The sequence below is a fragment of the Rhinolophus sinicus genome, linkage group LG13 (assembly GCF_036562045.2).
Source record: "Rhinolophus sinicus isolate RSC01 linkage group LG13, ASM3656204v1, whole genome shotgun sequence".
Classification (NCBI taxonomy): domain Eukaryota; kingdom Metazoa; phylum Chordata; class Mammalia; order Chiroptera; family Rhinolophidae; genus Rhinolophus; species Rhinolophus sinicus.
The window spans coordinates 55,463,129-55,751,486 of record NC_133762.1 but is presented as its reverse complement, the minus strand read 5'-3'; the positions used below and the strand labels follow the sequence as shown (position 1 = coordinate 55,751,486).

The following is a 288,358-nucleotide window of genomic DNA, read 5'->3' as shown; positions in this document are numbered from 1 at the left end:
AATACCATATGATCTCACTTATATGTGGAATCTAAAGAACAGAATAAACAGCAAACAAAACAGAAATAGACTAAGAGATACAGAGAAAAAACTGATGGTTGCTAGATGGGAGAGTGGTTAAGACGTAGCGGGAAGGAGAAAGTATTAGAATGTACAAATTAATAGTCACAAAATAGTCATGGGGAAGTGAGATACAGTATGGGGAATATAATCAATAATGTTGTAAAGACTATGTAAGGTGTTAGATGGGTACTGGATTTATCGGGGGGATCACTCCTTTGATTACATAAATGCCTAACCATTGCACTGTACACCTGAAACTAATATACAATAATATTGAATGTCAACTATAATTACATACATATAGTCACAGGATGTAAAGTACAGCATGGGGAATATAGTCAATGGTATTGTAATAGCTATGTACAATATCAGATGGGTAGTAGACTTGTGGGTTATCACTTCGTGAGGGGTATAAGTGTTTAATCATTATGTTGTTTTGTACATATGAAACTAATAAAAAATTATTTAAAAAAGAAATTTATTGAAGTATGAAGGATTAAATGAATAAAAATAGGGCCTATTGTAGCACCCAGAGACTAGAGATGGCAATAAGTCATCACCACCGTCAGCCTGAATTGGAGAACAGTGGGTGCCGCAGTCCTGGACAAGGAGCCATTGGACAGGAGCCATAGCCACTTCCAAAAACTTGGCCCCAGGCAGGAAGGAAGGAGGGAAGAAGACCTCTGTCCTCTCCTTTCCTTCTGGTGACCAAACCCACCTTGGAGCCTGAGGCAAGAGAGTCCAGTGATGTGGTCCACAGAGGTCAGCCTCTCAGGATACCCATCAGGACAGAGAAGGGTGAAGAATGGGTTGGAGGGTGGCAGGGAATAAGCAGAAGCACAGTGTCGCTGTTGCTGACCACACTGGACAGTGACACCAGCCACAGTGGTTACTGCTGTTGGAACCATCATCACTGTGGCCTCGAGGAATGTGGCAGCTCCCGTCACTGCTGCCACCACTCTGGATGGACTCCACCCAGATTCTGCTTCTCTCCAGCATTAGTTCCCAGTCCAAGGCCTGAAAATGGAGATGACTCTGAGCTGGCAGCGTCTAAGGCATGACATGCCCGCACCATGCCTGCAAAGGACGGTGGGATCACTAACATTTTGTATTTTTTTAGCCACTGTATTTGGGGTGTAAGTTCTATATTCCACCAAAATAAATAAAGTGGAACATTCTCCAAACCCAGAAAGGAGGTGGTGCTAATGCTCGGCAGCCAAGAAGGACTGCTACACAAATTCTTTGGGCAGCTGTGGGTCTGCTGTGTGCAACAGGTCAGTCCTACCCACTCTATCCATGATCTCACATGGATAGTGGAGCCTGGTGGTTCCATGGGTGGTGGTTTCTGAGTCACAACCCATCTGCAGATGCTGAGGGTTCTATTGAAGGAGGAGTCTCTTTCCTACTTCCTCACACCTTGCAGGTCACTCTTGGTGCCCCGGTGGGAATGGGTCTGTAGGGACACCAGGAGGGAGCAGCCACTCTTCAAAAGAATTATAAACGATCCCTTAATTGGAGAGCTAAGGAAATAAAAGCAGTTATGCAGCGCTATGTTGGGATGACACAGCCCTTGGGAAACCAGAACACATTCATCTTTTGCCTGATGCAAATATTCCAGAAGATGCTGTCTTCTGTCGACCAAGTCCTGGCATGGGGACTTGCCTCCCACTGCCTGCTACCTGTGGTCAGTGCTCATTAAAACTTCCCCAAGATGAGCCATGTGTCCCCTGTCTCATCCTGACACATGACATCAGCAATGAGACCTGAGTTTGCAGGAAAGGGAGGATTCATTTAGAATCTGCATTCCACCCCTTTGATCTGACCTGGAATAAATGGCTTCAACATTCACTTAACTGGGGTTCCCTTTGTATATGACACTGACTTATCCTTCTATGGTAAATGCAATAGCTATGTGCCCAAACCTGTCTTAGTTTTTACCTACCTAACAATAGTTAGCTTTTACAACAACTCTATGTAATGGACACTATTATTATTTACCTTTTACAGATGAGCAACTGAGACTCAGAGGGGTATGGAAGTCATCCAGTCATACAGCTGGTAAGTGGCAGAGCTGGGATTCGAACCCTGGCAGAACAGAAGCTTTTAACCAATACCTTCTACTGCCCATGGCAAATAGTATTGGGTGGCCCCAATACTATCCTGGAGCTCTGCAGGATTCCAAAGTCTATTATATATCACTGTATTTGTTTCAATTACATTTACCTGGTGATACTCTAATTTGAAAAAATGATTATTTATATATGGTAGTACGAAAACTTAGCCAAAATATTTTCCAGAGGAAAATATTTATTTGTTGCACAGAGGAACATTTGTTATTTACTATCTAGATCACTATCTGTGTGGAATTTTTAACATTCACTACATTAATTAGCATTTATCACCACCCCCAGGTGCTGAGGTAAGGACCTTATAGCTATCATCTCAATGAATCTTCATAATAACATGAGAAGGTATATGATAATAATAACAAAAATAATAATAATCTTGTTTTATAGGTGAGGAAACTGAGACTCACAAGAAACCTTCATGTTTTGTGCAATATATCCAAAGTACATGAGAGCAGCAGCCCACGGAGGCCCACTGAGGTGTTAAGCAGCCTTAATCAGATGTAGCTTTCTCTCCTCTTTCACATCTTCCTTCCTTCCTTCCTTCCTTCCTTCCTTCCTTCCTTCCTTCCTTCCTTCCTTCCTTCCTGATCTACCCTTTTTTCATTCTTTCTCTCTTCTCAATCTTTCTCTCGCTCTCACTCCCAGGTCTTTCTCTCTCCTTAGTCCACATCTCAGAACTCTCAGCAGCTTCCCTGGGCATTGTTAGCCCTGGGGGTGATGAACAGGCCCAAATATCTAAGATCTCATTCCCAAGAGTACAGTCCTTGCTAGGAGTACCCCAGAGGCTCCTTGACATGCCATACAAGGAACAGAGGATGCTTCTTCCTGTTACCTGTCAGGTTAACAGCCATCCTGACATTTTGACAAATTCAGACAGAGAGACACTGAGAAGGTCTGATACTTATTTCAAACTCTTAATAAAGATTAGAAATAATATTCAAATTAATCTTTAATTATCTCAGCTGATTGAGGTGAAAATCAACATGTACAATCCAAATACATAGGTAAGTTGCCCTCATGGATAGGGTTGAGGCTGGGAGTGATATTCAAAGTGCTCTGCTGTCTCAGTTGTAACATGCACATTTCTCCACACTTCACCACCCTTGAAATCAAGGCCAAAGTCAGTGACATCCTCCTCGCACTTGTCACTGGGTGGGCAGCAACGGTTATGTGGTGGTCTTTTCCTGGGCTGTGTGATCTTCGTCATGGCTCCTCATATTTTGATCACTTAAAATGTCCATTGAGGGTTCTATACCTGTCAGTTTAATTTTCATTTAGAATATAAACTAAAGGGCAATTTAGCTTTTTTCTACCTTCATTGGGATCTTTCTGAACTAATATAATTTAGAGGATACAGCCTGTGGTTGGTGTACGATTCAGGAATCTTCTTAATATGGAGCACCTACAAGAAACTTCATTGGACTGTGACAGCGATAGTTTCTAAATATGAAGCCAAATTTTTACTTTGTGCATGCCTTCACAGATATATAAAAGGGAAGGCAGAAAGAGGAATACCATAAAGAGCTTCTCCATGGTCGTATTACACCAGGAAGCTCCCACTGTGCAAATGGATGCTCTTAAAGTTTATGTCCCTTGCAAGACTACTAGGCCCTGGGGTTGTAGAGAAAATAAATCAGAGTTATGACCCAGAGTCTTTTCTAGCGATTACTAGGACACCTCTGATCTCATCTCCCTCCCTACACTGGATCAAATTTCAGGTCAGTCCACAAATAAGCCCAGGAAATGATTTTAATATCTGTTCAGAAAGAATATTAGCAAGGTTTTTGGCATTAACTACAAAAGCAGAACATAGACATACTCTGTAACATAGCAATTCCAACTTTAGGAACATACACAACAGAAATACATACTTTATTACCGAAAACATGTACTAGAATGTTTGGTTTTATTAATAGCTCAAAACCAGAAACAACTAATGTCTGTCAACAGTACAATGAATACGGAAATTGTATGTTCATATAATCACATATTCTACATAAGAACGAACAATCTACAACCACACACAAAAATATGCAAGAATCTCACAGACATAATGTTGAATGTAAGTAAAGTAGTCATCCTGTATAATGCCATTTGTATAAATTATATTCTAGCTGTCCCTTGTTGTATAAGGAATGATTCCAAAAGTTAGTGGTTTTAAACAACAATATTTGTTTGGCCCCTGAATCTGAATTTGGGCAGAGTTCAGTATGGAACAGCTCAACTCTGCTCCACTATGAGGCAGTTGAGAAGCCTGGAAAGCTGGAGGCTGCATCACCTGAAGGCCCTTTGCTCACATCTGTGTGGTAGATGCTGGCTGTCAGCTGAGACCTCCACAGGGGCTGTGGCTGAAGCACATACATAGCCTTGCATGTGGCTGGGTTCCAAGGGTGAACATCCCAAAAGGGTCAGAGAGCATATTGACTTTTATAACTCAGCCCCAGAAGCCACATGTCACTCCCACCATAGTCACTAGTCCACACATATTTAAAGGGAGGGAACAGAGACCCTGTCTCTCAAAGGAGGAATGTCAGCATCACATTTTCAGAAGAAGAGGATGGGTTATATTATTAGTGCAGCCATCTTTGGAAAATACACATGCCACAAAGTACAAAACAGGCAAAATTAATCTATGGTCTTAGAAGGGAGGAAGTGGTTACCCTTAGGAAGCGGGTAATAACTAAAAGGGAACATGAGAGGGGCTACCAGCGTGCTGATAATGTTCTATTTTTTGATTCAGTGCTGATTCACTTTGTGAAAATTCATCAGCTGTGTTGACTTGTGCACATTGTGTATGTATGCTATAAATCAGTAGAAGATTTTTAAAAGAATGTTAGAAATGGTATTTTTGACAAAGCTTGGTGAATTCAGTAAGTCCAATCCAAAATTTCAACAACAGCCCATCATTTCCATTGGGATACAATTGAGAGGTGAATAAAATCACTCTGGTCAGATGCTAACCTTTTAATTGGGCTCACAATTTGCCAACATGGAGCAGCAAGTGGGTTTCTTTTTCTCAGGGCCAGAGAAAGATTAAAGCCCACTGTAATGGTTAATTTTATGGGTCAATTTGGTTGGGCCACAGTGCCCAGATATGTGGTCAAACATTATTCTGGATGTTTCAGTGAGAGTGTCTTTGGATGAGATTAGCATTTAAATTAGTGCACTGTGAGTAAAGCAGATTGCTCTCCATAATGTGGGTGGGCCTCATTCAATCACTTGAAAGCCTGAACAGAACAAAACATTGATATCCCCCAAGCAAGAGGGAATTTTGTCAAGACTTGAAGTGCAACATCAACTCTTTCTCGTGTTTCCAGCTTGCTGACCCAGCCTGCAGATTTTGGACTTGCTAGTCTCCGTAATTACATGTCCTTTCTTATTTAAACTAGAAGTCAGCAGGGTGATCTGTGCCTCTGGGGAACTAGTAAAACTCCCAGCTCCAACTTCCATGCCCATATGAAAGCTCTCCCTCTCTTTATTTAGAGCTTTATTCTAAATGCTACTTTCTCCCTCAATTCTCCCTTGCAATTCAGACGTAAGCACAACCTCTCACTAGTTTCCATTAAAAAAAATATTTATCTCAAGCATTTTATGAGTTTATTGATTTTACTAAAGGTTTGAGAAGGTAAAAAATATATATATTTCTGTATTAGTCAGCTATTGCCATGATGTGCTATGTAACAAGCAATCTCCAAACAATACAATAATAAGAATTTATTCCCTGATCACATATCAGTGGATTGGCTGGGGTTTGGCTGATCTAGTGTAGATGTGGGTGGGCTTGGCACAAGCTGTGAGTTGGGTCCAGGTCTACCCCATGTGTTCCTCATGGCCCTTTGCCCTGCAAAAACCCCAGGCATGATTTTTCATGGTGAAAGTGAGGAGTGACATAGAGCAGAATCCCCACCTTAGAGCATTTCAAGCCTCTACCCATGTCATATCTACTAACATTCCTTTGGCTAAATCAAATTAAATTGGCAAACCTAAAGTCAAGTGGTAGGGGAGAACACCCAGCCCCCATCCAGGAGGCCATGGCAAGAATGTGGGTGGGTTGGTAATACTAGAGGGGAGGGAAGATTTGGGATCAACTATTCTAACTCCCACAGTGGCATCTTCTGCCATCCTCCAGCTTCACACCACCTCTTTTTTCTTTCCTCTCTCCCACTTAACCTCTCTCCAGAGCTTCAGGAAAAGCCTTCCCGCCATCTCAGCAGAACAGTTTCTCTTTTCCAAACCTCCAGCATTGTTTTCTTATCCAAAGCTCAGAGTATCTTTTCAATGAAAGTGAATCTCTCCCTGAATGTCTCCAGGAAGCTTGCTAAGAGATTAAATTTATCTAATTCTATGTGTAGAATAGGCAGAGCCCCTCAGTCTGGCTATAATGCTGCTGAATCGTCCACTATGAAATCTAAAAAGAAAAAATGAGCCATCAGCTTCCCACCCTCCAAACCCTTTCTCAGCCAAGTTCTGAAGTTGGGGACATGAATATTGACTCTTCAGGCCCCCAAGCCATTAAAAATAAAAAGTAAAGTTCCTCTGGGGGAATTGCCAGAGTCTTTTTCTGAGTGAACCTCTGTCCAAAACACAAACAAACCAAACTTTTTTCATAGGGGTCTGGGGCACCACGTTAATGGAGCAGCAGTGAAGAACAGAGCATCCATCTGCCAGTGCCAAAGCACATCCCTGGACTAAACGGGAAAAGTCAAGCAGAAAATTAAACCTTTGCTCTTTACACAGATTCGTTAGTCCAGACATGTGACTCACCCTCCAAAGAGGGTAAATGTGACAAAAACCAGGAGTGGAAGCAGGAGACAGCACAGCCCTCGACTCTCCCTGGGGCTGCTTTGATGCTGAATCATTTCATCAGTGAACACACACACACAGCATTCCTGAGTATGAAGGCTGATATTAATTTTTTCATTTTGCTCCAAAAAACTCACTGAGTTGTGTCACTAGATATACTTTGGAGGAGTGTGGGGAGTGGAGCGATGTGATCAGTTTATATAGAGTATTTTCAGAGAAGTGTTCAGACACAGGTTACCATCCATGACAAGGCAGGAGACTTCTGGAAGGTCATGGTTTTGGAGAACAGCAGAGCCAACCTGCAGGTAGCTGTGGGGCTATGGCATTGCACTGAGTCTAAGGCACACTTGTTTTCCTATCCTAACAGCTCTGAGGCTGGGATGCATCGTATTTTCACAGATCCCTTACAACTGCTTCCTCTAGGAAGTAGTCATATAGTAGCTGTGGCCTGTACATGCTCCAATATCAAAAGCAGCAGCATCAAAGCATGCAAAGTGGCTGCAGACAATAGAGGAGCACCTCACTTGGGCAAGGTGAGAGGAAGATAAAATATGTGTTTGGCAGCCCTCCCAAAGCAGAAATTGAAAGCAGGCTAGGTTTCCACAATTACAAAACCAGCTTAAGAGCCCAAAGTCAATGACTTTTAGTTCTTGTATGGATTATACTAAGAATTGCTACCTCAACAAGGCTCTTGATGGCACTGGGGACCATATTGTCAGGGGAGAGGAGAGACCGCAGGAATCAACAACTTGGAGTCAAAAGTGAATCAAAATATCAGACTCTGAATGTTAACAAGTTTAGAATGCACTAACCAAAGTGTTTTGCTTATATTTTATGTTCACCCAAGATAAATATATGATAAACTTTTTGTGTAATTAAATTTGAACGAGTTCTTTCAATAATTTAAATTGTAAATGATAGGAAAGCAGGACGTCACAGTTTTAGTTGCAATGTTTTTCTTCCCTAATGAGACATCATCTAAAGGTACGCTTTAGGACTAGGCTATGTTAAAGACAGTATTTTATACCGGGCTCTAACCAACCCCAGATCTAATCGTTTAGTCCAATCACAGTGCCCAAAACTGGGCCAGAGACAGGCAGAACCATGAGCCACATTGGGTTTGTGCTCAAAGTCCCCACTCTTGCTTTTGTCACTTTCCTTCTTCCTTCCTTCTTCAATGAAAACCTCTTCCCTCAGATATCAAGTGCCACTGGATCCCTGGTCCAGATCAGTTCATGAAGAGTCCTCTTCCTTTTTTCTCCCTGGGGGTCAAATGACAGAATGCTCAAGAGAACACGCCTTCCAGAGTACTTGCATTTTAACAGTGGGAAGGAAAGAAAAGAGCCTCTAAGTGTAGGATTCAGGCACTGGTAGTTAGAAGGAAGACTGAAGGAAGTGAGGGGTTGAGTTTTTACTGACCACCCCTTGAAATCTGGCTAAGAGAGTAAGAGGCCAGAATAGCCAATAAAGACACACTGGCAGTGTGGGCAACTGGAGGGGAATGGATTTGAATTTACAAAAGAAACTTCCTTCTTCTGTCAGCTTCCAAGTAAATGTTCCAGGTGTTTCGGACAGTGTTTAATAATCTTCACACTAGGCATATAGGTAGATGGGAAGAAAATCTGGAGATGACCCACCAACAGTAGAATGAATAAGTAAATTGCTGTATATTCATAGAATAGCATAGCAAAGAGGATGAATGAGCCAAAGTATGTACAAGAAACTTATGCACTTCCTAGATAGTACATTGAACCAAAGAATCCAGACACAAGAGCATACAAGTTCTGACAATTAAGTCAGTGAACTCATCCTAGAAAAGTGCTACACACCTCATTGCTGAATATCACTCACCTTCGAAGTGCTCCCCTTGGGAAGTTATGCACTGATGCCAGCACCTAGTCCACCTTTCAAAGCAATTTTGGAACTCTTTTTCTGGAATGGCCATTAGAGCTGTGGTCGTATTACCCTTGATGTCCTGAATGTCATCAAAATTTCTTCCCTTCAATATTTCCTGCATCATCAGGTAAAGCAGAAGTCATTGGGGGCCAGATCAGGTGAGTAGGGAGGGTGTTCCAATACAGTTATTTGTTTACTGGCTAAAAACTCCCTCATAGACAGTGCCCTGTGAGCTGGTGCATTGTCGTAATGCAAGAGCCATGAATTGTTGGTGAAAAGTTCAGGCTGTCTAACTTTTTCACACAGGCTTATCAGCACTTCCAAATAGTAAACTTGGTTAACTGTTTGTCCAGTTGGCACAAATTCATAATGAATAATCCCTCTGATATCAAAAAAGGTTAGCAACATCATTGCAACAAGTTCACGAACTTAATTGTCGGGGTATGAGTACTGAGGGTATGAGTCTGCTTACATAAAAGGCAAAAACTGGGGAAACTAAACTATGTTATTTTAAGTTGGGATTGTGGGTTTTCCCTTGGTGGGGAGACCAGGCAGGAACTGGGAGTGTAAGAGGGACATCCGAGACGCTGGGAAGTTTGTTTGTTGATCTGGGTGTTGGTTATATTCACTGATCTGTATGCACCTTCTGCATGTATCTATGCTGTTTGTCAATAAAAAGTTTTTTTAAAAGGAAGAATTCTGTGGTACCTGAGATTCGAGAAAAACCCAAACCTGCTGGCTACAGGATCTGCAGGAAGGAGTCTACAAGGATTCATTAGCCTCTGCTTTCATCAGCCTGCATAAAACATTGCCCCAAACAAATTATATATTGTATGTCACTACAACTTAATGATGTAAAGCTTGACAAACAAAAAAGAGCTCCCTTGAGAGCCCTAGGAAACAAATTTCATACACATCAATCAAGGCTTTCAAAGATGTCAGCTTCCTTTTCTTCCCCACAGTTTTATTGACATATAATTGACATATAACATTGTATTAGTTTAAGGTGTGCAACAAATTGATATGATATATGTATTAGGTTGGTGCAAAAGTAATTGCAGTTTAAAAGGTGAAAAATAATTGCAAAAACCGCAATTACTTTTGCACCAACCTATATGTATTGTGAAATCATCACCACAATAAATTTAGTTAATATCCATCACTACATATAGTTACAAATTTTTTTCTTGTGATGAAGACTTTTAAGATCTACTCTCTTATCAGCTTCCTTTTTAAAGGAAGACATGAAGCATATGTGTGTGCATGTGTATGCACACATGTACAGACTCATAATGCACTCAGCAAGCTCTGACAGCCATAATTTGTAGTCTAGGCTAAAACCATAGCTCTGTTGCAGTCATTCCATTTGCCCATTTTGTGATCCCCAGGCTCTCCCCAGCCAGTCTTTAGCCCTCTACCCCCCACACTCTATGAGCCAAATATAACAATAAATGATTAGTTATTTGATTAACATCCATTGAGCACCTGCTATGACCTTGGCCTGTGCTATGTGTTTGATGTAATTTGACAGCAAAAATACGCAGCCAGGAACACGACCATTTTACAAATGGAGAAGCTGAGGTTCAGAGGAGTCACAGGGCTTATCCAAAGTCCCAGACTGGGTGACAAGTGGTGGAGCTGCGATTTACCCCTGAGTTCCATTCCTTGTTAATAATTGTAACCTTGATTTTTCTGTTATCTAATACTGCATAATGAGCCACCCCAAAACAATGGCTTAAACAGGAACAATCATTCATTTTGTTAGCTGAGCTTGCCTGAGCAGTCCTTGCTCAGAGAGATGCAGTGTCTGCAATCATCTTCAAGGACTCCTCCCTGGGAATTCAGAGGGTTCCCTAGGATCTCTCCCTGGTCTCCCCACATGGAATCTCCAGCGCAGCAACCTCAGGGTGGCAGGACTTTTCACACAGGGCTGAGTGTGTGTCTATGAACCACTGGCAGAAGCCTAGGGAGCCCCGTAGCATCACTTCTGCCACATTCTGTTCATCAAGACAGTCACAAAGGCCTGCCCCGGTTCAAAGGCAGGGGACTTAGATTCCACCTCTTGATGGGAGGAGTGTCAAGGAATTTGCAGGCATGTTTTAAAACTACCATAACCTGTCCAATCATTATGTTGTTTTGTATACCTGAAACTAATATTTAAAAAATTTTTAAAAAACTAAACTAAAATACCTCTGCATAAACACATTAATTAATTAATTAATTAATTAATTTTTTAAAATTCTAAAAAAAAGAAGCTACCACAACCAGTACATTATGATAGTGGATGTTGACAATAACTATTGTCTCAAAATTTCACTCTATTTCCCATCTAACTACGGAATATACTTCCTTACATTCTGATTCTGGGTTTAGCCATGTGACTTGCTCTGGCCAGGGGGATGTCAGCCCAGTGATGTGTACACAAGATTGGAAAAGACTTGCATAGTCAGCCTTGTTCTGCCATTGCCACGGAAAAAAACACTCCTGGAAAGACCAGCCCTCTGGTCTGAGGAGGAGGAAGAGGGGGTGAGAGATGGAAGGAGCAGAGCCAAGTCACCTCCGCCTAGATGAGCAGACCCACAGTTGACCTGCAGACCCACGACAATAAATCTGTATTACATTGAGCTACAGAGTGCTGAAATAGCTTATGGTGCAGTGTTTTTGTGGCTGTAAGTAAATGATACACTGCCACACATAAAAGACATTGGACCCAACTTCAGAAAGAATATTTGGAAGATGTGAGAAAACGTTATGTCTCATCGTATATAAGAGTGCTGCTCAAGATGAAGAAAATGTAAATAGGAGACAAAGTAGTATGTCAGCCAAGCTGGCCAATGACCTCCAGAAAATTTTCCAAGGTCTGTGCCCATGAACCACACAGAACTGATTTCTCCAGTGAATTCCAACAAAGCCACTGCCTGCGTCCTGCTTGCTGATGGCAGCTAATTGCGGTGCATAGGCATGTGCACGTACATGTGTTCTGTGTGCTGTGGGTATGAAAATGGAAGAGCATCTTTGAGTGATTCTCTGTAATGAAAAACAATGAAAATTCATCAGTCATTAGTCAGTTGTCTTGAGCTCTGATACTGGCTATTTCTTTTTTTAAAAGAAAATAGGACAAAAGAAAAAAGTATTTATTTGCTCCTTATTAAACTTCCTTTACAAAAATGATTGCTTCTGCATTCCTGGTTCACTTACACCATCCCATCCTTCATGGGGCCTGATCCCCTTCCACCACCCCATTTTCCTCCCCAAGAGACATGGGAAGTAGCTCAATGAGACGAGACCATAATCGGAGTTAAAGAACTTTCAAGCTCAAAGGAATATAAGAGTACACCTAATCCAGCTCATCTGATTCCCTAAGAGAGGCGAGACTGGAGTCCAGAGATGGCAAGTGACCTCTGGGTTGTCCCAAAGTGAGGCTGGGCACCAGCTTGCAGCAGAGCTCGGGTCCACCTTCAGGAATTTCCCGGAAACTGGTAAAGCCCGTGAAATCAGAGCAACCATGGTCTTGTGCCCTTCAGTTCTGGATTTCAGTTTGTAAAAGTCAAACCCTGGATTAGGTGAATTCCAAAATTCTGTCTAACTCTTCGATTTATTTATTTATTTATTTATTTATTTATTTATTTATTTATTTTAATGGGAGGAGGTCAGAGACACTATACTTCTCTCAATAACACCTTTGGGGGTCAAACAAATCTATTTTCAAATCCCAGCTCCACCCAGACCTTGTGCTTTCATGCAAGTCATGATTAGATGACCAAGTAGGCAGAGTCCCTACCCTGGCTACATGAAATTCAAAGGCACTCTGGGTTTTTTGTTTTTTCAAAATAATTTGCTACATGGCAATTGCATTTATTAGAGAGATGCTTTCCTGAAGACCTCATGTAAATTCAGTTCACACAAGTCAAGGCCAACTTTCCACAGTATTCACAAAGGATGGTGGGTTTTTCCTTTTAGCAGCTGAGAGTGGCCCCCTGCCATGAACAAACAGTAGCTTAAGCACAGCTTAGAAACCATTCTATCTTGACAGCCTTGAAGCTGTGCAATTCCCAACTATCTTTTATTTCTTGTATTCTATTTTACATTTGGATCATAAAGTGAGTCTTTGTTGTTATTGTATATTAAACTATTTCAGGATCACATCATTCAAATTCACATAAAAATAACCAAAACTATATATATTTCAAAAGACATCAAACTAGTCATCATGGAGAAAAATCCCAGAACTTGGTTCGTCTATCTTGCACTTGATTTATGGTTTAGCATCGTTTTTATTTTTAATTACATGTGTTGGAAATGTGGGGGAGCACCATCATTTTTTTGAGGGCAAGACCTTGGCCGGGCTTCACCCTCCCAGTGGCAACAGGAATAATTTCAGGACCTTTCCCAGTGGGTACATGTTAAGCACTTAATGCAGTACCTGGCACATAGACAAATGTGCCCAAAATGCCACCTTTTATTATTATCACTAAGCTGACCTCTCTTTTCCCAGTTACCTTCCAAACACAGACCATTTTTTTAGAATTATAAACATCCAAGGAAATGGGGATCAGCTGGTGTTATCCCCCCCCCCATTGTGGGGTTGAAGAGAAAGAAGCCCACTAGAAAGGAAAAGATGGTGTCACGGATTTTGGTTAGCCATACAACCAGGATGCCACCCGTATCTTCTGACCCTCGAACACTTTTCCACTGCCCCACATCATCAGCCTGCCCCATTGCACACCACCGCCCTGCCACATATTCATGGTTTTGAGATTCCTTTAGACTCGGAAGAAATGACGGTGCCATGGGGAAATACAAATGTGTGGCTTTCTTTCTTTCCTTGGCTGTTTCTCTTGAGTCTGTTTAGTGACCCATTATGTTGTGGCCTAAACAGACACTTCAATGAAGCCCTCAGTTTTCTGGAGCAGAGCCTTGGGTTTGGGTCTTTAGTCTGTCCCTTCAGTGATGTCATAGAGTCACCACCATCATGAAGGTCACCATCAGAGTTTGGAGAAGTCTCAGGTCACAGATCTCAAGATAGGGGGAGAAAAACTAAATCCTTCTGGAAATCCCAACTTTATGAGTCTTAGGACCCAACTCAGAGAGTGTCATCCCCCAACCCAACCTTCTCTTCCAGAATAAGATAAGGCTAGCCAACGCGGTATCCAGATTTTAACAGGTGTTTTCAAGCCTCAGATCATGTGAGGATGACAAAGTCCTCACAGGGGGCTGTGCTGTGGCTGGCTCTTGTGCCTCTCCAGCCTCCTGGCCCTATTCACCAATGACCACCATGTGCCAGTCCCACTGCCCTAGTCTTCTATTCCCAGGACTTATCTTGCTCTGCCAGCTCCTTTGCCTAGAAATGGTCTCATCTCTGTCCCATCTCAAGTTACCTTCCACTCACACCTCTGATCTCATTCTTCAAGAAGCCTGCCTGGACCCATCCAGTCTACAAGGACCCCATTGGCTTTTCCTTCTGACCCCTCACCACAGTGTGTAGGTAGGCACCACACTGGGAGTTCCAGGCAGACAGGAAGTACACATTTTGCTCACCATTGCATCTTTTACATTTGACACAGGCAAGGCTGAGTAGGTGTTCAATAATTAACACCAAATGAATTGATATAAGCTTGGGGACTGACAGAGAGCAGAATTCCAAAAGGAAGGGGGTGATCAAAGGGAGAGGCACTATCCCTAAAATGACGCCCTAGCTCCGGAATTCTCCTCAAACCGCCCTAGAGGCCCATCTGAATCCAGCTCCAACTCAGCTCATACTTTGGGGATATCCCTGAAAAGACACCATGTTGAATGGAAGTCCTCAGGGCTTCAGGGGAGCTTTGAGACCACTTGCCTGTAATAGGCTCTGATCCTGCTTTGCAGGCATCTAGGGACTCAAATAAGAAACTTGCTCAACTGAAAATCTAGGAGACTCCTCTGTCTAAAAAATTTCCTCAGTCATGCTCTTTTTGTTATTGTTGAGGAGAGAGAGAAAGCAAGCAGCTCCACCCCTCACTAGCTAAAATCCTGATTAATATATGTGGTTCTCTGGAAACGAGCAAGAACATCTCCAGAAAAATCTACTATTACCCCCACTTAACCTCCAACAAAACAACAAAAGCCACTTATAGACAGGCATTTTCTGACCAGTTCTTTAAGGGAAAACTTTTCCTCAGTAGGAAATGTTCCAGAGGCTGCCAGACAGGAACATGGAAATGACCATCACCAGCTGCCCCAGGATGCCAAACAGCTCTCCACCACAGTATTTTCCTGATTCCTCACCCCACCTCCATCTCTGTAGTGCCTCCAGGTCCCACCCCCACCAAAGCCTGTGGGAACATCCCCAAGGACCCCCTTCCCAGCCCGTTTCACAGGCCGCCTGCAAATCTCAGTCTGGGCTTTGGGGTCCTCCAGCTGTTTTCAAGAGTTAACTAAACAGCCATTTAATTACACTGCTGGGCTATATAAATATTGTGCTCCACGACATGGTACAAAGCAGATATTTTTAGTAGGTCACAGATGTTTCTTGTGATTAGCCAAGTGACAGGTCTGGAAAAATGTGTTGTTTTTTTTTTCCTCAAGAGGAAAATAAAGAAAGGATTTTCAGCAGCCATTTGTGGGTACTCCATGACATGGGTAGGCATGAGTACTCAACAGAATTCCTTCCTGTTGTCAGAGTTTCCTTCTGAAACCCAGCAAGCAGGTCCAAAGTCAAGGACAATGGAGGTCAGATGCCCAGGGAATCAGACGCCCAACCCCAAAATGAGCTGTTTCTCCCATGGACTTGCTCTGCCTTTTGATCCATGTCACAAATTTTCATGAAGCACCTACTGTGTGCAAGATTCCATGCTGTGGCTATCACTGTAAACCTAGATAAGACAGTAACAAATACTAAGCACAGAAAGGAACTTCTGATCACACAGACATACAAGAAGCCTCACAGCAACAGTGTTTGAAATAGCCCCCAACTGGAAACCACCCAGATGCAATGGAACCCATTCAGCAGTGAAGCAAATGAAGCGTAACCATACACAACTGTATGCATAAGTCTCAGACACAGAATGGTGAGTGGGAGAAGCCATTTACATAAAGTACAAAAACAAGCAAAACTAAAATCTGTGATGTTAGAAGTCAAATAGTGGGTACCCTCAAGGAGGGAATAACTAGGAAGAGGCAGGACAGGGGGTTCCTGGGGTGCTGGTAATATGCTATTTGTTGAAACAAGTGCTGCTTTGTTCTATTTGGGAAAGTTTGTTGAGTTGAACACTTAGGATTTATTAACTACTCTCTATAAAGAAGGAATTTTAAAAATAAACAAAAGCAACTTGCCCAAGTTCCCACAACTAGGAAATGGCCAGGGCAAGGTCCAGCTCCAGGAAGTCTGATTGCAGAGTCTAAGCTCTTACTCGCATGTCCTACTGTCCCCCATAAGTCAGAGCCCCGCAGAGAGACCAATGCAGCACCCACTGGGGTCCTTTCGGCCTCGCTGTCACTGCCTGCTCCAGCTGACTGCCAACTGCCAGGGACAACCCATGTCCCAGGAGCAGCCTTCTCCCCCAGACTGACAGGAGTTGGTTTTAAAATACTGCAACTCCCTCTTTCCCTGGTGAGATGTTCTGCGGCATCTCCAACACCCCCGTGGGACTGAGCCCCAGTTGCACACAGCATTGACCAGCTCAGTTATAAACCCTGAATCTACTTCCTTCCCTGCCCGGTCTCACAGCCCCACTCTCCCCAAGAAAATTGCTGGCACCGAGGCTTTGCCTTCAGCTCTGCTTCTGGAACGTTGGATCAGGCAGCCTTGTCAGAGTCCTTCCCTGGCCACCCAGGGACCCTCAGCCACGTTGCCTTGTTTTCTTCCCTTTTGCCAATACTATTTTTCTTTAATTATCTTGTTTGGTTATTTGTTTACTGTTTATTTTCTTCCCACCACCCACATACATCCCCATCTGAAAATAAAAGCTCCAGGAAAAAAGGAACCTCAGCTCGCTTGACACTATGCCCCCCAGAATCTAGAACCAGCCAGGATTTCCAGAATGTTTAATAATGAGCACGGTGAAGGAGAAACCAATCAAAACACAGTCTTGGACAAATCCTGGCCTCATAAATAATTGTATAGCAGCTTAATTCCATTAATGATCTTAATGTCTAACACATGATAGATACTCAATAAATATTTATTAGATGAATGTATCAACCAGTCAGTTAATGAATAAAGGAAATCTGGCAATTCACTGCTAAAAATCCAAAATCTGCCCTAATTAAAACCCTTCAGAATAGAAAGCTTGCCCTCATCGCTGATGCTTTCCTGGATCTAGTGCCTAAACATATGTGAAATGCACCTGTGGGAGCTGAGACTATCCTATTTCCCATTGAGGAATGGAGAAGCCAGCTATAAGAAAGTGGGGGCCCTAACAGTTGTCCCAGGCTCCAGATGCTCAGTCTGGTCTACATCCAGACACAGGAACTTCGGAGAAACCTATAGAGCGGCCATGAGCCATTTGCTCTATCCCTTCTATGGCCAGGTACATGGCTAAGCCTTTTTCCAAGCATAAGGAAGTGGCGTCCCAAGCCCCGCCACTAACTTCTTCCACCAGCCTAGACTGAAGGTGCTTTTAGCCTCTCTGAACCTCAGATTTCTGCCCTAAGGGTTATCTTCCAATTGGGTTTGTCTCCTTGGGTTGAAAGAAAGTGCTTCATTCACATTACAGTTCAATGCTTATCACAGAGCCCACTCACTCATAGACCACCATTAATATTTGCTAAATGATCTGTTCAGTAGATGAAATGATAACATTTCAATACTGCATGGTGTTAAGTTCTTACTGCATGCAGACCTGGCACTCAGTACTTCCCTTGTACTATCCCCTGAATCAGAGAGATGCAAGTCCCCTTCACAGGTGTAAAGCAGGCTACAAAAAGGAGATGAAGAACTATTTTTCAGAAGATGCCCAGCATATGAGCTGCCACCCACATCTCTGAGCTGCTGCTCCTTAAAGGAGCCCCTCATTTCAGCACCAGGAGTCCACAGTTGTCACTTCAGGCTGATTTCCTTCCTCCTACCCCTTAGCAGGAAGACAGAAAAACTGGCAAGTGTGGGTTTCATTAACACCTACATAAAACTGGGGTTAGGGGCAGTCTCCCAGGAGAGCATTTCTTATGCCTCTAACAGAAGTGATAAAATCCTTCATCAGAACAGATTTTCTGTCTTCTTTCATGCTTCAGGCAAATGGATAGAATATTCCCAGCTATAGGGAAACTCAGGATTCCTGTGAGTGGACTAGTACCCACCAGTGTGCCTCACTCTCTCTTACCCCAGTGTCTACCTGTTGTGGAAGTACCTGATTCTATAGCTCTACCTGTTGATTCCTATTTTAGAGGTAGGGCTCCCTCTCAGATGTCAGGCAACCCTGAGGGTCCCAGAAAGCAAAAGCCCAGTGTCTGGCAGGGTCTTCAGTATCTTCCATTTGGGGCCCATCACACTCTCTGTTGGGCCTTGAGCAAATGAGAGCCCAGAAAGATTGGACGCTCAGGAGAAGCGGTGGACACAGCCATTCCCCCCTGCCTTGCCCATGGCTCCTGGGACAATGAGGATTGGCAGGATTGCTCCCAAAATGAGGGAAACTACATCCCACCTCCAAGGAAGAGGCATTTATTTTTCATTCTTCACTTATAAAGCAGCCCATTGTTAGACTGCCCCTAAAGGACACAAAAAATGTGAAAAAAGTTTCAGGTGGGTAAGTCAAGTCCAACCTTTGGCCCTTCAAAAGGGCATTCTTTGAAGAGAAGTATGTGCAATTTTTTTGAATTTTTTGGAATAAAATGCAAGGTGAAAAATAGCATGCTTGATCAATGATCATCCTGTAAAAAATAAATAAATAAATAAATAAATAAATAAATAAATAAATAAATAAATAAATAAGAAATGAGAGGTCGTCTGACAACAAGGGACAGGTCTTCCAGACAGAAAATCAATATGGAAACAACAGCCTTAAATGACACATTGGACCACTTGGATTTAATCGATAATTTCAGAGCATTTCGCCCCAAAGCAGCAGAATACGCGTTCTTCTCAAGTGCACATGGAACATTTTCCAAGATAGACCATATGTTAGGCCACAAAACAAGTCTTGATAAACTTAAGAAAATTGAAATCATACCAATTGTCTTCTCTGACCACAGTGCTATGAAATTAGAAATGAACTACAGGAAAAGAACTGGAAGACACACCAATTCATGGAGGCTGAATAACATGTTACTAAATAATGAATGGGTCAAGCAGGAGATCAAGGAAGAAATCAAAAGATATCTCGAGACAAACGAAAATAAAAACACGATGACCCAAAATCTATGGGATGCCGAGAAAGCAGTACTAAAAGGGAAATTCATAGTATTGCAGGCCTACCTAAAGAAACAAGAAACATCACTAATCAACAGTTTATCTTCACACTTAAGGGATCTGGAAAAGAACAGCAAAATAAGCCCAAAGGGAGTACAAGGAAGGAGATAATAAAGATCAGAGTGGAAATAAATGAAATAGAAACCAGAAAAACAATACAAAAGATCAATGAATCCAAGAGTTGGTTCTTAGAGAAAATAAACAAAATCGACAAACCTTTAGCCAGACTCACTTAAAAAAAGAGAGAGAGGACGCAGAAACGAAAGACGAGAAGTGACAACAGACACTGCAGAAATACAAAAAAATTTAAGAAATTACTATGAGCAACTATATGCAACAAATTTGACAATCTGGAAGAAATGGACAATTTTCTAGAGGTGTACAACCTTCCAAGGCTAACTCAAGAAGAAATAGAAAACCTGAATAAACTGATTACCACCAGGGAAATTGAATCAGTAATCAACAATCTCCCAACAAACAAAGCCCTGGACCAGATGGCTTTACAGGTGAATTTTACAAAACGTTCAAAAAAGAATTATCACCTATTCTTCTCAAGCTCTTCCAAAAAATCCAGAAGGAAGGAAGGCTCTGAAACACTTTATGAAGCCACTATTACCCTGATCCCAAAATCAGACAAGACACCACAAAAAAAGAAAACTACAGGCCAATATCGCTAATGAATATAGATGCAAAACTCCTCAACAAAATATTAGCAAACAGAATTCAGCAATACATTAAAAAGATCATACACCATGATCAAGTGGGATTCATCCTTGGTATGCAAGGGTGGTTCAACATCCGCAAATCAATTAATGTGATACACCACATTAACAAAATGAAAAATAAAAATCACATGATCATATCAATAGATGCAGAAAAAGCATTTGATAAAATCCAGCAGCCATTTATGATAAAAACCCTTAAGAAAGTGGGAATAGAGGGATCATATCTCAACATAATAAAGGCCATATATGATAAACCCACAGCTAACATCATACTCAATGGGGAAAAGCTAAAACCATTCCCCTTAAGATCAGGAACAAGGCAAGGTTGCCCACTTTCTCCACTTCTATTCAACATAGTGCTGGAAGTTCTAGCCACAGCAATCAGACAAGAAAAAGAAATAAAAGGCATCCAAATAGGTAAGGAGGAAGTAAAATTGTCATTATATGCAGATGACATGATACTATATATAGAGAACCCTAAAGACTCCACCAAGAAACTATTAGAGCTGATAGATGAATTTAGTAAAGTAGCAGGATACAAAATTAATATTCAGAAATCAGTTGCATTTGTATATACCAACAAAAAAACATCAGAAGGAGAAATTTAAAAAAACAATCCCATTTACAATTGCTCCAAAGACTATAAAATAACTGGGAATAAATTTAACCAAAGAAGTAAAAGATCTGTACTCAGAAAATTATAAGATGCTGAAGAAAGAAATGAAAGAAGATACAAATAGATGGAAACACATACCATGTTCATGGATAGAAAGAATTAATATAGTTAAAATGTCCATACTGCCTAAGGCAATATACATATTCAACGCAATTCCTATCAAACTACCAACATTTTTCACAGAAATAGAACATATAATCCTAAAATTTACATGGGACCATAAAAGACCCCAGATAGCCTCAGCAATCTTGAGAAATAAAAACAAAGTGGGAGGTATAACGATACCTGACATCAAATTATATTTCAAGGCTACAGTAATCAAAACAGCATGGTACCGGCATAAAAACAGACACATAGATCAATGGAACAGAATAGAGAGTCCAAAAATAAATCCATGCCTATATGGCCATTTACTCTACGACAATGGAAGCAAGAATGTACGGTGGGGTAAAGACAGCCTATTCAATAAATGGTGCTGGGAAACCTGGACAGACACATGCAAAAAATGAAGCTGGACCACCTCCTTACACCATATACAAAAATAAATTCAAAATGGCTTAAAGACTTAAATGTAAGATCCGAAACCATAAAATTCCTAGAAGAAAATATAGGAAGAAACTTCACAGATATTACCCGGAGAAAGATTCTTACTGATGTATCCCCTCACACGAGGGAAGTAAGAGAAAAAATAAACATGTGGGATTATATCAAACTAAAAAGTTTTTTCACAGCAAAGGAAACCATCAATATAACAAAAAGGGACCCTACTGAATGGGAAACGATATTTGCCAATGATATATCTGATAAGGAGTTAATATCACAAATTTATAAAAAACTCACTCAACTCAACTCCAAAAAAGCAAACAACCCAATTTAAAAAATGGGCAGAGGACATGAAGAGACATTTTTCTGAAAAGGACATACAGATGGCAAACAGACATATGAAAAAATGTTCAAACTCACTAATCATCAGAGAAATACAAATAAAAACCACAATGAGATACCACCTCACCCCAGTCAAAATAGCTATCATCAATAAATCAACAAACAAGTGTTGGTGCGGATGTGGAGAAAAGGGAACGCTTGTGTACTGTTGGTGGGATTGCAGATTGGTGCAGCCAGTATGGAAAACAGTATGGAGGTATCTCAAAAATCTGAAAATGAAACTACCTTATGATCCAGCAATTCCACTCCTGGGTATCTATCCAGAGAAATCCAAAACTCTAATTCAAAAAACTTTATGCACTCTTATGTTTATTGCAGCACTATACACAATAGCCAAGACATGGAAATAACCAAAATGCCCATCGGTAGATGACTGGATTAAGAAACTGTGGTACATTTATACAATGGAGTATACACAGCCATAAAGAAGAAAGAAATCTTACCATTTGCAACAACATGGATGGACCTAGAGAACATTATGTTAAGTAAAACAAGTCAGACAGAGAAAGACAAATACCGTATGATCTCACTTATATGTGGAATCTAAGGAAAAGAATAAGTGAATGAACTAATCAGAAACACTTTTGGAGACATAGAGGAAAAACTGAGGGTTGCTAGATGGGAGGTGGGTGGGGATAAGGGGGAAAGTGAGGGGATTAGAAAACATTCAGTAACCACAAGATGGCCACAGGGTTTTGAAAATTAATTTGGGGAATGTAATCAATAATGTTGTAAAGATTTTGTAGGGTATCCAATGGACACTTGTCGCATTAGGAAGACCACCTCAGGGATGATGTAGATGCCTGATCGCTGCACTGCACACCTGAAGCTGAAGCTGAACAATAATGAATGTCAGCTTTAATTTTATGTATGTATATATGTATGTATATACTTACAAGAAGCGGAGTACAGCATTAGGAATAGAGACAGTGGAAATGTAATGGCTCTGTGCGACGTCAGAGGGATAGTGGATGGGGGAGGGGGGTTCACATAGTGTGAGGGATATAAATGATAAACGTCTAAGTATTACTTTGTCTTGTGCACCTGAAACTAATAAAAATAAATAAATAAATAAATAAATAAATAAATAAATAAATAAATAATAAATAGAAAAGATAATGAGTCTGTCACCCCTAGTTTACTCATGGCCATTTGTAATAACCCCACTCTGCACTCCCTGTCTCCATCTCTTGGTAACCACTGATCTTTTTTCTGTCAGTACAGTTTCCATTATCTAGTATGTTACATAAATAGAATCCTATCATATATACATTGTTTTCTCTGGCTTCTTTCACTCAGCATAATTATTTTGACATTCAACCATGCTATTGTGCATAAATCAGTAATTCATTTCTTTTTATTACTGAGTAGTATTCCATGGTATGACATATCTCAATTTGTTTCTCCATTCACCTGTTGATGGATGACATTTGGTTTATACCCAGTTTGGGACTATGACAAATACAGCTGCCATGAACTTTCATGAACAAATTTTTGTACTTGAACAAATTTTTGTTTCTTTCCTGTTGGGAAAATGCCTAAAAATGGAATAGCTGAATCATTTGGTAGGCATGTGTTTGAGCATGGCTATTTTAATGGAAAGATCCTTGTGGGTTTCAGAGTATCCACACTGTATATTTAGCCTACCAGATAAAGGTTCACACAGATCACATGCAAACAAATGAAACACATACTCACCCATGAGGAGGAAGTCACATCAGGCTGTAGCTGGCTTCATTCCAGTCCTCCCAATGTATGGAGTGCTCTTCTAGAGGGGAAAATCTCCCAGAGTGCACTTCAATTTTGTAAAATGTTCAGTGCAGGAGCTCCTGACACTTCAGAAATGGCCCACAAGAGGGTTATATAATCTGTCTCCAGGAGAACTTTTAAGTAGGGTAACACCTCATTGGTCTAGAATAAAGCAGTTATAATCAATACTGAAAGCTGCGGGCATGAATTAGAGTAGGGGTTCTTCAAGGATGCTCCCATCAGCATGACCTAGGAAACTGTTAGAAATGCACATTCTCCCCAGCCCAGACAAACAGAATTCAAACTATGAGTGGGGCCCAGCACTCTGGGCTTTTACCAGCCTTCCAGGTGATCTGACGCATGCTCCAGTTTAAGAATCAGTGTCCTAGAACATCTTTCAAGCCCTTCCACTCTCCTGGAGTTAATTCCATCAGAAGTCATGATAGACCAAGAGCATCATCACCTCTGTTGCCTGTTACACCCACACCACTGTGGAGCTCACTCTCTTAGAGCACTGCAACCCTGTGTTAAAGTCTCCTCAAAGATGCCATCACTCATTTCCCCAAAGGAGCAAACTAAAAATAAAAAAGAAATTAAAATAAAAATCAGAAATCGGGAACTCAATCATTGAAGCATTTAAGTCCAAATGTAAAAACCACCCATTTCTCTACGTGTTACTCTCACCCAAGCATATTTCAGCATAAATGAATCTAAGAAAAGAAAAAGACAAAGATGTTAGGTGATACACTCCAACACTCTTTACTGATCTATAACCCTCTCTGCAAATTTACATATCAGCAGGAAAATTAATCAAACTTGAATAGGAAGAATTTGAGTAAAAATATTGGATACTTTTTGTTTTAATCTTCAGTTTAAGCATGATTTCCACTGAACATTAGAACTGGAGAGAAGTTCTGATCACTTCCTTGATATTTTTACATGCTTAAAATTTAGCCCAGTCTTTGAAAACCCTCTCCAGCTTCTGGCCAAGCAGAACTTTGCCGCTCACTTTGAACTTGCCGGCAAGGAAAGCCTTCTGAGGGTTCATTTTGCCCAAAACCAACTCCATAAAGACAGGTTCCGGGATAGTGAAGACAGTGTCTGCTGGGAGCCTGGCAGATCCTGGATACATGTCCCCAGAACCATTCTTCAGATCAATGGTCCACTGCAAAACGATCTTACCATCTTTGGTGATGTCCAGCTGAAAGATGGCATTGACTTTCTTTACCAGTTGGGCCCCCACTTCTTTGATGTGATGGCTAATGTCCTCAAAAACCAGGAAACTCTGGGATTCTGACAGCTCTCGAGGGTGTGGCATGGCATGTTCCTGAGCTGAACTCAGTTCCCTGAACTGGCTCTCCTGAGGTCCATCCCCTGCTTTGATCTTGGGCTGGTGATCGATTCTCTTCCACATCTTAGTGTGCTGATCCGCTTGACCTTGCCATCTGGTTTGTGAACAGCAGTGGCCAGATTAATATCTGCAGGGCAGATTGTGACATCAAAGCTAAAGCCCAAGTAGGGAATGAGGCTGGTGTGTGTGCTGCAGTCTGATTGGCCAAACAGATACTAAAATGTGACATGAGGTGAGGCCTCAGACAGGTAATTGTGAGGCAGCTCCACACCACCATCACCCAAAACCAATCAGGACTGTTGGTCTCACAAGCCCAGAAACATCTGGAATCCATGTTTGGAATACGGGAAACTGGCCCCAGAAGTTTCTTTGGTGACATGAGCTCTGTCTTTCCAATTCAGGTCTCAGTAGCAACCCTAACTGAGAGAACAGTTATTTTGATTCCTTCAAAACTGGATAATCCTTAATGCACAGATCGTGGTGCTGGATTTGGCTTTACCTGGCTGCTGGTGTAGGGGGAAATGCTTTTAGAGCAAAATAGCTGGTTAGAGGAGTAATCAGCACAGGACCTGCTTCAATCAGAGAGCTTCCAAAAGCACAGTGAGAGGGGGAGAATATCCTTAAGATCAGCAGAAGATGCTACTGGTCTTACATGATAATTGTAGATAATAATACAACACTCTCGCAGTGTTCTAGGCACTGTACATACATTAACACTTTTAATTCACATTACAGCACTCTTAGGTGAGTAGTACTTTTTACCCCCATTTTATAGATGAGGAAATGAGGCAAGGAGAAACGAAGTGACTTGCCCAAAGTCACTCAGCTAGTAAGTAGGGGAGCAAGGTTTAAACAGAGGTAGAATGACTCTAGAACCCACTTGTGTTCCGTCTGATGCTTTCTTATGATTAGGATGAGGGTTTTTTTGGCAGGAATGCCATAGAAGTGCTCTTGTGCCCTTTTCAGTGCATCACATCAAGAGGTATATGGTGTCAATATGTCTCATTGCTGCTTATGTTGACCTTAATCATTTGATTAAGGTGGTATCTGTAAGTTTTTCCACTGCAGTTACTGTTTTTCCCTTTGTAATGATAGGTATCTTATGAGGAGATACTTTTACGACTTTGCAAAGATCCCATTTCATGTCTTACTTCAGCCCAGTCCTTTCTGCATCCATCCATGGTCCATCAGTGTGAGGTATATTACACGGTCACTCTGTATTTCTATGACTCCCTTCAGATTTAACTATTGGAATTCTGTTGTAAGGAGAACCATCCCTTCTCTCCAGTTTCTTTATTTGTTCAATTATATATTTAAACTTATGGATATTTATTTTATTCTGTGAGTCATGATCTATTATTATCATTATGTATTTTCTCGCTCAAATTGTCCCAGCTTTGGCCTTTGGGAGCTCCATCACATGGATGCCGGTGTCCTTCACTAACCACACTGCTTTCATATGTAAGTGAAACTATGTTCAATGGAGTTTCTGGTAGTTTTGTTCTCTCTGGGAGGAATGCAGAAAACAAAAAAGACTTTGGCACATTTTCTTTGGTACATGATAGATGAGCTGGTATTATCAACATGGAGCAAGAAGTTAAACAAAACCCAATGGCCTCCAAAACCAAGTCTGCTCTGCGGCTACCAGATATGGACAAGAGCTGGTGTCCAAAGAGAATTTAAAATGAAAAGGCAGGCAATTCCCCAGTAAGTATGCTTTGAGCAACCAATAAAGAACTAAGCCCCATTGCTATGGATATCTATTTTTCCTCAAGAGTGGGGCTGTCCCTTTTGAAATATTCAGATAATTCAATGGGGCTGCCACTCCTGCCTCAGCACGTCAGAGGGGAACACAGTTCCACAGTCCATATATGTCCCCTTCATGTTTCTATCTTCTATAGATGGGGATTTCTACCATTAAAAGGAATCCCAGTATAAATAGCTAATATACACATGGAAAGGTGCTCAACATCATTGGTTACTGGACACATGCAAATTAAAGCTAAAATGATTCCTCACACACGCAAAACATTTTTTAACTATGTATGGTGTTGGATGTTACCTAAGACTTATCATGGTGATCATTTCACAATATACCAGGGGTGTCAAAAAAATGTATACAAGTAGACAGTTTGGTCATCGTTGCTCAAGCAATACTTCGCTGTAACCAGAAGTGTCTGGACGTGAAGGTAACTACTTTGAGCACCTCTTGTAATTCCAGAAGTCAAACATGACTAGTATTCATCTTTTGTTATCGGTATATATTGAGTATTATAATTTGATTACTTTTTTCCTTTCTTGAAATGTGTATACATTTTTTTTGGCACCCTCTGTATACAAATATCACATCACTATGCTGTACACCTGAAACTACTAATGTTATATGTTAATTATACCTCAATAAAAAAAGACAAAGATGTTGCATGATTTTGAGGTGAAGAGAAATATCACCAGTTAGTGATCCCTATCTCTTCAGAATTTTCTCTCATGTCCCTGCAGGAGCCCTGCAGAGGGGAGTTTTATACTTCCCTCCTAAATATTACTTGAGCTTCCCACCTCTAGTGGGAAGGTTTTTGCATCCTGTTCTCTATTTCTATCCAAATTCTGTCCTTCCTTCAAATCTCTATACTGTGTCAGCCTCTATCAAGCCCCACCATCACCACCACCATGCAGTAGACTCTACACAAATATCTAGCTGGATATACTTCCAACTTTGGGAACCAGATATACCCTAAACTGGGGACAGGTGCACAAATGCAGCCCAAATCAAGTATGGAGCAGCCTCAGAAAACACTTTCCCAAGACTATGGGGTTTGTGGGAGCATCCAATAAACAGCATTTGTCTCCCCTACATGAATTTTAAAGAAACTGAGAAATAGGACAAGGAATGGAGGATGGGACCCAAAATTTAGCCTTTATCACTGATAGAAGCATAGTTGAAAGAAAGGACTTATATAAGGCCCCAATGGGCTTATCAACTAAACCCCACAGGGCGAGGCAGTTACCCACCTACGTCTCAGCCACCCTCCTTGGAGGGCTCTGCATATGAGGCTGGTCATGAGGGGTCCACCCAGGGGAAGTTCTGGACATGAAGGTACTCTATTTATACTTCTCACATTCACCACTCAAAAAAGTCACTTCACCCTAGCAAGTAAAGAGGTGAAGAGAGACCAGGAGCATTGTGCGGAGAAATTACTTTGGAAGAAAATCCCTCCTCGAGGAAATCAGGGAGTGGAGACAGGTTCTGTTTTCTAGTAAATGCTACTTCTAGCTGGAGTGGAGGTGGGAGGGTAAATTCAGAAGAGCCTGGCTTGGAGCATAATTTTGCTTAATATTTTCTGTGTATGCTTCAATTTCTTCTTCCCCCCCCCTCAGTTTTTGTTGAGGTTTTTCACAACTCAAACTGGAGGTTGTCCTCGCTACCCTTACTCCCTCCCAAGCCTCACTTTGCCCGGGCAGAATGAATACTCCCCAACAGTAGAGGTAAATGAATAAAGACTCTGCTCAATGGTTACTTTTGTGACCTGTAAATGAAGAGAATATTTAACATTGTTGGTGTCAAAACAGGCTAGCTTGCTTGAGTTTTATAAAATAACCTGGACAACAATAACTCACTTTTCCCAGAGGGTACAGAGTGAGGGCCTGTCAGAATCAAGTGGTCAGAAGAAACTAGAAGCTTAGACAGAAAAGATTCTGTAAATAAGAAATTTGAACACAAGCACTGAGACCACTGCCCAACAGTATTTTCTGAGATAATGAAAATGTTCTGTATCTGTGCTGTCCAAAGAAGTAACCACTAGCAATTTGTGGTTGTTGAGCACTTGACATATGGCTAATATGACTGAGGAATTGAATTAATTGTATTTAGTTATAACTAACTTAAATTTAAATAGTCACATACGCTTTCTCATCAGCATCCTGGGAAACAACCTCAAAGTCCTGACCACCATAAGGAAGTTACATGAGCATGAAGTGATGCTGGCCCCATCTTTAATCACTGAATTACAACAAACTCATATAAAAATCCATTCCTAAACCCCCAGTGACTTGAGGCTATTACTCATGTGGAACAGAAACCAGCTCCCATTGGTGGGATATGGTTCCTGTGAGGGCACCACATTTTTGGACAAAACTCAAAGCCTAAAGATACATATATACTTAAAATAGTACTGTTACATTTATCTTTGAATAAGACATAAGCATGTGGAAGAGGGTGATTAATGGGTAACTTCTGGGTTAAATTGTATAAGGTATGACTGGCTGAAAGCCAAGATATTTAACTCCTTCTTACAGCCTATCCAAACTGTCCCTGATGGGTAAAACAATCTTAGTTATCAACTGCTGCAATAATTCTGTGTAAGAAACCATCCCCAAACTCACTGACTTAATAAGCAGTGGGGTGGCCAGTTGGCTCAGTTGGTTAGAGTGCAGTGCTCATAACACCAAGGTCACTGGTTCAATTCCCACATGGGCCAGTGAGCTGCTCCTTCCACAACTAGATTGAAAACAACAACCTGACTTGGATCTGATAGGTCCTGGAAAAACACACTGTTCCCCAATAAAATAAATAAATAAATAAATAAATAAATAAATAAATAAATAAATAAATAAGCATTTATTTAACGCGTGAGTTAATGGACAAGCAATTTAGGCTGGGGTCAATGGGATGATTCTTCTGGTCTCATCTGGGCTCACTCACATATCTGGCAGTTGTCTGACTATCAGCTGGGGTGCCTGGGCCATGTGACACTCATTCTCCCACAGGAGAACCTAGCTACATTGTCGTGGTGGAGGCAGGGCACAAGCCAACAATCTCAACTATGTGAGCGCCTCTGCTTGCACTTATTGGCCAAAGAACATCACATAGGCAAACCCAGAGTCATGGTAGGAGGACATTATCAGGCTACATGGCAAATTTTATTGTCATGGACTGAATGTGTCCCTCCAAAATTCATATGTTGAAACTCCACCCCACCCCCACCTCCACCATGTGATGGTATTAGGAAGTGGGGCCTTTGGGAGATAATTTGGATTACATGAAGTCATAAAGGTGAAGACTTCATGAATGGGATTAGTACTTTATCAGTGTCACGAGAGGTAGTTTACTCTCTTTGCTCTGCACCATCTGAGTATAAAATGAGAACAGCCTGCAACCTACAATAGGGTTCTCACCAGACCCCAACCATACTGGCACCCTGATCTTTGACTTCCAGCCTCCAGAACTGTGAGAAATAAGTTTCTGTTATTTATAAGCCATCCAATCCACAGTATTATTTTTTTTTAAAGATTTTATTGGGGAAGGGGAACAGGACTTTATTGGGGGAACAGTGTGTACTTCCAGGACTTTTTTTTTTCCCAAGTCAAGTTGTCCTTTCAATCTTAGTTGTGGAGGGCACAGCTCAGCTCCAGGTCCAGTTGCCATTGCTAGTTGCAGGGGGCGCAGCCCACCATCCCTTGCGGGATTTGAGGAATCAAACTGGCAACCTTGTGGTTGAGAGCCCACTGGCCTATGTGGGAATCGAACAGGCAGCCTTCGGAGTTAGGAACATGGAACTCTAACCGCCTGAGCCACCAGGCCAGCCCACACGGTATTATTTTGATCTTGGGCTACAACCTAACCTAAGCAAAGATAGGTATAGATGCAGAAAAGGGCCAAATCAATAATGCAATTAATCTATTACACCCACAGGAAGACCGTTTCAAGTCCAGAAAAACTTTCTTTCTGAAAAAATCACTGAACTACACCAAATTCTTGTATAAATATGTTTGAAAATTCCAGCAACTTACTTGAGAGTTTTAAACATGTAGAACAGCGATCACCCTTCTCTCCTGGCCCAAAAGACATCACTGGCCAATGTAAGGGCACGCCTATATTAAGACAAAGCTAAAGAAAGGCACAAAGACATGCAAATACCTAAAATAGAATAGCTATGTTTATCTTTTTTTATATCATATGCATGTCCAAGTAGTAATTTTTTAAAATTAGGTAAAATGTATAAGTTATGTCTGCCCGTAAATTAATGAAACTGATACTAATCAATCAAAATGTTTTTTAGAATCCCTATCTTATAACTGCTGTCAGAAACAAAAGGCACATTCTTTTACTGCCCCATACCATTGAGAATACTTTCAGCTATAAGCACCAAGAACAGACACAACTCAAAAGGCTTCAACAGTAAAGGGAATTATTTCTCGTTAAAGTTCTGAGCCACAGCTAGACAAACCACCCAGCATGCTCAGGACCCAGGGGTTTCCCCAGACACAGGGCCTTCAGTGCTAAAACTGGGAAAGACCCAGGCAAACAGGGAAAAGTTGGGTATTCCAGGGCTGGTTCCTTGAGCAGTTCAATGTATCTTCAAGGATCCAAGTTCCTCCTTTTTGTCTTCCTGCAGCATGTTCTTCTAAGGCCAGTGTCCCTTGTGGTGGCTACAGTTTGGGGCAACATCCAATAGAACAACAACAAAAAGAGCCATGTTCCTTCATACTTATCTCTTTATACGAAGGGCCTATTCTCCAGAAATCCTTCAGTGACTTCTCCCCCATCTCATTGGCCAGGACTGGCTCTATCATCCTTAGCAGGGTTGGCTTAGGTCATCAAGTCACCTCTGAGGTGGAGCTCAGCCAGCTTTCCCTGATCTCCTGGCTGCATGGAGCAGTGTGGATCATGGAACCAAATCAGGGTGTTAGGAAGGAAAAGAGAAAGGAACCAAAAGTGAATATTGCACATCTCCTGTGATGAGAAATGTTCATCACTAGGTGTAATCACTCAAGAGTCTATCAGAGAGATAGCAGCATTAAGAATGACATGGAATATGGGCTTTGTTAGAACGCTGAGATCTTATACATTAATGGGAGGGAGCTGGGAACACAGCTCTAGCACTGGGCCTGGGGGCAATGGGGAGGGCAGCCTGGCCCGAAGTCAGGGAAGCTGATGGTAGTCCCAGGGAGCTCACATTGCTGCAGGGCCCCAGTCACCCAGGAGTCAGAAAGGCTAGAGGAAGCTTTGTGGCAGCCTCCTCTAGAGGTGAGCCAGTGGATCAGGAACAATCCCACTGAGCTGCAACAGTACCTGGGTTCCTGCACAGACCTTTCCAAGGCAGAAAGACCACAGTGCTGTGTCACTTCCGCTTTCCAAGTCTTCAGCAAGGTGGTGGTCCCTGCTAACCAGGGATGTCTGAGAGGAAGGGAATTCCGGGAAATGTGGTTCTAGGTTAGCTAAATTGACACAGAACAAAGAAACATTCTAGTTAAAAACCTCAAGCTAAATCTAAGGGACAAAGTAGTCGAACAGTCTTAGCGATTGTGGAGGAAAATGTCACTTTATTCTTGTTTTCTTTTATTATTTCCCACTCACTGCTCTAGACTCTAGTCGCCCAACCAGAGCAAAGTAAGAAGGACAACTTGCTAAGTCTTTCAATCATTCCTAAAACCCACAGTTTGGACACACTGCTGTGAAGCCTGCGAAAGATAAACTGCTGACTACCTACCACTTGGGGAAAAGACAGATGCAATTGATCCTAAGAACTTAGTCAGCTCCTGCATTTTACTGAACTCAGTAAATCAAAAGCACTATGCCCCTGGGTCAAATCTGGATAAATTCCCTCAGCAGTTCTGAAAGATTTATCAACTCTAAAAGGAGTAGTGGGGGGTGAAAACCAAAGGACAAAATCTCTGACAGACATGCAAGAGAGATGCTTGTTTTAGAAGGATGCTTGTTCAAGTGTATTATTTAACAGTGGTTACTGTAACTGTATATACATCAGAGAAACCCAAAATTTTAAGGTAAAGGGAGTCTGAAAAGATCTTGTCTAATTATATATTTAAAAATGAGGATCTTTACATATAGACACAACAGCATCGGTGAATATAAAATATATTGTGCCAATAGAAGCTAGACACAAAAGAATACATAGTGTATAATTCTATTTACATAAAGTTCTAAAACTGGCAAAACTAATCTATAGTGGAAAAAATTAAAATAATCTTTACCCTGGAGTATGGGGTAGGATTAACTGGAAAGGGGCATCAAGAAACTTACAGGGATAATGGGTATATGCATTTGTCAGAATTTGCCATGGGGATGAAGTATATTGGTGTGCAACTTATTTTGAAATACCTCAAAAACTAAGATGGATTGATGGATGGATAAAAGGATGGGTAGATAGACATGTAACAAAACAAATTACAGCTAAATGTTCATTGTAAAATTTAGGTGGTGGGTATATGGGTGTTCATGGTTCAGCCCAGGATTTGGTCAATAGATAGATGTCAACATACTGACTGGAGAAAAGATGGGAAAGAAGCCATTAGAAAAGGATTCATAAAAGTTATAGTCAATTAAGAGTGTAGGTGAAAAAGGGGCACTGTAATAAATTTAATAGAAAGTAACTTCACAGGGTGATCTGATCATAAATTCCTAACTGGGCAGGTCATGGTGCGTAGTCATGCCCCAGACATATAACTTCTTTAGTGAAAGATTTTTAAGCAAGCCTTGTCCATTGTTCTTGTGCACCTAAGTTAACACACCTTTGAAAAGTCAGAGTAATTCTCTTTTCCAGGCCCCTCAAAGGCATAACCACCCTAAAGAGGGCACATAATCTTGTTAACTACCCTGCAATCCAATCCTCACCATGCTTTCTCCCACCCTCATGTAATTTTCCTTAGTTCCCTCCTTAATTTCAAATGCATAAAATAAACTGCAAACTGTCATTCTCTGGAGTATCTGAGGTCTTGCTTCCTGTCATCAGTTTTGGCTCAAATAAACTCATAAAAATTCTATACAGGTTTGGACATTCTTCCGTCAACAAGAGGAAGATATCAACAGGCAGGTCAGAGATTCAGAACATAGTGTGGTTCACGCTATCCTTTTTTAAATATGTGAAATATAATCACCAATTCAGTTCCTCTCAAAGTGACTAGGTGCCTGCTATGCAACTACCCAAAGCTGAGCATTTTTTTAAATTTTGTTCACAGCACACTAAGAATCTCTTTCACCCTATTCTTTCAATGGCCTCGTATCAGTTAGCTATAACGTAATGTGCTGCATAACAAACCACCACAAAACTCAGTGGCTCACAACAATAAGCAATCATTTCTTGCTTACATGTTTGCCAAGAGGTTAGGAATTGGGCTAGACTCTAGGCTCTACGTGTCTCTCATCTTCCATGATAAGCAGGCTCCCTGGGGCATGTTCTGTTCATGATGATGACCACAACACAAGAAGGCAAGACCTCCTACACAAGTACATTTCGAGATTTTGCTCACTTCATCTCTGCTCAAATTCCATTAGCCAAAGTCACACAACTAATCCAAATAATCACAGGTCCCCGTAGACCCATATCAGGAAATGGAGGATTCACCTCAGCTCTTCATCACTCACTACAAGAGATTCAGGGGCTACTTTGGTCCCAGTGTCTAGTGACGTGAGCTAGAACCCTTTTCCTGCAACCTCTCTTTGGAGGGGCTCTCCATGTCTTCCCCTGTGCAGTGAAAACAAATCTTGAGTGTGTAACTACACCAGTTCAAGTGAACTGTTCTGTTTTGTCTCTTCAGCTTCCCTCAAGGTAGAATCCCAAGGGGACAATTACAAACATCTGGCCAAGAGAAGGAATACAGGGCACTTGTTTTTATGCTCTAGGAGAAGTCAATTAGAGTCTCAATTTCCACTGTTAAATGTCACCTTTTTACAACATCCTGGAGAGACAACTGGCAGCCCTGTCACTAAGGGGGGGAAAAACCTCTTTCAAGGAAAGGTTTATTGTCTAAAAAGACGCAGAAGGGTCCAGAGATTAAAGGACTGTCTCAGGCTGTCTGAGTTTCCCAGAGCTCTCAGTTTCTATTTTAAGCTGAACATTTGGCCTCCCTTGTAGCCTCAAGTGAGCCATTTTAGCCTCCCTGCACCACTTTTCTACCATTTGGGGAAAAGGGCTAGTAAGACTTGCTGCTGGGTACTGCACATAAAGTGCTCCGAGGAGCTTGGAGGGTAGAGAGGCTTCTCAAGGGAAAAGCTGTCAGCATGTTTTCTCCTGATCTCCAGATATTTTCAGTGTCTGCTACCCCTCATCAGAGCATCTGGTCCTTTCTCAGAGAAGTCAGATGAAAGCCAGCATAAATGGAGCAGAGAGGAACCCTTCTCTTGCCTCTGCTGTGAAGGAGATGTCAAGTTGAGTGATGAATGATTACTATTCTTCACTTGCTAACACTTTGTACCCTATTCTCAAATTAAGAAGCAGATTGTTGGCATGCCTGAAAGGTTAAACACTCCCACTTTGTTTCTACAGTCACTAATTGGTGCTTTATCACAATTTCCACCAAGGGAACGTTTTGTCCGCAAAATAATTCCTCCGAGAGCTGGGTGAGACATTCAGAGCATCTCAAGTTTCTAAAGTTAGATCATAAATCAATCCCCTGATTGTAAGATGATGTTACACCTAAAAAGACCCATCTGTTAATTGTCTGCAACTTTAAAATACATTTTTATAAAAGTGAGATAGATTGATGCATTTAAAAAATTCCTTTTAAAATTCTTCCCTTTTCAATGACAGGGGGACTCATTTTCTCCCTTTCCTGGTATTTCAGCCTCATCTATAGAATATGATATAGAATTTTGCCTTTTCCAAAGTATTAGGAGGCAAGGAGGTGGGCAACTGGAACTTTCATAATGTTGCCGGAGGGAGTGCCAAACGGTTTCACTTTGGAAAAGTTATCAGTATTGAAAATCGCTAGACATTTTTTGTTGGATATATGTCTAAAAGTGGAATTATTGGGCCCCAGGGGATACTTCTAAGGGTATATCAACCAGAATTACCTGCATATTTTAGGCACATATGAGAATGCTTTTAATTCACCAAATCTGGCAACTATACTCATGTCCATCACAGGTACAATGGATAAATAAATTACAGGGGTATCCACACAGTAGAATACCACACAGCATTCAGAATTAACAATCTACATCTATATACAACATGGTGAACCTCAAATCATAATTTGAGCAAAAGAAGCTGGACAAAAAAGATTCCATACAGCTGCTAGGGAGCTGGTAATTTTTCTGATTTTGGTCCAGGTGCTGGTTACGTGAGTGTTTTTAATTTGTGAAAATGTATTGAGCCATGCCCTATGATGTATGCTCTTCTCTATATGTATATGATGCTTCAAGAAAAAGTTTTAAAATATATGCATATAGAAAAATTGCAACAAAGAAGTCAGAATAGCAAACTTCCACCTAAACTTCCATCCACTCCTTGCTGAGTGGGGTGAGGAGGAAGGAGCCATAGCTACCACAGCCTGGGTGGCCTGCATGACCCTTGTGTCTTGCCTGCCATGACCTAAAAGGTGAGAGGCGACAATTCTTTGGTCTGGCAGGCCAGTGGACCTGCTCTGCCGACCCAAGCTCCCTTCCCGTGAGGAAGAAGCAGAAACCTGTCTGGCTGTAGCCCAAGCTACATTCTCGGATCCACTGCTGCCAGCAGCAGAGATGCTATTTTGATCTCCAATTCCTGTTGTTTGCATCTATTTCTCAAATGAGTCCAAAGATGGAAAGGGAAGAGGTATGATTAGCTATCACCCTTTAAACCTCAATAACATTTTTCTCAGCAATTAAGAAATGAAGACAAGAATAAGTGTAATGCTTTTCTTTTATAGAATATTTAGACCAGAGGCTGTGAGTTCCTGATGCAGGGCTGTGAGGAATTGATGACTGCCCCTTTGGAACAATACCAACTGGGTTATTGGTATTGTTCCAAAGGGGCAGTCATCAATTCCTCACACCCCAGAAGGAATTGGAAAAGAAGAATGAGATTATCTAATCTCCTTTCTATAATATTTCCCTACACTAACTGAAGACACTGCTTTTCTGTGTGCAACCTGGGCTGGGGATTTAGAGTGGTTCATGGAATGTCAGAGATTATTCCTTCACTCAGTAAGATATCACAGTCACCATCTGCTATACATGGGGAAATTATGATACAACACTTTACAGTTCCTCCCATCAAGAGGTGGAGTTTATTTCTCCATTCCTCAATCTGGGTGTAGTAACGTGACCTGCTTTAGACAATGGGATGTACCAAACATAAATAAGCAGAGGCTTAAAAAGTGCTGCACAACTGGACAAGTCCTCTCTTGCTATTGGAACCCTTCCACCACCATATGAAGCAGCCTGGGCGAGTCTGCTGAAGGATGAGACCACATCGAAGGAGGCCCCAGCCATCCCAGCACAGCCCCAGAAATAGAGCTGAGATCCTCCTAGATCATCCAGCCCCTGCTGAGCTGCTCAGCTGATAGATAGCTGCTTTCTGGAAGACCTACCAAGGCAGCCTACAGAATCTTGAGAAATTTAAAATATGTTACCACTCCACACCTATTAGAATGGCCAAAATCCAAAACTCTGACAACACGAAATGCTGACGAGGCTGTGGAACAATGGGAACTCTCATTCATTGATGGTAGGAATGCAGAACAGTACAGTTACTTTGGAAAACAGATTGGCAGTGTCTTACAAAACTAAACCGACTCAACATATGATCTAGCAATTATGCCCCTTTCTATTTACTCAAATGAGTTAAAAATTTATGTCCACACAAAAACCTACACACAGATGTTTAAAGCTCTATTCATCATTGCCAAAACATGGAAGCAACCAAGATGTCCTTCAGTAGGTGATGGATAAATAAATTATAGTACATCCAGAGAATGGAGTGTTATCAGCTCTAAAAACAACAACAACAAAAACTATCAAGCCATGAAAAAACATGAGGAAACTTAAATCCATATTACTAAGTGAAAGAAGCCAATTTGAAAGAGCTACATACTGTATGATTCCAACTCTATGACATTCTGGACAAGGCAAAACTATAGAGCCAGAAAAAAAAGAAAATCAGTGGTTGTCAGGGTTTAGGAGGAAGGAGACATGAATAGGCAGAGCACAGAAGACTTTTAGGGAAGCAGAATGACTGCATGATACTACAATGGTCGATACATGGCCTTATACATTTGTCCAAACCCACGGAATGTACACCACCAAGGGTGAACTCTAAGGTGAACTAGGAATTTGGAGGGTAATGATGCCACGATGTAGATTTATCAATGATAGCAAGTGTACCACTTTGGTGGGGGACATTGATGGTGGAGGAGGCTGTGTGGAGGAAGGGGTATATGGGAAATCCTTGAATCTCCCAACTCAATTTTACTGTGAACCTAAAACGGATCTAAAAAATAAAGTCTACTAAAAATAATATGTGGTATTTAAGCCACTGAGTTTTGGGGTGGCTTGTTACATAGAAAAAGCTAACTGACACAGTGGCATTGGGTCAAACCTTGGACTCAAAGGGGAATCAAATTTGTCACCTCAGAATCACACACAAATTGAGAAGACAGACAATGAAACAGAAGTAATGGAATTCAGGAGTGAGTTACAGCCATGCCTGTCGTTTGGTATGTTAGTTAAAACCAGACAACAGGCTGAGTATGACATTTTACAATAAGGAAACACTTTACAGGCTCCATTGTGTGCTGTTTTGGTGGTTTCTTATTATTAGGAGAAGGGATTCCCTACACTGAGGACTGACAACAAAATTCCTTTTTCTGGAAGCTTCAAAAGTAGAGCACAAGAAATGAATGCAATTCCTATACCTGCTTGATATGGTAGATGTATATTAAGTAGATATACCCCTCGTATAAAACATATGAGAGGCTTCTACCTGAGCAGTTCAGCATGAACCTGTCCTGCTCCAGACACCATATCCCACAGAGTCCAGTCGTCAGCACCAAGCGGAGAAGAAAGGCAACAGAAAATGATGAAAGGATGGATTACCCAGAAGAAATTTATTTGGTTCTTTGGAATGAGTGAACTCACCACCCTCTGCTGCCTCCCTTCCCACCCACCTTGCTCTCTGTCTCCCCCCCAAACCACCCTCCTTCAACACACATACACAGACCAGAGAACACAACACAACATTGGGTCCCACTCTCTTTGTAAAAGACCCTGACAATGATAAATCAAGGATTCGCTGGATCTCAGAGATCATATGCTGAGAACATTGCCCTGGAAAATGAAACAAGAAAATTCCCTGTACATAAAAAAGTGAAGTCGGGGTGCTGAGGTCAGATTCCAGACCAAGGTTGGGGTCTTCGCTGGGATGCAGGTGGAAGTCCTCATCCAGCTTTGCAACAGACTTTGAGAGTCAGAAGGGAAGCTTGGGGAGAGGGTAGGGAGAATAGAGCTCAGCTTATTAATGAGGAGCTGGCTGACAATGGTTTCAAATTAGCAAAGTCTCCTGAACTGATAAGAATTTCATCAAGGCCATTAATTAATTGCTAACCATATGCCTCTTGTCCTTGCATGTGCCTTCTAATTCAACATGAAAATGGTGACTAAATTGCAGACTGGTCCTGGGACTGAGTTTCTATACCTGAGCCGTTTTATTCATAGTCTCCTCCTCCATTCATAGGACATTCAGGGGTGTGAAGAGACTTGTCCTGGACCAATGATGAGACAGGTCTATCCACAGTCCACTCACCCACACAAGGAAAAGACAGAACAAAACAATTAGGGAAGCTACATCTACAAATCTGGAGAGGCTTTTCCAGTTTAAATCAAACAATGCCTTGAAAACTTCCATAAAATTTTCTTCTGTGACAGTTAAGGTCAACAAAAGTGAGGAAGTGGACTCAAAAGACCTAGACAATGTTAATAACATTATTTTCTTTACTGCAATAAAAAGGTTTTTAAGTGTGTGTGTGTGTGTGTGTGTATCTTGTCCCCCCACCTAAAGTCACATTATGATATTGAAACATTTTTAAAATTACATTGTTTCTTTCAGCAACATCAAGAAAGTGCTGACAAAACCAGATGCCTGCAAGACAAAGCAGTTGGAACTCTTATATACTACCTGTAGAAGTACAAAATGGTACGGGGCTCTTTTTTTTTTTTTTTTTTTTTGTGACAGGGCTCTTTTTTTGTGGGGGACAAAGAGCATATTGTTCAAGATTTATACTAAAGCACTGGGGAACTCGTGAGTGTTTATATCAGGCAGTGTTCTTAGTTGCAGACAACAGAATCCAATCTAACAAATTTAAGCAGAAAAGGTTTATTCCATTAGGTATCTCGGAAAATTTCCAATTCAGGAACCATGCTTGGGTGCTACATGGTCAGGAGCAATGCAGCCAGGAGATATGGCCAAGCTCCCCCCACAGGAACGCTCTAGCAGAAACCCTACTGCTGCCACCACTCACAGCCTGCGACTAGAGGACAGGACAGCAGAAGCTCCCAGGCTGCCCCAGAAGAACCAAAGCCTCTGACATAAGCTGCAGCACCCACACACCTATCACACAGCGCCCATAGAGCCCCCATACTTCACGTCACTCACTGTTGCCATCCGTGGCTCAGTGGACGGGCCTGCTTGGTGGAAGTCAACCAAGCATGGCACCGCAGCTGCACAGGAGTTTGAAAATGTCATTTTGGTCTTTCCAGACTCTACAGTATGGGCGACATGCGTCAGGCGGTTGAAATTTGTGCTGAATAAGCCAATATGTGGTAGCTGCCAGAGCACATTTTGAGAGGGAGAGCAGGTTGAGTCCAGTGGATTTGGGTAGAGGATTCTCACAGCAAATTGGAAATGGTCAGTAACAAAGACCATCAAGGAGTCACCCGCAGGGAGGTGAGGATTGATATCATGATAGGGGCTAACATGCCTCACATAAGACATTGAGTACAAAACAGAGTGAATGATAGAACCATTGGGGACACTTGCATTTAAGAAGTTAGGTCCAGTGGGACAAAAGTTCATCTAAGATTACATGTTGCATAAAGGAGGGAAAAAAAGATTTTTAATTGTTTTAATTTTGGGGGTGGAGGGGTGGGAACAGGGGCATTGAGATAGAATTTGTTCATATATACATCACGGTTAGGCCCCCCACCACCAATAATCCAAATGAGTTCCCACAGGAAGTGATTAGAAATCAGTAGACAACTGACATTTTTGCCTGCCTCTCCTACTTTTTACACAGCACCCACTTTTCCTCTGGTACACTACCCCATCCCATTCCATGTGGTCGGATCCATCAAGTTGTCCTGCCCCCACTCCCCACCCAAGCAGCGGGAACATGTGCCAAAGCAGCTCCCAAGGAAATTGAACCATGAGCCAATGACCAAAGACAAAAACCAAATTAATTAATTAATTAAAATAAAATAAAAATCAGCAGGAACTAAGTCATTCCAGTGATGAGGTCCCTAAAAATAGTATCCATGAATTCCTGCTTCAGAGATGCCTAGAGCTGCCCTCTTCCTGTCACTTCTAAGGTCATGTTGTAAAATTCTTCCATCAGGTCTGTAAGCCTCTGTTACCCTTCTAACGTATGGTTGTCCTGTTTAAGTTAACTAGAGTCTGTTTCTGTCATTTGCCACCAAAAAACACAAATTGATACACAAGTGCTATAAGAGAAAGAGGCTTGTTTTTTCCTAATAGGGGCATGTTTTGGTTAATTCTTGTTCACCAGATCATGGCATATGGCAGAGCATTATAAGAATGACCTCAACGGGCCTATGCCCCTTTGCAATGGGACATTACTGTTCCTCCCATCAAGACTCCATCCTTGGAGTCTATTTCTCTACTTCCCTTGAATCTGGGCTGGCTTCCTGACTTATGTGGACCAATAGAATATGGTGGAGATGATGTTGCATGGTTTCATGAGTCTAGGCCTTAAGAGGCCTTGAAGCTTCCATCTTCACCTTCTTGGAACCCTGAGAACACCATTCTGTGAGGAGGCCCAGGCTAGCATACTGGAGAATTAGAGGCCACTTGGAGAAGCACCAAAGTGTCTCACCAATATCCAGACATGAGAATGAGGGCATCATGGGTTCTTCAGCCCCAGTGTCATCATCAGATAATCTCCATCACATGAGTGAACTGCAGATGAGACCAGCAGTAAAACTGCCCAGATTGCTGACCCATAGAAATGTGAGAAATAATAAATGATTATTGTTTTAAGCCATTAAGATTTGGAGTGGTTTGTTATACAGCAATAGACAACTGATTGATGAGGAAAGAAATGGAGCACAGGACCCTGCAGTTACTGAAATGCTCTGGCAACTGTAACAGCAACATCATTGTGGGGGGTGGGGGGGGAGAGAGACAGAGAGAGAGAGACAGAGAGAGAGAGAGAGAGAGAGAGAGAGAGAGACAGACAGAGACAGAGACAGAGAGACAGAGAGAGACAGAGAGAGAATGGAAGGAAGACTCAAGTTGAAATGCACTCCAGTTGCAAGAGGCAGTCAAACATTTCCTTCTGGCATCTACCACTGAAATGAAGTCAGCTGGCTCACAGCACACCTGAGCTCCTGGCTCAGCATGGGAGGCAGCAGAGCAGAAGCCAGAGGCCCTGGCAATCAGGAGGCACGAGACTTGGATTCTAGTCCTGTCTCTACTGCTGCCTGGTTTGAGATGCTACCCAACTTCCCAATTCCAGTTTCCTCATCACAGAAATGAACATGATAGTATCTTTTCTGCCTACTTCATAAGTTTGTTAGGGTAAATAAGATAATGAATATAAAAACCCTAAATAAACTTAAGGGCCAACTTGCTATGTAACGTCCAGAAACCACTTGGTCAGAAAGTTAGCAGATATGGGTACAATAGCCAAACATACCATTAGAGGGCTTCTGCTGATGTGTAGGAGGCCAATTCTAACTCTTGGGGATGCTGCAGGGCAAAATCATGACCTTGCTGATATATGTTTATAACCAGACACCTCCCTTATAGTACTGGAAAATGTCTAATGTCCATGTTGGTCTCACAGTCAGCCTTGAAATTTATTTCTATTTTGCTTCCCCAAGACCAGGAGCAATGCTCTAGCCCATTGTTCATGAGAACTTACTAAGGGTCAGTAAATCTCATCTTTATTTAATTGCTAGCTCTGACCTCTGTTAATTCCTCTCTTTTCCCTATCCCCATAAACCAGTTTCCCTGTATGACCTCTTGTTAACTATTGATAGATCTTATTTTCTCCTTCAATCCATTCCAAGTTCTCTTCAGCATCATTCAAATATTGTCTTTTCCTGCTCCTGGCCTCATGGTTTGCTCAGCCTGATGGCAGCCCTACCTCCTTTAGGCATCAGCAAACCTTGTCCTTGCTTCTTCTTTCTGCCATCCCCCAACAGGATGCAGTTATAGGATTTTCTAAGTTTCTCCTCTCAAGGCTGCAATGCATCTTATATGTTAGGCATATAAGAGAATGACCGTGCAGAAATGGCCAACCTACAGTTCTTTAATAACATTCTATCACACCACCACCATCACTGCCACAATTTCATTATTTGGAGTTTAAAGCTCTGGCCTCTGCAGTTCAGTCAAAAATTTCAGTCAGCCTGGCCTATGTTCATATATCTGGGTGGAGTTTCTCCAATCTCCAGATGAGAAAACACTACGTTTATGTCACTTTCTACGAGAAAAATGAAACTGCTTCCCCATTTGCAAATATGTTGTTTTTAAAACATTGCTCTAACATTCTTTGACACTTCTTTCTTGGAGAGTAGAGACTATTTTCCCTTCCTTTGAATTGAAGAGGGCTTGTGACTGCTTGGAGCAAAGACGACAACAGAAATGCTGCTGTGTGATTTCTAAGGCTGGAGCAAAAAAGCCATGAACTTCTGTCTGGTTCATTGGAATACCAACATTTGGAGTCTGCGCTGCCCTGTAAGAAGTTCAACTGCCTGGAAGCTGCCGTGTTGGGAGGAAGCCACGCCACAAGGAGAAGCCAGGGTGAGTGTTCTGCTCAGCCGTGTTAGTCTTCAAGTCTTCTCGCTCCGGGCACCAGACAGGAGAATGAAGGAGACTGCATGTTTCCAGCCCTCAACTGTTGAGTCACTCCCACATTAAAGGATTTCCAGGTATGACCTTAGAAATCGGGTTGCGAAAACAAGTCCTCCCTGCTGTTCTCTGCTCAAATTCCTGACCAACCAAATCCAATAAGCATAATAAAGTGGCTTTTTTAAGCAGCTAAGTTTTGGGTAATTTGTTAAATAGCAATAGTAACTGGAATGGCAAGTTGCAGTACAAACAAGCAGGTACACAGCAGGGTGGTCATTCTGAAGCTGCTCTTGAATTCCAGGCAAAGTCCTTGTGGCAGGATCCTAAGAGAAGGAAGCTGTCATCCCTTTTTGAAACATCTGAACTGTGGTGGAGCCTGGGCCTGGGTCTCAGCTCCTAAAGAAGGAAAATTGCAGTGCTGCTCTGGCACGTACTACCAGGTAAGACCGGCAATACACACAGAATAAGAGCATGGAAGTGTCTGCCAATCACCAGCTGAGGCCACCTAGAATGTTTGGCTCTGACCCAAAGACACTTGGGAAGGCAATGGGAGGAGACTCTGTCTGGTTCTGCTTTTCAAGGCCTCTTTTACTCTGACCCATCAAACATAAAATTGGAAAATCTCTACTTGGTACTTTGGACAGCATTTGAACATTCTGAGCTTCTCTTGGTGTGAAAATGCTACAAGAATTCAGTTAGTTCCCCTTTTAATTATAGATGATACTCATGGCTAAAAAAAAATCTGGTAAAAAATGACACCTACAACACCGGGCGTGTGTGATAAGAGGAAAAACATCAGTTTATATGGGCAAAATCAGGCAGAGACAATAATTGTACAAATAAATGAAGTCACAAGCTGCTTTCCCAATTACTCAGATGGTAGACTTGTAGCAAGAGTGATTCCAGAGGTTGTTTCCTCTGGGTAATTGTTCCAGAACCCAATTTTTCTTTGACTCAGCTGATTCAAAACGGATCAAAATTCTTAGAGCAGCTTGAGCTGCAATTATGAATTGATCCTAATGTATCAGTGAGGTTCAAGGGTACCCAATGGGCTCTGGTCACACCACTTCCTCATTTTTCCCCTACAGAGCTGCAGGAGGTAATGGCTTCCCACTACTGCAGGTCTCTGGTGCCTCAAAATCCTGTGTTTGCTCTCTTGACTCTCCCTCACATCTATAAGGAATCCTTTTTGTTAAAGTCTCTTGAATCAGCTAAAATGGATTCTGTTTACTGACTGTTTGTGTTAATGAACAAAATCTTTGGTCAGTGCAGACTTTAGAATGATATACAGTCTGGCTAGATTCTCCATGAGCTTCCACATTATTGAGTCCCCTGGTTCTTCAAGAACAAATGTCCTGTGGATTGGACCATTGATCACTTAAGTATTGTATTCAGCTGCAAGAAGGGGAAAAAACAAAGAGCAATGGCTTAGATAAAGTGTTGGCAAACTTTTTCTCAAAGAACCAGATACGATAGCCAATATTTCAGGCTTATTTAGATAATGCCACACGGTCTCTGTCACAACTACACAACTCTGCCACTATAATGTGAAAGCAGCCACAAACAACATATAAACAAATGAATGTGGCTGCATTCCTATAAAACTTTATTTATAAAAACAGGCAGCTAGCCCATGGGTTGTAGTTTGCTAACATGTGACTTACACAAACTAGTGATTTATTTTTTTTCTCATGTAATAGGAAGGCCTGAGGTGTGTGGTTGTGATGATACAGTTCAGCAAGTTGCTAAATGGTGCTGCATTCATTTGAAGGCTCAACTGAGGCTGGAAAACCTATTCCCCAGGTGGTTCATCACATGACTGGGAAGTTGGTACGATAGTTGTTTCCTTTCCTTGTGGGGCTGTCCATGGAGCTGCTTGAGTATCCTCATAACATGGCACCTGGCTTCCCCCAGAGCAAGGAATTCAAGAAAACAAAGTTGAAGCTGCAGTGCCTTTTCTGACCTACTCCTGAAGTCCCACATCATTAATTTTGCTGTGTTCTACTGATCACACAGGTCAGCCCCGAGTCAATGAAAGAGGGAACTACACACGAGCCTGAATACCAGACGGAGATGATCCTTGGGGTCATCATGGACGCTAACTGCCGCATCACCTGAAAAAGCTGCATGGCTGCAGTGCATGCCTCACACCTGGACAGCAAGAAAAGGGAAAGACAGGAAGGTAGCTAACATCTATGGAGGGAGGACCTACTGTGTGTAAGCTCTCCTTGAGATACTTTTCTAACCACTACACTATTCTCCCCAAAGCCTATACTTATTTGACAGCTCTAATGAAAATTGGGAAATCCCAGAACTGAGGACGATCCCTCTAGTGTACGGAGTTGAACAAGTTTAAGAGCTCTGTGAAGGCCCAAGACTAAAGTGGAGTAACAGCTTTGGGAGGTATCTTTAGACAGAGACTGCTAATGCTTGCTCAGCCTCAGGTCTCTGCTTTGAACTAGGCTAACCCTGGAGGCCCACCTCCTAATGCTCCCTCCACTTTGATGCTCAGAACCACCTTGACCTCATTTCTGGGACAACTAGTAGTTCTCAGTCCCACTGCAATTCCAAACACCTCAATAACTTTTAAATATTCTTAGTCCCTCATCTCAGTCCAGACCTATTGAGTCAGCATCTCTGGGGGTAGAATTCAAGCATCTAAAATTTAAAAATTATTCTGAAGTGTTGTCCAGCTTGAGAGTCTCTAGCACAAATACCAGATCCCTTTCAGTGAGGCTGGAAACAGACCAGATGTTTTGGCAGCTATATCACATTTGCAACTCATTTGCAGCTTATGGTTTGCTAAAACCCAAGTTCATTTTCAAAGAAACTTCTTTCCACCTAGGTCCTGTCTAGTCTATATTTTGCAAGTTATGTTTTAACTAAATAATCTTGTTTAATTGTATTGTATTGAAAGTGGGCTCTAAATTCTGGCATCACTCAAGGCTCTCTCACCTTTCAACTTTGCAAATCAGACCACTTGATGAGTATGACTTCATTCAAAACATTAATGTGCTGTTTGGAGCACAGACCTGTGGCATTGCCCTAGCAAATTTCTGTGCAGAATTTATCTTCCACAACCTCTTGGCAGCATTCCTATTTTCTATGATTTCTCAGACTTTAACAATAGCTCTTAAAGTCGTAAGAGCAACTGTATTTCTTGCTTACCTGTGATGGCATCTTAGGTCTCCCCCTTCTATCCTTTACATATTCCTAGTCTACACAAATTGTTCTAGAAGACCAGTCATTGTTCTTCTGGAGAAGACAGAGACAGAACAAGAATTGAGTGATTCCACCTCTTCTGGAGCTAGCTGCCCTCATTCAAGCGCTGGCTCCTCCTGTTAGTAGCTGTGTGCCCTGATGCAAGTACCTAATGGTTCTGTGCCTCAGTGTCTCATCTGTGAAATGGGGATTCTAATAGGGCTTTCTTCGTAGGGCTATTTTAAGTATTAAATGTATGAATCCAAGAGAACTGCTTAGAACAGCATCTGGCACATAAAGAGCACTATAGCGGTGTCACTTCTCATCATCACGAAATTGCTGTCATTGTTCTCGGATGATCACAATTTCTCCAAGCAGAGAAGCTACCTCTTTCCTGTATCCTTTTTACAGGGAATTGAATGTATTTTTAATTTCTTTTCTTCTACTTGCCTTAGGTTTAAGTTACCCTTCCTTATTTAGTTTCCTAAGAGGGGAGCTTAGGTTATTAATTTAAGCTCTTTCTTCTGTTCTAATGTATGCATTTAACCTATAAATTTCCCTCTAAGCACTGATTTTACTTCATCCCACAAATTTTAATAAGCTGTATATTTTCATTTAGTTCAAAATATTTTAACATTTTTGTCAAGACTTCTTTGACCCATGAATTATTTAGAAGTGTGTTGTTTAATCTCCAATTATTTGAGGATTTTCCAAATATTGTTATTGATTCTGAGTTTAGTTCCACTGTGGTCTGAGAACTGACTTTGTAGGATTGCTAGTCTTCATAATTTGTTAAGGTTTATTTCATGAGCCAGAATGTGGTCTATCTTGGTGAATGCTCCCTAGGACCTTGAGAAAAATGTGTATTCTGCTCTTGGTGGATGGAGTGTTCAATAACTGTCAATTAGATCAAGGTGATTAATAGTGCTGTTCAGGTCAACTCTATCCTTATTGATTTTCTGCCTATTTGATCTATCAATTACTGACAAGGTTATATTGAAGTCTCCAACTACAATAGTGGATTTGTCTATTTCTCTTTTTAGCTCAATCAATTTTGCCTCGTGTATTTTGATCATCTGTTGTCAGGTGCTTCCATCGTTATGTCTTCTTAGAGAACTGACCCATTTATCATAACATAGTGGCCCTCTTTATCCATATAATTTTCCTTGTTCTGATGTCTACTTTGTTTGAAATTAATATAACTATTTCAGCTTTCCTTTGATTAGTGTAGGCATGGTACATCTTTCTCTACCCCTTTACTTTTAACTCTTCAGAGTCTTTATATTTAAAATGGATTTTTTGCAAAAAAAATGTGTAGTAATTTTCCTAGAGTTTAAAAATCTACACTTTAAACTAATCTAAGTCCACTTTCAAATAATACTATATCACTTCAAATGTAGTGCAGGTAATAGAATATTTTTAATTTCTCCCTCTCATGCCTTGTGACACTGTCATTCATTTCACTTATCCATATGCTACAATCACCAAACACATTGTTACTATTATTAACAGTCACCGTTGAGATCTTTTATAGACCAGGACAGAGAGACTTTAGATTTGTTTCCAATGCCAGTCGTCCTGTTTTAGAGAAGAAGGTGAAACCTAAGCTCCCTCAAATAGAAAGTAAGACTTCAATTAAACATCTTAAGAGCATCTAGGATGTAAAGCACTGTGTCGGGCAACCCCGGCCACCAGATAATCGCAGAACTCAGATGTCAGCTACTCTGACCCTGCATCTTACAGATGAGGAAACCACAGCCCACGGTGGGGAAATGGTTTGCTCAAGGGTTATTCTGGAGAAAAAGGAAGCTACAGAAAGGCAGCCTGATTCTAGACTGAGTCCTGTACTGAGGGATAAAAACGTAGCAACAAATGACATTATTACCTTATTCTAACGGAAATAGAATAAGGACAATAAGTTACAGAAAAGAGCATTAAACTGAGGTTGACAACTGTGCAATGGTTTTGTAAGAGGAGGTCTCCAGTTCTTAGGAAACACACACTGGAGTACTCAGGGTTGAAGGGCTGTGAGGTATGTAAGTTACCTTCAAATGTGAATGTAATCTATCTTTGAATGACTCAGAAAAATGTGCACATATTTTAGGGTAAGGGAGCAACAATAAAGCAAATGGGGCAAAATGTTAGTAACAGACAAATCTGGATAAAGGATATAAGGGTATTTTTTGCACTATTCTTGTAATTTTTCTGTAAGTTTGAAATTATTTCCAAATGAAAGTTTTTAAAAAACACTCCTTTATACCTGTATTAGCACAGGTTGTAAACTCAACATTCCCGGAAATCCAATGATTTTTCTCCATTTTTCTAGGGTCTTCATATCACTGGTCCAAAACTGCAAAGTAGTTAAATTTTTGCTAATACAGACTGCTTTTCAGAGAGGTGAGTATACTAAAAGGGGTTATCATCATCTTGGGGAAGGAGGGGCGTCTGGAATATCCTGTGTAAGGGGAACTGACCCCACTCTAGTACTAGTCAAATGGTTGCTGGATTTGGATCATAATTATGCCCAGGGACTTGCTCTCAATCAAAACACAGCTCAGTATGGCTCTCTCTGGAAATCCCTCCTGGGCAGGGAGGGCCTCCTCTTTCCCTGTCCTTATTTAGAAGCATCCTATCTTTGGGAAGAACTGGGAAATGTGGAGACAGCGTGTTTGCTGTCAGTTATCCGTGTGGTATTTCTGTTTTCCTGTTGAGCAGCAACACTTGGATCAACCTGTGCCAGAAAGAAACCTGAAAACTGAAGCAAGCAGCATGTCCATGGAGACTCAGCAGGCCTCTCTCATGCCCTTTTTCTCCCCAATCTGATCCCAGCCCACAACTTTTGGAAGCCAGGTCTGGAGCCCGGGGTTTGCAACGTTTGCAAGGAAAGCAGGAATAATGATCAGTCCTCTATTCCCAATCCCCTGCTCCCTTCCGCTGCAGACAAAGCATTGGCTGAGCAGCTGCCATCTCGCTGCTCCTGTCCTCAGTCATTATCACCTTGAGTCTCATAGCAACCCAGTCCAGGAGGCATGACCACTGTACAGACATGAAAGAGATCCAGAGATCAAGGGGCTTCTGACCAGACATTGCTTTTTCTGCTCCACATTCTGCAGATACCGAGCTCTGGGCCACAATCAGTTTTTCCACCTTTAGCACTGAGCTCCCTCAGGAGGGCACCCCAGTGATTATATCACAAAGAAGGCAAAGCCTTCCTCTGTGCTAGGCCCAGATGAGAGAGACAAGACCCTGAGACCAAACCACATATCCTCTAACACCACCCAAGATGGTCCAGAACCAGGAGCACTGATGTTGCCCTCAGGATACTGCCCCAGTTTCACTGAATAACCTGCTAATGGACAACAAGAAGACTCAGATGGAAAAGACTTGCAAGGTCTTGAAGGGGGCATTATGTCCAGATATTAAATATCTCTTGAAATTTGCAGAATAGTCTGTGTTTCTCCAGGTCTGTTTTCTAGGTAAACCTTTGTATAAGCTGTCCACTGTTACCTGAGTATCCCCTATGTGCCCCAGACCACTAACCAAACTGCTTTGGCATTCCCTTAAAAAAATCACTTCCCTGAATGTTCTAGAAGGCTTGCTCAGCCATGTTCTGAGGACCTTGTTGCCACCTTTACTGAAGCACTTGCACTCTGGTCTGGTTACCTGTCTACCCGTCCATCCATCTTCTCAGCAGACTTTGCATCCTAGGGTCAGGGCTCAGTTATATCATCTTTTTGTGCCTGGCAACTAGCACATTAGCTGACATAGACTGCTGAATGAATGAATGAATGAATGAATGAATGAATGAATGAATGAATGAACGAATGAAGGAACGAGGCCCGAGTCAGGAGGCTTAGGTTCAAGTCATGGCCCAGTCATTATTTCTTTGGTCTCAAATAAGTCAGTTTCTCTCTTGGTGGTCTCATCTACAGAATGATGAAATTCTTCTCTGGTTATAGCACAGAATTGTTCCAGCAAAGAGGTAATGCCTGCAAAAGCATTTTTACATGTAAGATACTATCCCATATACATTATCTTTATGGTTTAAGGGAAGAAGTACATGGTTATGGAGATTTATAAGGGAAAAGTACTTTGTAAGAGCTACTACACTAGTGGTTCTCAGCCTCAGCTGCTCATGGAATTGCCTGGGGAACTTAACATCTTTTGAAGTTGTGTATGCATTAACAAATTATTATAGTTTTAGTTATTTTTAATACTACACCACTCATAAAAATAACTAAAAATGGATTAAAAACTTAAATGTAAACACTGAACCATAAAACTCTTAGAAGAAAACATAGGGAAAAAGTTTCTTGACTTTGGCCTTGGCAAGATTTCTAAGACATGACAAAAGCACACACAACAAGAGAGAAAGAAAAAAAGTGGGACTAAATCAAACCAAGCAACTTCTGCACAGCAAAAGAAACAATCAGCAAAATGAAAAGGTAACCTATGGAATAGAAGAATATATCTGCAAACCATATGTGTGATAAGTGGTTAATATACAAAATATATAAGGAACTTAAACAACTCAAAAAATAGCAAAAAACAATAATAATAACCTGATTAAAAAATGGGCAAAGGAACTGTATAGACGTTTTTTCAAAGAAAATATATAAATGGTCAACAGATCCATGAAAAGATGTTCAATGTCACTAATCATCACGGAAGTGCAAATCAAAACCACAATAAGATATCACCTCACACATATTAGAATGGCTATTACCAAAAAGATAAGAAATAACAAGTGTTGGCAAGGATATGGGGAAAAGGGAACCCTTGTGCACTGTTGGTGTGATTGTGAATTGGTGCAGCCACTGTGGAAAACAGTTTGGAGGTTCTTCAAAAAATTAAAACCAGATCTACCATATGATTCAGTAACTCTATTTCTGGGTATATATTCCAAGAAAACAAAATAAGTATCTTGAAGAAATACCAGCATCCCCACATTTATTGAAGCATTATTCACGACACCCAAAATATGGAAACAATCTAAGCGTCTGTCGATGGATAGAGGAAGTGCAGTATTTTAAATCTTATTTAATTTTAATTAACTTACTCACCTGTAGTTAGGTGGCTATTGTGTTAGAGTAATTCTAAAAGTTCTAACATTTAGGATAAAAACCAAGAGGCTTGGGGATAGATGGGACATTGTAATCTCTTCCTTCAATTTAAAGTAAGCTTCAGAAGAGGAAGAAAGCCCTGACTGTCTCTGGCCTGCAACACCAAGACAGCAAGTACTCAAAATGCAGACTTTCAATTGGGGACTTTAAAGTAAAATGGGGGGGCAGGGTGCTGAGATAAAACTGTTAGCGTATGTGACACAGAAAGGATTATAGAGAAAAATTCCCGTAAGATTCAAAAAAATTAACCGCAAGCTGGCGACAGCCCTCATGACTTCAATCTCAGCATGTAAGAACAGTAACGGGGCCACTTCAGTAGGAAGGAAGCCCCTGAGACAGGCAGGTAGGCCATGGCAGCAGACTGTGAAGGGCTCAAGTCCAGGAAAAGGTGACATATTCAAATGAGGCAACTGGGGGGAGTTATGGAAGGGACAGGGTTGAGGCAGAAGGAGGGAGGGTTACTGGAAAACTTAGAAATAGCTGTAGGAGAGGCTGCCGGAAAGGTGCTGCACTTTTGCCTCGTAGAGGAAAGAGCCAGGGGAACCCGCACCATGCCGCCTTCTCTGAGTCCTCAGATCACCTGCATGTGCCTCCCATTGTCCAAACCTAACAAGAAGCAGGGAGCAAGTGCATATAGGCCACCGCTTTGGGCATAGAAGAGTGGAGAGGGGATCTGGACAGGCTAACAAAATGGAATGAGTGAGTGACAAGGAAAAGGGATGTCCGAACAAGAAAGATGTTCGGGGCAGGATCGTAAGAGACTCACTGTGTGAAGATGGCACCCAGCTCAGTTCCTCCTTCCTTCACATTGTCATAGTGGGGCAGCCAGTGGGGATGGGGAAAGGCTGACAGTGCAGGCTCTGGGCTTGACGGCCTGGCTTTGAATCCTGACTCCATCATCTCCTAATGGAGTGGCTCAGGGTCAGTTCCTGTTGGGTAACAATTCCGTGTGGCCTCTGGTGTTTCTGCACATCTTCTGAGCAGAGGTGCTGACTGCCTTTGCTTTGGAACTGTATTTCTGATGATGTTTAATTGTGGAAATTGGGATTCAGGGAGCTGGCACAAATGCTGACACCAGCTTCCACTATTGCTGTGAGTAATATAGCTCAGTGCTGTCTCTGACTTGGGTCTCCTATCTTTTGACAGCATCCAAGAGACTGTGGCAGGCTAATTGGTTAGTCTGTAAATTGGATAATATCTCAGACCCTTCACAGCTCTTGATAGTTATCGTACCTCTCTAAGTTTCCTCAACTCTACAATGGGAGAAACAAAAGGGCTCTGGTAATTACAAAAGCTGACACACATAAAGAGCTTAGAATAGCTTTTGTCATGGTTAAGTGCCCAAATAAAGTTAGTTGTTTTATCTACTCCTATAAGACAAATGTTGCAAATTCAAAAAAGGCAAAATAAACATCATATAAAGGGACTTGAAGCCCTTGAAACCCGTGGTAGGTGAAGCCAGACTTATTAGGTTCTCTGAATGAACAGAAGTTACAAAAGCTCTAAAGTAATGCCAATGATACATTCAATAAGGGGTTAATATCCAAAATTTGTAAAGAACTCACACAACTTACCACACACACAAAAAAAATTCAATTTAAAAATGGGCAGGACCTGAATGGACATTTCTCCAAAGAGAACACACAGATGGCCAATAGACATATGAGAAGATGCTCAACATCACTAATCATCAGAGAAATGCAAATTAAAACCACAGTGAGATAACACTTCACACCTGTCAGAATGGCCATCATCAATAAATCAAAAAACAAGTGTTGGTGAGGATGTAGAGAAAAGGGAACCCTCGTGCACTGTGGGGATTGCAAATTGGTGTACCCACTATAGAAAACTGTTTAGAGGTTTCTCAAAACATTAAAAATAGAACTACCTTATGACCCAGCAATTCCACTTCTTTTGAAGAAATTCAAAACACTGATTTGAAAAGATATACGCATCCCTATGTTCACTGCAGCGCTATTTACAATAGTCAAGATAAGGAAACAACTGAAATGCCCATCAATGAAGAAGATGTGATACATATATGCAGTGGAATATTACTTGGCCATAAAAAAGAATGAACTCTTACCATTTGCTACAAAATGGATGGATCTGGAAAGTATTATGCTAAGTGAAATAAGTCAGAAAAAAGACAAATACCATATGATCTCACTTATATGTGGAATCTAAAGAATAAAATAAATGAACAAACAAAACAGAAACAGACTCATAGATGCAAGAAACAAGCTGATGGTTGCCAGATGGAAGAGGGATTGGGGGCAGAGTGAAAAAGGTGAAGGGATAAAGAAATACAAACTGGTAGTTACAAGTATAGGGAATATAATCAATAATATGACAATAACTATGTATAGTGCCAGGTGGGTGCCAGTTAGGGGGATCACTTCCTACAGTATACAAATGTCTAACCACTATGCTGTACATCTGAAACTAATATAAAATAATACTGAATGCCAAAAAAAAACTTAAAGATGTAATTATGGAATAAACTTATCACTGATAACTTTGAAAAGTATTCTGAAAAGAAGAGACAAACAAACATTAAAAATTCCAGTTTCCAAAAGATGGATTCCAGACAGATCAGACCATCTGGTAAGATGTGGGTTCCTGAAAACATTACAGATGATTAGATAGATGGTTTGTGAGCCTATGGAAAAGAACACAGTCATCATTGGAAGCTAGCGTGAATTCACAAGTAACGCATTGTGTTGTACTAGCATCTTTTTGTTCCAAAAAGAATCATTAATCACTAAAATACTGTAAAATAGTATAGCTTGATTTTAGCAAAAACAGGTGATGTGGGAAGGAGAAATGTAGGTTAAACAAGAATATAAATAATGCATCTATTGACCTGAAAGAACATTTCTAATAGAGTGCCAACTGTATCGTGTGCATTGTTCAGCCAACTTGGATAAAGATACAGAAAACACGTCTGAGGGTGACAAAAAGCTGGGAGCAACAGCCAGCATGACCATTTCAGTATTCCAGAATCACAAGCTGAGCCCAACAGAAATAACATTAAGTTCATTTGGGTTCTTCGCTGACCACACAGTGGTTAGATGGAATAAGCCTGGGATTTTAGTTACCTGCAGGCATGCCATGGGCCAAAGATGGGATGCAGCTACTGAATGAAAGCACTCAAGTCACATTGAGCTGCATGATCACAGTAACACGCCTGGTGTCCCAGATGTGTGTGCACCACTGCAAGGTGCTGTGCCCCGCACCTTGTGCTCATCTCTTATTTAACCCCACAACCAGGCTCCAAGACTGTACAGATGAGGGTCAGCAGTTCAGAGAGCTGAATGAACAAATGAACTGCGCCAAGTTCGTGCAGCAAGTCAACAGCCCAGCCAGGATTCAACTCTAAGTCTTTGCAATGTTTTGTCCTGTTGAGACCACTACACCAATGTCCAGGGGCCTTGGTCACCCCACATCAGCAGAGCTGCACTCAGTTCTCAAGGTCACTCTCAAGGCCATGTCACAGGGGAAACTTGTGAAGAACTAGAACAAATCAGCCTGGAGAAGATGGAGGAGGGAGATGTGATGTGGCCTAAATGCATTATCATGACTTACCAGACCTCTGTGTGTTCTGTCCCTGCTCACCCCTCAGTCTTGTATCCATCCATGTCCCTGCATGGCCCCTGTCCTCCTGAATCCAGTCCTACCGACCTCCTGGCAGTTGTCTGAAGCTCTGCTTCTCTCACACCTTGAGGTACTGCACCTGTTGTTTCAGCCTCATGGCCCACCGCTTTTACCTCGCCAACTCCAGACTGTCTTACAGATCTCAGCTCCCTCTGTGAGGCCACCTCTTGGGACGCACACCTGCTCCAAGCCCATTTCCCTGTTGCAGGGGATCTGTCAGCTGAAGCTCCTTCAACAGATACCCCAGTACATTTCCTGCTTGGTGACAGAAAGTGTCACTCACTAACCCTGAAGGCTCAAAAACAAGAAAAGCTTTTAAAAACCCCTACAAATATGAAATATAGTATCAAAAATTAACAAATCCAAAATACCATCATGAGTAGATACTTTTATAAGGGGAATTTAGTTTTGTTTTCCAGAACTTCTAAAAATTTAGTGCACTAGTACGCCAGGAGAGAACAAAAAATCTTGGCAGCAACTGCAGGAGGCAGACTCCCCTCAAAACAGTGATTTTCCATTTGCTTTCTATAGTACTGTCAATGGGAGACTCTACTTTTGTTATTGTTCCATGTCTTCTGAGATGTGGTTCTTTAACTCTATTTTCAAAAGACCCAAGTCAGCAATGAATTGAAAATTAAGAATTCTGAAAGTACCTGGCTGAAAAAGGGCAGGGAATCTGACAAGTCAGTGACAGAAAAGATCACCACTCTGGTTTTGGAGTTACTAAACTGAGTTTGTAGAACTATATATTCATTATGATCAAGTCAATGAAATACCACCTTTTCTATCTGCCAGTTGGCACCCATCTAGTCAGGATGCGGCTCGATAGAGAAAATACCTTCCTGAAGACTACCAACTATGGGCGATGCTATGGAGTGTCCAGACCCAGAGTGTCTTTATTTGGTCTGTGTTTTGTGTCACCAGAAGAGCTTGGTTTCCTATAAAGTAAAGCATGAAAGCCAAGATTAAACATAGCCTAGTACCCCGTGTTATCAGACAGTGCTCTGTTTAAAGTACTGGCCTGTGGTCTGCCGAGACTCCGCAGAAAAGCCATAAATGGTGTATGATTCTCCTCTCCCATCCTGATTCAAATGATGTGTTAATGCACAGTAAACAGCAAGCTTTATAAACAAGCACAAAAGAGGAATTGGAGATGTGAGGAGGGGTGTAAAGATTGAGAGTTTTATACTTGGCAAGTAGAACTGCACCCCAAATCCAATTTTAGCCATTAGTCCCACAGTTAAGAGTTAGAAATGACCTTCAGAAGAGTGAAGGGGGTAGGGGGAAGACAGAAGTTAACTACCTTTTCGATGCAGCTGTGGATGTCATGGGCTTTTTCTTGAGCTATCATTTTTTATTTATACCATTGCCCTGTGGTGAGACCCTCTTATGCCAGTCTTTAGTGTACACACTGCTTTTTCTCTGTTACTAGGTATTGAAAGTGACTTCAGGATGATAGAAAAACTTCCTTCAATCCAATGCTACAAAAGCAGCAAATATTTTCCAACATTTACCATGTTCCCTGTATACTGTGAGGGAGGGAAAATTTCTTAATTAAAATAAATAAATATGTTTCTGAACAGAAGTAGGCTCAGAACTTCTGCTCAAACACTAATAGCTCCCAATATGGCCAGCTACTTTTGAATCGTGTTGCTAGAAAGCACTCCCTTATATCAAGCCAGAATCTCTTAATGAAACTCATACCCTCTGCTCCTAGTTTTATTCCTTACCCAGTGTCTTGTCCACGTCTTTCAAATATTCAGTTTTGTTTTTTTCCCTTCCAGCTCTTCTTCCCTTTTGGTTTCCAGCTCATGTCAGCAAGTTGACGCCATGGAACTTCTCACTCTCCAATTTGTCTAAGTCCCTTTAAAATGAGATCCAGAAACTAGGTTGTGGACTATGAGGGACTTTATCATATTACCACTGTCCAAACATCAAGCACATTAGCTCTTCTCTCTATGCCATCCTCATTACCCATTATCACAAGAACAGGCGGCAGCTGTTCAATAAGCATTAATTGGTGGCAATAAAATGTTGTGGCAAGGAAATACATGACAAATCTGCTCAGCCCGTCATTATAGCTAAGTTTACAAAACTGTAGACTCAAGTAACTTTAAATTGAATTTGAATTCACTCCACAAACACCTACTCAGATCACTTAGACAGAAGAGCTCCTTGGACCTCACTGCCCATGGAGCTGTGGGAGCTGACCAAGGGTTTTTATGCAATGATTTTAAACCTAGAGGTTTAACCTATCATGGATTATAATGTACCATCTGTATCAGTTCACAATAAAGCAATTTGGCACAACTCTTTCCAACTCCATATTCCAAGTACTTGAATGTACATTGGAGATGCAATTTGAGCTTTTTACTTTTTCCCACATTTTCTAATTATGTTTTTATTTTAAGTAGAGAACTAGGTCAGACTAGAGGGACTCAAGAGTTATAAAGGTCAGAGATAGAGTTTCAGCATTATAAAAATGCCTAAGAAGGCTATCTCTTCTATAGTTAGGTAATAAGTATTTCAAAAGACGATAACTCTGTTTATATAATCATTAATGTATTATAGATATGTCATACAAAGATATATATTACTATTGACATCATACAATGTCTAAAAATGATCGCTAACAGCTGTGCCACTAGTAGATTAAAATGAACTGAGAAACTCTGGCAGAATGTGGTTCTTCACATAACTGTGGGGGTATTGGCTTGGATATATGGACAACCATGCAACTATAAAGTCTAATATGCTGGGGCCTTTCTCCCACCTCCCAAAGGTAGATAAACCAGATATGGCAGTCACACTTGGTCTCAGTAATTTGGCCATTCTGAAACTGGATTCCCCTCCCACATACACTCCTTTCTTGACATCTCATGTCCAAGTAAAATGTCATCAACTACAAATTACCATGGTCATGCTCTCACTGTGGAATCAGTGGCCTGTGTGAGTCACTTGGGGAAGGCCTCTTACAAAAGGGTTGTTTGAAAAGAAGTGTAGATATATATATAGAGAAGAGTCAGACACGTATTTCTATAGACAAAATTGTTAAGCAGAAACACAGAAAGATTTGTTTAATAATAAAATGGCCTTTTGAGGTTTGGAGTTTTATTATTTCTTTTTAGAAAAAAGAAAATTTACAAGATGCAAAGGTCTCACACAATACATTATCATTGATGATTGTTCTCTTTACACCTTAACGTGGGCCCTGGTTTGGCCAGTGTTGGGAAGAACATGGACGCATGAATGCATTTAAGATCCATCATGGACACACAGGAATAAACCACAGTGTGAAAGGAGAACTCGATGACAAATGATGTTGGGCCAGCCTGTTCCAAAAGCAAGCCAAGACAATGTGGGAACAAACAATGCCTTCCTGTGGAGGAGGCACAGGCGTATGCCCTGCTGCCATGTGCAGGGGTGCCTTCCCCTGCATTGGCAGCACTCTCTTCCTCTATTAGACCACAGCAACAACATAAAATGGTAACGTTCCTTTGGTGTTTTTTTGCAGGACTCTTCAGGTTCTCAATTTCTTATTTCTATCTTCCTTTTCAAGATTCAGTTCCAAATTCTTAAAGCAGTGTGGGTGCTTAGCAATTTTCATGAATTTTTCAGGATCCAGTTGTGCCCAACGATAATGCACTAAAAAGAACAAAGACAAGACATACTACTCAGAAGGGTCCCAAAAAGTTGCTTCAAATCCTGTTAAAAATCTGACCAAGTATTACAAAATAGCTAAAGATACCACCCTTTTTCAAGTTCATACAATGACAATAGCATGACAATGTTTCACTTTACTGTGAAAAATCTGTCATGTTGTCAGTGTTAATTCAAATGCCTTTTCACCAAAGTTTCCAATTTTTCAGAAATTTTTTCTTAGAACTCAAATAGACACCAAGCCAAATATCTGGAAATTAAACAATGCACTTCTAAATGGCCTCTGCAGCAAAGAGACATTACAAGGCAAATTAGAAAACATTTTAAAGTGAATGAAAATAAAAATACAACGTAGAAAAACTGTAATATTCACCTTGTGCAGTGCTTACAGGGAAATCAGAGCATTAAATGCTTATATGAGAAAAGAAGAAAGTTGTCAAGTCAAGAATCTGAGTTTTCACCTTAAGGAACTAAAAGAATAAAAACAAAATAAACCCGAAGTAAACAGAAGTAGGGGAAAAATAAAGACAAGAACAGGAAAAAATGAAATTTCAAACAGAAAAACAGAACAGAAAATAAAAAGATCAATAAGATTGAGAAACTTACCAAGAAAAGAAGACACAAGGTATGAATATCAGGAATCAAAGAGGCAACGTAAGTACAGATTTTACAGATATTAAAAGGACAAAATAGATGTATCACAAACAACTTTATATATACCCATAAATTAGACAACATAGATAAAATGGACAAATTCCTTGAAAAAAGATACAAGGCCTCATTTCCAAATCCTGTTAACAATAATGGAGGCAGAGGGGTGGGGAGACTAAAGAAAGCATAGGGACAGGGAATAAACAAAATGTTTTTTCTTGGGATATTGTTGATACTGTTCAAAGAATGATAGGTTCTTTAGTATAAAATGTCTAAGTGTCTCGAGTTTCTCTCTGTAATTCTAAGGCTACTACAAAAACCAGCTGGTCTTGCCAAGATTTGTGAGGCAAGCATATGTCAACCAAGAGTTTAACTAAATCCCAAACTTAAAGCAGTTTCTATTCCCTCAGATATAAATTCTAATTGGAATTCCTGGTAGTTCCAGTCAAGACAGCAGAATAGGTAAACACTGTGCTCAAGTCCTCTCACGAAAATATCAAACTTACAACGAAATTACAGAACAACCATCATTGAGAATTGCTTGAAGAATAGCTGAACAAATGTCCTATAATCAAGGATATATAAGAGAAGCCATGTTGAGACTAGTAGTGGGGGGCAGAGACATGGAATGGGCTAGCCCCACACCCACATATGGCAGTTAAAAATTGGAAGGGATATCTCATTTGCGGAGGTACCCCCTAAGGAGTGAAGGGTCCCAAGCCCAAGGTTCCAGTGCCAGGAAGAGAAGTCCCATAACTTCTAGCTGTGAAAACTAGCAGTTTGTGGCTGAGTGAGACAGACAGTTGGAATCCCAGGAGTTCCTCCTAAAGGGCCTGAGCATGGACTCACTTGCGCATGGACTCACTTGCTCTGAGCTCCAGTGTTGGTGCAGGAGTTCAAAAAGTGCCAAGAACATAAGTGGAGAAACTGAATTATCTGGCTTCAGGACAAGAGCTGGAAGGGTAACTGGCAGGCACCATTGTTCAATGGTTGAGCCCTCCCCTCACAGAGCCAGCAGGTAGGCCCCGTTGTTCTGTTACTGAGCCCTTCCTACATGTGTGGGTGGGCACCAAATCTGAGTCTCCATCAACCTAGCAAACACTGTTTGCCCCTCCCTGGTGATTCCTCGAGACCTCATCCCACCAAAATTGTGTGCCTGCCCAAGCCTCTTTCAGCAGCTTTTCCAGACAAACAACCTATCTCAGCGTATGTTGCAGACTTTCCAAAACTCTCTTAAAGGTTCACAACCCTCCCCCTCCCAAAAAAGCAGCATGCCCCTCAGTGTGCCCCATACCTCTTGCTAAGTGGCCCCAAGCCTGGCACTATTGGCAGCCAGCCTCAGTTTGTAGCTTAACTTCTCCCAGGTACCTCCAAGCCTACCACAAGTAGCAACCATCTGCAGATCACTTTGTAGCTCCTACCAGGTAGCCCAGGGCTGGGTGCAGGCAGTGGCTAGCCTTGGCCTGCATCAGAGCTCCTTCCAAGAGGTCCCAGAACCAACACCAGGAGGCTGGCTTCAGATCATACCAGAGATACCACCCAACCCACTCCACAATCAACACACCCAAAGGGCAGACTCAACAGGCAGCAGAACCACACTGAAGAAGATCCTGCTCTGTGGAGTAAACCCCTGCACAACAGCTCCTCCACTGCAGTCATGGCCAGTCCTCACAGCCAGTCAGTCTGAGAGTCAATCCCTCCCACTGACATGCCAACAACAATCAAGGCTCAACTACAACAAGAGGGCACACACAACCCACGCAAGGGACATGCCTGGAACACCCAGCTTATGTGACCAGGGACACTGCATCACTGGGACCCATGGCACATCTGCAACATACAGCCTCTCTGCCAAAACTGGGAGATGTAGCAGATGTATGTACATAAGAAATAGAAACAAACACAGGGAAGTAGCCAAAATAAGGAGGCAAAGAAACAGGTCCCCGATGAAAGAACAGGATAAAACTCTAGAAAAAGAACTAAACAAAATGGAGACAAGTAATCTACCAGATGCAGAGTTCAAAACCCTGGTTATAAGGATGCACAATGAACTTAGGGGAAGAGTAGATAAACTCAGTGAGATTGTCACCCCAATAAATTTAATAAAATTAAATTAAAAAAAAAAAAGAATTTCAACAAAGAGGAAACATAAAAATGGAGATACAAAACATTAAAAAAACACACCTCAGAAATGAAGACTATAATAACTGAAATGAAAAATACCTTAGAGGGAATCAACAGATTAGATAAAGCAGAGGACTGAATCTGTGATTTGTAAGACAAGGTAGCGGAAAACACCCAATCAGAACAGCAAACAGAAAAAAGAATCCTAAAATATGAGGACAGTTTAAAGTAACTCTGGGACAACATCAAGCATATTTACATTTGCATCATAGGGGTACCAGGAGAAGAGAGAGAGCAAGGAACTGAAAACCTATTTGAAGATATAATGATGGTAAACTTCCCTAACTTGGTGAAGGAAAGAGACATGCAAGCCCAGAAAATGCAGAGTCCCAAACAAGATGAAACTAAACAGGCCAACAGCAAGACATGTTATAACTAAAATTTCAAGATGGTTGAGACAAAGAGAACCTTAAAAGGAGTAAGAGAGAAGCAGTGAGTTACTAACAAGGGAGCTCCAATAAGACTGTCCGCTGATTTTTCAACAGAAACTTTGCAGGCCAGAAGGGATTGGCAGGAAATATTCGAAGTGATGAAAAGCAAGCAAGGACCTACAACTAAGATTACTCTACCCAGCAAGTCTATCATTTAGAATCGAAGGAGAAATAGTTTCCCAGACAAGAAAAAGCTAAAGGAGTAGAACACCACCAAACCAGTATTACGAGAAATGTCGAAGGGACAAGAAGAAGGGGAAGGAGGAGGAAGAGAAAGAGGAGAGGAGGGGGAGGAGGGGAAAGAGAAGGAGGAAGAGAAGAAGAAAGATAAAAAAATATGAGTAATAAAATGGTAATAACTACATACCTATCAATAATTACTTTAAATGTAAATGGATTAAATGCTCTAACCAAAAGCTGAATGGATAAAGAAGATGTAGTACATATCTACCATGTTTCCCCAAAATAAGACCTAATCGGAAAATAAGCCCTAGCATGATTTTCAGGATGACATCCCCTAAACATAAGCCCTAATGTGTCTTTTGGAGCAAAAATTAATATAAGATCTGGCCTTATTTTGGGGGAAACACGGTATAAAGGACTATTAATTGGCCATAAAAAAGAAAAGAATGAAATCTTACTATTTACAATAACATGGATAAACCCAGAGGGTATTATACTAAGTGAAATAAGTCAGAGAAGGACAAATACCATATAATTTCACTTATATGTGAAATCTCAAAACAAAATAAACAAAACAGAAACAAATTCATAGATACAAAGAACAAACTGATGGTTGCCAGATGGGAGGGAGGTTGGAGGACTGGGTGAAAAGGGGGAAGGAATTAAGAAGTACAAATTGACAGTTACAAAAGTCATGGGGATGCAAAGTAAAGCATATGGGATATAGTCAATAATATTGTAATAACTATATATGGTGCCAGGTGGGTGCAAGACTTGTCAGGGGGATCACTTCATAAGTTATACAAGTGTCTAACCACTATGCTGTACCCCTGAAACTAATATAATATTGAATATCAACTGTAATCGTAAATTTTTTATTTTAATTTTTAAATAATAAAGAAAATACAATTAAAAAAAGAAAAACAACCCATTTGCTCCTATTAATACCTTTCTCCTTACCTGCAATACTAATATCTGAAATCCTGACCTTCGGGGAATTCCATCTTCTTGGTATACATAAAACCCTTTGATTTTGAACTCAAAATGAGCTTTGGGATCCTTCTTGAATATATTACTCTTTTACATTTACTCCAATTAAATATTCTACATGTTTTAATGCTTTGGAATAACAAATGTATGCTTCAAATGTTTGATGTTCAGGTAGAAAAGATAAGGTTTAATATAGAAGAATAAATGACCTAGAAAATGTTCATGATATTCTGTTAGATAATAAAAGCAAATATTATATATATAGTGTACCTCTTTGTAAAATTAGAAAAAGAGAACAGAATTATCTGGTTAGAGAAAATGTTATAAAAGTATTATGTTAATAATGATTATCTTAGAATAATGAGATGGCGGATAACTTTTATTTTCTTCTTTGAGCATTCTGGCATTTTTGAAATTTTCTATAATGAAAGACCATTAATTTTGTAATTAAAAAAAAGCTTTTATAAGAAATTTTATAAGAGAAAGACAATTTAGGAATTTAAATCCCTCCTAGAGAATCAGAACTGGAAGGGATTCTGAGAGGTTTCAGCAAGGGACTCTCAAATTTTTTAGGTAAACCACTCAGGCACAGGGGACGTTATAAAGCACTTAACCTGAAGGGTTTACAACTAAGCATGCTTCCAAAACTAACTGTGCTAGTACTGGGAGCCCTAACAGGCAGTCTTAATCATAACATCAAAATGAGCATTATGAGTGATTAGCTTCCAAACTGCATGCAAGAGCCTTTGGCCAGTAGTGGATACCGTTCCACCTGAAAGCCACTGCCACACCACGATACATGGATTGGTCATTAGATGCTCTTTACTTCCATTCTCACTTTTAATAAATGTTCCTTCCCATTTTCTTGTACATAAAACTATAGAAAAACTTAGCGACCAGGTTGCTGGTCATCAACTAGGTGTAGCTGGACATAATGAGGTTCACACAGCTGGAAGCATGAACTGGGAGGCAGGAGTGAGCGAGCTGCGAGGTCCATTTGCCAGATTAGAAGTGCTGAGCAGAAGTCATGTTCAAGCTGATATACACATGATTCTCTAGAACAGTGGACCAGTGACACTCAAAATTTAGAAATCCAGGAGGAGGGGTAATGTGCCTCCTCTGAGAGCTGTTGAGAGGATGACATCTATTCCCAAATGAATTTTTTTCTGATGTCTCTGTGAACCCGATGAGCTATTTAAAGGCCAGACAGGACCTGTAGGCTGGGGGCACCTGACAAGCTGTAGTAACGAGGGCCTGATAACTTAGCACTACCACTTCCTAGCCTTATGAAAGAAGCTGCTGGAGTGCTTCTCTTTTACTGCCTGCAAACGTCAGGAACAATGGGGAATAGTCCAGGACCAGGTAAGGAATCCCTCAACAGTCTGTTTAAATACTGTGTCTTTCAAAGATGCTAACTTCCAGCTGATCTGCTTCTGACTTCAGGCCATGAGATCAACCATAAGATGTAAGTGCTAGAGTTAGGATATACACACACCACAGACCTGCTCTCCAAATCTCTGTCAAAAGAACCAAGCTGTTATTTATTTCAGGTCATGGCCGGGGATCTAATCTGAGTTCATTTGCCTAGAAAAGGAAGGTTGTTCTATGAAAAACATGAAAGTGGCTGGGAAATCAATGTTATCAATGGAGGATTCAGTCGGACCTTCTAGCATTGTTAGAGATTCCAGTGAGCTCTCCACTGAATTGTCAAAATAGAGTCTCCCTTCCTTTGCTTGAGTGCTGATGGTCCCCACTTGGTGATGAGAACATGAGGACAGTAATTCAATTTTCTAATTAAGAAAGTAAAGTGTGGTGTGATGTGATAGTGTGGAAGGAACAAACTGACATCAATCAGGTTTTTTTTTTTTTTGGTTTCTGTTTTTTGGCTTAAATTTTACCCTATCTATTTCTCATGTATATTTGTATATATTTAACCATATCAGTCTTACAGAACTTATAGTGGTTCAGATGATGGTCTCAAAATCTTAATTCAGTTCCTCTACGTTAGTGCTGTACAACTGAACTTTCTGCAATTACAGAATTGTTCCATATCAGTGCTATTCAATATGGCAGTCACTAGCCATATGACTACTGAGCACTTGAAATGTGGCTACTGTGACAGGAATTTTCCATTTTGTTTAATTTTAATTAATTTGCATTTAAATATCCACATGCAGGTGGCACTACTGTATTAGACAGCACAGTCAAGGTTATCTGTAAGCTTAGCTCTACACTTCAGCAATACACAGAATTGCTAATTATGGCCAGCTTCTTGCCAATTTATTTTCTTTTTAATGTTTTTAAATTTTTGTTTATTTATTTATTAAGTCAAATTTATTGGTGTGACAACGGTTAGTAAATTACACAGGTTTAAAGCATACAGTTCTGTATTACATCATCTATATATAACATTGTGTGCTCATCACCCAGAGTCAGTTCTCCTTCCATCACTATATATTTGATCCCCTTTACCCTCATCTACCATACCCCTCCCCCTTCCCCTCTGGTAACCACTAAACTGTCGTCTGTGTCTATGAGTTTTTGCTTCTTTATTTGTTTGTCTTGTTCCTTTGTTGCTTTCAGTTTTATATCCCACATATCAGTGAAGTCATATGGTTCTCAACTTTTTCTGCCTGACTTATTTCACTTAGCAAAATAACCTCAAGATCCATCCATGCTGTCACAAATGGCAGTATTTCACCTTTTCTATGGTGAATTCCTGAGTAGTATTCCATTGTATACCACAAAAAGACAAACAATCCAATTAAAAAATGGATAGAGGACATGAACAGAAAATTCCCCTAAGAAGACATAGAAACGGCAAACAAATATATGAAAAAAAATGCTCAACTTCGCTAGCTATTAGGAAAATGCAAATTAAAACCACAATGAAATATCACCTCACACCTGTTAGAATGGCTATCATTAACAAGACAAATAATAACAAGTGTTGGAGAGGCTGTGGAGAAAAAGGAACCCTCATACACTGTTGGTGGGAATGCAGACTGGTGCAGCCACTATGGAAGGCAGTGTAGAGGTTCCTCAAAAAATTAAGAATAGAATTGCCATATAACCTAGCAATCCCTCTCCTGGATATCTACCCCAAAAATTTGAAAACATTTATCCATAAAGATATACGTACTCCGATGTTCATTGCAGCATTATTTATGGTGGCCAAGACATGGAAACAACCAGTGCCCAATTTATTTTCTTTAAAAAAAATTCATTTAAATTAAAAACAACAATAACAAGAACAGAAAACCAGTTCACCCATTCCTCCCACCCTCTGGTAACCACCATTCTGTTCTCTGTATCTATAAGCTTGGTTATTACTACTATTATTATTATTATATTCCACATATGAGAGAGATCATATGGTATTTATCTTTCTCTGACTTATTTCATATAGCATAATGCCCTCAAGGTTCATGCATGTTGTCACAAATGGCAAGATTTCATTCTTTTTTATGGCTGAATAATATTCCATCACACACACACACACACACACACACACACCACAATTACTTTATACATTCATCCATCAACGGACACTTAGGTGTTTTTTTTTTGCATATTTTACCTATTTTAAATAATGTTGTAATGAATTTGGGGGTGCATACACATATACGTTTTTGAGTCGTGTTTATTTATTTTTTATTTTTTTTAACAGATAGGAAGTACCATTTTTTATTAGTGGGTGTAAAGAGGGGGCAGTGCCAAGAGTCATGAGTGTTGGGCCCGCCATTTGTCCAGGGGGCAATGATTAGGGATGTATTTGACCCCACAGTCATCTGGGATGAGCTGCTTTTTAGCCACCATGTCTTCAAACTCATCCGCATTAAACTTAGTAAAGCCCCACTTCTTAGATATGTGGTTCTTCCGGTGGCCAGGACACTTGAACTTGGCCACCCGTAGAGCCTCAATCACACGCTCCTTGTTCTGCAGCTGGTACGGATGGACATGATGACTTGGCCACTGTGGACCCTGGCCACTGTGCCCTGGGGCTTTCCAAAGGCACCCCGCATACCTGTCTGGAGTCTGTCAACCCCAGTACAGGACAACATCTTGTTGATGCGGATCACGGGGAAGGGGTGGATGTGCACCCGGATGTGAAAGCCATCTTTGCCACAGCTTTTCACCATGTACTTGTTGGCACAATTACAGGCAGCCTCCAGAACTTCAGAAAAGAGCTGCTCATATTCATCTGACACCATGTGGCCACAGAGTGGGAACTCATCCACTTTTGCCTTCTTCCGCCCCCGGTCAAAGATGCAGATCTTGGCATCAGGGACACTTCGACAGAAGCGAGACTTTGGGTACAGCTTGTTCTTATAATAACGGTAACATTGGATGGGGCAGTGGTCCATGGTGACACCAGGATCTTCAGTGGCACACCGAAAGGGAAAGAGGGGTCGTGTTTATTTTTTAAGGCAACTGAAGCCTGGGCTTAAAGAATATCCAGTCCTACTGCTGGTAAAGTAACATAACGTGGCTTTAGTGAGGAAGCAGATCAACCTCATATATAGCAAAGGCCAGAACAACACTTAAGATTTGGGGGAGCATTTTCTCAATCCACTGAGATTTTGTTTCCTGGCAATTGTCATCAGTTTAGCTCAAATAAACTCTTATAAGTTAAATAAATAAATAAATAAATAAATAAATAAATAAATAAATAAAGGGGTGGCTGGTTAGCTCAGTTGGTTAGAGCTTGGTGCTGGTAGCACCAAGCTTGCCAGTTTGATCCCCACATGGGCCACTGTGAGCTGAGCCCTCCTCAAAAAAATTAATTAATTAAAAAAAAAAAAAAATTTGGGAACAGTAACCTCCTCCAGGTAAGGAGAGAGAGAATGGGGCAGAAAATAATAATTGAAGAACTATTGCTGAGATTTCCCAAATGTATTGAAAAACATACATTTACAGATTCCAGAAGCTCAGAAATCGCAAAGCAATCATCAGAATGAAACTTAGATATGACATAGATATTGAAATTATCAGAAAAGGAAAAATAACGATTAATATATTAAAAGCTCTAATGAGGAAGTAGACAATATATAAGAACAGATGGGTAACGTAAGCAGAGAGATTGAAACTCCAACAAAGAATCAGAAGAAAATTCTAGAAATAAAAATGCATTGTAACAGAAATGAAGAATTATTTGATGGATTTATCAATAGACTAAACAATCAGTACACTTGAAGATAGGTCAGTACAAACTTTCTAAACTGAAATGCAAAGAGAGAAAACAATCAGGGAGATAAAGGGAACAGACCATCCAAGACCTGTGGAGCAATTGCAAGCAAAGTTTAATATGTACGTACGAGCTGGAATACCAGAAGAAGAGAGAGAGAACAGAGAAGAGATATTTCAAGTAATAATGGCCAAGAACATCCCAAACTTAATAACAGAAGACACCAAATCACAGATCCTGGAAGCTCAGAGAATACCAGGCAGAAGCCATACCTAGACAAATCATATACAAGCTGCAAAAAAAAAAATAAAGAGAAAATCTTGAAAGAAGCCCAGGGTGGGGGATGGAGAGGAAGGCAGAGAGGGGTGCACAAGGGACAGCCATGAACCCAGGTTATCATACAAGGATGAGAATTAAAGAGGACTTCTCAGAAGAAAATATGCAAGCAAGAAGAGACTAGAATAAAATATTTAAAGTATTGAAAGAAAAAACCCACCAATCTAGAATTCTATACCACTGAAATTACCCTTCAAAACTAAGGGAGAAACAAAGACTTTCTTAGATCTGCACTGCAAGAAATGCTAAAAGAAGTTCTTCAGGCAGAAAGAGCACAATAGAGGTCAGAAACTTGGGTTCACATAATGAAAGGAAGAGTGCTAGAGAAGAAATTAAGGTAAAACAGGTCTTTTTCTTATTTTTAATCCATCTAAAAATATTTATAAAACAGTAATAGTAATAATGTATTGAGTTATATAGCAAATGGAAAGTGAAATGAATTGACAGTAGTGTCAACAGACAGGAGAGACGGCCTGGGAAACACTACTATATTATGAGGTACCTGTAATACATGTGAAGTGGTACAGTGTTATTTGAAGGAGGACTTAGCTTAAAATGTATACTGCAAACTCCAGGGCAATCACCAAAAAAGTTGTTTTAAGTTTAAAAAAAAAATCTCAGAGGCACAGCTAGTTTTATACCATGAAATACCAGCACAGGTACTGGGGAAGTAGTATGAATGTTGACACAGGGAAGCAAAGTAAAGCATCCTTTATTTTGAATGAAAAGAGATTCTACCTTCTACAGTGGGAAAAAACAGTGAAAACTGCTGGAATATCCTTTTAACAGAACACGCACACAACACAACTGTTCTAGCTCATTAAGAAGAAATATGCTCAGCCTGGACACGTCTTAGTATTCAGATAAAGGTCAAGTTGAAAAAGCAAACAGATGGCAGCTTCCAAAACATTTCCCTTGTTTGTTTTCAATTGTGTTGACATTTGAGGATAGAAATGTGGGGTGCTGGTCAGGAGCATGGTCCTCTCACACCCTAATGATAACAGTTAAGTAAATACTCAAATGAGGTGGTACTTGAATCTGCAGTCAAAAGCAGAAACCATATTCTTTTAGTGAGAAGTTGTCCTAATGCCTGTAGCTGTGGGCCAGAAAGGGGAAAAAACTGAGTTGCAGCCTCGTAGAAAACCTTGAATCCTCCCAGAGAGGTGGGGAAGCCTGAAGGAATGAGAGAGAGGGCAAACACAGAAGTTAATTTTAGCAGTCTCATGTCCCTTTGAGAAATAAGAACCAACGTTTGCAATGGGAGAGAAATCCTGACACCCTGGGAATGTCCTCTGACCATGAAGATTTTTTACTGATTTTTAAAGAAAAATATGCCAGGCAGTTTCTCATTCCATTTTGCCTTTTCTTTCTCTCTCATGCCTTGGAAACTCAAAGCTGTTCCCCTTTGAGCCTGTGAGGCTCCCTAGGGCTGTTTTTAAAGACAAGCAAATGAAAACAGCAGCTCCCCACAATGAGGTGGTGTGCGGCGAAGGGGGAGGACTGAAGTTTTTCTGTGGAGCAGAGCAAAAGCCAAGGTCACTTTCTGTCTGTCACTACTTAATTCAGCCCTTAGAGAAATCTGAATACTGGGTGGTGATTTTGTGGGTCTAGTGGAATGACAAATTTCATTAGAAGGGGCAACAAAAGCCCAGGGCAACAAAAACCCCAACTATATATATAACTGGAATGCTAGCTGTCCTTTAGTCTAGCCCCCTTTAGGGTCTGCAATCTGGGAACATGGCTAAAATCCCGGAAGTAGGGGTGCCGAAGCCCCTCCCTGGTCTGTGGATGTCTCGGAGGCAGCCATCATGAGGACTCTGAGGACCCCTCACTTACATCCAACCACACCTGGATGTCAGCACCAGCCACCAGGACTGTGCTGACCAATGGTTTGAATAATTGCACTGGATGCCTACCTTAAACTGTAAATAAATGAAAGGATTCCTCCTACAAGTAGTCAAAAACCCAGATGGTACTACATAAACGTATAAAAAAAGAAGTGATTTCTGCATTTTCATGGGCCCATCCAAACTTCCTCATATGCCTCCATCCTACTGAGTAGCAGAAGGGTAAATCTGGAACACACAGTCAAGCCGTGTCACCTTGGTGTCAAAACAGCTCCCTGAGTCCTCAGTGGCTGGTGTGGCTCAGCACCTGGGCCCTGGTGCACACAGTGACGGGCACTCGATCGCTGGGGGCCAGAGGCCCTCCCTGGCTGACTTGGCCTTACCTCAGCTCTCACTAGCACTACAGACCCCTCAAGTCTCACCCAGGAGGCCAGAAGGAGGTTATTTCTAAGACCTGCAGGGACCAACAGTACTGTTAAGAGCTGAGGCCATAACTTCTCTGCCCTCCTGGAGGAAGCTGTTTCTTTACAATCTCTAGGGCAGGCTCCTCACCCCTTCCACCAAGACCCATGATGGGCACAATGGATCCCCACACAGTTCTCTTCTGTGCACCCTCTCCACAGGGTAAGTGAGATCTTACATTAGCTCTTTCCACCTCCCAATGCTTAACCACGTCTGGCTGCACCTTCTGCTCAGCTGCAGCAGCTTTGTGGAGACCTGGAGCCCTCCTGCATAGCAGTCTCCTTCCCAAATTCCCACCAAGGACCAGAGCACAGGAGGCCCTCAGAGCTTCTAGCTTTCCCATCAACCTAACTCCCACCCCAGGGATTCTGGCCTGGAACAGGGAGAGAGAATGCCAAGTGTGGCCTCTGGCTTCCCCTTCATCTGACCCTCTTCTCTTTCCCAGTGACTCTTCTCACCTGAGGGCTTTCTTTTACCTTTCCTCTGGTCAGGCAGGGGCTTCTCCCTACATCATTCCTCTTTATTCATCCTCTCCCCACATTTTCCCTAGGGCCATAATGATGATATGGCTGCAGTGACCTTGATGTACAGGGAAAAGGAGAGAAAACTCATCTGTCTACTCTTTCCAAAACACTGTGTCCCTTGAGTTTGCTTCCCCTACCACTTTGTTCCCTCTCTTGCTAGTTCTTTTTGGGTGTTTGATAGGACAGTAGTATAATTTAGCACAAGTTTTATGCTACCCAATCTGCACGATCTTGAGAATAAATACAATTACAAATTTTTCAATTTTTCATCTATTTTAGAGAAGCAAAAAATAGATACCTACAAGTCTAAGAAAATTTGCCTCTTAAACTTGGGAGATACTAGAAAGAATAGTATCACCTACTTTCACCTCTTATCCTTCTTTCTTTGTGTTTGGTTTTCTTTTCACAAATGTGTCCTCTGGGAAGTTCTGTGACACACAGTTACTGTCACTTCTTCTATGTGTGGGGCCCTCAGGTGTTTTTCTTGCCCACAGAAATGGCAAAGTCACTACCAGGCCATCCAAGACCTGAGGAGCAACTGAAAACAAAGTTTAGTGCCCAGTGGCCACTAATGTCCATGGTACACCCTCTAATGGAATTATTCTGAGATCAAATTCTAATGTGAATGCAAAGTTGTTATATTTTGCACTGATTTTAAAAGTACAATTCAATATCCCTCAATAAATAAAACATATATTTTTAAAATATTAATCAGACATAGTTAAAGCAAAAATCAAGATAAATATATAAAATACATTAGCAAGTTGGTAAATACAATCAAAAAAGGATTCAACTAAAACTAGGTAGATACATACAAAAAAATGAAACGGACCACTTTCTTATACCATATACAAAAATAAACTAAAAATGGATTAAAGAATTAAATGTAAGACCTGAAAATATAAAATTCCTAGAAGAAAACATAGGCAGTAAACTCTTTGACATCAGTCTTAGCAATATTTTTTTGCACATGTCTCCTCAGGCAAAAGCAACAAAAGCTAAAAAAAACAGATGGGACTACGTCAAACTAAAAACTTTTGCACAGCAAAGGAAACTATCAACAAAACAAAAGGCAACCGACTGAATGGAAGACAATATTTGCAAATGATATATCCAATAAGGGATTAATATCCAAAATATAAGGAACTCATACAACTCAACATCAAAAAATAAACAATCTGATTTAAAAAATGGGCAGAGGACCTGAATAGACATTTCTCCAAAGATGACATACAGATGGCCAATAGGCATATGAAAAGATGCTCAACATCATTAATCATCAGGGAAATGCAAATCAAAACCACAATGGGATAACACCTCATACTTGTCAGGAATGGCTATTATAAAAATGTCAATTAATAACAAGTGTTGGTGAGGATGTGGAAGAAAGGGAACCTTGTGTTGGTGAGATTGTAAATTGGTACAGCCACTATTGAAAACAAAATGGAGGTTCCTCAAAAAATTAAAAAACAACATGACCCAGCAATTCCATTTCTGGGTATTTATCCAAAGATATAAGTAAAAAAGATATAAGCAACCCTATGTTTATTGCAGCATCATTTACAACAGCCAATATATGGAAGCAACCGAGGTATCCATCAATGGGTGAATGGATAAAGAAGAGGTGGTACATATATACAATGGATTATTACTCAGCCATAAACAAGAATGAAATCTTGCCATTTGCAACAACATGGATGGACTTAGAAGGTATTATGCTAAGTGAAGTAAGTAAGACACAGACAAATACTGTATGATTTCACTTACAGGTGGAATTTAAAAAACAAAACAAATGAACAAAAAAACAAAACAGAAACAGACTCACAGATACAGAGAACAAACTGATGGTTGCCAAAGGGGACAGGGTGGGGGAATGAGCCAAAAGGGTGAAAGGGAATAAGAGGTAGAAACTTCCAATTAAAATAAATAAGTCACAGGGATGTAATAATGTGCAGCATAGGAAATATAGTCAATAGTATTGTAATAATTTTGTATGACAGATGGTTACTAGACTTTTTGTGGTGATCACTTTGAAAGTTATATAAACGTCTAATCACTATGTTGTACACCTGAAACTAATATAATATTGTATGTCAACTATAATTTTAAAATAAATAAAATATAAACTATACAAAATCAAATATTTAAAAAATAAAGGAATCAGCTAGATGGCATTAGAATTTTTAAAGCCATTTTGAAAATACAAAGCTCCAAAGCACATTTGAATTTCTGTGTGTGTGTGTGTGTGTGTGTGTGTGTGTGTGCTTAGATTGGTAAGTTAAGTTTGGTTACCAGGAGATAAGTGTTTATATTTTTATTCCTTTTTTATTCAGTGAGTTCACCATGGGAGTCTGAACATTTAATTTTTTTCCACTTGTTGTGATGTCCCAGCTCACTAGGGAAGAGGCTATTAATATTAAAACTGAAGGGAAAAGACATGGTGCCGTGCCTGAGTGTGGCCAAGAGAGTAAATGCATGAAGGCTGGGCAGCTACCCTCAGCCCAAGGAGAAGAAATGGGAAGGGTCCAGGGATTTTTCTTCTGAATCAAGGAATTATCCACTATGAAAATGTGGCCTAATGAATGCTGCTCTCTGGCCATCACGTTAGCCTGTCTTTCATTCTTTGTTCAGGGAGGAAGGGTGATGGGATGTTCTCTCCAAAATGCTCCTCAGGGGGCAGGGTAAGCCTGAGAAGCAGCTCCACAGAAACATGAGGAGAGCCCCCTCCCGCCCAGCCCACTAGGACTATCAGTGAATTGACAATGTATCCTTTCTGAGCTCTCTGTTCTGTCCCTTGGTCTGTTTATGTTTGCGAGCTGATTTCATTGCACCCAATTATCACTAAGGACACTACAATATATCTCAGTATCTAGTGGTGTGTGTCCTAAAAGGCATTTCATAGATAGATTTCTAACACACCCACCCCCTTTCATAAGGGAAAGAGAAGGCAAAAAACCACCTTATGAATGTTCTTCTCTCCTGCAACTGGGCATCTCCAGGACAAACCTACATGCTGACTTCGTTTGAACCAGTCTATAAGCTGAAGGCTCCAAAATGTATACCCAGGCCTTGATCCTCTCTTTATTTCTGCAACTGCTTTCAAAGTGGCCTATCTGCTTCCAGCCTCACTCCTCAAGGCTGCTTAGAGTGATCTTTTTAAACTTTGTATCTGATTATGTCACTTGTCCACTTAAAATCTTTCAGAGGCTTCCCATCACTCCAGCATGAAATCCAAATTTCTTAGAGTTGCACACCAGACCCTAATGGCCCAGAACTCTCCTACTTCTCTAACTTCAGACAAGCTCTCCAGACAAACTCTTACTTGTCCCCAATACTTCAGCCATTCTTCACTATCTCAGTTCCCAAACTCATCTGTCCTTGTCCCTGTCTCCAAATTTGCATCTGCTCTTCTCTTGGCTTAGGCAGCTCCCTACCCTCACCCCTCATCTCCCCATTTCTACATGTTCTTCGAGGTCCAGTTTCAGAGTCCGCCCCTCCATGGAGCTTCCCGGACGTCCCTCTTTACCCCACCCCATGTCCCATCACCACCACAATGCACCATACTGCAGCATAATTATTTCTACGCTGCTCCCTGAACTTGTGAATTCTGGAAAGAGGCTCCTGATAATGCGCTCACTGGGGAAATGAACTTGAGCAATGGACCATAAGATGGTTGGATCAAGTATTAGAGGCCTCTGATCTTCAAGCAGGGAGGTGGAGTTAATGCTACAGTGAAGCTAGATGAATTCCTGGGTGTGGAAGTAATGAGAATAAATCCCTGTTTCAGGACGTTAACTCGCAATGCCCTGGGGGATGAAGTGAAGGATGCTGGAACATGAGGCAGGAAATTACGACAGGAAGCTGCTGCAGATAATGATGGTCTCCACTGGAGCTGCCCCACTGGAGAGCAAGAATGGAGAGGATGGACCAAAGGCAAGAGCTTGTCGGAAGCTCCTGGTCTGGATGCTGGATCTGCGAACACTCTAGAAATGTTAATAGTAGCAGCAGTTGTCAACTGACATAGGCAACTGAGGACCACCTAGGTGAACACCCCAGGGCATGAGTACCTGACCCTCCCACATCTCAACTTTTGTCTCCATCCTAGAAGTCAGTGCATTAAAGAAGCTATGGATAAATGTCTGTAAAATGAATTTGGTCTCAAAAGCCATTCTGTTCTCTATTCATTGCTGTTTGCCCAAAATGTGTGAAGACGGAGCAATGCAGGGAGGGGACTCTCCTACCTGAGTTCCATCCCTGAAGTCTACGGTTCCCGTTCAGAAGACACGTCGCCCTCAGCCCCACTGCTGGCACTGCGGTCTTCTTTTCGAGGAGTGTTTCTTTCTTTGCTGGATTCAGAAGGCCCTTTGGCTCTGGTCTTTTCTTTCCTCTGCTGCTGTTTTTCAAGCTTTGACAGCTGATTATAAAAAGTAAAATAGATTATTTTGCAAGAGTAAGCATGTACCTGTATATCTAAAACACCAATTACTTCACAAGCAGCAACCATTGAAAAAGTTTTTGTCTGATAACCTGGTGACCACAATGGGTCAGATGTATTATACCAAATTATACATAAAATGTTTATCAGTAAGGCACCTGAATCATTAACACAGATCAGTCATATGTATAATCTCTCTCAGACATCCCCCCCATAACTCAACTTGTCATGCAGTATTTGGAAACAGTCAACTAACAGTCTTCTTTGACAGGCTGAGATGAGCCCTATAAGTGAAAAGGCTTTTAGTCTGTTCTTTTTTTCTTTGTTGTCTCTATAGCTTTTTCTTATCAAGTTGTCATCCCACTTACTGTTTTTTAAAGAGTGATCAAAACACTCCACTATTTGCTAAAGATAACAATGAGGCTGTGAATAAAATACAAGCACATTTAGACATTGTCTGTTCTCAGTTTGTTCTTTGAGACTGAGAGTGACTCACTCATCCACAACCAAAACCCCAAGTGCTCCTAGCAGGCAATGTGGTGGCTACACAGGGATGCTGGCCACGGGAGCCCTCTCAGAGTCCTCAGACCAACTAGGGACATGTCTCTGATGTCCAACCCCAAAGGAACCTGGGTCCACTTCTCCCCTGGATATCTCCCCAATTTGTTCAAAGAAATCACAGACTAGATGGTTGAAAGAAACTTAGATCATTTGACTCTTTGAGCAATAGCATGGCCACTCCAAAAAGGCCAACTAAGAAACATGCAGAGAAGACTGGCCAAGCTTCGACATATGGGATTTTCTTGGACCAAAAAAAGCCATCTGTAACAAAGCCCAAGAGACAGCAATACCCAGTTTCATCCGCGTCCCAGACCAAGACTGCAAACATTCTCTGGTTTACATGGAAAGAGGGAAACTTAATGAATTGAAGGGTTGGCCTCTTCCTGCTGGTCCCTGTGCCATATCCAAAGAAAAGTCACTATAACCAACATGCCAGATCATCTATTACAGACAGACTTTGAGCTAAACCTTTAGATAGATCAACAATCAGCAGCTCTCAGTTTGGTCCAGAAAACCAAATTTATTGATGATTGACTTATCTTTCCTATCCCCATTTACCTGAAAAGCTGCAGTAAACAACTAGGTTGGTTAACATGCTAATTAGATTTTCCGAATGAAGACATCACTTCACCTTTAACCCACCAACTCTCCTCCCAGATAACTCCCCTGGATAGATTCAGTCTCACATGCACAGGAAAAGCTGATAAGAATGTGCACTGTAGTGTTGTTTGTGTCAGCAAACAACTACAAACAACCCAAAGGTTCCCTGACAGGAGAACAGATAAATACAATATGGTATAGTCACATAAAACGATAATGTGAAGCCGATCTACACATATCAAAATGGTAAGTCTTTAAAATCGTATTTTGCAAACCAAGCTAAGCTTCAGAAAGCTAAAGCAGGATCCCATTTACACAAAACAATACTAAATATTCTAATAGGCTCGTGCAGATATAGTATGCAGCAGGATAATACAAACCAACTGCAGTACACTAGTTAACTTTGGCGGGAAAGAGAAGAGAATGGGATCATACTGGACTGAATATATATGGGCTTCCACGGTAACCATCAATTTTTACTTCCGTAAAAACACCACCAGATCTAGAACAGGGCTGCTGACCAGTGCTACTATGTGAAGTGTTTGCTACTGGCATTTGGACCATTGATGATAAGATGCTCATGCAGGATGTAAAACGACACACAGCTTCTTTTGTCAACAAAGTCTTTCTGTGAAAAGTATCAGCCACTGAATTGTGTGCTTAGTGGCGCAGCTGATTTCATTCAGGTGCAAGCTCTTTGTCTTGCCATAGCCTGGTAACAAACAGTTTGTGTATGGCCACTTTGAATAGGAATAACCGGAGCAAAGCTGACAAAAGGTCAGCCTTTTTAAAATCTGAGTAATAGCTATACAGAACTATTCGCTATATTTTTCTCTGTACTATTATTTTTCCATGGATGATTATTTTTCTCTGTACTATTCTACCACAGATTAGGGAGGAATTTCTTGCATCTAAGATGACAGCCTTCCTTCCATGTTTCCCTTTTGGTGTTAAAATACTCTTTCTTTCATGAAACAATTAGGATAGCAAATGAGGTCCTTTTGTCTTGCTTCTTTTTGCAAAATGATCTTAGATTACATAATGTAAATGTACTTAACATTGTTGAACTGTACACTTAAAATGCTTATTAGGATGGTAAATTTTATGTTATGTGCATTTTACCACAATTAAAAAAATTTTTTTGAGATAATTATATTAGTTTCAGGTGTACAACATATGATTAGGTATTTATATATACAGTTGACCTTTGAACAATGCAGGGGTTAGGGGTGCTGATACTGCTTCCCCATCCCACCCCCGCCATGCAGTCGAAAATGTGCACATAACTTTCGGTTCTCCCAAAACATAACTACTAACAGCCTATTATTGATTGTAAGCCTTACCAATAACATAAACAGTCAATTAACAATATTTTGTATGTATATGTATTATATACTGTGTTCTTATAAAAAAGTAAGCTAGAGAAAAGAAAATGTTTATAAGTGGACCTGTGCAGTTCAAACATGGGTTGTTCAAGGGTCAACTGTATTGCAAAATGATCACCACAATAAATCTAGTTAATACCCATCACACACACAAAAAAACTTTAATGATCTCGGAAAATATGATGTTAGAAATTCATGCTGGACCCCCCAATTTCTTTCTTACTTTTTATATTCCTAGTTCATGAAATTCAAACATCTGGAAATCAATGTTCTGCAGTGAACTGTGATACACTGCCTTCTGCTGCCAGCAGTTTACATTTACATCAGTGTCTGTATATGTGTTTATACACACGTGTATTACATATATGTGTATCTACAGACAGAGTTTACAAATACATATCCATATATAAAATCATGAACATGTTCAAAGTAGGCACTGAGAAAGCATGATTTTTATTTTAAAAAGAGACTCTTTCTGGTTCGTTTCCCCCTTTTTAGAGGTAAATATAGAAAATGTGAATATCACCAGTGACATAACCAAACCAAGCCTCCCCTCACTGCTAAAGTTCAATCTCATGCAAAGGCCAGTTTGTGATCCAACCTGTCAGTCACTTTCCATTCTTTAAAGCTGTTGAGAAGCCAGATCTTGGGAGGGTGATGGGGAACAATTCTGAATTAAAGCAGGCTTCCCAGGGGCTCTCCGGTCCTCACAACACCCCTCTGATTCCGCACTGATTCAGAGATGCCATCAAGAGTACAAAACTGTGGAAACATCAATTTGACCTCCCATCTCACCATGGACCATGCTTGTAAATCATGTGTGATAATTATTTAAGCAACAGGCATAACCCAGTTTCTGTAAACAACGTAATGCTGATTCTCTTCCATTATTTATCTTAAAACAATCCCAACCACATATGGCTCCATGCCTCAAAGTAAAGTTCTCTGTGAGAACATTGTGAACTAACCTTATAAATCTAAGCCTTTTCTCAGAAAACTTGGAATCCAATGCAGCCAAAATGTGGAATTTACATCTCAAGGCAAGACTTTTATTTTATTTTTATTTTTTTAAGAAACAAATGAGAAAGAAAAAGAGGAAGAAAAGAAATTGGTACTGTGTGTGGACCGATGTAGACTGTCAGCAGCTTTCAAATTAGCAGGGAGATGCTTGTCAAGGAGAAACAGAGATCACTACGGGCCCTGTGAACACATTATCTACAAATACTAAAATGGAGTACTTTTGGTTTTTGGTTTGTTTGCTCGTTTTTAATTAACTGATGAGAGTGTGCACGTTGCAAAGGAGACACTGTCCAAACCACACTGGCTCTAGTGTCTTAGAGAAAAATCCAACCTTCCAAAGCAGCTCTGGGCACACAGACACCACCAGGTGCCAGGTTACTGTCCTACAGCTACCTGTACCTCTTCTGGTGGATTTCAGAAAAGGGGGGGCCAAAGCAGGAAAGACTAAAACCTCCCCAACTCATGATTAAATCCACTGAGAAAATAATTTCTTTTTAATTAAGATGTCCATGCTCTAATTGCACAAGGTAAGAATGAACTATTTAAACATGGGTATTACAATGTTCTACACAGAGCTGGCAAACTTAAATTGAAGAACCAGGCCAGCAACAAAATGAGCAAAGTAACTAAGTATAAGACAATAAGGCATGGTGGAGACTGTGGCCACACTGGAGAGGACAGGCTGCACCTAAAGGCATTCACATTTTCTTTTTAAACATGTATCTGGGCAAATGTAATGTCAATGGAATAGATATGGGCTACCTGTTAGGGACCCCCATGTTATACCTCCACCTGTGTGATCCTGTTTGCTCATAACAACTCAGTAACAGTTATATTATCATCAACGTCCCATGGAGAAGCCACTGTCAGCTGCCTACACCACAGATAGTCATCTTCCTAGCTCCTTCCTCCCTCCCCTGCTGGCACCAGCAGCCTGCTACTTCAGAAATGGCAATGTCTGACTTGCTATCACACAGGCACATGAGAGAAATCACAGCCAACGGGACCTGAGGGAGCTGCAGGGAGCCTCAGAGAAAGGCATCCCTACCTAATAGATACAGATGCAAGGAGACCCAGGGGAGAAAACGGACTTTGGAATGGTGGCAGCTCTCAGAACGAGGAGGGGATGTCCAGACGTACACAGAGACTTCTGGAGATCCCAGCAGGGCTGAGTGGGAGGAATTAGCTGTCCTGTACAGGAGGTCATCAAGCTCCTTACTGTTTTAAGCCACACTCAGGTAAGTCTGTAGCACTTGTAGCTGAAAGCAAAATACCTCATGTCTACTGAAATAAATGAGAAAATGGATGGTCGGTGGGTTATGGGACTTGTTTGTTTTTCAGCATGTGAATAGCTGAGATGGGACCAAACTCCAGGCCTCTAGACACAAAACTCCATTTTCTTTCCAGGGAGCTACATGCCCTGTTAATCTAGGAACTTCATTTAACAGCTATTTCTGAGCACCAGCTGTAAGTCATGCCCTATTCGAGATGCCAGGGACACGGAAGAGGATCAAGCAGAGCCCATGGCTTTCTGGGGATGACTGTCCACCAGATGAATGATTGGCAGTCCCCACTTACGATGAGCCAGGCCCTGTTCGTAGTACTTGGCAAGTATGAAGGGTACTACTATAATACCCATTTTAAAATGGAGAAAGCCGGGATGCTGGCAACGCCCCCACCCCCATTCTACCTGCAGCATACAGCAGGCCAAGCTGTCATCTTTCTCTCACGTCTTGATTGGTAGAAAATATGTAGGAAGGGACTTCAAGGCCATCTCCATTTACCAAATTAAAGAAAAACTGGTCCTAATATGAGTCCAGCTCCTTGGTGGTTTAGCAACGAGCTGCTACAGGACCTCAGTTTACCTGTATGTTTTTGCCCTGATGGCTGAATAAGTAAGAAGGGGCAAATACAACAATTACTGAACTTTAATCAGCTGGGAACAAGGCTGGATAAGGAAGCAGAGTGGGGAAGCCCCAAAAGCAACAAGGGCATAGAGTTAGCTCTAATGTCCCTGGCACTTTTCCTCAGGAAAAGGCCCTGTGGCCTGTCAACGGCAGTGGAAGATCATACCAGAGTGAGGAAGATGAGTTTGGCCCCAGGCCCACCCACTGATATGGGGCAGGCATGGAGCAGGGCATAGCCCAGCTGCTAGCATCAGGAGAAAGTGCAGCCCAGAAGACAGGACCGGGACCTCAGGGACCAGCCAGAGCAGGGGGCAGCCAAAGAAAGGAGTGAACATCAGAGCATCACAGCAAGGAACAAGGATGGCCAGAGAGCCTCAAGTGGGGGGCAAGCCCCCAAATTCAGGGAAGTCAGGAAGGAGATGTTTGAGGCGGGGGTGGCAATGGAAGCCGAGGCTGAGGGTGGGGTGGGAGTCAAGGTCCTGATGGAGGGCTAAGAAGGCATGCAAATTCCAGAGACCAGCATCATCCTCTGTGTATTCACTCTTCACTGCCAGAAACATTTAGGGGGGGAGCATAAGGTAGTGTAGGCCATCTGAGCAGAAACAAAAAAGTTAAGGGCTGCTCAATGAGGCTGAAGAGCAAGAGGCCCAGGTGAGGGGAGGGACAACCCAGGAATAGCTGAGAAAGAGCGAGGGGTGAATTATGGTTAGGGTGCACCACTGGAAGTAACTGAAGTGTCCCTGTCTGGGAGTGGCAGGTAAGTCAATGCACTGCTGGTGGGAACCATCATCAAAGACTTGGGGGACAGACCAGACGTGGCAAAGCACAGCAGGCTGGGCACTGCCAGTGTGTGGGAGCCCTGGGAACAAATTTTTCCCAGTTCCCCATTAATTAAGACAATTAAGAAGGGTGACCAGGTGATGGCCTTGGAAGGAAGAGAAGCTCAAACTTCTGCTTATGTCAGCTGTGTGACTAAATAGCTCATCACCAGCATGTGAGAGTAGGAAACAGCACTGGACCCACACAGCAGTGCACACTGAGTCAGCCCTATAGGTCAGTCCCTTCTCCCAAGATAGGAACAGCAGGAAAAGGAAAAACAGAGACTCTTGGCAGGCCGTTGAATCCCACCTGCCTGTATCTGCTTTTCTGTAAATGATAATGTGGCTCCCTGCCCAGAATGACTGCCCAGGACACTGAGGGCAGAGTGCAGCATTTGCACACGCTTTGAGACGTGTGAAGCATCAAATAAACAGGGAATCGTTCTTACCTGCCCTGTTCTTTCACACATAAAATAGCACTTCTGAAGCATCTTTAAAGACTGACCCCTTCACACTATGGAATGATCCAGTGTGACGAGGACATAAAACACAAAATGAGCAACTTCAGGCTTCCGTGGACACTAATGAGCTGCAAGGAACACCTTGAGGAATAAATCTGAGAGTTCAGTGCTCCGTGTACAGTCAGACTTGGCCTCCCAAAGATGCCACTCGCTCCAGGGGAAGCTCAGACAAGGTTTGCTGCCTGGCAACTGACAACACCTACCTAGGCTGGAAGGGCTTACACAGAGCTGGCAGAGATGATCTGTGTCTGCTGTTGCCATCACCCCTGCCTGTTTCTCTCAAAAACATACAACCTGTTAAGTGCCAGATGCAGCTTCGAAGGGGTTCTAGAAAACTGATTTCTTTGCCAGTCATTTCAGAACAAAACAGGTACCCGGGACTCCGATGGGAGGACTACTCTTAGCATGAGACGGTGTATGACACTTGCTTCCAACATGACTTGGAGGACTGACGGTGAGAAATTACAGCTTCTTGTAGATGTCCTCATATGTCTCATGAAATCCATCGCAGATCTTACTCTTTCTCTTTTTTGAGCCTACTGTTGACAAGAAAGAAAAGAAAGAAAAGAAAAGAAAAAAGAAAGGAAAAGAGAAGAAAAGAAAAAAAAGAGCAGCTTCCTTTCCTTCCTTAAGGGGCCCATGGACATAACCTGAAATGTTAAGTTCAGCTCTTTAAAGTTTGCCTGCACACTCAGGAAATAAATGACCCCTCAGATTCCGACAATTTGTCACTTTAAGCATTCCAAGAAGTCAAAGGCAGATATTATTATTATTAGTATTATCATCCCCAGATTGCTATTGAGCACTGTGGAGGTGAGATCAGTTGAGAGACAGCGTGCCCAAGGCCACATCCAGGCAGCAACCAGGCTGGGAAGAGGGCCAGGACTCTGGACTCTGGGCCAAGCTTCTGGTCGACCTGGCTTCCACTGGGAGCAGACACTCACCTGGACAGGGGCTTCTGGGATTAGCCACAGGTCCAGGACAGCAAACCCTGTCTATTTTTGCTAGGGGCATGCCAGGCACAGACCTATCTTTGAGTTATTTTAATGCTGGTTACTTCCTGCCAGACTGTTCTGTCCTGCATATGAGCGAAATCTAATTAGAGAGTGAAGAAAACAAAAGAAAAACTCAAGCCTCATGAAGCCAGTTACTATGATTTTTACAGACCGTAGTGTAGATGGAAAAGTTCTGTTCCAACCAACCCCTTGCAAAGATTCCAAGAAAGTCTCATGGTGCAAGTCATAAAGATCAAATGTCTCCTCTGCAATTACTTTTTAAAACACCACAAGGTGTTATTACTCTGAGGGTGCTGGCCCACACCTGTGGCCCTGCTGATGTGAGAAGGCACAACTGGGCAATGACAAGAAACTGCAAAGGAAGGATACATCCCTTTCAACAAAATGCCCCACCCCCATCAGCCCGTTAACTCGGCTCAATAGCTTTAGAACTTTCCACAATGCTCACTGTCTTTCCTAAGTGTCTATCAACTCCCACTGCCACTAAAAAATGCCCTGACTCTGTCAAGCCATTTAAACCGTCCTATGTGATCATTCTCTCACCCTGCAGACAAATAAAATGAGCCAACAGTAGCTATTTCCTTTGTTGAATAACTGAAAATTTCAAGGAAATGTATAAGTAAAGCATGCTGTTGAATACAGAGATATTCAATCTGCAATGAACCTGCTCAGGGCTGGCTGGTTACTGGACTTCCCTGGGCCTCAGTGCACGCTGCTGCTGTAGACCACATAAACCAGGAAGGAGCCTTCCAGTACTCCCATGCAGATGTGGTAAAGCCCAAAGGGACCAGCACAGCGACCGGAGCAGCCTGCTTCCCTTCCATCAGGGAAGGGACACCTTCAGGAGTGGTTTCTTTAGGAAATGACAGAGGCCTGCACTCAAACTCTAGGAGAGGACACTTTCAATTGCTCATCCAGTGCTCATGTGTCAGCTTTGTAGACTCATTTTGCCTTCAAAATCAGGACATCTCTTGAGCTATTGGAAACCCCTGGGTCCATGACCTTTTGTTTCTCCCTGTTTCTTTCTGTTACTTACAGGCCAGAGTGGCATAGAGTGGGAAGGGGGAAGAAGACAAGGCCAACACCAATCAGCAAATTCTACTGGCAAAAATTTGAGAAGAGAGAAGTATGAATCTACTGTGCAATTTTAAACAACCTGCAGAACCCTACTTCCATAGATTACCTGCAGTTGACTAAGCCATTTTTTTAAAAGCAATTGGAATTTATATTCGGGCAGTTTGTTTTATAAAATTGTAACTTGATATCCTTTCATATTCTGTGATAATTCCGAAAACTTTGAAAAACGTCCTTGTGCAATGGAAAACCTGACAGAACATACAAAGAGGATGTTTCCATACACACCACAGCGTCTGCCATGATGTCAACTGTCACACTGTGTTATTTTTAAATCAATTGGCTGCTTAACAAAAACATTACGAAGCAAAGTGCACACATGGTACCTAATTTTCATACATTATTAACTCTGCTTGAGGTTTTTGTGGGAATTAAAAAAATAAAATCAAGCAAGCAGGCATCTGTTCCCATCTGAAATCGTGCAAGCTAATTTTATTTTCTAATTCCCCCTTGTTTACAAAAACCCTCTTAGGCGTGCAAAAATAACAGGGGTGGGAGTGGGGTGTTCAGCTGCCTTTCCCATTATTCTTATTTAGCTAAGTCTCCTTTGGTCTACTCCTCACTGCACGGCACACGCTGTAACGGCTCCACGCTTTAGGCCCCAGGGGTGGCTTGTTTTAGGCCATCATCGGACATGCTGCGGGGTGTGAGGTCAGCTCACACATATGTTTACCTATCAGTGCAGCTGCCCTAAAATCTTCCAGGTTAACCCCAAAAGCAGACAATGGCAGGGCCCGACGTGTCCCCAGCCCAGATGTCACCTACAGGGTCAGTGGACAACAGCCTGCAAGCCTGCAACTTCCAACCTGAAGCACGGTAGCTCTCTGCCCGACGACACCTCCAGGCCGTGGGAGGGTGCTAAGCCTGAGGGCAGGGCAGGTCAGAAGTGTCAGGAAGTTAATGCTTCTAGAAGTGATCTCAGTCACTGAGAAATGAGAGTTGGGGGTTCAAACGCACAGCTTCCTCACTCTACATTGTGCCAACTCTGCGATATGTTCTACACAGTCCCCCAGGGGTACTCAGAAATCATCAACCCACCCTTTGCAGGCTTTTCCCCTCCCTGTCTCAACTCTATCCCTCACTGTGCTTCCTTGAAAGACCTCCTCAATTAACTACCTGAACCCAAATTCTTTTACTTCAGGGGGACCCAAACCAGAAGTATTAACTTTAATGCTTTGAAGTAAGCCATGTTTTAATGTGGTAATTTGTTATGCGTAATTGTTGCCTGGTCCTCTCCTAACCAGAATTCTACACTGGTTTACATGCCTGCACTCTGGAGGGCAAGTGATGTTTAGGATTACCCCCCATATCAAGGCACTGAAAGATGCTGCCACGTGAAGAGACAACTGAGCAAGTTGGAGTATAATCCTGTGACATTTTTATTATATATGCTAATTCTGCAAAAACTGGTCACCCCATATACATGGCAAACTATATATTCTAGCAGCCAGGATTTTCATTATGTTGCATTCCATTTCCTAACGCTGTTGGAGAACAAGGTATTGACTGCATTTCTAACATTTCCCAACTTTTCATCGATGGGGGCTAATTGTAAAATTTCAAGAGTTATGGGAGAGAAGTAACCATTTCCCCTCCGCTAAAAGAGATGCAACAGCCTGTGACATTTGAAAGGCCAGAAACTAGCCTTCTTTCACTCCACGCACCAAGTAAATGGCTTCTTCTCTCCTCCTCTGTGCCTGTGTGCATTTATTGTTTTGTAGGCCATAAGCTACTTGAAGGCAGAAATAACAGGCAACTGTTTAGTCAATATCTATGTTAGACTTAAGTCAACATCTATCACTGCTGTTGGCACATGCCTGGTTAATAATCATGAACTGTAGCAAAGTTTAAGGAGACACTAAAACAATTTCAGTTTTCACATTCCAATGCATAATTGGTAACAGAAAATTGTTCATGAGCATTTTAAACTAATAGTGTTTCTTTAAGTGATTCAAAATGTTTCTTCAATTTGCAAGAGTCTTAAAAAAGGAGGAGGGACATTTTCTCTGCCCCACTTGGTCTATATGTTGTACAAATGCCAATAGAGCAGATTTGGAACAATGAAGAATTATTGTGCAAAATAACAATAATCCAGAAAAGAGGAAGGGAAGGCATGGGACCCAGAAAAACAGTAGACTGACCTAGGAGAGAAATCAAGGCCAGGCTGAGGCAAGATGCTCAGCATCCAGGGAAGCGACCAGTCCACAAAGGAACAGAGTGAGGCCCAGAGGTGGGCTCTTACAGGAAAGGCCTCTAGAGAGAATTCCTGGGAAACAGAGATTTGGGAGCAGGAGGTGTAAATACAATACTTTCAGCAAAATTTCAAGAAGAAAAGAAAGACGAGTACATACTCCTAGAAACGCAAAGAGCTGAACAACAACAAAAATCACAGGATGCAACTTGGCTCCGTGGTGACTAACAGTTACAGAAAAAATGTAAATACTGTTTATTGATTCAATTAAAAATAATGATATTATAATACTGGAAAGATGGAGGGGGTGGGGAGTGAACAGTGCTAAGTCCTCATCTACTTGTATAGTAGCATGAAATAATGTCAGAACTTAATACATACATCAAGAAATAGTAAAAGGTTATTATTTATAGATAGAGGAAAAAGTACCCCCCCCCCCCCAAAATAGCTTAAAATACATGTTTGCTTGTAGGGAAGAGGAGAGGAAGGGGGAAAAACATGTGGAGGGGGTTCTTTTTCATGATAAGTCTTTAGGTACTATATGATTTTTAACTGTGTACATAATTACTTTAATAAATAATTAAAAACTTGTTTAAGAAAGAAAACTCATACAGTGAATATAGTTAAAAACAGATCCAGTACTACCGAAAAAAATTAATGATTCAGAAAAATCAGTTTATGTAATTCTTCTAATACTTAAGAGGAAAAGATGATGAGCAAAAAGAGGGAAGAGACTTGAAAGTCATCTGTAGGACAAAAATTGCAAAAGATCAGAGCAGATAGAGAAAAAAGCAGTAAGAAAGACATTACAGAAGGACATCCAACAGGCTCAAGTATATCCTGGAAGAACCAGCCATCAGGGAAATTTAAGAAAAGAAATCCACATGAAGGGTACCCATCTTCTCTTCCATATCAATAAATTCCAGCTGAGAGCCAGGACACAGTAAAACACTAACTGTGTTGGATGAATGGAAGAATGACTGCATGAGAGACAGAAGGGCAGACACAGGAAGAAAGCCAACCAGCCACTAGAACGACACCTGCAATCTGAGAGTAAAAGATGGTGACCCAAATATTCCATATCAAGCAGGACATTCCCAAACTTGTAACTATTCAGAAAGTATTATGGCCATTCCCATGCTTAAAAATAAACACATAAATAAACTGCTCATAGAACACCAGCCTCTTGAGAGTAATAAAGGAAATTGTGTTAAGTAATGTAACTGATAAAATAAGTTATACAATTTCCAAAATAAGAAAATATAAAATGCAAATGAGCTATTAATCAACCTATCAGGATCTAAAATCCAGTTCACAAGCAATTTTTAATATGAAGAAATGCAAATGCCTAATATCCTTAAAATAAAGAGTTCAACTTCACAAGCAATTAAATTGATGCAAATAAAAACAGTAAGATTTATGATTGATTCATCAAGTTGACAAAGATTAAACAATGATAGCAGTCTTTGCAAGGGTTTGCGGAAAGACGCATTATATGTTGGAGATGGAGAGTTTAAATTTGGACCTTTGGCGCAATTTGGTAACGCACATTTCAAAGCACTAAGTATACGTACATTATGACCCACCAATTTCACCTCTTGGGATTTATCTTGTGGATAATAAATGGCTAGTACACAAGGATACATGCAACAGGATGTTCACTGCGTTGTTTTTTATAATAGTAAAAACTCTGCAACAATCTAAATATCCATAAAAAGAAAATTATTTCAATAAATTATGAGACATCCTGGACAGATTGATTTACCATTTGAAGTGTTGCTATGGAGAATGTATAGTTGCAGTAATCAAAAACTAGAATTGCCATTTCTGCATCATTAAAAAAACAGGGAAACTTTGGGAAACAGTATAAATTCTGGTGGTAGAGGGTGCTGAAACATGTGAGCACACACAAGGACGAGCCTGACTGAAAGGAACAAGGGGCAGGAGACAACATGCGAAAGAACAGCATTTGAGAAGGCCCTCAGACAAGGCAGTCAGACACTGCGGCTCAGTGACATATGTGCTGGGAGCCATTCTGAGAGAGAGGAACAGGGATGATTAACACAAAATGCAGAACAATGGTTGTCTCTAGGCTGGTGAGGCAGAAGACCTTTGTGAAGAGAGGAAACAGGAAAGCCCCTCGATGCAGCCGATGCTCTAGTCTTAAGTTGGGAGGCAGATACTTGGGCATACATCTTACCATTATGCTTTTTACATGTGTTTACATACATTCTTTTCAAGCTATCAAATATTATGCAATAAAAAATTTTTCAAACACGTGGAAATGACACCTAATTTTCAGTCATACTTTTTTGCCCAAACACTTCCAAAACTCTGACTTGCCTCCAAACAGAATATCTAAAGAGAAAAACAATGTATTATTGATTACAAACTTACAGTTCTCCAGTATGCAGCCTGGCGGAGAACATGAAGTGCTCTTCAATAGGACTATTATGATACTTCTGCAAATTTCATTGAAACCTCTGCTCTGAATGCCCTCGTTTAAATCTTAGGATCCATGTGTAGATACCCCGCTGGTAGTCAGAGAGGTAGCAGGCCAATTTTCTTAGAAATCTAAGGTTTGTTATCATTACCACTAGTTCTATAAACAAATGTTAGGACACTACCACAAAACTCGCATGAATTCCATTTCTGTGGGAGAAAATGTGTTTATAAAACCATCAGCTATAGTTTTGGTACAAATGAAAGCTGTTCTACCCTCTCCAAGATATCTCTGTCATTAGCCACGACTCATTTTTCAGGATGCTATCAGGAATGATCACCTCCTAAGAGGACATTTACTCACAATGAAATCCAAGAATAGATGCAATGCTCACAGCCATCTTACTATTTTGATTCTCCTGCTTCAAAGTACACTTACTACCAGAGGACCTGGGGGGACAGTACAGGTGCTTTTCCTAACACATCAGCCCTGCTCTGCACCATGAAAAAGACCTGTTGTATCCTAAACAACTCTGCTGTCAAGTTTCTTATGCAAATAAGGCCCCAAAAAGACTTGACAACAGTAGAGCCAAATCATTCGGTTATTCTGCTTCCCTCTACTTTCCTGATTCCCACATCCAGATAGCAACACAGAGCTGCTGAGCAGCAACAACCTGTTTGGAAATGGAGCTGGTCCCTCACTGCTCCGAGATGCTCCAAGCATCTCCTGGGAGCTGGATGGAAAATCAGATTCTCGTGTCCACCAGACATGTAGGATCAGAAGTTGCATTGTAACAGATCCCCAGAGGATTTGTGTGCACCTTCACCTTTGAGAAGTGCTGGGACAGAGAGCTATTCTGGAACTGAGAACGCATATGGAATACCATTTTCAATTAGATTGCAGAGAGTGGCCTTGGAGAGGGGTTGATGAAGGTTGCTGGGAGAGGAACTAACTCCTTTCCCCCAGCCATGCCTTGTTGCTGCCAGCATCAGGGCCCTCCTGGCCCTTTGAAGGGTTCCTACGGTCCAGCAAATGGTCTAAGCCAGACAGTGAGGGAGAGGGGCCAGGAGGGGGTGTCAGACTCCTATTCAATGGAGGGGCCAAATACAAACCCTTCCAGGCCTCTCTCTCTCTCTCTCTCTCTCTCTCTCTCTCTCAGACAGACAGACAGATAGACAGACACACACACAGACAGACACACACACACACACACACACACAATGTTCCGAGTACTTGCTCTTTTCCTAAGGCCTCCTTCTCTCATCCAGCCTCCCAGGAAGCCCCTCGTCATGGTAAACAACTGCCTCTTCTACCTTAACCTCCCTCCCCTCTGCCTTCCTCTCCAACATGGACACTGATCCCCGGACAGCCCCCCAGTGCATGACTTTCACTCCACCATTCCCTCCTGCCCACCACCCAACACAAGGTCTGCGCCTCCTATTTCGCTCCCTCCCCCACTGTCCTGAGACATATCCCACCACCCCAAGAAAGTATTGTTTTTGCAGTTCATAACCAGGGCCACACAACCTACTAACCCCTTCTCTAGCCTCCACAGGGTCCCTGGTCACAATCTCTGGCTTAGGCCTTACTGTCACCCTGGGCGACACTATTTCCAGTCAGGGCCCATCCAGCTCCCTCACCTCACAGTTCTCTGGCCTCCTCACTCCAGCACCATCCCACCACCTAGAAATGCTTGCCTTCAGAAAAGTTAGTCTGATCGATTTTCCACTCTCTTAGCCATCAGCTCCTATGCTTTGATTCTCTCAAATCTCCATTTCATGTCTTGCCTACTCCTGGCCTCTTCCTCTGGACAGCCACATGGCCCATAGGAAACCCTTCTTTGACCACTATGACTAACTTCTGGCCATTTTCAAAATGCCAAACTTCCAGACAAGGGGGATTCTAGGTGCTCCACACCACTGTCAAGGGTAGTTCCACTTTACCTGTCTTATACACTTGGGTTCTGCATGGGATTTTAGCTAAAACACATTTAAGGAGACTACTATAACTACCTAATGGTGCTCTTTGCCTCTTCTTGTCCCCTTCAAATTTATCCTGTACTCTGCCTGAGTGATGTAGTCAAAATGCCAGTTTGATGGCCTGTAAACATCACTCTCTAGAAGCATTATTCATAATAACCAAAAAGTGGAAAAACACAAATGTCTATCAACTGATAAATGGATAGATGTGATACAGCAATGCAATGGAATAGTATCTGGGGGGTTGGGGTGGGCGAAGGACTGAAGTATTAATACATCCTACAACATGGATGAACACTGAAAATATGGTAAGTGAAAGCAATCAGACACAAAAGGCCATATATTACATGATTCCATCTATATAAAATGTCCAGAATAAGCAACTCTATAGAGACAGAAGAGATTAGCCGTTGCCTGAGTCTGGGGAGGGTGGGGGGAATGGGGAGTGATAGCTAAAGGGTGCAGGGCTTCTTTTTGCAGTGCTGGAAATGTTCTAAGAATTAATTGTGGTGATGGTTGCACAACTCTGAATATACTAAAAGTCAATGAGTTGTACCCTTTAAGTGTATGAATAGTATAGTACATGAATGACATCTCAACAAAACTATTTAAAAATAAAGTCACTCCCCATTTAGAACCCTTAAGGACTCCCCATTTTCTATGAGATCACATCGATGCTCCTCAGCGTGTTACAGAAAATTCTCCATCAACCGGCCTCAAACTGCTTCACCAGTTACATTTGCCATTTCCCCTCACCTTGCCTGTCGTGCTATAGGAATTCCAGACTCTCCGCACCCCACCATCTAGTTTCCTGCCCAGGCCTACGTTCATGCGTGGACTCCATGTTACCCCATTCCTAATCATCTTCAAATCTCACCTTCCGCATGCTGGTCCCTCCCCAGGGTTCCTAGAGCACAGTCTCCCAATCCCCACCCGTGGGAACTTGGGAAGCACACACAGGCAGTCATGGGGCTCTACAGCTTACAGTTAGTGGCCTCTGCTTCCACCCACGGGCCCTGAGAACAGGCTTACACATAGAAGTCCTGGGCCCTGTACCACCACTTTGCCGCCACACGCCTATGAAGGGCCGCACCACCACTCCACTCGTTCCCCAATGCCACGGGCCCCAGCACATAGGAGTCCATACACTATCCTCACTGGTCAGCCAGGGCCAACAGGAATGCAAAGATGGTAACTCTTCAGCCTCAGTCTCCAACATTCCATTTCCTTATATGGGAAAGATCAAGTCAATTCCAAGGCCCTCTGGCCCCCACTGCAATTAACATCTTAGGAAAACACTTTGTCCCCATCTCCTTTGTCTAGACTGGGGTCAAAAGTTCCACAAATGACATTAATTAACACAAGAAGGGGAGAATAATATGACAAGTTATCTGTTCCCCAAGAAAGGGGACAGGAGGGAGAAAGATGGAAATTATATCAAAGCCCCTGAAACTAAATCTGGATCTTGTTCAGTGGCCAAAGGAATGACTCTACTGAGTCCAAATTCTACAAGGAGTAGAATTCCCAGTCATTCCAAAGGGGCCTTCCTCATAAACATCTCCAAGATTTTCATCTCTTCACGTCCAGGCACAAGGCACTAAATTTTGGTAACAGCAGCTAACACTTACATTGATAATTAACTGAATTATGTCAACAACCTGGTAAGGAAAAATACCTGGATTGGCAACTCCCCTCCCCCCATCGTCACTGGCTAACACTGTTCGTTCACCATGCTTTGGTGATTCTGAGAGCTCGCCCTGTCCAACTTTTGGCACACCCAACCCACTTCCAGTGGCTTTTTCATACAAATTGCCTTCCTTAGCTTGTGCTGCAGACCCTTTCCTAGGTCTCTCAAAGGTTCATGGAACCTAGAAAGCAGCATCTGGCTTGAGCATGTTCTGTACCTCTGGTTGAGCAGCCCTAAGTGCAGCACTAGTGGCAGCAGGCTGTGGTTTGCAGCTTGGCCTCTCAAGGCATTTCCAAACATGGCACGGGTGGTGGCCCTCTGTGGATTTCTTTGTGGCTCCTGCCAGGTGGCCCTGGGTAAGGCATGGGCTGCAGCTGCAGTTGACCTGCAGTGGGTTCCCCCCGTGGTGGCCCTGGGGCTGGCATCCCCAGTGACCAGTTTCAAAACGAGCTGGAGCATCACCCAGCCGCCTCCAAGGACAACACACACAAGGGGCAATGGGCAGGCACCAGGGCCCTGCTGAGACAGTTTCTGCTCTGTAGAGTCAGACCCTGAACTACAACTGCACTGTAATCAGAGCCAGTCCTCACAGTCAATGAGCCAGAGGGTCAACCCTTTCACTGATGTGCAAATAGCACCCAAGGCTCAACTATAAGAGGAGGGCACACACAACCCACACAAGGGACACAACAGGAGTGTGTGACTCAGGTAACTAGGAAGATTGCACCACTGAGCCCACAGCACACCTACTACATAAGGCCACTCTAAAAAGACTGTAAGACATAGCAACCCTACTTAATATATAGAAACAAACACAGGGAGGAAGCCAAAATGAGGAGACAAACATGTTCCAAATAAAAGAAGAGAACAAAGCTCCAGAAAAAACTAAACAAAATGGAGATGAGTAATCTATCAGACGTAAAGTTCCCCACACTAGTTAAAAGGATGCTCAATGATCTCAGGAAGAACTTCAACAAAGAGATAGGAAACATAAAAATGGAGATAGAAAATATAAAAAAGAACCAGTCAGAAATAAAGACTACAATAACAGAAATGAAGAATACATTACAGGGAATCAACAATAGATTAGATGAAGCAGGGGATCAAATCAGCAATTTAGAAGATAAGGAAGCAGAAAACACACAATCAAAACAGCAAAAGGCAAAAAACAATCCAAAAAATCGAGGAGGCTTTAAGGGGCCTCTGGGACAATACTAAGTATACCAATATTCGTATCATAGGGGTACCAGAAGGAGAGAAAGAGAGAGCAAGGAATTGAAAACCTATTTGAAGAAATAATGACTGAAAATTTCCCTAACCTGATGAAGGAAATAGACATACAAGCCCAGGCAGTGCAGAGTCCCAAACAAGATGAACCCAAGGAAGCCAAGACCAAGACACATCATAATTAAACTGCCAAAGGTTAATGACAAAGAGAAAAATCTTAAAAGCAGCAAGAGAAAAGCAGTCAGCTACTTACAAGGGAGCTCCCATAAGCTGATTTCCCAACAGAAACTTTGCAGGCCAGAAGGGATTGGCAGGAAATATTCAAAGTGATGAAAAGCAAGGACCTACGATCAAGATTACTCCACCCAGCAAAGCTATTATTTAGAATCGAAAGACAGATAAAGAACTTCCCAGACAAGAAAAAGCTAAAGGAGTTCATCACCACCAAACCAGTATTATGAGGAATCTTAGGGGGACTTCTTTAATAAGGGAATAAAAAGCAAAACCACAAATAATAAAATGGCAACATATCTATCAACAATTACTTTCAATGGAAATAGATTAAATGCTCCAATCAAAAGATAAGGTGGCTGAATGGATAAGAAAACAAGACCCTTACATATGCTGCCTACAAGAGACTCATTTCAGATCAAAAGACACACACAGACTGAAAGTAAACGGATGGAAAAAGATATTTCATGAAAATGGAAGTGAACAAACAAACAAAAGCTGGGGTAGCAACACGTATACCAGACAAAATAGACTTTAAAACAAAGACTATATAACAAGAGACAAAGAAGGACCTAGTAATCCGAACAAACCCAAAATACTACTTCTAGGGGACGTGCTCGTCCATGTATCCATTGCAGCATTATTTACAGTAGCCAAGATATGAAGGCAACCTGGGTGCCCCTGAATGGTTAATGGATAAAGAAGAGGTGGTACATATATACAATGGAATATTACATTCAGCCATAAAAATAATAAAATCTTACTATCTGCAACAACATGGATGGGCCTAGCGGGTACTGTGCTCAGTGTAGTAAGTCAGACAGCAAAAGAGAAATGTCATAGATTTCACTTATAAGTGGACTCTAAAGAACAAAGTAAACGAACAAATGAAACAGAAACTCGCTCACAGATACAGAGGACATTTTGATGGTTGCCCGATGGGAGAGGGTTCGTAAGTGGGTGAAAAGGGGAAGGGGTTAATAAGCACAAATTGGTTGTTACACAGTAGTCATGGGGATGCAGGGTATAGCATACAGAATATAGTCAATAATATCATAATAAATATGTATGGTGTTAGATGGGTACTACTGTATTTTGCCATGTATAATGCTCAATTTTTGGCCAAAATTTGTAAGGGAAAAATAAGGATGCTTATTATACATGGCTAGTACTAATTTCATATCCGTATAAATGTTAATTCTTTTATTTATGCTTATGAGTTGAAAGTGTAACTCTACAAATCAATAACGCTATCTGTATGCAAAATAATATCCTGGAATATAATACTTGGTTTTGTTGAACTTATGACAAACTTGCAATGACAAAGAGTTCTTGGCCTTCTGTGATGCCTAAATATCGTAAATTTGTTATCAGTATATAAAATTTCTTATATCTTGTATCTGTTCTAGTGTTTTGTAATTGTTTATCAAATAAAATTCTTGTACCATAATATGTTAAAAAATAAATGCTAAAATTCCTTTATAAGACAAAAAGTAAGTACCTAAATGTAAACAAATAAAATTTTGAATTAAAAACTTAAAACGAAAGATTGTTTTCCCTGAAAGTTTTGGCCAAAAATGTGAGTGTGCATTATACACAGGAGTTCATTATATATAGCAAAATACAGTAGATCTATCGGGGTGATAGATGGGAGGGGGGTTAGGAGCAGGCTGAAAAGGTGAAGGGATTAAGAAATACAAATTGGTAGTCACAAAATAATCATGGCGATATAAAGTATAAAGAATAGAATAATATGGCAATAACTATGCACAGTGCCAAGTGGGTACTAGTCAGGGGGATCACTTCCTAAATTAGATAAATGTCTAACCACTACGCTGTACACCTGAAACTAATGTATTAGGTTGGTGCAAAAGTAATTACGGTTTTTGCTATTATATTCCATTGAAAAAAACTGCAATTATTTTTACACCAACCTCGTAAAACAACACTGAAAGTCAACTTTAATGAAAAATTTAAAAAGGGAGGAAAATGTAAAGAAGAATAAGCTGTTTAAAGTTCCTGATATAAAACAAATTAGTGTTGGGGATATAATACACAGCATAGGAAATATAGTCAATATTGTGATAGCGTGGCACGGTGTCAGATGGTTGCTGGATTTATCATGGTGATCAATTCTTTGGCATAGGGAATATAATCAATATGTGGTAATAACTCTGTATAGTGCCAGGTGGGTACAGCTGAATAACTATGATGTACACCTGAAACTAATATAATACTGTATGTTAGCTATATTTTAAATAAATAAATAAGATTAAATTCCAGGAATTTATGATCACCTAGTATGAGCCAATTTGTTATTAAAAAAAAAAAAAATCCGCAATTATGGTAGAAGAACTGAGGTTTTTGGCCATGGAATTCTCAAATAAGCCTGAGGACAAAACACAAAACACAGGGAACACAAGTTTTGCACCCCACACCTGTCACAAGCTTACATAGCTACTCCTTTTAGGTGCCTGAGTTTTACTATGGATTTTTGAACATTGAGAGGCTGCCTGGACTAACACAGGGTTTCCTACCTGGCGCTTGAGTTTTATATCCCTAGCTGGCAAGGATCTGAGGCTAACAAGGGGCAGTAGGAGTTGGTGAAAAAAGAGGAACATCTCATCCCAAACACTGATCATTGTTTAAATTTGCACATTTCCCCCCAAATTTTCCAAATTGAGGGCCTCCTGGAGAAAAGGAAAGAGGCTTTTTTCTCCACCTACTCCAGGTTTCACATCTCTGAGCTGGAACCATCTGGATGAAGTCAGGAGACTTGAAGTCAGACCATCCTTTCTAGATGACTCCTGCATGGACTAAAAGTGTGCATAGGGAAGTAAAAATGTGCACCCATCTGCCTGCCTCTCTCCACCTCCTTCCCTTACTTTCCTCAAGAAGAAATGGACTCTACTGGCCAGAATTCTAAGCCATTGCTAGAACCCAGTTTACTAGCAGGAAGAGTAGTCACTGATATTAAAAAGTCACACAAATGCATGGGCCTCTGTCCCACTTCCTTTCTCCATGTGGTTTGGGTGGGTATCTAAGGCTTGTCTTTCCCATTACGACACAAGCCTTTTATCAACATAAGTAAACATGCATAGACTCTGAACCTCAACAGTCTGATAGTAACTGGTCTAACCTGTGCTAACATAGATAACATGGGATAGTCTTACCCTTCCATGAACATTTGCAACCGCTGTTTTAATCACTTCTCACCTTCACCTCTTGCTGCTATTATCTTGTCCACATTTGTGGAATTCGCCAGGCTTACCTAAAATTGGCATTTATACTCTTGTGTCTGTTTGACATTTATAACAAGAACTCATACAAAAACAGAAAAATATAAAAACTCTGTTTATTAAAGCAAGGAAGAACATGACTCTTATGTAAAACAGGAACCCAGCACACCAATTACATTTTTTGAACTAGGCCATTGCGCTCAGAGGGACCACTGCTGACACACCGCAGTGAGAATAGAAGTGCTCTCCTTTCCTGCTCACCCACTCATCCCCACCTTCTTCCTTGCTAACAGAACTGTTGAATGTACCTTTCCCCGATTAGACAAGGTCCCTCACAGGACCCCACTTTAAACCATCATGGTGCATGCACACCACATATCTTGCCAGATATTGACAAAATTATGTAATAGAATTCTGGCCAACCATCAAACATGAGGGGAAGTTTGCTAGAGGCTTTTGAGATGGTCTTAAAACAGGATGAGATGGAGACATTACCTCTTCTGCCTTTGGACATTGCTGCCTGTCTGCATGCAATGCCTGGAAATGTGGCAGTCATCTGGGACCATGAGAGAAGCCAATGTGCTTCGGAAGGCCAATGGAATATGGAAGGAACCTGGATCCTGCAGGACATTCCTGAGCCACTGTATTAATGAAGCCTGACCTCTAAAAGTTTTGTTATGTGATATAATAAATATCCCTATTATTTAAGCCACTTTTCTTTATACCTATAGCCAAAATATCCAAACTCATAGAACCATTAAGTGTAGGAAGCGACAGGTTAAAATGCTTTTACTCTAAAACAGAAGTACCGCATACACGCATTTGATGTATGCAAATTCACCTGTAACGATCTTGTGGTAAGTAAATCACAGACTCTTTATTGTACACCGCCCCTTACTCTGCACATCACACATTTACACATGCATATTATCATGTAAAAGTTTAAACACAAAACCAAGTGTGCTACAATGTGAATCCCAAAGCATGTGCTGAACAGCATAGCTGACTGCAAAAAATAATCTTTGGAATAAGATGATCATTTATTCTCATGATTAGCCTGGCAATAGGCTCTATTCCACATTAAAATTTTGGAAACATTGAATCCCTTAAAATATGCCTGTTTTTGTGAATGCAGTATAGGTGAGACTCGCTAAACTTTCCAGGATATAACTATTACTGTCCTAGTCTGTGTCTTACTAGTATGTGGTAAACTAGCACACACAAAATAGCAAAGCATCCAAGGTGAGGACAGTAATAACCAAACATCTAAAGCAGTGGTCCTCACCTGGAGGGATTTAACATTACTTCGGTCCCCCTCCATCCTCTCCCCCTGGCCAGGATATCCATTAGTGTCTGGAGGCATTTTTGGTTGTCACAACTGAGTGGAGAGGCTACTGGCATGTAGCAAGCAGAGGCCAGGGATGCTGCTAAACATCCTGCAATGCACAGGACAGCCCTGAACAATGAGGATTACCTGGCTAAAAAGGGCAATAGTGTCGAGGTTGATAGGCCCTCCTCTAAAGCAATATGATTCCTTCCACAAGACAGACACACAAATAATTGATTTCATGAACTTAATAATTAAATTTCCTGCATTTATTTTGATGGTTTTTTTTCTGTGTTTCAGGCTCACAGAAAAATAGGACAGTATTTTTTCAGATTGCAAGGGAACCTGATGTGCAAATTTTGGACATGCTCCAAATCTGCTCTATCCAAATGATGATTTGCAAAGCGCTAATCTGCCATTTACCTGGAGTTTCTGCACTGAGACAGCCCATTCCTTGAAAGCATATTTTGCAGATCCAGAAAGTCTACCTACCTGTGTGATGCCTCTTATTCCGCTCTCAACAGCATATGCAGCCTTTTGAGTGTGCTGATCATAAACAAGCATGGTCCCCAATAATACAGCTGGATCATAACATGAGTTATAAAATTCATGCAAATGGTGAATGAGTCAATAAAAAATACATTTCATCTAGGCCAGATGAGCCCAACATAAAACTATAAATTTCCAATCAGGCATACACTTAACAAAAGTTATCAAATATGATGCATATCTTAATAAATATAAATGTAAAATCTTTCCTACCCCATGTACACAACCATCCTAATCTCCTGTTTAAAACTCACATGCCCAATTCCGTATCCCATGCTGTATCTGACACTCATCATGCCACTTGTGTACCGTTGGATTCTAACTAAATGGCCCAGGTATGTTAGGATTCCAAGGAATCAGGGTCGCGGGGCACAACAAGACGGAGCAGGTGGGGCAGGGTCCAACTGCAGAGGGTCCCAATCCCACAGCCTATGATGCGAATGCATCTGCTGGAGCTGTAAGAACACATGACTGCACCAAAGGGAAGGGGGTAGAGAGACAGGAGAAGCGGGATGAGGTCGGAGCTTGGACAATATGTGCATTGAAGGGTGGTTAGCCAGAGCAGGCTTGTTGGTATCGGGAGCCTGGCTAACAGATGTGGGTCAGATGGAAACAATGCCACAATCTTCAAGGAGCCCCAGGATGGCTCCAACTTAATTCTAAGGACTGTGTCTCCTTGGATCCCACGATGCACAGACATGGATGTGGCCACCATTACAGCAGAATAAATTAAATAAATATTTCCTGGAAAACCTTAGAAAGGTAATCCCAGGGGGGAGGGCTAAGTTTATCTTACTTCTCTCAAAAATGGGGTCTGCTTTCTTAAAGATTTCCTGCAGATAGGTGCAAACAAGTTTAATGGTTTGTGTTAAGTATGTTTCATGTCTGATCTACATATGTGTTGTTAAGAAATGTTCTTAACAGTCAATGGTAGAAAACCTATTGGCCATTTTTCTCCCTACTAAGCCATATAGAAATGGTTACTGGCATAACCTGAGTTTGGCAAATGCTCCATTATATCAACACTTTACAAACCAGACAGGGTCGGTCTCCACTCAAATCAGACAAGACTAGGACATTATTTACACATAAGACACACATCCAAACAAGTTCTTCTTTTACATCTACAAGGTTGATATCCAAGTTCTAAAAGAAAATCACGTTTGTTCTACAAGACAGCATTCGTTGCTGTTTCAGCCTTTGAACTGAGTAAATGTGGCTCTATTTTGATAAACCGTGGTAACAAATACCAGACTCCTCAAGAATCAAAATTCTGGAATGTCGGCACATGATGATTTCACGAAATGTCCCATTTTCTGACAAAACAAATTATTTTGACAAAATGATTTAAAATGCAGTGCTACATATTACATAAAAATAAGTGTCTTAAGTCATAGCAACTGCCAGGGGTTGGAATGGGGCAGAAGGGGCACATTTGCTGTGGCAGAAGGTGCACTTTCTTCAGAGAAACTGCATGTGCCCCTTGGAGGCTTTAGCTCTAGTAAATCTCTCAGTCTCTGGTGTTTTTCATCTTGGGAAACAACTCAATCCATAGGATACTATGTTCTGATAAACACAAAACAATGCCTGTTCTCACAACTTTTGTCCCAATAATTATTAGGTAAGTCATCATGTGACGATCTATGACACCCATTTCATGTAAATGTTCCAGCCACTCCAACTGACAGGAGACTTTAGCAACAAATTCTTCCAAAGCCACATTTTAATGAATCACCTATAAAAACTGATCTAGGATGTACCTTTGATGTGCATAGTAAGAACTCCTTCTGCCTAGCATGCTTTCAGAAAAGAAGTTAGGGAGAGGGGAGATGTGGAGAAATACACAGGTAGTGAAAATATTCATATATGCAGAAAGTTACACAAAAAAGCAGAACAGGAGATCTCACACATACACACACACACACACACACACACACACACACACACACACACACCTGACCCAGGAAGGACAAAAGCTCTGTTCACGGCAGAGGGCGAGGCAAGTCAGGTATCTGGTCCAGCCTCCAGCCAAGGTGAAGAGGACAGAACTACCAGCACCGTCCTGCCCAACTCAGAGTGCTTATGTGGCCTAAAGGGAACATGCAGTAAGTTTTCCTTACTGGGAGAGGTCTAGTCAACAAGCTACTGTCTCCCTCTCTCCCTATAAGCCAATCTCTTTTCGAGAATTTTCTGAATATATATACACATATATATATGTATGTATGTATATGTGTATGTATATATATATATATATAAAACATTATATTAGATTGAACCATATAAAATTGCAGCATTTGTAATAAAAAATGGTCAAATAGCAGCAAGTTCATATAGTACAACTTAATGTAATCTATATAGTACACAAGGTCAGACAACTAAGTTCGTGAACTCATCCTAGAATAAGTGCTACATACCTCATTGCTGAATATCACTATGGTCACTTTCGAAGTACTCCCCTTGGGAAGCTATGCAATGATGCCAGCACCTAGTCCACCCTACAAAGCAATTTTGGAACTCTTTTTCTGGAATGGCCATCAGAACTGTCATCATATTACCCTTGATGTCCTGAATGTCATCAAAATGTCTTCCTTTCAATATTCCCTTTATCTTTAGGTAAAGAAAGAAGCCACTGGGGGCCAGATCAGGTGAGTAGGGAGGGTGTTCCAATACAGTTATTTGTTTACTGGCTAAAAACTCCCTCACAGACAGTGCCGTGTGAGCTGGTGCACTGTCGTGATGCAAGAGCCATGAATTGTTGATGAAAAGTTCAGGTCGTCTAACTTTTTCACGCAGCCTTTTCAGCACTTCCAAATACTAAACTTGGTTAATTGTTTGTCCAGTTGGTACAAATTCATAATGAATAATTCCTCTGATATCAAAAAAGGTTAGCAGCACTGTTGCAATAAGTTCACGAACTTAATTGTCCGACCTCGTACTGTATATTACAAATTATCAAAATTATATATTAGAGATAACATAAATGGATTATTATTGTACTAACAGTAGCTCTTTGCTCCATAGTTCTAATTTCTAAAAATTTAAACATTTCTCTCCCAAACTATCCAACAAACCCTCTCTCTGGAATGATGGGCTCCATCACCCCACCACAACTCCACAAAGCGTTAGCACTTTCATGGACTGCTATCTCTGTTTGCCTGCCACACTTGCCCTTGAATGTTGCCACCCCAAGATGACAACACCATACTATGGCCACATAATCCCAGTACTTCTTTCCAGAAATATGAAAAACATTTTCCAGTCAACTTCACTCCACTAATAACATGGAATTTCCAGGTTTTCGTCCAAAATAAATCTCTTCATTAATTATTAATGTTACCTGAAACTTCAAAGCTCATCATTCTTTCTGAACATTTTTAAAGAGATAAACTCAAGATTGAGTCGGATACACTGGTAAAGACTGGTTAAGAAAAACCTAATTCTAGTCTCAAATTGAACCCCTTGTTGCTTCTTCCATTTCTATTTCTCGAGAGGCTTAAAAACAAGTCTCCTATTCACCCCAGACAGGTCCTATCTTTAGACTACATTCTAGTTAATCAAAAATCCTAGCTGATTACATTTAGTTTAAGCTCTAAATTTTCTGTGGGGACAATCAGAAAGGTTATAGTAACAAGAACTCTTACAATCACAAACCCAAACGCAGATAAGCTGGTTGCATTACAGAAGATAAACTCTTTTACCTAAATCCAAATTAATAAAATTATAAATTGGGCTGTTATATTATTTTTAAAAGACTGCAAAATCTCTTTTCTAAACATCTTTCAGAGTAAAGAGAACCCCAAGTATCTCAGACAGGTTAGATCTACTCCTTGCAGGGGTCATTTTAGAACTCAAGTTCCTTTCTCAGCCTTAAAACATTATTTCTCCTTTCTGGGAAGTGAGGAAACATTATAGCCTTTTTTTTTTTAAGGGAGGAATCTAAATACTTCTGGGATATCAAAGGGTTCAAATCCTGAACCAACATTTAGATGAACTGAGTAAAAAAAACCACATGGACTACATTTGCTCAAAAAAAAACCACAACATATGGTTTTAAAAATGAATGGAGAAGGTGTCATTGAAATGTGCTGGGTTTTATTGAATGCCAAATGCCTAAAAATAGTTTGAAACATCCAATAAACCAAGAATATGGCAGGCTTGGCCTTTCGTTAGCAGAAACTCTTAAAGTATAGTAGGTAGATTCAACTTCAAATTATTCAAATCATGTTTCAAACATGACATAAACTATACTAAACAAGAGTCAGCGCAAATGACAGACTCTAAATACACCAGGAATACCTGTGTACCCGCGATTCAACACCAAAATCCTCCCAAGAGAAAGCAGTGAGGAAAATGAACCCCTGTCATTTGCATAGAACATAAAGCCTGTGAATTAGAATATGATACACTAACCTTGAGAACTTTAGATTTCTCAGCGTCCAAAGAATTTGTAACCAGGGGAGAAAGGAAAAACAGCTTTGCCAACCTTTGCTTAGTCGTCGTATTATAGATTATATCCACAGAAAATCCCAGTCTCATTTTAAACAATAGTTTCCACCTCTTCCCCCACCACAACAGAAGTTCCAGAATGTCTGCTCCACTCGGTGACTTGGTGTGGTTTAGCCTTTTCTTCTGACGTTTCTCAGCTTATAACCTAGCTCAGGGCCAGGCACAGCTGCAGGACGCTACAGGACAGGCATCCTGGGAAGAGCCACGCCCTGAGATCAGGCCAATGTGCAGAACAGCTCCCCAACTTTTGGGGTGGGTGGGTGGGAAGGACAGCTCAGTATGCCACACGCTGTGGACAAGCAGGGCCCAGGAAAAGGCACTCTTCTACATGCACGTCCCCTGGGTTTTGAGCTCAGGGACAGGGCTTGCTGGCTTCAAGCTCCAGGGGGGAACAGGGAAGGGAAGAGAAAGGTGTGTGGCAAGACTCAGGTAATACCCAGGACACGGAGTGTCAGAGCTGGACCTACCATCAGAGCTGGATCAATGGCTGATATGGTGAAGGCAGAATCCTAGCTGGCCCACCCTCATGTCCAAAGTCAGGACTGGTCTTCGGGCTGTGACTGAGCACGAAACCGGGGACAAGAAGACCTCAGAGCCTGGGATCCAGGATGGGCCTTGGCGCTGGAACCAGAGGTGTCTTCTTAAAAGCTCTCGACAGTAGACATTGGCGCATATCATGCACTGGGATTGGACTAAAGGAGCAGGAGTATCAGCAGCCCAGTCTCTCTTTGAGGTGCTAAAGGTACTACTTATTTAAATAAATATTCTGGATGAAATAACAAACAAGTTTTGTTCTGGGGGAAAAATTTTTAAACTTCTCCAGGACTTAGGTATGAATCCAAGCTAATACTGTTAACTGCTCCAGGCTGTGCAGGACACCAAGCAAAAGGGCCTGAGCCCTCCTAAAGGATAGTCTCAATGGGTCCCGCCTAGTGGATGGCCGGTGGCCAGGCTGGCCTCCACCATGGTTAAGGGCGGCACTGAAGGAAACAGAACTGATTAAGCCCATCACCCACAACTTGTGCTTCATTAGCCTACACACACCAGGAATCACTGAATTAACAAAGGGAAAAAACCCACTTGTCCTAATCAATCTACCTGTGAAGAGTAGATACAAGGAGAAGTTCTAAAACTAGGTCCAAGCAGAAAAGAACTTGAGGTAAAAATAATTATCCCTGCAGCAAGAAGTCACGGGCACAGAGTATGGGGATTCATGTCAATGAAAACATCTTCAGCACAAGTCACATGGTGATCCATTAGAACATGAAGCCTAATGAACTGATACCTCAGGTCAAAGGCAAATACATAAACAAACATCCAAAAATACATATGTAGTGCAGCCTTCTAATCTCACAGGCTAGGAAACTGCAACCTAAGAAGTTAAGAGATTTGACACAAAAACTCTCTGTGCTCACCTGCCAGCCCCCTTTTCTCATCCTTTCTTTCATTTGAGGCTTACAATGAAGGGGAGGGGCAGGTAGGCCTCACAATCATCCCAATCACTAGATGGGTAAACTGAAGCTTAGAGAGCTTCTTGCCTTCTCAGGTTCACACTTCTAGGAAATGGTAGAATGGAGGCTTGAGCTCAGGGTTCTTCAGTCTAGACCAGGGCTATGGGTGAGAACCCAGACCATGCTGGGTTTTTGACAGCTCACCCTCATGGAGGCAATGAAAACATCTAATAATGACCCACTCTATCCACAACTGTGCCAGGTCCAGAAAGGGATGCAAACCAAGAAAGACAGAACCTGTCCTTGTGGAAGACAAGGATTCCACGGTCTTAGATGGAGCCCTCAAGAATGGGTATAGCCCATATTATCAGAGCAAGATTTCAGTCTAGAGAAAGAACATGGACAAGGGGCCAGAGATAAGCAAAAGGAAAAGAATGTGCAGGGATGACCTAATGATCAAACTGAGGAGTAATGAGAGATGTGGTCAGACGATAAAGATGGGGATGTAAACCCAGGCCCCAAATCCTTAGGATCCCCCAAATCCTTAGTCCTGTACCAAGGATCTGTTCTAGTCTGTCTGGACCAGAAACACTGGGACAGCTCAACCAACCACTCTTGTGGCCACTGTGATCCATTCCTCAGATCTTAAACACAGAGTGCAATGTGCCTAAATGCAGTGTGACATGTTGCTGGGCTAGCTCATCCAATGAACTGGAGAGCTGAGTCCTCAACCACACAGGGACCCTGACAAGATTTTAACAAGAAGACATTTCTGAATGAGAAAAAATGGTTTCAGGAAGAAAATGGCTCTCTAAAATTCAACTATTTTATTGTTATTAGGTACACACTTATAAAGTCAGACACCACATGAAACAGCTCCCAAAATGCCAAGAGGACATATGCTAGGACGAAAGAACATTTGGAAGAGGAACACAAAAAGGCATCTGTCAAAGAGTGACCTCTGCAAAGGTGGGCCAGCATTGGCAGGAGGCCACTGGAGGGGCAGCAAAGGCTGCAGCGAGCCCTGAGAGCAGCTCTCTAGCAGCCCCTTCTGACCAAGGCCAAAGAAACAGAAGGAATGCTGGGGAAATGGAAATCCTGGGGCAAGGGAGGGAAAGAGAACACATTAAAACTGTAATCCCATTACAGGGAGATCTAGTGACAGTCAAACCACCAGAGCTTTGCCAGACACCCTTGCTGAAATTGGTACCTTATGTGGTGTGGCGAGGAGGGAGACACGAAAGTCTACTGATGGACTGAAGAAAGAAAAGACTCCAGCATCAGCATAGCTATTGGTAAAACAGGTTCCATGTGAGTCAGTGTAAGATCTTGACCACTTTACCATAGAGAGTCACAGTAGACACGTATCAAGCAAGCTTGCGAATCTCGAATGTGTACATGGGAGACCCTGCTCGCTGCGCCATTTGTCATGCGGGAGACCCTGCTCGCTGCACCATTTTTCAGGCGAGGCGGCCTGCAGGGTCTCTGCTCCCGCTCCCCACACAAGAACGCAGGATATGGTGAGGCCAAAAAGGAACACCCACGGAGCCATAGGTAGGGGAGTCATACCACTATGGTCTCACTGGAGGCTGGGCCCACCGGATGCGCGACCTGCCGTCTGCCTTTCCGCCAACCGACCGCCGACTCTCCTCCACTCTCCTCGGCTCTGTTCCTCTACTCTCTTCTGCTCTCCTCGGCTCTCCTCGGCTCTGTTCCACTACTCTCTTCCACTCTCCTCGGCTCTCCTCGGCTCCTCGGCAGTCCTCAGCTCTCCTCCGTAGCCACAGCAGCTATACCAGCGGCCAATCAGCTAACTGGCCACAGCCGACAGCCAATCAGCCACAGCCGACGGCCATCCACTACCCGAGCCAGCACCCCTCCACGTGAGGCCGAGAGCCTGTAAACTACTTTCTGGGGCTCTGTCCCCACACTTGGGAACTTTATTTCCATTGAGGACCTATGCTGATCCTGTGACTGCACCACTGCTTTATTAAAATGTCTATGAGAGGGGAACGACCTAATTTTATGGTGTTTTCTTAATTGTTAAGATTTAGTTTTCATATGGTATCTCACGTCAAGTTCCATGCCAATTTGTGATCCAACGATCTCATGGAAAATATTAATAAAAGGCCACCTGAATCACAGACTGAGAGAGACTGCTACAGTAGCACAGACAGTCTTGTTGACATCTGACCATGGGGTGAGAGTCACTACTTTGCCCTTACTCCATCCCAAACACAGGCACACACGCACATACAATATTTCTCAAAATGACATCCCCTCTGCATCCTTTGGCCACAAAGGCAAATGTCCCTACCAACAGTATGTGCTGACATTTTATGGGCTTATTCCTGTGCTAATCACTATGGAGGGCACGAAAAAGTATAAACAAGGACCCCTGGCTCAAAGAAGTTTGGAAAGGCAAGACTTAATCACTGTGAAACAAAGACGAAACACTGCAGGAGAGCACACTGTTGACTGCTAACATTTCTAAGTACTCTAGGAATTGAAAATCCCATGCACATGGGGTATTTTATGGAAGAAGTTGGACTTGAGAAAGTCTGCACCTAAGTAAGGAACACAGAGAAGGAAGCAGTGCTTCAAGACAACCCACTTATTACCCTTAATCTAAAGACAGAACTGTGAGCTAGAACAGCTTATAAGATAAAAAAGTTATACTAAATCAAGATTAAAAAAAAACAAAAGTCTGTCCTAAGACTTCTGCTTCTGTCCACAACGGAGCAACAGGAACCAGATTTACCCTCCCCTGTGAACCAAAAAAGACAAGACAAATATAAAAAACAACAGTTTACTAGACATAAGGCAACAGAGGCCAGTGATCCCTGAGACAGGAAACAAACAAGGTGAGCCTCCGGCAGCCCCAGCTGACCATCATGAGAGAGTTTCCAGGCCATGGTACAGACAAGGTAACTGAGGCAGAGCCCAGAGGACTCCCTGAGAAGAAGATGGAATTGGGAGTCCTGGAGGCCAAGGCAGCTGAAGTTCTCAGGGCAGAGTCCTGGAGAAGAGAGAGCTGAGGAAACTACTCAAGGAGGGAGAGAGCCACTCAAAATGATTAGAGGTTACAGTGCCCGGTGCTCACACAGGGCTGGGAATTGTGCCTGTTCCCACCAGCCAGACGGAAGAACCTCATAATCCATGGGGCAGTGGGTAGGGTGCTCAGAAAGGAAACAATAGCCCTAGATTGAGCAATGCTCTGGGCTCAGTAAATCATAAAAGAATCAAACTGATTCCAAGTAACTTAACTAAAAGCTCAAGAATATTTATAGGAGCTTTCCCAGGCAGCTGCCAAAGATGGTGGAGAAGCAGGTCCTGGTGTTTGGTGGCTAAGGCCGTCTCCTGGGCAGTTGGCAGCCATTGTGGCCAAGCAGGTACTGCTGGACTGGAAGGTGGTGGTTGTGCACTGTGAGGGCATCAACATTGCTATCAATTTCTACAGAAATAAGTTGAAGTACCTGGCATTCCTCCGCAAGAGGAACAACACCAACCAATCTCGAGGCCCTGCCACTTCCAAGCCCTCAACCGCATCTACTGTGCAAGGCATACTGCCCCACAAGACCAAATGGGACCGGACCACACTGCACCGCCTCAAGGTGTTTAATGGATCCCACTACCCTATGAAAAGAAAAAGCAAATGGTGGTTCCTGCTGCCCTCAAGGTTGTGCATCTGAAGCTTCCACAGAAGTTTGCCTACCTAGGGCGCTTGGCTCATGAGGTTGGCTGGAAGTACCAGGCAGTTACAGCCACTCTGGAGGACAAAAGGAAGGAGAAGGCCAAGAACCATTACCAAAAGAAAAAGCAGCTCATGAGGCTATGGAAACAGGCCAAAAAGAATGTGGAGAAGATACAGAGATACACATAGGTCCTCAAGACCCATGGATTCCTGGTCTGAACCCAATAAAACTGACTGTTCATTCCTCATGCTTGGCCTGATCTGCCCTTCCTCCATCACTGCCCTAGGATGTGGGGGACCCCCAGGGGCTGCTGTCCAGGGGCCACAGGCAGCCTGGGTCTTAGAAAGCTAGGAACACAGAAGGGGCCTTAGTCACTACTATTTAAGAAAGGTCTTTTAAAAAGTTTTAATGGCTCTAATAGCTGTGCAGGAATAATTTATCTATGACCTCGTTCATGAGAGTTTTAGGAAATCAACAGTTAGAACAGCCAGATTAGTTTCAGTATTTGGAAGTGAGCTGGAAAATACAAATTTAAGCTTCCCACATGGTCAGATACTATATGGTACACTGCAGCTGTTAGGATATGAGAGAACGCTTAGGAGCAGGATAAGCCTGGTATTATACACGATATTTACAGATGCATAGACTAGGACAGACAGCCAATGAGTCATGGGCATTGTCCTTGTGCCTTCCCTGTACCTTGTTATCAGAAATGAATAAATTAGTTTTAAAGAAACAGAAGAATATTCATAGGAATACAAAAATATCCAGTACCTGAACTGTTTGAAATCTATCCAAACTTCTTAACCCACAAATGGCCAAAGGAGAGACTACAGAGAAAACATGGGCTGTCTCAACTAACTCGACACAGGAAGGCTTCAAGGGCACTGTCATCTAGGACTGGAAGGCACATCAAAGCACAGTCACATCTGTAATGCTGCCACTGTCAGCCACCTCCACTTAAGGGCTGTTGGTTGAGAAGTAGTGCAGTGAATCTTGTTCTACAATATTCTAAGCTACAAGCAAGGCTTAAGTATTCAGTTGTCTCTAGGGCTGAAACAATTTAAAATAACTGAGGTGCTGACTTTCCCTTTTGTTTTATAAAGCTTACCTTATTGAATAAAATTCTGTGTCATGGGATACAATTTTATTAGAAATGCCAATCTTATAAAAATAAATTGACTATTATAAAAATAAACTGACTATTAAAGAATTGAGTGAGATTTACAAATCTTTGAGGTAACTTTAAACAAGCAGCTTGTTTGTATGTGAATCCTTAACAAAACAGTCACTATTTACCTTCAAATTGTCCATAAAAAACTTTCTCAGAATATTTTACTAAGATTGTGAAAGTATAATGACATTTTTTATTTTGTCATTTGCTCTATTTCTGTGAAAGAATCTTGGTATATTTATTTTATAAAATTAAATTTACATAGTTTTAATAGAACATTTTCTATTATTATTTCTGTTGCATTATTATTCCTACAATACATTTCCATAATAATAATTATTATTTCTATTATATTATGTTCTATTTCTATTATAGAGAGAATATAAGACACAGCACCTTATCTCTCAAGTCTATCAAAATTGCAGGTTTTAGGATGAATAACCCAAACTGATCTTCATAATTATGATCACCATGGGTTGTAGTTTGCCCAGGACAAAGTTTACAGGTGCTGTCCCCTTCACTCTCAGAAGTGCCCCAAGTTTGGACAATATATTATAAGGTTGCCTGTTCATAACGGAAATGAACACATGGTATTTTCAAAAGTGATCAAATCCTCAAATACAAGCAGAATAAGTGATTTACCCTAATATGTCCTAGAATGAAAAATGAAATTAGGGTAAAGGCCCAAAGTTTCCTGGTTGTCCGTTTTCTATATGGTTTTCCAGGCATTTAAAAAAACCAAAAAAACAAAAAGCACTCACAAGTGGACACATCCCACCCACCCCCAGCCCCTGCCTCCTGGTGTAAGATGACTTATTAAATCTTTATCAGCTGCTTCCATTCCCTTTACTTAACTCTAAGGTTCCCTAGGGAAACTTTCAAAAATTCTTTATATCAAGTCTATACCAAATATTATAAATTACTCTATACATACATTTAATTTACAAGAATTTAACTACCTGGCACTCAGAAAAAAAGAAAGGAATGATGATTCCCATAGGCCTGGATACTCTGCCCACCACTGCCCTTGGTGAGCTTCTGCCTACAGGTAATGGGGACGGAGGGGGACGGCAGAAGGGGGTATTGCCCGACCATCTGAGGAGACCTGTGGATAGAATCCACAGGTCTCAGGCCCAGCTATGACCTGAGCCTTTAGGGGCCAGGTAGGTAGGTGGTAAGGCTCCTTCAACGCCTTCCAGAAAGAAACAGAAGAAGGGATGGAGAGTCACAAAGCAAAAATGACCATGGGAGAGTGAGGGGATTGATAAGCTTGTTTATTCCAACACGAGGACAATGAGAAAGAAGAGGAACAGTGGCCCACTGAATTGCCATCAATGACCCTTTAGGGCTTTCATCATACACACTGGGACATACCACATAGATCTACATAAATACAAACCTCACTGTAGACGCTGTCTACACAAAACCATAGGCTTCTTAAGGCATATTCCAGGGTCATTTGGGCCATATCCAATTTCTACCTTACATGATGACTTTGGAAACTGACCCATGCTCAGAGGAGAGTTGGCCACTACCGTGTTTCCCTGAAAATTAGACCTAGCCAATCAGCTCTAATGCGCCTTTTGAAGCAAAAAGTAACATAGTAAAATAAGACCGGGTCTTATATAACATAACATAACATAATATAACACCGGGTCTTACATTAATTTTTGCTCCAAAAGACGCATTAGAGCTGATTGTCCAGCTAGGTCTTATTTTCAGGGAAACAGGGTAATTTGCATCCCCACATGTACCAACAAAGGCATCTGAAACCAGGGGACTCAAAACTAGCAGCTGCAGGGAGATCAGGAAGGTTCAACCACATGCAAAGAAGTCAAGTGTGAGAAGGGTAGTCTACGCCTCCTACAAAAGAGGCAGCTGAAACTTGGGGGGGTGACAATTGCCGCCATCAGGCTATGTAGGCCCAGGATGGCCAAATTCTTGAATGTGGAGAGAAAAACTGAAAACCTAAACTCTTGAAAATGATGAAATAGTTTTTGGAAAAGGTATTGAATTGGCCAAACGTGTGTGGGCTCCATTTGTAAATTTTGGCCTCTAATATTCAGGTCACCATGCTTATTCAATTAATATGTCTGTACTGCCCGTGGTTCCTAAGTGAACTTCTTGGGCATTCACCCTGCCTGATCAAATCCCCCCAAATAAAACTAAAACCAGTCTTCAAAGCCTTAAAACAGTATCTCTTCCAGGCACAACAACCTGAGGTAAGCAGTAAGCTACATGAGCACAACACACATTGCAGAGAGTTACGGAGGCAAAAATTAAATGCTATGCACAGACCTCCTCAGACCTGATATAGTCACAAAAGCAAATTAGTTCATTTCCAAGGAGATGTGAGCTCTCCCTTCGACTGGAGAAACATAACCGGCAAAGAGCAGAGGGAAGGCCATGTTCAACCACCAAGTATGAAAACCAGTGCTATCAAAGAATGTAGGTATAATTGCTCTAACTGGGCAGAAAGAACCTTGGAGGGCTGCACTCTTCCTGATAGCGCCTCCTAGTTTCGTGACGTCTAAACAAGAACAGGCACACACTGGCTCCAGGAAAACAATTTGCTCCCCCAACCCCTGACCTGATCAGGGGTCAAATGCCAAGAGCTAAGTGGGGTCACGTCACTTACAGATGCTCCCTGGAACATGAGGCTAAAGGAAATGGAAATTGGTTAGAAAGAAATATGTATCCTAAACTTACAGGATAGCAGGGAGTTTCTTTTATGTGTTTTTAAGAAACTTTTAAATATGAGTCCATTTTTTATGAGGAAGGTTCGATGATGCCCTTTAAAGGAAAGCCAGCCTCCTCCAAAAGACCAAAAAATCTTGAGCACATGGGATTTTATGTACTGTGTAAATTTCTTTTCAAAGTGTCTTATTCTATAACTAAGCCTAAGAAATAACAGTCTGCACACTGCTAAGTCTCCGTTTCAAAGTGTGTGAGACCAACAGTCTGAAACAGTGGTGGAACAGAAAGCACTTTTTTCCTAGAGGTGGCAAGGAGAATGGCTCCAGAATTTCCATATGGACGGGGCTTTGCCGTGGCAATTCAGCTAGGGGAAGCAGAAAGGTGGGTAGAGGGGCTTGTCTTGAAGCTGTATTTGCACTGCAAACCCATCACTTCGACTTACATTATACATGTATTTTGAGCAGCTTACAGGACTGATGGAGACCACGGGAGGTGGGGGACTAAATATCCCACAGCCACTCCTAGTGCCACGGCTGGCACAGGTGAGAGGGGGCTGCATCTTTACCCAGACAGTAGTGCTAGAAAAGATTGTGCTCTAAGTCAATGCAGCTCAAAGTAAGGGCAGCAGACCACTGCCTGCCCCGAGCTGTTTGTACAGGTCTGTGAGGAAGTAAGTACATACAGACAGAGTGTTCATAAATTTTTGCAATTTGACATTGCAGTGCATTTTTATTGTATTGGTCCCCAACAGATTGGAAATTGAAAACAAAAAAATAATGAAAATAACTATAAAAAACATGGCCCTTCGTCAGAGACAAAGAAGCACTGCTCTAACTAAACAATCCACTGTCTCCACTTCACTCTCTATCAGGCTGGTCTGTAAGGAGAGGGTGGCCTCATGATCCTAAAATATCAAAAATCCCTTCAGAGTTTACAAAAGTAAGAAAGGCCCCAGGGAATCACTAACACTGGAAAAAATCAGATGAGCCTATTATATTGGGGAAAATTAGCCAGAACTTGAAAATGGGGCCAAAATATGTCTGGGCACTGTTTCAGAGTTGTCCTGGAGCACGGTCTAGCAAGCCCAAGCTAATTCTCGGGGAATGCAACTTGTGTGACTTACTGTTTATTACCGATTAGGGCCCAGACCTTGTAAAATTACATACTGAAGACTCAGCACCTGCACATGAGTTCTGTAGAAACAGAGAGAAATCCCAGCGATGACGGTCTGAGGGCCATTAACCAATTCGTATTTACCTCAGCAACCTTATTCTAACTTTCTGTAGCTGACTGTTCATTCCCATCAGTCTCTCACAGCCTCCCCTGATCCTGTTGCCTTCTGACTGGCTTCCTCATTAGTGACTTAATTAAATCTTTGATATCTGCTCACTATACATTTATATGAGAATTAGGTTTTAACTTTTTAAAAATTATAATTCGACCATTACTATGGAAAACTCTGTTTTCCCTCTGACCTCTCTCCCTCTAGGTTGCTATTTACCCTAACGATAGCATAAAATTATCAGTTAGAACAAAGACACAAAGAAATACATTTTAAATGAAAAAAATAATTTCATTTGAGGAAAAATCTTGAACATTACTCTCTTTAAAACGAGTAACCAACAAGCCAATTAGCAAAATCACCTCGCTGTATATAAAAACATTTTTATTTAAACAAAATTTATTTCAACAAATGTACTTACTCTCTTGAGATCAAAACACTTTACTACATCAATTAATTCTCATATGATTTTCCCATAGTGAGATGTGGAGAGAGACATGTAAATAGAAAAAAGTTCAGTTTACAATTAAGATTTTTTTTAGTCATTTTAATCTCAAGTCCTGAACAACTTACATACATGTATATATGTAGATACATGGGCGTGTGTGTGTGTTTACACACACACACACACACACACACACACACACATTCACTACTCCATGCTTTTACTGTACTTTCTTGTTAAGAGTCCCTAAGGAACATTCCCTTTTGTTGAGACCTAGAGACCAGCTAATACCAATTTGTGTCAAGATGTACTTTCTTTGTTCACCAGACTACCCCGATAGTAGTTAAAGCCTATATAGGCCTGAAATCAGTGCTGTGCAATAGAAATAAAACACAAGCCACAAATATGTAATTTCAAATTTTCTAGTAAGTACATTAAGAAAGTAAAAAAGTAAAATTAATTTTAATATATATTATATAGTCTATATAAAAATTATTGAGATATTTTACCTACTTTTTATACTAACTTCTCAAAACCCAGTGTGTACTTTACGCATATAGCACATCTCAATTTGGACTAGACACTTCAAGAGGTAGGGAGAACGCTCCACCTTCCCAAGCTCCTGACCACCCTTACTGTGCCATCAGTCCCCAGGCCCTGCTCACGCGTGCTAAGGGCTACATGGCTGGGTCTAGAAAGGTGTTCCTTGTAGCACAATCTCCACAGACAGACAGACTCACAAGCCCTCTGTCTAGGTGCTGGTGCTGAAGCCTGGGCCTGGGGTCCATGGGGAAGTTCTGTTGTGCCTCTGATTCCCGAGGACCAACAGGCTATGAGGAGAGCTGCGGGCAGAAGCTCTGAGAAGCTGTCATCCTCCACTCACTCTTTGGCCAGATCCCCTCTACTCTTCTTGGCTGGAAAGGAGGCAGCATTAAGATGTGCACGTGCACGCATACTCACACATACTCACACATGTACACACGCTGAGTGTCATCATGTATAGTAAGATTTTCTGTGGCAAGACAGAAAAGAGCCAGCTCTAAGCTCCGCCCTCCACCCTCAACACTGGATCAGTCTCCAACAAGATTAACACATGATGCCTTGAGGAGGGATTCTTGTAACAGAGGGCCACCAGTTTACCTTGAGGAGAACTACTTACCCTTTCAGGCAACCAATGCTCTGTTTTCAGTCTTGGTGCTATTATACTGCACAGTACCACTTGGCCACAGGAGGTGGCACGTCCCCAAGACATTTACCACCACAACTTGGTGTACTGGATAAGACCAGATGCATATATGAGACAGCAAGTGAGATTAGTCCCAGACACAGAGTATTCAAGAAATAATCTCTTCTAATGCATTCAGAGTTATTTTACTTAGACAACAGCCATGTGTAGTTTTTAACAGCTAAAGAGGTTGTTTAAACTGAAGAACTAAGACCAAGCAGGTCCCTGGTTTACCCTAATGAATTCCCATGTGCTTTATGCCACAAAACTCTCATTCTGAAAATAACTGAAATCCTGATGCCTGCGGAAGCAAAGAAGACTGGAATCATCTGAAGCCTGCACTCTCTCGTGAAGATACTAACTACTTAAAGGTGATGGACATCGGGCGAAATACAACAAGCCACACAAGAACAACGACACGTGCAGGAGGCCGCCCAGGAGCAGGCGCTTTCTACCCACACTCCCTCAGGCCTGGGCTCACGCTGTTCAGCCCCCGTCAGTAGCTGGCTCTCCATGGAGCACGCATGATGGGTATGATGCCAACACTCAGAAATACTTCACCTGCTAAATACGAAACATTCAATTAAAACATGTAAATGTACCACTAAAAAGATTTAAAGAACTCAATTACAAAGGGAGCACTTCCTTTCAGAGGCTTAAACACTAGGACAGGGCTAATTACAGAGCACTGAGTTACACTGCTTCTTTGGGTATAATTCACACAAAACGTTCTTTCCGCCTAGAAATGCACTCCACTTGATCTGCTTCAGAGAACAGAAGTAAAAGGTCATTTTCTGTGTTATTTTTCTCTAGGATTAGCTATTAATCTAGCTCCTTGGAGGTAACTTCCTACATCGTCAAAGCATCATATCTCATTTTTTAAAGGTAATGGGTCCTCTGCCCATATAGAAGGTCCAATACTCCTTTTGCCTTTTCAGAATCAACCATGACACCATGAACTGCCCCAAGCCAGAAGCAAACCCACCCACTAGACCGACTACCTGTCTGACTGGCAATCAAAGGAAAAAGATTCTATTCTATTCCAAAAGACATTACTAAAAGGAGAATACATAAAGTAGTAGGAAAGAGATTTTACCTTTTAATTTTCTTTTTGCCTTCCAATTGCAACGATGCTCTTCATAAACAGATCATTCCAGATACTAAAGAAGCGCAACGCCCTCAAATGAACCTCAGAGTGGGAAGGCAAATCCACCCCATGAACACAGGGTATGCCTGGCAAAGGATGCCTCTAAAAGCACAATTGTCTGGTGTTGCCTCCGATACAGGAGAGTTCCAAACTCTCAGGTTGGTAATAACCCTGTTAGTGCTCCACTCAGTCAACAACTGTTAAATCTCTAGCATCAAACCACAACTGCTAATAGCAGCTCACTTAGCTTTTATTCTCTAGGAAAAAGAGAACTGAAGAAAACCACACTCATTAAGCCAGTCCCCTTTTCCAGTTTAGTCTCAGCTAAAGGCTCTATCACTCATGGTTCCACCAGCACAGATGGTTAAATGGAAAACAGTATGCACAAGAAGGGTTCAAATAGCTGAAACACCAGCAAATGAGCAGGACACAGGCTCAAACACCAGGACACGGGCTCGTTAACACCAGCAAATGAACTTAGAACATTGGGCTACAGAAACAAACTCTTCCATTTTTAGAACATATTTAAGATTCCAATGATGCTCGGCCCTTGACATTTTGTCTCTAACATCTCCACACTCCATTCTTTTACGTTATTTTAAAGGAGCTCAGTGTCACTATTTTCTGGAAGAGAAAGTACACCTGTGGTACATGTATACTTCTCTATTGAAGTGAAGGGAGGTGGAGGGCTTATCAAGTCCCTTTATCTCCGATTCAGTCATTCTCACGCAAAGCAGATCTCCTAACATAGGGAAACCCTCATGGCTGAGCTAAGTCACTTCCATCCACCTTCTTTCCATTGAGACGTGTCGTTTTAGCTCATTATCATGTTACGAAAGTGCTCAGATTCATTGGATACTTTGGGGAAAACACTGGAACTCTCACCTTTCACTACAAGCTACCACAGTCCTTGCTCATTTATTCTCATTCATATTAAGTTAAGTAGCACTTGCAGAATAAATGTATTAATATTATTACTGGTGAATGTTAATTTCCTCCAATATCACTGATTAGTTACTGGTGGTTCAACGAGGCCTTGAGTTCACTTCCTTTGTCTGGGGTGCTAACTCGGACCCCAAATCTGACATTCTACTGACACCTGAATGCATCTTGTGACCTATTCTAGAGAGCCAGCAGTACCTCAGGGATGCCCACAGCCTAGTAAAAGACACCTGAATGTGACATCAGGCCCTCAGAAGAACATCCAATCCAACAGGACATCACAGACTCAATTGAGGCTGGGGTTCTAATCTCAACAGCATCCTCAGACTCAACATGGAATATCTAACCTGGGCCTTCCTGGGGAACTTTTTGAACAATATCTAAATCTGCTCCCACTTTCCACCTACTTGAATTCCATCCCTCTTCATCCATTAACTATGAACAGACTGTGAAGAAAGGTTATGGGGTGGGGACAGGGGCTGCTGTGGGTGTGCGAGCAGGTTTCTGTGTTGGGAGGAATGTGTTATGGAGTCATTACTATGTGTGAGGATAGTGATGAACTCTAATGTCTGTTATAATTCAGAATTTATTTATGCCAACTGGTAATGTTTCAAACTCCCCTTATTCCCTGATACCTGAAACACAAAACTTAATTTGTTGACAAAGCAGTACCCACTCTGGTCTTCGAATTCCTTAAAACATCACCAATACTGTCTAGTCCAGCTCTGTTCAACAGAATTATCTGTGACGATGGGACTGTTCTCTTTTACTGTTTAATGCAGTAAGTGGCTGTCAAACACCAGAAATGTGGCTAATGCAACTCAATGAAATGTGTAATTATAGTTCATTTTAGTTACTTTAAATAGCCACTATGGCTAGTGAGCACTGTACTGGACAGCATAGGCTTAGATAATGTGCCTTACAAATTCTCTGGAATGGACACTTACGTACTTACCCAAGTCTCTCCAATGGCAGAGTGGACAAGCAAAACAGGAACTGATATCCTTCTAGATGTGCTTCCTGACAGCCTTCACTATGCCCTGACTGCCCTAAGACAGAGGTCTACACTCTCCTTGATCATCTTCCTCTACAATAGTTTCTCAACCTCACCACTACTGACATTTAGAACTAGATAATTCTTTGTTGTAAGGGAAGTCCTGTGTATTTTTAAATGTTTAGCAGCATCCCTGACCCTACCCACTAGAAGCCAGTAGCATTTCACCCTTCCCCAGTTATAACCACCAAAAATGTCTCCAGACAAGGCCAAATGTCCTCAGGGTGCAAAATGGCTGGGAACCACTACTCTAGGAATAACTTTAAAAAACAAACACAAACAACAAGAGCAACAACAAAAACACCATTCTTAGAATTTCTGTAAGTCTCAGTTTATTTTCTAAGACTAGGCTACTCTTTTAGACTTGCCCTCAGTTAACTGCCCTTTTACCTACCCCTTGCACATACCTGTTTAATCTCTGAGTCAATTCGGGCTCCTGCACTGTTTTCCTGAGGTTCCTGCCCAACTATGCACATAGGCTGAGTGCCCAGCTGACCTTCTGTTTGGGGAGAAGCACACTGGAAACCATAGTGACCTAACTATAAAACTAACTACCCACAAACCTGGGTTAATCTACTCCAGCCAGCATTCTGAATGATGGACAGGCAACCAAAGACATCCAGACATTTGAGGGAGCATCCATAGCTTAAAAGAGAAGGATCAAGTAAAATAAACAAACAACTGACTCTGAGCAAACAGAAAATTCAGCACATAAAACAACAAGAAAAAAATCCAATTAGTACCTTCAGAAAGCATCAAGAAGATATAATCCCCTAAAAAAATAACCAAATAAAAAGCATCATCATCATCATAATAATAATAATGGAAGAGGAAGAAGAAAAAGGAGGAGAAGGAGAAGAAGAACAAGAACAAGAAGAACAAGGGGAAAGAGAGGGAGGGAGGGAGAGAGAGGGAGAGAGGGAGAGAGGGAGAGGGAGAGAGAGAGAGAGAGAGAGAGAGAGAGAGAGAGAGGCAAGAGAATCTCAATTTGAGAAACCGTAGATTAGAGATTATATCATAGAAATGGCGGCATGATGTGAGCCTCTAGAAATCGCCCCTGCAATTTATAACAAACTGAACAGCTATAATTCCACAAAGGACTCCCTGCACAGCAGACAGGGAAGACTAAGAGACCTGCAAATGAAACCATCTAAAGGTGGGAAAACTGGGAGAGCAGGGGAGGGGGGAAGGGGAAGAGAGGAGACGTGGGCTGCACGGAACGCAGGAGGATGCAGACTGGAGTTTGGAGCTTCAAGCTTCCTGCATTTGGGAGATACCACAGTCATGGGTCAGGGAAGAATTCAAACTGCTACTGCTCTGCTTATGGCATATAACATGGCTGACACAAAGCTCATGGCAGAGACCTCGGAGCAAAGACTAAGGGAAGAAGGATGAGAATGGTGATTTAAGCCCTTACTGCCAATCAAAGAACAGAAAGCATAGGCACCGAGCCCAGCCCACCCCTTCCCACCCTTCCAGAGCTCACCCCAATCCACCCTCTCAGTCCTAGAAGCTGAATGGTAGCAGTGTCACATAAAAAGAACAGAACATTTGCAGTTCTGAAAACTGTGGCCTGCGGCCACATGGCCCAAGTAGTTCCAGCGAAGGGGAGAGAGCCTTGGGTGCAGGACTCGCTAGGCTGGTGGTCGCCACCATTGCTCAGAGCCACCTCTCACAACCCACCCCACCCCTGCCCTCACCTATCTGGGTGGATTTCTGCAGGGGTAAACAGAGCCGCTGAAACACACAGGCTCTGTAACTGGTGCAGGAAGAGCTTTGGAACCTCAGAAGCTTTCCATATCCCCCTACACGGAGGCAGTACCCTGAGACTCAGGCGATGTATTCACAGAGGAGAGCCCACCTTCCAGGGAACCCCCCACCAACATTTACTGGAAAACAAAAGATAGCCCTCTTCCTATCAAGCCTGTTGCAGAACCCACTCTTGTAGATGTCTAGGAACAGAAATAATAACTCGTTAGTTGCCATGAATGACCAAGGTAACAAGGCATCTAAGAAAGAAAATGAAAAGTCTCCAGAATATGAACTTAAAGATATGGAAATACGTGAATTATGACAGAGAATTCAAGAATGCAGTTCTTAAAAAACTCAATGAGATGCAAAAAAACACAGACAGGCAGTTTAATGAACTCAGAAACACTATCAAAGAACAAAATGAACATTTTGCCAAAGAGATTGAAATTTTAAAAAGGAAACAAATAGAATTTCCGGAGATTAAGAACTCAACAAAAAAAAATGAAGAATGAAATAGCCAGCTTAGCTAATATAATTGACCAGATGGAGGAAAGAATCAGTGACATCGAAGATAGAAATCTGGAAATGGCACACATGGAAGAGAGAGACTTGAGAGTTAAAAGAAATGAAAAAACTCGTATAAGAACTTTCTGACGCCATTAGAAAGAGCAATATAAAAATAATGGTCATACCAGAAGGAGAAAAAAGAGAGAAGGGAACAGAAATTATATTGAAACAAACAGTCGATGAGAACTTCCCAAACTTGTGGAAAGAACTGGATCCTCATATCCACGAGGTAAATAGAACACTTAATTACCTCAATTCCAATAGTCCTTCTCCAAGGCACATTGTATTGAAGACGTCAAAAATTAATGACAGGGCCGGCCCGGTGGCTCAGGCGGTTAGAGCTCCATGCTCCTAACTCCGAAGGCTGCCGGTTCGATTCCACATGGGCCAGTGGGTTCTCAAACACAAAGTTGCCAGTTCAATTCCTCGAATCCTGCAAAGGATGGTGGGCTCCACCCCCTGCAACTAAGATTGAACACAGCATCTTGAGCTGAGCTGCCTTCCAGATGGCTCAGTTGGTTGGAGTGCGTCCTCTCAACCATAAGGTTGCTGGTTCGACTCCCGCAAAGGATGGTGGGCTGTGCCCCCGCAACTAGAAACGGCAACTGGACCTGGAGCTGAGCTGCACCCTCCACAACTAAGATTGAAAGGACAACAACTTGACTTGGAAAAAAGTCCTGGAAGTACACACTGTTCCCCAATAAAGTCCTGTTCCCCTTCCCCAATAAAACCTTAAAAAAAAAATTAATGATGAAGTAAGAATCCTCAAGGCAGCCAGGGAAAAGAAGACGGTAACCTACAAAGGAAAGCCCATTAGATTATCATCAGATTCTTCAGCAGAAACTCTACAAGCCAGGAGGGAGTGGAACCAAATATTCAAACTATTGAAAGAGAGAAACTATGAGCCAAGAATAATATATCCAGCAAAGTTATTCTTTAGATATGACAGAGGAATAAAGACCTTTCCAGACATACAGAAGCTGAGGGAATTTTCTAACACACAACCTGCATTACAAGAAATACTGAAGGAGGCTATTCGACCTGAAAAAAAAAGCAAAAGAATAAAAAACCATGAGTAGTATTATGAACACACAGACAGAAGCAGGAAACAGCAAATCCTACACCAAATATGACACTATACACTTAAACATAACATACAGAGTAAAAAAGAAAAAACACTTTAAAAAAAAGGGAGGAAAAAGACAACTTGCTACTACAGTACAGAAATCAACTCACAGCATAAATAGGGATAATTTGTGATAACAAAAACATAAAAGGGGAGAGAGTAAATGTCTGACCCAAGCACAAGAGAATGGAGAAAGTAAGAAACCTGAAGAAAATGGAATACTCTAAATGTGAAACTTTCTTTTACATAAACTTAATGGTAACCACTCAAAAAAAAAAAAAAAAAATACAGTACTGAAATATATAACATAAAAAAAGAAGAAACAGAGGGAAAAATCATAGAATACCACCACACTAAAATAATACACAGCAACAAAAAGGCAAAGAAATAACAGAGATACGGTCCTACCAGAAAATCAAAGAGAATGACAGGAAATCCTCATATATCAATAATCACCCTAAATGTAAATTGACTGAACTCATCAAAAAAAGGCACAGAGTAGCAGATTGGATCAAAAAACTAAACCCAACCATATGCTGCCTCCAAAAGACACATCTGAGCTACAAGGACAAGCATAGACTCAAAGTGAAAGGGTGGAAATTGACACTCCAAGCAAATGGTGTTCAGAGAAAATCAGGTGTAGCTATACTGATATTAGATGAAACAGACTTCAGGATGAAAAAGGTAACAAGAGACAAAGATGGATACTCCATAATGGTAAAGGGGACTATACAACAAGAAGACATAACAGTCATCAATATTTATGCCCCCAATCAGGGAGCACCGAAATGTACCAAGCTACTACTAACAGAACTAAAGAGAGAAATTGACCAAAACACAACTATAATAGGGGACCTAAACACATCATTGACAGCTATGGATAAATCATCCAAACAGAAAATAAAGAAAGAAATATCAGCCCTAAATGACACAGTAGATGAAATGGACATAATTGACATGTATAGAACACTTCATTCTAGAACATCAGATAATACATTCTTTTCTAGTGTACATGGAACATTCTCAAGAATAGACCATATATTGGAACATAAAACTAGCCTCAGCAAATTTAAGAAGATTGAAATCATCCCAAGCATATTCTCTGATCACAAGGCTTTGAAATTGGGTATCAACAGCAAAAAGAAAGCAGGTAAAACCACAAATATGTGGAGATTAAACAACATACTTTTAAACAATGACTGAGTCAAATAGAAATAAAAGATCAAAAGATACATAGAAACAAATGAGAATGAAAATACATCCTACCATAATTTTGGGGATGCAGCGAAAGCAGTTTTAAGAGGGAAATTTACATCATTACAGGCCTATCTCAAAAAACAAGAAAAATTCCAGATAAATAACCGCACATTGCACCTTAAAGAACCAGAAAAAGAAGAACAATGAAACCCAAAGTCAGCAGAAAGAAGGAAATAATAAAAATCACAGCAGAACTAAATGAAATTGAGAACAAAAAGACAATAGAAAAAATTAACGCAACGAAGAGCTGGTTCTTTGAAAAGATTAATAAAACTGACAAACCCTTGGCTAGACTCACTAAGATATAGAGCAAAAAGACACAAATAAACAAAATCAGAAATGAAAGAGGGGAAATTACCACAGATGCCACAGAAATACAAAAGATCATCCAACAATACTTGAAGGACTATATGCCACCAAATTCAATAACCTAAAAGAAATGGACAAGTTCTTGGAAACTCATAGCCTATATAGGCTGAATCATGAAGAATTGGAAAATCTAAATAGACCGATCAACAGTAAGGAAATTGAAGCAGTCATCTAAAAACTTCCCAAAAGCAAAAGTCCAGGACCAGATGGCTTCACTAGTGAATTCTACCAAACATTCAAATAGGATCTAATACCAATCCTGCACAAACTCTTCCAAAAAAATGAAGAGACAATCTCCTCATTTTGTGAAGCCAACATTACCCTGATACAAAAACCTGGTAAGGCTGACATAAAAAAAGAAAATTACAGACCAATATCTCTAATGAATACAGATGCAAAAATACTAAACAATGAAAACAATAAACAATAGGGATAATTTGGTGTAATGCGATTTGGCCAAAGCATTCAAGTCATGTTTGTACAGGCTGGTTGCCAGTGTAGAAGCGCATGCTCCTCTGACTTTGTAGGTGACCACTGACCACACCCCACGTTGATCTGGGAGCCTACAAAGCACACCTAGAGTTGCGTTGCTGGGAGCACCCTGGTGCCTGGCCCCCACCTCCCCAGGCCATAGAGGGTTTTTGCAGCAGCAGACAGTCAGTAGCAACCTGTGGGGATTTTTGGTGGTGAGCACAGCCCCAGAACCCACTGTAGCCAATTTCGGGCAGTTCACTGTGAGCCTGAGAGGGTGGCCAACACACGACTAGCTGGACCCTTTCCCTCAACACAGCTGGTGCTGAGTCTCCCAGAGACTCTTGCTGAGCAAGTGGCCTGCAGGTTAAAGCAAGCAGAGAGCCTTTTTTTTCCTTTTTTCTTTTTCTGATTTTGGGGTTTTCTTCCCCTTACTTTTAGTCCTCTCCCCCCCCCCCACTTTTAGTCCTCTTTTTTTCTTTTCCCCCTTTTTTATTACCTTTTTTTCCTTTTCCTTATCTTTTTTTCTTTTCTTTCATCTTTTTGTTCCTTTTTCTTCTTTTTCTTTTTTCTGTTTTCTTTTTGTTGTTGTTTCTCGGGTTTGTCTTGTTACTGCTTTGGTTACTGTTTTTCTGTGTTGTTCTGCTATTTTTGTCCTTTTTTTATTTATTTTTTAAATTTATTGGGGTGACAATTGTTAGTAAAATTACATAGATTTCAGGTGTACAATTCTGTATTACATCATCTATATATTTTTGTCTTTTTTAAATATTTTTGTTTCTCCTGTCTGATTGGTATTTGTTGTGTTTTTGTGGGAGTGTACTTGTTTTTTGGTGTTGTTGGTTTGCCTTGCTTTGTTTTTGTTTTGTGACGTGGACATGGGCCTAGTACAGGTCCAGGAGCCGAGACTACACTGAATTTGTAGAAACCACTGACCACAGCCTTTACCCCCTGTAACACCACCTCACCCACCTACAGCTGCATTGCCAGGGGCACTCTGGGTGCCTGGGTGACTGGATCCACCCCCAAAAACTGTGGAAAAGGTTTTTTACAACAGCAGATGGTCCGCAGAACCCTGGGGTCGTTTTGGTGGTGTTCAGTGACCCCAAACCTACACCACAGCCACTCAGGAGAAGCTCTCAGGTATTTGTGAGCTTGAGGTGGAGGCTGGCTGTAGTGCCCTCGCGATGCTGTACAAGAGGGTCACAGGCCCGGTATTGGCCTAAGACCTGCATTTGCATTAACGTCTTAAAAACCACCAATCATGTCTCATAACTCACTTGAACTCTATCCTGCCCAGATAGTGCCGCATCGCCAAGGGTACCCTCAACACTGGGTCAAACAGCCAGACACACGCTCCTAAAGAGACTTTCAATAGTTGGGCATCATGGGCAACTGACAGGTGGCAACAGACCTAAAGGGTCTTGGGACTTTTGCTAAATTGCCTTAGGACCAATAGTGGTGGCAGCCAGCCTCAGTTCACAGAAAGACCACGCTCAAATGACTCCAGGTCCAGCCGAACAGCAGCCAACTGCATACAACTTTGAGGCACTTACCAAGTAGCCACGGGTCTGTAACAGACAGGGCTGAAATGGCCCTGAGTGGAGTCCCGCCCAAGAGACACCAAAACCAATACACCCAGAGGCCAGTGTCAGACCAAACCAGAGCACTACCTGGTTGGCCCTATGAGCGGCACTCTCAAAGGAAATTTTCCACAGGCACGAGAGACCACAGAAGCCAAGCCTCCTCTGAGGGGGTAGACCTCCACACAGCAGCTCATACAGTGTGAGCAGGGCTAATTCTCCCAGCTAATCAGCCTGAGGGTAAATCCCATTCTCTAACAAGCCAAAAGCAATTAAAGATCAACTTCAACAGCGACACCTCTGGAACACAAGGGACAGGAGAACAGAGAGACTATACAATCCAAATATAAAGAACACATACTACATAAGACCACCCAGCAATGACTTGGAGACATAGGTAATCTACCTAATACATTGAAGCAATCACACAGCAACAGCCAGAATGAGGAAACAAAGAAACATGTCCCAAATAAAAGATCAGCAGAATTCTCTAGAAATGGAACTAAATGAAACAGAGGCATCCAACTTTTCAGAGACAGAGTTTAGAATACTGATGATAAGAATGTTTAAGGAACCTAGTGAGAACACAAAGATAGAGAAATCATAAAAAAAAAAACACAATTAGAACTAAAGAATACAATAACTGAAATGAAGAACACACTCAAAGGAATCACCAATAGATTAGATGAAGCATAGGATCAGATCAGCAATTTAGAAGACAAGATAGCAGTAATCACCCAATCAGAACAACAAAAAGAAAAAAGAATAAAAAACAATGAAAATAGTTTCAGAGACCTGTGGGACAACATCAAGCAAAACAACATTTGCATTATAGGAATAATAGAAGGAGAAGAGAAGGAGCAAGGGATCAAGAACATATCGGAAGAAATAATGACCGAAAACTTCCCTACTCTGGTGAAGAAAATCGACATACAAGCCCAGGAAGTGCAGAGCATGCCAAACAAGATGAACCCAAACAGGCCTACACCAAGACACATTATAGTTAAAATGGCAAAAGTTAAAGACAGAGAGAGGGAGAACTGACTGGGTGATGAACACACAATGGGATTTATAGATGATGTAATACAGAATTGTACACCTGAAATCTATGTAATTTTACTAACAATTGTCACCCCAATAAATTTAATAAAATAAAATTAAAAAAAAAAAAAAAAGAAGACAGAGAGAGAATCTTAAAAGCACCAAGAGAAAAACAGTGTGTTGCATACAAAGGAACTCCTATAAGACTGTCAGCTGACTTTTCTACAGAAACTTTGCAGGCCAAAAGGTAGTGACAGGAAATATTCAAAGTGATGAAAAACAAAGTTTTACAACCAAGATTGCTCTACCCAGCAAGGCTATTGCTTAAAATTGAAGGAGAGATAAAGAGCTTCTCAGAAAAGAATAAGCTAAAGGAATTCATTACCACCAACCAGCATTGCAGAAAATGTTAAAGGGGCTTTTTTAAACAGAAGAAAGGGGGAAACAAACTAACAAGGGAAGACCAGAATTACAAATAACAAAATGGCAATAAATATGTACCTGTCAATAATCACTTTAAATGTGAATGGGCTAAATGCTCCAATCAAAAGACAGACTGGTTGAATGGATAAGAAAATGGGACTCATGCATATACTGTTTACAAGAGACTCATCTCAGATCAAAAGACACATACAGACTGAAAGTAAAAGGATGGAATAGGATATTTCACGCAAATGGAAACTAGAAAAAAGCTAGGGTAGCAATACTTATTTCGGACAAAATAGGCTTTAAAATGAAGACTACAATAAAAGACAAAGAATGGTACTACATAATAATAAAGGGATTGATCCAATAAGAGGACATAACCCTAGTAAACATCTATGCATCCAACATAGGAGCTCCTAAATATATAAAACAGTTTATGACTGACATAAAGTCAGAGATCAACAGAAGCACTATTGTAGTAGGGGACTTTAACACCCTGTTGTCCCCAATGGACAGATCATCCAGACAGAAAATCAACTCAGAAACAGTGGCCTTAAATGACACTTTAGACCAGTCAGATTTAATTGATATTTTTAGAGCATTTCAGCCCAAAGCAGCAAAATATACAGTCTTCTCAAGTGCACATGGAATATTTTCCAAGATAGACCATATGCTAGGCCACAAAACAAGTCTCAATAAATTTAAGAAGATTGAAATCATATCAAGTGTCTTCTCTGACCACAGTGCTATGAAACTAGAAATCAATTATAAGAAGAAATCCGGAAAACACAGAAATACATGGAGGCTGAATAACATGTTACTAAATAGTGAGTGGGTCAATAATGAGATCGAAGAAGAAATCAAAAGATACCTAAGGACAAACGAAAATGTAAACACAACAACCCAAAACCTATGGGATGCAGCAAAAGCAGTCCTAAGAGGGGAATTCATAGTAGTGCAGCCTACCTAAAGAAACAAGAAAAATCCCGGGGCCAACCCAGTGGCTCAGGTGGTTGGAGCGCTGTGCTAACGCTGAGGTCGCTGATTCGATTCCCATATGGGCCACTGAGCTGTGCTCTCTACAGCTAAGATTGTGAAGAAAAGCTCTCCCTGGAGCTGGGCTGCCCTGAGTGGCTGGAGGTTGGTGTGAGCTGCCATGGGCTGCTGTGTGCCATCATGAGTCGCCAGTGGCCAGCGTGAGTGGCCGGCAGCCAGCATGAGTGGCTGGCAGCCATCGTGAGCGGCCGGCAGCTGGTGAGAGCTGCCGTGAGCTGCTGTGAGCGGCGGACTGATGACTGGCGACCGACTGCCTCAGCCGGGGGGTGGGGGGGAGTGCAAGGCTCATAGTACCAGCATGGGCCAGGGAGCTGTGTCCTACACAACTAGACTGAGAAACAATGGATTGAACTGGAGTGTGCAGGGAGGAGGCGGAAGGGAGAAAAAAAGAAAAACCTCAAATCAATAGTCTACCTTTACATCTAAGGGAACTAGAAAAAGAACAGCAAAATAAACCCAAACGGAGTACAAGGAAGGAAATAAAAAAGATCAGAATGGAAATAAATGAAACAGAGACAAAAAAAAAAAAATACAAAAATTAATGAAACCAAGATCTGGTTCTTTGAAAAGATAAACAATATTGACAAACTTTTAGCCAGAGTCATCAAGAAAAAGAGAGAGAGAGGGGACCCAAAGTAATAAAATCAGAAATGAAAGAGGAGTAGTGACAGATACCACAGAAATACAAAAAATTTTAAGAAAATACTATGAGCAAATATACACCAATAAATTACACAATCTGGAAGAAATGGATAAATTTCTAGAAGCCTACAATCTTCCAAGGCTGAATCAAGAAGAAACCCAAAATCTGAACAGACTGATTACTACCAAGAAAATTGATTCAGTAATCAACAAGCTCCCAACAAACAAAAGGCCTGGACCAGATGGCTTCACAAGTGAATTTTACCAAACATTCAAAAAATAATTATCACCTATTCTCTTCAAACTATTCCAAAACATCGAGGACAGAAGGCTCCCAAGCTCATTTTAAAAGGCCACTATTACTCTGACAACAAAACTGGACAAAGACATTACAGAAAAAGAAAACTATGGGCCGATATCCCTTATGAACATAGACGCAAATCCTCAACAAAATACTAGCAAACCGGATTCAGCAACACATTGAAAAGATCATACACCACAATTAAGTAACATTCATTCCTGAAATGCAAGGTTGATTCAATATCCACAAATCAATTAATCTGATACACCACAATAACAAAATGAAAAATAAAAATCATATGATCTTATTAATAGATGCAGAAAAAGCATTTGACAAAATCCAGCAGCCATTTATCATAAAAACTCTTAAGAAAGTGGGATTAGAGGGACCATATCTCAACATAATAAAGGCCATATATGATAAAGCCACAGCTAACATCATACTCAAAAGTATGGGGAAAGGCTAAAACCTTTTTCCTTAAGAACAAGAACAAGACCAGGCTGCCCACTTTCACCACTTTTATTCAACATAGTTGTGGAAGTCTACCCACAGCAATCAGATAAGAAAAGGAAATAAAAGGCATCCAAATTGTAAAGGAGTAAGAAAAACTGTCATTATATGCAGATGACATGATACTATATATACAGAACCCCAAAGACTCCACCAAAAAATGATGAGAACTGATAAATACATTTAGTAAAGTGGCAGGATACAAAATTAATATTCAGAAATCAGTTGCATTTGTAAACACCAATAATAAAATATCAGAAGGAGAAATCAAGAAATCAATCCCATTTACAATTGCTTCAAAAACAATAAAATACCTAGGAATAAATTTAAAAAGGAAGTAAAAGACCTATACTCCGAAAATTATAAGACACTGAAGACAGAAATCAAAGAAGATACAAATAAATGGAAACACATACCATGTTCATGGATAGGAAGAATTAATATAGTTAAAACGTCAAACTACCTAAGGCAATATATAGATTCAACACATTTCTTATCAAACTACCAAGGACATTTTTCTCAGAAATAGAATATATAATCCTAAAATTTATATGGAACCATAACAGACGCCGAAAAGCCATGGCAATCTTGAGAAATAAGAACAAAGTGGCAGGTATCACGCTACCCGACTTCAATCATACTACAGGGCTATAGTAATCAAAACAGTACGTTACTGGCATAAAAACAGACTCATAAATCAATGGAACAGAACAGAGAGCCGAGAAACAAATCTATTCATGTATGGTCATTTAATTTATGACAATGGAAGCAAGAATTTACATTGGGGTAAAGACAGCCTATTTAATAAATGGTGCTGGGAAAACTAGACTGACACACACAAAAAAAAACAGGACCACCTCCTTATGCCATATACGAGAACAAATTCAAAATGGATTAAAGACTTAAATGTAAGACCCAAAACCATAAAACTCCTAGAAGAAAATATAGAGAGTAAATTTGCAAACAGTACCCTGAGTAATATTTTTACTGATATATCCCCTTGGGCAAGGGAAGTAAAAGAAAAAATAAACATATGGGATTATATCAAACTTAAAAAAGGTTTTTCACAGCAAAGGAAACCATTAATAAAACAAAAAGGCAGTCTACTGAATGGGAGAAGATATTTGTCAATGATACATCTGATAAGGGGTTAATATCCAAAATTTATAAAACACTCATTCAACTCAATACCAAAAAAACAAACAACCCAATTAAAAAATGGGCAGAGGATATGAAGAGACATTTCTCTAAAGAGGACATACAGATGGCCAACAGACATGAAAAGATGCTCAACGTCACTAATCAATAGAGAAATGCAAATAAAAACCACAATGAGATACCACCTCACTCAGGTCAGAATGGCTATCATCAATAAATCAACAAACAACAAGTGCTGACAACGTTGTGGAGAAAAGGGAACCCTGGTGCACTGCTGGTGGAGTTGCAGATTGGTGCAGCCACTATGGGAATCAGTATGGAGGTATTTCAAGAAACTGGAACTGAAACTACCTTATGACCCAGCAATTCCACTCTTAGGTATCTATCCAGAGAAATCCAAGGTGTTAATTTGAAAAAATTTATGCACCCGTATGTTTATTGCAGCGCTATTTACAACAGCCAAGACTTGGAAACAACTGAAATGCCCATCGGTGGACGACTGGATTAAGAAACTGTGGTACTTTTTATACAATGGAGTATTACTCGGCCCTAAAGAAGAATGAAATTTTACCATTTGCAATGATATGGATGGACCTAGAGAACATTATGCTAAGTGAAATAAGTCAGTCAGAGAAAGACAAATACTATACGATCTCACTTAAACGTGGAATCTAAAGAACTGAATAAATGAGCAAAGTAAAGAGAAATAATCTCAGAGATATAGAGGAAAAACTAATCATTGCTGAATGGGAGGGGACGGGGCTGAGGCAGAAGGAGAAGGGATTAGACAGCATAAATTGGTAATTACAATATTGCCACAGGGATGTAAAAGACAGTTTGGGAAATATAATCAATAATATTGTAAAGATTGTGTAGCTTGTCACATGGGCACATGTCTTATTAGGGAAACCACTTCATGGGGTGTAGATGCTTGACCACTGCACTGTACACCTGAAGCTGAAGCTGAATAATATTGTCTGTCAACTATAATTTAATATATATATATAGTCATGGTATATCAAGTATATCACAGGGAATAGAGTCAATAGAATTGTAATAGATATATACGATGCCAGAGAGGCAATAGATTGGACGAAGGGAGTTATCACTTTGTGAGGGGTGAAATGTCTAACTATTACATTGTTTGGTACACCTGAAACTAATAATAATTTTTAAAAAAGTTAAAAAAAAAATGGGCAGAGGACATGAATAGACATTTCTCCAAAGAGGACATACAAATGGCCAACAGACATATAAAAAATGCTCAACATCACTAATCATCAGAGAAATGCAAATAAAAAACACAATGAGATATCACCTCATACCAGTTAAAATGGCTATCATCAATGAGAAAAATAATAACAAGCGTTAGGAGACTGTGGAGAAAAAGGAATCTTCATACACTGTTGGTGGGAATGCAGATTGGTGCAGCTGCTATGGAAGGCAGTGTGGAGATTCCTCAAAAAATTAAAAATAGAATTACCATATGACCCAGCAATCCCTCTCCTGGGTATCTACCCAAAAAATCTGAAAACATTTATCCATAAAGATATATATGCTCCGATGTTCATTGCAGCTTTATTTACGGTGGCCAAGACATGGAAACAACCAAAGTGCCTTTGATAGGTGAATGGATAAAGAACTTGTGGAATACTATTCTGACATAAGAAAAGATGAAATAGGACCATTTGTGAGAACATGGATGAATCTTGAGATTATAATGCTAAGGGCAATAAATCAGACAGAAAAAGTTGAGAACCTTATGATTTCACTGATTTGTGGTATATAAAACTGAAAATAACAAAGGAACAAGACAAACAAATGAAGAAACAAAGACAGACAATAGTTTATTGGTTACCAGAGGGTAGGGGGGAGGAGGGTGGTAGATGAGGGTAAAAGGGATCAAATACATGGTGATGGAAAGAGAACTGACTCTGGGTGGTGAACACACAATGTGATATATAGCTGATATACTACAGAATTATACAACTGAAACCTATGTAACTTTACTAACAGTTGTCACCGCAATAAACTTTAATTTAAAAAAAGAAAGAAAGAAACCCCAAATTATTATATAGGATGCATCTTCCTGTTTAGATTAAATTAGATAAACTAGATACATCTTCACAAAATTTCAGAACACCAAAGAAAAAGACAGACAGATCTCCACAGATTCCAGAAAGAAAAAAGAAAGGCTACCAACCAACCAATAGATGAGAATGTGATCAGCAAATGCCATCACAGAAACACCAGATGCACAACTAAGAAGCTAGAAGTCTATATCCGTCTAAACTAGCACTCAAATGTAAGGATGATATAGACATTTCAGATTTCTAAAAAAGTCACAAAGTTTACTTTCTAAGCATTCTTCTTAGGAAAAAATTACTTCAAGATGGACTTCAGCACAAATGAAAAAGAAACCCAAAATTATGAAGACAGGGAGGGGATTCAGAAAGCCACCCGGCCCATGAGTAGTGATTAACACTGGGCAGTAGCTAGCAGGCCTCGAGGGCTGGTCCAAGCTGGGGCTAAGTCAGAGGTTCCTGGGAAGAAAACTGCTCCCATGGACAGGAAGCACTAGTGACAGGGACGAAAACCTTAGGAATATGGCAAAGGCATGTGTTAAATAAGGACATTTGTTTGCCAATTCTTTCAAAATTTTTTAGAGACAATTCCCTTTTTTGCCTTACTTGGACATGATTTCTACTCCAACAGAACTAGTGCTAGCTCTGCATTCAGATCCCCATTCTTCATGACAGGCACCATTCATTCCCTTTAGAATCCCTACTTCCAGTACTGCAACAGAGCCATCTAAGACAGCCCTGCTCCTGGTTAGCAGTCCTGCGAACCACTGAAGAGTTCCATCTGACCTGCGGTAGTCACCGTCTCTGAGCTCTAACGTGGATTCCAGTTTGGCTCCTCCAGCCTGCCTCAGACTCAGATCTTCATCCTACACCATTTGCTCAATTCACCAACTTCCCCAAGTCATTCTGGATTCAACAAGTGCCCAGTCTGGGAAGTAGGAAAAGGGGAATTTAAAACTAACTGCATCCAACTGAAGGGTTTAATTGCCAAGAAAAATTAAGGAAGGAGAGCTTGTTACAGAGAAGGAGGGAAGGAGTAGGGAGATGGGGAGACTTAGCAGGTTTGGAATGGAAACTAAAACTTTCCATGCTTTGAAAAGATTATCAGCTCTTCCCTCGCCTTGGCTCAAGGGACCAATGAAAGAGTCTCTCCTTTTAGCATTTCTGCTTTACCTCTTCGGTCTATTTTGAAGAACATACAAATGGATGCTTATTCTGAAACCCTCTGGCATGGAAGTGAGTAAGAGGCTCTCTAGGCATTTATTATGCAACAGAGTAAAATGATTCTAGACAAATTTCTCCATCAACAATGATAAGGTTACATAACAGGACTTTAAAACGGACCTCAGGCAGTGAACTACATGAGCTCTATGCAAAATGAGCAACTCTAAATGATACTGTAAATCAACCAGCAATGAGTTCTGTTCCTATTCAGAATCAGCAGTTTACTTTGTGCATTTTATCTGACACATGTACAAATCAGCAATCTGACACACAAATTATTTAAAAGGGGAAGCCAAAGTAAGCACACAGAACATCGCTCACTCTGAATATTGACTGAAAGTGGGGCTACTACATCCCAGGCACTGGGACAAACCAACTGCTAATTCCTAAGTGACCCATGTGGCAGTCCTGTGTCCTATGTTGTTGCATCCCACTGTGCCCCTGGACATCCCGAGGCCAGAGGGACTCCCTGAGAGCACTCGGCTCACACAGGGCAGCACAGCCTAGGGCCCCGAGATGTGCCCCTGCTCTACTGCTCCTGTCTGCAGGTTGCACATGATGAAGGAAAGGTGTACAGTCTTAAAGGTAAAAGCTACCACTGAAAAGGCCTAAAAAGTTCAAAAAATATTGCCAGGATCTAGTAAATGACATAATGAATTAAGAACTAACCTATTTAGAGAAGACCACTTGTATTGTTTTTAGACACCTGGTGCATGCTTCCCTTCTCAGGGCATTTATTAGTACATCTCATTTATCAGAAATTCATTAAGCCAAGTTTGTTGGGAGACATATTCTCTCTCCGGTCCAGATTGCCCACACAGACAATGCCATTCTTGTGCAAGGCACCAGGCAGGAGACAGATGCCTGCCAGCACTCCCCACAATAGCAACTCTGTGGGGCTCATAAGCCCTGATGAAAAAAACCCGACACCCTGTGAATCATTTAAAAAGTCAATTAACTTGTACTTTACTGATGTACTGACCTTTGTTAGGAATATTCCAGAACATGGGAAAATGGAGTAGCCTTCTTACCTCATAGCATTACTTCAGTGCCACCTTTCATCTGCACAGTGCCGTGTACCAATGAACTTTTTATCAAGTGCACGTTAACTTTTTTTTGTAATACATTAGCAGAGGTGATTGGGGATGCTCAAATGATAAGCCATTTTAAAATTATCTGTGTTTTTAAAAACATAACTGAAAAATATTCTTTTCAAAAAACAAATGGATAGTAACTCTCAGTGGAGAAACGCAGAAGCTATCACCCTGAGGGATGAGTAGTAGCAACAGCACTAATAAGACACTGATACCAGTGTCCCCTGACAGGATGCACTGAGACGGGCACAACATCACTTGTGTGGTGTTCTTGCCACAGTGAATAAGCTGACTCATGAGGAAACATTAAATAAGCCCAAACTGAAAGACATTCTACAAGACAACTGGCCAGTGCTCTTCGGAAGTGTCTAGATAATGCAAGACAAAGACTCAGGAACTGTCCAGATTGGAGGAGACCAAGAAGACACAATACCTAAATGCAATGTGGAATTCTGGATTAAATCCCAGACCAGAAAAAGGACATTAGCAGGACAACTGACAGTTGAAAAAGTTCTGCAATTAGTTAACAGCATTAGGTAACTTGGTGGTTTTGATTACTTCTACAGATATGTGAGATGTTAACTCTTGGGGAAACAGGAACTCTTTGTTCTACTTTTGAAACTTGATTGTAAATCTGAAATTATTTCAAACATTAAAGTCATATGGTGTGTATATGAATACAGTATACATATGGTATAAACCTTAAACTAATACAATATTATATGTCAATTATATCTCAATAAAACAGGAGATGCTGGAAAACAAATAGAAAGATGTGAGCACTCAATAACAAATCAACCTTGGTCATCAATGTGGGGCAGGTTGTTCAGAACACCCTCCCATCCAACCTGGAGACAAGGTCTTTTGCTCTGTCATCCAAAATTGTTTCGATCAATTAGACATTTACTCAAAAAAGCCTGCATCAAAATGAGAGAGGCCACTATCATATATGTATCTTGGTCAGCCTCTTCCTGAGGCTTCTATAGCCAGATAAGAGGGTGCCATGCCTGTTTTATATTAAAATATAATTTCTCTAGTTTTAATTTTTTTTAATGGAAAGCAATAAAAGAGTATAGTTGAACTAAGAGCAAAGTAACTATTTTGTAGAGTGCTGGAACATGTTATTCACTCCAGTGAATTTCCTCACTAATGTGCATTTCAATTACTTCTACAGGACCTCTAAATCTAGGGTGGGCACCTAAGATCCGCATGACCTGAAGGGGCAGGAAGACCAAACAAGACCTGAGGAGAAAGACATGGGAACTGCAGGCATCATCTTTCCTCTTCTTGGCAAGACTCTGCCATCCCCCATTTCCACCCACAATGAGACTGTCCTAGACACAGGTGACCTGACTTGCTCAAAGACATGCAGTTCTGAGTGGTGGGAAATGCACTGGGCTGGAATTGATGCCCACATTCTTCTCACTCCTGGAGAAAGATTTATGAGTGGACATGTATGTGCTCTTTACACAGACAACAGAGCCTGGGTATAAATATCAAAACAACATCCATAAAGACACAGAATAGGAATCCGCGAAGTGTCCCACTTACAACAGGGCTTTCACTGGGGAGTGTCTTCGCTGGGCAGGGCAGTCATTTCTCACAGACGGTGCGAGGCCAGCTGCACCTGACCCTACTGCTCCTGTTCCCGGAAAAGGCCTCTATTTTACCCTCCTCCAGCTGAAGTCGCTGTTTAAGCTTCTAAATCACTTTATGATAGAAAAGGCTAGAGTAATAATAGTCTCAACTTATTTAATGCTGAGTGCCGAGCACTGGGTTTTGCAAATATTTTTTCTTTGAAACCTTACCACTGCTCCCTAAGACAGATACTGCAACCCCACTACTAAAATGGAAGAAAATGAGGCTTAAAGAGGGTAAGAGACTAAACAAAAGGCGAGCATTGGGCTAAGTATCTTTGTACTAATCATTCTACTCTTTTGTAAGATATGCTGCTTACTTATCTTTCTTCCCGGCTGAGGAAAGAGAGGACAGTATCCCCAGCATCATCCTGTGTGCCCTGGGAGTGGGGAGCACAGAGGTGCTGACATTTATCACATGGGAACTTGTGGTTGACTTCTTGCACCTGTTCCTCACTGAGACGGTGGCTCTGTGAGTGCCAGGCCTTGCCTTTCTTATTCCTCACAGTGTCCCTGTGGTCAGAACAGGGCCTAAAAAGGAAAAGATACTCAGCAATAGCTACTGACTGGAAAATAAAGCTCATTCCAAAAACCCCTACCACAGCACTGTCCAACAGGACTTTCTGTGTGATGGAAATGCCCTATATCTGTGCTGTCCAGTAGCTGCTAGACGTGTGTGGCTATGGAGCACCTGAATGTGGCTAAGTGGAACTAAGGAAAGTGTTCAATTTTGTTTAATTTTCATGAGTTTAAGTCCATGGCTACCTGTGGCTGGTGACTACCCTGCTGGTCAGCTCAGGTCTAACCTCCCCTGATTTCTACCCAAGGCCATGTCCTCGCGGATGCTGCTCCAGATCCCTGCTCAGGCATCACTCCTGCACAGGCCTCTGTGTGGCACCATGCTGGCACTGAATCCATGCTGGGTGTTACGGCTGCGACTGTCAAGGTGCTTAACTAAGGAGCAAGGGGAGAAACCAAATGAATCAAATAAGCATGATTCATGCTGAAGATGCAATTTTAGGATTACAACAAAAGCTAGTGGAAAACAACGTTATTCACTGATCACTTTTCTTCATTGATATAAATGAGTCATGAGAACAAATGTCCTACCAACCACCACAAAACAACAGTAACAAAATGCCAAAAGAAGTGCAGAGAATAATTTTGTTACCAAATGTACCACTTACAAAAAAATGTGAGTCATAGTTACTCAGGTGCCAACTAAAAGCAGGAAAGATGAATGTTTCCAGAAAACGTTCAAATGTAGAAGCAGCATATATCACATTAAGAGTTCAGTGTATGAGTTCTTTTCAGAAGGGAGAGTGTTGGGTAATTCATGTGAGCTCCATCCTGTTTGGAAGGAAGGCTGTCAGGGTTGTTTTATAAAAGTAAACATAACTTCTAGGCCTACGGCGGCAAGGGTGAAGAGCCCAGGGTCAGAGCCACAGCCCTCTCTTCCAGGCACGCAGTGGGGCTCTTCCTGACTGCACCTGGCCAACCCCACCTCCAGTATGTCCCTTTGAGCTACTGACCTCAGAGATGAGCAGATCGATGGGTGGCAGAGAATCTGTCCTTCCTAAATGATCCTGCTCACCAGTAGGGCTTGTTCTGGCCCTCGTGAAACCAGCTGACACTGTGATAAAGGCGAGGGAGTTGATCTCTTCTTCCACCAGCCTGCTCCAAATGCCCCGAATGGAAGACATTCCCAATGGGAAATGGCCACAGGAAGCAAAAATACAGAGAGTTTGTGGCACTAAAAGATCAATATGCCACAGGAGACTTTCCTTTAAGAAGTGAGAAACCATTTCATTACCTCCATTACTGACAAACAAAGTATCTAATCAATATATATCAGCGTCCTTGTCGTAGTTATCATGTTAATATTTAATTACACGTAAAAGAGGGAAAACGTCATCCAGCCCTTGTATTGGCCAATAAGTACAGCAACTGAAGAATCAACTGTGGAGAAGAGCACAGTTAGGATATGGCTCACATATCTTTAGTATACAGTAGCACTCAATAAGTATAATCTTTCACACATTCATCACGGCACCTCAAATTGCAAGCAGCAAGGTGGTAATTTTTGACTTGGGCACAACGTCTTCCCTCTTCTCTCCTGTGTATCTATTCATGGAACTGACACCAAAATGTGAGTGACAGCCTAACAGCTAGCTTGATGTTTTATCAGGTGTGAAACTCTCCAAGCTTGGGGGGGTGGGCGGGGCCCAGTGTAAGGTGTGAGTAATCCACGCTAAGTGCGGGCAACAAGGTGGGGGGCACTGTCTAGCCCTACACTGTCCAATATAGTGGCCACTGGTCACGTGACTATTTTAATTTAAACTTAATAAAATTAAAGTTCCACAACCACACTAGCCACATTTAAAGTGCTCATTAGTCACAAGTGGTGAGTGGTTGACTGTATTAGTGCAAAAGGAGAATATTTTCAACATCGCAGGAAATTCTATTAGACAGCACTGGTCTAGACAGTTTCAAAACAATAACAAAACTGACTAAAAGTCATTCTGGTTTTTATTGTCAACATGCATTGGAAAATCTAAGCAATATTAGTGATAAGATACTTCTTCCTGTCTCCCTTGGCCCTCCCCATATGCCACTGTCCAAAAAAATCTGCCTAGTGATAGAGGATAACTTTAATCCACAAGCAAACTAAAATCTCCGTTGCATCACTGCTCAAATGAATGCTAAAAATTAAATTTAAAAAAAGGCTAATGTGTATTCCATTCCCTTTTCCTGTCCCTAACAGACCTACCCTAAAGAAAGTCTACAGCTGATTCTATGGAAATCTGGAAAGAAAACTGGTAAAAGAATTTGTAATTACCAAACTGTGTATAATCCCTGAAAATTGCACATAACATATATACAAGGAGGTGGAAAGATAACACAGAAGAAACCATTTCTCGTCTACCGAATGTCCCTGTTCATACAGAAGAGAAAAGGCAACTTAGCCTTCCGGGTCTCATTCCATGGGAGGTTCCAGTTCCCAAATACAGGCCTAAAATAGAACCCAATCCTTTCTTCTGGACAAGACTGGAACTAACAGGGCCATGGAGAGCCATTCAGCTCTCTATTATGGTCCATGCATTAAACATTAATGTGGCTACAATCTCTACCCTAGCAGAATATTAAAAATGCACACAATGTTTCTAATTTCAATTCCCATAACAGTTTGTAATGCTTTCGGAGGGTGCTAAATTTTTTGTTTTCATTCGGTTGTCCCCTCCCGGCTGCTGCTGGCTCTAGCTGCTACCGTGTCTCCCCGAAAATAAGACCTAGCTGGACAATCAGCTCTTATATTAATTTTTGCTCCAAAAGACACATTAGAGCTGATTGTCCGGCTAGGTCTTATTTTCGGGGAAATACCATATGTGTTATGCCTCCTCCCTTCCCCAGTCCAGTGAAGAGCCAAAGAGGGCCAGACTTCCAAGCTCTCCAACAGCTCTGCTGACATTTCCTCCCAGGTTCATGTGTTACCCAATTAAGCACCACTTACCAAAGAAGGAGATCTTTGCTCAGGTAATCTCTGTGACTGAATCACAACTAAAGACCAAACACTAGAAAAGCAGACAACAAAAATAACACTTGGCTATCTACAGATGCTCTTCGACTTACGATAGGATTATGTAACTTGAAAATACCGTAAATCGAAAATAAATTTAATACTGAACATCATAGCGTAGCCTAGCCTACCTTAAACGGGTTCAGAACACTTACATTAGCCTGCAGTTGGGCAAAGTCATAGAACACAATAAATATACCACAGAGTATCAGCTCTTCACCTTGGTGATCGTTTGGCTCACAGGACGCTGTGGCTCACGGCCACTGCCCAGCATCATCAGAGAGTATCGTACAGTATTTGCTAGCCCAGAAATTCAAAAAGTGCAGTTTCTACTGAATGCATATCACTTTCCCATCATCATAAAGTAAAAAAATCATTAAGTCGAAGCATTAAGTCAATGCATAAAGGTAACTGTTTATGACCCAAGTATATTTAACTATGTTTAAACTTGGGCATATCATGAGAAGGCAAGGTTCTTTGGAAAGACAATAAGGCTGGGAAAAACAGAGGCAGCAGGAAAAGAGGAAGATCAAATATGAGATGGCTTGACACCATAAAAGAAGTCACAGGCATGTGTCAACAGGAGCTGAGCAGAGTTGTTGAAAGGACACTGTGGACGTCTCTCATTCATAGGGTTACCAAGAGTGAGAGCTGACTGAATAGTACAACAACTATGATACAGTTCCCTGCCATGACATAAGAATACCCAGTTACTCTGTTCTGTTTTCCCTCAGGGCCTTTGCACATGCTGCTCCTGCTCCCTGGAATGCTCTTCCCATCCCACTTCACCTCATTAATACTCCTCATTCTTCAGCTCAACTGCACTTTCTCAGGGAAGCTTTCCTGACACCCCAGAGGAGTCCAGGTTCCGCCGATCCACACTCTCATGACACCTTGTATTTACCTGTCATGACACTTACCACAGTTTATAGTTAATACTTATTTGTAGGAGTGTTTGCAGAAGGTCTGCCCTACCCCACAAGTCTGAACAACCAGGGAGGATTGGCTCTGTGTGGGTTCTGTTCATTATTATATCCTCACTGCCATATTGCATGTGGTATACCAGGTAATCAATAATTATTTAATAGATGAACAAATTGATTACTGAATGAACAAACATTTTTTGAGAATCAAGGAAGTATGTTTTTGTACTGAGATGTAACTTCAAATATAGATAGCAGCTGGGTGCATGGGTTTTACTAACTCAAAGAGACAAAGAGATACTCTGTATCGCTCTCTTTGAAACAAGCCCCTGGCTTGGGATTGCTCTTTTGGGAAATGGCCTTCTGCCTAAAGACGGAAATCACTAACTGAATAACCTCAGAGGTGGAATGAGATGACATGATGAGGCAGAAGTCCAAACTTGCTTAAGGAGGCAGAATTCCAAACAGCCTTCTACAAACAAGTTTTCTCAAATTCTAGAAAACTGTCTTCTTCATTATTGTTGAAAGACTATGAATCCATCTGCAAAACACTGTATTTATGTATTACAAACATAACGCACCTCCTCTTTCCTCTCTATTTCACTAAGTCTAAGCTGGGCTACTAGGATTGGAAAGCACTTGCTCCATTATCAGAAGATACTTCTGCAATCCACATTCTTTTTATTTCTAAAGCAGTTCAGATTTGGGGCGTTACATCCCCTGGTCCTGGTTTGCCCTCACCTTCTCCCCAGCAGCATCACCACCCTCATGCCCTGCATGCAGGCCACACTCCATTGACTATTTCTCACATTCAGCCAGCACTGCCCTTCTCTGGTTCCCTCTACCTGGAAAGCCTTTCTAAGACCTCTGCACAGCTCCTCCCTCCCTCCCATCTTGGTGCCAATGGCTTCCCAGCCTACCAGGAGTTCCCTATTCTTCCCTGCCTTACTTTCCTCTATCACATTCCTCACCATCTGACAAACTTGTCTGTTTTTGTATTGCTTCCCAGAGTTCCACACACTCCAACACACCAGAATACAGGCTCCATGAGTACAATTTTTGTTCACTGCTATATCCCAAGTGTCTAGAAAGCACATGGCACAAAGAAAATACTGAATAAATATTTGTAGAACTGAGTGAGTCTGCCTTGTGGAGGTTTGACCTCTCATGAAATCTCTTCCACAAGGCTTTCTGCTTTAACTTAGTCTATGAGTAGGCCCAAGACGCAATCCATTGCAAGGAAAAACATGCTGGAGGAAAGACAAGACACAAATCAATAAGAAAAAGACCACCTTGATTAAAAAAATTAAAAATTGGCAAAGAATAGGAACAGCAACACACACACACACACACACACACACACAATTCAGATAGCCAGCAAATATATTTATAAAGATTCAACCTCATATTTAAGAAAATATATGCACAAGGTATGATCAAAAAATATAGTGAATGTTTAACTTAAAAAAAAGTATCGCAGTAAAAAACACATTGCTATTTATCCCCCTCAAAATACTCCCCCTCACTTAGAACACACTTATCTTTTTTGCCACTTTCTGAAGCAGTTCTGGAAGTCCTCTTTCATGAGTGTCTTTAGTTGCATTGTCGTAGCTGCCTCAATGTCCTGAATCGATTCAAAACGTTTTTCTTACATGGTCATTTTGACTTTGGGGAAGAGCCAGAAGTCACACAGTGCGAGATCTAGTGAATAAGGTATCAGATGAGGACAAACTGTAATGTTTTTATTTGACAGAAATTGCCGTACCAGAAGCGATGTGTGACGTGGAGCCTTGTCATGATGGAGGATAAAGTAAAGATACTTACTAAAGAGGACTTTCAGAACTGCTTCAGAAAGTGGCAAGAACGAGAGGATGTGTTTGAAGTGAGGGGGAGCAGTTTGAGAGGGATTAATGGCAATGTGTCTTTTACTGTAATAATTTTTTTTAATTCACCACATTTTTTACCACACCTCATAAATTATAGTTGATACCTATTAAATTGATAAAGATTTTAGAAGCATACACAATACTGACAACACACTGCTGTTAGAAATGTAAATTATAAACTTTCTGGAGGGCTAACTGGCAATGTCTAATAATATATGTAAGAAAATATAACAGGAATTAAATTTTATTCTACAGAAACCACCAAAGGTGTACGCAAAAATAAATGTGCAAAAACATACATATAAACATACACACACACACACACAACTTAAATGTCCAACAACAGATTAGATTTTAAAAAGTTAGTATATTCATATAATGAAATACTTTGCAGTCATTTGTAACCATGATAAAGAGGGATAATTAAAATGGGGAACATGTTTATAAAACAACTTTATATTAAAACAGAGAACACAAACTATGGTGTACTGTTATCTCAATACTGGTAAATACGTATGTAATTTATATATGTAAGTATGTGTCTCAGCCTGGGTCCTCCGGAAAAAGAGCCTGTAACAAACACTGGAGTGCTGACACTTCACTTAAAAAGTACAGACCCAGGGTGGCAAAAGTGAGCCCTAGGACAAAGGAAAAAGAAAGACTGGGAAACAAGGCAAGGCCAAATAGGCCTTCTGTTTTACAGGAGCCTATAAAATGAGATGTTTGCCAAGGAAGTGTGTTTGCTCAACACATGGAACTTCTCCGGGCAGACAAAAAGAAAAAAAGTAGACCAAAGTGCAGACCAAAGGAGAGAAGAGGGGAATTCATCTGCCTGGCTCTCTCTTTTCTCCTTTTCCCAGTGGTCAGTATTACTACCCCACACTTCCAGACTGCATTATTTGGCTCCGTTATCCGTCATTTGGGATGTCATATCAAAGTACAAGTTCTCATTTAGATATTTAGGTTTAAGAAAAGCCAAAACAAAGCACAAAGTATGAAATGTGCTATTTCACAGTCCCATGAATTCGGTTGAGCCAGAAGTGAGCAACAACAAAAACCTAAATGCACATATGAGAATTATCTGTCACCCAAGTGTCCGAGGATGGTGCCATGCCACCAGAGCATCTGTCTTTCCCAGGGTGTCTGAAGATCTCCTTTCTCCAACACCTCTGTCCCGTGTATCCACACAGTTATCCATGGCCACAGACCAATGACAGAACACACACCCCTCCTGTGGGCCCAGCTCACACCTCTTTAAAAGGAGAACAGATCTGGGTTTATACATGTCTGAGAAGGAAGCCCTTGACTTGGGGCTGATTCCCTCCGCTTCCAACACCTTCCACACTTCAACACACTATACGGTGACCAACTCTTGTTCTTAGGTGATCGCTGGGATGTTCTAGCCTCTCTCCTTCTTCCAGAAGCCTTTTACCAAAACCATCTGTGACTTTGTGGGGACCAGTTCTCAGGTGCTGTCACCTAAGAAGGGATTTGAGAGACTTCTGCCTCTAGCTCCAACACTGAAAGATCTTGGGAGTTGTTATCAGGGTGATCGCCCAAGAGGTATATAAATGTCTAATCACTATGTTGTACACCTGAAAGTAATACAATATTTTATATCAATTGTAATTGAAAAATAAATTTTAAAAAATTGTTTTAAGAAAAAGCTGAACAAACTGGAAACCAACACTTTTTCTTGGATGCATCAGAGAACTAAGATGGCAGGGCAAACCACTAGCCTGAAGTATGGAGGGAGAGCCAGGCACATAGAGAGAGATAGCCAAGGTGTGTTACCTGGAGTAGAAGCTGCTGGTGCCATAAACTGGTAGGCACTTTTCAGGGTAATGTATGAGAGTGAGAAACTCCTGGGGGCCACAGTATCAGGGGGTTCCCACACTTTGGTGAGCCTCACCGCCAAGAACTAAGGCAGGTTCTCATAGGGAAGAACTTCTCCATAACAAAGTCCTCCTCTCAGGAAAGTGGACTTTACAGAGTCTTATCTCAGCTATGAAAGGGAAATTCCTCCCACTTTAGGCCTCTCCAGGCTCCCTGTCAAAGGATGGGGAGGGGGTGGAGGAGAAACATAGTCAAAAGGGGCCAGGGCTTCAAGGAAAGAGATTAGGAATGCTGCAAGCAGGGAACAGGAAAGGGAGAAGGGGATGGAGGAGAAAAAAACTATCCCATAGCCCCAAGACACAGGCTCGCTGAAGGACTAAAACATAATGAGAAGATTATAGAATGCTCTCCCCCCGCCACTCCTTACCCCCACACCAACAGGGCTCCAGCATAATAACAGATATTCTCTGAGGAGCACTTAGGGAAGCTCAGAGTCAAGAAGGGAGACAAAAATAAAGACACTGGAGGACTTTGAAGCCTCCAGCACCACTGGCTATAACAACTGCTATAGCCCAACTCTAATCAAATTAACATAAATCCTCACATTATAGGATCTGTTTACCTCATCTATGCTCTAATCAGCCTGCTTGACTTTCAGCAAAACATTATAAGGTGTACAGAAAAGGGTTAACAAGGTGTGCAGGTTTGGGTTGCTCGAACGCTACATGTGCCCAAGAAAGGCCCGTTTTTGTGCCTGGCCTTGGGTAGCTCCCGGGAACTGAGCCTTTGGAATTTTGTGTATAAGAGTGTTTTGCATACCTGAGGCCTTATGTCATGCGCGCTCTAAATTTCTCTGGATAGTTTATACTAACAGTGTGATTTGTGGGGAGCATCTGCTTTCCCCCTGGTGGCCTGTAGTTTTAGTAACTGAGGTCAGTCATACTGGTACTGTATGCCTACGTAACTGACCTCCAATAAAGATCCTGTACACCCAGGATTAAGGAATCTTCCCTGGTTGGCAGCATCTGGCACATACTGTCACACATAATTGCTGGGGGAATTAAGCACCTGAAGGACACTGGGAAGCTTGCAGCTGGTGTCCTCCAGACTTCACCCCTTTCCTGTGCTTTTTCCCTTTCCTGATTTTACTCTGTATCCTTTCACTGTAATAAACCATAACCGTGAGTGTAACAACTTCTGAGTCCTGTGAGTTCTTCTAGCAAATCATCAAGCCTGAGGGTGGCCATGGGGACCCCACACAGAAGTGGGAAGTGTCAGAACAGGAATTCGCTAGACTGACTCTGACTCCCTGAATTATGACAAAAACACTGTTTGGGAAAAGGACGAAGGAGCAGGAAAGACAAATCTTTGATGGCTAATGAATCATCCATAGACAGCAGCTGTACTATGATTGCTGTTGGAGGGAAATTAACAATGAAATTTAGAAATAATGGATCTGACTCCCAAGGAGTTGGCTCACTGGATACATAAAGGATGTAAAATAAGGAGAAACAGGCTATACAGACAACCCCTTGGTTATTGCTAACCACATTAACTAAAGTGAAAGTAAAAGACAGTGTTGGGACAGATCCTGGCACTGCACCAACCTTGGACTTTTGGGCAATCTGAGCTATGAACACCACTAGCTTCATGGCAACCACCAAATGGAAGAATTATGCTGGAACAACAGATAGCACCTCTATGACCTTTGGTCACCAAGAAGGCAGCCCAGGTGGCAAGGAGTCGGGGTGGGGCGGGGGATCCAAAGCCAATTAACTACTGCAACTGAAACCAGACAGTATACAGTGAAGGAGCTATCTCAGTCTGTGGGTTGATATTGCCGGCGTCCTGAAGAGCTTAACCACTACAATCAGTTGTAAGCAGCCTCCTTAGTTATGAATATTGCAAAATTGAAAAGTATGTTGGGGTTGATGCTGGACCCACAGCTGACTACTGAATAATCACAGATGGTTTGACATGATGCGAACACCCAGTGGCCTGCTCTCAAGGGGCAGCCAGTCTGGTAGATTGGACACAAGCCACTGTTTATTGACACCTAAAAAGGAGAATTATTCTGTCCCTCCTTTAAAGGCCAACGAGAACACCCCAGATGAAGGAGCTAATATGTTGCATATGCAGCCATTCTGGATTGGCTTTATAATGACTGGGATATTCATCCACTTGATGTGCCCCTTACTGAGGTCATGAAAAACGCTGCCATTTACATGGGCCCCATGTAACCTCGCTGCTGCAAAATTGGAACAGTTCGAGAAGCCCTATCAAATTTGTTGTCTCAGCTTCCCCATAAGGGTCTCAAGGAGGCTAAAAGAAATTAAGAGTGAATCGCAAGAGAATGGGGACTGACACAGGGGATGGCCAAGGGATTCTCCCAATAGGATGGATGTCTGTAAAAGGTTACTAAGGAATGGAGGAATAAACTGCACATTGATGGGGTCAACACAAAGGTTTTAATGTAACAGTACTGAAGGCTGGTTGGGCCAACTAATGGAAACCCCGCTGGTCTTCCAACAGTGAAGGGACTTAAACAAATCTACTCTATTTATTATAGTTTGGAGAAATTTTAAAAGCTAGAAGGGAAAGATGACAATGAGCAGTCTGACCTCCAATGACTGGGGGTAATATTATGACTGATTAATCAAGATAAGAATTGATGAAGCCACAGTCTTTTGGCCTGACCCCTGGCTGGGGACCCAAGTCCATATGCACACGTGTGGGTAAAGTGGCCAAGGAGTGAAGAAAAAATTTTTCTGGGGCTCCTTGACATGGGAGCTCAGTGCTCTGTGATTCCAAAACTCGCTGGTGAGGTCCTGAAAGGGGCGACAATTAGACTGGGAGGATATGGTTGATGGGATGAAACTAAAAGTTTGGATGAGAATTGGGGTGTTTGGACAGACTTCATGTGAACTAACTGTGTCTCCCTTACCTGAATGTATTGCTGAAATGATTATTACGTCTGACTGGGGAACACATTCCCTATCTAGTATTGTTAATTTGAAACAACATAGAATACCCAGTGGACAAAAAGAAATTAACACCTTAATTAAGGACATGTTAGAAGTACTAACAAATACTCTGTAAAATAGCCGTGAGAGGCCTGTGAAAAGGATGGATGGCTCGTGGAGACTCGCAGATGACTGAGCTTTGAATAGAGAAGTACCACTACAACACCGGCAGTCCCTGATATGGTTCTGACAGTGCAAAAAACACAAACTACAGGAGACTGGTATTCAGTCACTGATCTTGCAAATGCGTTTTTCTCAATACCTACCTCAAAAGAGTCAAGTGTGGTTTGCTTTCACATGGAAAGGATCCCAATTTACAGTTACTGTGTTGCCACAGAGTTATTTGCATTCACCAGCTTACTGTTATGATCTGGTTAGGAAGAATTTGTACTTGATGCAGGTCCTGAGTGTGATAATACTCTACATTGATGATATCATAATAGAAACTGAGGAGAAAACGAGGACTGAAATTAAATGCAGTGGTGACACACATGACTAACAGAGGCTGGCAGATAAACCCAGCAAACATTCAAGAGCCCAAGCAAACAATAAAATTCTTAGGACTAACTTGGGCAGGAGCCACCTGTCATCTTCCACAGGCAACTGAAAGTAAATTTCTATCCCTGTCTAGCCCTGGAACTAAGCAAGAATCACAGTGCCTGGTCTGATCACTCAGATTTGGAGAACACACATCCCACATATGGGCATATTGCTAGCTCCCAGCCATAAAACTACCCAAAAAGGGTCATATTCGAATGGAAGCCTAAAAACATCAGGCTATGTCTGAGTTGCAGAAAGCAGTGGCTTAGTCAATGCTTTGGGATCCACACTCAGATATAATTTTGCAATTATACAGACTGAAGGTTGTGGCAAAAGCAGGTGAGTGCCACCAAGTAGCAATCGCTGGAATTTTGGAGAAAATTTCTAGACATGGTGATGTGGTATGTGCCGTTTGAGAGACAATTATTGGCTTGCCATTGGGTATTAATGAAAATTGCCCCATGGCTGAAGGACAGAAAATAATCTTGAAATCTGAAATACCCATACTGTCTTGGGTCCTGTCAGAGAGACATTAATAAGGAAGGCAGAGGAGAACCATACTAAAATGGAAACAGTTTTTACAGGAATATGCTACTGGAGGAACGCAAGGAGCTACTCATTATATTCATGAATGGGTAGCCTGTTTTTCCCTAGGGCCAACTCTAAAACCACCTAAAGAGCTGCCAGATCCTGTTAGTATATGGGCAATGAATGCCCTGTGAAGACTCCCAGTTGACAAAGAGCTGGTTGGTTTATAGATGGTTTTCCAAGATAGATGGAAGGCTATCACATTACAACCAACTGATGAAAAAACTCTAATTAAAGAAGGTTAAGAATAAATCTGCTCAGTGGCCTACTGTTTTCCTTATAATGCATATTGTTTTCCTTATAATGATGGAAGAATTAGACAACAATAAGAATGCTGAAGTTTGGGTGTATACAGATTCATCGGCAGTAGCCAAAGACTTGTTACATATTCAGGTAGATGGGAAATGGAAAACGGGGCTATAAAACGGATGCCCATTTGGGGCATGGACCTATGGAAGACACTATGGAAATTTAAGGAGCTTAATGACATGATAATGACCATATTATTAGGGAGACCACTTCAGGGATGGTGTAGATGCCTGATGACTGCGCTGTACACGTGAAGCTGAAGCTGAACAATAATGAACGTCAACTATAATTTTATATATATATATATATATATATATATATATATATATATACACACACACACACACACACACACACACACACACACACATATTCACAAGAAGTGGAGTACAGCATTAGGAATAGAATTAGTGGACATGTAACGGCTGTACGCGATGTCAGAAGGGTAGCAGATTGGGGAAGGGAGGTTGTCACTTTGTGAGGGATATAAATGATAAATGTCTAACTATTACATTGTTTTGTACACCTTCAACTAATTAAAAAAAGAAAAAGAACCCTCTTCTGGGATCAGAAGGTGACTGAAACCAACAAGTGGATATCCTGGTGTACTCACTTGGGATAGCCACGTGACTCCATGAAATTAATGTACACGGGAGCTACAGCCATACAGAGATGCACTGGTTGTCAAAATATTCCTTTTGCATTCTCTGAGACACAAAATGCCAACAAAGACTGTCTTGTCTATCACAGGAAAGAGACTGCAGACAGCTATGGGGCAGATTCCCCAGGGGAAGGACCTGCATGCAGCTGGCAAATGGGCAACATGACTGCTGCCTGTGAATCCAAGAGGCTATTAAACAGACACTCTGGACTGGGCTTTGCTTAGTGGGTGGTAGATGCCAGTGATCACAACACTATTGAAGGACTGAATCAAAAGCTATGGTACCCATTTGGACCACCAGGTTACAGTTCTTCAAGTCAAGGCACATGCTTCAGAGTACTACACGTGTCCAGCAATGGGCAAAGAGTATCACATCAAATGGACACATCACATCACACATCACCCCCAGAGTAGTAGTAGTGTGATCAAGAACTGGAACAGGCAATTGAAACATTTGTCATCTAAAATACGAGGAGATAAACATGTCTTCAGGAATGTGTGCTCACTCTCTTAATGAATCAATTATACTTTATAAAACTTTCAGTGATTACCCTAGAGCTTACAATATGCATTTTTAACTAAAATAAGTCCACTTCAAATAACACTACAGTAGTAACACCTGTAGTGCAGATCCCATACAACAGCGAGCCCAGTTCCTCGCTCGAATCCCTGTGACATTGCTGTCATTCATTTCATTTATCCATATGCTATCATCACCCAGCAGTATATCATTACTATTATTGGTTTAAACAGTTAATTTTTGGATCAATTAAGAATAAAAAAAAAATACCAAAAAAAATTTCACCTTAATTTATTCCTTCTCTTCTACTCTTCCTCTCTTTATGGAGATGCAAGTTTCTGACCTATATCATTTTCCTCCTGCCTAAAGAACTTTCCAACATTTCTTTCAAGACAGGTCTTCTGGTGATGAATGTTTTTGTTTGTCTGTAACTTCACTAGAATTCTGAATTTGTGGGTTTTTCTTTCAATACTTGAAATATGTTCTTCTACCTCTTCTTGTTTGCATGGTTTCTGACAAGAAGCCCACTCTAATTCCCCTCCTTGCTCCTAATAATGTTTCATTACCATATTGAAAACCTTCCAGTGAAACACCTTCCTCCAAAAATAGAGACACTCTTTATGGATCCCATAAAATTTCCAGTGAGGTAAACCTAAATAATATGTGTAAACCAGGCAAATTAGCGTGGCTCAAGTAGATGACATCTTGGCATAAAAGTGTCTGTGAAGGCCCCGCCTGATATTTGCACTGTATTGCTTAAAATAATTCCATACCTTGCATGCAAACCTGACTTCTGTAAATAAATTTGACTTCTTATAAGATGTCCCAAACCAAAAGCAACAAAAGAACAAGACAAACAAATGAGAAACAGAAACTCATAGACACAGACAATGGTTTAGTGGTTGCCAGAGGGTAAGGGGGATCGAATATATGGTGATGGAAGGAGAACTGACTCTGGGTGATGAACACACAATGGGATTTATAGATGATGTAATACAGAAATGTACACCTGAAATCTATGTAATTTTACTAACAACTGTCACCCCAATAAATTTAAAAAAAAAAAAAAAAAAGATGTCCCAAATTGACAGGCAGCTCAGCATGCCCAGCTGGTGTCTAACCAAGAGATAATAAACTCCCATCCTCCCATGCAGGAGGCTCCTGCATGAGGGAGCATCCACTTCTGACATTCATTGTGCTGTAACATGGCGGTTGCCAAGGTGTGGGTAACGAAGTCCCTAGTGTGGCTGCCTCTGGAGTGTGGGTCCACATTAGAATACAGGCTGCCCTCTCTTGCCGTGTCAGTTCCTGACAGGCCATGTGGCCAATGCCTCAGTGTCTCTGCCCAAGGGGAGATAGCAAAGAAACCACTCAGCAATCTTTCACAAGGTGACCTTGAGCAAGTAGGAGGCCCAAGCTTTAGGTGGTCAAAGTACAAAGTGAATCCAGTTCAGAGTGTATGATGGATTAAACTTTGACAATGTCATCTTAAATGGTTATCTGAATTAGTTAGGTTATCTACATCATAAGGACAATTTTCTACACTATAAAAGTCTTTCAGTTGGTTCCTTATTTCTTCTGTTTTGAATGTGTATTAATAGTTTATTGGGCTCATAACTGTTAACCAGTTTTTCCATAAAGTTGACAAATAAGCAGCTGTAAGAAGTAAGCATTTCTACTCTCTATCCATGTGCATGCGTGCGTACGTGTTTTAAGGCCTGGGAGTGATTAGCAGGTAACTGATCCTGAGTACTGAGCCACATACCCTCTAATTCTAAAAGATACAGCATCTGCTTGAACACTGGGGTTTTAGCAAGCTAATAAAACAGGTTGTAGGAATGTTTTGTGCCTGCTGGTTAATGCATGTCTCTTTAATAAATCCTGTACAGCATAATTAGGTCTGACACTTGTTCTGTCGCAACTGGCAGAGAGCCTGTCAGGGGGATAACTAACCCTCACCCACCTCAAACATTCTGGTGGCGATTACTGCCTACCAAAAAGAACCTAAGAGTTGTCACGGCCATATTGATTAGGTCAGTTCTCAACAGCAGTTTATCCATTTTTCCTCCTGTCGATCAGACAGGTCAGTGTTATACGTAAATCAGACCAGAGAGTAGTTATTTAAAATGTCATTTTTAATATCTGTTTTTCAAAAAAGTACCTCAAGTTCCAGACTCCTTAGAAAATTAAAGACAGCAGCGGCAAATTACAATGAGTGCCACAGTTAGGATATATTTCATGTAGATTCCCCAGACTATAATCAAGAGAGAACAAGGTTAGGGTGATTCATTTTCATGTGCTTTATAACAGAAGCTGTTCCACACTATGAATAAAGAAGCACCTGATGCTTTCTGGTGACTGTCCAACAGCACTAACCACAAGTATCATCTCCATAGAAACTGTTGTCAGGCCAACAGGCCTTTTCAGATGCAATCAAAGAAAATGTAAATCAAGAAATGCTCTCACAACTCAAAAGTATGGTCTCAGGAAAACCAGAGACAAGGCCCTGGTTCACTCAGGGACTTGGAGAAAGATGTGGCTTATTATGGGTTTAGCTCTGATAGCAAATTCAGAGAGTACCCATGACATAAAGCCCAGGGTCTCACCAGTTTTTCCTTCCACTCCTCATAAACCATCTATGGATGGTAAGGCTCTCCTAGAAAGCCAAGGGGCAGGACAACAAGGAGAACAGGTGTATTCTGAGTCCAACATATACTGAAAAGAAATGAAATCAATTCTCTCTGGGAACCTGTGTGAGCAGGGGAGAGATGGGGAGAGGCAGATGGGGGTGATGGGATAGTGTCAAGGGGTAGGACAAGGTCAGGCATGGGGAGGCAGAGACAGAAAATGAATATGAGACCAAGAAGGTAAAATGTTGTCTTCCTGTGATGGGGAAACTGACCTTAAAATGGTTCCCTGTCACGTGGAACTGAGCTGAAATGGTGGCCCGAGCTGACAGAGAAGTCCCCAGCCTAAGCCCCAGCCCACTTCCGCATAACCCCCTCCAAGCCACACCTTGAGCCAATCACCAGACGACACCTACCCCTTCCCCGACTGAAGGAAGTCCCCAACCGATAAAAACCTGCTCAAAACCTTGCAGGGGCTCAGTCTTTTGGGAAGGATCCCGCTAAGCCCGCCGGCGTAACAAAGCTGACTCTCCTAACTCTCTGAGTGCTGCTTTGGTTCTTTCCGGTCTTGGATTCTGCAACATTTGGTTCCCATACCGGGAGCCCACCACGCTGGCCCCTTGGGCCACCAGTTTGGGCAGAGGCGGGCAGCAGGGTGGCGGGAGAGCCGAGACGGGCTAAGCGCGCCCTGCTGATTTTGGCAGGCCCGGGACCGGCGACCTCCAGTCGGCTCCAGCCCGAGGCTCCCTGCCAGACCCCAGTAGGGAGAAAGGACGGACAGCCAACCAGGACATCAGACATGGTAAGACCCCGGGGCCCAGACCCTCTTAGGCCTGCCTAAGGGCAGAGGGGAGACTGATCACCTCCCGCTGAGTCCTCCTTTGGACTCCAGTTAGGGCCATTCTGGGGGAGGGTGTCTTTCCTCCCTGAATGAGTGTGTGTGTGCTTGGTCCTGAACGGGATTCTGTGTGGATCCACGGCCTGTCGGCTACGGAACCCGAGTGAGCCCCAACCTGCGTTTCCGTGGTAGCGTCGTACAGCACAACGGTGATTCGCACTCTCCGGGTGCAACCTGGCCCGGGGTTTATATAGACACACCTTAGCCAAGACGTACCCTAAGTTCCCGCAAAGGAAACGGCCAGGCAGGCGCCTGATTGAAACCCCTCCCCTGTCCACGCGATACCGAACATCATGGGAGGGAGTCACGGGAAGCCCACGGTTCTAGACTGCATGTTAAAGAATTTCAGGAAAGGTTTCAGAGGCGACTACGGGGTCAAAATGACCCCTGAACATCTCAGCGCTTTAGGTGAGCTGGAGTGGCCAGGTTTTGACGTGGGATGGCCCCCAGAAGGCACTCTTGACCTCCCCATGATTCACCGAGTCTATGTAGTTGTCACCGGGACCCCAGGACATCCATATTAGTTCCCTTACGTTGACTCATGGTTGGAAATAACCCAAACCCTTCCTCCTAGGGTACGGTTCTGCTCCAATAGTAAGGGACAGTCCAGGATCTTTGTTGCACGGAGCCTGCGAGGCCGCACCCAGAGAGAGGCAACTAAGGCCATACACCAGGGAGACCCTGATGAAGAGCCGATACCATCTCCATATGCTCCATGGCCAACGACTAACGTGCCCCCAGCACTCCCAGACACTCCGCCTCCGTCTGAACCCCTGAGCCAACACCCGACCTCCCAACCCCTCCCCAGGAGGCCCCTGATCCTCAAAACCAACCCTCACCGGGACCTGCTAGTCGACTTAGGTCCAGGGATACACCTCCACTTCAGCTGCCCCTCCAAGAGACCAGAGGGCCAGACCAAGTGAGAGACGACGGGACCCTACATCCAGGACGCCCCATCATCTACTACCAGCCCTTCTCCACCACTGACCTGTTAAATTGGAAACACCATACCCCAGCGTACTCAGAGAAACCACAAGCCATGACAGATCTTATGGAGTCCGTCTTCCACACTCATCGCCCCACCTGGGAGGACTGTCAACAGCTCCTCTGAATGCTCTTCAACACCGAAGAACACCGGCGGATCATACAGGGGGCAAGGCAGTGGCTAGAGGAAGTGGCCCCTGGGGAAGTCCTGGATGCTGCCACCTGGGTGACAGAGGCTGCTCTGGATGCACGGCCTGATTGGGACTTTAATACCAATTAAAGCGGGGAGAGGCGCAGTCCACCGATACCGAGACGCTCTCCTACGAGGGCTGTAGGCAGAAGCCCAAAAACCAACCAACATGTCCAAAACAGCCAATGTGACCCAACACGGGGAAGAGACTCCTAGTGACTTATATGAACGTCTCTGTGTGGCATTCCGGGTCTACAGTCTGTTCGATCCAGAAGCCCCCGAGAATCAAAGGATGATAAACGCAGCCTTTGTCGCTCAGGCAGCCCCTGACATATGCCGAAAACTCCAGAAACTCGAGGGGTTCGCAGGAATGAATATCACCCAGCTCTTGGAAGTGGCTAACAAGGTCTATCGGAATCGTGAGGTTGTGCCTAAACAAGAGGCCAATAAGAGGATGAGAGTAAAGGTAACCCTCCTTGCAGCTGCGCTCCAACAGGGAGGGGACAGCCCTGGAAGGAAAGGACCTCCCCGCCGGCAGGCAGGCCCCCGCCCCCACGACCCACGAAAAGAAGACCAATGCAAGTACTGTAAAGAACTGGGCCATTGGAAAAATTAGTGTCCCAACCGCCGTAGAGGGAAGCCTCGACCTCCCCGTGGTCCCAACCCAACTAGCCAGGAGCCCAACTTCATAGGGTTAGCAGGAATCAAGTCAGACTGAACGAGACCGGGCTCGTTTGAACTCGGCCCCCACGAGTCCACGGTCGACTTAGATGTAGGGGGCTAAACAGTGACTTTCATGGTAGGTATGGAGCAGAACATTCAGTGGTCACCACACCAGTGGAAGCGCTCGGGGACCGCAGAGTCACCATAATGAGGGCCACGGGGATCAAGCTAAGAGCTGGCCGTTCTGCCAGGCCTGGACTTGTGAATTTGGAGGACACACCGTGTCACGAGTTTCTCTACTTACCGGACTGTCCAATTCCCCTCCTGGGGTGCGACCTCCTTACCAAATTAGGGGCCCAAATCTCTTTTGAACCATCAGGCCAAGCCACCATGTCTCTGTAGCCTCCGGCGGAAGAATTTATTCTGTCTATCACCACCCCGAGGGAAAAAGAATGGAGGCCCTACGGGACCGGCAGTGTAGAACAGAACCCAGAAGCCTACAGGGCCGATTTCCCGGAGGTTTGGGCAGAAGATAATGCGCCCGGGCTGGCAAAACATAAGGCCCCAATTTTGGTGTAGCTAAAACCTGGAGCTCAACCCCAACGGCTACGCCAATATCCCATCTCCAAGGAAGCCTGGGCAGGGATGCAAAAGCACCTTGCCCATCTCAGAGCAGCAGGGATACTCATAGAGTTCCAGTCGCCATGGAATATGCCCCTCCTGCCGGTAAGGAAGCCTAATGGAGAATACCGGCCAGTACAAGATTTAAGAGCGGTGAACCAAGCTACGGTTTCCCTACACCCCGTAGTCCCAAATCCATATACTCTCCTCAGTCAGCTGCCCCCGGAGGCCAGATGGTTCACCTGGCTGGACCTGAAAGATGCATTCTTCTGCATTCGGTTGGCACCCCAGAGCCAATCACTGTTCGCCTTTGAATGGACTGAACCTGATGACTGGCCAGCAGCTCCAGCTGACCTGGACTCGGCACCCACAGGGCTTCAAAAACTCCCCAACCCTCTTTGGGGGAAGCGCTAGCCTCAGATTTAGCCAACTTCCCTCGAGAAGAATACCGCTGCACTCTATTGCAATATGTGGATGATCTGCTCCTAGCCTGTGCCACCGAAACTGAGTGCCAAACAGCGACGCAGGCACCCACCCCTGTCCCACTTAGCCGAGACGGGGTAGAGAGTCTCCTGGAAGAAAGCCCAGCTCTGCAGAAACAAGTACAGTACTTGGGCTTTGTCATCTCCAAAGGACAGCGGGCCCTCAGCACCAAGCGGAAGAAAGTCATCACCTCTCTCCCTCGGCCCACCAACCGGAGAGCGCTCCATGAGTTCCTTGGGGCCGCCGGCTTCTGCCAGATCTGGATTCCTGGCTTTTCGGCAATAGCCCGGCCCTTATATAAGGCTCTAGCTGGTCAAGAAAAGGACCCCATGCTATGGACAGAAGATCAAGAAAACGCCTTCCAGCAGCTAAAGAGCTCACTTGGACAGGCCCCAGGCCTCGGGTTACCTGACACTGAGAGGCCATTCCACTTATTCATCCATGAGAGAGACAAAATAGCCTTAGGACTACTGGCCCAAACAGTTGGACCATGGCTCCGTCCCATCGCCTACCTCTTAAAGAAATTAGACCCTGTAGCAGCAGGTTGGCCACCATGCCTGCGGGCCCTAGCAGCCACTGTGATTCTCATCAAAGAGGCAGAAAAGCTCATCTTAGGCCAAAGACTCATAGTTCAAGTACCCCACTCGGTCACCACCTTAATGAACAGTAAAGGACCCCGATGGCTGTCAAATGCACAGCTGACTCAGTATCAAGGGCTACTCCTGGAAAACCCTGGGAGCTCATTAGAAACTGTGCGCACCCTGAACCCAGCCACTTTCCTGCCAACTGAGGAAGGGGATCCAGAATATGACTGTACAGAAGTTATCAACGAGGTCTATGCCACCAGACCCGACCTCCGGCACAGCCCACATCCTAACCCGGACTTTACTCTGTATACTGATGGCAGCAGCTTCCTGAGGGACGGAAAACATCATGTGGGGTACGCAGTAACCACCACAGATGAGGTACTCGAGGCAGGGGCACTCCCATCGGGGTGGTCAGCCCAATGGGCAGAATTGTGGGCACTAATAAGAGCCCTCACTCTATCTGAGGGCCGAAAAGTCAACATCTACACTGACTCTCGGTATGCCTTTGCTACCGTCCATATCCATGGAGCTATATACAAGGAAAGAGGCCTTCTGACCGCAGAGGGAGAAACTATTAAAAATAAACAAGAAATCCTTAAGCTCCTACAAGTCATTTGGCTTCCCCAGCAGGTTGCAGATATCCATTGTCGGGGCCACCAGAGGGGCAACGGGCCCTCAGCAGTCAGGAACAGGCTCGCCGACACCACGGCCAAATCAGCGGCAATGGGAAGCCGTAGTGAACTACTCCTGGTCATTAACACTACCACCATATCCCTCCTGCGGTACACAGAAGAACTCAGATGGGCAAGACCAGAAGGGGCCACCAGGTTGCCACAAGGGTGGTGGCAACTACCCGATGGAAGACTCTTCATCCCAGCCCTGCTGGTTCCTCAAGTAACCACTGAATATCACAAGTTAACCCACTTAGGAAAAACTGCTCTTGAGGGCCTCCTAGCCAAAAACTTGTACATTAGCCGGCTCTCAGCTCTTTGCAAGTCCATCGGAGAACACTGCCTCACTTGCGCAAAGAACAAGCCAAAGTCCGGCCCCAGCCCTATTCCCAGGATCCAAAGGAGAGGAGCTGCGCCGTTTGAAGACCTCAAAGTCAACTTCACCGACATAACAAACTGCCGCGACATTAAGTATTTACTGGTCTTGGTCTGTACCTACTCCGGGTGGGTCGAAGTTTTCCTCACTCAGACTGAAAAAAGCTGCCAAGTAGCTAAGGTCCTCCTCAGGGAAATTATCCCCCGTTACGGGATTCCACTTTCCATACACAGTGACAATGGGCCAGCCTTCATAGCAGAGTTTCTCCAGACGGTGGTCAGAGCTATGGGCATCAACTGGAGGCTCCATACAGCTTACAGATCACAAAGTTCAGGGAAAGTTGAATGCATGAACCACACCCTCAAGGAAATATTGGCTAAACTCCACCAGGAGACCTCCCTAGGGTGGGTGAACCTCTTACCGCTAGCTGTCCTTCAGGCGCTATACCCCTGGCAAATCTGGATTCTCTCCCTTCGAAATTATGTTTGGGAGGCCCCCTCCCCTGCTAACCAGCCTCTCTGGCGACATTCGCCAGCTGGGGTTCTCCAGCCTCCAAAACCAGATGGCCGCGCTAGGCAAGGTCCTCACAGATGTACGTACTTACATTCTGGAAAGGACCCCCATTTCCCTCAGTACCCTGGTACACCCCTTTACCCCGGGAGATCAGGTCTGGGTCAAAGATTGGAAACGCGAACCCCTCCGGCTCAGGTGGACAGGCCCTCATACTGTAATACTTGTTACTCCCACCGCTCTTAAAGTTTCAGGCGAATGCAGACTGGTGCAGCCGTTATGGAAGGCAGTGTGCAGGTTCCTCAAAAAATTACGAATAGAATTGCCATATGATCCAGCAATCCCTCTCCTGGGTATCTACCCAAAAAATCTGAAAACATTTAGAGATAAAGACACGTGTGCTCCAATGTTCATTGCAGCTTTGTTTACGGTGGCCAAGACATGGAAACAACCAAAATGTCCTTCAATAGATGAATGGATAAAGAAGTTGTGGTATATATACACAATGGAATACTATTCGGCGGTAAGAAAAGATGATATAGGAACATTTGTGACAACATGGATGGATCTTGAGAGTGTAATGCTGAGCGAAACAAGTCAGACAGAGAAAGCAGAGAACCATGTGATTTCACTGATATGTGGTATATAAACCAAAAACAACAACAGAACAAGACAAACAAATGAGAAACAGAAACTCATAGACACAGACAATAGTTTAGTGGTTACCAGAGGGTAAGGAGGGTGGGGGGTGGGGGGTGGGAGATGAAGGTAAGGGGGATCAAATATATGGTGATGGAAGGAGAACTGACTCTGGGTGATGAACACACAATGGGATTTATAGATGATGTAATACAGAATTGTACACCTGAAATCTATGTAATTTTACTAACAATTGTCACCCCAATAAAGTTAATAAAATAAAAATAAAAAAAGTTTCAGGCATTGTCCCGTGGATCCATCACACCCGGGTTAAAGGAGCCCAGCCATAGACCGATGCCTGGACTGCCCGGCCTGACCCAGCCCATCCACTCCACCTGACCTTCGAGAAACAGCCCGGATGAGCCTCACCATCGTCTGCCCGGCCTCCATCCTTGCTGTTATTGTACTCTTAGTATTTCTAGCCCTCACCCTGCTCATTACATCCACCCCACCGAGCTGGTCACCGCTAGAGAAAGGACTATGGGGTTCTGTTTCCTGTTCTGGGTTGCTTGCCTCCTCTCCATAACCTGTCTTAAACAGCGACCATGATTTGGCTTTTCTTTATACTATCTCTTCCCTGGGGAGGAGACACTGCCTCCCTTTCCTGTCCCTCAGGCTGCCAGGGAATATCCGCTGGCCACCCTACCTACTCGTATTTTACCCTCATGCCCTCAGAGTGTTACACCACAACCTCCCTCTGCTACGATGGGTCCAAGCGCTACTGGACGGAAAAAATCACTAGCCCTAACTGCCTGGGCGCACTAGGGCGACGGGCATGTGGGTAAGTGACCGATCTTACCCACATTGGTCACTCTGATGGGGAAGGAGTCCAGAACCTGGCCCTCGCCCAACAAATCAAAGACAAGGTCCATCAGGTTGCCAACCTCTCTGTCGGGATTCGCCCCCTTTACCGAGGTCTCAACCTAACCTCCCTGCAGAGACTAACCCGAGTCCCTGATACCTCGCTATTCACCCGGCACCTCCTGAACACCACCTACAGTTTGTGGGCGACCACCTGGCTAAACGCCACTAACCCTGCCTCCACCCCCGCCTGCTGGATTTGCCTACCCCTCGCCTGGACCAGTTATATTGGGATCCCGGTTCCCCCTGACTGGAGCCCAGACAACGATACCAGCCCAAACAATGTCACCTACACCGTTGGGCCAATAGCTGCCCAAATCCCGGTGGCCTCCACGCCCAACTATACCTGTGTAATTTCCCCCAGTGTCACTTCCTGGGGTAAATACAGCCCTCCTTATGCTCCCATAACCTCTCAGTTCCCTCAGGTGCCCCGTACTGTGCCTCGCCTGGCATCTTTCTCCTCTGTAATGGACTTGTTTTTCTCTGTGTAGACACCAATCTCACCGATCCTTGCATCCAAATTTTCCTCACCCAAGGCCTCTCTGTATACTGACTCTGAGCTGGAGGCCAGGCTTATCCTGCACCGGAAACGTGTTGCTGCAGCCCCTTTCCTACTCCAGGCAGGCATCTTCGCTGGGATCGCTACTGGGACCGCCGGTCTTGGATCTTCTCTCAGTTTCTATCACAGGCTCTCCCAGGAACTCAATGATGACATGGACCGAGTGGCCAATTCCCTCGCTACCCTCCAGTCCCAACTCAACAGCCTAGCAGCAGTCGCCCTACAGAACAGGCGGGCATTAGACCTACTCACTGCCGAGACAGGAGGCACCTGTCTGTTCCTAGGAGAAGAATGCTGTTACTTCGTCAACCAGTCGGGGATCGTCACTGGTAAAGTTCGTGAACTCCACGACCACATCCAGAAACACAGAGACGACCTCCACGGCTCTTGGGGATTCAATCCCAGCTCGTGGCCCTCTTGGCTCCTACCCCTGGCCGGCCCACTCCTCACGATCCTCCTCCTTGCTATCATCGGGCCATGCATAGTTAATGCTGTCATACGTTTCATAGAAACCTCCATCACCCATTGGGCTACCGCCCAGATCCTTGCCCTACGAGGTTATCGTCCTCTTAGCCAATATGATGATCTGTAAGTTGTTACCACTTACGATCATCAACGGGGGGACATGATGGGGAAACTGACCTTAAAATGATTCCCTGCCACGTGGAACTGAGCTAAAATGGTGGCCCGAGCTGACAGAGAAGTCCCCAGCCTAAGCCCTAGCCCACTTCCGCATAACCGCTTTCAAGCCACACCTTGAGCCAATCACCAGACAACACCTACCCCTTCCCTAACTCAAGGAAGTCCCCAACCCTTAAAAACCTGCTCAAAACCTTGCTAGGGGCTCAGTCTTTTGGGAAGGATCCTGCTGAGCCCACTGGTGTAATAAAGCTGACTCTCCTAACTCTCTAAGTGCCGCTTGGGTTCTTTCCGGTCTTAGATTCTGCGACACCTGGAGAGTAAAGTTTACCTGGACAACTTCAATTCAACATCAAGCATTTAGATAATATGCATTTGAAATCCTAAAAGTCTATTTCTGACATACTTTTCAGACCTCTTTCAGAACATATCACAGTTACAATATGGTCTCACCTATAATCAAGTTTCAAAATATAACTTATTTGAAGTGCATTATAATGAGTTTGTAGAAAATGGCAAGTGTAAGAACTCAACAGATACTACATCTCCAGTGAGATGTGAGGAAAAGTAAGTAGTGAGTTAACCTCCTAGAAAGATGCAAGTTCCAAAGAACAATTTCCAGCCAGTAAAGTTGAATTACCAGTGGAGGTGTTAACAGCCCATCCCTCACCTAGAAAACCTCTTAAAATCAGCTCTATTTCCTCACATCTGGTGCCTGGGCTTGCACCCGCTGAGAAGTGGCTCCAGGCTCTCTCAAGATCCCCCTTAGCCCCAGGCTGTCCTTATCAGTCTCACAACACCCAAGCAGTTTCACTTCCTCCTCTCATTTGCTGTCCCACCTAGCCCTGAGGGCATTTAGAGTGCCTCTCGGTTTCAAATTCTTTCCTAAGCCTTTCTTTTATATTTCCTTTCACAAGGCTCTCATACCATCTCAAAAATCTCAGGAAAACCTGAATTTACCATTTATTCCGCAAGAGACCAGAGCATCAAGGAATGTAGTGTTATAGAAGCGAGCCCTTCTCTTTCCTCTCAACCAGGCACAGTCTAAGATCACATTCATATGTTTGCTAAGGAGAGCTGAGGTTTAAGTTTTTTAAAGAAGCAAATCCATTTCTCAAATTACTGCTTAAGACTTTGGTACAGTAGATTTTCCTGAATTTTGCCTTTGTTTGTGGATGCATTTGGATAACAGTTTGGTAAAATCAAGAAAGTAAAGGAAAGTAAGAGGGAGTTTGGGGGGTAGTTCGTAGGTAACTAAGCCTCCTAGTTCTCCGCCCTTACCATAAGTAAAATCAACACAGTTCTCCTTTGAGACTTGGGGAGAATTTAACAAAATAGTATCTATGGATTGGGAAAAACAGATTCAAGTCCAAAAGGATTATGTGTAAAGTAAATAGACTGAGTCTGAAGTTACCAAATAGATGTAGAGGATAAAGGTAATGGCACTATTTTCCCTACAAAGGGCCTTCTAAGTTTACTTTCAAGTTTTTAATTTATTTTATTAAATTTATTGGGGTGATACTGGTTAATGAAATTACATAGGTTTCAAAATACAATTGCATTTTCTCTCCTTGGATTTGTCTGGTAATTATTAACAAAAATATTTTTGGCCAAAAAAAAAAATAATAATAGTATCTGTGGAAGGTTCTGAGTGCTTTGGGAGGTAAAACTTCACTAAGCAGTATTTACTAAACACCTAAGGCACAGAGTAGAGCTAAACTTGGGTCGTCTGAAAAGCATGCCCTGGGGGCAGATTTCCACCACAGGTTACATCAGAACACTGGATATACATCTAAGTGGTGTTAGCCAGTTCCAACCTCCACTCCCCATCCCATGTCCAGTATTCTTAAATGATTAAAAAAAGAAAGAAAGAAAGAAAGAAAAACTCCAAGAAGAAAAACAAAACAGTAAAATAAACTAGGAACAATTCTTCATTGAAATGACTCCTATGTAATTCAGAGCTACAGAAACAAAACTGGATACTTAAGCAATAGGTTCAAAAGTAAGGCTCTAGTTTACAAAAAAATGCAACACTACCATCCCCTCAACGGTAAAAGTTGTGTTTTCTTTAGGTTTATAGAAACAGCATACTGAAACCTCACAGTTTAAATGCCCATGGACTGTTAAGGATTATAAAGCTCTTGAATCCAGGCAGAGAAAACAAAAACCCCAAATGAGAAAATATTTACTGGCTCATAAAGTTCATACATAACATAAATTTTTAAGTTGTACATTATTATGATAGTAATTAACTACTTTGTCACCAGAATAAACTATGTCTACGAAATGCCTGTTTCTTTTCGTGTTTTGGAGAAGGGAGGAGCAGTTAATAAGAATAAAAACTAGAGAAGCTAGGAACTGAGTAAGTGGTAGTTCTCTTCTCCTTCCCATTCCTGCCCCTTTGGGGCCTGAGATGGAACTATTTAAAGGGCCAACAAGTATCTGTCCAGTACACACAAGCATCAGACTAGGCTGGGCTCCAAAAATCTGTTAATCGCTGAGCCCTAAGTTAACCAGCGCAGAAACTGAGAGCAGAATGATCAAAATGCCATCCTAATAAGCGGGGGTCAGCAAAGGACATGGCTGCCTTCAGCACTCTGAGGATAGAACGTTACGGATACCAGGACCAGAAAGAACCAAAGCAGCACTCAGAGAGTTAGGAGAGTCAGCTTTATTACGCCGGCGGGCTCAGCGGGATCTTTCCCAAAGACTGAGCCCCTGGCAAGGTTTTGAGCAGGTTTTCATGGGTTGGGGACTTCCTGAGTCTCGGAAGGGGTAGGTGTTGTCTGGTGATTGGCTCGGGGTGTGGCTTGGAGCGGAAGTGGGCTGGGGCTTAGGCTGGGGACTTCTCTCTCCACTCGGGCCACCATTTTAGGTCAGTTCCACGTGGCAGGGAACCATTGTAGGTCACTTGCTCCATCAAAACCATCACACTAAGGACCCCACTGCTTCTGTTCTCTGCTCTTACCTGTTCCATGGCTTGGTAGAACCTTCAGATTTAGGGTGGGCAGAGAGAAATGAGGGATGAATCATAAAACAGTCAATTTTCCAATTGATTGGTTACAGCATGGGTGGAGAAAACAGCCTCTTGCAGGGAAGGCTGCTTGGGTTTCTGCTTGAATTGCTTGGCAGTTCATTCTACATGGCCACACTACTCCCCACCTCCTCCCACTACCTCCATGAAATTTCTGTGGGCAATTAGGAATTAACTGACTTAATTTATTAAGTGAGGCATACTCCAAACAAACAAAATTTCTATCTTTTTCTACTTTTTAATCAATTTGGCAAAGATTCCTGACTCACAGAAACTGTGTGAAAAATGTTTATTGTTATGTTGAGCCACTAAGTTTGGGGGTAATTTGCGACACAACACTAGATAACTAACAAGATAATATGACAAAGTACAACCCATGTGACCCACACAGAATTCACCGCAGGAGCTGGGGAAGGGTCTTCACCAGCATGGGTACAGGCGGAGGCCAGGATGTCTCTGCACAGTCACACACGCTGCTCTGCCCAGGTTCCACTGGGAGAAGAGTCAGGGACATTTCTGTCATCAAGGTCTAGGTCTCCTCCAGTGACCCCTGGGAGGCCAACTTCCAGTACTGCTTGGTGAACACTCTCACTGGGGCAGCTGAGGAGGAGCCCCAACTCCCTCAGAGTAGACAGCACCTGACCTTGTCAACAGAGCGCAACATGAATCAATGGGGGGGTAGGGGGGAGGCGGGGCACAGGATCACACATGTGGCCCCAAAGTATAGGCAAACCCACAGAACAAACAATTTCCTACAAAGTAACACTTGAAATTGTACATGCTGCCCAACAATTCCACTGATATACTTTTATATTAATTTGCACTTTTTTGTTATTTGCTCCTGAGGTCCTCTCCAAGTAAATTTATTTTTAACTCTCAATATTATGACCATATTTTAAGTAACTTGGGTTAACTGCCCTCCCTTTGTAACTGCTACAAGCAGTTTATAATTCAAATAGCATTTTTCCATTCTCTATCCTACCCCTTCCTTTTTTTTCTTAATCATAAACTTTTTGGTAATGATCTCAGGGTTGTCAGTTATTTTAAACACTACAAAAGACTACAGGATATCAAGACAACTCTGGCTTCCAAGTCAATAAAATTACTATTACTGAGACTATTTCAATTGCAACAGTTTCCATGTATGTTCATATCATCAAATCAAGGTAGTAAACTGGGGGGAGAAATCATCAAAGTCAGAGAGAGGTACCTCTGATGTAAATCTATATGGGAGAAAAAAAGAAATTCAGCAATGCAACTATAGGAAAAACTGTAAACCTGAGAAATTTAATTTAGTAATTTAACAAGAGAAATTAGACATCTCCTCCCCTTTATTACCAATACTTTTGAAAAAGTGATTCCGAAATGGTATCAGAATAAATATTTTTAAATATAATAAATATTTTTAATTGTGAAATCTAAACAGAAAAATATCTCAATGTAGGATACATTTTTTATGGAGAAAAAATAATTAGATAAACGTTGCCAGAATGGGTTAGCAGGACACTTTGCTGAAAAATACTCCAGTCCCACTCAACTAAGAAGCCAGTTCTATAATCACTGCTAAAAAGGCTTCTTTTCCCCAGGAACAAACTAGAAATACCATTTCTCCTATCCTGTAAAAGTGAGGCTTTTAGTGTCTAGTTAGATGTGACATAGGCTTCAGAGAGTTAAATCTCTTTTGAAGATGATGAGTGACTATATTTCAAAGGCACTCTACTTTTGTTTTTCTAATGAACTGGGATAGAAATTATTCTATATCAAGAATAATAAATTTAGGGGTGATAGATGAGGGTAAAGGGGATTAAATATATGGTGATGGAAGGAGAACTGACTCTGGGTGGTGAACACAAAATGTGATTTATAGATGATGTAATACAGAATTGTACACCTGAAATCTATGTAACTTTACTAACAATTGTCACCCCAATAAACTTTAATTTAAAAAAAAATAATAAATTTGACAAGAATAATTTTTATCATTCTATGCCTTTCCTTTTATATTATACATAAGAGTAAGAACCTGCTAAGAATTGAATCCCTCCTACCCCCACTCCCAATAACATGTAAAAATGAATAATCACAAAAGAAAATCTGATTCATAGATATGTTCTACCATGTGCTTTGATCTGTAGCATTTTTCACACTAGAAAAGGTTTAATATTTTATTAATCGTAGGGTGCTTAGGTAGGTAAAAAAAATACCCAAAAAAAAATTGATCAATTGATCTCAAATGGTTTAAGACATAAAAACAAAAAGTCACCACGATCCAAGAAAAGCTCAGAATTTCAATGTAGGGCTTGAATGTACTGGACAGATTAAACAGCTTGGCTATCAATTAACACTCACAGAGAATAATAACACTGTGGAAACCAGATGGCTCTCCACCAATAAGCTACTCCTTATGTACAAATGACATCTGGTCACCTGGAAACTCTTTTAGTAATTCATTAGACAAACAGTTACTGAGTGCTCGTTATGCACCAAACAAGCATCATGCTTAGTGCTTGCAATGGCGAGAACATTAAAGCAGAACCCAACTGGATGACAAAATATGTTCACGTTTTGGCTTGGAAGTAAGAAACTTCTACATCTAGGAAGTCTGATTATGAGTTAAGCAGCATCTGTCTGGCTTACCATATCACAAACATTTTCTGTACAATCATAATGGTACAACCCCAAACCAGTTAATGTATCAAGTAACCAGAAGGAAATTTGCTAGACTAAAGGATTCGTCATGACTAATTCTACTGACGATGTTATACTGACTCAATTATATGTCTGCTTTAGGTTGAACCAATGGAGTTCTCCCATCTATCAAAAGTTTTTAAAAGACAGAAAAGACGATTTAAACAATATAAAATAATAAAGAACGCTTAAAATAATTTTTTCATCCTTAGAGAGTTTTTCTGAATATAAAGTTTTTCAAAATACTGTTATAATATTATTTTACAAACATTGTTAAGAAGTAGCAATTTAGAAAGTATATTTTGGCCCAAATATGGAAGCAAATTTTTTTTGAGAGTTAGTATTGATAAGCTTTTGTATGACTGCCCAAGTTCAAAGAACCAAACATAATCACTGATTATTAAGTTATGGCATATGAACCAAGCTCATGTGCTAGTATGAAGTCAGTTCCCTGATTGACAAATGTATCAAAGTTGCAAAAGTCTTAATTGGTTCACAATCTCTCTCTCTAAAGGTTGACAATTTTCTTTTCAATTTTGCTTACCTTAAAACAATGGCAACTTGGCTTTTACATTCCTAAACGCCATCTTTTAAGGTGGTTTGACAGTTGGATTGCTATTGAATGTCCTACTGACTGTAAATGGGGAGCTTTCTGCATGCTGCCCTAGCTTTTCAAGTTGATGCTTCCTTCCCTCAGACCTCTTCCCCCACCCAGTCCAGCTCCCCACAACCACTTCATTATCCCTCCCCAGGACTGGGTTTGGAAAGGGCTCATGGGTTGCTCTGCTCCCATGGCCCACAGCTTTTTAAAAAAAATAATGTAAATATAAATGTTCTGTAAGTCATCAGAAATTAAATAAATACAGTCATGCCAAAATACTCCTTTTAAAACATCTGTTCTAACAACAACCAATTAAAGTGATGACAGAGCCTATAAAAAGTAAAACAGATGACTGTGTTGGTGCTGTTTTTAATGCCTTATGCAATAAATAGCACAGGAATAAGTTACCCGGCTTATTCTGGCTTCAGCCTCTCGGTTATGAAGTCAAAGCTTTAAAAGCAGCATAACTCAGAGTGCAATCAGCCGAAAACATTAAACTGTTCTGTGCTGATCGAAATGGGATAGAGGCCTTCAGAGATAATGAAAAAGAGGCCCTTCATGGGGGAGTTATATTCATTCATTCGTCACAGGGCTCAATTAAAACCTCTGCATGACCCCATATTCTTTACAACTGCGGTGTTTTAAACCTTTTTTCTTTCTTTCGTTTAAGTGTTTTCAATTAAATAAGCCGCTAAAGTGAGAGAAGAGGTCTCCGAATAAAATAAATACTAGAATAAAATAAATACTAGAGAATGAGGAAGCAGCCCCTCAGCCTAAGAATGTTATGTGAAAGGGCGGCCTCTTTCTTCCCACCTCCCTTCATTCCAGCAAGCAACTGAGGCCCAGGTACTCTGCAGATTCTAGTTTTTTTACACAGATGAGACTGTTTTGAAGAATGCTGACTACGGAGTGATAAAGCCACTCTCAGTTCCCATTTCTGTGAGGCTGTCAACCACAGCTAACCGGGAATCTGCGGAGTAGGTCCACATCATAAACATTAGAAGAAATAATGCAAAAATAGTTCATTATGAATGCCACTAGAACTCGAGACCTACATTTTTCTATTAAAATACTGATGATGATGCCAGTTTTCACTATCCCAGTATATACAGAGGGTGTCAAGAAAATGAATACACATTTTAAGAAAGGAAAACTATTAAACTTGTAATACTCAATGTATAAAATAACAAAAGATGAATACAAGTCACGTTTGACTTCTGCAGTTACAAGAGGTGTCCAGACATTTCTGATTATGGCGAAATACTGATTGAGCAACGTTGACCAAAGTGTCCACTTGTAAACATTTTTTTGGCACCCCCGTAGAAACCTTAGGAAGTTTCACTCTATTGGCTTTTTGTTCTTCTGCTTGGTTGGTTGAGTGAACCACTTGGGAAATGATGCAGTACAAGATCGCAGGATGAAGAACAAGAAGGTTAGCGAAACAGGAATACCGTGTCCTCATGCAGAGACACAAAGCTTCTTTATCTTGAGTAATGACTTTCTTTAGAACTCTAATCAAAAGCAAATATTTGTCAACTGCCTACTCTGTGTACTGTGACGGGTGTTGTGGAAGGATTTTTAAGTTCTGGTTCTCCCTAAAAGTTTGTAATTTAATTGTAGAACAAGGATGAACTCTAGAGAAGTCAAATGTAAATGAGTTAATTACATTTCAAGACAATGAGTGTGTTAACAAACGGCTGTACACATCAGCAGTATACAGACAAGCCAGGCCTGCCTTTCAAACGCAAAAGTAGGGACACAACGCTGCTGGAAAGCAAAGAACAGAAGGAATGTATTGATTTGCAGCCATGTAGGTGAAAAGAGTTTGAGCAGTCTTGGGACAAGAAAGTAAGTGTGTGCTTCCTGTGATTCCTGCAGGGAAGCAGGGAGGACAAGCCTGAGACATGGACTGTAGGGCTGAAGGTTGATTTTCACCCTAAGAGAAGCAGAGCCAGCAAAGACTTTGGGAGTGAGAGGATCGCTGTGATCAAAGTGTTTGAGAAATATTAAGCAAATCCCGGTATGCAGGACACAGTACAGAAACCCTTGGCATGCAGACCCGTGAGGGGCGATTAGATAATTCCAGTTGAGGTAAGAAGGTCTTGAGTTCAGCTATGATACAAGAAATGGAAAAGTTGGGTCATCTGCTACTAACATGAAAAGGCTGGGGTGAAGGGTGAGTACATTAAGACAGTAAAGCACTGAGAGCAGGCCCAGCATAGCGAGCGTTCCATCAATGTTGGCCACTAATGTTGTTTTAATTATTAGCAAGACATTGACAAACAGGCCCTGGCTACAGAGGAGAAACAGCAGGCCAAGGAAAAGGGGCAGGTCCCCAGAACCCAAGCCAATGACATATCCTGAATATGACAGGGAAAAGAGGAAGGCGACAGAGGAAATGTTAAAACTGGCTTACTTTCAGGCAGAAATATCTGCCCTGAGGAAGGTGGGCAGCACCAAGAGAGACGGACCCTCGACCAGTATAAGATGACCCTGCCCACAAATGCCCAACTACAGAGCGATGGCTTCCATGCTGTGTGACCAAGGGCTCATCAGAAGTGGCCCCAGAGACATCCCTTAACTCCACCTCCTGCAGACACAGCTCTAAGCCCTTTATCACCTTACCCACACCCAGTCCCCATGTCACACAGCTGCTCATTTTGGTGTTATTAATATATTGTGTTCGGGGTATAATTTTATGTCTACAAAGGGGTCTCTGCTAATAAAGTCTGAAAACAAATGCTGTTTGGAATATCTTTTCCTAACTGCTAGAGGATGAAGCTTAGCCTCTCCAGGTGAGCTGCTCCTTTCAGACACTCCTGTTCTACAGGGAGACTCTCCGTGCCTCCAAGATGCTCGTTAGCCAAAACTAAGGGAAACACAGGAAACAAGGAGCCACAGCTGCAAAATTTTCAAATCGACAGCATTAAAGCTGAAAAGGAAATCTTCCTGTGATCTCATATTCAGCTATAAAAAAGCTGAAAATATCTGGAAAAGGGCAAGTAAAGCTATTTAGGTATCCTCATAAAAGAACAGTGAGCAGTTCAGAAGAAATTGTGGTCTGAGTAAAAATGAGAACTCTATAGTTCATTTCACTCAGCAATTCCATCGTGGCTCCAGACACAGAAGGGCACCATCCCAGAGAGTCACGCCTCACAGTAATTACTGGAGGGCTCAATTTCTATGCCACTGACCACTGACAATCAGAACCATGGCTGCTGTGAGCTCTCTGGTGGGCCACACTCAGGACAGGGATTTGCCAACAGGTGTGGGTCAATCTGACTTTACCTGACAGTGGAGCACTATAAATGGTGCCACTGTCCCAGTGCCCAGCTCTTGGCTTTCTCACCTGTAAACAATGCAGAATTCAGTGTCATTCTTCGGGGCTTATGCTTTCACTCCAAAATCCTCACCAAAAATATAACTGCCTGCTCTTTTTTTAGAGCTGTTAAGAACTGACCCCACTGTTTACTATCTGTGTATTTAACACACTGGCATCCCGTAAATAGAAATTCAAGAAAATTCAAATCTCAAAACAGCATGGCAAGCATATACTATAATCAGGTAGCACTCAGCACTCATTTCTATAGCAACATCCCAAAGTGTGTTTTTAAGTCCAAAAATAGATAATAAAAATTTAAAACATAACATAAATTCAAAAATAAGTAATAAAAATGTATACATCTGGTATCTTAAAAAATATAAATGCATGGACAAACACATGTTGTTCTGTTCAACAGGATATAAGAACCAAACAGACATTTGTAATACCTTCAGGAAGCTATATTAAAAGTGATGCTTTTTGTTTTCTTATGAAAAAAGAACTGGCATCTTCAGACTAAATTTATTAACTGTACACATGTACAGATATTTTAATGAGTTGCCCTGCACATCTTTCTACCTATAAGCATTTCTTATTTGGGATATTAAAAAAAACTCCAGCCTGAGGTAGGTATTTATTCACTCCCCACACATCCAGCCAGGGAGTTCTGCAGATCCCGGACTGTGCCAGGTGCCAGAGACCAGGCAGCAAAGAAAGACCTTTCCAGAAGCAGAGGCATGGCAGCCCCATCCTCAAGGGGAAAAACGATAGGGCACTCAGATCAAAAGGGCACCAGAGTGCTGAAGGCTTTCTGTGGAAACCTGGCAGGAGTCAGAACCCATAGTTCAAGAAAACTGATTTAGGTAAGCAATGACAAGTGACTGGCATTGTTAACAGGAAAGACAGGGTTCAGTTTAGGTAAGATAGATGGAGGCATGTCACAATTGCTAAGAATTACCTGAACACATGGCAGGACAAAGAATGAATGCCCTCATTCAATGGACACCTACTATGTACTAGGCAGGATCTCACCTTCAAGGGACACCTACCCTCTCAAGTGCGGTCCTTTCAGATGAGCTGATAAAAAGGCAGCTGTCAGCAGGGGAGAGCCACCTTCAGTTCACCAAGCTCTGACACCTCTTCTCTGCCTGGTCTATCGCTGAGCTTTCACCTCTAGGCAGGCTGTCAGGGCCCCTGGGACAGTGGAGGTCTCTTGTCCAGGAGGAGCTGAGCCCTCTTTGAACTCTGCAGTCCCTTGCCACTTCCTGGAGTACTTGCTGCTGACGAGAAGCAGGCTCTGATTTGATGGGTACCAGCTGCTAAGAACAAGACACCCAAAGTAATTGTGCAGCAGAATTGCTGCTTTAATGAAACGCAGCACCATCTGATACGCTAGGTGCACTTCAAGGAAACAAGAGGTCTGGTTTTCTTTCAAAAGGAAAATTATACGGCCTCTTTGGCATCCCCAGCATCCCAGCCCTCCTTCATTTCCACATCCACTTAGTTAGCATTCTCTCACACCTGCTAGAAGTCAGGGAGCTTTAGCAATCACAAGTCCTCACACTGCCAAGTTCAGGTGGAATCCATGAGCTGCTTGCTGCTTTAGCTGCCTGGGGACGCTTAAAGGAACAGCGTCCTTCTTCCCTGCCCCTCCCACAACCCACACTTGAAAATTCAGCAAAAATCTCTTGTTGCTTTCAACTCTGGGTTTCATTTATAGGGGTTAGAAACTAATGTGCTTTTTGGCTCGTGTAATGAGAAAAAATCCTTTGACTAAACACACACACACACACACACACACACACGTTCACTTTTTTAAGGCAAACAAAACTTTTTTCCATGTTGTTTTAAAAGAAAATTAAGTAGATAAAGTGCAAGCACTAAAATATATCAAACTCTGCTAAAGGATGCCAGAAAGGGAGAAGAAAACTATATCGAGAAAATGGTGGATTAAACTAAAAATCAAATGTAGGGGGGAAGAGACCAATTTTTCTTATTAGGATTGCCAGATGTCGTGCGGGAGACCCTGCTCGCTGCGCCATTTGTCGTGCTGGGAGGCCTGCGGGGTCTCTGGTCCCGCTCCCCATACAAGAACGCAGGATATGGTGAGGCCAAAAAGGAACACCCACGGAGCCATAGGTAGGGGAGTCATACCACTATATTCTCTCTGGCAGCACTATACTCTCACTGGAGGCTGGATCCACACTGTCCGCAAACCGCCATCCACACTTGCCAGCCCAGCCGCCATCTTCTTGCTAGCCCCATTCTTTCTCTCCTCTTCTTCTCTCTCTGCTAGCATAGCCACAGCAGTTATATTAGTGGCCAATGGCTCACTGGTTACAGCTGACGGCCAACTAGCCACAGCTGATGGCCATGCAATCACAGTTGATGGCCATTTACTACCTGAGCCAGCACCTGTTTATGTGAGGCCGAGAGCCTGGAAACTACTTTCTGGGGCTCTGCCCCCACACTCCACCCCTACAGGCTCTCGCCTCACAATCTACGCGACAAGCGTCTTCCTCGAGGGGACCTGTGCGAGGAGCCTGGGGGTGAATGCAATATTCTGGACATAGCCAGGCTCTCTGGGCACAGCCAGGGTTTCTCAGGGCACCACCAGTGCTTCTGGGCACGGCCAGACTTCCTGGACTTCTTAGGGTACCACCTGTCTTCTCGGACACAGCCAGGGTTTCTCAGGGCACCACCAGTGCTTCTGGGCACGGCCAGACTTCCTGGACTTCTTAGGGTACCACCTGTCTTCCCGGACACAGCCAGGGTTTCTCAGGGCACCACCAGTACTTCTGGGCACGGCCAGACTTCCTGGACTTCTTAGGGTACCACTAGTTTCCCCGGGCACAGCTAGGATTTCTCAGGGCACTGCCACTCTCTGTGGGCACAGCCACACTTCCTGGACACAGCCAGGGCTCTCAGGGCACTGCCACTCTCTGTGGGCACAGCCACACTTCCTGGACTCAGCCAGGGCTCTCAGGGCACTGCCACTCTCTCTGGGCCTCTCAGGGTACCCTGCTGGAACAACAGCGACTCACAATCAAGGTGCTTACATATTCTCAATGGCGGCCAGTCAAGACACAAAAGCAAATATCCCCCAGTTCCACTACAAGGTGGTAAGTTCCCAAACAAACAGTCAAGCTGTCCATTAAATTAGGGATGGAAGGCAATTCCCCATAGTCCATAGTCATTCACCAGGGCTGTCCTGGGGGTGAGGGACGACCTTGACCTCACCCTCATCTCCCACGGAGGACTCAGCAAGCGTTACCTCCTGGGACTACAAGTCCTGCATCCGGGCTGCCTGAGCAGGAACCTCCCGGCCCACAGGGCTGCAACGACCTTCGCTTTCTCCGGCCTGTGCTGGTTGGGGAACCGTCCACATCTTTCCACCTCTCCACGGGGCTCCATCTCTCTAGCAGCTGCGTGGCTTTTTCCTGTGCCGGTGGGAGAACCGTCCACGTCCTCCCACCCCTCCACGGGGGTACAGCTCTCCGGCAGCTGCTCCTCCTGATCTTCCTGAGACTGAGTGTTCATACACACAAACTGCTCCACCGTCCTTTGGAGAGCTTTGGCCAGCACCATACCCTGCTCGCTGCGCCATTTGTCATGCAGGGGACCCTGCTCGCTGCGCCATTTGTCGTGCAGGGGACCCTGCTCGCTGCGCCATTTGTCGTGCTGGGAGGCCTGCGGGGTCTCTGCTCCCGCTCCCCATACAAGAACGCAGGATATGGTGAGGCCAAAAAGGAACACCCACGGAGCCATAGGTAGGGGAGTCATACCACTATATTCTCTCTGGCAGCACTATACTCTCACTGGAGGCTGGATCCACACTGTCCGCAAACCGCCATCCACACTTGCCAGCCCAGCCGCCATCTTCTTGCTAGCCCCCATTCTTTCTCTCCTCTTCTTCTCTCTCTGCTAGCATAGCCACAGCAGTTATATTAGTGGCCAATGGCTCACTGGTTACAGCTGACGGCCAACTAGCCACAGCTGATGGCCATGCAATCACAGTTGATGGCCATTTACTACCTGAGCCAGGCACCTGTCTATGTGAGGCCGAGAGCCTGGAAACTACTTTCTGGGGCTCTGCCCCCACACCAGATTTAACGAACTACAGGATGCCCAGTCACATCTGAAGTTCCGCTATCACAAGGGACGTACTTATACTAATACAATTATTCATTGCTTATATGGAAATGAAAGTCATCTGACTGTCCTGCAACCCTACAAATAATACATATGGCTATTCCCACCTCGAGGAGGTGGAGCTTAATCTTCCCCGAACCCCTCCAAGGTGGACTGTGCTTAGGGATTCTCTTCCAAGAAGAGAGTAGGGAGAGGGTAAAACAGCAACTCTGCAGTGGAAAGACCTGGCCAACACAGCATCAACCAGGTGATCAGGGTTCACGTCACCAGAGAAGTCACAGAGATATCATGCGCCCTATCACGCGGGGCGGCCTGTGGGGTCTCTGGTCCCGCTCCCCACATAAGACTGCAGGACATGGTGAGGCCAAAAAGGAACACCCACGGAGCCATAGATAGGGGAGTCATACCACTATAGTCTCACTGGCGGCTGGGTTGGAGACACAGGAAGCAGGAGCCACACTGTTCGCAACCCTCACTGCACCGCTTGCCGGCTCAGCCACCATCTTCTTGCTAGTCCCCATTCTTTGTTAGTGTAGCCACAGCAATTACATTAGTGGCCAATGGCTCACTGGTTACAGCTGACGGCCAACTAGCCACAGCTGATGGCCATCCAATCACAGTTAATGGCCATTTACTACCTGAGCCAGCACCTGTCTATGTGAGGCTGAGAGCCTGGAAACTGCTCTCTGGGGCTCTGTCCCCACACGCCCCCTGATATGAAGAGATGAGAAGGACACTTCACCTCTGTGTACTCTTCCTAAAAAGCCATAACCCCAGTCTAAGTGTAAAACAGGTGAGACAAACCCACATTTGGGGGCATGCTACAGGGAACCTGGCCAGCACTCCTCAAGACTGTCAAGGTTGTGAAAAATAGTTCTTTTTCCTTCTGTTAACTGAGAAAGACTGAAGAAAGACTGAGAAACTATTGTCGACGATGAAATGCAATGTGGTGCCTTGGACTGGATCCTGGGACAGAAAGAGGACATAAATGGAAAAACTGGTGAAATCTAAATGAAGTCTGTGTTTAGTTAATACTAATATACTAATGTCAGTTTCTAATTTTGACAAATGTGCCATGGAAATGTTTAAGATGGTAACAATGGGATATGCTGGGTAGGGGGTATTCAGGAACTCTCTCCACTCTGGGTGACATTTCTGTAAATCTAAAAGTACTCCCAAATAAAAGCTTACTTAAAAAAAAATCAAATGTAAAGGAATGAGAGGATATCAGGGAAGTGCTTCATAATTCTCCAGCAAAATGTAGGGAGGGAGTTAGTTGATAAAGAATAACATGGTGTTGATAATCAAGATTTTAAAAAGCTTTTAAATAAGGATTTCTTTAAAAAGGGGACATGAGCAAATGGCAAAAGACGATGACTAGTGCTCGCTTCGGCAGCACATATACTAAAATTGGAACGATACAGAGAAGATTAGCATGGCCCCTGCGCAAGGATGACACGCAAATTCGTGAAGCGTTCCATATTTAAAAAAAAAAAAAGACGATGACTAGAAACTTCACACTGGAAATCTGTTAGGTCTCACCAACCCACATCACCTGTCCCATGTTTCCCCGAAAATAAGACCTAGCAGGACAACAAGCTCTAATGTGTCTTTTGGAGCAAAAATTAATATAAGACCCAGCATATTATATTATATCATATTAAATTATATTATATTAATTACACCCAGTCTTATATTATAGTAAAATAAGACCAGGTCTTATATTAATTTTTGCTCCAAAAGATGCATTAGAGCTGATTGTCTTATTTTTAGAGAAACATGGTATTAGGTAGGTACAAAAGTAAGTGTGGTTTTGGCAATTTTTTTTTTTTAAGATTTTATTGCGGAAGGGGAACAGGACTTTATTGGGGAACAGTGTGTACTTCCAGGCCTTTTTTCCAAGTCAAGTTGTTGTCCTTTCAGTCTTAGTTGTGGAGGGTGCTGTTCAGCTTCAAGTTGTTGTCCTTTTAGTCTTAGTTGTGGAGGGTGCAGCTCAGCTCCAGGTCCAGTTGCCGTTGCTAGTTGCAGGGGTCGCAGCCCACCATCCCTTGCGGGAGTCAAACCGGCAACCTTGTGGTTGAAAGGACACACTCCAACCAACTGAGCCATCCGGGAGCTCAGCAGCAGCTCAGCTCAAGGTGCCGTGTTCAATCTTAGTTGCAGGGGGCGGAGCCCACCATCTGTTGCAGGACTCGAGGAGTTGAACCAGCAACCTTGTGGTTGAGAGTCCACTGGCCCATGTGGGAATCAAACCGGCAGCCTTCGGAGTTAGGAGCATGAAGATCTAACTGCCTGAGCCACCGGGCCGGCCTGCAATTTTTTTTTTAACCTTTAAACCACAATTACTTTGCACCAACCCAATACTATTTATGCCCAATATCAAGTCCAAAAAGAAAGGAATTCTTTGCCACAATCTGTAAACACAGAGTGCCATCTTTGCACATATCCTTCCATAGCCTCGGATATGTTTCAAGAGCACCCCAAGGGTTTTGGGAAAGGCTATAAGTAGTCTGACTACCCGGAGAAATGTGGTTTATTGTACACAACGCTGAACAGTGATATCTGGGCTTTTTTAGGCTTGGAGCCATATGAGCATGAAGCATCTGTAATGGAGAATACCAAGCCAGCCCCTGCTACTGCACCAGACCTCCTGAGACTGAAAATAATGCTCCTGGTACTTTCCTATCTCACTCCTGCATTTGGAAACCTGAATTTGAGCGAACTGAAATCATTTGCCCACAGATGTCATGTAAGGAGTCCAATGATGAGCTCTTCCGTAAGTAAGTAGAGGATACTGGTGGTATACCCATGACCATGCCTCATTTATAATCAAAACAACAGCAGCTACCATTTACTGAGCAACTATTATGTGCCAGGCTGGGACCTAATAGAAGAAGCCAGGTCATAGCTAGGGTAATGGCAACTCTGAGAAGAAAACAAAATTATGTTCAAAGGATTTCTACAAACTCAAATTTATACACTTTCAAATATATAACATGGAGACCAAAGCACTGTCCCAGATTGGAGGAAACCAAAGAGACATGAGCAGTGCAATGTGTAATCCTGAATTGGAGCCTGAACAGAAAAGGAACATTAATGGAAAATGTGGGGAAATTTAAATAAGGATTGAAGATTAGATACTGGTACTGTACCCATGTTAATTTCTTATTTTTGATAACCGGGCTATGTTCATGGAAGATGTTAACATCAGGGGAAGCCAGATGAGGAGTATACAGATACTTTTTAGCACTATTTTTGCAACTTTTCTCTACGTCTAATATTATTTCAAAATAAAAAGTTAAAAAACATACCTTTTTAAGTAAACATGTAACATATTATAAAAATAAAACCTGTAGACCAGATGTGTTCTTTTGTACAGATATTTTAAAGTTATTGAAAAGATTATGAAAATTGACTTTTCTAAAAAAATTTTCAGACTACAAAGTAACCCTTGCAAACAAAGGCTACAAAGGATGGGTACTTCATCAAACTCAAAAGACTACTGCCCTTCAGGAACAGGGGTTCCAAATACTAAGGACATTTCACATTGTGATCAAAGATTCTTGTCATATTTTTAACTCAGGGGCACCATTCAAACAGAATGTGTGTAACAAGTTCGGTAAGCCAGGATCTTCCTGGAACTCAGTTTGTTATTGGGACCCCAGGGCCTAAATGAGGGGACAATGGTAGCCCCCGGAGTCCTGACTTTGGACACTGTCAGGAAGGAGCCTTCCGTCTGTACTGACCCACTGTATGGAACGTGGGGTGCTTGGGAAGGCAGAATACTCTGTGCCAGGCACTGCGTGAGGCTCTTCCACTAAAGCTCCCTGCACAGGAGGACCACCCTTGTTTTCTAAACCAAGAGGGGCCCTCAGGGAAACTGAATGGCCTACCCTGGGCAGAACCACCAGCTCTTCATGAGCCTGATGTCAATGCAGTGCTGTTCATAGCAGGGATGCCTGGGATGGGTTCCTGAAAGTGACCCCGGTCAAGAGGAGCAGTCACTGAGGGCTTGCCAGGCACACCAGCAACCACCATAGGACTAAGCAGGCACCCTGCCAACACAGTCTTCTGAGGATGTTGCTGCAGGCAATGCCAGGACCTCTACTAAAGCAGCCAGTCATGGACGGAGACACTGGCCATGACTGCCAATGCCCCGCATAGGACCAGCCTCCCTCTTAGCAGTGGTCTCCAAGTTCTGTAGTCACGCACCCCATTGGTAAAGACATGGGACATGTACCTTCAGTAATGAACATGTCACTTATAAATTATGTACATCCGGGGTACTGTACATACACTAATAACATTATCACAGCCCTAAGAATAGAAAAATTTTTAAATGAGTGGTAACGTTTTTTAAAAGAGTGGTAATATTTACTTCCCATATACCAAATGGCTTATTTTTTCTTTTTTTCCCCCCACTGCCTACTCTGGATGCCCCTGGTTTATTAAGTCTCTAGCGCCTCCTGCCTGTGTACTCGAGGGCTCCTTTATGAAAGAAGAGGTAGGGGGCGGTGGAATTTGAGGCAACTGGGGACTCAAACCCAGCTCCAGGTGCCCCGGAGAGGGTGAGGTGTAGGGCTTCTAAACAGACCACCATTAGCAGTCCTTGGATCACGCACCTGCCTCCCACCCCAGTGCACTCCACACCTCTACCAAAGACATAGATTGAAAAGGCAAAACGAGCATGTCATTTCCCTCCTTAATATCCTCGCAGGGAAGACTTTGAAGAGAAAATACTAAGTGCTTAGAACAGTGTCCAATGCCTATACCAAGCTCCTCAGTCAAATCAACTCCTCCAGCCACCGCTGGACCTCGCCGTACAGACCAGCATGCTGATCCTGGACCATGCTGTGGTAACAGCCTCCAAAAGGGCCCCAATAATCCTCGCCTCATGGTATCCATGCCTTTATGTAGTCCCCACCCCTGCACAGTGGGTAAGACTGGCGTGTGTGGCCAATAGGACAATGGAAAATGACAGGATGGTGCTTCCAAAGCGAGGTCACAGAAGACATCGCAGCTTCCACCCTGCTATCTCCTGGATCACTTGCTCTGAGGAAGCTGGCAGCTTGTTGTGAGGATATTCGTGCAGCCTTAGGGAGAGCATCAGGAAAGGAACTGAGACCTGACAACAACTGGTATCAATTTGCTGGCCATGTGAGTGAGATTCTTGGGAACAGATCCTCTAGAACCAGTCAAGCCTTCAGATGATGATGGTGGTCCTGGGCTGACATCTTACCGCAGCCCCATGAGACCCTGTGCCAGAACCACTCGCCTAAACTGCTCCTCAATTTCTGATGCTCAGAAACAATGTGAGAGAAAATATTGCTATTTTAAGCCAAGTTTTGAGGTATTCTGTCACCCAACAATAAATAATTAATAGGCTATGCTCTCTCCATCCATGTCTTTGCAAAAGCTTGTCCCTCATTTTAGAAAAGCTTGTCCCTCATCTTAGAATGCCCTATATACTTCTATACTTCTCACTTACCTGTACATATATTCTCTCTCTCTCTGTCTCTGTCTCTGTCTCTGTCTCTGTCTCTCTCTCTCTCTCTCTCATATATATATATATAATCATACATACACTATATACATATATGTGTGCATACTGCCATAGCACCCTCAACATTCCTCTCTTAAGTAAATTCTTAAGATGGACTGGAATTACCTATTTCTCTCTCCTGGGACACTGGGGACAACTTGTGGGTGGAGGTGGTTTACAAGGACATCTTCAGCCAGACCAAGCTACTGGAGAAGCATGTGCTCACCTGCCACCCCTAGCTCTCTGAGAAGGCTGACCTGAAGTGCAGACACTGCCCTGAGTCCTTCGCCGACAAGAACATACTTCTTGCCCACATCCACCAAGACCACACCAACCAGAAACAGATGTGGCCCATGTGCCCTGAGCAGTTCTCCTTGGTGGAGGGCATCTACTGCCACCTGGGCAATCACCAACAGCCCAACTCCAACAACCACAGCATCAGTCCCAACCCTGTATTGGGCAACATGACTTTCAGCACCATGCCAGACTCCATCACCTCTGTGGAACATGGCTCCACCCCCGGACTCTACCTTGAAGCCAGTGCAGGGTCAGAAGATTTGGGTTGAAGGGCAGGACTGGTCCAAGGTGGTCTACAACTACCCTTATTGCTCTAAGTGGGACCTCAACAGCCTGGCCATGCCAGGCACAGAGCCTTAACATAGTAGATGCTCAAAAACTATTGAATCACTAAAGGGCTGCCAAGATGGATATATGGATTGGGTGGATGGGTGGGTGGGTAGATGGATGGATGGATAAGTGGATGGGTGGATGGATGGATAGGTGGATGGGTGGATGGATGGATGGATGGATGGATGGATGGATGGACAGATGGATGGATAGGTGCATGGGTGGATGGATGGATGGACAGATGGATTGGAGGAAGGGAAGCAGGTTGGGGAAAGGGAACAGCTCTGGACTCCTGTAATACAAATGAGTAAGAACCTCACCAGCTCATCTAAGGGTGCCAATATTGCAATAGCATTGGCAAGAGCAGGGGACAGCTTCCTATAAATCTTGTATTAAATACTAAATTTCATCTATAAATAAATCATAAGAAACTATTTTCTGAGTCTGACTCCTTCCCACCCCACCCCACCCCCCAAGCATGGTCTCTTTTCCAGCACTGCATCACTACAGAATCTGAGCCCTGATATAGAATTTCCCATTACAGAGTACATTAAAAGAAACAGCAAACAGCTGAGTCCCAGATACCAATATTTAATCAGAAAGCACAAGCATAAGGGGCATTAAAATGACCAGTCCCCCTTTACTGGAACATCTTCATGAATCTACAAATGAAAGAGCATTTTCTTATGCAGGGAGGTGAATACACTGGTGTTCACTGTCTTATTCTTTCTTATTTATCTGTCTTCAGTAAGTCACAGTAAAATGTTTTTTTTTATTTATTTTTTAAAAAATTTTGTTATTGGACAAGAATATACAGAAAATGAGCTCCTCTCACAAAAGCACTTCTGAATTTTTTTTTGAAAAAATAAATACTTCAATTTATTAAATTAATGAATAATTCATTTTGACAGTATGGATCAAGGGACTTAATCAATTGTTGTATGGGTACTTTTTATGAAACTACTCGCCCAAACTGGATCATAAAAACAAGACTTCTTCAGGATGCCAGCCCTATTAAAATCTTGTCAAAGGAAAGCCATTCCTCAGAGAGGTTAGCAATGCCCTTCTGACCTAAGTAGGATAACAAAGGGCCAGGGAACTGAGAGGACAAGACCACCAGATACAGCCAGAGACACATTGTTCCTGCCTGAGGCACAACCCCCTCCCCCAGCCTGGATGTTTATTCTCCATTCCTGGTACACAAAAAAGCAATAAAAGTGACTTTGAGATAAGAACCATAAAAAGAAAGTTAATATTTCAGTAATTTAGCCTCCTTGAGCCACAACAGAATTATCTGAAGCAGCTGTATCAGTTCAACAATGTGACAAGAAAGTCAGAATTGATCAGATGGCTGTTTTTATCTGTTTAAAAGGAAAATAGAACCAAAGAGCGGGGAGGACTGATTTGAAATCTCAGTACATATAGGTCAGCCTTATTCTTTTTAACTGGTGCACAATATTCTACACTATGGATGAGACATAATTTGTCTAATCTTTCCTCTACTGATTAACATTTTGGTTGTTTCCATAATGTTGTATTGAGCACTCTTGTACCAACATCGTTGAACATATGTGCACAGACTTCTGTACGAGAGATTCAAAGAACTGGAATTGTTCAGCCAAGTTATGTCTGGCTCTAATTTTGATTAATATTGCTAAATGCCTTCTAAAAAGGCTTCACCAGCTTGCTCCAACCAACAGTGTGTCACAGTGACCATTTCCGTGTACTCTCATTAATTGATAATATCAATTTTTAATTTTAGCAATCTAAACAGGCAAAACAATAGAATCTTATAATTTGGATTTCCCACAATATCAGTAAGATTGAGTATCTTTTCAAACCTTAGTGGCCATTTGTATTTCTTCTGGGAATTGTCTGATAATAGCCTTTTCCCAATTTCCTATGTGTTTTGGGACCTTTTTTATTGTTGTTATTGATTTGCAGATGTTCTTTATAGATTCCAAGTATTAGTTCTTTATTTGTAAAAAAGGAAATGTTTCATAAATGGAGAGTGTGGGGACAGAGTCCCAGAGAGCAGTTTCCAGGCTCTCGGCCTCACGTAGAAAGGTGCTGGCTCGGGTAGTAGATGGCCATCAGCTGTGACTGGTTGGCCATTAGCTGTAACCAGTTAGCCAATTAGCCACTAATATAACTGCCGTGACTGTGTTGGTTGGTTGGTTGGCAGGCAGAGAAGTGGACAGCAGATTGCTGATCGTGTGGATCCTACTTCATGTGTCTTGCCCGGCTGCAAGCGAGAATACAGTGGTATGATTCCCCTATCCATGGCTCCACCGGTGTTCGTTTTTGGCCTCACCATATCCTGCGTTCTTATGTGGGGAGCGGGACCAGACAGAGCGCCCGCATGACACCCAGCATGACAAGAGATGTACCATGCTTATGAATTAGAAGATTCAACATAGTAAAGAAGTTAATTCTCTGCAAATTGATGTGTAGCTTGAATGCAAACCCTATCAAAATCCCAGCCTTGTTTTTTGTAAACACAGACAAGCTTATTCTAAAATTTATATGGAAAGGGACAGCCCGTAAAATAACTAAAAGGAGTCTAACAAAGGAAAATAAAGTGGGAAGAATCACTGTACTAAATAGTGAGGCTTACTATACAGCTACAATAATCAAACGGTAGTAATGATGGGAGGACAGGCACAGAGGCCAATGAAACAAATAGAAAACCCAGAAATACACCTACACAAGTAAGTCCAACTGATTATTGACAAAAACATAAAATTGAAGAAAGACAGTCTTTTCAATAAATGGTACTAGATCAATTGGATATCCATAGGTAACATAAATAAATAAACAAGCAAACAAACAAACAAACAAACAAACAAACCTGACTCTTAAAGATGGGTGTATTAGATCAAGGTCATTGTCCTGCTTGTGATACTGTACTATACTTTTACAAAATGCTGCCATTACGGGAAACTGGGTGAAGGGTACACAGTATCTCGCTGTATTATTTCTTACAATTGCATATGAACCTGAACCTATAACTACCTCAATTAAAAAATGTTGAAAATATTTTCTCCTACTCTATCTTTTATCTTCTGAATTTCTTTAAGGTATAGAAATTTTATCTAATCAAATTTACTTTTCTCTATATGTCTCCTGGATTTTTTCATACTTTGCAATTTTCTTGAGGTTGCTAAAAAGAGCAGATAGTACATTTTAATAAGTATTTTTATTCTAAATAAATAAGTCTTTCTCATAATAAAAAGTATTTTTAATTAGCCATAAGAAACCCTATGAAAGATAACATAAGAAAATTAAATAAAACTGAACATATTCTTCTGAAAAATGATGCTTAAGTGGGCTTAATTTCAGGCTTAGTTGATATGACAAGAAAAGATGAATTAAACATCATGAACAGAATGGAAAAATCACATATATACATGTAGGTGCTCATTAAAAGAGGCAGAAAAGATTTTGTAAAGCCAGGTAAACGTAAGATCATCCCATTCTGCCCACCCCCATGTCAGCCTGGGCAATGACAGTGGGGGCAACAAAGCCAAAGGTACAAACCAGCTTTTGATCAAGTTCTTTAGCATTGAATTTAGGACCTGACCCATCAGATTATAATCCCAAAAAGATAACTGTTTCACATTTCTAAAACTTTCTTGCAGGGTATTCAAAAAGACATTATATTGAAATTGTAAATTCTTCTTTAAAAAGAAGAATTTTCTGACTGTTTTGTACTTACAGGTTTCTTTTTTTAAAAAGCAAATATTCACTCAGACATCTTAAACAAAACTACAAATAATAAAATTCCTATTTTTCAGTGCCTAAAATGTGCCAAATGCCAGTCCAGACACTTTATCTACTTTCTACACAGAGAGGAGAGTAACTTGTCCAAAGTCACATAAGTAAAATGGTGTTGAGTCAGATCCCACGCCAATACCTGTGGCCTCAGAGTGCTGCTTCTCAAAGTGCAGGCTCATGTTGCACCACATCCCAGCCTTAAGTAAGTGGGTAAAGAGCCTGTACCCAAATGTCTTCCTTTGATGCTAACATGGCCTGTGTTTAATAAATATCGTCTCAGAGAAACACAAATATAAAAATTTTTAAGTCAATCATGTTTAATCAGGGGGATAAGAATAACAAAGTCTCAACAAAATGGAAAAGCTACAAAATGGGAGAAAATACTTGTAAGCCATATATCAGAAAGGGGTTAATATCCAAAATATATAAGGAACTCATACAACTCAATAGCAAAAAACCAAAAAACAAAACAAAAAAACTAAAAAAACCTCCAATAATCCAATTTTGAAGGGGCAGAAAACCTGAATAGACATTTTTCCAAAGAAGACATACAAATGGCCAACAGGCACATGAAAAGATGCTCAATATCACTAATTATTAGGGAAATGCAAATCAAAACTACAATGAGATACCACCTCCCCCCTGACAAAACGGCTTTTCATCAAAAGGGTGAGATAACAAATGCGGGTGAGGACATGAAGAAAAGGGAACATTTGTGCACTGTTGATGAGAATGTAAATTGACGCAGCCACTATGGAAAACAGTATAAAGGTTTCTCAAAAAGTTAAAAATAGAACTACCATATGATCCAACAATCCCACTTCCGGGTATACATCCAAAGGAAATGAAATCACTGTCTCAAAGAGCTACCTGTACCCCCATGTTCATTCACAATAGCAAGGACATGGAAACAACCTAAGTGTCCATCAACAGATGAATGCATAAAAAATGTAATATATATATATCACACATATATACAAGGGGTACCAAAAAAATGTATACACATTTTAAAAGATGTTATTATATCTATGCTCAAGCAGTAGTTTGCCGTAATCAGAAGTGTCTGGACGCTGAAGGTAACCACTTTGAGCACCTCTTGTAATTGCAGAAGTCAAACGTGACTTGTATTCATCTTTTGTTATCAGTATATATTAAGTATTACAATTAATACAGTTTTTTCCTTTCTTAAAATGTGTATACATTTTTGGGGCACCCTCTGTGTGTGTGTGTGTGTGTGTGTGTGTATACACATATATATATTCATATATATACACAACAGAATATTATTCAACCATAAAAAAACAGAAATCCTGCCATTTGCACCACATGAATGGACATTGAGGGCGTTATGCTAAGAGAAATAAGTGAGGGAATATATGATCTCACTTATATGTAGAATCTAAAAAAAACCAACCTCATTGAAACAGAGAGTAGAATGGTAGTTTCCAGGGGCTGGAGAACAGGAGAAATGGGAAGATGTTGGTCAAACGGTATAAAACTTCCAGTTATAAGATGAGTAAGTTCTGGGGATATAACATACAGCATGGGAACTGTATTCACAATACTGTATTTATTATACACTTGAAATTTGTTAAGAGAGTAATCTTAAATGTTCTCATCACACACAAAAAACTTTGTAATTATGTGAGGTGATGGAGGTATAAACTAATTTTAAAGTGGTAATCATTTAATACATATACGAGGTCTGACAAGTTTGAGAACTCACCCTAGAAAAAGTGCTACATACCTCATTGCTGAATATCACTACGGTCACCTTCCAAGTACTCCCCTTGGGAAGCTATGCACTGACTCCAGCACCTAGTCCACCATTCAAAGCAATTTTGGAACTCTTTTTCTGGAATGGCCATCACAGCTGTCCTCGTATTACCCTTGATGTTCTGAATGTCATTAAAATGGCTTCCTTTTAATACTTCTTTTATCTTTGTGTAAATAAAGAAGTCATTGGGGGCCAGATCAGGTGAGTAGGGAGGGTGTTCCAATACAGTTGTTTGTTTACTGGCTAAAAACTCCCTCACAGACAGTGTCGTGTGAGCTGGTGCATTGTCGTGATGCAAGAGCCATGAATTGTTGACAAAAAGTTCAGGTCGTCTAATTTTTTCATGCAGCCTTTTCAGCACTTCCAAATAGTAAACTTGGTTAACTGTTTGTCCAGTTGGTACAAATTCATAATGAATAATTCCTCTGATATCAAAAAAGGTTAGCAACATCGCTGAAACAAGTTCGTGAACTTGTCAGACCTTGTATTAAATTGTCATGCTGTATACCTTAAATTTATCCAATGTTATATGTAAGTTATAGCTCAATACAGCTAAAAAAATTTTTTTAAAGAAAAATGAAAAATAAATAGTAAAGTCATGAATCTTCCTCTTCTTATACTCTTATTAACTGAATTACCTGTGTGTTTGTCTGGGTTAATCCCAAATTACAAATCATTAGTGGTCACTGAGAAATCAAACTGGTGACACAATTCCTTCATTTCAGAAAAGACAGTCAAATTTCATCAACACTTTCATCTATTCATATCTATAGCAAAGACACAGAACAAAAGAAACAAGCATTTAATTATCAGAAATTAAGTATACACAGAAGAGAGACTGGCTACAGTTTGATATTTAGATTAAGTCTTTAAGAAAATACACACACATCCCAGGCTTTTATGCACTCTCCCTGGAATGTTCTTACCCCATATATTCATGGAAAGGTGCTTAACAAATAATAGCTTTGTGTAGATAGACAAAAATGAGGAAACTTTATTTTAAAAGACTGGGCACCAAATATTTATAATTCAAGCTTTCCCACCTATAATATGGATGTTCAGAAATCTTTGCCTGACGTTACAGTCACTTTCTAGCCATTTCTCCAAGGTCTATTGAGCAATCTCATGGATTATAGCCCCAAACATTCAGTCACAGACCTCATAAACCACAGTTAGAGTGAGGCCCGAGTGAGTTCTTGCTTCCCCACAATGAAAGCCAAAAGAGAATCCTTAGATGCAAAACACTGATGTATGAGAAGAAGTCAGAGGTAAAAAATGCAGATGACAAACAGGGTGAAGGCCCAACCTCAATGCAAAGGCTCTCAGAAAGACTCCTAAGGGAGGTGTCACCTGGATTTAAACTTCCTTACAGAACTGTGAAGGCGCCTCTCACCAACCCCATCGCTTTGACATCACAGCTCTTTGTAATAAAGGCACTTGTAGTCACTAGTATTTTTATCCAATACAAAAAAATGAAGCTCAGTCCTAAAATATTTGGTCTGAAAAATATACTCAGTTGCTTCCAGGTTTAAGTATTGAACAAATCTCACTGCATTCTTAAAATCCTCCTCATTACCATAATTAATATTCTCATAACACACTGCACAATTCAGGCATCCCTCCCACATGACTTCATCCTTCACAATAGCCTATGAGGTCCACAATGCAGGTATCATCATCCCCTTTGTCTGAAGAGACACAGAGCTCACCTATAACCACCTTGCAGGCAGCAGAGGTTGGTACTAGAATTCAAGCCTTCTAACTCGAAATCTCTACTTCTATCCACCAAACCTCAATGCAGACAAGGCCCACTTTCTTTTTATGAGTCTTGGTTTTTCATTAAAATACAAAACACCACAATGGCCACAAGAACCAAGTCTCTACTATTACATAATTATAATTAATGCTCGTTTCAATAAATGACAAATTCAGTGTCAGTTATCCTTGTCACTTCTTCTCTATCTCCCACTGTGGTAGCCAACTCCAAGATAGCCCCCATGGATCCTCATCTCCTGATATTCAGGCTTTGTGTACTCCCCTCCCACACTGAATATGGCTGATGTGTGTAACCAACAGTATATTGTGGAAATGATGGTATGTGACTTGCAAGGTTAGGTCCTAAAAGATATTGTGGCCTCTGCTTTGCTCTCTCTTGAACTGTTCACCCTGGGGGAAACCAGCCATGTCAAGCAACTCTATGGGGAGGCCCATGTGGAGAAGAACTGAGGCCTCCTGCCAACAGCCAATTCTAAATTGCCAATCAGACGACCCATCTTAAAAACAGATACTCCAGTTCTAGTCAAGCCTTCAGATAATTGTAGCCCAAGCTGATGTCTTAACACGTTGCGTACGGATCACGAGAATCTTCACGAGGGATTTAAACCCCGCCGTACGCAACGTGTTAACTACAACCTCACAAGAGACCCTGAGCCAGAACTACCCAGCTAAGCCACTCCCGAATTCGTGACTTAGAGAAACTGTATAAGAAAATACATATTTATTATTGTTTTAAGTCACTAAGTTTCTGACAATTTGTAACACAGCAATAGATGACTAATAACCCATATTTCTTTACAAGATTTCAGGCACTCAGTAGGTTTGAATTAAGGCAGTAATGAGACTGATTTTCTGCTGACTGACCTAGACTCCCCCACTCTGACCCTTCTGTGTCCAAGCCCATATTTGGGTAACCCGATTAATTAAGGTTAGAGGTGCCATCTGTGACCACAGAGGAATTATGGGGAAAAAATGATGATCAAAGTGGAGTTTTAGGTCTTATTTACCTTAAAAGTCTCCAACACTACTGGAGATTCTTTGTCTATTGCCTAATAATAAAGGCTTTTCTTCCCCTTATTTTTTCTGGCATATTATCAACAAAGTAGTAATGCCTAAACTACAAAAGGCCCACTACTAGGTTACATGTTACTTGGCAATGGAGCCCAGAATGAGGTCCTTTGGGGGATTATCAGTTCATCCTGCTCACTTGTAAAGTAAGGGGTACCTGTGAGCAAAGAGACCACCCATGGGATTATGCAAACAGGAACCTGAGAATAATTCTGGCTTTAATTATGAGTATTACCTTTGATGGAATTCAAATAAGATATGTAGATAAGTATTGTATTCATGTTAATTTCCTAGTTTAGATCATTATGCTATGGTTGTGAAAGATGTTAATATTAGGAAAAGCTGGGTGAAGGTATACAGGTACTCTGTGTACTACTTTTGCAACTTTTTTATATGTCTAAACTTTTTTTCAAAGAAAATACATTGAAAGCAACAACAACAAAAAGAATATTGCCATTAACACTGAAATGACACTAAATTCTCTCCTTGAAAGGCTCTGATGCTTCCCTTGACAACTGTAGGATGGAAGTGGACAAAGTGCTCACCCAACATCCAAGGGTTCCCCAGCATTCTCAGCCTCCCATGAAGTGAGTGATTCACATGGGAAGATGAACAGACGTGATGCTTAAGAGTTTGTAAGGTGCCTCCATCTCTCTCTCCCCCTGCCCAGGAGGCCAGTGTTACAAGCTGGAGGGAACCTGGATCCCTGAGTCAACATATGGAGTAGACTCCTGCAACCCATGCTGCACTCTGGTAAGATTAACTGTTACTGTGTTAAGCCACAGAGATTTCTGAGTTTCTGCTGTGGCAGCTAGCATTTCTTAAAATAATCCCAATAAAGATATTTCCATTGAGAATAACCTAGAACTTCTAAGAAAAAAGCAAAGTGATAACACTTATCAGGTTATAACAACATCTTCATAGGGAAGAACGAAAATATCCAAGCCTCCTTCATATTTAGATGTTTCCTCAATTATCCTACAGAAATACTGACACAAGTAGGCAAAGATTTACGTACCAGCATGTTTACTGCCACACTGCCTGTTTGTGTTAGGAAAAAAATGAAAACAAGCTAAATGCCCATCAACTAGGGAAACAATATAGCCGTTCAATGAACTATTCTCCATTGTCTCCATACATTTCCTCTGATGTGTGCTCTGCCCGTACTCTCTCCAGCTGGACTCCCAATCTGTGATAGATGATGGTCACTATTACAGGATGGATACATGGTGATTTGTTATACTATCCTCTCTATATGAGTTTGAAGTTTCCTCTAATACAAAGTTTTAAAATGTGTATTTCAGAAAAATTGCCATAATTAAAACTGAATAACCCTTGCAATAAACAGAAATTATTATACTCACTAAAACAGGCAAGAAAACTAACCGAGGCAGATGAAGCAATTAGTCTAGAACATCAGTGGTTAGAAAGGGCTGCTAACTGATTAACTCATTAGTCTACTATAATCACTCACATAAATCTAGTGGTAATCAAAGCTATTTATACTGAGATTAATTTAAAAGAGTTCACGACCTTTTATTTTAAAACAAAAATATTGACTAGAAAGCATTCCCAATGTTCTCTCATTATTTCCTAGACTGTATTGTATATCCTAAAATTCAAGATTCTTACTTTGTTGTTACTGAAATTAATTTTAAATGGAATATCATAACATAGCTAAACATTCTAATAACCAAAAACACTCTTTGAAGTAACTTTGTATTTTAAATTGTATTTTATATTTTAACTTTATATTTTAAATTATAGATTAAAACAAAGTACAGGAACTGATCCATAAACATTTAATTTTTTTCATGATTACTTTTTAAAATAATACTGTGATTTTACTATTAATATTGATTAATGCTCAAAAAAATAACAGTGTAAGACACTTTGCATGTGAATAAAACTGAAGCTTCCCTTATTAACCTAATCTTTTACTCAAAATTTTTTTCCAGCCTATGAATCTCAAACAATGCTTCTTCTAATTGTGAGATGCACAGGTTCTGGAAACAGACCAGGGTGATTCCCAGAGCCTTGGCCTAGGAAATACAACAGAATGGATAAGCTCTGAAGAACAGCTTTGCAAGGAGGTCTTCTCATCAGTACCATCCAACCTTTGGGGAGAAAAGGAATACAGAGAACCATAAACCTCAGTACAACTACAGAGTGAACTTCCAAGGTCAAATGGCAAGGACATGAATACATTTCTAGAACAGCTGACTCCTGCAGGACTAAGTGGCACCTACTGGTCTGAGAAATCTTGAGGCTTTATTTGTTTAAATAGACCATATTACAAATCAGAAAGATGGTAGTTAAGGAAGTTCAGTCAGGAAAAATATGAGGCAGTGCAATCTGAAAGACTGTCTTCTGTGGGAACTCAGGTCTCTTACTTACTGGCCATGTCATGTGGCCTTGCACAAATCATTTAAGGAGAGAACTGAGACTTCCGGTCAAGAAAGCAGAGTACGTAAATGCTGTGCTTGCTTCCTCTAACAATCACCTCAAAATTACAACTAAATTAGAGCAACCATCATTGAAAAGTGCCTCTGTCTAGCTGAACAGAAGTCCTACAAATAAGGAAATACAGAAGAAGCCACCATGATACTGGTTGAAGGGGAAGAGACACAAAATGGGCTGGTCTCCATAACCATGTGTGGCACTTAAAAATAGGGAAGGATATCTCAGCTGCAGAGGCCCTTCCTGAGGAGTGAGGGGTCCCAGCCCCACACCAGGCTCCCCAGCCCAGGGTTCCAGTGCCAGGAAGAGAAGTCCCCACATCTTCTGGCTGTGAAAATCAGTGGAGATTGTGGTTGAGTGAGACAGGGCTGCTGGTGTCCATGCATTTCTCTTAAAGGGCCCACGCACAGACTTACTCGTTGATAGATTCACTCACTCTGAGCTCCAGTGCTAAGGCAGCACCTCGAAGGCACCAGGGACATTTGGGGAGGAACTGAACTGTCCAGGTTCAGGGCAAGGGCTGGAGGGGCAGCTTCCTCCCAGAGAGAAATGCTAGCAGAAGGCACTATTCCTTTGTTGAGCCTTGCCCCCAACCAGCATGCAGATGCAGGGGGCCACCATATCTGAGTTTCTTAACACGTTGCATATGGATCATGAGAATCTTCACGAGGGATTTAAACCCAGCCGCACGCAATGTGTTAACACTGGTGATTCCCTGAGACCCCACCCCACCCAACTTGTGGGCCCACCCAAAAGCCACTTACAGTGGCTTTTCCATAAAAATGGCCTGTCTTGGCTTAAGCTGAGGACCTTCCTAAAATCAATCAAAGGTTCATAAACCCCAAACAAGCATCTGGTCTTGGCATTCCCTATACCTCTTGCTAAGCAGCCCCAAGCCTGACACTAGTGGCAACCAGCGTGGGTTTCCAGCTTAGCCTCTCCCAGGCACCTCCAAGCCCATGAATGGTGGCCATCTATGGATTCCTTTGTGGCTCATTCCAAGTGGCCCCCAGCAGGACACAAGCTGCGGCTGAACTTGGCTTGTGGTAGGGCCCCTCCCAGGAAACCCCAGGGGCCAGCACACCCAGTGTGCAGCTTCAATGGAGCACAGGCATCATCCAGCTGACTCCACAGATGATACATGCAAAGGACAGACTGGGCAGGTACCAGAGCCCTGCTAAAGTGAATCCTGCTCTGTAGGGTCAGCTCACGTACAACAGATCCTCCACTGGAGTTAACAGCCAGTCCTTACAACCAATCAGACAGAGGGTGAATCACTCCTATTGATGTGCAAACAGCAACCAGGACTCAATTATAACAGGAGGGCACACACCACCCACAAAAGGAACACACATGGAACACCTAGCTCAGGTGATCAGGGAGACTGTGCCACTGGGCCCAACGGGACACTTACTACATAAGGCCATTCTACTAAGACCAGGAGACATAGCAGCTCTACCTAATAAATAGAAGCAAACATAGGTAGGCAGCTAAAATGGGGACACAAAGAAACATGTCCCAAATGAAACAACAGTTACAGAAATGAAAGCTCCAGGAAAAAAAAAAAAAAACTAAACAAAACAGAGATAAGCAATCTACCAAATGCAGAATTCAAAACACTGGTTATAAGGATTCTCAATGATCTCAGGGAGAACTTCAACAAAAAGATAGGAAAATAAAAATAGAAATAAAAGAAAACATAAAAAAGAACCAGAAATGAGGAATAACTGAAATAAAGAATACATTAGAGAGAATCAACAGATTAGATGAAGCAGAGGATCAAATCAGCGATTTAGGACAGACGTCATCAAAATGGCAGTGTGAGGTGAGCCTCTGTAAAGCTCCCCTGGAATTTACAATTAATCGAACAACAATAACTCCACAAAGGACTCCCTGCACAGCAGAAAGACAAGACGAAGAGGCCCACTACTGAATTCACCTACAGGTGGGTGAATCGCGTGAGCGGGGGAGGAGGGAAGGGAGAAGTGCGGAGATGGAGCCACGCGGGCACAGGACGCAGACTAGCTCAGTGCTCCGAGCTCACTGCTTCCCGAAACTACCACAGCTGCGGGAGAGGGAAGAACTCGAACTGTTAGGGCTCCACTTATGGCCTACAGGGCTGAGGGGGAAGCATAAAGCACGGCTGAACCCAACGCTCATGACAGAGACCTCAGAGAAAAGACTGAGGGAAGGCTGAAAACAGTGGTTTAAGCCCTCACTGCCGAGCAGAGAACGGAGCCTTAGGCACTGAGACTAGCTGCCCCCTCCTACCCTCCCAGAGTTCGCCCCGCCCCCACCTGCCCGGTGCGGGGAAACGGAACAGTAGCAGTGTCAGATCAAAAGAATAAAATACTTGCGGTTCTGAGAACTGTGGACCGCAGACACAAATTGGCAGCCCAACTAGTTCTGGCAAAGGGGAGGGAGCTGTGGAAGCAGGACCGGCTGTGGTGGTCACCGCCATTGCTCTGGGCCACCTCTCACAACTCACCCCGCCCCTGGCCCCATCTATCTGGGCAGATCCCTGCAGGAGTAAACAGAACTGCTGAAACATATGGGCTCTGAATCTGGTGCAGGAAGACCTTTGGAACTTCAAAAGCTCTCCTCATACCCAGCGGGACACTGCACTCTATTAACAGAGGAGAACTATTAACAGAGGAGAAGCCCGTCTCCCAGGGAATTCCCCCATTATGTGAGAAGATGGAATAGTGCAGAGAAAACATAGCACTACCGTGTGAGAGAGAAAAAAAGTCTGCAGTCGGAGGAAAAATAAAACATCCTACCAACAATAACTGGAAAACAAAAGAAAGACCTCTTCCTATCAACCTGTTGCAGAAGCCACTCCTGTAGATGTCTAGGAAGAGAAATAGTAAATCACTAATTGTCATGAATAACCAAGGCAACAAGACAGTTCACAAAGAAAGTGAAAAGACTCGAGAAAAGGAACTCAAATATATGGAAATATGTAACTTAAATTACAGAGAATTCAAGATTGCAGTTCTGAAAAAACTCAACGAGATGCAAGAAAACACAGATAGGCAGTTAAATGAACTCAGAAACACAATCAAAGAACAGCATGAGGATTTTACAAAAGAGATTGAACTTTTAAAAAAGAACCAAATAGAATTTCTGGAGATTAAGAACTCAATAAAAGAAATTAAGAATGAAATAACCACCTTAGGTAGTAGAGTTGACCAGACAGAGGAAAGAATCAGTGACATCGAAGATAGAAACCTGGAAATTACACAGATGGAAGAAGAAAGAGACTTGAGACTTAAAAGAAATGAAAGAACTCTACAAGAACTTTCTGACTCCATCGGAAAGAGCAATATAAGAATAATGGGCATACCAGGAGGAGAAGAAAGAGAGAAGGGAACAGAGAATATATTCAAACCAATTCTCGATGAGAACTTCTGTGGACAGAACTGGATCCTCGAATCCAAGAAGCAAATAGAACACCTAATTACCTCAATCCCAACAGGCCTTCTCCAAGGCACATTGTACTGAAGCTGTCTAAAATCAACGACAAAGAAAGAATCCTCAAGGCAGCCAGGGAAAAGAAGACGGTAACCTACAAAGGAAAGCCCATTAGATTATCATCAGATTTTTCAGCAGAAACTCTACAAGCCAGGAGGGAGTGGAACCAAATATTCAAACTATTGAAAGAGAGAAATTATGAGCCAAGAATAATATATCCAGCAAAGATATCCTTTAGCTATGAAGGAGGAATAAAGACCATTCCAGACATACAGAAGCTGAGGGAATTTTCTAATACACGACATGCACTACAAGAAATACTAAAGGAGGCTATTCGACCACCATCTACAGGGACAATTTGTGGCAACCAAAACATAAAAAGGGGGAGAGTAAAGGCCTGAACTGGAATATGGGAAAGGAGAAAGTAAGCGTGCTGATGAAAATGGAATACTCTAAATATCAAACTTTCTTTTACATAAACTTAAGGGTAACCACTCAAAAAGAATCAAGAACTGAAATATATACTGTAATAAAAGAAGAAACAGAGGGAAACATCATAAAATACCACCACACAGAAATAATAGGCAACAACAAAAAGGCAAAGAAACAATGGAGACACAGACTTACCAGAAAACTAAAGATAGAATGACAGGAAATCCTCACATATCAATAATCACCCTAAATGTAAATTGACTGAACTCACCAATAAAAAGGCACAGAGTAGCAGATTGGATCAAAAAACTAAACCCAACCATATGCTGTCTCCAAGAGACACATCTCAGCTACAAGGACAAGCATAGACTCAAAGTGAAAGGGTGAAAATTGACACTCCAAGCAAATGGTACCCAGAGAAAATCAGGTGTAGCCATAATGATATCAGATGAAACAGACTTCAAGGTGAAAAAGATAACAAGAGACAAAGATGGACATTATTTAATGGTGAAGGGGACTGTACAACAAGAAGACATAACAGTCATCAATATTTATGCCCCCAATCAGGGAGCACCAAAATATACCAAGAAACTACTAACAGAACTAAAGGGAGAAATTGACCAAAACACAATTATACTAGGGGACTTAAATACATCATTGACAGCTATGGCTAGATCATCCAAACAGAAAATAAATAATGAAATAGCAGCCCTAAATGACACATTAGATGCAATGGACATAATTGACATTTATAGAGCACTTCATCCTAAAACATCAGACTATACATTCTTTTCTAGTGTACATGGAACATTCTCAAGGATAGACCATATATTGGGACATAAAATCAGTCTCAGCAAATTTAAGAAGATTGAAATCATACCAAGCATATTCTCTGATCACAAGGCTTTGAAACTGGATATCAACTGCAAAAAGAAAGAGGGAAAAAACACAAATACATGGAGATTAAACAACATACTTTTAAAGAACGACTGGGTCAAAGAAGAAGTTAGAGGAGAGATCAAAAGATACACAGAAACAAATGACAATGAAAATACATCCTACCAAAATTTTTGGGATGCAGCAAAAGCAGTTTTAAGAGGGAAATTTATCTCATTACAGGCCTATCTCAAGAAACAAGAAAACTCTCAAAGAAATAACCTCATTTTACACCTTAAAGAACTAGAAAAAGAAGAACAAGTAAAACCCAAGGTCAGCAGAAGAAAGGAAATAACAAAAATTAGAGCAGAACTAAATGAAATAGAGAACAAAAAGACAATAGAAAAAATTAATGTGACAAAGAGCTGGTTCTTTGAAAAGATTAATAAAATTGACAAACCCTTGGCTAGACTCACTAAAACAAAAAGAGAGAAGATACTAATAAACAAAATCAGAAACGAAAAAGGGGAGGTTATCATGGACATCACAGAAATACAAAGGATCATCCAAAAATACTATGAAGGACTGTATGCCACCAAATTCAAGAACCTAGAAGAAATGGACAAGTTCTTAGAAACATATAGCCTTCCAAGGCTGAACCATGAAGAACTGGAAGATCTAAACAGGCCGATTACCAGAAACGAAACTGAATCAGTCATCCAAAACCTTCCCAAAAGCCAAAGTCCGGGACCACACGGCTTCACTAGTGAATTCTACCAAACCTTCAAAGAGGATCTAATACGAATCCTGCTCAAACTCTTCCAAAAAATTGAAGAAGAGACAGTACTCCCTAACTCATTTTATGAGGCCAACATTACCCTGATACCAAAACATGGTAAGGACAGCACAAAAAAAGAAAACTACAGACCAATATCTCTGATGAATGCACGTGCAAAAATCCTAAATAAAATTCTAGCAAATCGAATACAATGCATTAAAAGGATTATTCCTCACGACCAAGTAGGGTTAATCCCCAAGGCACAAGGATGGTTCAACATCCACAAATCCATCAATGTGATACATCACATAAAGAAAATAAAGGACAAAAATCATATGATTATATCAATTGATGCAGAAAAAGCATTTGACAAGATACAACATCCATTTATGATTAAAACACTTAATAAAATAGGTATAGAAGGAAAATACCTTAACATAATAAAGGCCATATATGACAAGCCCTCTGCTAATCCCATAATTAATGGTGAAAAACTGAAGCCCTTTGGCTCTACGTTCAGGAACATGACAGGGCTGTCCCCTATCACCTCTGCTTTTCAACATAGTGTTGTAAGTCCTTGCCAGATCAATCAGGCAAGAGAACGAAATAAAAGGCATCCAAATTGGGAATGAAGAAGTTAAATTATCACTCTTTACAGATGACATGATGCTATATACAGAAAACCCTAAAGACTCTACCCGAAAGCTATTAGAAACAATCAACGAATACAGTAAAGTCGCTGGCTACAAAATCAACGTACAAAAATCCATTGCTTTCCTATATACTAACAATGAAATCTCAGAAAAAGATATACAAAAAACAATTCCTTTTGCAATTGCAGCAAAAAGAATAAAATACCTAGGAATAAACTTAACCAAGGATGTGAAGGACCTATATGCTGAAAACTATAAGACATTTTTGAAAGAAATTGAAGAAGACACAAAGAAATGGAAAGACATTCCGTGCTCATGGATTGGAAGAATCAACACAGTTAAAATGGCCATATTACCCAAAGCAATATACAGATTAAACACTATCCCCATCAAAATCCCAATGGCGGTTTTTAAAGAAATAGAACAAAAAATCATCAGATTTGTTTGGAACCACAAAAGACCCTGAATAGCCAAAGCAATCTTAAGAAAAAAGAACAATACTGGAGGTATCACACTCCCTGACTTTAGCTTGTACTACAGAGCTACAATAATCAAAACAGCATGGTATTGGCAGAAAAACAGACACATAGACCAATGGAATAGAATTGAGAACCCAGAAATAAAACCACATAAATATGGACAGATAATTTTTGACAAAGAAGCTAAAAACATACAATGGAGGAAAGACAGCCTCTTCAATAAATGGTGTTTGGAGAATTGGATAGCCACGTGCAAAAGAATGAAACTGGACTGCTATCTGTCACCGTGTACCAAAATTAATTCAAAATGGATCAGACTTAAGTATAAGACCTGGCACAATAAACTGTATAGAAGAAAACATAGGTACAAAACTTATGGACCTTGGGTTCAAACAGCATTTTAGGAATTTGACTCCAAAGGCAGTGGAAGTAAAAGCTAAAATAAATGAATGGGACTATATGAAACTTAAAAGCTTCTGCACAGCAAAAGAAACCATCGACAAAAGAAAGAGGCAACCAATTGAATGGGAGAAGGCTTTTGCAAACAGTGCCTCCGATAAGGGGCTAATATCCAAAATATACAAGGAACTCATGCAACTCAACAACAAAAAAACAAACAACCCAATTGAAAAATGGGCAGAGGAATACTATTCTGTGGTAAGAAAAGATGATACAGGAACACTTGTGACAATATGGATGGATCTTGAGAGCGAAATAAGTCAGACAGAAAAAGCAGAGAACCATACGATTTCACTGATATGTGGTATATAAACCAAAAACAACAAAAGAACAAGACAAACAAATGAGACACAAAAACTCATAGACACAGACAATAGTTTAGTGTTTACCAGAGGGTAAGGCGGGTGGGGGGTGGGACATGAGGGTAAGGGGGATCAAATATATGGTGATGGAAGGAGAACTGACTCTGGGTGGTGAACATACAATGGGGTTTATAGATGATGTAATACAGAATTGTACACCTAAAATCTATGTAATTTCACTAACAATTGTCACCCCAATAAAGTGAAAAAAAGAAAAAAAGAAAACAAGACCCATGGGTGGCCCGTTAGCTCAGTTGGTTAGAGTGCAGTGCTCTTAACAACAAGGTTGCGAGTTCGATCCCCTCATCAGCCACCCTCCACAACTAGAGTGAAACAACTACTTGATTTGGAGCTGATGGGTCCTGGAAACACACACTTAAAAAAAAAGAAGAAAAAAGAAAACAAGACCCTTACATATACTGCCTACAAGAGACTCACTTATTTATTTATTTATTTATTTATTTATTTATTTATTTATTTTTTTAAAGTTAAGCTACTTTATTTTAATTCACCTAAATTTTAAACTTACAGGGTGAAAAAATCGTGACTAAGATTAACTAGTTCCGGGATGAAAATGGACGTGTTGTGTTAACCCCACATCTTCACATCCACCCTTCACAGCTTCTAAGTGTTTTCTGTGCTACCGAAGAGACTCACTTTGGATAGACACATATACACTGAAAGAAAAGGGATGAAAAAAGATATTTCAAGAAAATAGAAAAAAAAAAGCTAGGGTAGCAATATTTATATGACAAAATAGACTTTAAAACAAAGGCTATAAGTTTCTGTTTCTCAATAGTTTAGTAGTTACCAGAGGGTAAGGGGGCTGGGGGTGGGAGATGAGGGTAAGGGGGATCAAACATATGGTGATGGAAGGAGAACTGACTCTTGGTGGTGAACACACAGTGGGATTTATAGATGATGTAATACAGAATTGTACACCTGAAATCTATGTAATTTTACTAACAACTGTCACCCCAATAAATTTTTAAAAATTAAAATTAAAAAAAAGAAAAACAAAGGCTATAAAAAGAGACAAAGGACTCAGTAATCCCACTTCTGGGTGTTTATCCAAAGAAACCCAAAACAGTACTTCAAAAGGACATGTGCATCCATATGTTCATTGCATCATTGTTTACAACAGCCAAGCTATGGATGCAACCTGGATGACATAAAGAAGAGGTATTACATCTACAATGGACTATTATTCAGCCATAAAAAAAGAATGAAATCTTGTCACCTGCAACACCATGGGTGGACTATAACTACTGTTTTTCCACACATGTGCATATATATTGCATTCAATGTTTAAAACTAACTAGCCAGTTGTCATAACACCTTTGTTGAAAATCTGCCTCTTGCCCACTGAAATGCTATCTTTATTATATACCAAACTTCTCATAAATAATCAGGTTTTCTTTCAGGTCTCTCATCTAGTCCACCAATAGGTTTGTCTCTTGCTCTGCCAGCAGCATGTTTTTCTTATTATCAATATACTTTGATATCTAGGAAGGCCAGTACCCTCTATGAGATTTTTCAGTTTCATTTATCTCTTTAAATCAACTGAAATTTATTTTAAGGTATAAAGGATCTAAAATGATTAATTTTCTATAATTGCCAACCAGTTACCTAAATACTGCTTACTGAGAAATCCTTCCATCTGCCATTAATTTGCAATGCCTACTTTATAACATTTGATATTCTTATACAGCAAATGTCACATATTCAATTCCGAACTGCCGACTGCCTTCCCTTAATTGGTCTAAGATCCCTGCCCATGGGAAATTCATATTCTAGCAAGGGAAACAGACAATAATTTTTTTAAATTTATTGGGGTGACAATTGTTAGTAAAATTACATAGATTTCAGGTGTACAATTCTGTATTACATCATCTATAAGACAATAAATTTTTTAAAGTAAATAATCAACACATACAGCTGTAATACTTTAGAAGGTGGTAAGTCTTACAATAGTAGTAAGAAGTGGAGCAAGGTAGGGAGCGTAGGAGTACAGCAGGGATGGGGGTCAGGAGCAGACTGCAGTGTGAATTAGGGCGATCAGGGTAGAGAGGCCAGGAGTACCAGAAGGGAGGGCAGGCTCCATTATGAAGAAAGGTGGCCAGGATAGGGGGCTGGGAGTGTGGGGTGTTGGGGGTAGAAGGGCAGAGGAGCAGGCAAGACAGAGGGTGGCAGGGCTGACTTCATGGCTGTGTGACCTGAGCAGGCACAGAGGGCCTCATAATCAAAAGGGTCTGCACTTGATTTACTGCTTTGCTACCGCCATCTTGAAATTCTTAATTAATTTTATCTTCCACTTTGTGTTTTGTTGGTGAGGTCCTACAGTGAAGTGTGCACGTGAGCAGAGGAGATATGTACAACATGTATGACGGTTGCCTTTCTGAGAGCACGGAATTCCTGTGGAACATGGTGTATGGGAGTTCAGAACACTCACAGCAAGCATACAATAAGCATGTTACATCTACGACTGAGCAAGCAGGGGTGCTGATAGCCCCGAGAGGTCACACTTTGCATTGAACCAGAACTTGCTTGAATACAGAAAGAGAGCAAAACCTATCTTTTTCCTTTTCCTGTCAGTCCTTCTTTACTCGTTAGTAAACCAAAGATAGAGAGTATTGGCAGAACTTACATTTATCAAGAAGTAAAACAAAAACAGGTAAATTAGTTTTGTGTAGCACTTAAACTGTCCTGATAAGAACAAAATATGCATGTATAAGCTGCAAAATACAAATTGTGTAATTTCGGTGATTCCAAATACAATGTAAATCTGCATTTAAAATTGGCACTGGACAATTTAAAAATAAACCATAAAATTCATAACAATTAACATTTTAATTTGTCCTGGGTTCGAATGATATTAAATAGCAAATAAAAAGCACCATGACAAGTCCAGAAACACCACGGAAGAAAGGAAAAAACTTCACATTGTCGTACCTATAAAGGTACTTTTCCCCCTTCTTTTTGAACAAGAAGTGTGGCATTTGAATTGCATTTTGCACTGAGCCCTCTAAATGACTGAGCCAGCCCTGTAGGTGCCCTAGGTAAAACACTCCCACCAAGGCAGTGGCCCCAGTCAATGGCCTGTCCTCCTGGTCCCTCCCCCTACCACCCAGATCAGTGGTCCCTATCTTGGCTGTACACTGGAACCATCTCTGGTCCCACCACCAGAGAATTGGTGTCATGATCTGGGTACAGCTTAGGCCTTGGGAATTTTTATAGGTGATTCTGATATGCATCCGGGTTGAGAGCTAGCGGTCCAGATCGAGGCTACCAGACACAAGGCAAACACACCAAATGAGTCACAGATTCTGCAGTTGGCAACAGCAAGGCCTGCCATGGTATCACACTAAAAAACAGCACCAGCTTCCTACAGTAAGCAACTGGTTATCAACAAACAAGGGTCACTGAGCACTTGAGGAAAATTGAGAGAGATAATATGTACAAATAGAACAACAGGTCCTGTAGGACCCACACAAGGTGTGATCAAACAGCACAGTGAAAGTTTAAATTAAAAAAAAATATTACAGTAAAAGACACATTGCCATTAATCCCCTCAAAATACTCCCCCTTGCTTCAAACACACTTATCCCATCGTTCTTGCCACTTTCTGAAGCAGTTCTGGAAGTCCTCTTTGTGAGAGTCTTTAGTTGCCCTATCATGGCTGCCTCCATGTCCTGAATTGATTCAAAGTGTTTATCTTTCATGGTCATTTTGACTTTGGGGAAGAGCCAGAAGTCATATGGTGCCAGAGTCAGTGAATAAGGTGGATGAGGACACACTGTAATGTTTTTATATTACAGAAATTGTCATGCACCAGAAATGATGTGTGACACGGAGCAGTGTCATGAGGGAGGATGATTTACGGCACACTTTAAAACACACCTTCTCTCAACCATAGCTCACACCCGACTGGCTGCACCGAACAAGTTGAAACTTGTCACACACTGTTAATAAGTTTCAGTGTGTCACTTCCCATATTGAAGATCCCTGCCTTTCCATTGAATGGCACTTGACAGCAGCATTCACATTTTTTGAACACAACGAAAAGGCTCTGTGTCACACATCACTTCTGGTACAGCAATTTCTGTCAAGTAAAAACATTCCGGTGTGTCCTCATCCACCTTATTTACTGGATCTGGCACCATGCAACTATGACTCTACCCCAAAGTCAAAATGACCATGAAAGGTAAACATTTTGAATCTATTCAGGAAGCAAAGGAGACCTTTCAAAGCATTGCTACTGATGTGGACCCCATCTAGGATGATGATGCCACCATCCCCTAGTCACCTCCACCAGAAAGCCAAGCCACATCTTTGACCACCCTCATCCTCCACAGTCAATCAGTCTCCTCCTCTCTGGCTCTTTGTCACCCCCATCCACCTAGTTCACACTCTGCTCCTCTCTAGCCTGGCCCAGTGCAGTGCTGAGCTCTCAGTTCCTGCTGCCTCTCTTGTCTTGTCAAGTCCAATCTCTCTGCCATCCTGCTACAGGAGAGTCACAGCTAAAGAGCAAATCTGATCTTCCCATCCTGCTGAACTCTCTACAGTGGCTGCCCACTGCCAAAGGACCAAGCCCCTTTGGTCAGCAGGACATTGAACACTGTCATCATCTGCTTGTCTCTCCAGGCTTATCGTCCTCCTCCCCACCAGCAGCCCTCTCACCCCATCAGACTGAACTGCCTGTCATCCCACTAGACAGACTCAAGCCTGCCTCCCCTTGTTCACACTCTTCCAGAAACATGCCAGCTCCTGCCTCAAGCCTTCAGACTCAGCTGACTCTTCCTTACCCTTCAAGACTCAACTCAGATATTTGATATTTGTTCATGGACAGCTATTCTGATGACCATTCTCCCACCCAAGGCTCTATGCATTCCACTTGTTTCCTCAGCACCAGACCATTAATGTCCCCTCAGAACTCTCCCCGTGTGATTTCCATTTCATTACAGTACGAGCCTGTTGAAGAAACCATGCCTATTTCTCTTCTTGTACCCATGACTAACACAGAGTCTGGAACATGAAAAGTAGTCAACAAGTAGTTGTGAAAAGGAAAGAAAGAGAAGTAACTGGTCTAATTGTACAGTTATGAGTCAAGTATAGAAATTAGCTTTCTACTCAAAGACAATGAAAACACCAATAAATTTTGGAAGATAAAGATTTTTAATGCAAATGTTAACTTATTTGCATTTGTGATTTCTGAAATAGTTGGCCTTTGAGACTTTCAGGTTGACTGATTAGAGGAGCAGAGAAAGATGGAATTCCTTTTCCCCACTGTCATGGCTTTACTTTGTTCTGCAGAGCTGAAGTTAAAGCCAAATGTAAGTGATTCGTCTCAGAAGGTCGAAGCTTAAGAGCCCCACATGCAATCGGCCCCATATGGTTCATTAATATGCATGTCCTCCTCTGCCGGCATCTGATTTCCATCAAGGTACACAGAGACCGATGCCTGCATGGTTCCTAATAGTCTCCAGTGGAGATTTCAAAACCACTTAGGGTTGTGGGTTTCTTCTGAAGAATAAAGGCCTAAGGAAAAACAGTGTCAACAGAGAGAGCCAATGAGGGCAGATGAGAAAGGAGGTCCTACAAATGGTCAACCATCAACACAACAGAATCACAGATTTCTAGAGCTAGAAAGGCCCCGTAGGATCACCTGGCCCAACCCTCTAACACCAATTCTGAAGGGTTCTGAGATGTGGCCAAAGTCATCTAGTAGCAAGCAAGCCAGAATTCCTAGGCACCCAACTCCCAGTCCTGCTCTGGACTACTCCTCTTTTCCTTCCTTCAAGCTCAAGGGCCTTCGGGAAGGAAAAATCAAGAAAGGAAAAGCTAAACTCTGCAGTTTGTGTATTCCCCCAGCCTTTAGTGAAGGGGCAGATGGGGTGAATGGTAGACAACAGGCAACAAGGAACCCTAGCTGAGCACAGGCTCACCAGTGTCCACCTGTAGCATATGCTCATAAAGACATTCTTCTACAATGGGTACTTCAGCTTCTCACAGAAACAGTGCCAGACCAAGATCAGCCACCCGCTCACCACGGGCCTTGATGGTCACAAAAACACAGTACACAGTGAAGATCTGATGTGGCTGCCCTGCTCTCACCCTTGTCTAGGCAGGCTCATTTCTGCTTTGGTCTTTCTCAGAGCCTTGACACTAATTACAGTGGCACCTACAGGCCTCCAAGACCTGCAGCAGCAATCTGAAGCCCCCGATGGCATCACTTCCAAGCCAAATACTCTGCATCCCAGAAAGGATCAAAAAAAAAAAAAAACCTTAGAATTACTATCTACACTAGAATCCTGAACTGATGACTACAACAGGTTATAACCACTCTGCTGTGTTCTGAAATACAGATTTTCATTTTTATAGCCTTCAAGTATATAGTATTTTCACAGTATAGTACTTCCAGAGTATTCACAGTGAACAGTGAATCCATAAAAGCCCCACACTAGCTACTGGTTGTGGTTACTGTTGTTGCTGTTGTCTTGCAGGCTGGAGAACAGTCCTGTTCTCCTAGCCACGGTCCAGGCCTCATAACACGAAAACTGAAAGCCGCATTCCCATAAAACACCATTTCAGCCAGGAATAGGATCCCCATGGAGTGTGGATATTAAGAAATCTCCGCGGCTCCTTGCATTCTACTATTAATAGACAAGCCAGGAGGAATTCTCCCAAAGATGTTATTAAGCACTAAAAACAAAACCTATGAAACACCCACCAACAGGAACACGGACACTACATTTCTAGATCCTGAGACCACATCTCCAAAGCTCACAGGAGCTGCTATTAAAGTGGATCATGTTTTTCCAGTACTGATGGGAAGACACAACTGGCCACATGCCTTCGCTTCTGGCAGAGGCCTGCAAGTGTTCTGAGGGCTCTGTTAATTCAGAGACACACACAGACGTCTCCCTGCCGGTGTGTGAATTAGGAGACAGGATCCTCCTTCTCCGTAGTTCTATTTCCTCAGGTAAAACATGAGAGGCCCCAATAGAGCTCTTGAGGCTGCCTGTTACTATCATTTCCAAGTTCTAAATTTATGTATTTATCTTTAGAGAATTCCACTTCCCATTGTTTGGTGAAGTAAAGTTGGGCTCTGACCTGATTCCTTTCCTTCTTCTTCCCTTGATTGGCTTGACATCACACGTGAGTATGGAATTAATTTATCACAAATCTATCCCGAGTACTGTATAAATAGGCTTAGAAAGAATTCCTGAATGCACTTCTCATTCCACCTGACACCAGAGTCAAGAAAGGGATCTAAGATGAGAAATGAGTCTATACTGGTTCCAAGAAAGTCTTTCAGGTTTATTATTCCTAACCTTTTGTGATTCTTCCTCCTGTCTCATTTTATTAAATTCTATTAAGAAAGACATTAAGAAAGCCTAAAATAAAAGTTGGCTGAGCCTACCTAGTATTTTATTCACAGTTCACATCTGGGTTGTAGGTCTAACTTCCCCCCACCCCTTTCTTCCACCTCCCACCCCCACTCCAGTTCAAGCCATTGTTTCTCATGGGCAGCTCCCTGGCCCATGTTGGTATTATGAGCCTAGCGCTCCCCCACTGCTAAGGTAGTTGGTCGCCAGTCATGGGTCTGCCGCTCACAGCAGCTCACAGCAGATCTCGCCGGCTGCCGGCCACTCACGATGGCTGCTGGCCACTGGCCGCTTCTGGCAGCACAGGAGCCACCGCAGCACACGGCAGCCCACAGCAGCTCACACCAACCTCCACCTGCTCACAGCAGCCCAGGTCCAGGGAGAGCCATTGTCCACAATCTTAGCTGTTGAGGGTGTAACTCACTGGCCCATGTGGGAATCGAACTTGCGACCTCGGTGTTAGGAGCATGGTGCTCCAACCACCTGAGCCACCGGGCCGGCCCAATATTTTCTGGCTTTTGTTTTTGTTTTGTTTTTTAATCTGACTGGTTTTCCCAAAATATCTCTCTCTCTTGAACAAAGCTGCAGTGCACACTTTCCAGGCAATTTCATCATTAACAATATTTCTAACTCGGTGAGACACTAACATCAAGCATACCAGTAAAACTCCCATTTACTTATTGTTTCTTATCATTTGTTGACTTTTTGATAACAGCCATGCTGACAGGTGTGAGGTGATATCTCATTGTGGTTTTGATTTTCATGAGCATCTTTTTTGTTTGTTTGTTTTTTATCATAAGTCAGACAGAAAAAGTCAAGAACCATATGACTTCACTCATATGTGGGATATCAAACTGAAAGCAACAAAGAAACAAGACAAACAAACAAAGAAACAAAAACTCATAGACACAGACAACAGTTTAGTAGTTACCAGAGGAGGGAAAAAGGGAGGGAGGAAAGAAGAGGGAAAAGGGGGTCAAATACATAGGAATAGAAAGAGAGCTGACTCTGGGTGGTGAACACACTATACAATATATAAATGATGTATTATTGAAATGTACACTTGAAACCTATGTAATTTTACTAACCAATGTCACCCCAATAAATTTAATAAAAATGCCCATTTATTGAATGGGATAACAACTTCACCAACTTAAAGATTCTAGAGCCAATATTAACATTTGCTAAAGTTGGATATTGTTATATTATTCACTATACTTTTAGCATGTTTAAAATACTTTAAAATTTTTAAATAATAATAAAAGTCTATTGCTTAGAAAATGTACACCCACAAAAAGATATGTACACAAGGATGATTTTTGCACCATCATTAGTAATGATAAAAAATTGCCAACAACTCCATAAATCCACTCAAAAAAAGAATGCTAAACAAAATGTAGTACATTCATATGACAGAATCTTATCTTGCAATTAAAATGAATGAATTTGCTGTAGATGTAACAAAACAAATGACATTGCTGGGTGAGGGGAAGAAAGCATGTGTGTTTTTTTTTTGGGTTTTTTTATTAAATTTATTGAGGTGACAATTGTTAGTAAAATTACATAGATTTCAGGTGTACAATTCTGTATTACATCATCTATGAATCCCATTGTGTGTTCATCACCCAGAGTCAGTTCTCCTTCCATCACCATATATTCGATCCCCCTTACCCTCATCTCCCACCCCCCACCCCCACCCCCCTTACCCTCTGGCAACCACCAAACCATTGTCTGTGTCTATGAGTTTCTGTTTCTTATTTGTTTGTCTTGTTCTTTTGTGAAAGCATGTTTTAGAACAGTATATATAATACAGTACTATTTAGGTCAAGGACATTTGCGTACACACACGCACACACACACACACACACTCACACACACACACACACACACACACACCCTGAATCTAATCCTTAGGAAATCCAAATTAAGGAACATTTTTCAAAATAACTGGCCTGCACTCTTCCAAAGAGCTAAGGTCATGAAAGTCAAGGACAGACTGAAGCACTGATCTAGAATGAAGGAAATTAAAGACATATGACAATTAAATGCAACAAATGATTCTGAACCACTATAAAAGACTAGTTACTGGAATAACTGCTAAAATGTGAACAGGAACTGAAGACCGGGTGGTACTAACATGCCAATGGTAATTTTCTACTTTTAATTGATGTTTTGGGATTCTGTAAGAGATGTATTTGTTTGCAGGAAATGTATATTAATGTTTTCAGAGATGGTGGGGTATCAAGTAAGCAACTCACTATCAAATGGTTCAGGAAAAAGTCCTTGGTACTGTTCCTCCAACTTGTCTACAACTAAAACTTTACAACACTTACTTCACATCATCTACAAAAATTAAATCAAAACAAACATTAAGAGCTCTTTGAAGAAAACACAGGGGAAAACCTTCATGACATTGGACTTGGCAATGATTCTTGGATATGACATCAACACCACAGGCAACAAAAGAAAAAATAGATAAATTGGGCTTCATCAAAATGTAAAAATTTTGTGCATCAAAGGACACTATCAACAGAGTGAAAAGACAACCCACAGAATGGGAGAAAATATTTGCAAATCACATACCTAATAAAAGATTGATATCGAGACTAAAGAACTACAACTCAACCACAAAAAAGACCAATTCAAAAATTGGTCAAGAGCAAAGCACTTGAATAGATATTTTCCCAAAGATACACAAATGGCCAGTAAGCACACAAAAAGATGCTCAATATCACTAATCAGGGAAATGCAAATCAAAACACGATGAAATATCACCTCATACCCAATGGGATGGTTATTACTAGAAAAAAAAAAGGAAAATAACAAGTGTTGGTAAGGATGTAGAGAAATTAGAACTCTTTGCATTGCTGGTAGTAATGCAAAATGGTGCAGGCACATTGGAAAATGATAGGGCAATTATGCAAAAATTAAACAAAGAATTATGAATATGATCCAGTAATTCCATTTCTATGTGTTTACCCAAAAGAACTGAAGGCAGGAACTTAAACAGGTATTTGTACAACCATGTTCATAGCAGCATTACTCACAACAGCCAAAAAGTGGCAACCACCCAAAGATCCACTAACAGATGAATGGTTAAACAAAATGTGGTATAGACATACAATGGAGTATTACTCAAACTTAAAACGGAATTAAATTATGATACATGCTACAACACTGATGGACTCTGACGACATTAAGCTAAGTGAAATAAAGCCAGACACAAAAGGACATATACTGTACGATTCTACTTATGTGAGGTACCTAAGGTAGTCAAATTCATAGAGACAGAAAGTAGAATGGTGCGTACCAGGAGCTGGACTGGAGGGAAAAGGAAATGGGGAGTTAGTGATTAATGAATAGAACGTCAGTGTAGGAAGGTGAAAAAGTTCTGGACATGGATGGTGGTGATGGCTACACAACATGAATGCCCTTAATGCCACTGAATTACACACTTAAAATGGCAAAGTGGTTTAATGGTAAATTTTAATTATGTATATTTTATCACAATTTTTAAAACTCTTATGATATACACACTCCCAGAGATCCCATGTATTTTCTATGAGTATGTGTAAATGTCAGTAAACATATTTTTATTAAGTCTGGAAGAGAATACATAGAACATATTAATGGTATTACCTCCAAGAATGAGAGACTATAGTCAAAAGCATCTTTAGTATACCTTAAACTTCTAATTTTTTAAAAGGATATTGATTTTGCCTATTAAATGTAATAAAAAATTCATATAAAAATGTTATGTTATGGACTAATGAGAAAAATAAAAGACATGAAAAGAACTGTTTCTATAAAAATACCTTTTTACCCAGGAGTACTATAAAAACTTATTAATAAAAAATAACATTTCTAAACTGGTACTTTCTAGTTAATATACTACTTGTATGAAATTTAAAAAGTAGTAATAAGAGACTCTTCCCAGGAGTAAATGAAAGGGGCAAAAGGACACCATAAAACAAAAAAAGAATCCACAACGCATTAGGCCAGATCTAGTCTGGATTTTGAAATAAAATTTCATAGAAACTGTACTTATCCCCTCAAGGTCCCATGACCCAACAATGAGACCAAGAGTTAATAAGAGCCTTTGCCCTCCCTCTGCAGTCCAATTGCACAGCAACTCTGGAATAGAGCCACTGCTGGGGGGTATTCTGTGGGCATTGTGTTGCTTACTGAGCAGAACTGGAAAATGGAAACAAGGCCACAAACTCAGATCTTTCATTATACGGAAATTGAGGCTTCTGGGCTTCACTTTCACAATTAAAATTAGAAAAAGAAATTGACTTCACATTTTATGGAAAGTAGTCAAAGGAAAACATTTTATGTGAAGAAGCTTCATCAAAGTACAATTCTTCTGCATTTTATATTGACGAAAATAACTAAGATGATGGAACAAGGCAGGTAGAAGGTGGCTATTGTGAGGCCCTTGACCTGCTTGCCACCAGCCAGGGGCACACCGGGCACCACCACCTCCTCCAGGCCTGGATTTCTACTCTGCCTCAGGAGCTGCTGCCGCCCTTCTGAAAATTACTTCCCATAATTTCCAAGATTAATGAGCACCAGGAAACACACTCCTCCAAAAACAAATCCTTTTTTTCCTCCGACAAGCTCCTAATACTTAAGATTTAGAAACTGCCCTGACAATATAAGTAAAAATGATACATGTAAATCAAATTCAATGTGAATGTTCTTTCTTGGGCTTTTTACAATTAAAAAGGTTTTTTTTGGGCCGGCCCGGTGGCTCAGGCGGTTAGAGCTCCATGCTCCTAACTCCGAAGGCTGCCTGTTCGATTCCCACATGGGCCAGTGGGCTCTCAACCACAAGGTTGCCAGTTCAATTCCTCGACTCCCACAAGGGATGGTGGGCAGCGCCCCCTGCAACTAAGATTGAACACGGCACCTTGAGCTGAGCTGCCGCTGAGCTCCTGGATGGCTCTGTTGGTTGGAGTGCGTCCTCTCAACCACAAAGGTTGCCAGTTTGACTCCCGCAAGGGATGGTGGGCTGTGCCTCCTGCAACTAGAAAACAGCAACTGGACCTGGAATTGAGCTGCACCCTCCACAACTAAGATTGAAAAGGACAACAACTTGACTTGGAAAAAAGCCTGGAAGTACACACTGTTCCCCAATAAAGTCCTGTTCCCCTTCCCCAATAAAAAAAAAAAGTTTGTTTTTTTTTTATTGTTAGTTTCAGGTGTACAAAACAACATAGTGATCAGACATTTATATACCTTACAAAGAGATAACCCCAATAAGTCTATTACTCATCTAACACTGTATATAGTTATTACAATATTGACTATATTCCTTATGCTGTACTTTATATTCCATGACTATATTTTTTTAAATTATAGTTGACATTTAATATTATTTATATTACTTTCAGGTGTAAATTGTAGTGGTTAGACATTTACATAATTTATGAAGTGATTCCTCCGGTAAGTCTAGTACCCATCTGACACTATACATAGTTTTTACAATATTATTGACTATATTCTTCATACTGGACTTTACATTCCCGTGACTATTTTGTAACTACTAATTTGAACTTCTTAATCCCTTCAACCTTTCTCACCCAGCCCCACAAACCCCTTCCATCTAGCAACCACAGTTTGTTCTCTATTTATGAGTCTATTTCTGTTTTGTTCGTTCGTTTATTCAGTTCTTTAGACTCCACATATAACTGAGATCATATGATCATTCTCAGTCTGACTTACTTCACTCAGCATAAGACCCTCTAGGTCCATCCATATTGTTGCAAATGTTAAGATTTCATTCTTTTTTATGGCAGAGTAATACTCCATTGTATATAAGTACCACAATTTCTTTATCCAGTTGTCTATTGATGGGCATTTACGTTGTTTCCATATCTTGGCTATTGTGAATAGCATTGTAGTAAACATGGGGGTACATATATCTTTTGGAATTATAATTAAAGTTTTTTGCATTTGGAAGAAAGCTAGGCAATAGTAAAACATTTGGCTTTGTGCTGACCTGAAGAAGGGGGCCTGAATCCCTGAAATTCATTTTTGTTTTTTTTTGCTTTGTATCCAGACTATACCCAAGGATCATTCAGAACCAGGGGTGAGCAGCACACCCCTTGATGTCTAAATGTCTGACCTCATCCTAGAAACTCATGCCTCAAAATCTCTTCCCCATCCTGCACTGGAGGCAGGAATGGGTTGTCCTTGTAGTGAACTGTGGGAGGTCAGACTTTGCAGTATGTCCTAATGGTATAAAAGCATTCGAACATGAGTCACTTACAGAAAAGCTCTCTTGTGGGAGGCAGAACACCACAGTGGTTGAGAACGTCCAGAGTACATCCAGATTCTCTCCATGACTCTCATCTGCCTGTGGCAGTAGATCCTAACTGTTCTCCCCAACCCCAGCCTACATTACAATCCAGTCTCAGCCATCTCTGCAAACACATGTGGATGTTCTCACGTTCTAGTAACCCTCTAGCTTATTACCAATGAAATCCAAACTCCTCACCCTGACCTTAAGGCATCGCACCATCAGGCCTGGGTCCAGCTCCGCCCTCATGTCCTACCTTCTCCCTGCCACCCTCCAAGCTCCAACCACACCTCCTTCCCCCAGTCACCCCAGGGCTCTGTACTTGCTGACCTCTCCTCTGACACATTCCTGCCCCAGTCTTCACATGCCCGGTTCCCTGTCAGCTCAGCATTCTTCCCCAGCACTTGTGCCTAAGGCAGCCCCCACCCCAACAGCATTCTCTGCTCCCTGTTCTAATTTCTTTGTTATTACAATTTTACATTATTCTTATTTTTGTATGTTCCCCACTAGAATGCAACCTCCATGAGGCCACAACTTTGTTTCAATGCTGTACCTATATTCAAGGCTAGCACAAGCACCTATAAGTACAGATGGACAGATGACAGATGGACAGATGAGTGGGTGGTGGATAAGTGAGTGGACAGATGGATGGACATATGGGTGGAAGGATAGGTGGATAGATGAACAAGCAAATTAACAAATGAATGAGCATAGGCTACTTTTAAGTGCATTAACCACTATGAAATCAACGCAACACCATGTAGTGAGGATTCAAAGACCTCGCTGGGATGGGCACTGAGGTGAGTATCATGAATGAAGCATTGTCTGAAATGGTCCGTAAAAGATGGGAAGATGCCACCAGGTAGACACAGGGAAGGAGTTCATTTCAGGTGGATGAACAAAAACACAAAGGAGAAAAAAATAACACATTCAAGAAACAACAAATAATCTGCAGGAAACTAGTCCTACAACTCAATGTGAAAAGCTTTTACCATGAACTTAACAAGCAATTCACCATAAAATATGAACCGTTAACAACATCTCATGTGTGTTTAAATGAAAATAATTAGCCAACTGCCCATGAAGCCTCAACATTTATACATTTCATTAAATTGCAATTCTCCAAGCAAAGACTTAGGTGTTGATCATCCGGAGTTTTTATTCTAGTCCCATCAGTAAGTTGACTGATGAGTAAGACATTCCATGTCTGGTATCCAACAAACCAAGAGAACTATAAATTGCTTTTCAACTAAAAATCTTTAAAGACTACACCACTGCAATCCTGCCCAGCCACTGGGCAATCCACTCATTGAGCTCATCTCTCTTAAGAAACAAGCTATTCCCCTAGCACATGCCTCAAAGCCACTCAGCAGAGGGGCCCGGCATCAGTCACTAATGTATTGAGCTGTTGTTGCTCTATTGGCTTTCCCCTGACACATCTGTAACTGTGTTGGGAAAGCACCATGCTCTGGAAATATTTTCATCACTGCTGTGTATATGGGGGCTGGGTGTTGAGGAACTGAGGATCATTGATGAATGAGAACAGCCTCATATGTGATCTCGGAAATCAAGTCCCGCCATCTTGCTTCCTCGCAGCTGCAGTAACACAGGTTGTAAAGTATTTTTAGACATTTCAGCTGGCTGGAGGGGCAGGGGGGGCAGGGTGGTCCAGAAGAGATCAATACTTGGAGCAGATAAAAATGGCAATGTCTGGTTTCCTCTGGTCTAGTAGTCTCAAACATTAGTGTACCTGACAAGCTCATGAGGAACTGGTTAAAAACATAAATGAACTATTCTTCTGCCTTTCACATCCAGGCATGCCAGGAAGTCAGGTTCAGAAAACCTGAGGTGGAGGGCAGTGCCAAGATTCTGCATTTTATAATAATATACACCCTCAGTGGCTGGAAGCTGGTGGTCTTCACACAGCCCTTTGAGGACCACAACCACCAGCCTTGAGTGACTCTGGTAGTATCCCTGCACATAGCAGCCCCCAGCCCACCAGCACCTTCACTTCCTTGAGGACTTCAAGAATCTAATGAAAGCCTCGGGCTCTCCCAGCAAAAGGCACTCACACATATAGATACACAAAAAACTTGGAAGACAAGCCCAGGGCAGTTCATGAACCCTTAAAAGACCACTTAACCCAATTCACACCCCACTCATTCATCCTTACCTTCTCTTAGAGACCAACTTATTAAAAAAGATAAGCCCCTTTCAGTCAGATTGCACCTAAACTAGGGTATATTGGTGAACACCTCTATGCAGTGAAGTGTTTTATCTACTGGGCAGTCCTTTTGAAAAAAATTATAGTGAGTGCTTCATTTTTTATTTCTATCACTGCCAGATCATTCTTCTCTCTCTGTTAGTAATGCAAATGTTTGAACAAGGCTTCCTACAAAATACCACTGACTAGCCGAACATTTTTCTACAATTGCCTGAGGCTATAAAGCTCCAAATAAATTAGTTAAAAAGCTAGGAATCCCAATTAAAATCTTGAATCTGTGTAATTAAATTATTGTTGTGCTCAATGTATAAATCCACAGAAGGATACATTTTACCTACCTCCTTCAGGAATAAAAAAGATGCTAGTTAATCCTTGGCACGTCAAGTCAGTAAGGTAAGAAGTTTGTTTTTTTAAACACATCCACAAATGAGATTAGAAGATAAAAATAACTACAAATCTGCCCAAAACACATACATACACAGGAACAAACAAATAAAGTCCTTAAACCTTAAATGCACTAACCCATTAGTGCCCTGAGAGAATTGTTAAACGCAAAACAGATGTTTTGCTCTAGTTGGAGATTAGAAATGTTTTGTGTGTCAAAGGTAGAAAAGAAGAATGTCACAGTTTTTAATTTACTAGCCATGTTCCAATAGCAGGAAACAAATCCTTTTCAATTTTTGCAATTTTGGTAACATATGCTATGAATTTAAGAAGGTACGATAAAGGTCAATGAATTGGTCAATCCATTAGTAGGTTCGCAGGCAAAGAGACAAAGTCATGTATCTCCTGGAAAGGCTTCTTTTTAATTCTATGGTGTACCAACTTAGGACAACTGTCTATATGGAAACAAATTAAAATGCTGCAATAAAAGCGATCCCTAGCACCTTCCCAACGAGGTAGAAGCCAGCCTGCTTAGAAACATCTAGAAGGATCCCAACCTTTCCTACCAGCTAGATGTGCATGCCCTGAGCAGGGCACCCCTCCCCCCCACACTGGCAGTACTCAGTTCAAATTCTGGCTGCTAGAGCATCGGGCAGGACTAAGGGAGGTCAGGAGCACACCCAGCACGCACACCCTGCGTTCTCCCCAGTGAGCTGTGCTATTTTCTACTCAGGAAAGTGGATGCTCACACTGAAAGAAAACCAGGGGTGATTCCTATAGCCCAAGAGGTCTGGCAGGTCCCAGGCCCTCCCTGTTGGGAAACTCTCTGTGTATGAGGCGAGATCCCAGGATTCAGGGTCATCAACATGCCCACCATGACACTGTGACAAAGATGAACAAGAACAACAAAAACACTGTAATAAAGAATCTCTTGCTAAGTTCCCATTTTTGTTTTAGTAACAATTGAGAATAAATAAAGCAGCAGTCTCCGTCAACATTTGTTCAATAAATGTGACAAAATGAACTAATGACTAGAATAAATGACAGGACCTCGGTACCATTTTGGCAACCAGACTCAGAAGCACACTCTTGTGGCAAGTCACAACATGAGCCTGGCTCAGGCCACGCAAAAACTGAATTGAAAGCAATAGAAATCGGGGAACTAGAATCTGGAGTTCAAGCCTAAAAAAAGAATGAAAAGGAAAATACATACATTAAATAAACGTTCTTCTCCTTCCATCACCATATATTTGATCCCCCTTACCCTCATCTCCCAACCCCCACCCCCCACCCCCCACACAATGGGATTTATAGATGATGTAATACAGAACTGTACACCTGAAATCTATGTAATTTTACTAACAATTGTCACCCCAATAAATTTAATTAAAAAATTAAAAAAAAAAATGTTCTTCTATGAAGAAATGTACACTTATGGGCTTCAACATAATTATTCCTGATATTCAGAATACTTCTGAGATCAACCAAGATGGCACAGTAGGCAAACTCTGTGTTTACCTTCTCTCACAACCACATCAAAATTACCATTAAACTACAAAAAAACCATTATTGAGAATCGCCTAAAATCTTGCTGAACTGAAGCCCTTCAACTAAGGACATACAGAAGCCACCTCCAGACTGGTAGGACGGGCAGAGACGCAGAACCGGCTGGTCCCACACCAGGGTGTGACCGTTAAAGATCGGGAGAGCTATTTTGGCTGTGGGGGTCCCTCCCATCCCCCAGATGAGCGAAAGGTCCCAGCCCCACCCCAGCCCAGGGTTGCAGGGAAGGGGAGAGAAGTCCCCATAATTTCTGGCTGTGAAAACCAGCAGAGATTGTCACTGAGTGAGACTGAGTGAGGCTACACTCCCAGGAGCTCCTTTTAAAGGGATCCCGCGTGGACTTACCCACCAACAGAATCACTCATTCTGAGCTCCAGTGCTGGGGCAGCAACTGGAAAGGTGTCAGGGAGAAATGAGTTGTCTGGCTTGGGATGGGTGCTGGAAAGGCGTCTTTCTATTGGACGGGGGAGCTGGCAGAGGCCATTGTTTCTTTTTTGAGCCCTCCCCCTTCCGGCAATCAAACACAGGTGGCCGCCATATCTGAGTCTCCGCCATTAGTTCACCGCACCCTGGCAATTCGAGACCCTGTCCCACCCAACCTTTAGGCACACCCAAACCGCTTCCAGTGGCTTTTTCATACAAACGGCCTGACTTATCTCATGCTGCAAACTTCCCTAGGGTCTCTCAAAGCTTCTTGGAACCCAGACAAGCAGAATCTAGCTTGAGTGTGTCCTGTACCTCTAGCTAAGCAGGCCCTAAGCGCAGCACTAGTGGCAGCCAGCCTTGGTTCGTGGCTTGGCCTCTCAAAGTGCTTCCAAGAACAGCATGGGTGGCAGACATCTGCAGATTTCTTTGTGGCTCCTGCTGGGTGGCCCCAGGTGGGGCACAGGCTGTGGCTGAACTTGGCCTATAGGAGATACCCTCCAAAGTGGTTCTGGGGCTGGTGCCCCCAGTGGCCAGCTTCAAAACGAGCTAGAGCATTACCCAGCTGCCTCCTAGAACAACACACCCAATGGATGGTTTGGGAAGACACCAGAAGCTTGCTGAGGCAGATCCTGCTCTGTAGGGTCAGCCCCTGAATAATAGCTCTTCCACTGTAGTCAAGGTCAGTCCTCACAACCAGTGAGCCCAAGGGTCAGTCCCTCCCATTGATGTGCAGTTAACAACCAAGGCTCAACCACAAGAGGACAACCCACACAAGATACCTGGAATGCGTGATTTAGGTGACCAGAAAGAGTGCGCCACTGGGCCCAATAGCACACCGACTACATAAGGCCACTCTACTAAGACTGGAAGACATAGCAGCCCTACCTAATACAAAGAAACAAACACAAGGAGGCAGCCAAAATGGAGAGACAAAGAAATATGTCCCAAATTAAAGAACAGAACAAAGCTCCAGAAAAAGAACAAAGCAAAATGCAGATAAGCAATCTATCAGACGCAGTTCCAAACACTGGTTATAAAGATGTTCAATGATCTCAGGGAAAACTTCAACAGAGAGATAGGAAGCATAAAAATGGAGATGGAAACCATGAAAAAGAACCAGTCAGAAGTAAAGGATACAATAACAGATAGATTAGATGAAGAAGAGGATCCTACCAGTGATGTAGAAGATAAGGTAGCAGAAAACACCCAACCAGAACAGCAAAAAGAAAAAAGAATCAAAAATATTAAGGAGAGTTTAAGAGGCCTCCAGGACTACATCAAGCAAACCAACATTCGCATTATAGGGGTACCAGAATGAGAAGAGACAGAGCAAGGAATTGCAAACCTATTTGAAGAAATAATGACAGAAAATTTCCCTAACCTGGTGAAGGAAATAGACATACAAGCCCAGCAAGGACAGAGAGTCCCAAACAAGATCAACCCAAAGAGGCCCACACCAAGACACATCATAATTAAAATGCCAAAGGTTAAAGATAAAGAGAGTATTTTAAAAGCTGCGAGAGAAAAGCAGTTAGTTACCTACAAGGGAGCCCCCATAAGACTGGCAGCTGATTTCTCAACAGAAACTTTGCAGGCCAGGAGGGATTGGCAGGAAATATTCCAAGTTATGAAAAGCAAAGACCTACAACCAAGAAGACTCTACCCAGCAAAGCTATCATTTAGATTTGAAGGACAGATAAGAAGCTTCCCAGACAAGAAAAAGCTGAAGGAGTTCATCATCACCAAACCAGTATTACAAGGAATCTTAGAGGGACTTCTTTAAGATGGGAGGGGGGTTAAGGATGGGTGAAACTGAAAGGGATTAAGAAGTACAAATTGGTTGCTACACAGTAGTCATGGTGATGTAGGGTATAGCATAAGGAATATACTCAATAATATTGTAATACTAGGTATGGTGCCAGATAGGTAGTAGATCTATCACGGTGATAGATGTGAATGGGGTTAGGGGCAGGGTGAAAAAGGTGAAGGTATTAAGAAATACAAATTGGTAGTTAATACAGTATTGGGAATATAATCAACAATGTTGTAAAGATCGTGTAAGGTGCCAGATGGGAACTGGACTTATCGGGGGATCACGTCATAGACTGTGTAGTTGCTTAACCAATGTGCTATACACATGAAGAGCTGAAGTAGAATAATATTGAATGTCAATTATAACTAAATATATAGGTATATATAGTCATGGGATGTGGGGTACAACATAGGGAAGATAGTCAATGGTATTGTAACAGCTATATAAGATGTCAGAGGGGTAGTAGCTTGGGGGGTAGGTTATCACTTTATGAGGGGTTTAAATGTCTAACTATTACGTTGCTTTGTGCACCTGAAACTAATAAAAAATAAAATAAAATAAAAAATGAATACTTCTCATTAGACTTGTCCCTCAAACTGAAATGTGCATGAATTGAGAGCCAACCTTTGTGCACCATCCATGGGGCTGCTACCTGTGTCCTAGTCTGTCCCCAATTTCACCTTCTGGACTCCACAGCACATATTACTGAAAAGGCTCCCTCTGTCACTGGAAATACAAATAAATGAAACCCAGTGGAACTCTTTTACCCATCCTCCTGTCTACTTTACGTATTTCTTCCTGATCCTACAGAAGCCATGAATGTCTTAGTCTAGACATTTCAAGGTTTCCAGGCACAGGGATGAATACTTGCTGATAAGACAAGTGTACAGACAAAATTTTAGGTGAAGTGATGGTGATATTCAGAGAAGCATGAAAGCCCTGGCACCATTTTTAACTGGTCAATTTATCCCAGTGATTTTTGTCAATATCCATGTGAGCTAATTCAAAGAAGTATATTTAAAAGTTCATTTTTTCAGCTCCTTCCAGAATTTCAATTTAGTAAGGCTTTCAATTCCACTAAATAAATGAGAATATAAATAATTAATGGCAACACTATAAACTAGGTAGGCCCTGGACCCCAGGGAAGAGCCCCTTGATTGCAAAATGCCTCTCCTCATCGGGAAACACCGTCCCCCACCCCCACATCTCCTCTCACACATGTGCAACCCCATCCATTTGAGACCCAGAAAATAACCCTGATACACACTAAATAAGGGGAACGTATTTAAGATTAAAACAAGAGCAAGAATAAGTTTCTACCATCAGGAATGGCTAAGATATTGAAATCTCCCACCATCCAGCCACCCACAGAACTCACACTCTAGCAATTTTTTCTCAGTAATAATCAGGATGTTCCTACCAGAACCGTGTTCTTCCACAAAAATGCAACAGGGAGAACAGCTTCTGTCTGGTGGTTCTGCTTCTACTTCTATGCCCTGTTCCCTTTGAAAGTACATCGTTCAGCGCAAGAAGGTACTCTCTCTTCTAACTGCTTCTCACTGTCAGAACCCATCATGGGACCCACACAACAGCCTATAAATGCACTAGGCATGGTGTTGGTGCAGCCATGGGGAAACGTGCAGGGGGGCAGTGGCCAGTTCCGAAAACAGGCAGAGATCTGATTAAGGCAGACAAATACCCAGTTACCTTTACCAGTCTTCATCAACAGCAGCTGCAGCACCCAGAAATAGAGCTCTGAGACTCTTACAAATAAGAATCCACCCTATTGGCAGTACAAGCTTGGAAACAGCAACTGAGAATGCCTCTTCCCCTCTGCATCCTTAAAGGTCACCTAAAACCTCCAGTCCCCTGGGAGGTCTGTCCAGCTCAGCAGCGACAGCAGTGGCATCAGCCTTCTCAGAACTCAGGACGTTCGCAGACAGCACAGTTCATGAGCCCATGACATATAATTCCAAAACCAACTACACACCTGGACTCACCTCTCAGGATGGGCACAGCAGTGGACAAGACTCAGGAAGTTTGAGTTTTAGGAGTTTGAGTTTTAGGACAGATGATGAACAAGGAAACGATCAGATAGCAGATGGTACTAAGTGCTGTGAAATAAATCATCAGAGCAACATGACAGGGAAGCCGGTGGGGCTTGCTTGGGATCCAGGGGGTCAGAGGATCTCCTGTGAGGAGGAGATACTGACAGTGAGACCAGAGCCTAGAGGAAGGAAAGTCCTCAACCTGTTCTCAGAACAGAGAGGAGGCAAGAGTAGGCAAAGTGTAGGGACCGAGGGACAGCTGGCTGTAGAGCAGCACAGACAGCCTACAAAAGCCTGGCCATTCAGACCATGTAAATGACAGGAGGGTACTTAAGAGTGTAACCTAAATGCATTTGGAAAGCACTGACAGGTTCTGAGAAGAGCATGAAATGATGGCCTTGTGACGTGCCCTAAATTGTCATATACTGTTCTTTACCTCTTTCACTGTTAGACCTTCCAGGTTTATGTTGCCCTAAATCTGTCCCTGGGAGCAGGGACCATGTCACAGCACTTCTCTCTCTTCCTCACAGTGCCCAGCACACTTTGCATACTAAAAAGACACTTACTGCATAAACACACACACACACACACAGTTCATTTGTTCAAATGGCTTAAAGAACCTACATTTAAAAACTTTCCAAAAGAATCATTCTTCTGCAACATATGCAGTTTCCACCCTATAGTAGTGAAGGGGAAAATAAAACACTTAGAATCAAAAGCTCAGTTGATAGAAATACATGTTTACCTATCAGTAAAAAGAATTTGGCTGCAGTGTTCCTACCAACACAAAAACAGACAAATTAGCCATTTGCCCATTGAGAACCCCTTCTTACTGAGAATGGAAAGGCAGAGACAGGCCACAGGTAAGGCCAGCAGCCACCATTACAGGGGCCCTTCCACGCCTACTCGTTGCCATCTACTGGACAACTGAAAGACAGATCTGTGGAGTTTTCCAGGGTCTGAGACTTCTGGTGTCAATTAACTGGTACAAACAAGTGAAACTGACACAGGACAGTTCATGCATTTGAGGAGAGAGCTCATAAAAGATTCAAAAATAACTAAAATAAAAGCCTTTCTTATCCTAATAAGTTAGCGTGGCTCACTAAACGTTAAAAAATTGTGCCTATTTGTTTTTATGTTTTAAAGAAGAAAAGAAGAGGTACTAGTTAACAGAAGAATGAAGACAGTGTAGATGCCTGACCACTGCACTGTACACCTGAAGCTGAAACTGAATGATAATGAATGTCAACTATAATTTAATATACATGTATAGTCACCGGATGTGGAGTACAGCATAAGGAATAGAGTCCAGCTCCCAGATGGCTCAGTTGGTTGGAGCGCCGGCTCTCAACCACAAGGTTGCCGGTTCGACTCCCGCAAGGGATGGTGGGCTGCGCCCCCTGCAACTAGCAATGGTAACTGGACCTGGAGCTGAGCTGCGCCCTCCACAACTAAGACTGAAAGGACAACAACTTGACTTGGAAAAAAGTCCTGGAAGTACACACTGTTCCCCAATAAAATCCTGTTTTAAAAAAAAAGGATAGAGTCAATGGAATTGTAGCAACTATACACAATGTCAGAGGGGTAGTAAATTGGGGGAGGGGTGTTATCACTTTGTTAGGGGTGTAAATGTCTATTACACTGTTTTGTACACCTGAAACTAATAACAAAAAAAAGGAAGAATGAAGATCCTAAAGATATGATGTATTATTCTACCACTTCCAGAAAAATATTTAGAATGAAAATAACTTGACTAAAACTTTTCTCTAAATACAGTTAAAGTAGAATAATAAATCAAAAACTACAGAATAATGAATAAATAAAACCAGAGGGAGCAGCCAGAGGCAAGAGGAGAACCGGGAGAGAACAGTATCCTGGAAAACAAGGTTCAAGACAGTTTCCAGAGGCGAGGGGGCAACTGTGGCAAGAGCTGCTGAGTGGTCAAGTCAGGTGGGCCTCAGGCCACAGGCATGAAGTAAAGCAACATGGAGGTCTCTGGGGACCTCAGTGAGAGTCTCTGTAGATGAGACCAGTACACTGAGGAGACAGCAAATGGATAAAATAGAGGCATTTCTCAACTGGAGACCCTTGGGAATATTTGAAAGCCAAAGGAAATAAGATGGATGAGTGAAAGAGACAAGAGGACAAAGGGCTTAGTGGAGGCTGCTGGGAAGGTAGAAGGGGAGGGAGGATAGGGAGGGCGGCAATAGCAGGGAGGGTGAGGAGGGCTCCACAACCAGGTCAATCTGGCTCCATAGGCGCACAGTCTGTGCAGTCACAGAAGGGCCCCGCCCTTGGTTTAATGCTTTGCTGTCACTATCTTGAAAAATCTAAAAATTTTTGAAAAAGGGACTCCTATCACTTTTTTAAACATTTTTTATTAGTTTCAGGTGCACAAAACAATGTTAATAGTTAGATATTTATCATTTATGTCCCTTACACAGTGATAACCCCCCTCCCCCCCATCCACTATCCCTCTGACATCGCACACAGCCATTACATTTCCACTGTCTCTATTTCTAATGCTGTACTCTATCACTTTCATTTTGCAAGGCCCACAGCCGGTCCTGGCCCAGGGGGAGGTGCTGTCCTCAGCACCAGGAATGGCAGCTCTGCTACCCCAGCAGAAAGACGGGACAGAGAAGCAGGGTTAATGCCATCCAAGGGCTTCTTTCTCTGTGAAGCAGAATAAGAGTCATGTGCCATGAACAAGCCAGAGGATAGACAAGGGGAGAGAGGTTAAAACTTCACATAGGATGGAGAAATCTGGTAAATTCCACCTTAACTAAGTGTTCAAGGTTAATATTGCCTTTGATAAGGCAATTCAATATCATGTACCTTCTCATATGATGCACTACGAAGAGTACAAGATCACTTTTGTGCTATTTGCTATTCCTGTCAAAATGCATAAACTCAATATAATTATAGGACATTCAAGCTAAGGAACATGCTACAAAACAGCAGACCAGTGCACTTGAAATGTGTCAAAGTCATAAAAGAAAAGGAAAGACAGAGGAACCATCACAGACTGGAGAAGTCTAACTAGATGTAATGTGGGTTATCCTGCAGCAGAAAAAAGACATTAGGAGAAAAACTAGCGAAATTTAAATAAGGTCTGTCATGTAGTTAACAGTACTGTATCAATATCAATTTGAATGTTTTGATCAGTGTACTATGATTATGAAAGTCAGTAAAATTTGGGGAATTTGGATAAGAACTGTATGGAAACTCTGACTCTTTTTTCAACTTTTCCGTAAGCCTCAAATTATTCTAATACATAATAAGTTTCAATTTTCATGTGGATCTCTTATTTGTGATTTCTTTAATGTTATCAGTAATTCTAGGAATCACAATTACCACCTTTGAACTCTAGCACTACTGCATCAGGCATATTCCTGTTTTTCTACCAATCCAAAGAATCAGTAACAAAAAAGGAAGGTTATGTTTCCTGTAAAAATCATGACTTTGAACAGGACATAGTTTTACGTTTATATAATGCTTCCCCACACCTACTGCATTAATCCACTTCACAGCATCCTAGCAAGGAAGGAGGGAGGAAAGTGGGGAGGGAGGAAAAGAGAGAGGTAGGGAGAAAAGGAGGGAGGAAGGAAAGAAGGGAGGGAGGCAGGGAGGGAGGGAGGAACAGGAATGTCCCTTCAGTTCTCATTCATCTGCCTGCCCCCTTCCATGTGTCTCCAAGGCTATTAAGTGGGTGCATTAATTAAAGCCTTTAGAAATGTTAAGTATCTATGAGAACCATACAGGTTAAAAGGGCTATCACTAATTTCCTTTCTCTATTTTAATTAAAATTTTTTCTGAAAGCTTACAGAGTTGGCAGCAAATCCAGGTCAGATAGTGCTTTAGAAAAATTAGGTTTTACAAAGAACATCGGGTGACACATCTACTTACACCTCATATAAAACCCACTCCAGGTAACTATTCCGAATGAGTGAACCGGCCAGTCCAGGACCAAGTGAAGTTGTGCTGCTACTCTGCTGCCCCCCGGTGGCGGGTGGGAGCCAAGGCACCCCACCAGGGAGCCGGAGCCCAGAGGAAGTGAGCTCTGCAAAAGGCATCTTCTCTGGAATCAAAGTCAGGAGGAGACCAGGGAGAAGTGCTGTCCCCGCCTGGCACAGCACTAAGGAGATAAAGTGTAAATACATGCATTCTTGAGAAAACATGTATTAAAATAAATACTAAGTTACTGCAAAGAAGTGTTTTTGGCCATCTTATACTGAGAATTGCTCCAAGGGTCTAAATCAAAGCCAGAGATGTTATAGGCACCCAGGGGACAAACCCCGATTCCAGGCTTACCTGCTTTGGGTCAGAAGTAGCAGCGCCAGGACCTGGGGATTCCAGTTCTATGGTCACAGGCCCATCGTTCTGAATTTGGACTTGCATGTAGGCACCAAACTTGCCATCTGAAAGAGCGATTCAAACAGTTACAAAAGATTGAGACCCCCGAACAGCTCATCTAAAAAGCACACCTAGATCAATGTGATCAGGAACCCGGAGAGTAGGGCTGGCCCACCCCATCAGTAGTGAGGGAAATACAACATTAAACAGCAGAGGTGCCGTCACACACCCTGCAGACTTGGCAAGAATGACAAGATCTGCTAACACCAAGGGTGGGGGGACATGTGGGTTAAGATGACTGTAAAATGGCAGGAGAGTAAATTGGCATAACGACTTGGGATTGCATTTTGGTGTTGTGCCCCGTAAAGTTCAAGTTGAACAAACCCTACAACCTTGGAATTCCACTTTAGGGAGTCTACTCTAGAAACTCTTATACATAGAGAAACACTCAAAGGTGTTCATTCTGGCAGTGTTTATGAAAGAAAAAAGTGGACACAATCTGACTGTCCCTCAGTGTGGAATGAATTCATAAGCTGTACCTTAAGTCTTCCATGGAATACTGCTATATGGCAGCCACATCCATAAACATGTCAAATCTCAAAAACATAATGTGATCTTTAAAATGTAACTGTAACAAGGACACATCACAACATAATTTCTATGATATTTTTAAACACCCAAAACAAGGTATATTACTTATGACTATCTGTGTGCGTGTGTGTGTGTGTGTGTGTCTGTGTGTCTGTGTGTCTGTGTGTCTATCTCAAAAAAACATAAGCAGGAAAGACAAATGCAAATACAGGATAGCAGCAACATTTACACTGAAGAGAAGGCCCTGAGATTTGAGAGAGAGACCTAAAGTACTTGGTGTGATCAAACAATATTGTGAATGTTTAAATAAAAGTTGTTACAGTAAAAGATACATTGTCATTAATCCCCCTCAAAATATTCCCCCTCACTTCAAACACACTTATTCCACCGTTCTTGTCACTTTCTGAAGCAGTTCTGGAAGTCCTCTTTCATGAGTGTCTTTAGTTGTGCTGTAGTGGCTGCCTCCATGTCCTGAATCATTTTGACTTTGGGGAAGAGCCAGAAGTCGCACGGTGCCAGCTCTGCTGAATATGGTAGATGAGGACACACCACAATGTTTTTATTGGACAGAAATTGCCTTATACCAGAAGCAATGTGTGACACAGAGCATTTTCATGACAGAGGATGATTTATGGCACACTTTAAAACACACCTTGTCTCAACTGTAGCTCACACCTGACTGAGTGCACCGAACAAGTTGAAACTTGTCACACACTGTTACTAAGGTTCAGTGCGCCACTTCCTGTACTGAAGATCGCTGCCTTTCAGTTGGATGGCACTTGGCAGTAGTATTCACCATATTTTGTGATGGGAAAGCCTCCGTGTCACACATCGCTTCTGGTACAGCAATTTCTGTCAAATAAAAACATTACGGTGTGTTCTCATCCACCTTATTCACCGGATCTGGCACTGTGCAACTTCTTCTGGCTCTTCCTCAAAGTGACCACGAATGGTAAACGTTGTGAATCGATTCAGGACATGGAGGCAGCCACTACAGCACAACTAAAGACACTCACAAAAGAGGACTTCCAGAACTGCTTCAGAACGATATGATAAGTGTGTTCAAAAAGAGAAGTATTTTGATGAGGATTAATGGCAATGTGTCTTTTACAGTACTAATTTTTTTTTTTTTTTTTTTTTTTAAGAAGGCTGCAGCTCACAGTGGCCCATGCAGGCATCAAACCAGCAATCTTGGTGCTACCAGCACCACACTCTAACTGAGCTCAACTGAGTGAACTGGCCACCCTGTAATAATACTTTTTTTTATTTAAACATTCACTGTATTTTTTTATCACACCTCATAAATGTGACCAACTGGGTAGTCAGTACACAGGTATCTATAATATTTTCTGTATGCTTCATAGTTAAAAAAGTTTTGTACAATTTAAATATAAAGGAAAAGGTTATATAGGAGGCTCCCCCAAAATAACCTCATAAATTGCCCTGTAACTGACCCACAGTTCCACACAGTGTAAGGTAGGAGGGAGGTACTGCTCCCTCACTGTAGGATCCAAAGGCCAGTCAACCTCCAGAAAGCACTGCACTGCAGAGAACTGAGAAGATACTTCACTCTTCACAGGAGGGACTGCCCAGAGCTGGGGGCCACTCATCTCTGCCTGCCCCACATTCCCTCCTCATCCTGTCCCCAGGAATGCATTGTCAAACTGGCCACAGGCTGTCCCAGAAAAGAGCACCACCATGTGTCCTATTCCCAACTATGTTTTAGCACCCAAACCTACTCAATTTTGTCTGACCAATCCCCAAAGTCTGAATTACATTTATAAAGAAAGCCAAGAATATGCTTTGAGAGATGATGCCATGGAATAATCAGAACATCAACTCCATCCATCCAAGGAACTCTCTTAGGTGCTAGGCCTAAACACTGCTGATGACACACCTGGACACTTACACAAGGCAAAACACCAGTTCTGATAAATACAAAATTAAGAAAAGAGTTGGATCCATAGAGTTCAATTAGTATGAGTCCTCAGAAACCAAGAACCCTCAGAACTCTTCTGCCCCTACCCACCATTATTAAGGAGTAAAGACACTATATGAGATCCAGCCCACTTGTGAAAATCACTTGCCACTTTTCACTCACAGCAACTGTGCTAGTAGGCACAGTGCTAGAAACCAAAGACCCAGCTCAAAGGCAGATAGCCTGACACTAATGAACCCCATGGTCTAGTGTGGGGGACAAATGGTCACATGGTGGTAATGATGCAGCACTGTAAGCTCATGAGAGATTCTGGCCCTGAGACCAGAGAAGGGTCAGAGTCCCTACCTTGAGGAATGGGGAGGGAATCAGAAAGGCTTCTCAGATGAAGGGTCCAAAGGGTTCAAGACTTGAAGGGGAACCAAGACTCGGGCTGGAAGAGAGAAAAGGCCCAGCCCCTAACTAGCTCTGAGGCCTTGGGCCAGTTTCTTAACCTCCCAATGGCTGTTTTTCACCTGCATCACAGGGATTCTAACAAGACGACCTATTTACTGATAGTGAAAGTTCAATGAGACTGTAAGCGAAAGTGCTTGGGACAGTGAGTAGCACACGGTGTGTGCAAAATCAGTGTTTGCCCTTCTTATTATGAAAAGTCATGTTCAAGAGGCTCCATACAACCAGAGTGACACTTCCCAAACTGTGTCCTGCCAGGTGTTCCTTGAATAAAGAACGCCACAGTCACATACTTCTGAAAACCACGCTTATTTGAACTCTTCCTTCTAGAATCACAGCAGCATATAACAGGCTCTCAAAACACTCATAAGTAGGGCCGGCCCGGTGGCTCAGGCGGTTAGAGCTCCATGCTCCAAACTCTGAAGGCTGCCGGTTCGATTCCCACATGGGCCAGTGGGCTCTCAACCACAAGGTTGCCAGTTCAATTCCTTAACTCCTGCAAGGGATGGTGGGCTGCACCCCCTGCAACTAAGATTGAACACGGCACCTTGAGCTGAGCTGAGCTGCCGCTGAGCTCCCGGATGGCTCAGTTGGTTGGAGCGCATCCTCTCAACCACAAGGTTGCCAGTTTGACTCCCACAAGGGATGGTGGGCTGTGCCCCCTGCAACTAGCAATGGCAACTGGAACTGAGCTGCGCCCTCCACAACTAAGACTGAAAGGACAACAACTTGACTTGGAAAAAAGGCCTGGAAGTACACACAGTTCTCCAATAAACCCCTATACCCCTTCCCCAATAAAAAAAAAAAAAAACTAAAAAAGAAAAAAAAAAAACACTCATAAGTAGAGAAACCTATTTAGTGTCTTTGCTCTGGTGGTCCCAAACTCCCCCATAAGGGCACGGAGGCCTTATGTCACACAGAACTTCCTTTAAAATGTGAATGACCCTCTGGGAGAGTCTGAGGAAGAGAAAATCAGTGAATGGACACAAGCCCAGGGCAGACCAGCCTGGAGCCTAGAGTGGTTCTGTTCTCAGGTTCTGGGGTCCCTCAGACACCAGACCTGCCACAACATGAGATGACTTCCATGAGCCTCTGCTCCCACCACAACAACCGCAGTTTCCACCTCTGATTCTTCCCCACCTAGTATGACTCCTGCCAACGATCCTTAACCTCATGGAGAGCTTTAGCAAAATGGGCACACCAACTGTTGGTTTCTTCAGAGCACAGACAGTAGTGTTGAAAACTGTATTAAAAGTACCCAAGCTGTTCACCATTTTTATAGGCAAGATTAATCTACTTCCTACCGAGCAGCTAAATATGCTCAAATAATGGTGACTTTCCGGGGACCTCCTATCAGGTTAAAATGGCTGTTCAAATCTACGGAGCTTTTGTTTTATCCATGTCAGAGGAACTAAAAAGACATCAGCTGGGAAGGAAATCATGTGTTTAATTGCATGCTAAAATTATGGCTACAATTAGTAGCAAATTTCAGCTGCTGCACTCCTCAGGGATGCTGAAGGCAGATTCAGGAGGAAACGAATTATTTCCGACCTTGAATTCCTGTTGCCAGGATCTATGACATATGCTTCACCATGTTTATCGTTCCAAAGCAAGAAATTTTATTTTATTTTCCTGTTTCTCTTCAGTTAAGAACAGAATTATTATCTGAATCTCCATCCAAAGACAGGTTTTAAGAGGTCTTAAAATGGCAAAATTTTTTCAGTCCAGATCAAAGAGTAAAGACCCCAAGAAAAACTATATTGGCCAGGGAAAATAAAAACACTTTTTAAAAACAATCAAAAAAATTTAATATTTTATCAATATTTGTCCAGGGATGGTAATGTTGCTGGTACCTATATTAAAATTTTATTATAATTTATAAATTCTAAAAATAATAATAATAATCTTAAAAGACAAAAACATATCTATAAAACTACATCTGGGCTCCAATCATGATATAATCAAGTTGTTCTTATAAATATAAGCCCTGGGGTTCTCTCCAGAGCTGGAGAAGAAGCATGTGTCTGACAGTTTGTGCCACATTTTCAGCAGGAAAACCCCACTGGAGCCAAACCTGCTGTGACGTGGCCTACAGCACAGCTGTCTGAGTCTCTGACCCCAAGTCAAGGCACCCCTTTCACCTGTGTAGGCTGACGTCCTAGTCCCTTTGAACAATGCTTAACTGACTGAGACCACCCTCAAGAAGCCCTCTCTATGCTCATTTGGATCTGGGATGATAACAGGACAGTCGTCCCAGGAGGTCACATGCATGAGGGTGCACCTGAGTTAGTAGGAAGGGAGCAGGAAATCTGATTGTCATTCCTACCACTGTCCACAGGCAATTAAGTGTGGGGGGGAACAAAAAAAAAAAAAAAACACACACACACACTTTAAAAGTATGCTATTGAAGAAAAATGGGGAGAACAGAAGACCCAAGTTCTTGCTCCCCAGAGCCAGCCCTGCATGGGTGTGACCAGGTTGGGGCTTGGCCTATCTCTGGGGACCAGTACTGGAGACTGAGCCTCAGGCCAGCCCATCTGAGCACATCCAAAAGGCGGCTCCCTCGACCATCAAGATAGATCCTTACTGCCCAGGTGTCCTTTATTCTACTTTCTACCTATTCAGGGCCTGGGTAGACGGGGAGAGGGTGTTACTGATAGAGACCCAACACTTGGTGTACAGGCTGGGAACCAAGCAATGAAGGGAACAGGTGGTACTGGGGGCTTAAAATAAACACATGGCGAGTCTAGGGCCATGCTGCTGAAGGAGTTTGGTCTAGACGCACAGGCCTGCATCACGCCTGGAGCCCGTGGGAGTGTGACTCTGGAGGGCCACGAGCGCAATGGTAGCTCTGTCCACAAGCGTGCAGCAGCCTCCATAAGGGCAGAGTGCTCCTTGGCCCCACCTCCCCAGAGGGCTCAGCTGATGCAGGGCACCATCACTGGGGCAAGGAGTCCAATACAGCAGCCAACACAGCTCAGAGAGCCATCAGCAGAGACAAGCAGTTCGAGTTATGGCATCTCCTAAGTGACTTGGTTGGGAAATATTCTGTTGTCAGAAAAGAGGTACACTACAAGCCTTTAGCCTCTGACAGCTGAGTTTCTCAGAGAGCAAGGGCTAGGCCCAGGTGGGCAACATTAGAACCACTGTTCAATTCCATCCACATTCAGGGTCATGGAGGGAACTGGAATGGCGATCCCAAGACCCTTGTGGCTTCTCCCCAGGCTCAATGCCCCCTCATCCATGGTCTCTGCTTAGCTCTGCAGTAGTTCATTCCACTCTAGGGAAGACACCTCCTGTAGTCAGCAAATGTCTCAGGCCTGGGACTCCATGGGGACGGGCCTTGTGGCCCAGGATAGAAGAGAGCCTACTCACAGGAGAGCTAGGGCACCTGTCACCAAATGGGGCCACCCAACTGTAAACTGAAGAGCTGAAAGCAAGGGCTGCCAGGGGAAACGGACATTAACATGGTAAATGTCAAGGCCCAAAAGTAACCTCTCACCGGGAGGTTAAATTCTCATCTGAGCTGAAGTTTTGAGGTCATGGGTTTGGTGTAGCCTTTCTTGCATAACAGGGAGGCTCAAGGCAATGTTTTCTTTGACCATCACCTTTGCTCAGACATCTTGGGTTCTGCTGGTGTCCTTGCCATCATTCCGCCAGGGATAACTGCGTCAAAAGCTACCTGGTCTCCTCATTGAAGCACAAGTGAGCATGTACAGGGACAATACAGTGTTTGAGGTCCCAAAAGGACCTACATGAACCCCTTTGTGAAACAGCTCAGACACAGCTGACTCCATCAGGCATGGACACCCCTTCACCAAGAGCAGCAGAATAAAAAAACAGGGAGGGCAGTTTCTGAACTCATGAGGCCATGAGATTTGACTTCAGAATTTAATTCTTTTGGACTTAAATATAATATAGAATTTAAACTTGACCTCTAATTTTCCCCTGGGACTGTGATAATACGAGAGAGTTTGCATTTAAATTCAGTGCATTTCCATGTTGTTGGCATTTTATTATGAGTTTCTTATGTATTTTATTATTGAAGTATATTAATATCACTTAATCTCACTGTAGAACCTCTGGTGTGCTGGGTTAGATGTTGCTGGACACAGTTTGGGATACAGACTATGAAATAAGTCTTCACCTTGGGAGAAGAGAGATCTTGGAGGTGCATCGACATCAGGGTTCTGACCCAGTTCAGGGCGTCTGGGGACAAAAGACACACAGCAGGAGCAGGTTCAAAGAATTCAAAGGTAGACTAAGCCTATAAACTATGACCCTTCCCTGACAGGGGAGTCCCTACAGCCAGAGTGAGCCTCTGCTCCCCAGGGGTAGAAACAGTCCTTAGAGTGACATGTAGCACCCCCATTTCTCTGTATATACATGTACAATTATATACATATAGGTCTGACAATTAAGTGTGCGAACTCATCCTAGAAAAGTGCTACTATGTACCTCATTGCTGAATATCACTATGGTCACCTTCCAAGTACTCCCCTTGGGAAGCTATGCACTGACACCAGTGCCTAGTCCACCTTTCAAAGCAATTTGGGAACTCTTTTTCTGGAATGGCCATCAGAGCTGTCGTCGTATTACCCTTGATGTTCTGAATGTCATAAAAATGTCTTCCTTTCAGTATTTCCTTTATCTTCAGGTAAAGAAAGAAGTCATTGGGGGGGTAGATCAGGTGAGTAGGGAGGGTGTTCCAATAGTTATTTGTTTACTGGCTAAAAACTCCCTCACAGACAGTGCTGTGTGAGCTGGTGCATTGTTGTGATGCAAGAGCCATGAATTGTTGGTGAAAAGTTCAGGTCGTTTTCATCTAACTTTTTCATGCAGCCTTTTCAGCATTTCCAAATAATAAAGTTGGTTAACTGCCCAATTGGTACAAATGCATAATGAATAATCCCTCTGATATCAAAAAAGGTTAGCAACATCGTTTGACTCTTGATTTGGAATGATGGAATTTTTTTGGTTGTGGACAATTAGCTGACTTCCATTATGCACTTTGATGCTTTGTTTCAGGGTCGTATTGGTATACCCATGTTTCATCACCAGTGATAACACAGCCCAAAACATCACCTTGCCTCTCCAAAAGGTCTTGGCAATCTGTGATTCTCCTTTGCTTTTGGTGAGATACTTTGGAACCATTTTTGCACACATCTTTCTCATGCCAAGATTTTCAGTTAAGATTTGCCTGTTTCTCTATTGATGTTTACTTGGTCTGCTATGCTTCTCACAGTCAGCTGACAATTTTGAGGCACAATTCAATGAATTTTTGTAATGTTTTCGTCAGTTCTGCTCGCTACTGGCTGCCCTGGCCTCTCTTCATTAGTGATGCGTTCTCTCCCATCAGTAAAACATTTAATTAATTTGTACACTGCCATTTTCTTTATGGCATTATCCCCATAAACTTGGACTAATATGTCAATGAATTCACTTCCACTCTTGCCAAGTCTAACAAGAAATTTAATGTTTGTTCGTTGCTCTAATTCAAGCTCAGATATTCTTGCGGCAGCACACAAAACACGCAACAATAATGAATACTACTCAGCAAGACACTGCCACACATCGACACGAACACCAACTGTAAGACACTGATATACCAAGGTTATGAAACCTTCCTGAGCTGTTTGTACAGTGCTGCCAATGTAAGCACATGGTGGCAAATTCACGAACTTAATTGTCAGACCTTATATACAGTTAACTCTTAAACAACACAGGTTTGAATTGCGTGGGTCCACTTATACGTGGATTTTTTTCAATAGTCTACAGTTGGCCCTCCATATCCCTTGGTTTTGCATCTGCAACTTCAACCAACCATGGATGAAAATAGTATTTTCAAGTTGCCATTGGGAGTCTGCGGATGCAGAGGGCCGACTGTATGCATTGTTCTACGTTATTTTATATAAGGGAATTAAATGTCCTCAGATTTTGATATCCGCAGGGATCCTGGAACCAGTCCCCCTCTGATATCAAGAGACAACTCAGGAGTCAGAAGTTATAGGTGGATTTTTTACTGTGTCTCTAATCCTTGTGCTGTTCAAGGGTCGAGTATATATAATTTTTCTTGTAATTATTATTGAGAAGACAGAGTAATCCTTAAAAGTCTCCCAAACTTTAAAGTATCTATGGAGGAAGTGGCTCACTAAGGCTTTTGTGTTGGGAACAGCCTGAGGGCGGCCAAGGTGGAGGCAGGAGAGCCACTAAGAGGCTATCATGACAATTCAGATGAGAGATGATGACAACCTGGCAAGGGTGGGTGCAGCAGAAGTAGTGTGTAGTTGCTGGATTCTGTGTGTGTGCCAAAAGTAAGGCCAACAGGATTTATTGGTGGACCAGATGGGAAAGAGGAATAAAGCAAAACTCTGAAGTTTTGGAACTTAAATGCATTTATTAGAAAATAAAAAATAAAAAAATAAAATAAATGAAAAGTAAATGAAATAAAGAACTAGGAAGAGACACCAAATAAACCACACACACAAAGTGTGTGGAATGAAAGAAGTGAAAATTAAAGCAAAATAACAAAATATCAAACAAATAAAAAAAGACTTGAAGGATAAATTTAAGTACTAGTCTTCTGACAAAATACTAAAAGTTCTGAGTAAAAAAAGATTAAATACAACTAAACCACAGTGATAAATAATATGATTCAAGAGACAAGAGATCCTTCTAAATTTTTTTAAAAAGCACATGGGACAACCAGGATGGCTCAGTCAGTAAACGCTGTGTTTACCTTCCTCACAACCACATCAAAATTAACACTAATCTACAAAATAACCATTATTGAGAATCGCCTAAAATCAAGCTGAACTAAAGCCTTTCAACTAAGGACACGTAGAAGAAGCCACCTCCAGACTGATAGGAAGGTCAGAGATTCGCAACGGGCTGGTCCCACACCCGTGCGTGACCATTAAAGATCAGGAGGGCTATTTCGCTTTGGTGGTTCCCCCACCCCACAGAGGAACGTGAGGTCCAGCCCCACCCCAGCCCAAGTTTCCAGTGACAAGGAGAGAAGTCCCCATAATTTCTGGTTGTGAAAACCAGTGGAGATTGTCACCGAGTGAGACGGAGGGCAGCTGCACTCCCAAGCGCTCCTCTTAAAGGGACTGTGCGAGGACTTACCCACCAAGGAATGAGCTCCAGCACTGGGGCAGCAGCTGGAAAGGTGGCAGGGACATATGGTAGGGAATTGAGTTACCTGACTTGGGACGGGGGCTGGAGAGGCAGTTTTCTCCTGGACAGAGGAGCTGGTGGAGGCCATGGTTTCTTTCTTGAGCCCTCCCCATTCTCAGCATGTGAACACAGGTGGCCGCCATATCTGAGTCTCCACTGCTCGCCATGCCCTGGCAATTCCAGACCCCGTACCGCCCAACTTTTGGACACACCCCGGCCACTTCCAGTGGCTACTTCGTGCAGACAGCCTGCCTTGACTCAAGCTGCAGACTTTCTAGGGTCGCTAAAAGGTTCACAGAACCCAGACAAGCAGCATCTGGCTTGGGCATGTCCTGTACCTCTGGCTGAGCAGCCCTAAGCCTGGCACTAGTAGCAGCCAGCCTTGATTCAAGGCTTGGCCTCTCAAAGTGCTTCCAAGAACAGCATGGGTGGCAGACATCTGCAGATTTCTTTGTGGCTCCTGCTGGGTGGCCCTGGGTGGGGCACAGGTTGTGGCTGAACTTGACCTACAGGAGATCCCCTCCAATGTGGTCCTGGGGCTAGCGCCCCCAGTGGCCAGCTTCAAAATGAGCTAGAGCATCACCCAGCCACATCCAAGTATAACACACCCAAAGGGCGGATCAGGCACCAGAATCCTGCTGAGGCAGATCCTGCTCTGTGGAGTCAGCCCCTGCACAACAACTCTTCCACTATAGTCAAGGTCAGTCCTCACAACCAGTGAGCCCAAGGGACAGTCCCTCCCATTGATGTGCAATTATCAACCAAGGCTCAACTACAAGAGGAGGGCACACAAAACCCACACAAGGGACACACCTAGAGTGCATGGCTCAGGTGACCAGAAAGACTGCGCCACTGAACCTCACAGCAGACCTACTATATAAGGCCACTCTATTAAGACTGGAAGACATAGAAACAAACACAGGGAAACAGCCAAAACGGGGAGACAAAGAAACATGTCCCAAATAAAACAACAGAACAAAGCTCCAGAAAAAGAACTAAGCAAAAAACAGATAAACAACCTATCAGACGCAGAGTTCCAACACTGGTTATAAAGATGCTCAATGATCTCAGGAAGAACTTCAACAGGAGATGGAAAGCATAAAAATGGAGATGGAAACCATGAAAAAGAACCAGTCAGTAGCTGGAGGAGGAAAAATGGCAGCGTGAGGTGAGCCTCTGTAAAGCTCCCCTGGAATTTACAACGAATCGAACAACAAAAACTCCACAAAGGACTCCCTGCACAGCAGACAGGCAAGACGAAGAGGCCGACTACCGAAGTCACCTACAGGTGGGAGAATTGCGCGAGCGGGGGAGGAGGAGGTAAGGGAGAAGTACGGAGACGGAGCGGAGCGGGCGCAGGACGCAGACATAGCTCAGTGCTCCGAGCTCACTACTGCCCAAAACTACCGCAGCTGCGGGAGAGGGAAGAACTCGGACTGCTAGGGCTCTGCCAGGGCTCCACAGGGCTGAGGGGGCAGCATATAACACGGCTGAACCCAACGCTCATGGCAGAGACCTCAGAGAAAAGACTGAGGGAAGAAGGCTGAAAACGGTGGTTTAAGCCCTCACTGCCGCTGAGAACGGAAGCCTTAGGCACTGAGACTAGCCGACCCTCCTGACCCTCCCAGAGCTCGCCCCGCCCCCACGTGCTCGGTGCTAGAAGCTGAACAATAGCAGTGTCAGATCAAAAGAATATTTGCTGTTCTGAGAACTGTGGACCGCAGACACAAATTCACAGCCCAACTAGTTCCGGCAAAGGGGAGGGAGCTGTGGAAGCAGAACCAGCTGTGGTGGTGGTCGCCATTGCTCTGGACCACCTCTCACAACTCACCCCACTCCTGACCCCACCTATCTAGGCGGATCCCTGCAGGAGTAAACAGAACTGCTGAAACATACAGGCTCTGAATCTGGAGCTGGAAGAGCTTTGGAACATCAAAAGCTCTCCGCATACCCACCGGGACATTGCGCCCTGTGACCTAGATAAACTATTAACAGAGGAGAAACCTGTCTCCCAGGGAATCCCCCCATTGTGTGAGAAGCTGGAATAGTGCAGAGAAAACATAGCACTACCATGTGGGAGAAGAAAAATAAGCTGCAGTTGGAGAAAAATAAAACATTCTACCAACAAGTACTGGAAAACAAAAGAAAGACCGCTTCATATCAACCTGTTGCAGAAGCCACTCCTGCAGATGTTTAGGAAGAGAAATAGTAAATCAGTAATTGCCATGAATAACCAAGGCAACAAGATAGCTCAGAAAGAAAGTGAAAAATTTCCAGAAAAGGCACTTAAAGATACAGAAATATGTGACTAAAATGACAGAGAATTCAAGATTGCAGTTCTGAAAAAATTCAACGAGATGCAAAACACAGATAGGCAGTTAAATGAACTCAGAAACACAATCAAAGAAAAAAAAATAAAATGAACCAGTCATAAACAAAGGCTACAATAACAGAAATGAAGAATGTATGCAGGAATCAACAGTAGATTAGATGAAGAAGAGGATCCAACCAGCAATGTAGAAGATAAGGTAGCAGAAAACACCCAACCAGAACAGCAAAAAGAAAAAAGAATCCGAAAAATTAAGGAGAGTTTAAGAGGCCTCCAGGACAATATCAAGTGTACCAACATTCGCATTATAGGGGTACCAGAATGAGAAGAGACAGAGCAAGGATTGAAAAAAAACTTCCCTAACCTGGTGAAGTAAACAGACATACAAGCCCAGCAAACACAGAGAGTCCCAAGCAAGATCAACCCAAAGAGGCCCACACCAAGACACATCATAATTAAAATGCCAAAGGTTAAAGATAAAGAGAATATCTTAAAAACAGCAAGAGAAAAGCAGTTAGTTACCTACAAGAGAGCTCCCATATGACTGCAGCTGATTTCTCAACAGAAACTTTGCAGACAAGATGGGAGTGGCAGGAAATGTTCCAAGTAATGAAAACCAATGACCTACAACCAAGATCACTCTACCCAGCAAAGCTATCATTTAGAATTGAAGGACAGATAAAGAGCTTCCCAGACTTACAAGGAATCTTAGAGGGACTTCTTTAAATGGGAGGAGGGTTAAGGATGGGTGAAAGGGTAACAGATTCCCCTTTGTAACTCTGGAGTAGGAAATATCATAGAAATCATAAGAAACTATGATTGAAAATACAGCAGGGATTAAGAAGTACAAATTGGTTGTTACACAGTAGTCATGGGATGTAAGGTACAGCATAAGGAATATAGTCAATAATATTGTAATAACTAGGTATGGTGCCAGATAGCTACTAGATCTGATAGAAGGGAATGCCGTTGGGGGCAGGGTGAAAGGTGAAGGTATTAAGAAATACAAATTGTTATTAGGTGGTGCAAAAGTAATTGTGGTTTAAAAGGTTATAAATAACTGCAAAAAAAGCAATTACTTTTGCACCAACCTAATAGCTGATACAATATGGGGAATATAATCAACAATGTTGTAAAGATCATGTAAGGTGCTAGATGAGAACTGGACTTATCAGGGGGATCACTTTATTGACTGTGTCTTATGTGCTATACACCTGACGCTGAAGTAGAATAATATGAATGTCAACTATAACTAAATAAAGAAGTCTATATAGTCACAGGATGTGGAGTACAACAGAGGAATGAGAGTCAATGGTATTATAACAGCTATATAAGATGTCAGAAGGGTAGTAGCTTGGTGGGTGGGTTATCACTTTATAAGGGGTTTAAATGTCTATTACGTTGCTTTGTACACCTGAAACTAATAAAAACTAAATTAAAAAAAAAAAGCCTATGAACATTGTTTCAATACATTTGAAACTCCAGATAGAAAGAAAACACAGGAGAATGAACTCCCTACAGGGGTCTGGGTGCTGGAAAACCTGGCCAGGGCCATGACCAAAGAAGGCTGCCCAAAGAGCTGTACTGACATGTTCTATTAAGACATAATTCCTATATTTAAATTGGTCCAGTCCATAGAAAACGATTAAAAGCTTATCAGTTTATTCTGCTAAGCTAGTATTTTACCCTAATACTAAAATTGAACACAAGTATTACCAAAAAAAAGTGTAGGTTAATTTTGCCTTTGACTACAGATGCAAAAATTCTACAGGAACTCAGGAAATCTCTTGCCGGCGTACATTAGAAGAACATCATGCAGTGATCGATGAGGGTTGAATCAGCATGACTCATGATTAGGAAAGGCACTCACTAGGTTAACACTTAGAGAATAACATACTGGAGAAAATCCATCTCTCTTCCTGTTTAAAAATGACAGTAACACTGTAATAACTATACATGGTGTCAGATAGGTACTAGACTTATCAGGGTGATCACTTCATAAGTTATATAAATGTCTAATCACTATGCTGTATGCCTGAAACTAATGTAATATTATATGTCAAGTGTAATTGAAAAATAAAGAATACAATAAAAATAAAATGCTTACTTGGCTAGCAAGGGAAGCTCATTTCTTTTAACTTTGAAAGATCATGCAGTTGAGCTGAGGATGAGAACTGACTTAGTAAAGTGGAGGACACTGGGCCTTTGCCAAGGGCAGTTATGGCGGAGGGGTGGGGACAAAAGGCTGACTGCGATGCATTTAGGAGAGAACAAGAGAAGAGGAATTAGATCCAGAGAGTACTGACAGCTCTTTCGGCGAGTTTGCAGTAAAGTGGAACACAAAAATGGGGGGGGTGAAGCTTGAAGGGGCTACACCCTGTCTCTGAGATGGAAGAATAGCACGTTTGCAAGCCAGGAGAGAATGAGCCATAAATAACTTATGGCTTAGGGGAAGAGGAGGATGGCAGCAAGAATGTCTCTGAACAGGCACGAGGCCATTAGATTTGGTGGGCAGCCACTGTGACAGGAAGCCGGGTACTGGTACAGATGCTAGCAGGTAGAACCGGGGGAACTTCTGCAAGTTCTCTTCTGACTGCTTCAATTTTCTCAAATGTGACATAAAGTCAATAGCTATGGTGAGGATGGAGGTTTGAGTAGAAAGAACAGTCACACAGGAGAAGAGAAGAATGAATGAACAGGTCAATGTATCACAATTGCTGGGCCCACTGCAGATCAATGTCATGAACGTGATACCAGTCAACATGGTGGATGTTTTCTCCAGCCACATCAGGTTGCATAGGCACAGGGTAGGCCAAGGGCTAGCATTAACCAGGGCTGGAGCTTTGTCAAGCAAGGTCAACACACCTAAATAAATAAATAAATAAATAAATAAATAAATAAATAAATAAATAAATGGTCAAGGGAGGTGAGAGAATATGCTAGAAGGTAATTATCATCATGGATCACAGGATTTACAAATTTATAAATTTAAGGCAATCCAAATAAAAACAACAGATTATTTTCTGGAATTACAAGCTGATTTTAAAATTCATATAGGAAAGTAATAATGAAGAATAGCTAGAAAAACACCAAAGAGCAATGCCAGCAATACTCACTTACCCAATAGGAAAGCACATTGAAAATCTTCAAAAACTAACACAGAGTATCTTAAGCATGTAGACAGACAAAAAGAACAGAATTTTGCTTGTACAAAATTTTAAAGGTCATAAATACATACAGGAATTTAATATGAGATAAAGCCAAAATCTCAAATTAGTAGAGGGAAAGATGGTTTTTAAATAAATGGTTTTGGGAAACCATTTAATAACCACCTGGAAAAAAAGTTAAATTTTGGATCCATGCTTTACATTGTATACAGGATAAACTCCACATGGATCAAAGATTTTCAAAGTAAAAACATGAAAGCACGGGGCGGGGTGGAGATGGAATAGCCAAATGTCTTTGTAACTTTGGAGTACGAAATGTCACAGAAATCATAAGAAACTATGATTGAAAACTCCAGCAGACATTTCAAAAAATTGACAATAAATTACTTAAGGAACAAAATATCTGTCTAGCAAACAATCCCTTAAAAGCAAGGTCAAAGGACAAATGAAAAAATGCATGAAAAATATCTGCAACTCATAGCATTTATAAAAAGCTCACAGAAATAAAGACCCTGACAGTGCACGTGAACAATTCACAGGAAAGGAAATACAAATCACTCAAACATCTGAAAATGTTCAGCCACACCCTGCACACTAAAACTACAATAAAATGCTATTTTCAACTACAGAATGGGCAAAATTCTAGATCAAAATACACTTTGTTAACAAAGCTATGAGGAATACGGCAATCTCACACACTGTGAAAAGGCGCAAAGCCTATATAGGGCCATCAACCCCACTCTGAGAATTTATCCCACAGATGTATCTGCCTGCATATGATGTAGTATATGTACAAATTTATTCGTTGCATCACTGTTGTTTTTAAGAGGAAAAAAACAGGAGTTCAACAATAATACACAATGGATTGAATAAGCCAGGCTATGTTCTCACCATAGAACAGTATACCGCTGAGAAGAGATGTGAGGCAGTTTTCTATAAACTGATGTGGAAAGAATCTCTAGGATACACTGTGAAATATTTTTAAAAGCAAGATGTTAAACACGCTACCTTTGTATTAAAAAGGATATGTATATATACACACACATATATATCCTATTTATTATATTATATATAATATATGTAATATATTTGTGTATGTATTAATATTTGCTCACGTTTGCATCAAGAACATAGAATAACAGAAAAAGTAATGAAAATGATTACCCATAGAAAGTAGGGAAACAGACTGGATAGGAACAAGTGTAAAAGCAAGACTTCTTAAGGTAGATCTTTTCATAGCATTTCAATGTCTGAGCTACCTGATCATATTATGCATTCAAAATTAACTAGAACAAAGTTGGAAGACTTACACTTCTTAATTTCAAAACTTACTACAAAGTTACAATAAACAAAACAGTACTGGCATAAAGATAAACAATACAGAACAATGAAATAGAACTCAGAGTTCATAAATAAACTACATGGTCAACAACAAGAGTACAAAGATCATTCAATAAAGAAAGAATAGTCTTTTCAACAAATAGTTATGGGACAACTGCATATTCACATTGAAAAGAATGAAGCTGGGCCCTTAAATCACATGATCTACAAAAATTAACTCAAAATGGATCAAAGACCTAAATGTAATGATTAAAACTATAAACTTCTGGGGAAAAAAAATAAGATTAATCTTTATGACAATGGACTTTGGCAATGAATGGTTTCTTAGATATAACGCACACAAAAAATGAGCAACAAAAGAAAAAAAAAACATAAAATTGGACTTCATCAAAATTTAAAACTTCTGTGTATCAAAGGACACTATCAAGAAAGTAAAAGGACAACCCAAAGAATGGGAGAACATACTTGCAAATCATACCTAATAAGGGTCTAATATACAGAATTTATAAATTACTTAAAACGCAACAACAAAAAGACAAATAACTTAGCTTTAAAATGAACAAAAACTTGAATAACTATTTCTCAAAAAAAGATATTCAAATGGCCAACAAGCATATGAAAATATACTCAATATCATTAGTCATTAGGAAAATGCAAATCAAAACTACAACAATGTATATCTTCACACCCACTAAGATGGCTATAATCCAAAAAAAAGGAAAATAAGTGTTGGCAAGGATGCAAAGAAATTAAAACCTTCATAAATTACTGGTGGGAATGTAAAAAGGTTAAGTCACTACAGAAAACAGTTTGGCAGTGCCTCAGTAAAATAAACATGGAATTACCACATGATCCAGCAAATTCCACTCCTGGGTATATAACAAAAAAAACTGAAAACAGGTGTTCGAATAAAAACTTGTACATGCATGTTCATAGCAGCCCTATTCACAACAGCCAAAAGGTGGAAACAACCCAATGTCCATCAATGAATGGATAAATAAAATGTGGTATGTACATACAATGGACTATTATTCAGCCACAAAAATTAGGTACTGATACATGCCACAACTTGGATGAACCTGAACACATTATGCTAAGTGAAATAAGCCAGACACAAAAAGGTACATATTGTAATTCCATTTATATAAAATATCCAGAATAGGCAAATGCATAGAGACCAAAAGCAGATTAGTGATTGCCAGGGGCTGGGGGGAGGAGGGAATGAGGAGTGACTACTAAATGGGTGCAGGGTTTCCTTTTGAGATACTTCAAATGCTTTGGAACTAGATAGTGGTGATAGTTGGACAACATTGTAAATATACTAATGTCAGTGAATTCTACACTTTAAAATAGTTAATTTTACATTATGTGTATTTTACCACAATAAAAAAAATAAATTAATTTTTGAAGGAAGAGAAAATAACTACTGAAAATGAAAAAAAAATGACTGACTTCAAACTCAAATGACACGCTAAATGATAGACCGGACATAGTCAAAGAAAGAATTAGTAAACTGGAGGATTCACTCAGGACACAGCAGAGAAAGCAATTAAGATGCTATACCACTTATACTACTCATTTGCTTAATAAACCCTTTGAAGAAAATTGAAAGACAGCTGTGGGAAAGATGTTAGGAAAATTTGCCTTCATTGGCTGATGTGAGCTTTTATCTGTTAGCTTTTTGTTCCTTTGTTACCCCACATGAGAGACTGCACGTGGGGTTCCCTCACGTGAGAGACTGCACATGAGGTACTGGTTAGCTTTTTGTTCCATCACATGTGGAAGACCGCATGTGAGGTTTGGTTTGTTGTTCCCTAACATGTGGAGGACTGCATGTGAGGTTTGTCTGTTTATTCCCTCACATGTGGAGGACTCATGTGAGGAGCTAGTTAGCTTTTTGTTCCCCAACATGAGAGACTGCATGTGGGGTTCCCCTGTGAGAGACTGCACGTGAGGTATTGGTTAGCATAGGATTAAGGGAATTTCCCCTTCCTCTCTTTCCCAGCAGGAGAGATATGGGATGATACTGCTTTCTGTCTGTTTTGCCTGCATCACTAGATGAGATAGAAAAAGTAACTAAGTTATATCAGAATTACATAACAGGCATGTTGCCAGGCTTTGGAATGCCTTGGGCTGATGGTCCCAGGTGAAAACAGTAACTATTGTTTGTCTGAATAAACTGGCCCTTCAGCCGGATAAACAATATTTTTATCACAGTAACTGCTGGCCCCTCCTGGAACTGGCCGTTTCCTGAGGGGGAGGCAGGAGCAAGAAGCCTGGCTCTAAGGTACATCTGAAAAAATATATAAGACAGACCTCAGTTGGCAGAGTAAATTTCGTCATTTGTCATTAGTGATTCTTCATCATTCTAGCATTTTGGAAACTCGTATACAACATACAACTCGTTACAACACCAGGAGACGCCCTGACTTCCAGCCGCGGACCTGGTAAGGTCTGGCTGTTTCCTGACCTCTCCAGTGTTGTTCCCAGAGTTAGCTTTCTTGAGAAGTCGTTAGCATATTGAAAACCTGTATGCACCTTGTAGCTTGCAGCATCAGGAGTTGCCCTGACTTCCAGCAACAACAGCAACAGCAATGGCAACAGCAGCAACATTCTTGGAAACAAGAAAGCAGCAGTGGGAGATGCTTCAGCTTTCCCAGCAGCAGACCTGGCAAGGTTTTGATTCCTGACCTTTCCACTGTTGTTTTTCGTATGGTTTGGTGAGCTTTTGGCATATACTGTAACAGTTGCTACCCTATAGAGTTTATTACTGCTTTTGGGTACTCCTTATTGATGTTATTTGTGTATTTAGCCAAGTGATTTTTAACCAGTAGTAAACATATGTTAAGATCTCTTAAACTTATACATATGTACACTCCTTTGACATGACATTGTTATCAATTTATATAGTTTAGTCTTAACCGCCTTTGCTTTCTGTCATTAGCACATTCTTTTAAGTGCCTTTGTCTTTTGCTATTACATATTGCTAAGTAAATTGATTAGATATTGCTAAATAAATGAATCCCTCTAGCATGTCCTTCCCCTTTCTTTTCCCCTTTTGTCATTACAACAGCCAACTAATTTATCAATATTTCTGAATTTGTAGACCCTGAACAATAAGGTTTTGAACTCTTTCTATTTCCCCTGTTGAAAAAATCGACTTTTCATCCTGAATCATTTCAGGTCCTTGAATTGTGACAACAATGCAAGAAGTTTCCACCTATGTCTGTATCTTATTTTTTAAAATTGCCTTTATCTGTTCAAATTGAATTGCCATAATAGACTCTGCTGGGCAAGAAGAAAGAGGTGACCTTGCAATTCATGACCAGAAGTATGAAGGGAGCTCAGAACAAAAGGGGCAAAGGAGATAAAAGGAACAAAGGAGAATAAGAACAGCAGGTAGAGTAGTCCAGAGAGGAAGAGGATGACTGGGACAGCAAAGCCACCAAAATGAACCTGTCCTCATCTCCATGAACCCAGAGGTATTCACCACAAAAAATAACCGAGCACCTATGATGTGATTTGATGCATAAGAAACTCAGCCATTTCCTCAGAGTACTGAACCACCACCATATCACTGACACTGTTTTTAAGACACCTATTTAAGTGAGGAAAGAACTGGTAAAATTAGGTCGTTGTTCACCTTGAATAATCAACTAACAGACAATTCAAGGAAATCATGAAAAGCTAGTATTTAAAAACAAAAATGGATAGTTTGCCATTTGGGCAGAGGGAAGGTAAACTGTAGCCATATAGATAATGTAGTGTAAGTGTAAGACCAAAAAGAGATATGCAAAAATAAGTAAGTTGGTAAGCAAATTACTGAAGAAAATGAAAAGGAAGGAAGGACAGAAAATATTAACTGATTTGGCCAAAATCAGTCACATATCTGCATCAAACTTCTGCAGGACAGCACTGGCCTCCGCCGCAGTCCATGGGCTTTGCCATTTATCAACAATACAGATGCAATCCCACATTGTGATTTCCTAAATTTACATTAACAATAATGTCTCTGGCATAACAGCCCTTGCCAAAGCACATAAAACAGGCTTCCACTGAAAGCTCACTCATGCTGCTACAATGTTTTCAGTAGTGAAAAAGAAAAAAGAAAATTACACAAATCCATAAAAATTAAACACTAACCATGAAGCACAAACTAGATGTGGTCTTCCTCCTCCTGGCACCTTCTCTAGGCACTATGAACCTACAGGAGACCTGGACATAGTGGACATCCCACGGGGTGAACAGAGCCAAGGCAGTCACAAGGCTGCAGCACTCCTTAAGTGTCTTTTCACATGTCTTCAGCTCTTTGCCACCCATGACATATCAGGCACTACAAAGCATACACACGGAGCTGTCTTTAATAGCATGGCTGTTTCTGATTTGCTGAGCAAAGCCGACAGATGAATGTTTCCTGGGCCAATTACAAACTCATCAAAAAGTATACAGCAAATTACAGAAATGGAAAACAGATCAGGGGTTGCCAGAGGCTGGAGATGAGGGAAGGAGATGACTAGAAAGGGCAGCATGGAGGCATATGGGGGATGTTGGGACTGTTCTGTGTCTTGATTGTGGTAGTGGTTACAGAATTACAGGCATCTGTCTAGCACCCCAGTCTCTATTTAAGCAGGGGTGAGAGTACAGGCCCAAGTACATACAAAGAGATTAACAACCTTCCACGTGGGTATTAGTGTGATGAGTCAAGAGGTCCAGCACATGACCCAAACACAGAACAGACAGAAATGCGCCCAATCACATCAGCCACCACCTGAGGACCTACCCCTGTTATTCATCCCCAAACACTCCCTCAAAGCATACATCACACACTGGTAATTATGGCGAGTTCTGGCCCAGCACGTTCTGAAATGAGAATTTGCTCATACACAACAGGTCAATAAGGGAGTGTGTGCATACCACAGAGGCTGCATGCGGTCAGAAGTGGGTTTTCTTAGGCAAGGACAGTCAGAACAACAGGAGTAAAAAGACCGCCTTAAGCAGAACAAGGAACAGGCCTCAGTGCTGGCAGAGGAAGCCCTTTGACCATATTTTATGAAAGTGAAAAACAAGTGCCCACTCCCTTCTGGCCCAGTCATAGGTCTTTAGTGGTTTGCCATGAGCTCTAACAGTTTTAGTGGTGGTTCTGCAGAATGTGAGGTCCTTGAGGAACATGTTTCTTGCTATAGCCGGAAAAACCGTGTGTGTTCACTCTCTCTCTTCCCCACTAGACTATGAGCTCCTTTACAGCGGGGACAGCATCTCTCCTGCTCAGCACTGTATACCCAGAGCCTAGCACAAGGGCAGACAGATAAATAGTATCTTATTGATAGAAAAGGCACAAAATATGACTTGAGTGGAACCCATAAGATCTCCTCCAACAGGACTAAAATTCTAGATTAACATCATTGTTCCGAGATGAAGGACCACCTGGCCTCAGGCTATACTGCTCCCCTCTTGCTAGACCTACTGGAAGTCCAAAAACCCCTCCACTGATTTCCTGGAGTATGTCAGAGAAGGCAGGAAAGTCCCAACAGACATGCTGAATTCCGAAGAATAACGAAAGGCCCACAAGTCAAGAGGATGTGAATTTTACAGTGAAGCAGAGATGTCAGTGAAGCTCAGGTGCTAGAAATGGTTGTGGAGTCTATTCCAGGCTCTGCCTCTTAGATGCTGAGTGACCTTCCACAGGATCCCTTTCTGCACTTCAGCTTCTCATCTGCAGAACAGGGGTAATACTCGTGCCCACCTGAAGGCGTGCTATGAGGATTTAATGAAATACAGAACAGAGAGTGTTTACTCTCGCACAGGGCCTGGCACATACTAAGCCCCCGACAGATGTATTTTGGCATGCTTTATAATAATAATGATAATAATATTAGTGTGTGAGGACTAAATCATAACTAGCTTGCCCTCCAGGGTTCCCATTCCACACAGAACCCAAGGAAAACAGATTGGGGTCACATCAGCAAGCAGTCTGGAAAACCAGATCAAGAACATACCACCATGGCTTGTTCTGTGCAGGAGAGAAGCAGTAGGCCCAGGAAATGCCTGAAAGCACATGAGCACTGGTTGGAACATGAAGAAATAGAGGGAAGGAATAAGGGGCACAACAATCTTCCCTCTATCCAATACTTAACAGCAAGTAAGAGAAAAAAAATTAAATATAAATTTAAAATAAAGTTTCAGTCATTAAAGAGGAAGGAAGTAAAAATAAATGTTAAATCTAGTTAAACCAAGAGCCGAGACATGGAACCAATCTGTCTATTTATGGATGAAGGAATAAAGAAGATGTACTATATATCTACAACAAAATACTATTCATCCACAAAAAAGAAGGAAAACCTGTCATTTGTGTCAACAGTGATGGACTTTGAGGGCTTTATGGAAATAAGTCAGACAGGAGAAGACAAATACTGTATGATCTCACTTATATGTGGAATCTAAAAAGCCAAACTCATAGATACAAAGAACAGAACTGTGGTTACCATAGGTGGGGGGTGGAGGGTGGGTGAGATGGGTAAAGGTAGTCAAAAGGTACGAATTTCTAATTATAAAATAAATAAGTTCTGGGGGTGTAAGGTACAGTGTGGTGACTATAGTTAACAATAGTGTATCGTATATTTGAAAGTTGCTAAGAGAATAGATCTTAAAAGTTCTTATTACAAGAAAAAAAATGTAACTATGTGAAGTGATAGATGTTAACTGAACTTATTGTGGTAATCATTTCATAAAATATGCATATACCAAGCCATCATGTTGTACAACTAAAACTAATAGGGTGTTATATAACATTTATATCTCAATAAAACTGGAAAAAATTATTATTTTCAAAAATCAAGTTAAACTACTGTAAGTCTTAAAGTTGCTGAGATGGCCCTGAAAAATCCTAAAACAAAGAAAAGGCATTTAGTAGTTTGTGTTTCAACATCCCTTTAACAGTGGGCGTTCCATATTGGAGATGGAAGCCCAAAATCTCAAAATTAATCAAAAGACAGCAAGCATGTAAAACATGCTATATTCATTTTGTTCCACTGAAGACCACAAAAGAAATAAAAGCCTGAAAAAACAAGTTGATGCACTGTTGACATCAGTGTAGTGCTTCTGAAAGTCCAAAGGATTGGAAATATATTTTAATTAAAACTGCATAATTCAAATCAATTTTTCATCAAAATGATCAGATGAATCACATCCCATGAGCTTAAATTCTGACCCATTGTAAAAGTATACAGTACATTGCTACAGGCACTTCACATAATTACCTGAATAAAACACACATCATATCAAAAAGTAAAAGGTGTTTTAAAGTACAGCATAGGGAATATAGTACTGGAAAATAAGACCTAGCTGGACAATCAGCTCTAATGCGTCTTTTGGAGCAAAAATTAATATAAGACCCAGTCTTATTTTACTATAATATGTATATAATACAATATAAGACCAGATCTTATATAATATAATATAAAACTGGGTGTTATATAATATAATATAATACCATATCTAATATCAATTTTTGCTCCAAAAGACACATTAAAGCTGATTGTCTGGCTAGGTCTTATTTTCGGGGAAACACGATAGCTACTATGTACAATGTGAGACGGGTAGTAGACTTGGTGAGATTATCAGTTTGTGAGGGGTGTAAATGTCTAATCATCATATTGTTTTGCACACCTGAAACTAATAAAATTTTTAAAAAGTAAAAGGTGTTTTTAGGAACACGAAGCACTTAATAATAAAAACAACACTCCACTTTAAGAACTTAGATGAATGCTGTTTTGTTTTCACTGGAGCATTCCTTAACAGCACCATTGTTCTCCCATTTAAAGTGCCTTCCCTTATGCTTTTACAATATTCCTTGTTCTCACCCTTTCAAGGGACTTCAGTGCATCCTAAACTACATCTGACATTACCCAGAAACAGGAGGATTCTGCTACAAAAAATGCCGGTGGCATTTAGTCCTTGGTTCAGCAAAGAAAAGTAATTATTCAGAGGACTTGTCTTAACTACTAATTTTGGGGAGAAACATGTTTGCAGCAAAGCCATGTAACATAGGGTGGGAAAAAAATACTGGAGACATGCATGACCAGAGTTGTAAATGAAGTTCTTAACTCGGATATTTCCAAAAGAGGCAAATATATTCTGCTCTACCAGGACCCAAATACAGTGGGATTTGATTCAAGGCTAGAGGGTCCTGATCACGTAGAATCCATTTGTCCTTATGGCAAATGGTACTTTATACAGGTAAAAGGAGAATTAAAATAAAAGGAAATGCCAAAGGAGTAATATCACTCTTCCAAACATGAGCAAATCTGAAGAGCTGATGATGATCCTCAATGTGGGGCTTTGCTACAGAGCTTTAAAATCAAGTAACAACTTTTATTACTTACGGTTGACAATACGTTCAATAAATAAGTGATCTAGGTTTATTTAATCCAGAGAAAGTGAAAGTGTAGGAAATACCAGAGTTAACTATTAACAACTATTAGGCATCTACAAAAGGGTAGGATGTCAGCAAAAGAGACATTCTACTTAGAAAGTTCTCACGTTGAAGTATATTATGAAAGGAGACTAAATATTATTTTCTAATAACTTTTAAGAAAAAAGCATTACGTCATAAAAATGGCAGTGTGAGGTAAGCCTCTTGAAATGTCCCCTGGAATTTGAAACAAATTGAACAGCTAAAATTCGACAAAGGACTCAATGCACAGCAGACAGGCAAGACTAAGAGATGCACAATTGAAATCATCTAAAGGTGGACAAATTGGGTAAGCAGGGGAGGAGGGAAGGGAAAATTGCGGGGGCATGGGCCTCAGCACTTGCCTCATAGTGCAGACGGAGCTCGGAGCTCTGACATCCAAGCTCCCTGCATTCCAGAGCTACTGCAGCTGCGGGAGAGAGAAGAACTCGGACCGCTAGTGCTCCACTTATAGCCCACTGTCCCGCCTGAGGGATCAGCATATAACACGGCCGAACCCAACACTCATGGCAGAGACCTCGGAGCAAAGACTGAGGGAAGAAGGGTGAAAATGGTGGTTTAAGCCCTCACTGCCAAGCAGATGACCCTCCTTACCCTCCCATAGTTCCCTCCAGCCCCACCCTCCCAGTGCTAGAAGCAGAATGGTGGTAGTGTTAAGTCAAAAACCAGAATATTTGTAGTTCTGAGAACTGCGCCCTGCTGCGTTCACAGCCCAACTAGTTCCAGCGAAGGGGAAGGAACCTTAGGTGCAGGAATCGCTGTGCTGGTAGTTGCTGCCACTGCTCTGGACCACCTCTCACAACACACCCTCCCATCCGCACCTATCTGGGTAGATCCCTGCAGGAGTAAACAGAGCTGCTGAAACACACGGACTCTGAAAATGGAGCAGGAAGAGCTTTGGAACTTCAGAAGCTCTCCACATCCCCCCCAGAAGAGGGTGCCCTGTGACCCAGGAGACCTGGTCACAGAGGAGAAGCCCACCTTCCAGGGAATACTCCCATTGTGTGAGAAGCCGAAACAGTGCAGAGAAAATATAACACTACAGTGTGAGAGAGAATAAAATGTTGTAGTCAGAGAGAAAATAAAACACTGAACCAACACCTACTGGAAAACAAAAGAAAGACCTCTTCCTATCAACCTGTTGCAGAAACTACTCCTGCAGATGCCTAGGAAGAAAATAATAATTCATTAATTGCCATGAAAAAACAAGGAAACAAGACAGCACAGAAAGAAACAGAAAAGTCTCCAGAAAATGAACTTAAGCACATGGAAATATGTGACTTAAATGACAGAGAATTCAAGATTGACTTTAAAACTCAACAAAATGCAAGAAAATACAGAGAGGCAGTTTAATGAACTCAGAAACACAATCAAAGAACAAAATTAACATTTTACCAAAGAGATTAAAATTTTTAAAAAGAACCAAACAGAATTTTGGACATGAACTCAATAAAAGAAATGAAGAATTTTGGACTCAATAAAAGAAATGAAGAATAAAATAACCAGCTTAAGTAATTAGAGTTGACCAGATGGAGGAAAGAATCAGGGACATCGAAGATAGAAATCTGGAAATGACACAGGTGGAAGAAGAGAGAAACTTGAGACTTAAAAGAAATAAAAGAACTCTACAAGAACTTTCTGACTCCATCGGAAAGAGCAGTATAAGAATAATGGGCATACCAGAAGGAGAAAAAAGGGAGAAGAGAACAGAGAGGAGAGAGGATATTCAAACAAATACTTGACAAGAACTTCCGAAACTTGTGGAAAGGACTGGATCCTCAAATCCAAGAAGCAAATGGAACACCTAATTACCTCAACCCGAACAGGCCCTTCTGCAAGGCACATTGTATTGAAGCTGTCAAAAATTAATGACAAAGAAAGAATCCTCAAGGCAGCAAGGTAAAAGAAGACGGTAACCTACAAAGGAAAGCCCGTTAGATTATCATCAGATTTTTCAGCAGAAACTCTATAAGCCAGGAGGGAGTGGAATCAAATATTCAAACGATTGAAAGAGAGAAATTATGAGCCAAGAATAATATACCCAGCAAAAATATCCTTTAGATATGAAAGAGGAATAAAGACCTTTCCAGACATACAGAAGCTGATGGAATTTTGTAACACACAACCTGCACTACAAGAAATACTGAAGGAGGTTATTTGACCTGAAACAAAAAGCTAAAGTATACAAAACCACAAGTAGTGTCACAAACAGACAGAAGCAGGAAATGGCAAACCCTACACCAAACAGGACACTACACACTTAACCGTAATATATAGGGTAAAAAAGGAAAAACAAAAAAATACTTAAAAAAAAGAGGAAAAAGACAACTTGCTACTGCAGCGCAGAAATCAACTCACCGTATAAATAGGGATAATTTGTGATAAGAAAAACATAAAAGAGGAAGAGTAAGTTGTGAACCAGCACAAGGGAATGGAGAAAGTAAACAAGCTGAAGAAAATGGAATACTCTAAATACGAAATTTTCTTTTACATAAACTTAATGGTAACCACTCATAAAAACTCTAGAACTGAAATATGTAACATAATAAAAGAAGAAACAGGGAAAAATCATAGAATACCACCACACTGAAATAATACACAGCAACAAAAGGGTAAAGAAACAATGGAGACACCATCCTACCAGAAAACCAGAGATAGACTCATAGGAAATTCTCATCTATCAATTATCTCCCTCAATGTAAATGAACTGAACTCACCAATAAAAAGGCACAGAGTAGCAGATGGAATCAAAACACTAAACCCAACCATATGCTGACTCCAAGAGACACATCTCAGCTACAAGGACAAATATAGATGCAAAGTGAAAGGGTGGAAACTGAGACTATAAGCAAACGGTATTCAAAAGAAAATCAGGTGTAACCATACTGATATGAAACGAAACAGACTTCAGGATAAAAAAGTAACAAGAGACAAAGATGGACATTTCATAACAATAAAGGGGACTACACAACGAGACATAACAGTCATCAATATTTATGCTCCCAGTCAGGGAGCACCAAAATATACCAAGCAACTACTAAGAAAACTAAAGGGAGAAATTGACCAAAACACAATTATAGTAGGGGACCTAAACACATCATTGTAGGCTATGGATAGATCATCCAAACAGAAAATAAACGAATAGCAGCCCTAAATGACACATTAGATGAAATGGACATAATTGACATTTACAGAGCACTTCATCCTAAAACATCAGACTATACATTTTTTTCTAGTGTATATGCAACATTCTCAAGGATAGACCATATTTTGGGACATAAAACTAGACTCAGCAAATTTAAGAAGACTGAAATCAACCCAAGCATATTCTCTGATCACAAGGCTTTGAAATTGGATATTAACTGGAATAAGAAAGCAGGAAAAACCATAAATACGTGGAGATTAAACAACATACTTTTAAAGAACGACAGGGTCAAAGAAGAAATAAGAGGAAAGATCAAAAGATACATAGAAACAAATGAGAATGAAAATGTATCCTACCAAAATTTTGGGGATGCAGCAAAAGCACTTTTAAGAGGGAAGTTTATATCATTACAGGCCTATCTCAAGAAACAAGAAAAATCCCAAATAAATAACCTCATGTTACCTCTTAAAAAACTAGAAAAACAACAAATGAAACCCAAGGTGTGCAGAAGAAAGAACATAGTAATAATCAGAGCAGAACTAAATGAAATAGAGAAGAAAACGACAAAAGAAAAAAATTACTGTGACAAAGAGTTGAAAAGATTAATAAAATTGACAAACTTTGGCTAGACTCACTAAGATAAAAAGAGAAAAGACACTAATAAACAAAATCAGAAATGAAAGAGGGGAGGAGGCGATGTCATAGGAATGGCAGCAGCGGGGCACACTTTTTGAGTTCTCCTCCGGATCTTATCACAAACGGGACATCTATAACCCATCAAAGGACTCTCTGCTAATCACTCAGAACAGCTAAGAGACTCATGCAAGGATTACTTGAAGGTGGGCAAATTGGGTGAGCAGGGGAAGAGGGAAGGGAGCGGAGTGGAGACATGTCCCGCACCTTCAGCTGTGGAGACATGGCCCGCATCTGCGGCGGTGGAAACGCGGCCGGCATCCACAGCTACAGAGACGCAGGGGATCCCCAGGATGGAACAGAGAACACAAAAGCCAGGAGGTGGGTTCTTTCCCTGCATCCCACAACTGATCTCTCACGCTGAGGGGGCAGCATATCCAGCATTTGAGGCAATAACCTCCACTGAGGCCTCCAGTTGGGACCTAGGCGGGACAAAGGACACAAACTCCATACCTGGTAGAGAGTCCAGAAATAAATCCATGCCTATATGGCCATTTAATCTATGACAATGGAAGCAAGAATGTTCGGTGGGGTAAAGGCAGTCTACTGAATAAATGGTGCTGGGAAACCTGGACAGACACATGCAAAAAGATGCAACTGGATCACCTCCTTACACCACATGCAAAAATAAATTCAAAATGGCTTAAAGACTTAAATGTAAGATCTGAAACCATAAAATTCCTAGAAGAAAATATAGGAAGAAACTTCAGAGACATTACCCGGAGTAAGATTTTTACTGATATATCCCCTCGCACGAGGAAAGTAAGAGAAAAAATAAATATGTGGGATTACATCAAACTAAAAAGCTTTTTCACAGCAAAGGAAACCATCAATAAAACAAAAAGGGATCCTATTGAATGGGAAAAGATATTTGCCAATGATATATCTGATAAGGGGTTAATATCACAAATTTATAAAAAACTCATTCAACTCAACTCCAAAAAAACAAACAACCCAATTAAAAAATGGGCAGAGGCCATGAAGAGACATTTTTCTAAAAAGGACATACAGATGGCAAACAGACATATGAAGAAATGTTCAACCTCACTAACCATCAGAGAAATGCAAATAAAAACCACAATGAGATACCACCTCACCCCGGTCAAGATGGCTATCACCAATAAATCAACAAACAACAAGTGCTGGCGTGGATGTGGAGAAAAGGGAACGCTGGTGCACTGTTGGTGAGAATGCAGATTGGTGCAGCCACTATGGAAAACATTTTGGAGGTATCTCAAAAATCTGAAAATGGAACTACCTTATGATCCAGCAATCCCACTCCTAGGTATCTATCCGGAGAAATCCAAAACTCCAATTCAAAAATCTTTATGCACTCCTATGTCTATTGCAGCACTATACACAATAGCCAAGACCTGGAAACAACCGAAATGCCCATCGGTAGATGACTGGATTAGGAAACTGTGGTACATTTATACAATGGAGTATTATGCAGCCATAAAGAAGAAAGAAATCTTACCATTTGCAACAACATGGATGGACCTAGAGAACATTATGTGAAGTGAAATAAGGCAGACAGAGAAAGACAAATACCATATGATCTCACTTATATGTGGAATCTAAAGAAAAGAATAAGTGAATGAACTAATCAGAGACAGTTTTGGAAACATGTAGGAAAAACTGAGGGTTGCTAGAGGGGCGGGGGGGTGGGGATAAGGGGAAGGTGAGAGGTTTAGAAAACAGTCGGTAACCACAAGATGACCACGGGGTTTTGAAAATTAATTTGGGGAATGTACAGAGGGATAGTGGATGGGGGGAGGGGGGTTCACACAGTGTGAGGGATATAAATGAGAAACGTCTAAGTTTTGCTTTGTCTTGTGCACCTGAAACTAATAAAAATAAAAAATAAAAAAAAACTCCATACCTGGGCCCCTCCCCCCCTTCCAATCCTACTCTGGCCCTTCCAGAGACTTAAACTGGCCCCTGAACTGAGGAGTAGTGTCAGATTACAGAGGAACCTTAGTACTCAGGCTCTGGGAAGACTGGCGTGCAGCTCTGACCCAGGGAAGAGGCTGGGAAGAGTGTGATTTTTGCTGGGCTAGGAGAGAAGAGACTCCTCCACACCCAACCACCACCTTTTCTGGTCTGCGGGAAGTGTGACATGGCTGGGCTGGGAGAGAGAAGACTCCTCCATCCCCAACCCCCACCCTTTCTGGCCTGCCTGGGGCAGGGGGATTACAACTGCAGAGGCACTCCCAGGGATCAGCAGTAAGCGGCAGACGCAGCTCCCAGCTTTCAGCAGCTCAGAAATCTCCCGCCCGCCACACACACACACACACACACACACACACACACACACAGGGTTTTCAGCAGCTCAGAAATCTCCTGCCCGCCACACACACACACACACACACACACACACACACACACACACAGAGAAGAAGTGCCCGCCTCCCCCCCACACACACACACACACAGAGAAGTGCCCAAAGACTCAGGAGAACTGGACACAGGGCTGGTGGTGCTACTCTCAGTGTGCAGATGTGCAGGCAAGAGCAGAAACTGCACTGACTTTGTAGAAACTACCATCCAGACCCCTCAGCCCCATGCATCTAAATCTGCAGTTCCAACGTCACTCTGGGCACCAGGTGACTGGCTCTGCCTGCACAATACGCAGAGGACTCTTTGGTACAGCAGAGGAAAACCTGGAGATTACCTGGTGGGCTTAATTCAAGACTGGCGCTGCTTTTGGTTTTGTTTTGTTTTGTTTTTGTCTTTATATCTTTAATATCTTTGCCTGTGTTGAGTGGAGACTGTCGGTTGATTTTACATGTAAAGGTATTTGGTTTTTTTCTTTGTTGTTGTTGTTGTTGTTCTTGTGCTTCGTGATCTGCTTTGTTCTGAAATTGCCCTACCAGGGCCCAGCTTAAGAGGCACAAGATTCAACAGACCCAGAGGCCAACTCCAGACAAAATCAGAGTACTACCGGGTTTGACCTACAAGTAACACACCCAGAGGGGATTCTTTACAGGCACCAGAGCCCATAGAAGCCAAACCACATTTAAGTGGTCAACCCTCACACAGCAGAACACCCTACGGTGGGCAGAGCCAAGTCTCACAACTAGTCAGCCTAGGAGTTAACCCCACCTACTCACAAGCGAAAAGCAATTAAAGATCTTCTTTAACAGGACAATATACACAACACAAGTGTCACCTTTGGAGCACACGCAGAGGAGAAGAACGAAGTTGTGCAAGTCAAATATAAAGGACACATACTACATAAGGTAACCCAGCAAGAACTAAGAACTCTACGGGATCTACCTAATACATCGAAGCAAACACAGAGAGTCAGCCAGAATGGGGAAACAAAGAAACATGTCCCAAACAAAAGAACAGAAGAAACCTCCAGAAATGAAACCAAATGAAACAGAGTTAACCAACCTATCAGAGACAGAGTTCAGAACACTGATGATAAGAATGTTTAAGGAGCTTAGAGACGACATAAAGAAGGATGTAGAAATCATAATGAACAACCAGTTAGACCTAAAGAACACAATTACTGAAATAAAGAACTCACTTGAAGGAATTAACAGCAGGTTAGATGAAGCAGAGGATTGAATCAGCGACTTAGAAGACAAGTTAGCAGAGATCACCCAAACAGAACAACAGAAAGAAAAAAGAATAAAAAACAATGAAGATGGTTTAAGAGACCTCTGGGATAACATCAAGCGCAACAACATGCGCATCACAGGAATAACAGGAGGTGAAAAGAGGAAGCAAGGGATTGAGAACATATTTGAAGTAATAATGTCCAAAAACTTTCCTAACCTGATGAAGGAAACCAACATACAAGCCCAGGAAGTGCAGAGAGTTCCAACCAGGACAAACCCAAACAGGTCCACACCAAGACACATTACAGTTGAAATGGGAAAGGTTAACGACAAAGAGAGAATGAATCCTAAAAGCAGCAAGAGAAAGATAGAGGGTTACATACAAGGAAACTCCCATAAGATTATCAAGTGACTTTTCTACAGAAACATTGAAGGCAAGGAGGGAATGGCAGGAGATATTCAAAGTGATGGAAAACAAAGGCCTACAACCTAGATTGCTTTATCCAGCAAGGCTATCATTTAAAGTTGATGGAGAGATAAAGAGCTTCCCAGAAAAGAATAAGCTAAAGGAATTTATTACCACCAAGCCAGCATTGCAAGAAATACTAAAAGGACTTCTGTAAATAGAAGAAAGATGAAAACAATCTAACTACAAATTTAAAAATGGCAATAACTATGTACCTATCAATAATCACTTTAAATGTAAACGGATTAAATGCTCCAATCAAGAGACATAGGGTGGCTGAGCGGATAAGAAAGCAAGACCCTTGTATATGCTGTATACAAGAGACTCACCTCAGATCAAAAGACACACACAGGCTGAAAGTGAAGGGTTGGAGTAAGATATTTCATGCAAATGGAAATGAGAAAAAAGCTGGAGTTGCAATACTTATATCTGACAAAATAGACTTTAAAATGAAGAACATATTAAAAGACAAAGATGGGCACTATATAATAATAAAGGGATCGATCTGACAAGAGGACATAACCCTAGTAAACATCTATGCACCCAACATAGGAGCACCTAAATATATAAAACAGATATTGACTGACATAAAGACAGAGATCAACAGTAACACTATCATAGTAGGGGACTTCAACACACCTCTGACAACAAGGGACAGGTCTTCCAGACAGAAAATCAATATGGAAACAACAGCCTTAAATGACACATTGGACCACTTGGATTTAATCGATATTTTCAGAGCATTTCACCCCCAAGCTGCAGAATACATGTTCTTCTCAAGCGCACATGGAACATTTTCCAAGATAGACCATATGTTAGGCCACAAAACAAGTCTTGATAAATTTAAGAAAATTGAAATCATACCAATTGTCTTCTCTGACCACAGTGCTATGAAATTAGAAATGAACTACAGGAAAAAAACTGGAAGACACACCAATTCATGGAGGCTGAATAACATGTTACTAAATAATGAATGGGTCAACCAGGAGATCAAGGAAGAAATCAAAACATATCTCGAGATAAACGAAAATGAAAACACGACGACCCAAAATCTATGGGATGCCGCAAAAGCAGTCCTAAGAGGGAAATTCATAGCATTGCAGGCCTACCTAAGGAAACAAGAAACATCACTAATCAACAGTTCTCTTCACACTTAAGGGATCTGGAAAAGAACAGCAAAATAAGCCCAAAGGGAGTACAAGGAAGGAGATAATAAAGATCAGAGCGGAAATAAATGAAATAGAAACCAGAAAAACATTACAAAGAATCAATGAATCCAAGAGTTGGTTCTTAGAGAAAATAAACAAAATTTGAAAACATTTAGCCAGACTCATTTAAAAACAGAGAGAGAGGACCCAAATTAATAAAATCAGAAATGAAAGAAGAGAAGTGACAACAGACACCGTAGAAACACAAAATTTTTTAAGAAATTACTATGAGCAACTATATGCCAAAAAATTTGACAATCTGGAAGAAATGGACAATTTTCTACAGGCGTACAACCTTCCAAGGATAAGTCAAGAAGAAACAGAAAATCTGAACACACTGATTACCACCAGGGAAATTGAATCAGTAATCAATAATCTCACAAAAAACAAAAGCCCTGGACCAGATGGCTTTACAGGTGAATTTTACAAAACGTTCAAAAAAGAATTATCACCTATTCTCCTCAAGCTCTTCCAAAAAATCCAGAAGGAGGGAAGACTCCCAAACACTTTGTACGAAGCCACTGTCACCCTGATCCCAAAATCAGACAGACACCACAAAAAAAGAAAACTACAGGCCGATATCTCTAATGAAGATACATGCAAAAATCCTCAACAAAATATTAGCGAACAGAATTCAGCAATACGTTAAAAAGATCATACCCCATGATCAAGTCGGATTCACCCCTGGTATGCAAGGGTGGTTCAACATCCACAAATCAATTAATGTGATACACCACATTAACAAAATGAAAAATAAAAATCACATGATCATATCAATAGATGCAGAAAAAGCATTTGACAAAATCCAGCAGCCACTTATGAAAAAAACCCTTAAGAAAGTGGGAATACAGGGATCATATCTCAACATAATAAAGGCTATACATGATAAATCCACAGCTAACATCATACTCAATGGGGAAAAGCTAAAACCATTCCCCTTAAGATCAGGAACAAGGCAAGGTTGCCCACTTTCTCCACTTCTATTCAACATAGTGCTGGAAGTTCTAGCCACAGCAATCAGACAAGAAAAAGAAATAAAAAGGCATCCAAATCGGTAAGGAGGAAGTAAAATCATCATTATATGCACATGACATGATACTATATATAGAGAATCCTAAAGACTCCACCAAGAAACTATTAGAGCTGATAGATAAATTTAGTAAAGTAGCAGGATACGAAATTAATATTCAGAAATCAGTTGCATTTGTATATACCAATAAAAAAAAACGTCAGAAGGAGAAATTAAAACAAAAAACAATCCTATTTACAATTGCTCCAAAGACTATAAAATACCTGGGAATAAATTTAACCAAAGAAATAAACGATCTGTACTCAGAAAATTATAAGACGCTGAAGAAAGAAATGAAAGAAGATACAAATAGATGGAAACACATACCATGTTCATGGATAGGAAGAATTAATATAGTTAAAATGTCCATACTGCCTAAGGCAATATACATATTCAACGCAATTCCTATCAAACTACCAACGACGTTTTTCACAGAAATAGAACATATAATCCTAAAATGTATATGGGACCATAGAAGACCCTGGATAGCCTCAGCAATCTTGAGAAATAAGAACAAACTGGGAGGTATAACAATACCTGACATCAAATTATATTTCAAGGCTACAGTAATCAAAACAGCATGGTACTGGCATAAAAACAGACACATAGATCAATGGAATAGAAGAGAGTCCAGAAATAAATCCATGCCTATATGGCCATTTAATCTACGACAATGGAAGCAAGAATGTACGGTGGGGTAAAGACAGTCTATTCAATAAATGGTGCTGGGAAACCTGGACGGACACATGCAAAACAATGAAGCTGGACCATCTCCTTACTCCATATACAAAAATAAATTCAAAATGGCTTAAAGATTCAAATGTAAGATGTGAAACCATAAAATTCCTACAAGAAAATATAGGAAGAAACTTCAGAGACATTACCCGGAGTAAGATTTTTACTGATCTATCCCCTCGCACGAGGAAAGTAAGAGAAAAAATAAACATGTGGGATTACCTCAAACTAAAAAGTTTTTTCACAGCAAAGGAAATCATCAATAAAATAAAAAGGGATCCCACTGACTGGGAAAAGATATTTGCCAATGCTATATCTGATAAGGGGTTAATATCAAAAATTTATAAAAAACTCATTCAACTCAACTCCAAAAAAACAAACAACCCAAATGAAAAATGGGCAGAGGACACGAAGAGACATTTTTCTAAAAAGGACATAAAGATGGCAAACAGACATATGAAGAAATGCTTGACCTCACTAACCATCAGAGAAATGCAAATAAAAACCACAATGACATACCACCTCACCCCAGTCAAAATGGCTATCATCAATGAATCAACAAACAACAAATGCTGGAGCGGATATGGAGAAAAGGGAATGCTTGTGCACTGTTGGTGGGATTGCAGATTAGTGCAGCCACTATGGAGAACAGTATGGAGGTATCTCAAAATTCTGAAAATGGAACTACCTTATGATCCAGCAATTCCACTCCTAGGTATCTATCCGGAGAAATCCAAAACTCCAATTCAAAAAACTTTATGTACCTCTATGTCTATTGCAGCACTATACACAGTAGCCAAGACATGGAAACAACCAAAATGCCCATCGGTGGATGACTGGATTAAGAAACTGTGGTACATTTATACAATGGAGTTTTACACATCCATAAAGAAGAAAGAAATCTTACCATTTGCAACAACATGGATGGACCTAGAGAACATTATGTGAAGTGAAATAAGGCAGACAGAGAAAGACAAATACCATATGATCTCACTTATATGTGGAATCTAAAGAAAAGAATAAGTGAATGAACTAATCAGAAACAGTTTTGGAGACATAGAGGAAAAACTGAGGGTTGCTAGATGGGCAGGGGGTGGGGATAGGGGGAAGGTGAAGGGATTAGAAAACAGTCGGTAACCACAAGATGGCCACGGGGTTTTGAAAATTAATTTGGGGAATGTAATCAATAATGTTGTAAAGATTTTGTAGGGTATCCAATGGACACTTGTCCCATTTGGGAGACCACCTCAGGGATGATGTAGATGCCTGATCACTGCACTGTACACCTGAAACTGAACAATAATGAATGCCAACTATAGTTTTATTTATATATATATATATATATATATATATATATATATATATATGTACATATATATATATATATGTATATGTGTGTGTATGTATGTATGTATGTATATGTATATATATATGTATATGTATATGTACATGTATATGTATATATGTATGTATATACTCACAAGAAGCGGATTACAGCATTAGGAATAGAGACAGTGGAAATGTAATGGCTTGTGCGATGTCAGAGGGATACTGGATGGGGGGTTCACACAGTGTGAGGGATATAAATGATAAACATCTAAGTATTACTTTGTCTTGTGTACCTGAAACTAATGGAAAAAAAAAAAGAAATGAAAGAAGAGAAATTATCATGGATGCCACAGAAATACAAAGGATCATCCAAGAATACTATGAAGGACTATATGATACCAAATTCAATAACCTAGAAGAAATGGACAAGTTCTTAGACCCGTATAGCCTTCCTAGGCTCAATCATGAAAAATTGGAAAATCTAAATAGACCGATCACCAGTAAGGAAATTGAATCAGTCATCCGAAACCTTCCCAAAAACCAAAGTCCAGGACCAGATGGCCTCACTACACTATTCTACCAAATCTTAAAGAGGATCTAATGCCTGTCCTACTCAAACTCTTCCAAAAAACTGAAGAAGAGACAATACTCACTAACTCATTTTATAAGGCCAACATTACCCTAATACCAAAACCTGGTAAGGATAACACAAAAAAAAAATTACACATCAATATCTTTGATGAATACAGATTCAAAAGTACTAAACAAAATTCTAGCAAATCGAATGCAACAATACATTAAAAAGATTATTCCTCACGACCAAGTGGGGTTCATCCCAGGTACACAAGGATGGTTCAACATATGCAAATCCATCAATGTGATACATCATGTAAACAAAATAAAGGACAAAAATCATGATTATATCAATTGATGCAGAAAAAGCATCTGACAAGACAAAACATCCATGTATGATTAAAACCCTTAATAAAATAGGTATAGAAGGAAAATACCTTAACATAATAAAGGCCATATATGACAACCCCTCAGCTAATCTCATAATTAACGGTGAAAAACTGAAGCCCTTTGCTCTACGTTCAGGAACATGACAGAGCTCTCCCCTACCACCTCTGCTTTTCAACATAGTTTTGGATGTCCTCGCCAGAGCAATTAAGCAAGACAAAGAAATACAAGACATCCAAATTGGGAATTAAGAAGTTAAATTGTCAATATTTGCAGATGGCATGTTGCTACATATAAAAACCCTAAAGACTCCACCAAAAAGCTATTAGAAACAATCAATGAATACAGTCATGTTGCGAGCTACAAAATCAATGGACGAAAGTCCACTGCATTCCTATATACTAACAATGAAATCTCAGAAAAAGAAATAAAGAAAACAATTCCTTTCGCAATTGTAACAAAAAGAATAAAATACCTAGGAAAAAACTTAACCAAGGCTGTGAAAGACCTATATGCTGAAAACTATAAGACCTTTTTAAAAGAAATGAAAAGGTTTCCCGTGCTCATGGATTGGAAGAATCAACATAGTTAAAATGGCCATATTACGCAAAGCAATATACAGATTTCATGCAATCCCCATCAAAATCCCAATGGCATTTTTTAAAGAAATAGAACAAAAAATCATCAGATTTGTTTGGAACCACAAAGGACCCCGAATAGCCAAAGCAATCCTAAGAAAAAAGAAGAATACTGGAGGTATCACACTCTCTGATTTTAGCTTGTGTACAGGGCAACAATAATCAAAACAGCATTGGATTGGCAGAAAAACAGACACATAGACCAATGGAATAGAATTGAGAACCCAGAAATGAACCCACATAAATGTGGACAGATAATTTTTGACAAAGAAGCCAAAAACATACAATGGAGGAAAGACAGCCTCTTCAATAAATGGTGCTGCAGAATTGGAAAGCCACGTGCAAAGAATGAGACTGGAGAGCTATCTATAACCATACAACAAAATTAATTCAGAATGGATCAAAAACTTAAGCATAAGGCCTGACACAATAAACTGCATAGAAGAAAACATACGTACTAAACTTATGGACCTTGGGTACAAAGAGCATTTTATGAATTTGACCCCAAAGGCAAAGGAAGTAAAAGCTAAAATAAATGAATGGGACTGTATCAAACTTAAAAGCTTCTGCACAGCAAAAGAAACCATTGACAAAATAAAGAGGCAACCAACTAATAGGAGAAGATTTTTGCCAACAGTGTCTCCGATAAGGGGCTAATATCCAAAATAAACAAGGAACTCATGAAACTAAACAACAAAAAAACAAACAACCAAATTGAAAAATGGGCAGAGGACCTGAAGAGACATTTCTTCAAAGAGGACATACAAATGGCAAATAGACATATGAAAAAATGCTCAACATCACAATCATCAGAGAAATGCAAATAAAAACCACAATGAGATATAACCTCACCCCAGTCAGAATGGCTATTATCAACAAGACAAATAATAAGTGTTGGAGAGGCTGTGGAGAAAAAGGAACCCTCATACACTGTTGGTGGGAATGCAGACTGGTGCAGCCGTTATGGAAGACAGTGTAGAGGTTCCTGAAAAAATTATGAATAGAATTGCCATATGACCCAGCAATCCCTCACCTGGGTATCTACCCAAAAAATCTGAAAACATTTATCCATGAAGACAACTGTGCTCCAATGTTCATTGCAGCTTTGTTTACGGTGGCCAAGACATGGAAACAACCAAAATGTCCTTCGATTAGATGAATGGATAAAGAAGCTGTGGTATATATACACAATGGAATACTATTTGGCAGTAAGAAAAGATGAAATAGGACCATTTGTGACAACATGGATGGATCTTGAAATTATAATGCTAAGAGAAATAAGTTAGACAGAAAAAGCAGAGAATCATATGATTTCACTGATATGTGGCATATAAACCGAAAACAACAAAAGAACAAGACAAACAACTGAAAGAACAAAAACTCATAGACATAGACAATAGTTTAGGAGTTATCAAAGGGTAAGGGGGGAGAGGGCAGTGGGTCTCTAGAAGAGGGTAAATGGGGTCTAATATACAGTGCTGAAAAGAAAACTCACTCTGGGTGGTGAACACACAATGTGACATATAGATGATGTATTACAGAATTGTACACCTGAAATCTATGTAATTTTACTAACAATTGTCACCCCAATAAACTTTATTTTAAAAAATCAGAAAAGAAAAAGGCAAAACATAATGATATTAAAATGCAATTTAATCTCAGAAACATGAAACACACTAAAAATGCATGCCCCCCCACCCACTTAAAAAGATTTATGATTTTGGATTCATAATTCTCCCACAAACCTGGACTACTATTCCAAGGGATTTCCTAAAGTAAATCTTGGTTGGTCAAATTAGGTTGGCATTCCTGACGATGGTCCGGTAAGGAAAGACCTAAACCTACACTGTCCAATATGACAGCCATTAGCCACTGCTGACTGCTGTGCACTTGACATGTGGTTGGCCCAAATTGAGATATGCTATGAATATAAACTACATACCAGATTTAGAAGACTTCAGTACAAAGAAAGGACATAAATTACCTCATTAATAACTTCTTATATTGATTACATAGTGAAATCATTGTGCTCGCTTCGGCAGCACATACACATAGTGAAATCATAATGTTTTGGATATATTGAGCTAAATGAAACACAGTTTTAAATTAATTTCAGTTGTTTCTTTTCACTTTTTTTAATATGGCTACTAGAAATTGAAAATGACTTGTGGCTTGCATCGTATTGTCAGAAGGGGTAAGCACCAAAATAAAACATCACTATACCAAACACACTTCTGGGTTGCTAAAAATTTTTAAATATGAAAATGGGTAAACGGTATCAGGGGCATTCAGAATATGTGTACAGCAACAGCAGTAGCAGTAGCCATTATGTTGTTTTAAGCAAGTAATAAGCACAAACAACAAACTGTCCAGAAAAAGAGATGTTGGGATTGCAGATTCTCTTTTCCTGTGCCTGTAAGCGTCCCAGAGATTCTCCTGCCTACCTTTGATGAGCTCTGGCCTATATGTCTTGCGCAACTGCTCCAAGAAGCTATTGTAGAAGCTCTCTGCCTGCTCCGTGGGCATTGCCAGGTGGAAGTCGGGCTTGTTCCCCTTGAGGACACACTGGAGGGTGAACTGGCTGACGCACAGCACCTCATACTGTTTGTCCATCACACTCTTCGACCAGTGCTTCCCACTCTCATCCTCAAACACACGTAAGTTTAAAATCTTTCGGACCCTAAAGGGAAAAATAGTAGTGAAAGCTACCTGAAGTATCAGAAGTTCCCCAACGCACTCCATATTCCCAAAATGTCACCAGCATCCTGCCAAACAAGAACATAACGCTGACTCCACCATTTACAGGAAGTGTGACCTTGGACAAGTTACTTTTCCACTCTATGCCTCAGTTTCGTCATCGGTAATACAAGGTAATAATGGTCCTACCTCATAGGGTGGTTCTGGGATTTCTTTTTTTTTTGCCAGTCCCTCCAATTCACAGCAGCTGCTGGTGGGAACTGGAGCCAAGATGACAGCCACCCATTATCTGTTCCTTCAATTTGGGAGGTATGTCAAAACATGGGTCCAATTCTAACTTTTTATAGAAGAATTCTATATACTGTGATAAATGGTACCCCATTTTTGAACCCTTTCCTGGAGCTACTCAAAATGAACAATTCAGCAAATACTCTAGAGAAAACATATGGCTATTACAAATATGTAAAAAGATCTGGAGAAAGACACCTGAACTATGTCATATGTTCCTTAAACCCTAGAGGGGCTTTCTCTATACATGTGGATGACATATTGGGAAGGAAGAGGACCAGATAACAATTATAAGGTCGGATCTGAAAAGCATGGCAAAGTATGACCTACTTGAAAGTTGAAATCCCACCACTGGAAAGCCACCTCTTTAGATGATGTTGAAGGCATGTTCAAGGGCTCTCCAAACAATAATTCACTGACTCCTTATATGGGTACTCTCTGTGGTGGGCACTACTCATCACCCCCTCTCTACAGCCAGAGTTTGTCTTCTGTTGAGTCAAATCTCTTAACCAAGTTAAGTATTAGCTTTCTGGAATGCCAGAGCCATAAACAGATTCAGACCCAGAGCCCCAGTTTTTAAGCACTACACCACTCTACTGCCTCTTTGAGTATCCAGGGGACAGTTATTAAAATACTAACATCCCTAAAGTGGTAATGAACTGTCCTTATTGGTCATCAACACCTTAGCAGGTTCTAAGTCTGATTTTCAAACTAATACAAAGGGGACAATGGGGCAGGGTTATACCCAAGCTCTGGGCACCAAGGGGCACAATAAATGGATTCAAGCATCTGAAGTAAATGTGCCAAGTGGTGCTGGAGCAGGAGTGGAAGGGAGAATGTGAGGAGGGGGAGACTCTTGAGACAGCTAGTCAGCCAATAGCAATGACAAATGTCCCTAACTTAGTAAAAGGAGCATGGCTTCCACGTCAGGTAGCTCAGATTCAAATTTAGATACAGGCTTTTTTCTAAACGTGTATATGTGAGCAAGTAATTTAACCTCTCTGAGCTCCAGATCCTTATGTGTACAATGAACAACTGGGCATTTGAATAATGCATAAACAGTGCCAGATCATATTTCTCAAATTAAAAAACAGAAATCATTCATTAGAGGCTCGGGTTCTGTATTAAGAGAATGGCTCATGGATATAGCAGAAAATAGGGAACGGAGGTTAAGTTGTGCTCCTACTCTGCTGCTCACTTAGTGGGTGACATTTGACAGACTAGTTTTCCTAGGTCTCCTCATCTAAAACATGGAGAACGTCACATGGATAAAAGTGACAGAGGCTCATTTTATATAAAAAAGTACTATGGAAGTTCACATTATATATATATATATTTATATATATATATATATATATATATATATACACACTATATATATATATATATATATATATATATATATATATATATATATTATATATAGTATATATATAATATATGTACTATATATATAATTATATATATAATACTATATATAGTATATAGAACTATATATATAATATATACGTGCATGTATATACATATATATGTATGTATATACATACATATAGAGGGTGCCAAAAAATGTATACACATCTTAAGAAAGGAAAAAACAGTATTAAAATTGTAATACTCAGTATATACCGATAACAAAACATGAATACATGTCACGTGTGACTTCTGCAATTACAAGAGGTGCTCAAAGTGATTACCATCAGCATAATTTTAATACAGTTTTTTCCTTTCTTAAAATCTGTATACATTTTTTTGGGACCCTCTGTATATACTGGGGGTGCCAAAAAATGTGTACAAGTGGACACTTTGGTCAACATTGCTCAAGCAGTAGTTTGCCATAATCAGAAGTGTCTAGACGCTGATGGTAACCACTTTGAGCATCTCTTAGAAGTGCAGAAGTCAAACATGACTTGTATTCATCTTTTGAGTATTACAATTTTAATACAATATGTTTCCTTTCTTAAAATGTATATACATTTTTTGGCACCCTCTGTATATATAACACATAAAATATATGTGCGTATGTGTGTGTGTGTGTAAAATGGGATATAACTACAACATATACCATTCAAATATAAATGACTTCGAAATCCACATCTTACATGTGCTCTAGGTCCTTCTGTGTATCTTCCAGAGAAATACCCAGCAACACACAGATGCCCCGTCCAATGGCACTTATCTGCTCTCCTCCAACTAGAAAGGAAACAAAAGGGAATAAAATACTCAGAACCAAACAGGTGCTGTAAAGCTCTTTTAAATAACCCAGGAATGTTTAGATATCACACATACTTCTTATAACTTCTTTGGCATAGTAAGTAATATTCAAAAATGAAATAAGTTACATAAATGCAGTAAGATGATCAAACTTTATGTCCATGCTGATTTTATATCTGAAATGAATAAGTTGTAAAGAACCATTATACAGGATTTTAGGGCCACATCTTCATCTCTGTGACCTTGGGTAAGATACCTGAACCTTTTCTGTGATGGAGTTCGCCAATATGTAAAAACAGAAGAATTTTCCTGCCCAGAGAATCTAGCTTAGCTATATTGATTTTCAGGAGAGGGATGCTTTTCTTGGAATCAGCAAATCTGGTAACACAATACACAACACAAAATGGAAAATATTTATCATAAAACTAAAGAAGTTATTTTTCTACTTACTGCAGAAAAGATAAATATATTATACACAAAACCCTGGTTTAAAAGTTAACCTTTAAGTCAGCAAACTTTTGTAATTTCCCAGTTTAGTACTAAAGTTGCATTCTAAGCCAACGATCTCCAAATCTTTTTGAATCATGCACCTAATCCATAAAACAATTTCTGAACATATATTCCTATTCCAAACATTTGTGTATTTGTAGCCAAATGTACACTCTCCTATAATTAAGACAGTCCCTGTGTTGGTACAGTACTTAGGCCAAGATGCATCATTAAGTCCATACTTCAAATGTTGATCTTCATAAATTTCAATATTTTTTGACTTATCTCATTAGATTATTGTTATATTACTTTATCAGGAGAGGGTCAGCTTTGCCATTTTCTTGTTGTTTGCTTCTGCAGAAAAATAACACCTACAGATATACCTGACAAGGAATCATAGATTTTACAATAACCTGCAAGCAAAGGAAAGAATGAGAAATTCCCTTTTTCCTTCAGGTGTCTGACAAGGGACCACCTGACATTCAGGTCCCAGGCGAGCACCAGCATCAACCCATTCCTGAAATATCACTAAAACTTAATTTCTCTTATTTTTATGCTAAAAAAATTTTTTTAAATATTTTCTTCTTTGCTGCTTTTCGTATAATGGACGATGAGTGACTTACTGTCCTTTGAGCCACCGACTCAAAAGCTGAAACAGAAAAAAAATCCACCCAGACATAAGTAGTAAACAATTGGGGTTGTTTACTTGTCTGCATTGCTTTAGGAAAGTCTTTATTTTTATTTGTTCTTTAAATAAATCAATATTATTTTCTTATAATGTCAATATATTTTCTAAATTTTCTCCAAAGTATGTTTTAAATGCTTAAAAAATAATGATTATTGAGCTATATCCACTATTAAAGTAATTATGTATTATAGAAAATTTGGAAAATACAACAGGAAGGAAAAAAGAAACACCCAAAGACAAGCACTTTAATATTTTAATGATTTCCTTTGATATTTTCTCTATTCATAGATTTTTACTTCATATTTGTTTTCAACTACTATGTTGATTATAAAATTTTTGTCTCCTTTAATTAATAATAATAAAAAAATATTTTTGTCTCATCTTTTCTCTTAACATCGCATAAGGATTTTTCCATGTTGTAAGCTTTTCTTAAACATCTTTTAATGGTTATATCACATCCAGTGGAACAGTTGCTTTCCATTCAATGGACTGACTAACCATCCCATTTGGCTGGATATATGGCTTGTTTCAAAAGTTTCACTTCAATCAATAACACTGCGGTGAAAAGTTTTGTACACTAAATCTTTTTATTAATAGACTTCTTAGAGTAGTTTTAGGTTCACAGCAAAATTGAACAGAAGGTACAGATTTCTTTTACATCCCTTGCCCTCACACATACAGTCTCCCCATTATCAACATCTCCATCACAGGTGTACATTTGTTAAAACTGATGAACATATAATGACACATCATCATCATCATTCAGAGTCCACAGTTTACATTGGGGTTCATTCCCGGTGTTGGAATACTATATGGATTTGGACAAATATATAGTGACACATATCTAGCATTGTAGTATATCATACAGTCGTTTCAGTGCCCTAAAAATGCTGTGTTTCACCTATTCATCACTCTAGTGTTTTCGATCATTAGGATTACCTTTTTAGAAAAGATACTCAAAAGCAGAATCATTATTTGAAGTGATTCACATCACCATTTGAAGAGTTTCAACATTTTTATAAAGTATTATTGTCTTAATAATTAACAAATTATGCCCCAAAGCCTATATATGACAGTTTATTCTCCTTTTTTGGAGCAGTTTTGCCCCTCCTCCTGGGACAAGCAGAAAAAGTAGGAGGTTTAAAGGGATTTTTTATTATAGACAAATGGATTTCCAAGGGAAAAAAAATTTGAGAATCACCATTTTAGACAAAAGATCACCAGGCTAGAAAAGACCTAAGATATTTGGTCAATTTTTTCTATGAGTGGTATCATCCTTGAGACCTCTCCTTTGAGAATTTATAACCTCCCAAACCCAATAATTTTAGGTCCTTTTCCCAACATTCTATGATTCGATTCAGATTTTAGCGGCTGAAATTGCGTGACAGGACATGGGATTACTGTACTATTCCATGTTTAGTCAAATGAATATGTTTGAAATGCTCCATAATAAAGTTTTTTAAATTAGATTATCACAATAACCACACTAAGGCATCAAAATGTGCCTGACAATCTCATAAAGTGAATCTGTCACATAATAATATGTGATTCCTAATATTCTGCTCTGTCCCAACCATAAAATTAGAAGTGATATTTTAGAATCCATGAAATAAAATGCCATTCACGTACAGTCACATTTCAGTGAAGCCAGTCACATTCTTAAGGAAACAGAAAATCTCTTTCTATTACAATTTAACTAGAAGGCCTGGCTAACTCCAAGGTCCCCCCAGCAGTAAGAGAGAATTGATTTTATTAACATCTTCCCACAATTAACACTTATCTTTTTTAATAGCAGGTTGGCTATTTGCTTTTAACTAAAAGCATACAACTTAAATAGTTAACTAAAATCACTCAAACTATTAATTCAGGAGACAAGATCAAAACCTAAATTCTCCAAAGTTTACTCATTGTTGGTCATTACCCCATAGGGCAGACTGCAAGATTCGTCTTAATAAAGCAAAAAAAATCTCTGCATCTATGAATTGTTCTCATTTTTAGTGAACTTAACTATTAATTGAAATGCTAAAAAAAAAAAAAACCTTAGTTTTAAAATTCCATAAATCCCTGTTATTCTATTCCGTATTACTCCAGGGCCATATCCAAAAACAGTTATCACAACAGCTTACAAAACATTAGGCATGGTTGAAAATTAGAATCTCAGACCTAAACACCTGTATATGGTTTTGCTGTGTCTGGTTGTTTCTTTACGGGAGATTTCGTTGTTTCGTTTTTAGATCATCTGGACCGCTGATGTTCAAACTACAGTGATCAAGTGGTGACTAATGGTTGGGTGGCTTAGTCCAATAGAAATTGGTGGGTAAGAGAAATATTTCACACTGAATTCTTTAGATTCTGAGATCCCTGCTGGGTTCAGGAAGTAATAAGAGGGTGTCCTGGGGAGAACTTCTGAAGCTAGTCTGGGGGCTGGTCACGTGGGTGTACACAACTGTTAAATCTCATCCATATGAACAACTCCTCATATCTGTGTAGTTTGTTGGGACTCAAGCTCCATAAAAATTGGGACATACAGACAATGGGCAAAATGGGAGATTTAAAATACAACGTTGGAAAGGGGGTGTTCGTGCTCCAGAAATGCTCCTTAAATGTTGTTTCTGCAATATTCCATTGAAGAACGGGCCATGGGGTGCTCGGAGGTTATGTCACTCTGTACTCAGGGCCAAAAAACACAAACAAAACAATAATAAGGCGCGTTTATCGTTAACCCAAAGAGGAGATACTGAAGCCAGGGATGCGCTGGGGTCCGCCAGGCACACAGACAACGCAGGGCCGTGGCTGCGCCCCGAGACGGCTGGTGACTCGAGTCTTACGGGGACCGAGCTCGCGCAGGGGCCGCAGCGGGCAGAGCGGCCCCGGGGACCGTGCGGGGAAACCGTCGCGGGGGTGGACCGGGACTGCCCCGCGCGAGGTCAGGGGCGGCTCCTCCCGGCCCGGCCCCGCCCGACTGACCTGTGACGCTGGCCCGGGTGACGCGCTGCACTACGGCTTTCATGGCGGCGGCTGGGGCGAATACGGTAGCGCCGCTCTCCTTCCGGCCTCACGACTCTGCGAGTGGCTCTGCGGCCAGAGCCCTCTGCGGGTGACACCAGGAAGCGCGCCGATGGGCCCTATCCGACCAGTTTGAGGACAGGCTGCCGATGTCAGCCACACCCACCCACAGGTTAGGCCCGCCCACATCGGTCACGCCCACTTGAGGCCTAACTATAACCCCTCTCAGCCAGTGATAGGCCGCGCCCCATTCTCGTCCTGCTCCACCCACAGCTGGGCCCTGCGGGAACCCGCGGATCCCCGCCCTTGCCCAGACTCAACTCTGCCCAGACCATGGTTTCTGCACCTGTTTTTGCACATCCCCAGGCCTAAATCCCAGCTTTGTCCTGAATCCTAATCTAACTGTGCCCCTCCTTCCTCTTCTCATCCCTTGACCCCAAGATCCTCCCAAATTGTTTTTCTCTTGTCTTGCTTCAGTGGCTTTTCAGACTGAACAGGAGCTGCTGCCTAAAATAGCCGTTTAATTATTTAAGTATTCATTTGACTTAACCGTGTCATGGTAGTGCAGAGATGTATACTTGTAATTCTAATTTCTTCTCTAATACTAATACTTAGCTCTCCCTTAGAGTTGTTAGATTTAAATAAAATAGACTATGTAAAAGTGCTTAGACAGCTGCAAAGGACTAATACAAGTATTACCCTCACAAATTATTATCACTGATAAATATAAGCCCTTCTTAGTGTGTCTTATAGGTCTCTAATAGCATTGGTAGGTGTAGAATGATGAGATTCAGGACACACTACCCCAAAATACAGCACCTTGGCAGACTGAGTATTTTAAGCTGAAGGAGTTTGCAAAAACAGCAGAAGCAGGAACATCATTCAGAGCTTCCCCTGACCATTTTCCCCTGGGACAGGTCATAAAACCCTCATGTGAGAAGTGTCTTTCCTACACCCGGAGAAAAGAGCATCCTTATCTCCTAAGAACAAGCAGGCCTTGCTACCATATTTCCCTGAAAATAAAACCTAGCCGGACCATCAGCTCTAATGCAAAAATTAATGTAAGGCCCGGTCTTATTTTATATATTATATAAGACCCAGTCTTATATTATAGTAAAATAAGACCGGGTCTTATATTAATTTTTGCTCCAAAAGATGCATTAGACCTGATGGTCCAGCTATGTCTTGTTTTGGGGGAAACAATTGGGTCTTATATTAATTTTTGCTCCAAAAGATGCATTAGAGCTAATGGTCTGGCTAAATCTTATTTTGGGGGAAACACAGTAGGTCTTCTCCAGTTTGCTACACTTACTGCATACTCCTTGACCTATCATATTCCTCCACAACTGCCCACTCTTCATCAAACCCAGCACAAAAACACTCAGATCTGTTCCTTTGGGTTTTCATTTCCCAATGAAGGCTCCCGTGTCATGCGTTGACTGAGGTCAGGCACATGTAAAACATAAATTTGTATGCTTTTCTTCTGTTCATCTGTCTTTGTCAGCTTAATTTTCAGACCCACCCAGGGACCCTATGAGTGTTGAGGAAAGCTTTTCCACCCCCTACAACAAAAAGCATTCAAATAAAGAACAAAGAACAGTCATTTGGCCAGAAAAGACTACAAACTAGTGTGCTTGAATGTTAACACTACACACTAAATTACCTTAATGAAGTAGCCAAAGTTAACCTCACCAGTAATAAGACAAATATAATATACTCCCTGGTAGTGCACTGAGAAAGACACAACATCAGTTTTATGGTATTTCTGCCAAAAATGTATGACTCTATGGGGGAGGAGTAAAGTTTCCTCTACCCCAAAGTTCTTGCAGTTGGTTTAATAATCAAAGAGACATGAGGCAGATTACCAAGTGAAAATAACCAAATTTAATACATACTTATGTATCAGAACCCCACATACATGCAAGAGTCAGAGACCCCACATGCATGACAGAGTCAAAGACAGAAAGGGAAAATGGGTATATAAGACATTCTCAATGAGCAGCGACAGCTGAACCCCAAAGTTTATTTTTGTATTTTTCACCTGGTCAGGCCTGGCCCTGTGCACTCCAGCTCAAAGGACCCAAAACCTGGCAAGCAGGCCCCAGTGGTCATCTGCTCTGGGCTTGGGCCGGCTCCTGGCCCCCACCTATACTCCCTACCGCATTCATTGGGCAGCGTGCACTGAATGGCACTTTGCTGCAACTTGCTGTTTCCAATAAAAGTTTCCGTGATTTAAAGAAAATAAAAAGACATTCTGAGCTGGGGATAAGGTAAGGTGCTTTGGGTCTTCAAAGGGTCATTGCAAGGAGAATACATGTTTAGTAATTAGTAGTTTGCCCTGCGCTACAGATAGGTCAAAGGAAGTTATCTCTGATAATCTCTTATTATAGGCAAAGTCCCAATTCAAGTTCTTCTAGGTAGTTAAGGGAGGGGCAAAACAAAAAGTTTCTCTTGAGCCCACAGCTAAAGTTGCCTTTAACTCAAAACAATCCACATACCGCAGAGGCACAAAACGGAGTGGCTCTTTCCGAACCCCCCCAGTTCCCTCCTCAGAAACATCCCTGGAAGTTTCACATTCCAGAATTTGGGTTGATACGATCTATATCACATTAAACCAGTCTGTCTTGAGAAAAGGTCAGTTCAGTTAAAGAGTTACTTCTCATTTCGATGTGGTGATGCCGGTGGGCTCCCAAAGTTAAGCCTATGGTGCAAGCAATCAGGTATTTAGTAAGAGGCATCTCTATAAAACCAAAAGAAAACAAACGCTAATGACTGGAACAGCCTATATCCTTAGTTTGAGTGCTAAAGGTAGGCAGTTGAGATTTCTAGATGTGTCTCAAATCATCTTCAGTTGGAGTGAAGACACGCAGGTAAAGTCTGATAGATTCTCGTGGTCTGCAATTTGAATGTTTCTGGTGATCTTTCTGCAATAGGCAAGAAGATTGTCCATAGATGAGCTGTTGTGGTGATTTCTCTTAAGTCTATTATCAAGTTGTCCGACTTTAACTTGCATGGCCTTGGGAAAAGGGCAGTTTCAGTTCTCAAAGTTTCCAAGTCAAAGGATGAGAGAAAATTGGTAACATTAGTTTGGAAAGGCATAGGCAGATATTGGAGGGAACTAGAATTCAAGATCCGGTCAACAAGTAGAAAACCAACAAACAAATAAACAACAACCAGAAAAACAAGATAATAGCACTAGAATCTAATATCCACAAAGGTATATGGTAGTTTCTATTGAAACATAATTTTTCTCTGCAAAATCACCATTTTTACCAGAGAGCCAAATTAAGATTAATTTATTTGCAAAATACATTTCAATAAACTTGGACTCATTATTTGTATAAGACGAGCAAGAATAATAATTAACCACATAGGATCTTTTAAATCTGCTTTGCTGGAATTTTTCATAAGGAATCTTCAGAGTGAACTTTAAAAGGCCTCGAAAGGACAAAAAAGCCAAGGCAAGGACTTGCCTGCAATAGCTGTAGATTTGGTTGAGTTCCGCTTCTCAACCTCCCCAAAATATTCCGAGGTTCCTGCACCTGCCAGGAAGTAACATTCTTTACTCACCTGGTAAGGCTGCTGGGAGCCATGTAAGCAAGGTATCAGGCCTATGTCTCCTTAAGTCAATCTTAAAGCTATTTCGTCATATCTAAGTCTGCATGTCTTTCTCAAACATGACATTCCAGTCAAAGCCTTGATAATATAATTTCCAATTGTGTCCTGTAATAAGGCAACTAGATTCTTATTGAACTTATGCAAATAACAATATTGTCATGAAAATGAGGACACACTGAGAGTTTCCGACTTCTAGAGGGATCAAGTAGGGAAAACATGGCAAATGTTTCAATTCTGCTTACAAAGGTATAATTTACCAAACTGTAGATGGCTTTAGGAAAAAACTGTCCTTATGTCTGGGAAAAAAATGAAAGAATCAGCAATGTTTCTAACAAAGTCATAAAAATTGTAACCGTTCTCATTAGTCAGTCCTGTGTAATTAAAACTTCTTGTGCTCAAATCCAGTAGTTCCATTAGTTCTCTTGACTTTGCCTGATAATTGAAGATGATAGGGTCAATGATAATTTCAAGAAGTTTTCATGACTGTCCGTCATGGCTCACATGATTTGCTCAGTAAAGTGGGTACCTCAATCACTAGAGATTGTTGAAGGTACACCCCATTTCTAATAGGGAAATACATTTTCTAAGTTTCTTTGCCACTGTGAGGATACTAGCCTTTCACTAGAAGGCTTTAACCCATCCAGGACACATGTAAGAACATATTGATAATGGCAGGTGAATAAAGTCCAGCATAAATGTATTATGATGATGAAGGAATGCAAAAAAAAAAAGCAAGAAAAAGAAAAAAAACTGGGGTTTGCCAAGGAGCCCAAAACCAAGGGGTTGTCTTGGGTTTCCCATAGCCTTATTCATTTAATTTACAGCCATTGTTTACCTTTACAATACACCCTTGAAACTTACCATCACTTATTTTATAACGCTTCCCATGCAATTTAACACACAAAATAAGCCTAATTAAAATTTCTCTTTTGTAAGGAGATAAAACAAATCTTTTGAGGTATTCCAGGGGCCCATCCAGGTCAAGGCTCTACTTACAATCTGAATTTGGGAAGTTTATCAAAATATATCAAAAAGTTTGGACATTTGACTAAATAGGACCATAAGTCATTATGAAGCAGTATTAATTATCCATTTAACCAGTGACAATAAAAGATTTCAAGGACAAATACAAGTTTACAAAATTGTTAGCAAAACTTAGTTCTTACCATGCAAGACATTGCTTTCCTAAGTAATAAAGGACCTGATTAGGACAACATAAAACACAGAAAATTATTTTTATAAAACTGGATGCTTGCTTTCCAGGCAGAAAACTTTTTCACAATATCAGTAGCAAACAAATAGGACAAAAAAACCCCCCCAAACTTTGTTCTTTTTAGCAGAGAGAGAAACCAAACTCCAATTTTACAACTGCTTACTTTTGATATTTAAATTCACTTAAATTTATTTCAATCTTATTCAGCTTAACCATTCATGCAATTTCCTTTCTCAAGATTCCTTTTTCATTAACTTTCTTCAACTTTCAGTGTCCCTTTTAGTGTGTCTCTTGTTGTCTTACCCATTCAGAAATAATCAAGACAAAAATTATTCTATTTTCCTTAATGAAAACTCATCTCCATATCTCATGCCTTTTTTAAAGCCAAATATATCCTTTTCTTTTATAGTTGTTTTCCCTATTATTAATTTTTGTAGCTTTATTTACATATATCAGAATTCTTAACCTTTAAAAATCTTAATTTCTAGTGAAAACTAAAGAGTAAGCAATTGTGAACAGTTACAACAGTATACTTTTAGATTAATAAATTTATGAACACATTTTATAATTTCTAGAAATACGTATTTCCTCATAGCAGAAAAATTTTTAATGTGGCACAACATAGGTTTACTAATAGACCCAAATATCTTTAGTTTCTCTATAAGAAGCAAAAAGTAGATAAATCTATGTTGAGTAATTAATGTTTCAGTGTTTTATCTTATTTGGAAATGGTCCAGACATTCAATGAATATTCATCATTTAATTTAGCTAGGAAAATTTTAAAGTTTCAAGTTTCCAACCAGATTTAGGAAACCATTTATGGTACACATATGTCAACATAAGAATGTCCAAACTTGTAAAAAATTCTTATGAGTTTATTTGAGCCAAACAGAGGCAGGTAGGCTCAGTGAGTGACTGACAGGCCCTCCTCGTAAGATCACAACGTACTCTGCTTTAATTCTGAGCTGTCCATACACATTTTTGATAAACAATCCCACGATATAAGCTCACTTATGTGGGTTTGTTACTTGCAACCAAGAGACCAGTGAAGCAGCACTCTAAGGCAGGAATCATGTTGTCTCAACTTTGTATCCCATGTGTATAATATTGGTAGCCACAGTTGGGGTTTAAGTCATGCCTACTGAAAATGAGAGGTATTTGTTCTGGTCCTAAAGAACAGGTTGAGTCCATTTAATTCGGAAGTTATAATCTAATTCATAATATACTTACCAAGTATCCAACAGTACCCAAAGTACTACTATAAATCCCAAACTGAACATAGAGATTTGCTGAATCTAACCTTAAACGGATCACTAAAGCCATGTCTGACAGCAACATGAAAGAAATACAAAGTTCATGAACTGGTTTCAGAAAAGCAAGCTTATGGAAGTTCAATTTCACTTCAACCTTTCACTCATGTAAGTACAGAGGGACACCCCTTGAATATGCAAGTTTACTTTTCCTCAAAGAATTATTTATTGCCTATTATTAGTGATTATATTTTACAGCAAAATTAAATTAAATGTATGCACTTTTCACAAACAAAAAATGGAAATCAAGGCATCCATCAATTTATATGTTGAACCAAAGTTCTGGTTTTCAGAATTCAGCAGTCAATCATGATTCTGGTCCAGGACCACCAGTCCATGATTTTAAATAGTTGATGATCTTGTCAGTAATTGGAACAAAATCTTCTTTATACGTGACAATCGTTTCCACATAAAACCCTTTTGGAGGCTCAATTATTTCATTTATTGAGACATCCTTTTCCTCTAATTCACCACCTTTAAAAAAAATGGAACACGTGAATTACTAATTTTTAACTTAAACAGCAGTGATTAAAATTATTAATAAAGTCTTATATATAAAATAAACTAAGGTAAGAACTACCCCCATCCCCATCACATTCCTGACACCACTTTCTGTAAATAAGAAAAATAAATAAAATGTAACTACATACACTGAAATGTTTTCAAACACTCAATATTGAACATGTGTACTTTCAAGTTATTGATAATCTTCATCACCAAATGTGATCTTCAGCACAGTTCTCACATCACAACTTTACTGAGATATACTTAACATATCATACAATTAACTCACTTAAAATATAACATTCAGTGGTTTTTAGTATGAGATCTGTGCAACCAGCACAACAATCAATTTTACAATATTTGCATCCACAAAAAGAAGCTCCATGCCCTTTAGTTGTCACTCCCCATCAAGTCCTCCCCTTCAGCGCCCGGAAACCACTACTCTACTACAAGTATCTATAGATTTCCAGCACATTTTAAAGGCTAAGGAATTTCCTTTTCCACACAATCACTAGGAAAGTTTTAATACTCCTTGATTGGTAGAAGTGCTGAAACCGCTCGCCAAATGCGACGAGCACTAATGTTACAGAAGCATCACCTCTTTAAAATCACCGTCCAATGTCTTTGAAATTCCATCTCGAACCTTAAAGATTTTGCACATTCTGAGTATGGGGATGGGCTCATTTAACAAATAAACAAGATTAAGGTAAGAGGATTTAAAATGCAGTTCCTGGCAGATTCTATTATAACGAATGGCTCTAAACAACTGTTCCCGTTTTGCAAAATAAACTTCGGGCACAACGAAGCCTCCTGTATGACCCCTGGGTACGCCCTGACGGAAGGCTAAATGTCCGGTGAAAGGTCTTTCCGGAGAGCCGTACCTGCTGGCTTGCTCTGTTTCCGGCCGAAGAAAAACAAAGAGCCCAACAGGGTCCAGGTGCCCAATGCGTAGACCGCGGACATTCGCCGGTACCAAATCGTAGCCTGGTCAGGACGCATGGCGCCATACGGGGTGGCCTCGAACGTCAGACTCCAAGGCTACCGGGCTTCCCATCAGATAGTCGCAGCCGCTGCCGCTACCTCCAATGGGGAGCTGGCCCCCGGCGCCGCTTCTTACGCTAGCCCCGATGCATCCTGGGTCTTGTAGTCCCGAAAGTTGCTCCGAGGATTGGACTCAGGTGTGGAGTTTGGGTAGGGTGGATTCTGGTACTTGCTGCGAACGCAATACGATACATACCAAATGATCTACCAAATGACAATTTCTCTGAGCTAACGTCTCACTTGCAAAATTGTAACGCCTGCCTTAATAGTCTTCAGATGGTATCTGTAAAGGTTAATTCTATTCCTCCTTCAGCTCTCAGATTTGCGAAAACCAGTCTCATCCCGCAACTCATCTTCCCCATTTTCTTTTCTGGAACCCTGTCTGGGTGAGCCTTAGGACCCTCCACGTCAAAACTAATCCCTCCACTGTGCTCTGGGTCCCATTTCTTACTGCTTCCTCCAGGGCCTTTCCCATTAATTACGCTCTTTAACTCTCCCTCAGCCACCTCCCACAGTTTTATTTTTACCCTTCATACAAACGTACCCACATCTCAAACGCAAAAAATCTCCTTCGACTGTGTCCGCCTTCAGCTTTTCCTTATTCATACATTTATTTCTTCAAAGCATAAGCTACCTCTACTCCAATAGACCGAACAACTTGAGAGCAAAAGTGATGTACTTGGCATAAATGGGTACTCAGTAAATGCCATGCATGTCCAGTAACTACTGTTCAGTCATAATCAAACTGGATTTCTAAAGCATTTGACACCACTGACCCTACCTGCTTCCTTTTATGGCTTCAAAAACATTTTCTTCGGTATGTCCGCACTTCAGGGCTCTTTCTACAATTTCATCCAATAGAAATTGGTGTTTTGACATGCACAAAAATTAACTGAATGGATCATAGGCTGAAATGTAAAACTAAAACTACAAATCTAAAAGGAACCATAGGAGAAAAATCTTTGCCAACTTGGGATAAACAAAAATGTCTTCGAATACAAAAAGCATGAAACAAAACAAATATTGACAAATTGGGTATTTTCAAAATCAAAACTTTTGCTCTTCAAAAATCAAGGTTAAGAAATTGAAACAAGCCACAGAATATTCAAAATACACATATTTGACAAAGAACTTATATCAACAATTATATAAGGGCACTTACAACTCAATTATTAAAAGACAACCGAAATAAAAAGCAGGCAACAAACTTGAACACTTAGCAAAGGAAAATATGCAAATGACCAACGAGCCCAGGGACATCACTAGTACAGAAATGTAAATTAAAACCACAGCTAGACGCCATTCCACACCGATTAGAATGACTGAAAATTAGATTGAGAATACCAAGAGTTGTAAGGATTTGGACAATCAGAACTCTTAATGGTGGGAACAAAATGTCACCCCTTTGCAATACTGGCAGTTTTTGAAAAAGTTGAACTACACGTGCCGTATTCAGGCATTTCATTCCTGTTTACCCAAAAGAGATGAAAACAGTACAGCCACACAATGACATGTATATCTACAGAGCTTTATTCATAAGAGCCAAAAAATGGAAACAACCCAAATGTCCATCAACTAGTGAATGGATAAATGAAATGTGGTGTAATATACTGTTTGGCAATAAAAAGGAACTACTGATACATGCAAGTACATGAATGAATCTCAAATGTATTATGCTCAGTGAAAGCCAGACACAAGAGAAACCAGACATAAAATTCTAGAAGCAAACTAATCTATACTGGGAGAAAGCTGACCAGTAATTGCTTACAGTGGCCAGATGTGGACAAAGGGAAGGACTAAATGATGCCTGAGGAAACATGACGGACAATGGAACCATATGTTGATGGTGGTGGTTTCATCGGTATACACAATCTGTCAAAACTTACCGAATTGTACTTTAAATGGGTGCAGTTTATTGTATATAAATTATACCTCATAAAATTGTTTTTAAAAAAACATTAAAATTGGTATTCTGTTCCAAGCTTGCTTCTCTTCTCATCTTGAGCAACTTATTTACTTTATATGCTAATGACTCATATCCACTCAATTCTCCTGAAAGCAAATCCATATTAATTACTGCCAACCTGCTGGCCATTTTCACGTACAACCGTAGTCCACAAGATCCTTAAACAAATAATATCCAGGATTAAATTTTACAATGCTACACCCCAACAAGAAAGAAACTTCTTCCTTTTCCATAATTCAGAGGATGGAGACATCACCTGAGCCAGAAACTTGGACTCATCCTCTCTTCTAACATCCCATCTGTAATCTGTCTAAACACCTGCCTCTGTTCAGACCTCACTTGGATTCCAGCCTCCTCCTATCTATCCTGTGACTCTCCTAGTTATTAAAACCCATAACTCATCATTTCACATCCCAAGATAAATCAGAGGCTTTCCTTGCCTTTAAGATGGAGGTCAGCTTCATTCGGCACACGGGGCTCCAGTGTACCCCTCTTGAGACGGCTGCTCTCCACATAACACTAATCTCCACCTGCACACCCTATCTGGAAATAGCTAAGTTTTCTATATTAGGTCACCCAGTGGTGCCACCCCTTCCCCCAGCACTGTAACTTATTGTCACTGGAGAGAACACCTGAGAGAGCTGGGTCTATCACATTCTTCTGTTAATTTGAGACAGGCCCAAGAAGGAAATTTTGGCCCTGATCTGTATATAGTGTTAAACTGTATACACAGATTCACATACTCTTCTATATGATGTATCTCATTTAAAAATTATGTCCAAAAAATAAGTATTCAATGGAAAAGGTGCAGAAAATAAAAGCCCTTGGCATCTAAAATGTAACTGTTTAACACGTTGATAAGATAGGAAATCCTCCCAGAATATAGAGCAGAGGCAAAAAGGCAGTACAATATAAATTCAAAAGATAGAGTACCAGAATCAATCCAAATGGTTCATCCATTTAATAGTTCGCAGATTTACTTTTCTACATAACATTCTAATAAATGATGTAATTTACTTCCAATTTTTTAATTGTTCATCTTCCCTCACTAGAACATAAGCTCCATGAGGGCAGGAATATTTGTTTTATTGTCTACCTTCCCAGTGCCTAGAGGATTACACTGTGCATAGCAAATACTTAAGAATTATTTATTGAATGAAATAGTTGCTCCAAAGTTCTGAAAGAGAAAATTATTTGGGGCTTAGAATTTCAAACTCAACAAAGCTGTCAAATATGAAGACAGAATAGATTCAGTGAATTTTCTTCCATGTACTTTTTTTTTAGGAAAAATCATTTAAGATGGCAAAATGACTTAGGGAATAAAAGGAAAAGTAGAACTAACCCAGGAGTCCAAACAAAAAGAATCCTGGATGACAACTGTCATAGCAAATGGCCTATGTTTACAGAGATCATCAGTGACCTCTAAAGACTTCTCCATTGAACACAAGAAGAAGCTGGAATTCCTTAATAGAGAACAAAATCTTCTCAAAAAACAAAAAGTAGAAACTCTAAGAGAAAACAACAGCAAATATAAAAAGTCATAATCCAAAAAGGAAGCAAACCAATCTATGGAATGCTAGAATGTAAGAAAAGAGACTGATTTTGTCATTAGGATTGTTGTCCTTTAAGTGAAATAGGGATTACTAGGACATCAAACCCCTGGAGAAAAATGTAATGTTACCTGACTAAAACGTGAATAATATTTACATTATTACAACTGCGTAAAATATCTTTATTAGTTTTCAACTTTCAGAATCAACTTTGCGACAAAAGACATAATTATAGTTATAGGTTGGAAGTAATTTTACCAACCTTGATAATATAAAAATAA

The 288,358-nt window shown here is 41.4% G+C and overlaps 4 protein-coding genes, 1 long non-coding RNA gene, 1 other non-coding gene and 1 pseudogene across 8 annotated transcripts; 3 read left to right on the top strand and 4 right to left on the bottom strand.

Moving 5' to 3' along the window:
- Positions 1-24,310: 24,310 nt before the first annotated feature.
- On the bottom strand, positions 24,311-24,809 carry SCP2D1 (SCP2 sterol binding domain containing 1). Its single transcript, XM_019710708.2, has one exon. It carries the CDS (start codon positions 24,779-24,781, stop codon positions 24,311-24,313), a length of 471 nt encoding a protein of 156 aa, XP_019566267.2. The 5' UTR covers positions 24,782-24,809.
- An 18,651-nt stretch (positions 24,810-43,460) lies between these two features.
- LOC141568125 (uncharacterized) lies at positions 43,461-49,117 on the top strand. Its single transcript, XR_012491145.1, has 4 exons — positions 43,461-43,601; positions 43,823-43,961; positions 45,538-45,703; positions 49,049-49,117. It is a non-coding gene; the product is annotated as an uncharacterized LOC141568125 (long non-coding RNA).
- A 9,447-nt stretch (positions 49,118-58,564) lies between these two features.
- DTD1 (D-aminoacyl-tRNA deacylase 1) lies at positions 58,565-277,049 on the bottom strand. Of its 3 annotated transcripts, none has more exons than XM_074317641.1 (7): positions 276,837-277,048; positions 272,581-272,671; positions 269,941-270,176; positions 228,177-228,283; positions 83,580-83,741; positions 76,200-76,372; positions 58,565-59,147 (listed from the first exon to the last, which is right to left on the bottom strand). In XM_074317641.1, the coding sequence occupies exons 1-6, from the start codon at positions 276,877-276,879 to the stop codon at positions 76,220-76,222; spliced, it is 792 nt and encodes a 263-aa protein (XP_074173742.1). In that variant the 5' UTR covers positions 276,880-277,048; the 3' UTR covers positions 58,565-59,147; positions 76,200-76,219. The 3 variants fall into 3 exon arrangements, with proteins under 3 accessions (XP_074173742.1, XP_019566297.1, XP_074173743.1); XM_074317642.1 differs by lacking the exon at positions 58,565-59,147 and adding an exon at positions 69,820-70,298 and having other exon boundaries at positions 276,837-277,049; XM_019710738.2 differs by lacking the exon at positions 83,580-83,741 and having other exon boundaries at positions 276,837-277,043.
- Positions 67,042-68,394, bottom strand: LOC109434054 (large ribosomal subunit protein uL16). Its single transcript, XM_019710736.2, is given in 2 exon segments — positions 67,042-67,548; positions 67,551-68,394. Coding segments are annotated over 2 exon segments (642 nt in total). The 5' UTR covers positions 67,969-68,394; the 3' UTR covers positions 67,042-67,324.
- On the top strand, positions 109,501-110,098 carry LOC109434056 (large ribosomal subunit protein uL13; annotated as a pseudogene).
- On the top strand, positions 178,553-178,659 carry LOC141568425 (U6 spliceosomal RNA). The gene has a single exon (XR_012491542.1). It is a non-coding gene; the product is annotated as a U6 spliceosomal RNA (small nuclear RNA).
- A 6,109-nt stretch (positions 277,050-283,158) lies between the features above and the next one.
- On the bottom strand, positions 283,159-284,732 carry SMIM26 (small integral membrane protein 26). The gene is made up of 2 exons (XM_074317626.1): positions 284,402-284,732; positions 283,159-283,490 (listed from the first exon to the last, which is right to left on the bottom strand). The coding sequence occupies exons 1-2, from the start codon at positions 284,517-284,519 to the stop codon at positions 283,324-283,326; spliced, it is 285 nt and encodes a 94-aa protein (XP_074173727.1). The 5' UTR covers positions 284,520-284,732; the 3' UTR covers positions 283,159-283,323.
- Positions 284,733-288,358: the final 3,626 nt, after the last annotated feature.

Bases quoted from the DNA above. Each gene is read 5' to 3' on its own strand.
- SMIM26 (XM_074317626.1), bottom strand. From the start codon at position 284,519: ATGCGTCCTGACCAGGCTACGATTTGGTACCGGCGAATGTCCGCGGTC. The intron at 283,491-284,401 runs GTACGGCTCTCC...TTTTTTTTAAAG, and splicing joins GAAACAGAGCAAGCCAGCAG to GTGGTGAATTAGAGGAAAAG.
- SCP2D1 (XM_019710708.2), bottom strand. From the start codon at position 24,781: ATGTGGAAGAGAATCGATCACCAGCCCAAGATCAAAGCAGGGGATGGA.
- DTD1 (XM_074317642.1), bottom strand. From the start codon at position 276,879: ATGAAAGCCGTAGTGCAGCGCGTCACCCGGGCCAGCGTCACAG. The intron at 272,672-276,836 runs GTCAGTCGGGCG...TTTCCTTTCTAG, and splicing joins CACCCGGGCCAGCGTCACAG to TTGGAGGAGAGCAGATAAGT. The intron at 270,177-272,580 runs GTAAGATGTGGA...TTTTCCCTTTAG, and splicing joins CAGAAGGACCTAGAGCACAT to GGTCCGAAAGATTTTAAACT.